General features: G+C 35.6%; 2 protein-coding genes across 8 annotated transcripts; one reads left to right on the top strand and one right to left on the bottom strand.

Annotated features, from left to right (window-relative positions):
• The first annotated feature begins 47,446 nt into the window (after positions 1-47,446).
• On the top strand, positions 47,447-163,321 carry POF1B (POF1B actin binding protein). The gene is made up of 16 exons (XM_027053732.2): positions 47,447-47,522; positions 47,653-47,976; positions 67,221-67,301; positions 82,023-82,124; positions 86,733-86,915; positions 100,593-100,723; positions 130,738-130,765; positions 133,580-133,654; positions 146,474-146,566; positions 147,423-147,536; positions 148,325-148,477; positions 148,807-148,926; positions 150,374-150,502; positions 151,324-151,406; positions 158,890-159,004; positions 161,408-163,321. Exons 2-16 carry the CDS (start codon positions 47,695-47,697, stop codon positions 161,411-161,413), a joined length of 1,695 nt encoding a protein of 564 aa, XP_026909533.2. The 5' UTR covers positions 47,447-47,522; positions 47,653-47,694; the 3' UTR covers positions 161,414-163,321.
• A 4,073-nt stretch (positions 163,322-167,394) lies between these two features.
• On the bottom strand, positions 167,395-193,629 carry ZNF711 (zinc finger protein 711). 7 transcript variants are annotated; one of them, XM_027053749.2, is made up of 12 exons: positions 193,419-193,629; positions 191,550-191,677; positions 190,410-190,672; positions 189,938-190,042; positions 183,167-183,727; positions 177,099-177,254; positions 175,842-175,979; positions 173,672-173,809; positions 172,876-172,953; positions 172,743-172,790; positions 170,580-170,723; positions 167,395-170,089 (listed from the first exon to the last, which is right to left on the bottom strand). In XM_027053749.2, the coding sequence occupies exons 4-12, from the start codon at positions 190,014-190,016 to the stop codon at positions 168,912-168,914; spliced, it is 2,520 nt and encodes an 839-aa protein (XP_026909550.1). In that variant the 5' UTR covers positions 190,017-190,042; positions 190,410-190,672; positions 191,550-191,677; positions 193,419-193,629; the 3' UTR covers positions 167,395-168,911. The 7 variants fall into 7 exon arrangements, with proteins under 7 accessions (XP_026909550.1, XP_026909549.1, XP_026909551.1 ...); XM_027053748.2 differs by having other exon boundaries at positions 190,415-190,672; positions 193,419-193,628; XM_027053750.2 differs by lacking the exon at positions 190,410-190,672.
• Positions 193,630-204,718: the final 11,089 nt, after the last annotated feature.

Raw genomic sequence — 204,718 nt, 5'->3', positions numbered from 1 at the left:
AAAATACCAGAAGACTAGCAGAACGGACTCTCCAGAGCCAAGCATAGATGAGAGGCCCATGGAAGATGGTAGCATGGGGGGAAAGGCAGTGCACACTACACGGACTGGTGGGAGGGTGCCAGGGCGGTGGAGGGGCAGCCAGCCCACCCAGCAAGGCAGAGCCCCTGAGTCTGGCTTGCAAAAGTGGAGGGGCGGGACAGAGTGTGTTCTGACAGCCAGTAGGACTTAACCTCTGGAATATTATAAATCAACGGCTCTGCTCGGAGAGCCGGGGGGCTAAAGGATATTGGGAGAGAGAGTTGTTGAGCCCCAGAGGACAGAGCTCAGCTTAGTGGGGAACAAAGGTGCTGTGAAGTGCCATCTCCCTCGCCCATCCCCCAGCCAAAATCCCAAAGGGAACCAGTTCCCGTCACGGAATTGCATGGGCCGTGCAAACACCCAACGTTGTGCTTCTGTGGATCCATCCCTCCGATGGGTCTGCCTCCTTTCTGGTGCCGCAGAGCCCCTCCTGAAGCAGACCACTGAAGGCAAAGCGAGCTGAGCCTGCCCCTCCTGCCCCTGTGCACCTTGCAGGTCTACCCCGGCTAATATGCCAGATCCAATCAAAACAGCACCACAAGCCTGGCAGTGTGCAAGTAGCCCAGAGAGAGGCCCCACCACTCGACAGTGAGTCCTGCCCTGGGAGAGGGGAGGATAAGGTACACACCAGTCTGACTGCAGCCCCAGGGTGGGTTGGGGGAAGACATCAGGTCTGACTGCAGCCCCGCCCACCAATGCAACTTACTCCAGACAGCACAGGAGAAGAGCCCTGCAGTTCCCCACCACTCCACGGACTATCCAAAATGATGAAATGGAAGAATTCTCCTCAAAAGAAACTCCAGGACATAGCGACAGCTAATGAACTGATCAAAAACGATTTAAGCAATATAGCAGAAAATGAATTTAAAACAATAGTCACAAAATTAATCAATGGCCTTGAAAAAAGTATAGAGGACAGCAGAGAATCTATTACTACAGAGATCAAGGGACTAAGAAACCGTCAGGAGGAGCTAAAAAAATGCTATAAATGGGCTGCAAAATAAAATGGAGGCAACCACAGCTCGGATTGAAGAGGCAGATGAGAGAATAAGTGAATTATAAGATAAAATTAGGAAAAAGAAGAAACTGAGAAAAAGAAATAAAAAAAGTCCAGGAGTATGAGGGGAGACTTAGAGAACTAAGTGACATAATTAAATTAAATAATATATGCATAATTGGTATTCCAGAGGAGGAAGAGAGAGGGAAAGGTGCTGAAGGGGTACTTGAAGAAATAATAACTGAGAAGTTCCCAGATCTGGTGAAGGAAAAAGTCATTAAAATCCAAGAGGCACAAAGAACTCCCTTCAGACGTAACTTGAATCGATCTTCTGCACAAGATATAATAGTGAAACTGGCAAAATACAAAGATGAGGAGAGAATTCTGAAAGCATCTAGGGATAAACAGGCTCTAACCTATAAAGGGAGACTGAGAAGACTCGTGATGTATCTGTCTATTGAAATTTGGCAGGTCAGAAAGGAATGGCAGGAAACCTTCAATGTGATGAACAGAAAAAATATGCAGCTAAGAATCCTTTATCCAGCAAGTCTGTCATTTAGAAAAGAAGGAGAAATAAAGGTCTTCCCAAACAAACAAAACTGAAGGAATTCATCACCACTAAACCAGCCCTACAAGAGATCCTAAAGGGGATCCTGTGAGACAAAGTACCAGAAACCTCGCTACAAGCATGAAAATAGACATCACAATGACTCTAAACCCATATCTTTCTAAAATAACACTGAATGCAAATGGACTAAATGTGCCAACCAAAAGACATAGGGTATCAGAATGGATAAAAAAAACAGGACCCATCTATTTGCTGTCTACAAGAGACTCGTTTTAGACCTGAGGACACCTTCAGATTGAAAGTGAGGGGATGGAGAATTATCTATCATGCTACTGAAAGTCAAAAGAAAGCTGGAGTAGCCATACTTATATCAGACAAACTAGACTTTAAATTAAAGGCTGTAACAAGAGATGAAGAAGGGCATTCTATAATAATTACAGGTCTATCCATCAGGAAGAGCTAACAATTATAAATGTCTATGCACCGAATACAGGAGCCCCCAAATATATATAAAAAATTAATCACATACATAAGCAACCTTATTGATAAGAATGTGGTAATTGCAGGGTACTTTAATACTCCACATACAACATTGGATAGATCATCTAACACAGGATCAGTAAAGAAGGGCCCTGAATGATACATTGGATCAGACGGACTTGACAGATGTATTTAGAAGTCTGCATCCCAAAGCAACAGAATATATGTTCTTCTCCAGTGCATATGCAATATTGTCCAAGATAGATCACATCCTGGGTCACAAAACAGCCCTTCATAAGTATACAAGAATTGAGATAATAACATGCATACTTTCAGACCACAATGTTATGAAGCTTGAAATCAACCACAGGAAAAAGTCTGGAAAACCTCCAAAAGCATGGAGGTTAAAGAACATCCTAAAAAAGAATGAATGAGTCAACCAGGCAATTAGAGAAGAAATTAAAAAATATATGGAAACAGATGAAAATGAAAATACAACAATCTAAATGCTTTGGGATGCAGCAAAGGCAGTCCTGAGAGGAAAATACATTGCAATCCAGGCCTATCTCAAGAAACAAGAAAAATCCCAAATACAAAATCTAAAAGCACATGGAAAGGAAATACAGGAAGAATAGCAAAGACACCCCAAACCAAGAGAAGAAGAGAAATAATAAAGATCAGAGCAGAAATAAACAATATAGAATCTAAAAAAAACTATAGACCAGATCAATGAAACCAAGAGTTGGTTTTTTGAAAAAAATACACAAAACTGATAAACCTCTAGCCAGGCTTCTCAAAAAGAAAAGGGAGATGACCCAAATAGATAAAATCATGAATGAAAATGGAATTATTACAACCAATCCCTCAGAAATACAAGCAATTACCAGGGAATACTATGAAAAATTATATGCCAACAAACTGGACAACCTGGAAGAAATGGACAAATTCCTCAGCACCCACACACTTCTAAAACTCAAACAGGAAGAAAAAGAAAACTTGAAAAGAACCATAAACAGCAAAGAAATTGAATCAGTTATCAATAATCTCCCAACAAATTAACAGTCCAAGACCAGATGGCTTCCCTGGGGAAGTCTACCAGACATTTAAAGCAGAGATAATACCTATACTTCTGAAGTTGTTTCAAAAAATATAAAGGGAAGGATAACTTCCAGACTCATTCTATGAAATCAGCATTATTTTGATTCATAAACCAAACAGAGACCCAGGAAAAAAAACAGAACTACAGGCCAATATCCCTGATAAATATGGATGCAAAAATTCTCAATAAGATACTAGCAAATCGAATTCAACAGCATGTAAATGAATTATTCACCATGACAAAGTGGGATTCATTCCTGGGCTGCAGGACAGGTTCAACATTCACAAATCAATCAATGTAATACATCACATTAATAAAAGGAAAGAAAAGAACCATATGATCCTGTCAATCGATGCAGAAAAACCATTTAACAAAATTCAGCCACGTTTCTTAATAAAAACCCTCGAGAAGCTCAGGATAGAAGGAACATACTTAAACATCATAAAAGCCATTTATGAAAAGCCCACAGCTAATATCATCCTCAATGGGGAAAAACTGAGAGCTTTCTCCCTGAGATCAGGAACATGACAGTGATGTCCACTCTCACCGCTGTTGTTTAACATAGTGTTGGAGGTTCTAGCATCAGCAATTAGACAACAAAAGGAAATCAAAGGCATCAATATTGGCAAAGATGAAGTCAAGCTTTCACTTTTTGCAGATGACATGATATTATACATGGAAAATCCGATAGACTCTACCAAAAGTCTGCTAGAACTGATACATGAATTCAGCAAAGTCGCAGGATACAAAATCAGTGTACAGAATCCAGTTGCATTCTTATACACCAATAATGAAGCAACAGAAAGACAAATAAAGAAACTGATCCCATTCACAATTGCACCAAGATGCATAAAATACCTAGGAATAAACCTAACCAAAGATGTGAAAGATCTGTATGCTCAAAAGTATAGAAAGCTTATGAAGGAAATTGAAGAAGATACAAAGAAATGGAAAAACGTTCCATGCTCATGGATTGGAAGAATAAATATTGTTAAAATGTCAATAATACCCAAAGCGATCTACACATTCAATGCAATCCCAATAAAAATTGCACCAGCATTCTTCTTGAAGCTAGAACAAGCAATCCTACAATTTGTATGGAACCACAAAAGGCCCCGAATAGCCAAAGTAATTTTGAAGAAGAAGACCAAAGCAGGAGGCATCACAATCCCAGACTTTAGCCTCTACTACAAAGCTGTAATCATCAAGACAGCATGGTATTGGCACAAAAACAGACACATAGACCAATGGAATAGAATAGAGACTCCAGAATTTGACCCACAAAAGTATGGCCAACAACTCTGATGAAGCAGGAAAAAATATCCAATGGAAAAAAAGACAGTCTCTTTAACAAATGGTACTGGGAAAACTGGACAGCAACATGCATAAGAATGAAACTAGACCACTTTCTTACACCATTCACACAAACAAACTCAAAATGGATAAAGGACCTGAATGTGAGACAGGAAACCATCACAACCCTAGAGGAGAAAGCAGGGAAAACCTCTCCAACTTCAGCCTCAGCAATTTCTTACTTGACACATCCCCAAAGGCAAGGGAATTCAAAGCAAAAATGAACTATTGGGACCTCATGAAGATAAAAAGCTTCTGCACTGAAAAGGAACAATCAACAAAACTAAAAGGCAACCAACAGAATGGGAAAAGATATTTGCAAATGACATATCGGACAAAGGTCTAGTATCCAAAATCTATAAAGAGCTCACAAACTCCACACCCCAAAAAACAAATAATCCAGTGAAGAAATGGGCAGAAAACATGAATAGACACTTCTCTAAAGAAGACATCCGGATGGCCAACAGGCACATGAAAAGATGCTCAACGTCGCTCCTCATCGGGGAAATACAAATCAAAACCACACTCAGATATCACGTCACGACAGTCAGTGGCTAAAATGAACAAAACAGGAGACAATTGATGCTGGCGAGGATGTGGAGAAACGGGAAACCTCTTGCACTGTGGGTGGGAATGCGAATTGGTGCAGCCACTCTTATTGTTTATTCTAATGCTATCTGCTCTAGTACTATTCTCACCCGACCTCTTAGGAGACCCAGACAATTACAACCCTGCCAACCCTTTAAATACCCCATCACATATTAAGCCTGAATGATTCTTATTTGCCTATGCGATCCTCTGCTCCATCCCTAATATATTAGGAGGTGTACTAGCCCTACTTAATCTTTTCTATCTTAATTCTAGTATTCCTTCTCATACTTCAGACATGAAAGCAGTGAAGTATAATATTTGGACCCCTATGAATGCTTATTGTGATTATTAATAGCAGACTTACTAACACTAACATAAATTGGAGGACAGCCAGCTGAATGTTCATTTATCACTATCAGTCAACTAACATCAATTCTATACTTTTACATTAACGTAATTCTCGTGCCATTGCAACTGTAATTGGAAACAACCTTAGGGCACCTGGGCAGCTCAGTCAGTTCAACGTCTGACTTTTATTCAGGTCATGATCTCATGGTTCGTGAGTTTGAGTCTCACATCAGGCATGCTGCTGTCAGCCTACCAGCACAGAACCTGCTTTAGATCCTCCGTCTGCCTATCTCTAGCCCTCCCCTGCTTGCACTCTCCCAAAACTAAACACAATTTAAAAAAAATAAATAAATAAAACAACTTCATAAAATGAAGAGTTTTTGTAGCATATTCTCCCTAGGGCTCAAGGATGAAACAGCAGTTCTACCATCAGCACCCAAACCTGACACACAAAAAAAATGACAAGTGTTGACAAGGATATTGAAAAATTGGAACATTCATACACTACTGGTGGGAATGTAACATGGTATGGCCACTTTGGGAGATAGTTTGATAGCTTCTCAAAAATGTAAACATATAATTACCTATCCCAGTAATTTCACCTACAGGTCTCTATGCTGCCCCCCAAAAATAAAAATACAAATGTTCACACAAAAATGCACCAAGTGTTTTTACTAACATTATTTATGGCAGCTCCAAGTGGAAACAACCCAATTGTTCAACTCATGAATGGACAAACAAAATGAAATATATTCATTATAAAATCTAACATTCAACCATGAAAATGAATGACATACTGATAAATTCTAGCACAATGATGAGCCTTGAAAACGTTATGCTAAGTGAAAGAAACCAGAAACAAAAGGCATGCAAAATTTTTTTGATATGAAATTTCCAGAATAGGAAAATCCATAAATATAGAAAACAGATTCAGGGTTGCCAAGGTTTGGGGGTAATAGGGAGTGACTAATAATGAGTACAGGTTTCATTTTAGGGGTGATGAAAGTTTTGGAATTGGAAGGCAGTGATGGTTGCACACCTCCTAGAATATACTAAAAACCACCTAATTGTACACTTTAAATGGGTAAATATTTTTATCTCAATAAAAAGAAAATGTATGGAGACACAGTAGATTGGGGGTGGCTTGGGGCTCAGGGTGAGAAGAGGAAGTATCTGTAAATGGATGGGGAATTGGGGAGGTTGGTGGAAGTATTCTAAAATTAGATTTTGGTGATAGTTGCATAACTGTACATTTATTTAAAAACTACTGAATTGTGCACTTCAAATGAATGAATTTTATTATATGTAAATTATACCTCAATAAAACTATTTTTTAAAAAGATATGAATGTCTGGTCTGCTCCTAGGGGTATATTGGGGGTATGTTCTACTTATCAGTAATTTCTAAAAATTCCCCTGGTGATTGTAACATGCAGCTGCAATTGAAAACCATTTTATTAAATCATGGCTTCTGAGTTAAAGAATTGATTGATCTTGAAATGGCAATTCTCATGGCTGATAAAATTCCTGGTACCCTCACTAATACTGCACCCTCATCTTACCCTACTTGCTATTTACACAGAATTAATTCATTCATTCAATAGTAATTTATTAGGCATCTAATGTGTGCCAGGTGCTGATCTGGTCACCAAAAACACAACTGATATTCTAGTGGGATACAGAGACAATGTGAACATCAAATTGCCATATGATGTGATAAGGGTAAGTGAGGTATATACTAGATCCATAAGTCCAGGGAAAGGATGACTAACTCAGCCAGACATGCTACTTACAGTCAAATGATGAAGCAGATATGAAAATTAATAATTAAAATACAGTATCCTAAGAATTGTTATAGCTTAATCATTCACAAAAGGCAATAGGAGCACCAAGTCTATCTGGGAGTCTTAGGGAAAGGTTTACAAAGATTACATTTGAAGTCAATATTTAAAAAGGAGAAATAATTTGCCAAGAGAAAGGGGTGGGGAATGAAGGAGAATGACTAGAATTCTCTGAGGGTTTACTACAAACCAATTATTGTTCTGAATTTTTTATATATGTTCTTAGTGAGCTTCAGAAACTTTTACAATTACACAATTAAATTGTAAGACCAAACTTTGAACCTATGTGGTCTGAATATAGATCCCCAAATCAACCACTACACTATTATAGGCTGGGATTCTGGTAGCTAACAATATAACCTCTGTGGAAAGGCAACTAAAGTGTGAACAATTTTAACAAACACCAAAATGTCCACTTAAGTTTTGACCACATCTTAATTGAGGGTTGATTTGATCCACTGTTATTAATTTATAGTGAGTGAAAAAGTTTTGTATAATTTGGGTAATTCCTATATTCTTCAATTCCTGTGACTCCAAGATATAAACAGGCTGAAAAAAATAGGATGTATATTTGAATTACTAGAAAAGAATCTCTGTTAACTCTTGGCAGTGTTAACTGTCCTTTGAATATCTTACTTGAGAAGCTTGAGAATAGGATACATCCTGTAAATTATGGCTAGAGAAGAAATAGCCATCAACATCTATAGGAGGAAAGATCAATAATAAACTCATTCAAATATTGATATTGGTCCCTGGAATAATCCTTTTTTAGAACCTGGTTACCTCCTTCAGAGGGAGAGAGAGAATCCCAAGCAGACCCTGGGCTTTCAGCAAGGAACCCCATGCAGTGTCGGTCCCATGACCTTGAGATCATGAACTGAGCCGAAATCAAGAGTCGGATGCTTAACCGACCAAGCCACTCAGGTGTACCTTTCATTACTCATTTATCAGTTCTTTTTTCTGTCTGATTTTATTGCCACCCAATTAGTTTGAGACCATAGGCCTTAAAATATGGCTGAATCTACTCTTTTATGAGACAGTGATCTGAGCTTAAGCAAATGCTATTTTTGAAATGTAATGATCAACTCTTAGAACATAATTTAAGAGGGTTATTAAAAAAATTTGCATGTACTATCCATGTAAAAGTTATGACTACATAATCTGGGGGGAAAAAGGGAGTGCTGTTGTTCACTTTCTCCTTGGAAGACTGCATCTATGTTTTTTGTGGATATACTCACTGAGACCCACTGAAAGGATTGCTGTTTTTCTCCCTACTGGATCAACTAGATGAGGTAGGTCCAATTCAATGCCAAATTGAAGATTCCTGTAATAATGCCCACCCTCTTTTAATGATGTTTTAATATGTTCGACTTTTTTTTTGGAGTAGTGAGAAACTAGAATCCTTTAATTATTTTTGGGCTAGGTGAAATTAGAGTTTGTTCTTATTGCATGCACTATTACCGTATAAGTCTATGTTTTCTGTGTAAAGGTCCACTCATTTAGAGGGAAAACAAGCTGCTATTTCACTTCATAAACTAGAAGTTGATTTCTAATCAGACTAAGATAATCCATTAGTGCATTATTCACATTTTTGTGGAACTATAATCACTAACTTGCATCAAATATATAGAAGAATACCTGGCACACAGTTGAAGATCCACAATAAACATTTGTTGGCTTGATCAGTGACTATATATTTAATTGAGAACCTACTTTCATGTAAGCCTTGGAAGACATCTTATGGAGGACTCAGGAAAAAATAATGACTGGTTTCATCTTATAAAGAAATTTAAAAACTCGCTTGGGCAGCAAAAATTGGCACATTTTCAAATAATTAACAACTATACAAAGCAGCATGCAATTCCGTATAAAATTAGATTTCATAAGCTAAATATTCTAAGTAACATTAAGAGCCTTGAGTTATTTTTGAGTAAATGGAATATTAAATTATTCATATTGTCAATTAGTGAAATATATATTTGCATGTTCAAATAAACATTAGATCATGCTACATTGCACAACTGTAACTGAAGCTCAGTCAATATTTTTCTTTTAACAAGTAATAAACCAGCTTTTCTCTTCACTAGTTGGAAGCATGAATCTAAAAATGATTCTAAATAATTTTAAAAGAAATGTAGTTCTATAACTTGCAATTTTATAGCCATTAAATGAAGCTACAAATTACAAAGAACTTCACATAGAAATGCTTTAGTGAATAGATTTTTAAGAGAGTTTGAAAATAGCATAGCAAATGTTTGAAAGGAGTTTGTGTTTTTAAATCTCAGTTTGTTCTCTGAGGTAGCTTAGATATATTCCAAAAAAAGTATTTGCATTATTATCTTGCATGGCAAAACATTTCCTCCATAAACATCAAGAAACTAAATGTAATCAAGGCCATTTTCCAATTGTGAAAATTTCCAAGCTAAGAGAACCTGAATTATTCATGCATTTAACAAACATTTTCTGCACAAACAAGTGCCAAGCAATATTCCAGATATTTGGGATACATCAGTAAACAAACAGGCAAAAAGTTTATGTTCTCTTGGAGTTTATGTTCTAGTATGAAAGGTTCATGAGATTCTAACTACACTCAGACATGGAGCAAAGGGCTCCTGGATGGCTTAGTTTGTTAAGCATCATACTCTTGATTTCATGTCAGGTCATGATCTCAGGGTGGTGGGATTGAGCCCTGCATCACGCTCTGTGCTCAGTGTGGAGCCTGCTTGAGAATCTTTCTGTCCCTTTCTCTCTGGCCCTTATCTTCCCCACCTTCTAAAATTAAAAAAAGAAAGAAATGGAGTGAGAATGAGAAAACTTTACTTATAAAATCAAAAGTCTTTTAAATGGTACAAAGTAATTCAGTAAGATGTTTGGCTGTTATATCTTAAACGAGTACAAGACAATTACACATTCTTAAATTTTTTAGTGTTTATTTATTCTCTGGGAAAGATCGAGATAGAGCATGAGAGGGGAGAGGCAGAGAGAGGGAGACACAGAATCTGAAGCAGGCTCTGAGCTGTCAGCACAGAGCCCAACGCAGGGCTCAAAGTCATGAACCATGAGATCATGACCTGAGCCAAAGCCAGATGCTTAATCAACTGAGCCACTCAGGCACCCCACTTAATATATTTTTTAAATCAGAAAGTGCAATGTTTTATAGTCTGCATCAAATTTCCCCATGTCAAAATATCTCTACAAACGTAGCAAGGTAAAACAAAATCAATATCCTTGATTTCAATATGGTTCCATCAAAATGACCATGTCAACAATGTTATGTACCCATATAACTAGTGTGGGTATAAGAATAGGCTTTGTGTAGATCCAGTATGAATCCAGTTATATGCCTCATATCTGTGATAAAATGCCAATTTCTTGTTTCAATGCCCCTATTAATACAACTTACTCTTTCTACTGCAATTACTCAAAATGCAGTCTTGAATTACCAAGTATTTGTCAATTGATTTGTATGTATTACCTTCTTTCCAAAGCTCTCTGCAGTATGCTGTGACTGATATTGAAGCTGTCTATATTCAGAAAGATGAAATGTATTCTTTTTCTGAGTTACTTTTTCAACTGTGTTTTCATATATAATCCTTTTGGCTAGAAAGGTCACTTAGTGCTTAGCTCACTAAGCACTCTTAGAGTGGAAGCTGAAATGAATCTTCCATTTGCATTTCCCCTTCAGCAAACCATTCTCCATCCTAGATAAATAGATGGTAGATAGATGTTGATAGATGATAGATAGACAATAGATAGATAGATAGATGATAGATAGATAGATAGATAGATAGATAGATATGAGAGACAGACTTGCTAAGTTATTGCTATAAGTAAGCATTTGCCTGTTAGCAATAACTGTTTATTTGTCATTTTTAATAATGAAGCCTGGAGATATATTGGCATTTAAATATTTAACATGTAGAATCATTGTGGGCTATTGTGTTTCAAATTTCCTTAAAATCATGGCTAAATTTTTCCTCACTCCCTTAAAAAAATGTATGTGCAGAATCCCTGGAGCTCATCCTGTCAGAGTATCCTTCCTAGAAGTCCTGTATCTCCACCGCCAAAGTTCTCTGGAAGAAATTACAAGTAAGTTCTCTTAAAAAGAAAGTTAAAACATGTAAATACTGAAAAAGAAAGCCCAATCTTATTTGGAAATAATTTTAGTAGAGAGTTTTATGTATTTATTTTTCAGTAGGAGGTGGGGGTGCAGAGAGGAAGAGGCACTGTCAGAGATAACAATGTTTCTAACCAGAAGTATCTGTCGCTGTATTTATACCAGACTAGAAGGTAACTCTTTGACACATTTATTGAGGAAAAAGGCAGTATTGACCAAATTAATCTGCAAGACTTTTAAAATTGTACTTCCTTCATTTATCTAAATATCATAGTAATTTCTCAAACAATCTGAGGAAGAACAGGAAATATTCCCTAACAAAACCCCTAGTTTTAGTGAGAAATTGAATAAAAGGAGAACGATTTTCTTTGTTTTATGAGGATGCCATTATTTTATTATATGTTATATCAATCAAAGGTGACTTCTGGATTATTTTATTTATTTGTTTCCTGTAGAGTATAGTAATAACAATCTATTTTATTATAATACTTAACACTATGTATTTTATTTTTAAAGCATCCTGAAATATTTCATATTTTTTTTTCATTTAAAATAGCTTTATGATTCATGAACACAAAGAGGACAATCCTTTCACCTATCTATCTTATAAATGGGATGGCTCTCTGGGAACAGCTAAACTTGAAAGAAATTATGGGAGCAAGTATGCTTCAACCACATAGTTGAAGCCACTCTTCGTATGTATCATGCATTTCAATCTCTATATGTGGTTATCATCATCATAATTCAAGTAAAAATAACACAATGAATACTAAGACTTTGCTATAGCAAAATGATATGACAATATCAGTTGAGATAAAGATGGAAAGATTAGCTTATAAGACTTGCTATCACAATTATTTCATTTGTAAAATGAGATTAGGAAATATGAGTCAAAGATATAGTGTATTTAATACTCCATATGCATGCATATACTTTATGTATATAAAATATTATGTAAAATATTATATAAAGTATACATGAATCATTAGAAATATGAGTCAAAAGTATAGTATATGTAATACTTCAAATGTATTAATATACTATATATACCTTAGTGAAGCTTGCAATTTTTAGAAAGGAGATTTGATATCACAGGAAGACTAGTTAAATGCTATGAGATTAACTCAGAGGTCAGAACAGTCTTATGTTATTATAATATTAACTTTCAGAATTTACCTGCTATTTTGTGTTTCAAATAACACATTAAATAGTACATTGTTCAAGCTAATGCTGAACACTAGCTAATTGCTTATCTTTAGTTACAAGACGTATTAATAATTAACATAAAGTGCAAACTGTGCTTCTCTGTACAAGTAGAAACAGCAATCAAAATAATAGTGAAATGGATTATCATCTAAAAGTTATTTTTATGGATTTTCTTGAAATGTAATAAATTATAGAAAAATGGGACTAAAAATTCATCAAAAATGAACACCTGGTTTTGTTGACATATTGAAGTGGTTTTTTGAGGAGACGGTTTTAGTTAAGTTGACCACATGACAAAATAACCTTCCCCAAAAAACTCACTGCGGGGAGTGACATCACCAAGATGGCAACATAGGTCTTTCCTGACTTCACTTCCTCTCACAAGAAGAACAACTAATGACTATTTATGAACAAGACACCGTTGAGAGAATCCTAGAACATGGGGCTGAGGTTGAAACACCCGCCAGCACCACAGAGAACAAGACAGACTTCATTAGAAGGGTAAAAGAAGCAGCTACACGGTGACCACATCGTCCCTCCCCTAGGCCAGCATACCACCACTGGGAGACATCTCTCCTGAGTCTCCAGTTCCTCCAGTGGGAAAAAAGATCCTAAGGGGACAACTAGTCCCCAGCACTGTGGGAGTCCCTAATGTGGTGTCATCCCATGAGGGCTACAGTGGAATCTGCAGGGCTCAACCACTGGCAATCTGTGACAGAGAAGGTGGGGGACTTGCAACAACCAATTTACATATCTTGGAAAACTGAGTTCATCTCTGCAGTGTCCAAGTAGTAATTCCAACCAGCAGTTCTGCTCATCTGAAGAAGTTGACGGTACACTTTGTCTAGAGAAGTTTTAGGATGCAGAATTGCCTGATTTGGGTCCTCAATTGAGTTTTTCAGGCCTTAGTGTCTGGTTTGTCCATTCCCAGGAAAACCCCCAACTGGGAGGAGTGTCTCTGGGTCCCATCTGACCATAGGGGCTGGCAAGAGCACATGGAAGCTGTGAGGTCAAGCAATGCTTCTGCTGAGAGGCACGTGGTGGTGATTGCTCCCAAAGAAAAGCCAGTAGCAGGCATGGAGGATTATTCTGCTATGCCCAGGCAGGAGGGTTAATTTATAGCCAAGCCTGAAAGTAGCTCCCAGTCCCTCTGAACTGGAAAGCCTGTTTGTGAAAAATGTAAGGGGCCTGGAAGGGCCCTTTCTTATTCTGCCCAAACGAGGAAACTGAGACACAGCTCCATCCACTGTGGAGAGTGTCTCCCAACCTCATCTGAACAAAATGACTGGAAGTAAGATCTGGTTACACAGGTAACTCAGTAATGCTCTAGCTGAGAGATAGGCAGGCAGAGCCAACAGACTTCAGAGTAAAGCCAGTGGCTCTCTGTGGCCAGGAAACTTGGAGTATGGGTTGGCTTGAGTTAAGACAACAAAGAGCTTTATCAGCTTGAGAGCTGCTTCTTCTGTTGCACCTAGTAAAGAAAACTAATTCACAGCCTCACTTATTGCTGAATATAGTTTTCAGCCTGCCTGACAAGGGAACCTAACCAGAACACATGGGAAGCTGTGTAGCTCATCCAACAGTCTTGCTCACAGTGGCACTTGAACAAAGCATGGCCTGTGGCTTTCCCCAACTGCAGAGCAAAACTAGTGGCCTCACCTGACAAGGGAATTCAGTCACACTCTTGCATGATTGGGGTCCCCAAACAATGAGCCCAGACCCTGCATCCCAACCTGCTTCCCAGCAGGGAAGCTAATTCATAGTCCCGTTTACTACTGAATATAGTACCCAGTTCCAACCATCTAGTAAGCCTGGTCAGTTCCAGCCATCTAGTAAGCCTGACCAGAGAATCAGGGCAACCCCACAGCCCATACTACAGCTTCACTTGAGCAGTGAACCAAGCCAGCAATTCTATACAACTGTTCTCAGCCAGTGGTACACCTCCTTCATTCCTGACCTCAGAGCTTTAACAGCTGCCTCACCTAAAAATAGACCTTAATAGCCATCTCCACCTACCCAAGGACACTACCAGAAGATACCCAGAAATGCAAGCTACACCTAATGGTGAATATCTGCCTCTACCAAAGTAAACTTATAAAGTCTGGAAGAAAACCTCAATTACTCAAATGTACAGATACCAATATAAGGAATCAAAGATAACGAAAAATCAGGTAAATATGACATCACCAGAGGAAACTAATAAGGCTCCAAGTAACTCACTCTAAAGAAAAAGATATTTATGAACTGTCAAAAAATTCAGAATAATCCTCTTAAAGAAGATTAGCAACTAAAAGAACACACAAAATCTAAACAAAATTAAGTGAACAAGACATGAACGAAACAAGAAGTTCAACAAATAGAAACCATAAAATAACCCCAGAAATCTTAGAGTTGAAAAATACAATAGCTGAAATGAAGAGTTCAACAGAGAGCTCCAAAAGCAGATTCAACCATGCAGAAGAATGAATCAACGACTTGAGGATAGGACGTCAGAAATCATTTAGTCAGAGGAGCAAAAAAAATTATTTTTAATGAAACAGAGTGAAAAAAGCCTATGAGACTTATGCAACATAATGGAAACATACAATATTCACATTATGGGAATTCCAGAAGAAGAGAAATAGAAAAGAACAGAGAGTATATTCAAAGTAATAATCACTGAAACCTTTCTGAACTTGAGGAAAGAAATAGACATCCAGATACATGAGGCCTAAAAGATCCCAAATAGGTTGAACCCAAATAGAACTACATCAAGACACATTATAATCAAATCATCAAAAGTCAAAGAGAAAAAAAAAAAGAATTTTAAAAGCAGAAAGAGAAAAAAGAAAAGTTACATACAAGAAAAACTCCATAAGACTATGGGTAGATTCCTCAACAGAAACATTTCAGGCAGGAGACAATGGGATGACATATTCAAAATATTGAAAGAAAAAAAAAACGTATCAACCAAGAATATTATACCTGGCAAAGCTTTCTTCAGAACTGAAGGACAGATAAAGACTTGCCCAAACAAACAGAAGGTGAAGGAATTTATTGCCACTAGGCCTGCCTAACAAGAAATGCTCAAAGGAGTTCTTTGAGTGGAAATAAAAGATGCTAATTAACATCATGAAAACACAAAAAGTTAGTGTAAAACTCACTCAATGGTAAACATATAGTCAAAGTTAGATTCTGTAATTTGGTAATGGTGGTAAATAATTCACTTACAATTCTAATTTAAAGGTAAAAACAAATGTAGTAAAAATAACTGTAATGACAATAATCTATTATTAGTTACATAAAAAATATGTAAAGTGTAACAGCAGTAACCTAAAATTTGAAGGAGCGGAAATGTAACACTGTAAAGTTTAGGAATTATATTGAAGTTAAGTTGTTATTGGATTAAAAATAGAGTGTTATAATTTAAGATATTTTATGTAAGCCTCATAGCAACTGCAAGGGAAAAATCTGCAGTAATTACACAAAATAATGTGATAAAGATGTCAAATTATACTGATACAAAATATATCAAAATATACACAAAAATACAGCAGAATAAGAAGCCAAAAACCATGAATCTACAAAATACCAGAAAACAATTAACAAAATGACAAAAGTAAGTCCTTACCTATAAACAATACTTTAAACATAACAGGATTAAATTCTCCAATTCAAACACATAGAGTGGCTGCCTACAAGAGGCTCACAGTAGCCTTGAAGACATGCATAGACTTAAAGTGAAAGGATAGAAAAATACATTTCAAGCAAATGGTAACACACACACACACACACACATATATATATATATATATATATATATATATATATACATAAAATATACACACACACACATATATAGGATAGTCATACTTATATAAGACAAAATATGCTTTAAAGTAAAAATGGTAAAAAGAGACAAAGAATGTCATTACATAATGATGGAGTCAACCCATCAAGAAGATATAACAATTGCAAATATTTATGTGCCCAACATTAGAACATCTAAATATATAAAGCAAAAAGAAACATAGCTGAAAGGAGAAATAAACAGAAATACAATAATAGTTCAGGACATAATATCCCACTCTCAAAAATAGCACTGCTAGGAATTTACCCAAGGGATACAGGAGTGCTGATGCATAGAGGCACTTGTACCCCAATGTTTATAGCAGCACTTTCAACAATAGCCAAATTATGGAAAGAGCCTAAATGTCCATCAACTGATGAATGGATAAAGAAGTTGTGGTTTATATATACAATGGAATACTACTTGGCAATGAGAATGAATGAAATATAGACTTTTGCAGCAACGTGGATGGAACTGGAGGGTGTTTTGCTAAGTGAAATAAGCCAGGCAGAGTAAGACAGATACCATATGTTTTCACTCTTATGTGGATCCTGAGAAACTTAATAGAAGACCACGGGGGAGGGGAAGGGGGAAAAGTTACAGAGAGGGAAGGAGCCAAACCATAAGAGACTCTTAAAAGCTGAGAATAAACTGAGGGTTGATGGGGGTGGAAGGGAGGGGAGGGTGGGTGATGGGCATTGAGGAGAGCACCTGTTGGGATGAGCAATGAGTGTTGTATGGAAACCAATTTGACAATAAGTTTCATATTAAAAACTAATAAAAAAATAAATAAATACACTACCCAATCAATAAACAGTGGATTTGAACAAAATTATAGACCAAATGGACCTAACAGATATATACAAAACATTCTATCCAATAACAGCACTGTACACATTGTCTCAATTGCACATGGATCATTTTCTAGGAGACATTATACGTTAGGCCACAAAATAAGTCTTAGCAAATTCAAGACTGAGATCATAACAACTATCTTCCCTGATCACAATCACAGAAAACTAGAAATCAATACCAAGAAGAAAAATGGAAAGTTCACAAATAAATTGAAATTAAACAATACTCTTCTGAACAACCAATGGATCAAAGAAGAAATTAAAGAGGAAATAAGTGGAAAAAATGTATTGAGACAAATGAAAGTGGAAACCAAACATACTAGAATTTACGATTTGCAGCAAAAGCAAGTCTAAGTGGAATGTTTATCAAAATAAATGTCTAAATTTAAAAAAAAAGCAAGAAATATACCAAATAAAAAAAATTAACTGAACACTTTAAGAAACTAGAAAAAGAAGAACGAACTGAGCCCAAAGTTAGCAGAAGGACAAAATAAAGACTAGAGCAGAAATAAATGAAGTTGAGATCAGAGAAACAATAGAAAAGATTACCCAAACTAAGAATTGGTTCTTTGAAAAGGTAAACAAAATTGACAAACTTTTAGTTAGACTAATCAAGGAAAAAAGAGAGAGGACCCAAATCAATAAAATTACAAATGAAAAAGTCATTACAACTGATACCACAGAAATACAAAGGATTATAAGAAGCTACTATGAATAACTACATGCCAACAAAGTAGACAACCTAGAAGAAATGGAACAATTTAGGGGTGCCTGGGTGGCTCAGTCGGCTAAGCAACCGACTTCAGCTCAGGTCATGATCTCACGGTTCATGTGTTTTTGGGGCCCACGTTGGGCTCCATGCTTAGGGCTTGGAGCCTGGAGCATGCCTCAGATTCTGTGTCTCCCTCTCTTTCTCTGCCCCTCCCCTGCTCGTGCCCTATCTCTCTCTCTCTCAAAAATAAACATTTTTTAAAAAATTACAAAACGAAATGGAAAAATTCTTAGAAACATACGACCTACCAAATGAATCAGGAAAAAAAATTAAGAATCTGAATAAACCAACTACTAGTAAGGAGATTGAATCAGTAAGCAAAAATCTCCCAGTGAATGAAAGCCCAGGATCAGAGGCTTCTCTGGTGAAGTTTACCAAACATTTCAGTAAGAATTAACATCAATCCTTCTCAACCTCTTGCAAAAATAAATAGATGAGGGAACACTCTCAAACTCATTTTACAAGGCCAGCCTTATCCTAATTATGCTAATATCCTAATACTTAATATCCAAATCAAAGCCAGAAAAGGACATTACTAGAAATTATAGACCAATATCCTTGATGAATACAGATGCAAGAATTCTCAATAAAATACTAGCAAGGCAAATTAAGCAGCACATTAGAAGGATCATTCACCATGATCGAGTGGGATTTATCCCTAGGGTGCAAGGATGGTTCAGCACATGCCAATCAATCAATGTGATGCATCACATTAATAGAATGAAGGAAAAGGATGATTATCTCAATAGACAGAAAACATTTGACAAAATTCAACATCAGTTCATGATAAAAACACTTAACAAATTAGACATAGAAGGAATATATATCAACATAATAAGGGACATATGGGATAAGCCCACAGCTAACATCATGCTCAATAGTGGGAAATTAAGAGCTTTTCTTCTAAAATCAGGAACTAGACAAGGGGACTTAATGTCACCATTAAAAAAAATCAAATCTAAGTTAGCATATAGTGTAATAATGGTTTCAGGAGTAGAATTTAGTGATTCATTACTTCCATACAACACTCAGTGTTCATCCCAACAAGTGCCCTCCTTAATGCCCATCACCCATTTAGCCCACCCCCCCCCACCTTCCTCCAGCAACCCTCAGTTTGTCCTCTGTATTTAAGAGACTTATGGGAGCGCTTGGGTGGCTCAGTCGGTTGTCTCTGACTTCAGCTAAGGTCATGATCTCATGGTTCATGGGTTTGAGTCCAGATCAGGCTCTGTTCTGACAGCTCAGAGCCTGGATCCTGCTTTAGATTCTGTCTCCCTCTCTCTCTGTCTCTCTCTCTCTCTCTCTCAAAAATAAAATAAACGGGCGCCTGGGTGGCTCAGTCGGTTAAGTGGCCGACTTCGGCTCAGGTCATGATCTCGCGGTCCATGAGTTCGAGCCCCGCGTCGGGCTCTGTGCTGACAGCTCAGAGCCTGGAGCCTGTTTCTGATTCTGTGTCTCCCTCTCTCTGACCCTCCCCCATTTATGCTCTGTCTCTCTCTGTCTCAAAAATAAATAAACGTTAAAAAACAAATCCTTCAGCTTAAAAAAAAATAAAATAAATATTAAAAAAATTTTAAAAAAGAGTCTCATGGTTTGTCTCCCTCTCTGTTTTTATCTTATTTTTCCTTTCTTTCCCCTATGTTCATCTCTTTTGTTTCTTAAATTCCATATATGAGTGAAATCACATGATATTTATCTTTCTCTGCTTGACTTGTCTTACTTAGAATAATACATTCTATTCCCATCCACGTTGTTGCAAATGGCAAGATTTCATTCTTTTTGATTGCCAAGTAGTATTCGTCACATCTTCTTCATCCATTCATCAGTCAATGGACATTTTGGCTCTTTCCATAATTTGGCTATAGTTGCTAGTGCTGCTATAAACAATGGGGTGCATGTGTCCCTTCAAATCTATATTTTTGTATTCTTTGGATAAATACCTAGTAGTAGTGCAATTTCTGGGTCATAGGATAGCTCTGTTTTAATTTTTTGCAGAATCTTTATACTGTTCTCCAGAGTGGCTGCACCAGCTTGTATTCCCACCAACAGTGCAAAAGGGTTCCCCTTTCTCTCTGTCCTCACCAACATCTGCTTTGATTTTCTTTTTCAACATTACTTTGGCTATTCGGGGTCTTTTCTGGTTTCCCATAAATTTCAGATTTTTTTGTTCTATCTCTATGAAGAATGCTGGTGTTATTTTGATAGGGATTGCATTGAATATGTAGATTGCTCTGCATAGTGTCGACATTTTAACAATATTCTTCTGATCCATGAGCATAGAATGTTTTTCCATTTCTTTGTGACTTCTTCAATTTCTTTCATAAGCTTTCTATAGTTTTCTGCATACAGATATTTTACCTCTTTGGTTAGGTTTATTCCTAGGTATTTTTTTGGTTTTCTGTGAAATTGTAAATGGGATTGATTCCTCGATTTTTCTTTCTGCTGCTTCATTATTGGTGTATAGAAATGGAAATGATTTCTGTGCATTGATTTTATATCCTGCAACTTTACTGAATTTCTGTATCAGTTCTAGCAGTTTTTTGGTGGAGTCTATCAGCTTTTCCATGTAGAGAATCATGCCATCTTCCAAGAGTGAAACTTTGACTTCTTCCTTGCTGATTTGGATGCCTTTTATTTCTTTTTGTTGTCTGATTGCTGAGGCTGGGATTTCCAGTACCAAGTTGAACAGACATCCCTGAACTCAGGGAGAAAGCTCTCAGTTTTTCCCCATTGAAGATGATATTGTCTATGGGTCTTTCTTATATGGCCTTTATGGTTTTGCGTATGTTCCTTCTATCCCTACTTTCTTGAGGGTTTTTATCAAGAAAGATACTGTATTTTGTCAAATGCTATTTCTGCGTCTATTGAGAGGATCATATGGTTCTTATCCTTTATTTATTAATGTGATATATCACATTGATTTATTTGTGGATATTGAACCACTCCTGCATCCCAGGAATGAACCCCACTCGATTGTGGTGAATACTTCTTTTAATGTATTGTTGGATTATCACTCTCGCCATTTTTATCCAACATAGTAATGGAAATCTAGCTAGAGCAATCAGAGAAGAAAAAGAAATTAAAACATCAAAATTGGAAAGGACCATTAAAATTGTTTCTATTTACTGATGAAATTATTTTATATATAGATAATCCTAAAGAATCAACCAAAAAGACTTAGAAATTATCAACGGATTCAGAAAAGTTGCAGGATACAAAATTAATATACAAACATCAATAGCATTTCTATACACTAACAGGAAATTTTCTGAAAAAAAAAAAAAAAGAAAATGATCCCGTTTACAATAACATCAAAAACAATAAAATCCTTAGGAATAAATTTAACCAAGGAGGTGAAAGATCTGTACTCTGAACACCATAAGGGATTAATAAAAGAGACTGGAGAAGACATAAATAAATGGAAAGGTATTCTATATTCGTGGATTGGGATAATTAATATTGTTAAAATATCTATCATATCAAAAGCCATCTGTATATTCAATGCATTCCCTACCAAGATTCCAATGGTATTTTTCACGAAAAAAAAAAAAAAAAACCTCCTAAAATTTATATGGAAACACAAAAGACCCCAAATAGCCAAAGAAATCCTGAGAAAGAAGAACAAAGCAGGAGGCATCATACTTCCTGATTTCAAGCTATATTATAAAGCTATAATGATTAAAACAGTAAGGTACTGGCATAAAAACAAATGGACCAGCAGAAAACAATCAAGAGGACACAAATAAAACCAAGCATATACCATCAGCTAATATTTGACAAGGGAACCAAGAATACTTAATGAAGAAAAGGCAGTATCTTCAATAAATGGTTCTGAAAACATTGGATATTTACATATTAAAAAATGAAGCTTGACCCCTATCTTACACCACTCACAAAAACAAACTTAAAATGGATTAAAGACTTAAATGTAAGAACTGAAGGGGTGCCTGGGTGGCTCAGTTGGTTAAGCATCTGATTCTTGATTTCAGGCTCAGGTCATGATCTCATGGTTTGTGAGATCCAGGCCCCATCAGGCTCTGTGCTGACAGCATGGCGTCTGCTTGGGATTCTCTCTCTGCCCCTCCCTTGATTCTTTTAACGTAAGACCTAATCTCTGCCCCTCCCTTGATTCTTTTATATTTATTTTTGGTTTTTTTAATAATATAAATATATAAATAAATATATATATATACAGTCAAATTGGTTTACATACAACACCCAGTGCTCATTCAAGTGCCTTCTTCCATGTACATCAACCATTTTCCCCTCTACCCCACCCCCATCAGCCCTCAGTTTGTGCTCAGTCCTTAAGAGTCTCTAAATCACTGGGCTTGAAACAGGCATAGAAGAGAGCAGAGACTCTATTACTGCAGAGACCAAGGAAGTAAAAAATAGTCATGATGAATTAAAAAAATGCTATAAATGATGTGCAAAATAAAATGGAAGCAGCCACAGTGCAGATTCTTTCAAAATAAGACCTAAAACACAAGCAACAAAATCAAAAGTCAACAATTGGGGCTACATCAATCTACAAAGCTTCTGCACAGTAAAAGAAACCATAACCAAAGTGAAAAGACAACTTATGGAATGGGATAAAATATTTTAAACCATATATCTGGCAAGAGGTTAACATCTAAAATATATAAAGAACAAATACAACTCAATAGAAAAAAAGAAAAAACCAAATAATCCAAAATGAGCAAAGAAGCAGAATAGACATTTTTTCCAAAGAAGATATACAAATGCCCAACATGTACATGAAAAGATGCTCAACATCAGTAGTCATCAAAGAAATGAGAATTAAAACCATAAGGAGATATCATCACATTTCTGTTATAATGGCCATCATTAAAAAGACAAGAAATAACAAATGCTGGTGTGGATGTGGAGAAAATGGAACCCCTGTGCATTGTTGGTGGGATTATAAACTGGTACAGCCAGTACAGAAAACAGTAAGGAGGCTCCTCTAAACAAACAAACAAACAAACAAACAAACAAACAAATAGAGGAGAAAGAAAGAAAGAGAGAAAGAAAGAGAGAAAGAAAGAAAGAAAGAAAGAAAGAAAGAAAGAAAGAAAGAAAGAAAGAAAGAAAGAAGCTATGAGATGATCTAGCAATTTCACTTCTGGGAATATATTCAAAGGAAATGAAAACACTAACTCAAAAAGATATCTGCATTACCATGTTCGCAGCAGCATTATTTGCAGTAGCCAAGACATGGAAACAACATAAGTGTCCATCCATAGATGAATGGATAAAGAAGCTGTGGTATGGGGCGCCTGGATGGCTCAATTGGTTAAGCGCCCACCTTTGGCTCTGGTCATGATCTCACGGTTCATGGGTTCGAGCCTTGCATCAGGCTCTGTGCTGACAGCTCAGAGCCTGGAGCCTGTTTCAGATTTTGTGTCTCCCTCTGTCTCTATCCCTCCCCCACTCACCCTCTGTCTCCCTCTGTCTCAAAAATAAATGAACATTAAAAAAAAAAGAAGTTGTGGTATATGTATCCAAAAGGAATATTCAGCCATTAAAAAAATGAGGAAATCCTATCATTTGCAACAACATGGATGGACCTTTCAGGCATTGTGCTAAGTGAAATAAGTGAGACAGGGAAAAACAAATATTGTATGATCTCATTTATATGTGGAATCTAATAGAGGTTGGGGTGAGGGGAGGAGGAACAGGAGGAAGGTGGTCAAAACGTACAAACTTCCAGTCATAAGATGAATGAGTACTAGGTGTGTTAATGTAAAACATGATTACTATAGTTAATACTACTGTGTGATATATAGGAAAGTTGTTAATAGAGTAAATCCTAAGAATTCTCACCACAAAGATACTTTTTACCTTTTTATTGTATCTATAAGAGATGATGAATGTTAACTAAACCTGTTGTGGTAATAATTTAACGATATATGTGAATCAAACCATCATGCTGTACACCTTAAATTTATACAGGGATGTAAGTCAATTGTTTCTCAATAAAACTGGGAAAAAATCTGATGAGTGGCATCAGAGAGGTAAATTAAGGAAATGCAAAAATGGAATTTTAAAGATGTTAATTGTGCAAAATACAGACAAAATGCTGGATGTGTGATAGAATAAAAACTGATTTTTGTAATTTGCTCAGCACATATTACATAGGTGGTACCATCTATGCGGACCAGTGATTCTGGAAGATAGTACTGGGAAGAACCTGGGAACATTTAAAGGACATGTGAAATCAGTTAGAAAGAGGAGGAAATAAGAGAGTGGTACTGAACTTATTGTGGGTCATTATATGTGGAAATCCAAGAAGAGAAAGTCTAAGTAATAAAAGAGGAAAGACTGATATTGAGACTATAGAGGGAAAACTGGCTGAGTTTGAATGCAAGTAGCTTCAGAATTAGTTTTGATATGTAGATTAGTTTTGTTGCTGCAAATTACCACAGACTTATCAGCTTAAAACAGCATACATTCATTATGTCACAGTTTATGTGGGTCCAGAGTCTGGATATGACTTATCTGAGCACTCTGCTTAGGGTCTTACACAAGGCTGCGATTAAAGCATTAGGTGGGCTTAATTCTCATTTGGAGTTTGGGTTGTCTTGCAAGTTCACATGGTTGTTGGCAGAATCCAGTTCCTTGCAGGTGTAGAATTTAGGTAGTCTCCTCTCACCCCATTTCTTTCCTTGCTGTCTGTCAGCTAGGGAGTTGCTATTAGTTCCTAGATATCATTTACAGTTGCCATGTGGACCTCTGACAGACCATCTCACAACATTGTAGTTTTCATCAAGGCTGGTGGAAGAATCTCTAGGTCCATTGTTCCATGAGGGTGATAGAGGCTGAGACACTGATCCTTGTCTCACGGAGTCAAAGAATGAATCTCCTGGACAACAGAGAGTGAGCAAAACGATAGAGTTTATTGAGGGAAAGCATAAAGCTCTCAAGACTGAGAGGAGTTCCTACTGGGTTGCCATGGAGGAGTTTTGTCCCTGAATGGGACCTTATTAGAAAGTTTCTGAGACTCCACTCATGGCACCTATCCCAGGAAGGTCTGGAATAAATTTATCGGTTTTTTTCCCCCAAAACTCCCCACCACTTCTTCAGCTTCCCACTTGAAGCTACAGCTTTCCTCCTCCTCCCAGGGGGTCCCTTATGTCTCTGGGCCTAATGTTAACCCTTTCCCTACTCACCATTATGCTAGGACAGAGTCTTATACAACAAAACCTATTCAAGGAAGTAACGATCCCATTTATATCCCCTCACATTTTCTCCACATTTTGTTGGCTAGAAGAAAGTCACAGGTTCTGCTCACACTCAAGAGTAGGAGGTAATGCAAGGGACATGACCCATTGGGGGGGATCATTCATTAAGGTGTGAACAGATAAATAGCATGTTAGCCATTCAAAGGGACTAAAGTGGTACTAAATGAAATAGCTCAGCTTTTTACTTTAAGGCAAGATGAACAGGAAAAAAGTATACATATGGTGACCATTCAAGGTTATTAAATTAGAGAAATCTTGGGACAGATAATCTTTTAAAACTTAGTGACGTTAACTGAGTAACATGACATTTTTCATTCATTCAACCAAGTGGTTGTCCATGTTGTGTCAGGCATTGTTGTTGTAGTTAAACAATGATAAAAGTTACTATGCTTGTTCCATGGATCTATAAAATAGTAGGGGAAACAGACATTAAGCAAGTAAACACATATAGAATTACAAATTGCAGACTCAGGGGGAAGATGGCCATGTAGGAGGACACCAGGCTCACCTCGTCCTCTGACTGCTTAGATTCCACCCACATCTGCCTAAATAATCCAGAAAACAACCAGAAGACTAGCAAAACAGACTTTCTGGAGCCAAGCGTAGACAAGAGGCCCACGGAAGATAGTAGGAAGAGCAGAGAGGAGGTGCATGGTACACGGTCTGGCAGGAGGGAGCCGGGGTGGTGGAGGGGAGCCCGCCCTCAAAGTCTGGCTTACAAAAGCTGAGGGGCCAGACTCTGTGAGTTCTGACGACCAACGGGACTTAACATCTGGAATGTTAAAAAACAACAGCTCTGCTCTCAGAGAGTAGGGAGGGTGAGAGGATGCGGGGAGTGAGATTTGTTGAGCCCTGAAGACAGAGCTCAGCTCCAAGGGGGAACAAAGGCTTTGGCATGAGCCATCTCCCTGTCCCATCCTGCAGCCAAAATTCCAAAGGGAACCAGCTCTGGTCACTGAACTCACTTGCACTGGACAAACGCCCAATGCTATGCTTCTGTGGATCCATCCCTCCAATGGGTCTGCCTCCCTCCCATCGCTGCAGGACCCCTCCCCCAGGAGACCTCCAACGGCAAAGCAAGCTAAGCCTGCCCCTCCCGCCCCTGTGCGGATCCACCCTGACAAATACCCCAGATCCCGTTGAAGCAGCACCACAAGACTGGCAATGTGCAACTACCCCAGACAGGGACCACACCACTCCACAGTGAGTCCTGCCCCTGGAAGAGGGGAAGGTAAGGTGCACACCAGTCTTACTGTGGCCCCAGCGGTGGGCTGGGGGCAAACATCCGGTCTGACTGTGGTCCCTCCCACCAACACAAGTTACTCTGAACAGCACAGGGGAAGTGCCCTGCAGTTCGGAGCCACCGCAGGGACTACCCAAAATGATGAAACGGAAGAACACTCCTCAAAAGAAACTCCAGGAAGTAGCAACAGCTAACGAATTCATCAAAAATGATTTAAACACTATAACAGAACAATAATTTAGAATAATGGTCATAAAATTAACCCCTGGGCTTGAAAAAAAAAGCATAGAGGACAGCAGAGAATCTATTGCTACAGAGATCAAGGGACTAAAAAATAGTTATGAGGAGCTAAAAAATACTATAAATGAGGTGAAAAATAAAATGTTAGCGGCCATAGCACAGATTGAAGAGGCAGAGGAAAGAGCAGGTGAATTGGAAGATAAAATTATGGAAAAGGAGGCAGCTGAGAAAAAGAGAGATAAAAAAATCCAGGCGTATGAGGGTAGAATTAGAGAATTAAGTGCTGCAATCAAACAGAACAATATCTGTATCAGAGGAATTCCAGAAGAAGAAGAGAGAGAGAAAGGGGCTGAAGGTGTATTTGAACAAATTATAGCTGAGAACTTCCCTGACCTGGGGAAGGAAAAAGGCATTGAAATCCAAGAGGCACAGAGAACTCCTTTCAGACGTAACCTGAATCGATCTTCTACATGACATATCATAGTGAAACTGGCAAAATACAAGGATAAAGAGAAAATTCTGAAAGCAGCTAGGGATAAACATGCTCTAACTTATAAAGGGAGACTGTAAGAATAGTGGCAGACCTATCTACTGAAACTTGGGAGGCCAGAAAGGAATGGCAGGAAATCTTCAATGTAATGAACAGAAAAACTTTGGTTTGCCTTTCTCTCTCTCTCTCTCTCTCTCTCTCTCTCTGTCTCTCTTTTTCACCTTGTGCATTTGTTTTGTTTGTTAAATTCCACAAGGAGTGAAATCATATGGTATTGCTTATGACTCACTTATTTTGCTTAGCATAACACTCTCTAGCTCCATCCATGTTGTTGCAAATGGCAACGTTTCATTGTTTTTTATGACTGAGTAACATTCTATTGTGTACATATACCACTTTATACATTCATCATTTGATGTACACTTGGGCTGTCTCCATAATTTGGCTATTGTAGATAATGCTGCTATAAATATTGGGGTGAATTATCCCTTTGAATTAGTAGTTTTGTATTCTTTGGGTTAATACCTAGTAGTGCTTTTCATGTGTTTGCTATCCATCTGTATGTCTTCTTTGGAAAAATGTCTATTCAGGCCCTCTGTCCATTTTTTAATTGGTTTATTTGGCTTTTTGTGTATTGAGTTGTATAAGTTCTTTGTATATTTTGGATATCAACACTCCTTATCGAATATATCATTTGTAATTATTTTCACCCATTCAGTGGGTTGCTTTTTTTGTTTTGTTGATGTTTTCTGTGACTTTACAGAAGTTTTTTTTTTTTTTTGGTGTAGTTGAAATGGTTTGATTTTGTTTTTGTTTCTCTTACCAGAGAAGACATATTTAGAAAAATGTTTTTATGGACAATGTCAAATAAGTTACTATCTATGTTTTCTTCTAGGAATTTTATGAAAGTTCAGTCTTGAATCCATTCTGTGGGTATTTGTGTGTGCGTGTATGGTGTAAGGAAGTGGTCCAATCTCATTCTTTTGCATGTAACTGTCCAATTTTCATGACACTGTTTATTGAAGAGAACATCTTCTACCCATTGTATATTCTTGCCTCATTTGTTACAGATTAATTGACCAAAAAGGGTGGGTTTATTTACAAAGTCTCTTTTCTGTTCTTTTGATTTATGCATTTATTTTTGATCCAGTACCATATTATTTTGACAACTACAGCTTTGTAATATATCTCAGAATGTGAGATTGTGATACTCCCAGCTTTTTTCTTCTTTTCCAAGATTGTTTTGGCTATTCGGGTTCTTTTGTGGCTCTATACAGATTTTAGGATTATTGTTTTAGTTCTCTGAAAAGGGCTGTTAGCATTTTGATACAGATTACATTAAATCTATAGATTGTTTTGAGTAGTATGGACATTTTAACTATGTTGATTCTCCCAATGCATAAGCATGGAATATCTTTCCATTTGTTTGTGTCATCTTCAACTTCTTAAGTCAAAGTTTTATAGTTTTCAAAGTACAGGTTTTTCACCTCTTTTTATAAGCTTATTCCCAGGTATTTTATTCTTTTTGGTGCAAATAAATGGGATTGTTTTCTTAATTGCTCATATTTTATTCTTTTTGGTGCAAAATAAATGAGATTGTTTTCTTAATTGCTCTTTCTGTTACTTCATTATTAGTGTATAGAAATGCAATCGATTTCTGCATATTAATTTTGTATCCTGAAACTTTACTGAATTCATTTATTAAATCTAGTAGTCTTTTGGTGGTGTCTTTAGGGTTTTCTATATATAATTTCATGCCATCTGCAAATAGTAAAAGTTTTACTTCTTCCTTACCAATTTGGATGCCTTTTATTCCTTTATTGTGGCTAGGACTTCCAGTACTATGCTGAATAAAACTGTAGAGAGTGAACGTCTTTATCTTGTTGCTGATCTTAAAGGAAAAGTTCTCAGTTGTTCACCATTGAGTATGATGTTAGTTGTGGGTTTTCTTAAGTGTCCTTTATTACGTTGAGGTATGTTCCTTGTATACCTATTTTATTGATAGTTTTTAAATCATAAATGAATGCTGAACTTTTTCAAATGTTTTTTTCTGCATCTATTGAGGAGATCTAATGAATATTATCTTTAATTTTGTTAATGTGTTGTGATTTGCATATATTGAAGTATCTTTGCATCTTTGGAATAAATCCCATTTGATCACAATGAATGATTTTTGTAATGTATTGTTGGATTTGTTTGCTAATATTTTGTTGGGGATTTTTGCATCTATGCTCATCAGGAATATTGGCCTGTAGTTTTCTTTTTGCAGTGTCTTTCTCTGGTTTTGGTATGAGGGTAACGCTAGCCTCATAGGATGAATTTGAAAACTCTCCTCCTCTTACATTTTTTGAAATAGTTTTGAGAGGAGTTGGTATTAACTCTTCTTTAAATGTTTGGTAGAATTCACCTGTGAAGAGAGTGGTCCTGGACTTTTGTTTATTGGGAGTATTTTGATTACTGATTTAATTTAATTGCTAGTAATTGTTCTGTTCCAAGTTTTTACTTCTTCCTGATTCAGTTTTCTATATGTTTCAAGGAATTTTCCCATTTCTTCTAGATTATACAATTTGTTGGCACATAATTTTTTGTAATATTCTCTTATAATACTTTCTATTTCTATGATGTCAGTTGTTATCTCTTTTTCTTTATTTCTGATTTTATTTGTGTTTTCTCTCTTCCTTTTTTCATGAGTCTGGCAAAAGGTTTATGAATTTTTTGATCTTTTCAAAGAAACGGCTCCTTGTCTCATTGATCTGTTCTACTGTTTTTTTAGTCTCTATTTCTGCTCTAATAGTTATTATTTCCTTTCTTCTGCTGTTTTTTTTTTTTTTGTTATTTTTCTTTTTCTAGTGCCTGTAGGTGTTTATTTGAGATTTTCCTTGCTTATTGAGGTGGACTTGTATTGGTATAATCTTTCCTCTTAGAACACTTTTTTTCTGTATCCCACAGATTTTGGACTATTGTGTTTTCATTTTCATTTGTCTCCATGTGTTTTTTTTTTTAATTTCCTCTTTGATTTCTTGGTGGACTCTTTCATTGTTTAATAGCATGTTATTTAGCTTCCATGTACTTGTGTTTGTTTATATGTTTTCTTGTAATTGATTTCAAGTTCCATACTGTTGTGGTCAGAAAAGATGCATGATATAGTTCCAGTCTTTTTGAGTTTATTGAGAGTCATCTTATGGCCTAACATTTGATATGTTTGGGAGAATGTTCCATGTAGACTTGAAATGAATTTTTATTCTGCTATTTTAGATGGAATTTTCTGAATATATCGATTAGATCCATTTGGTCCAATGTGTCATTCAAAGCCACTGTTTGTTTCCTTATGAATTTTCTCTTGGGGTGATCTATCCATTGATATAACTGCAGTGTTAGTGTCCTCTACTAGTAGTGTATTACTGTCAATTGCTTCATTTATGTCTGTTACTATTTGCTTTATATTTAAGTTCTCTCATGTTGGGTGCATTAATATTTACAACTGTTATATCCTTTTGTTGGATTGTTCCTTTTATCATTATGTAGTGTCCTTCTTTGTCTTTTGTTACATTTTTGTTTTAAAGCTTATTTCATCTGATACAAGTATTGCTTCCCCAAGTTTGTTTTTTGATACCATTTGTATGGTAAATGTTTTTCCATCGCTTCACATTCACTCTACATATGTCTTTAGGTCTGAAGATAGTCTCTTATAGGCAGTATATAGATGAGTCTTGCTTTTTTATCCATTCAGTCACTCTGTATTTTTTTTATTGGAGCACTTAGTCCATTTACATTCAAAGTAAATATTGATACGTATGTACTTATTGCCATTTTATTGTTTTACAGTTGTTTTCTAGTGTTTTTCTGTTCCTTTCTTCTCTTGTTCTCTTCCCTTGTGATTTTGACTTTCTTTAGTGATATGATTGCATTTCTTTCTCTTTAATTTTTGTGTAACTATTACACATTTTTTATTTGAGGTTCTCATTAGGCTCATATATAATGTCTTATGCATGCAGTATCTATATTAATTTGATAGTTGCTTAAGTTTGAGCCAATTCCAAAAGCACTACATATTTGTGCTTGCTTCAGCAGCACATATACTAAAAGCACTACATATTTACCCCCTCACACATTTTATGTATCTGATGTCATAATTTACATCTTTTTATGAATTCCCTGACTAATTTTTATAGATATAATTGATTTTATTGCTTTTGTACATTAACCTTTGCACTGATTTTATAAGTTAATAATCTAGTACTTTTATAGTTTGTATTTCCTGTGAATTTTTTCTAACTCCTCATTATGACCTTTTCTTTACATTCAAGGAATTTTCTTTAGTGTTTCTTGTAAGGTTAGTTTGATCATAATGATTTCTTATAATATTTCTCTGGGAAACACTTTATCTCCTTCTATTCTGATTGATAGCTTGCAGGGTAGAGTTTAGTGGCTTCAGCTTTTTTCTCTTTTTCTTTTTTAAATTTTGATTTAAATTCTAGTTAGTGAAAATACAGTGCAATATAAGTTTCATGAGTAGAATTCAGTGATTGATCACTTACAAAGAACACCCACCCATCATAATAAGTGCCCTCCTTGATACCCATCAGCCATCTAGCCTATCCACCACCCACTCCCCTCTATTGACTCTCAGTTTATTTTTTATCATTAAGACAGTATGATATTGGCACAAAAACAGACACATATGTCAATGGAATAGAATATTCCATTTCATAAATGGACCCACAAATACATGGCCAACTAATCTTCAACAAAGCAGGAAAGAATATCCAATGGAAAGAAAAACAGTCTTTTTTAGCAAATAGTGCTGGAAGAAAGAAACTGCTCCACTTTCTTACACCATATACAAAAAGTAATGGTGAGAGTGGATATCCCTGTCTTGTTCCTGACTGTACAAGAAAAGCTTTCAGTATTTCCCTAAAGAGAATCATATTAGCTGTGGGTCTTTTGTATATGGCCTTTATGATGTTGCGGTATATTCCCTGTATCCCTACATTGTTGAGGATTTTTATCAAGAATGGATGCATTCTCTGCATCTATCGAGAGGATCATATGGTTCTTATCCTTTATTAATATGGTGTATTGCATTGATTGATTTGCAAATATTCAACAACCCCTGCAGTCCAGGAATAAATCTCACTTGATCATGTTGAATGATTCTTTTAATGTACTGGTGGACTTGAATTCCTAGCAACTTGTTGAGAATTTTTGCATCCTTATTCATCAGGGATATTGGCCTGTAAATGTCCTAATTTTTAATAGGGTCTTTGTCTGGTTTTGGAATCACTGTAATATTTGCCTTGTACAATTAGTGGGAGTTTTCCTTCTGTCTCTATTTTTTGGATAGGTTTGTGAAGAATAGTTATTAATTCTTCTTCAAGTAGCTGGTAGAAATCCCTTGGGAAGCTATCTAGCTCTGGGCTTTTGTTTGTTGGGATATTTTTGATTACCAATTCAATTTCTTTGCCAGTTATGGGTCTGTTCAAATTTTGTATTTCCTCCTGTTTCAATTTTGGTAGTTTGTATGTTTCTAGGGATTTATCCATTTCTGCCATATTGTCCCATTTGTTGGCAGTTAATTTTTCATAAATCTCTTAAAACTGTATTTGTGTGGTGTTGGTTGTGATCTCTCCTCTTTCATTCATGGTTATTGTTTTGTTTAGTTTTGTATTTGAGTCCTTTTTCTTTTTGATGTGTGGCTAGGGGGTTATCAATTTTATTAATTATTTTGAAGAACAATCTTTTAGTTTTGTTGATCTGTTCTACTTTTTTTTTGCTTCTATATCATTTATTTCTGATTTAATTTTATTATTTCCCTTCTGCTGGCTCCAGGCTTTATTTACTGTTCCTTTTGTAGCTCATTTAGATATAAGATGTGAGACTTTTCTTGTTTCTTCAGGCAGTTCTATAATCATATATACCTCCCTCTTATCACCGACTTTACTGTATCCCAAAGGTTCAGGACTGTTGTGTTTTCATCTTCATTTGCTTACATTTTTATTTTTTTATTTTTTATTTTTAAAAATTTACATCCAAATTAGTTAGCATATAGTGAAACAATGATTTCAGGAGTAGATTCCTTAATGCCTCTTACCCATTTAACCCATCCCCCCTCCCACAGCCCCTTCAGTAACCCTCAGTTTGTTCTCCATATTTATGAATCTCTTCCGTTTTGTCCCCCTCTCTGTTTTTATATTATTTTTCTTTACCTTCCCTTATGTTCATCTGTTTTGTCCCTTAAAGTCCTCATATGACTGAAGTCATGTGATTTTTTGTCTTTCTCTAACTAATTTCACTTACCATAATACCCTCCAGTTCCATCCATGTAGTTGCAAATGGCAAGATTTCATTCTTTTTGATTGCCGAGTAATATACTCCATTGTATAGATATACTATTTCTTTATCCATTCATCCATTGATAGACATTTGGGCCCTTTCCATACTTTGGCTATTGTTGACAGTGCTGCTATAAACATGGGGGTGCATGTGTCCCTTCGAAACAGCACACCTGTATCCCGTGGGTAAATGCCTAGTAGTGCAATTGCTGGGTCGTAGGGCAGTTCTATTTTTAGTTTTTTGAGGAACTTCCATACTGTTTTCCAGAGAGGCTGCACCAGCTTGCATTGCCACCAACAATGCAAAAGAGATCCTCTTCCTCTGCATCCACACCAACATCTGTTGTTGCCTGAGTTGTTACTGTTAGCCATTCTGACAGGTGTCAGGTGGTATCTCATTATGGTTTTGATTTGTATTTCCCTGATGATGCGTGATGTTGAGCATTTTTTCATGTGTCAGTTGGCCATCTGGATGTCTTCCTTGAGAATGTCTATTCATGTCTTTTGCCCATTTCTTCACTGGATTATTTGTTTTTTGGGTGTTGAGTTTGATAAGTTCTTTATAGATTTTGGATACTAACCCTTTATCTGATATGTCATTTGCAAATATGTTCTCCCATTCTATCAGTTGCCTTTTACTTTTGCTGATTGTTTCCTTGGCTGTGCAGAAGCTTTTTATTTTGATGAGGTCCCAGGAGTTCATTTTTGCTTTTGTTTCCCTTTCCTCTGGAGACATGTTCAGTAAGATTTTGCTGCAGCCAAGATCAAAGAAGTTTTTGCCTGCTTTCTCCTTGAGGATTTTGATGGATTCCTGTCTTACATTTAGGTCTTTCACCCATTTTGAGTTTATTTTTGTGTATGGTGTAAGAAAGTGGTCCAAGTTTATTCTTCTGCATGTTGCTGTCCAGTTTTCCCAGCACCACTTGCTGAAGAGACTGTCTATTCCATTGGATATTCTTTTCTGCTTTGTCAAAGATTAGTTGGCCATACATTTGTGGGTCCATTTCTGGGTTCTCTATTCTGTTCCATTGATCTGAGTGTCTGTTCTTGTGCCAGTACCATACTGTCTTGATGATTACAGCTTTGTAGTATAGCTTGAAGTCTGAGATTGTGATGCCTCCTGCTTTGGTTTTCTCTTTCAAGATCGTTTTGGCTATTCAGGGTATTTTCTGGTTCCATACAAATTTTAGGATTATTTGTTCTAGCTCTGTGAAGAATGCTGGTGTTACTTTGATAGGGATTGCATTGAGTATGTAGATTGCTTTGGGTAGTATTGACATTTTAACAATATTTGTTCCTCCTATCCAGGAGCATGGAATCATTTCCCATTTCTTTGTGTCTTCTTCAACTTCTTTCATAAGCTTTCTATAGTTTTCAGTGTATAGATTTTTCACCTATTTGGTTAGATTTATTCCTAGGTATTTTATGGCTTTTTGTGCAACTGTAAATGGGATCGATTCCTTGATTTCTGTTTCTGTCACTGCATTGTTGGTGTATAGGAATATAACTGATTTCTGTGCATTGATTTTATGTCCTGCAACTTTGCTGAATTCATGAATCAGTTCTAGCAGTTTTTGGTGGAGTCTCTTGGGTTTTCCATATAGAATATCATGTCATCTGGCGAAGAGTGAAAGTTTGACCTCCTCCTGGCCAATTTGGATGCCTTTTATTTCCTTATGTTGTCTGATTGTAGACGCTAAGACTTCCAATACTATGTTGAATAACAGTGGTGAGAGTGGACATCCCTGTCTTTTCCCTGACCTTAGAGGGAAAGCTCTCTGAGCTTACATGTATTTTTAAATTTCTTCCTTAATTTCCTAGTTAACCCATTCATTCTTTAGTAACTTGTTCTTTAACATCCATGTATTTGTGGTCTTTCTGAATTTTTTCTTGTGGTTGACTTCAAGTTTCATAGTCTTGTGGTTTAAAAGTATGCATGGTATGATCTCATTCTTTTTGTACTTGTTGAGACTTGATTTGTGACCCAATATGTGATCTATTCTGGATAATGTTCCACGTATACTCAAAAATAATGAGTATTCTGCTGCATTAGGATGAAATGTTCTGAATATATCTGTTAAGACCATCTAGTCGAGTGTGTAACTCAAGGTCTTTGTTTCCTTGATTTTCTGCTTAGATGATCTGTCCATTGTTGTAAGTTGGGTGTTGAAGTCAATGAGTTTATGTTTGCTACAACTGATTTATATATTTGGGTTTCCCTAAGTTAGGGGCATAAACACTTGCAATTGTTAGATCTTCTTGTTCGATAGACTCCTTTATTTTGATACAGTGTCCTTTATTTCTTGTTAGTCTTTAGTTTAAAATTTCATTTGTCTGATATAAGTATGGCTAATCTATCTTTCTTTTGATGTCCATTTGTATGATAAATGGTTCCCCATCCCTCTTGCTAAATCTGCAGATGTCTTTAGGTCTATAATGAGTCTCTTGTAGGCAGCGTATAGATGGGTCTTGTTTTTTATACATTCTGATACTCTTTTGGTTGGAGCATTTAATCCATTTACCTTCAGAGTGATTATTGATAGATAGGAATTTAGTGCCATTGTATTATCTGTAAAGTTGTTGTTTCTGGATATTTTCTTTATTCCTTTCCAGTCTTTGTTGCTTTTGTTCTTTCTTTCCCACTCAAAGAGTCCCTTTTAATATTTCTTGCAGGGCTGGTTTAGTGGTCACAAACTCCTTTAGTTTTTGTCTGTCTGGGAAACTCCTTATCTCTCCTATACTGAATGACAAACTTACTGGATAAAGTATTCTTGGCTGTATACTTTTCCCATTCAACACGTTGAATATATCGTACCCTCATTTCTGGCCTGCCATGTTTCTGTGAGGAAATCTGCTGCTAAACTTATTTGTCTTCCCTTGTAGCTTAAGTATTTTTTTCCCATGCTGCCTTCAGGATTCTTTCCATATCTGTGTAGTTTGCAAATTTTACTATATCATATCTTGGTGTTGACCAGCTTTTGTTCACTTTGATGAGAGTTCTATGTGCCTCCTCGTTTTTATCTGTCTCCTTCATTAGATTATGGAAGTTTTCAGTTATAGTTTGCTCAAATAAACCTTATGCCCCCTTTCCCCTCTCTTCTTCTTCTGGGACTCCTGTGATACAAAAGTTATTACACTTTATGGAGTCACTGAGTTCCCTAAGTCTACATTCATGTTCCAATATTTTTCTTTCCCTCTTCTTTTCAGCTTCATTATTTTCCATAGTTTTATCTTCTATATCACCAATTCCTTCCCCTGTTTCTTCCATTCTTTTTCTCAGTACATCCAGTCAGTTTTATATCTCAGTTACAGTATTTTTATTTTAGTCTGATTAGTTTTTAGCTCTTTTTTCTCTGCAGAAGGGACTTCCTAGTGTCTTCTATGCTTTTCTCAAGCCAAACTACTATCTTTATGGTTGTTGTTTTAAATTCTGGTTCAGGTGTATTACTTACGTCTGTTTTGATTAGATCCCTGATTATGACCTCTTCTTGTTCTTCCTTTTGGGAGGTATTCTTTCATCTTGGCATTTTGTCTAGATCTGTCTTCTCTGTGTTAGGAAAGCCTGAATGTTTTCTGCTCCTGAGAGGAATGGTTATATTAAAAAGAGGTCATATGCTGTCCAGGGCCTGGTGCTTCAGGAAGTTTTTTTGGTATATGCTGTGTGTACTTTGCCATTGTGTTTTGGCTGCTCTTTCCCTCAGATCAGTTCTCTGTAGAGTTTCTCTTTCCCTGCATGGGGAGTGTTTGGACCTTTTCCAGTGTGTTGCAAGTTTTAACTACGTGTGTTTTGGTCTGCTTTTTAGAAAAGGCCAAATCCTATTTCCCTTAGAGCTGAAGCGCAGCACTCTAAAATCAGGGGACTTGGTGGGTATAGGGGGTTTGTGCTGGTCTCCTATGCAAGGGGCCTGTTGTGCTGGTTCTCAGGCCAACTTGTCCCAGTAAATATGCACTTGCAAGGTGCAGTGGGTTGAGGTTTGGTGTAAGCAGATGCAGCCTTCACCGGGTGCTGGGTTGCTCACTGAAGTCTGTCAGGGGAGATGAAGGTGTCAGGGTCAGGGCAAATGGCATCACCTCTCTCTCTCTCATCCCCAGAGAGGGGAGTTCACCCATGCCACTGTTCAGGAAGTGCTCACAAATGAATGAACAATCTTGTGCCCCAAGTTTCCATCAGAACCCTGCCTTCACCCTGTGTATGTCTAAGCCATTTGCCTGCCTGGCAGCACAGTGCTCCTGTGTTTTATCTCAGGCCCATGTCTGGGTTTCAAAACTCCATGTTTTAGGGATCCAGCACAGTGTGGACCTGCACTGATCCTCTGGGAGATGGTCTTGCTGCCCTGTGACCATTGCCAGTTTATCCAAGAAAAGCGGTCACACAACTGTGCAGGGGCTCAGAGTTTATGGTAAAGTGCAGCCAAAAGCTGGCTTCCAGGTTAGCTGCCTTCTGCAGGTGCCTCTGATTTTATGCTATTTAATAGAGCCTCTCACTGGTGACCACCATCTCTTTTGTCCCCTGAAAGGCAGCGCCACTTCTCCCAGCTGAACCCCAAGAACCTCTACAAGAACTGTCTCTCTCAGTATGACCTAGGGGATCCTCAGACCACACTGTATGCTCCTGGGCTTCTGTCCTCCTTCCCCAAAAGAATACCACTAAGCTTCTACCAGAAAAGTCCCTGGCAATGTTGTGGATTTCTAAAACTTCAGACTCTGAGCTCTGCTGTTTGTAAAAACTCATAATATTCAGCCCCTCTCCTTTTCCCAGTCAATGATTATGGGGAGGTGTTTTTCTTGTGTAATCCCCTGCATGCTGCTTTCTATTTCTCTGAATCTCTTTCACTGTGTCGTCCCTCCATGATCAGAGTTCCCTCTTTTCCACAACACCTACAATTCTTTTCTACCCCAAATCAACTCTTCATAAATCCTTTCACAATATGGTTGTTTTTTCTCCCTATAAATGTGCAGTTTGTTCTCTGGGTTCTTAAATCAATTTATTGAATGTCCAGAATGATTTGATATTTATCTAGCTGTGTTTGAGGGACAAGGCAAGCATAGGGTCCCCCTACTACTGAGCCATCTTAACTAACCCATTTCCTGTTCTATTGTGCTTTGTTTTGCTTGTTTTTAGTTTCTATATCATTTATTTCTGCTTTAATCTTTATTATTTATTTCTTTTGGTTGGTTTCGGATTTTGTTTGTTGTTCTTTTTTGAGCTCCTTTAGATGTAAGCTTAGATTGTTTATTTGACATTTTTCTTACTTCTTGATGTAGGCCTGTATTGTTATAAATTTTTCTCCTGAACCACATTTGTTACATCCCAATGATTTTGGACTGTTTTGTTTCCATGTACTTTTTGATTTATTCTTTGATTTCTTGGTTGAACCATTCATCGTTTAGTAACATGTTATGTAACCTCCATGTATTTGTCCTCTTTCCAGATTTTTTCTTCTGATTGATTTATGTTTCATAACATTGTAGTCAGAAGAGTTTCATTTTATTACTTCACTTTTTAAAAATCTGTTGAGACCTGTTTTGTGACCTAATATTCTGGAGGATGTTCCATGTGCACTTGAAAAGAATGTGTATTCTTCTGTTGTAAGATGAAAAGGTTTGAATATGTCAAGTCCAGCTGGTTCAGTGTATCATTCAAAACCACTGTTTCCTTCTTGATTTTCTGTTTGGATGATCTGTCAATCATTGTAAATGGGATGTTAAAGTCCCCTACTATGATTGTATTACTATTCATTAGTTCTTTCTGTTTATGTATTTGGTTGCTTCCATTTGGGGTACATAAATATTTACAATTGTTGTAGCCTTTTTTTGGATTATGTCCTTTATTATTATATAGTACCTTTCTTTGTCTCGGGTTAAAGTGTTTGTTTTAAAGTTTAGTTTGTATGATATAAGTATTGCTACTCCAGATTTATTTTGACATCCATTTGCACGTTAAATATTTCTCCATTTCTTCACTTTCAATCTGCAAGTGTCTTTAAGTCTGAAATGAGTCTCTTGTAAGCAGCATATAGATGGATCTTGTTTCCTTATCTGATCTGGCACCCTGTGTTTCAATTGGAGTGTTTAGTTCATTTATAGTTAACATTATTATTGATAGATATGTATTTATTGCCATTTTGTTACTTGTTTCATGATTGTTTCTAGAGATTTTTTTCAGACACTTTCAACTCTTATCTCTTTCATGGATTGTTGGCTTTCTTTAGCAATATACTTGGATTCCATTCTCTTTATTTTCTGCATATCTATTACAACTTTTTGATTTGTGGTTACTGTTAGGTTTTTATATAGCATCTTCTTCATATAGCAGTCTTTTATTAAGTTGATTATCAGGTTTAAACCCAATCTTTACTCCTCTCACCCGCCCCAAGTTTTAGGTGTATAGTGTCATATTTTTCATCTTTTTATTTTAGAAATCCTTTGACTGATTTTTAAAGAATTATTTATTTTTACTGCATTTGTGTTTTTTTTTTACTTTTAATATTCTCACTTTTAGTCTTCCTTTCCACTCAAAGAATTCTCTTTCATATTTCTTCTATGACTAGTTTAGTGCTCACAAGCTCCTTTAGTTGTTTTCTGTCTGAGAAACACTTTATCTCTCCTGTTCTGTCATGATAGCTTTGCTGGATAGAGTATTCTTGGCTTCACATTTTTCCCTTTCAGCACTTTGAAAATATCATGACATACCCTTCCAGCCTGCAAAATTCTTGCTAAAAAACCCACTGTTAGATTTATGGTGTTTCCCTTGTATATAACTGTCTTCTTTTCTCTTGCTGATTTAATTTTTTTTTCTTTATCACTACTTCTTGCCATTTGAATTACTTTGTGTCTTGGCGTGGACCTCATTGGGTTGAATTTGAGGGGTGAAATTTATGTTTCCTGCATCTGGATATCTATTTCATTCCTCAGATTAGGGAAGTTCTAAGCTATTATTTCTTCAAACAAATCTTCTGCCCCTTTTCTTCTCTCTTCTTCTCCTGAGACCCTTATAATGCAAATGTTATTACGTTTGATGGCATCACTGTTTACCTAAGGCTATTCTCAATTTTCATAATTTTCTTTCCTCTCCATTTCTCAGCTTGGTTACTTTCCATTTGCCTGTCTTTCAGATCATTAATTCATTCCTCTGCTTTATCTAGCCTGCTATCTATTCTATAAAGTGTATTTTTTGAGTTTTTACTTATTTATTTTGAGAGAGAATGAGTGGGGGAAGGGCAGAGAGAGAAGAGGACAGAGGATCTGATGAGGGCCCTGTGCTGACAACAGAGAACCTGATGTGGGGCTTGAACCCATGTACCATGAGATCATGACCCGAGTTGAAGTCAGACGCTTAATTTACTGAGCCACCCAGGCATCCCCATCAAGTGTATTTTTTTTTATTTTTTTAACATTTATTTATTTTTGAGAAACAGAGTGAGACAAAGTGTGAGTGGGGGAAGGGCAGAGAGAGAAGGAGACACGGAATCCGAAGCAGGCCCCAGGCTCTAAGCAAGCGGGCAGCACAGAGCCTGATGCGGGGCTTGAATCCAAGAACTGTGAGATCATGACCTGAGCCAAAGTCGGATGCTCAACCGACTGAGCCACCAGGCACCCCTCAAGTGTATTTTTTATTTCATTGATTATGTTCTTCATCTCTGATTGGTTCTTTTTTATCTCTTGTTCAGGGTCTCACTTATGCCCTCCACTCTTTTCTGCAATCCAGTGAGTATATTTATGATCATTATTTTAAATTCTCTATCAAGCATGTTACTTATATCCATTTTGCTTTGGTCTCTTGTTGTGGTTTTGTCTTGCTCTTTTATTTGGCAGATATTTCTCTGTCTCATTTTGTCTTACTTTCTGTATATGTTTCTGTGTGTTAGGAAAGTGAGGTGCTTCTCTTGTTAACAATAATAGCCTTATAAAGAAAAGATCCTATAGTGTCCTTCAGTGCAGTATCCCCTGTTCCCCAGGGCCTTGAGCTTCAGGGAGTGTCTCCTATGTGTGTTGCATGTGCTCTGCTGCTGTCTTGGCCTCTTTTTCATTCAGTCTGGTTGTCTGCAAATGCTCTCTTTGCCTATTGTAGACAATGTTTGGCCCCCAGCAGGGGTGAAGTGCATTTTAGGAAGGTGTGCAGTGGTCTGCTTGTGAAATGGGACCTGCCCCTGCTGCTGCCTGACTGACTGAGCTCCCATAAAACACACAGTTCAGAAGATGTGGTGTTGACAGATTTGGGGCCAGTTTTCTGGGGGAAAGGCCCACTGTGCCAGGACTGAGGCCAGTGTGACTGGGAAGAGTGGATCCCCTGAAGTGCAGGGAAGGCAGGGCTTGGTGCAAGCAAGTCAGGTAGTGAGTGTTGGTGTTGTTCCTGCAGGTAGCCATTGTTTATCTTGTGGGTGGGGAAGGGAAATGGAACCTGCCAGCGCCTTTGTTCCTGGAGGGGTCACCCCCTGGTCCTGTCTCACTAGGCTATGCTCTGAGATGAACAAATCACTGCCCTTCCCATTTGCCCTTCAAACTCCTGGTTCTAGTCTATATCTGCAGGGGCTGTTTGTTGTGCTATCTTTTTAAGGGAAAGGACTCTGCTTTCTTTTGTCCTCCATGCTTTCCCAGATCAGAAGTCTGCAGATTTTTAAGATCTAGGCTTCAAATCCTGCTGGTGGTAAGAACTTAAGAATCATCCCCTCTTGCTTTCAAAGGCAAATATTATGGGGATTCATCCTCCCCATTTGTGGGGAAAAAAGTCTTGGCATGCCTTGCCAAGCCATAGAGCTAATATACAGTAGAGCTAAAATTTAAATCTATGTCTGTCTGATTGCAAAGCTACACTCATCAACACTACATTATATAGTCCTTTGGTATACTCCAATATTCCCTTTTTATTAAAATAAAAATATTTTGTTTAATATCATATACCTTAGATAGCTCTAACTAATGTACTACACCATAGTTTATTCCCATTCTAACTTCTCTCTATATATAGAAAAGTTTAACTCTTACCAAGGATTGTAGCTCTGCTTTCTTAAGGACTTTTAATCACCTGAACTACTTACTAGTTCTTAGCCAATACACTACAAGTTTCATCTCTCTGGCACTGCCATCTTCCTCTTTTATCCAAGCCTGCCCTAAACACACTGGTATAATTCAGGATTTACAAAATTGTAGTGTGCATCAGAATCATCAGGAAAGCTTGTGAAACAGACTGTTGGGCACCACCCCTCTAGTTTCTGACTCAGTAGATGTGGGGTGGGGCCCAATAATTTGCATTTCTAAAATGCTTCCAGGTGAAGCTGATGCTTCTGGTTCAGGGATCTCACTTAAAGTATCACTGGTACAGTGATGTGGCTTGATCAAATGGTCTTTGGTATGTTTTAATGATATTGATAGAATTATAAATTAGGTATGAATTCCCACTTGCTTTATGAGTTAGTTTAAAGCGTATGGAGGAAGAAAGCATAAGGAAGAAAAAAATCTGAAGAATACAATTCACTGAAGCTATTCCACAGAAAATATATTCCATCACCAGCAAAACTTGAAAAACTGTACACATCACATCACCCATTTAGAAGCTCATAGTGTATATTAGCTTATGAAAAGCTATAATGTTGTCAATAAAGCTATTTCTCAAAGTATAGTTAACCAGCTATTTCTTAAACTCATTTGGATACAAAACACTTCTCTTTCCTAGGTGTAACACTCTATAGACTGGTGTAATTTAAGACACACTTTGAAAAAAAGCTGTTTTAAAGTAATCTTTTTTATAGCAAAGTTCAGATATCCCTGGAGGATTGCAAGAATAATAGAAGCTTCCTCCCTTTTCAACTGCATTAAAATCATACTGAGGAGTTATTTACTCTGTATAGAATTGAGGTCTGTTTTTCTCTAGTGTGGCTCTTGGAACATCGAAATTAGTTCTGAGCAAATTTATGCCACAGTTAACACTTACTTAAGGACTAAGATTCAGAAACCAGGATAGGGGGTAACCAAAGGTCTTTCAGAGATCACTTATCTCTATTTTAAGTATGTGTATCATCAGCCACACGTTGGCTGAATTGTTGTCAGACTAAACTGTTTAGTTTGTAAACTTCACCATTCATATTTTTAAATCAAGACAATGTTTTTTTCATATCTGATATCTTGAAACATTTCCTAGTCTAAAGTTTTCCAACAGCAGTTAAGCAAGCTCAACTTTAAGTTCTGTCAAAAGGCTGGAATGGAGTTCTGCTGGATCAAGTGACCTACATCCATTTAGTAAAACATAGGTGCTTTCATACAATCATCTCACTACCTTGGGCTTCAGCTCCCTCTGACCAATGCTTATGGACCCTTTCCATATGAACACACTTCTACTTGATCACAAAGAAGGCAGAAGTAAAAAGGCTTGAGTAATTTCACTTTAACTCTCTATCTTTTGCCATTACACCATGAGGTTCAACAGTGGGCCAAGGCTTGAGATAGACCTGAGCTTCATTCCTATAAAACAAGAGGTGGAGTACAGGATTATATAAACTCTACTGCTGATGCTGATGAAATTCATTTGGTGTTAAATTTATAATTACTTATATTGTTTCATATTCTAAGATAGTTTTATATATCCATTTTGGTAAATTAATTACTGATGTATTTTACTTCAATGGTTTTAGGTAGCTAAGCTTTTCAAAAATCAGGCCTATAGCTTCCTATGACATTCATATTTGTTTTTCAAACCCTAATATTTTACAAAAATCACACACATCATCTTTGAGTAATATATTTAAAAACTTATCCATGGATGATGCATTATAATTGGCAGACACTTTCTCATTTGATTGTAAAAACAATTTTATGAGGTAGGTAAAATCAAGACTTTTTCAGATGATCTTCAAAACATCTCAGTCAAAATGTAAATCACTTATTTTTTAACTACCAATAATGTATACAGCAAACATTCCTGATTCTTAACCCATCCCTTACTCTCACTATCAATATGGGAAGTTTCATTTTCTACTTTATTCACCTATTTAATTACTTCAATTTTTAAAGAATGAATTATTTTTATAAGCAGGAACAATAACGATTTTTTAATCTGTTAGAACTAAATTAGTTTCTAAAGTGATATCAGTTGTAAAGGAAATCAAATCTATCATATAAATGAGTCTTTTTCAGTACTAAACATAAAATGTCTGTATTACTGAGTAGAACAAAATAACTGCCAGAAATATAATTAAAGATTCCATGAACAAGTCTGTAGCTGAGAATAAGGAATCAACTCTTACTATTCTATCCACCAATATTAGAAGGGTAGCAGAATCATGAAGCTTGCAGAATTCAGTGTCAATCCCTTGGATTTTCAACTAGAAAACAAGACAAATACCATTATTAAACGATCAAATATATTTATATGAATTTATTAATAAAAATAGGTGAATATTAATATCATCTGCATAAAGTTGAAATAAGACAATTGGAGATTCAGATCATTGAAGACACAAATAAATTCTCAGAAAAGGAGCAGAAACTTTGGTTAGAATACTGATAAACCTCTCTGAGGTGAACCAAAGTAGTCAATATCTATTTCGTAGTCAGATGTGGTTTGTCTGCCAGATAATGCCTAATCCAATTTCTTATACACTATCTTTGAGCTTCAAGTTCTTTCTCTCCTTCATGCCCATGGGGAAGAATAATGGATGAGGCTCAGGGAACCAACACATTAATTTTTGCCCAAATGCATAAAGGTGGCTGCCTCAAAAAGAGGGCAGGTATGGTCACCATTTTATGGATGAAGGAATTTTTATTATTTCTTTCCTTCTCTTTATTTACTAGGCCACCTCTTGGCTGAAGATATTAACAGTACTATGTATATGTGTTTGTATTTTAAATCCAGAGTTAAACAATCAGAGCTGACTGGATGACCTCACTTACCCATTCCCTGTTCACACACAAAGCTTATCCAAAATGATACTGCTAATGATATTCGCAAGTTACCAATCTGATATTTTGCCAAGCTGTTTGTCAGATCACATGTTTCTAAGTAAAATTTCATTGATTCTTGGGGCGCTCGGGTAGCTCCAGCGGTAAAGCGTCCAACTTCTGCTCAGGTAGTGATCTCACGTTTTGTGAGTTCAAACCCTGTGTCAAGCTCTGTGCCGACAGCTCAGAGCCTGAAGCCTGCTTCAGATTCTGTCTCTGTCTCTCTCTGCCCTTTCCTGGCGCTCTCTCTCTCTCAAATATAAATAAACATTAAAAATTTAAAAATAAATACATAAATAAATTTTCATTGATTCTTGAGGAATAGCGTTAAAATGAAGAAGGATTAGATTTGAAGTACACAGCACACAGTGTAAATATACAATAAATTATTTTAAAGAGTTTTCAAGGTTGATTTTCAGCATTTTGCACACCTCTCTCCCACAAAAAATCCAAAGATTCCTTTTAAAGTCACTTACAAAGGATCAGTTAAAAACTGTTTTTTGATTTTCCACCTAGAAGATTTGTTAGATGACCAGATGCAGAACACAATTTTAAAATTTATCTAGCAGAATAATACAGTAAATAAGAGTTTAGCCTCTAAAATGAGTTGCCTTATATTAAAATCCCAGACCCACCATTTACTAGTTGTTTAACTTTGGAAAATTTCTGTGCCTCTCTATGTCTGTGCCTCAGTTCCTCACCTATACACCCTCATAAAGTTGTGAGGATGACAGATAATCTATGTAAAATTCCTCACACAGTACCTGGTCATAGTAAGTGACCAGTAAATCATTATTTTTTGTTCACTTAGCAAATAAAAGCCTGGTTAGCCAGCTCAATAATATTCTCTTCTTCTCTAGGATGGTGATGATATGCTAGATTCTATGGTGGATATACACACTAGGAAGACACCTGTTTTCTGAAGACACACTTGGTGAGTATTCTAGAGTTCAGGGATGCTAAAGTATCCTAAAAGGCAAAATTTGGTAGGGAAGTAGGCATGCATTATGATCTCTAATTTAAAATAGTAATAAGTGCTGAGCATGTTTAAATCTCATTACATAAAGTAAGGCACCTCTCAGGACTTGCAGCTCCCTTAACAGCTAGATATTAAAAAAGAAATCAAAGTCAGTGTTTCCTAGGGCACATATAAAATCAGGGTATATTCTTTTGTAAAAATGCAAAACAATAAAAACAAATGCTGAAATGCAAAGTATTTGTGGAATGGTAACAGCTTTCTTGACCAATCTCCCATTTATAGACAATAATTCAATCATTTAGACAAATCCAGTTCAATGTACATTAGAAAGTCATACTAGGCCTGGTTCAAGATGCACAGGCCCATAAATTAGAGTTGCTAGAAGTAGACCCCAAAGCAATCTCCCTTAACTGTAATTACCAGCTGGGGTTTGCAAAGAATGCAAATTTATATGTAAAAATTAGGGTGTCCTTAGGCAAATACCTTATATTTTGGTCTGGGACTCTGGAATGATAACACCCATGCTTGTAATTTTTTTTGCTAAGCTTAAGAACCATGAGTAAGTCACTTTCATGTGATGTTTGTGACTTTTTTTCTCTAGTAAATTTAGGCATGAGCATGTCTTTGTCTGCCTATTTACAGTTAAATGAATTTCCAAGCCTGTGGACTTGGAAGCTCTGGCTTCAGCCCTAAAAATCCCACATTTCTGTTCTTTTCAAACTCTCTTACCTACTCAAATACAGCCTTGAATCTCCGTGGCAAAGCAGGGCCTCTCCTGGTAGGTAAACCTGCCAGGTGAATCCACCCCTGAGGGGTGTGTCAGTACCATTTCCTGGAGCAATCTCACAGGGTGACTCAACTTTTCATTTGCACTCAAATACCTGCTGCCTCCTCTGAAGCTGACAGACCTGCTCCTGCTGCTGCTCAGGTAACTCTAACCTCTCCTGGGCACCATTATAAGCAGAAGGGGTTGATAAATGGCTTCTACATGTGCATGCTTGCCTTCCTTCCTACCCTTATTCATGAGCGCTCTCTCTCTCTCTCTGTTTTTTCTGTAGGGAGAGTGTCTGAGGAGTACTTTGCTGACCACTGAGAACATCATGAGCTCAAGCTGTTGGAATGAGAACAGCAGCAGTAGCTGTGAGACTCAGCAGTCCCCAGAGGTGCCGGAGTGCCAAACCCAGCATTACCACTGCCACCATCAGTCAAGCCAAACCCAGCACCTTCCAGAAAAAAATGTAGTGTATGAGAGAGTGAGAACCTACAGTGGGCCCATGAACAAGGTGGTTCAGGCCTTGGACCCCATCAACTCACAGGAAGTGGTCTCCCCTCTCAAAACTGCCTCCTCCTACCAAAATTTGGTTTGGAGCAACCATTCTCAGGTACCACAATGATAGTTAAGCCAAATTCATAGGGAATGTCTTCAACCTCATTTCTTTTCTTTCAGCTTCTCTGCCTCTGTTCTACAGGATGTTATCTCTTGGTGGATTGCAGCTATATATGCAATGTACAGTCACCTAAATTCCATCTCTTGCTGTTTTTTCACTTCCTAGTGCTTGTGGTTGTTTTAACAGCTTCAGTGAGTTTTATAATCTAACTAGAGCATACGATGACTCATTTTTTGTTGGATTTGATTGGAATATCTGACCCGAAGTATTTATTTGCCTTTACCGCAAAAACAATCCTCAACTTGAATACAATGATTTTTATAGAGTAAGTTCCCACTGATTCACTTGATTTCAGAAACAAATAGATTTTTTTTAATATCAAATATGGTAGTACAGGGGCAATGGCTTATATGGAGTGATGAGCAATTATTTGTGTTCAGCAAACAGTGTGCTGCTCCAGGATAAGTGATAGGCACAAATATCATTTCAAATTGCTGTATGTGTTTCATCTTCTGAAAACAACACACTGGTTCTTGTATAGCCAAAGTGAATAATTTATGAATATTGGCAGACAGAGGATTGAAAGAGTGGATATAGGACTGAGGAAAGCAAGATGTAAGTAATTGTTATATAAAAGTTTAAAAAGGCAGAACTTTAAGGCACCCTTTAAAATAAAATAAATTTACTTTTAAAGGGGCTATTTAGCATTAGTATCTGTGCTAATAATCTTGCCAATGAATGTAAAAGAACATTGCAAGACTATGTAAAATTAACAGCTCTGTTTGTTTTCATTCTTTGAATCCCTTTACATTAAATTTGTATGAATTTAAACTTTCTGGAAACATCTGTCTAAACTAAAATTATGTTTTCAAGATAAAATTTATACAGTAAAAAGTTCAAAAAGCAACCATTGGGATGATATTATCTGATGTTGGATTCTTGTATAAATCTGGAATAATATGGGTTATTTTCCCAAAAACCACAATGTAAAGTAGAATATAAAGCAAAATTTCTAAAGTATATAATAAAACTTTTTAAAGAATTTTGAAAGACCTAGATAACCCAACAACTACAAAGACCACAATTTTACTGACATTTTGTGCGTAGCTTAATTTGGGGGGGAAATTATGAAGAAAAAATCCAGAATTTACTGTAGGTAATTTTCTAGTTGAAAAAAACTTCCACCTGTATTGAAGTCAAAGGAAGAAAATATAAAGATAAAAAAATACTACTTTGTATAACTGATAATAATAATGCAAATGTAAATTCTAATATTTAGTATTAGGATGTTAATGAACAACAAAGTGGGTATCATCTATGTTCCTTAGTAGCCCCAAAACAATGCAAAAACAGGTTACTATTATCATAGAAATGCTAAAATCACCCTGTCATAGTTATTTAAAAACATTAACCCTTTTTCTTGTCAACTTGCTAGTAAAGGAAATATAGATAAAAATTTAAGAGTGGAAATTTAACAAATTGTAAATATTGACTACAGAACAAATTTTAGGATCACTTTATTGTATACTCCTTAGTTCAACTGTCCTTTTTAAAAATCCCAGGACCAAGCTGGTCAAGCTTTTTTACAAGACTTTTCTTCTTTTTACCTGGCAATTGCTAAAGCAATCCTTATAAGACTATTGCCATCCTGAAGCACAGTTTCCCATAGACAAATTTATAAAGCACCCTAGGGAAATCAAGTATTGCCACAAAAGCTTGGATAAGAGATTGGAATGGAGAATGTTGTGAAGTCTGAAGTTTTTTTTAATTGAAAAGAAAAAAAAAAGGTTGTGTGAGGATGAGGTAAGTGAAATTCTATATATTTAGTAAAGGACAAAACTAAGAAGTTTCATTCCCTTAGTGAAACAAGAAGAAAATTTGACCATAAAATTTCAAACCTAGTTAGATATCAAAGGGTGTTCACAAATCCACTAAAAGATAATTTGGCAAGAATTATTTAGGTAGCTGTCACAAACAATGTGATGAAGAAACTCTTCTATTTTATTTTTCTTTCTCCCTATTTCTTAACAGGATGTCATTGTGTAAAGTAGAACCTAGATTTTATATGAAATTACCTTCCTGGTAATGTAATGGGTAAGATGTGGCAGAAGCTTTATTATGTACCATGCCAAGAAAAATCAAACAGCACATATTACTCAAAATCTTTTTTTGTTTGTTTCATGTTTTAATAAAGTCTCTCTTTAATATGCCATACTTTAGAGCCATTTTGAGTTGGTATGTAGCAACTATTCTGAGGCTAGAGTTTGTCATCCTGGCAGCTAGGCCTGTGTATTATAATCAATTGTTGCTTACCATAAATTCAGTTAAACTTTTACTTTAATTGCCTTTAGCATTTTGGTGTTTTGGATGACATTCAGATAATTCATAAGATTTAAAAATATATAATTGGGGTACATGACTGTCTCAATCAGTAGACCAGGTGACTCTTGATCTCAAGGTTGTGAGCTCAAACTCCATGATGAGCATGGAGCTTACTGTAAAATAAATAAAATAAATAGGGGCACTTGGGTGGCAAGCGTCAGACTCTTGATTTGGGCTCAGATCATGATCTCATGGTTCCCGGGATCGAGTCTTCCATTGGGCTCTGCACTGACAGCTCAGAGCCTGCTTGGGATTCTCTCTCTTCCTCTCTGTCCCTACCCTGCTCATTCTCTCTCAAAATAAATAAATACACATTTTAAAAATAAATAAATAAATAAATAATAAAATATACTTGTCAGTAGTAAAATATGTTCCCTTTGAGAAACTGAAATTGTCACTCTTCTTTGTTTCCTGAATCTTAATTTTAGCTTATGTAGTAGACATTTTAGATTTAACCAAATGCTTTTTGCAGCACTTTAGTATTTTCTGTTTCTTTTTAGTATATTGTTTTCCTCTATTGCTTTCTTGTGCACTCAGATGGGGTTTATAAATATAAATATTTTAAATTTCTCCAGATATAATGTTGCCCTGTTTCTCGTCTATAATTAACAGATATATTTCATTATTCTCTCACTTATTGTTTTATCTCATTGATAGAACAGAGAAAATTGAATGTAGAAAGCAGTTGCTGATGAAATTACATAAATTAATGCTAGAATTAAAACGACCAGATTTATATATATGGACATGTAAAATCAAACACAGGGTAATCAAAGGCACAGATGCATTTTAAAACTGAACGCAATCTTGTAAATAAATGGAGTTCTAGAAACTACACAAAACAAAATAAAACATTTTACAACTCAACCTTTTAAAAAGCTTAAATATTAGCTTACCATTATCAACACAAAATGAAAAACTGTCTTAATGAATACCATTGATGTAAAATTACTGAACATATGTTTCCCATCTACTAATTAGCTTTTCATGAAGTTTAAGATATTTTCCATGTATGCAAAGGAGCTCTTTTGCATGAGAGAGAATTGAATCAAAATAAAAAAAAGTGTTTTTACATTTTTTAAATGTTTTATTTATTTTTGAGAGAGAGACACAGAGACAGAGACAGAGACAGAGTATGTGCAGGGGAGAGGCAGAGAGAGAGGGAGGCACGGAATCCCAAGCAGGCTCAAGGCTCTGAGCTGTCAGCACAGATCCCAATACAGGGCTTGAACTCTTGAACCATGAGATCGTGACCTGAGCCAAAGTGAGATGCCTAACCGACTGAGCCACCCAGGTGTCCCCAAAATAAAATATTTTTTAATACCAGTCATTAATTGAACTGAATATTTATTAAATGCCTATTATATAGAAAACATAGTAATTATTTGGATAAATACCATTTGCTTATCCTAGAGAAAATCCATGTTGAGGATAGATGTATAGGAAGTGGTCTGTAAGTGTTCCATATGTCTACATTTCATTTTTAAATATAATTTTGTGCTTTGGCCATCAATATTTTATTGAATAAAATAAGTTTTGGTGAAAGAAGGGACCTCTTAATATGTGTGCTGCATGGATTACCATTCTTCTGAATTTAAAACTTGAAACCAAATTTAACTCTAGAGAGCTTCCCGGGGAGAATCTATGTTTATGTGTGTTGATAACTTCTGCTATCAATAATTAGTCAGCTTGGGCTTATCTTTGTTTAGGTGATATTTTCCCCTTTTCTTTGGTTACAAAGATTGTGGATAGCTCCCTCACTGTGCCAGGATTTTTATACACTATCAGAAAAATTTCCTCGTCTGTGTGGAGGGGTGTGTTGTTTTGATACATTGTTGTTCAAGGGTGTGGTCAATAACGTGAATGATTGTTCAGGGAAGTAGGTTGCCTTAAAATGGAATGAGGTCATAGGATAAAGAGGCCCATGTTTTCAGCTTTGGTCAGCCTTGTTTTGCTTACAATTAAATAAAGCCATAGAAATTGTGAGTGCAACTAATTGCTGGGTAAAAATTCCCATGGCAGTTGTCTCTTATTTAAGGGAGGTTTGATAAATTGCTGGGCCTGTTTTCAGGCCATGACACTCACAAGCTTTCCTTGTGTGTGTATTTGGAAAGGTGGGGGAGGGGGCATGGCAAGGGGAAAGGAGGTGAACTGGTCCTTTAACTGCTATGATCCAAATTTCTTTGTTCGGTAATTCATGGTAAAATAACCAGGAGAGTTGCCATGCTCTTAAATCCCACTTATTTTTATTAATTTTTTTTACTATAGCTGAGACACAATGTTACATTAGTTTCAGGTGTACTGCATAGTGATTCAACTTCTCTATACAGTATGCTATGCTCTCCACAAGTATAGCTGCCATCTGTTCCTCTACAGTATAATTACAATATCATTAACTATAGTTCCTATGCTGTTTATTATTTTTATTATTTATTATTATTATCAAAAAAATGTGAGTGAGGGGAGGGGCAGAGAGAGAGGGAGAGAGAGAAATCCCAAGCAGGCTCCAGGGGGGCTTGAATCCAGGAACTGTTAGATCATGACCTGAGCCTAAATCAAGAGTTGGACACTTGGACACTTAACTATCTGAGCCACCCAAGTGCCCCTGTGCTGTTTATTCCTGTGATTTATTCATTCCATACTGGAAGCCTGTATCTCCCACTCCCCTTCACCTGTTTTGCCCATACCCTCACACCCCTTCCTTTTGGCAACCATCAGTTCTTTCTATTTATAGGTCTGATTCTGCTTTTTGTTTGTTAAACCCCATTTAAAAGCAAAAACTTTTGGGGGCGCCTGGGTGGCTCAATTGGTTAGGTGACCTACTTTGGCTCAGGTCATAATCTCACGGTTCATGGGTTTGAGCCACACATTGGGCTCCCCCTGACAGCTCAGAGCCTGGAGCCTACTTCGGATTCTGTGTCTCCCTCTCTCTCTACCCCTCCCATGCTCACACTCTGTGTCTCTCTGTCTCTCAATAATAAACGTTAAAATTAAAAAAAAAAAAAAAACAGAATGCCTCCTAAATTTGGAGCACACTTTAAAAAAATAAATAAAAGTAAAAACTTTTTGTAAACAAGTATTTTTTAGCTAACTTTTTTTTTTACAATAACAGCTATGGCAATAGCATCTTTTTTTGATTTCCAATGGAGCATATATATACTTCTAGTTTTTAAAGACAAAAAGCATGTACAAAGAGACTGTACACTTTATTTTTTTCTCCTAGGTTCCTTCAGGAAAGGAAGAGAAACTCTCTTATATGAGGAATTCCCTTTGGAGGAAAGGGATGAGGGGAAGAAGTCCTATTACTAGTACATTCTAATACATCCTATTGCTTTCTTTACATGAGAACAGAATTACAGATTTTATTCTAAATCAAGGAAGTATTTGCTTCATCTAAAAAAAATATCATTAGAATTTATATGTTTCTTCCTGTACAAAGTTCAGAACAACATTCAACAATAACCTAAGGCAGGCATTTAACCATGTTACTAACGTTGAAAGGTTTTAACAAAAGCATCTTTTTTACTATTCAAGAAATTTATTCAAATGGCAGTTTGCCTTGGCAAATTCTGCCAGCATAAATGTCAGGTGGTTTTTAAAGACATTGCCTCTTTTGAAACTGTTAGTCCTAAACTGTTCCTAAGTCACTATTATTATGTTCAGGGATTCTCACAGTCATTTTAAGACTCCTTCTTGGAACATTATATTATTTATTAGTTTTTAAAAGTTTTAAAGTTCAAATTAGATAGCATGAGAGTTCCATTCATTTCAACAAGCTTCCAAATATTTAGAAAACAAAGTCCTATACTATGAATGTAATCTCTTACCTAATTGTCATTCCCAGAAGTCTTGCCATCTCTCCTGTATCTACGGCACCAAAGTCTTGAACTGTTTGATAAGATTATCAGTAAGAAAATGAAAGCCAATAGATGTTGGCTGAAGAGTTTCATATTTTTCAGATTGAAAATATGAGTCACAAAAAAACACTGTGTGGAGAAAATGCCCATAAATATGAATCTATTTGGAATGGCTTATAGAGAGGCAAATAATAAATGGGCAGTGATAAGGTAGACTTTAGCAGAACAAAACTATGAAACAGTCTAGTGTAGTGGCTAAGAATGTAGACTTATGTTTTAAATGTCTTAGGTTTAATTCCTGGTTCAGGGACATGCTATCTATGGGGATCAGTTGCTTAATCTGTAAAATGGGACAATAATACTTAACTCATAGGATAGTTGTTAGGGTCAAATTTGATAACATATGATGGAAAACGCACAGCATAGTGCCTAACACACAGTAAGTATTAAGCCCTAGAACCTAGAATAAATTACTTGACCTCTCAGGACCTCAGTGTCCTTATGGGTAAAGTGGGGACAATAATACCTTTCCTCAGGGTTTTAGTGAATATTGAATAAGATATCATGTCACGGTGTCCAGCACACTACCTGGCATAGAGCACTCAATAATTCTTTCCGATTTTATCATTGATTTATAAAAATATAGCCAAAAAACCCCTTAGCGCCACAGACAAAATAAAATAATAGATAATGAATAGGGTATAAAATAAGAGCTTTTTTAACACTGGAAAGATTGGGTAAAGACATATGCTTGAAAGGCTTATTAGGGCTCTACTAGCTAAGAGAGACTAATGAGGAAAAGCATTAAAACAATTTTCTAAAACTCATGGTATATGATCAAAATACTAGAATAGCAGGGATGTATTTATAATGTTTACTGGCATAAGTATCCTTTAGAAAGAGTAATTTGGAAGTTCCCATGTTCTTAGTGTCTTTGATATTTTAGATGGAGTGTTTTTAGTTTGTGGTTTTGTTTTATTCTTCTAAAATGTAGTGACACTGAACATTAAAGCTTGTTTGCTGTCTGATTCTTACCTAATGTTTCTTCTAAAGCTGCACTTGTAATAGGGTAACGTGTGACTATTTTCATTTATATCTAAATTAATTAAAATCAAATAAAATTAAATACTCCATTCCTCAGTCACACTAGCCACATTTTAACTGTTCTACAGCCATATGTAGCTAGTGGCTGCTATATTGGATAACACAAATATAGAACATTTCCACCATTGCAGAGTGTTCTACAGGACACTGCAAATCTGTATATTCAGGCTACTCATTTAAATATAGAAATACCTTTAAGATCATCACATTCAAGAAAATTTATGGTGGTACAAATGTGTGATCAAAGTGTTGTCAATTTACATGATCAGCTATAATGGGTAGATTAAAATGAAATAAAAATGAAGCCATAAATGCTCAAAGTATAAGTTTACAGGAAAAAGAGAATTAAATTCATAAACCTTTTTAAAAAGAAATGAATGAAATATTTTTATGTATATATGCGTGTATGTATCCTTCTAGCTACATGATTTTCCTGGAACCTCACTTTTTGACAGAGTAAATGGTTAAGAAGATGAAAAAGATGAAAAATTACATCCCTCAATCAAAATGCATCTTTCTTTCTTTCTTTCTTTCTTTCTTTCTTTCTTTCTTTCTTTCTTTCTTTCTTTGTCTTTCCTTGTTTTTAAGGTTTATTTTGAGAGAGAAAGTGCATGCTGTAGGGGGAGGGAGGGAGGAAGAGAGGGAAAATCCCAACCAGGCTCCGCCCTGACCTGTCAGCAGGAAGCCCAAGTTGGGGCATGAATTCGCTAACAGTGAGATGACCTGAGCAGAAACCTAGAGATGGATGCTTAACCACTTAACTGACTGAGCCAACCAGGCACCCCCAAATGCATCTTTCCTTGTTTTGGACACATGATCTGGGTTTCATAGCCTCTCTGAAACTACCTATCTCCCTTAACCTACTGAATCAATTTTAAACTTTAGTAAGGTTCAAATGCCATTCCCATTTTTACAGATGTGGCAGCTGAAACAGTGAGATGTTATATGACTTACTGAAGTTCATATAGGTAGTATGTGGTAGAACTAAAATTTAAATCTAACAGTCTAGTTCCAGGTCTATACTTGTAATCACCATATTCCTGGTCTACACATTTGACTCTTATTTATCTCACACAGTAACATCTGATATCTGATTCTTACTTATACTTCATGATCATTTCCTTATATGTGCTTCCATTATGAACCATTTAAAATCTTTTGACACAAGCCGGGGCATAAATAATAATATAATGAACATTTAAATACTTTAAAACTTTGTTATTTACAAAGAAGGCTGACTTTTTTGCTGCTGTTCAGAATTCTTTTTTAAAATATTTTTCTTATAGATTGTATTGACTTTTGTATTAAAATATACAAGGCTCCAGCAATGGATAATAATAAGTTCATTAAATTTTTAGTTATTTAAAAGTTCATAAATGCTTTAGGAGAACATTGATAGAAATAGTAAGAAATAAAGTGAGCTTTATTAAGAAATAAAGTGAGATTTTACCTTAGCATGGAATTTATAATCTCAGCAATAAAATGATATTTCATTTGTAATACAGAATCTTTTCAAAAAATTTGATAATTGAGTTCCAAAATTAAGTTCAAACTCCTCACCATGATGATGTCAAAGGATCTCCTAGATCCTTAGAACAGTCTTATCCTAATTTTCCAGTCTTATCTCTCACTACCTGCTTCCTCCCACCTTGTGTTCTGGACACACTGTACTGCTTTCTGTTTCTTGAGCAGACTGAGCATTTTGCCTCCCTCCTATCCCTGCCTTTGTTCATTTCATTCCCCACTCTGGCAACAGCCACCCTTCCCTCACATCTCCGGAATTCTACCTATCCCTCAAAATACATCTGGAAAGTTATCCTCTTGAAGACATCTCCAATTCTGAATCTTCTTACCCTCTCCTCAGTGTAGTACTCCACTCCCACCTCCATCCCAGATGTGTTCTCCTACCTAGTATCACTTTATATTATTTAACTATAACACACTTATAATACTGAGTAGTATATTATTGATGTGGTCCTTCTTCCCCTCCACCATAGACTCTACACTTGTTGAGGGTTGAGATTTTTTTAGAAATCAAAACTCAAAGACAAATCAAAACAAATATTTTGGGGAGTGGCATGGAACTGGAAATTGTCTCTTACACTCTTTCTCTCTTCTTTTTCCCCCCTCTCCCCTCTCCCTTCTCTCCCAGCTTTTCTGTGTTTTCTCTCCCCCCACATTATGATTGTGGCTTGCAAAAATGCCTGAATGTGGCTGTAAGCAATGGCTTTAATAAAGATATATAGTTATGATTGTTTGTGGGCTTCACCTTTCTATGCCTTCTCTTTGAACTGAAAATGGAAAGTAGGACACAAATTGCTTCTTTAAAAAAGTGAACAACACATAACGTATATATTAGGAAGCTATTTAATAAGCCAATTCATTTTCTATTTTAGTTCTTTGGTCACATTAAGCATTTATATTTGATTTATATTTTTCCCCTATGAACAAATATTTATCATTACTTATGGCAAATTCTGTTAAAGGGTTAGTGGCTCTGATCTGTCATCATATTATTTCCCAGGGATCTTTTTGTGATCCTTTAAGCAAATTATAGTTTGAGGCTGCTAATTAGTCTGCTTATAAAGATATTTTCTTTACCTCCCCTGTTCCTGAAATTCTGTCTAGGTGAAGTGATTTTATTTATTGAATCTTGCTCAGTTATCTGTAATTGTTTTAGCACATCAGTTATATGCCCCAAGATTCCCTCATAAAAACTACTACTACTGCTGAGTATTCACCCATACACCAAAATGTATTTTAAAATTTCCAAGGAAAGATTTTTACCCTCAAAAATAGTATTTACCCATTTCTTTTCTAAAACAAACTTCAGCTGGGATGCATAGTTTCCTGCATAACATTATTTTAAAATAATTCACAAATATAATTATATCTAAGAATATGTTATCTAGAAAAGTTTCTTCAATTCCCTACAAATACCCTATATCATTGCCTGCTTCAATAAAACCTTCAGCAACACTCAGTGTCTATAAATTTCTTAGTCTGACTTTCAGAGCCCTTCATTATCTGGCTTCTAGGGACCTTACTTCCTGAAACTCCCCTTCTAGTGTTCTGTTTCAGCCAAAATGTAAACTGTTGTTCTCTAAATATAGCCCCTAATGTTTGCTCATGTTGCTCTTATACCTGAAATGTCCCATTCCCCATCCTCACCAATCTAGATATGTTGAAATTACAACAATTTTTCAACAGTTTCCTCAAGTGTAACCTTGTGATGAAATCTTAAATTGTGCCATGCTGAAATCTTCTCTTAGCTCTCAAAAACTCTCATAGTAAGTTCCTCATAGCTCTTATGATACTGTATCTCTATTTACACTAATAGTTTTTACCACCTAATAATTATAAGCTTGGTAAGGGTAGAGAGTATATTCTGTCTATGCTTTATATCTCTTTCACCACCATCGAATAACAAGTATTGAAAAATTACTTAGTTATACATGTAACCAATCCAGTAAAAATTATGCCTCATATTAACAGATGGTATTTTTTTGAAATTCTTTTACATGCATTCTTTACGCACTGGAATTCCAAAAACTAAGTAGGAAAATATTACATCCACTGTACAGTGTGCAAGTAAAAATATGCATTGTGTATTATTGTCTATTGTACAAATAAAGAAATTGAGGCTCAAATAGCTCAGAATAATAACGTGTCCAAGTTATAACAGCTAGTTAATGAATGTCCTAGATTTAGAAACCAGCTGTTGATAGTTTCCCTATGTCAACTATCACCCTTAATTAACCTTAGTTAGATACTAAAGTATTTTCAGTTTAAACAGGCTTAAATTTTTGAGATTCAGCAAATCATTTGATAGATTTCCCCATTGTAATGTTCCATTATCAGAGTGGAAAGTATAAAAAATATATCAAAGAAAAAAAAATAGTATCTGTTCTAAATTTCAAGGTCTTGCCCTGAGATAATCCTGGAATTCAGAGTATGTCCTAGATTTTTAAAGTTTTCCTTCTACCTGAAGGAGAATAACACCTCTCCAGCTTCTGCTTTCCCTTCTTTCTGCACTTCACTGAGCTACTGAAAAGCTCTCTCACTGAGGTGAGTAACTGAGAAATTGGGGCCATTTGCATTTCATATGATTTGTTAATTCTGAAAAACATAACTATTTTAACAAACAGAAATAAGATGCAGTTTTGTGAATCCTTCCTAGGGCAACTTGAGTTTCCCAGCTCTGATTTAGGGTATACCAAGGTATGGACAATTATCTCAGGTGATGTAGTGAAATTATCCCAAAAAGCAGATGGATTTAATCCACTCTGATCTTAAAATTGGTGATGTCATATGTGCTTTATAAATGGAGGAAAAAGAGAAGGAAAAGGAGGAAGAGGGCTGGTACAACTTTACAAGTTGAAAATCATTACTTTAGGAAGTGTGGGAAAAACAGCTTGGATTTTATGCTAAGCCTAAGCCCACATGATTATAAACCAAATTATTTTTTTTTACCAGAACTCTACCTAAAGATAGTAGCCAACAAGGCAATAGTTACATATATGGCAAATGTGAGCCACAGGAATAAACAACCCAATACTGTGCTGAATATTTAAACATAAAAAGTAGGGCCTTCTTACAAAAATTGAAGGACTTAGACAATATGAGTAGTAAAGAAAAATTTAATGTTTTATTGAGTTTGAAGGCCTTTTCATACACTCTGTAAATATATCATTCAGTCTGTAAAAAATACTCCGTTGAAGTTTTTAGAATTTTAAGTTATTTAATCAGGGTATTCTTTCACACAGTCACTTTTGGGTGGATCTCTTATTTTCAGGCACTCAAAAGTTACTTTTGATAGTAATTTAAAAAAGGCAAATATCTATCCTGTTATTATAAGAACTAGTCAAATCTAACAGAATTTGTTCAACAACTTGAAAAACAAAATATAATGAGGCAACCTATAGATGCAGCAAAGTATGGTGACTAAAAGCATGAGTTCTGGAGTCATGCTATTTGAGTTGGAATTCTAACACTCTAGTATTAGCTTTATGATTTTCAGCCAATTACTTAACCTATCTTTGTGTAACTTTTATATGTAAAATGGGATGATAATAGTACTTCCCTCATGGGATTGCTTTAAGTGTCAAATGAAATAATCTATGTAATCTATTTGGCGTAGAAAGCTCTTAGTGTTAGTTATCATCATCATCATCATCATCATCAAAGGAAAGCAAGACAGACAAGTTTAAAGGATTTGAAATTGCTTTGTATCTATGGAAAAATAAGCTGGAAATCATCTCCTATCTTCTAATTCACACTCACCCACACCCAAATTCCATTTCTCATATGAGGAAACTGACGCTCAGGGAGACCTGTTTGATATCAGTTTGATATCAGTTGTTTGATGGCACACAGCTGGCTGATAGTGTAACTATAAGTAGAACCCAGGATTCTTGATTCCTAAGTCTAGGACTCTTTCCACTAGATTATTATACTTATCACTACCTCTTCCCCAGGCTTTGATTATTTTATTACAAGGTATGTAAGACAGTTGCACAGGGGGCTGAAGCACAGAAGACGTACTTATTCATTGAATTTAATGTTTTCAACATGAAGGATTTAAGTAAGCTATATACATATAAGTGACACTGAAAATTAAACATTCATGTAGGTTATCAAGTGGGAGAGTTAGTCCTTTTCCTGGGATGCCTTTGAAACTAAGACATCTTCATTCACTTATTCACATTTTTTATCACTTCCTATGGAGTAGGCAATGACTATTTGTGGGGTGACTTGCTGCAATCCTGCTTAGAGATAGATGCCACTGAAAGTAACTTCCATCATTAAGATAATGTTCATTTGAGACATTTACTCACACTATTTTACTTACTTTTGTAGACTTCCAAGGAAAATGTTTTCTTTAGCAGGTATTTCTGGAATTAATAAACCTTCTATTCAGTTGGTTTTTTGAACCTTTGATCAGCCTAATACTGCTATGATTTAAGTTCATGCTGGTCAACACTACATGTCTTAATCTTTTTTACCCTTATTAAGCTATCACCTTAATATTTCACTTTTTGGAAATACTCCACTTGTCCTCTGTTTCCATGAGGGTTTAATGGGAAAAGCTACATTTGCCTAGATTAATTCTAATAATGAAGGCTTAAACTAATTAAGTAAATTATAAGTTATAGAATTAATTTACTGGACTTTCAAATATAAGAAGATTGAGTATGGAATTAATTTACTGGCTTTCAAATATAAGAAGATTGAGTAATTTCTTCATTTTAAGACCAAACTAGTCTTTGTATAAATGCACCAATTTTCTTTTAAATAACTACTGTCTTGGCATCTGAATAAAGTAACCCTGTCTATACCACTATAAATAAGTGTCCTAAAGGTGTGATGTGATGTGATGTGTGTGTGTGTGTGCTTATCCTTGTTCTCATTAATTTTTGCAAGTTTATAAAACTTCTCAGTAGACTCTTGGGGGCCTTGTTGGCTCAGTCAGTTAAGCGTCTGACTTTGGCTCAGGTCATGATCTCACAGTTTGTGAGTTGGAGTTCCATGTCAGGCTCTGTGCTGACAACTCAGAGCCTGAAGTTTGCTTCAGATTCTGTGTCTCCCTCTCTGCCCCTCTCCCACTCATGCTCTGTCTCTCTCAAAAATAAATAAACATTAAAAAAATTTAAATACTTTTCAGTACACTCTTTTATCTTAAAAGTTAGTCTACTTGGCTAATAAGTTTCATTCTATTTAATTTGCTGATGTCATCAGATTTGAATTGGTTAAAGGAAGGGGGAAAGAACTACCATTTACAGAATACCTATCAGGTGGCAGGTAGTGTGGACAATTGTCTTCTCAGCATGATCTAGTATTACTAGTCCCAGCCTAAAAGGCTAAAAATTTGCAGAAAAACATCCTGCAAACATGTATACTTTTGCACACTGCTGGCAGATGTGTAATTGGCATAGCCATTTGGGAAATCACTTGGCAATATCTGTTAAAATGAGTAATGCACATACTCTGTGCCCCGTCAATCCCACTTCTTTGTGTAATTTTATAGAAACACTCACATGCACAAGGATGTTCATTGCAGCATAGTGAAAACTGGAAACAATTTAAACATTGTTCAGTAGGGAAGTAGATAAGTTATTAAACATTATGGAATACTATATATTAATTTAAAATAATGAACTAAGACATATATCTAATATATAATACAATATAATACAATATAATATAAAACAATACAATATAATTTAATATATAATCTATAATTAATCTATAATATATAATTAATCTATAATTATATAATTATATAATTAATCTATAATATATAATTAATCTATAATATAATATAATATATAATATATAATATATAATATATAATATAATCTAATATAATACAATACTATATATATCTAATACATAATACAATATAATATATAATATACAATACAATATAATACAATATTATATAATATATAATACAATACAAAAGATCTTTGATTTGCATTACAGAATAATAAAAGCAATAAAGATTATTATTTGTACATATATATTTATGTAATGGTACATGAAACAATGATTATTTCTGGGTAAAGGATTTGGATAAAGGGAGGAGGATTAAGGAAAGATCTTGAGTTTTATCTATATAAATTTTTATGTTCACATGTATTCATGTGTTATTGCACAACTAAAAATCACCTTTCATTTTCTTATATCTCTAAACATTCTCCCCTTGGATCTGTGAGCCAAACCCACCTGCATTTGGTTGCATTTATAACCATCATCCTGAGGTAAGGATGATATACCTCTTTGGCCTACATTTGTCTGAGAAATTCTCCTCAGCTACAGCAGGAAATGTGAGAACATATTCAAAGGCTGCCTTGATATATTAAGCTTGCAGTATTACTGTTGGTGTAACAGGGAAAGGGGGGATGAAAATGTTCCAAGATGAACCAAAAGAAAAACAAAAGAAAAACCATAGCATACAGAATATTTGGCAATTTGTTTTAAGAACAGCACATTACACCTACTTTGTAACTATGCTTCCATATGAGTCTGTCAGTGTTTCCCTTGTAAGTCCATTATTCTAATTTTTAATAGCTTCCTTGTTCTAAATAAAAAAAATATTTTTATTGTTGTGGGACTATATCCTGTAGTTGTGTCAATTAGCTGTAAATTACAGTAATGTATGAAGAGATTGTGTAAAGCTATCAACTTGTTGCACACTAATAAATCTACACAGTTTGTTGACTTGGGAAAAATGTAAGGAATGTGAGCATAATCAATAAACTGACTTTTATCAGATCATTATTAAAACCCATACTCTCACTTTTATAGACCATTTTTTGAACATCAGAGTTTACTCTTTGAAATTTAACCACAAGTAGATCAGACAGACCATAATTAAAATTCAGACTGAAGTAATCTCAGGGAAGTAGCCTTTTTTTTAAGTTTTTATTAGAATTCCAGTTAGTTAACATACAGTGTAATATTAAATTCAGGTGTACAATATAGTCATTCAACAATTCCATACATCACCCAGTGCTCATCACAACAATTGCACTCCTTAATCCCCATTGCCTATTGAACCTATCCCCCCACCCACCTCCCCTATGGTAACCATCAGTTTGTTCTCTGTAATTAAGAGCCTATTTCTTGGTTTCTCTCTGTCTCTGTCTCTGTCTCTCTCTCATATGTTTTATTTCTTAAATTCCACATATGAGTGAAGTCGTATGGTATTTGTCTTTCTTTGACTTGTCCCCCAAGCAGTATACATAGAACCCAAAATACAGAACAGGTAAAAGAAGTTATGGTTATATATTAGGTTCTTTTCTTTTTTATATAAGCCTTGCTCATATGTTTAAGTAATCTTGAATCCCTCCTAAGGCTTTACACATTCACAAAATGTCCGGAACACAAAACTAGAAAGGGAATTCTCACATATGATAATCAGCTCAGCCCATTAAAGCAATGTGAAACAAACGCTGAAATAAACGCTGCAAACTGAGACTTTTCAGCTTCATTGTCTATTCAATCTGATTGCTTTTAGTGTGACTTTTAGTCAAGGATCTCCTAGTGATTATATATATTTTAAGGGTCTTCAATTTTTAGCACAAATAAAATACTTAGATCTTAGACTGATCAAGGACCTGACTGTGAGTGATATAACTGTTAAGTTTACATTCAGAGAGAATAGCTTATAGGGTCAGAACTAGCCCTTCTCAAAGGTACATGACTTGAAAGACATGCAAGGATCTAGTTCCCTTAGCCTTTACGACTTAATAATTCCACTTTTAAGATTACCCTGGAGACTAGGCATTATATCTCCAAAAAGTACCTGTAATAATAATGAAATAACATATTCATAAATATGTGTTTAATGAACTGGTCTCCATAGAGTAAAAAGTGAATTCTAAGAAAATAAAACATAAAACATCCTAAATTTGTTACTGCATAGGAGGGGAGTATAAAGGGTGTGGATTTTGGAGGTTAGGAGGGAGAAAGATGGTGTTCTAAGAAAGCAGACCTTCCCAGATGAGGTACCAAGGTATGAACTTGCACAGTAAGGGAACAAAGAACAAAAACTGGTCTCTAGAGTTCAGTACAGTAAGGAAAAGGTGATCTTATGTAAAACAAGATTATCAAAAGTTTGTCTACCACTTCCCAATTTGGCTTAGCCTAGAGCTAAGTCAGAGTCATGCATTTATTAAGCAAATATTTACCGAGAGCTATCAAATATTGTACAAAGATACATTAGATCCAATTGCTATTCTCAAAGAGCTCCTAGACTAGCATGGGTCACATATATAGCAAAACATAGGGCAGGGGCATGAAGGCTACAACAGTGATAGAAATAGAGCCTTACAGGATCACCAAGATAGGATTGCCTTAGAAAAATAAGTCCAATTAAATAGTAGAGCTATTCACTACATTCAAATCCAGTCAGCAAATTACATTAGCTATTATTTTTCATAATGAAGGGCTTTAAAATTTGTTTTACTGTTTTAATTCTGATAATAAAAATATGTTTATTGTAGAGAGTTTTGGAACAATAAAAAATGGAAAGAAGAAGAAATAAAAATCACTCATGATCCCTTCTCTTACCCACAGATACTATACTAGCCATGAAATGCTAGATTCATGTTTTCTTCCATTTAAATAAGGAATTGAGATCATACTATATATGCAGTTTTATATCTTCATTTCTCACTTAACATTATATAATGTTATGATTTTTTCATGCAAGTTTGTATTTCTAAAATCATTATTTTAATAGTTACATATTTCACTCCTCTTACTTCACTTTCATCACTATTATTATTTAAATATTTTTGTCCAGGGGCTCCTGGATGGCTCAGTCAGTTAAGGGTCTGACTTCAGCTCAGGTCATGATCTCACTGAGTTCGAGCCCCACAACAGGCTTTGTGCTGACAACTCAGAGCCTGGAGCCAGCTTTGGATTCTGTCTCCCCCTCTCTCTGCCCCTCCCTCGCTCATGCTCTGTCTCTCTCTCAAAAATAAATAAACATTAAGAAAATAAAAAAATAAATAAAAATTTTGTCCAGTTAAAATATGGTATCCTTTTGTTATGTTTATTTGATTCTTTGTTTGAATATTCTTGCTGTCTATTAACCATTTGTTTTTCTTTTATAAATGTTTGTGCCATTTTCTCATTTTTGTAGTAGTATGAATTGTTTTTTTCTTATTGAGGTATAAAAATTCTATATTAATGATATTGATCCTTTTTCCATTAAAAGTCTACAAATTACTTTGTTCTAGTGTTTTGTCTCTTTTTTTGAATTAATTTTTTTAAAGACAGAGAAAAGAGTGAAAACTGGGGAGGGGCAGAGGGAGAGGGAGGGAAACAACATTAAACAGGCTCCTGGCCCAGTGCGGAGCCTGATGTGGGACTCCATGTCACTACCCTGAGTTGATGACGGAAGCTGAAATCAAGAGTTGGATGCTTAACCACTTAACCAAGTGAGCCACCCAGGAGCCCCTTATCTCTTTTTTTTTTATTTACAATTTTTTAATGTTTATTTTTGAGACAGAGAGAGAGCATGAGCAGGGGAGGGGCAGAAAGTGAGACACAGAATCAGAAGCAGGCTCCAGGCTCTGAGCTGTCAGCACAGAGCCCCACACAGGACTCAAACTCACAAATTGTGAGATCATGGCCTAAGCGAAGTTGGATGCTTAACCGACTGAGCTATCCAGGCACCCTGCCTCTTGTCTCTCTTTTAATGTTATTTATGGTCCTCTCCCACCACTGCATTGAAGATTTAGATGCTTAAGGACACACACACACGCACACACATACACACATTTTTCTCTTTGTGTCTTCTTCCATTTTTAAAAATATGGGATAATTAATAAATATTAAGCTATATTTTCTTCTATTCATGTGGGAACATTTACTATGAAACGAATATTTTGAAACTCTCATGGAATATAGTTTGGGGTCCCTTGGTGGCTCAGTCAATTATGGATCTTGGTTTTAGTCCCAATTGCTGGTAGGATCAAGCCCCACGTGTGCTGACAGCGTGGAACCTGCTTGGGTGCTTGGGATTCTTTCTCACTCCTCTATCTATGCCCCTCCCCCACTCTATCTCTCTCAAAATAAATAAATAAACTTAAAATATATATATATATGTATATATATATACATATATATATATATAGTTTGGAATGTGTGATGAATTACCATGAAATGAGTATAATAGAAACACCTAGCACAGTGCTGAGCACATAAACACATGCTTTCATGTATGTTTCTAAGACTGAAATTAACTAAAACCGTAAACTCATATGTCATCATTATGCAAATGACTTTTAAAATTTCACTCTGAAAATTGTTCTTTATTATTAATGGCTTCAAGTTCACTAAACAACTATAATTATATGCAGCTTTTACCTTTTTTCCCAGGAACTCCATTCTCCAACAGTGAAAGTCACTGCATATCCACAGACTACAATTAGGAGATACATAGTACAAAATCCTGAACAGGTAAGCTATATCACAGAAACCTTTGTTCCAGCCCATAATTCCTTAGAAGTTGATAGCTTAAACAAGAAAGGTGAGTCAGTACCAGATCGCTAAAATCAGATTGTTGGTGTTTCTTCCAGTTATAAATTTAATTACTAATAATTATTATTCAAAAAGTCATTTTTAATTCCAGACAACTGTGTGCCCATATATTCTGATTCAGGGATGAAACAGTTTCAAACAGCATGGAAATTCTTGGTTATAAAGTTTTTCTACTTCTGTAGCTCCACCTTTGTGCTACAAAGGGTTTTGTGCCCTTTGAACCAAAGGAAAAAGGGACAAATTTCTTTCACAGACTTCACATAAAAATTATCAGCTGTTACATCGGGGATTGGAGTCTTTATTTAGATATGCCATTGAGACATGGGATAGGAAGAAGAAAATGAAAAGTCAAAAGTTCAAAAGTGTCTCCATGACTTTGTTGCCTATATTATGAACTTTTGTTGCTAGCAATAAGATCTTTTGAAAATTATATTGTTATATTTTCTACTAAGATATATAACTTTATATTTTACACACTAAGATATTATTTTCTATCTCATTTTTTCTTCCAAGATTTTATTTAAATTTTTTATTTTATTTATTTTATTTTTTATTTTATTTTATTTTATTTTATTTTATTTAAATTCATATTAGTTAACATATACTGTAGTATTGGCTTCAGGAGAAGCCAATACTTTGGCTTTGATTAATGTAATCAAATACTTTGATTACTTTGGCTTTGATTAATGTAATGTAGTGATTCGCCACTTACATATAACACCCAGTGCTCATCCCAACAAGTGCCCTCTTGATGCCCATCACCCATTTAGCCCCCCCCAGCCACCTCCCCTCCAGCAACCCTCAGTTTCTTCTCTAAAGTTGAGTCTCTTATGCTTTGCCTCCCTCTCTGTTTTTATCTTATTTTATTTCTTCTATCTCATTTGAGAAGAAAATTAAGAAAACTTTTTTCCCATGGTAAAAAGCCTTCCTCAACACACACAAAACCATAAACAACCCTTCTTTAGCTGCAACAGGAGGTTCTATGGGGTTATAAGGACAAAGTTTCACAAATAGAAAGTGTGCCCCAGATAATAATACAGCAATTATTTGCTTTTCTCTTTATTTTACTTCTCCACTATTACAAGAAAGAATCCTCCCCTATCTCACAAAATAAAATCAATTATTTGCTTCAGCTGTGGAAAGCAAAGGATTAAATTAGGGTAACACACTTAATATGTCTAGGTGTATGGATAGCGGGGGTGCACTATTTTTCTGCTTCTATCTATCTCCCCTCTTCTTTATTTTAAAATAATTTTCTCATGTCTGTTCAACTACAAAAGAAGTTAGTTGCACATGTGTCCATGCGTTAACATATGAGCATGCAAGCTCTGTGATGGGGGGATGATTATTTTGAACATTTGCTTTAGTTGTCACATATATATGTAAATACCAAAAGAGAATGTGATTACAGTATAGCAGTTACTTGTGCCTTCTTATGCACAATCAAATGTTTAAACAATATATCTAAAAAGTATGTTGGGGAAGAGAGACATAAAGAGGGCTTGGAAGATGAGAGTGTGCATTTTTCTACAACATGGTCACTTTACCCCTTCCCCTTCTTCCTTCTTTCTCTTTTTTTTTTCTTTCACACACAAACTGGGAGACATGCATACTTGGATGCATATTGCACTTGATATCCCTGGCTTTCAAAGAATTATTTTTGATAGCACTTTTTTTTCTTAATATGGGAATTTCAGTGTTTACATAGTATATATTCAGAGAGTAATTTTTAAATATAAAATAATTTGGACTCCACTCCACTTTGCCAGTGATTTCTTATGTGACTTTTGATCAATTCTTACTCTTTAGTTAATGGAGAAAGGGAAGAGTTAATCTTTATTGGGTATACACTCCTTGCTAGGAAATTTACATATTTTATCCCATTTAATTCAAAGAAGGCGAGAAAACAGAAGCACAGACAAGTTCACTTATTCATTCAATTAATATTCATCGATTACTTACTATGTCCTAAGAATTGCCCCCAAGAACTAGGGATAGAGTAGTGGACAAAACAAACCCTCAACCTCCTTGAAATTTAAGCTGTTAACTAGCCCTAAACCATTCAGTTACAAAGCAACAGAGGGAGAACAGAAATTGAACAATGCAGATCTGGAAGAGTTACATTTGCAAATTAAGGACAATTGAGGATGTAGGTGAATTAAGCTCCAGAGACTCATCTACATACCACCTCCCCTCTTCATCCCCAGTGACAGTGTGATACAAAGGCAGAGAAATTAGAAGTATGTATACAAATACATAACATATTTGTAACACTTGGCCTGCTCCTGTAAAGGCTTATTATTATGGCTCTGTTCAACTACAAAGAAGCAAATAGTTTCTCAGGGAAAACATCCAACAAAGGGTAATGATTATTTTAAAACTTTTAACTCTTTCTACTATTGAGGAATAAAACAAATTTTAACCCCCATGCTTCGTGCACAAAAATAGTCTAACTGGTTTTGCAGAACAGCTTAAAAATCCTATTTAGAGACACAGCCTTGAGCAGCCATGTGGTGTTAAGATCATTAGGATGGTCCTCGTGACTGCATGCAGGATTCCACAGAGGAAGATGGCAGCATAGGTGGACGCTGGGCTCACCTTGTGCTGCTGACCACTTAGATTCCACCCACATCTGCCTAAATACCCAGAAAATGACCAGAAGACTAGCAGAACAGACTCTCCAGAGCCAAGTGTAGACAAGAGGCCCACGGAAGAGGGCAGGAAGGGCAGAGAGGTGGTGTACACTACACGGACTGGCGGGAGGGAGCCAAGGCGGGGAGGGGAAGCCTGCCCGGCAAGGTGGAGCCCCTGAGTCTGGCTTGCAAAAGCAGAAGGGCCAGACTCCGTAAGTTCTGACAGCAAGCAGGACTTAACATCTGGAATGTTATAAGTCAACAGCTCTGCTCCAAGAGCAGAAGGGCTAGAGGACAACGGGAGGAAGAGTTGCTGAGCCCTGGAGGACAGAGCTCAGTTTGGTGGGGAACAAAGATGCTCACCAGCGTCATCTCCCTCACCCATCCCCCAGCCAAAATCCCAAAGGGAACCAGTTCCTGTCACTGAACTTACTTGTACCGCACAAACACCCAACACTGTGCTTCTGTGGATCCATCCCTCCGACGGGTCTGCCTCCTTCCTGGTGCCACAAGGACCCTGCTGAAGTGGACCACTGAAAGCAAAGTGAGCTGAGCCTGCCCCTCCCACCCCTGTGCACCTTGCTGATCCACCCCAGCTAATACACCAGATCCAATCGAAGCAGCACCACAAGCCTGGCAGTGTGCAAGTAGCCCAGACAGGGCCAAACCACTCAACAGTGAGTCCTGCCCTGGGAGAGGGTAAGATAAGGTACACACCAGTCTGACTGTGGCCCCACCCACCAACGAAAGTTATTCAAAACAGCACAGGGGAAGTGCCCTGCAGTTCCATACCACTCCACTCCAGGAACTATGCAAAATGATGAAACAGAAGAATTCTCTTCAAAAGAAACTCCAGGAAGCAACAACAGCTAATGAACTGATCAAAAAACGATTTAAGCAATGTAACAGAAAATGAATTTAAAATAATAGTCATGAAATTAATCCTGGGCTTGAAAAAAGTATAGAGGACAGCAGAGAATCTATTACTACAGAGATCAAGGGACTAAGAAACAGTCAGGAGGAGCTAAAAAATGCTATAAATGAGCTGCAAAATAAAAGGGAGGCAACCACAGCTAGGATTGAAGAAGAAGAGGAGAGAATAGGTGAATTAGACTAAAATTATGGAAAAAGAGGAAGCTGAGGAAAAGAGATATAAAAAAATCCAGGCATATGAGGGAGAATTAGAGAACTAAGAGACACAATTAAACACAATAATATATACATAATTGGGATTCCAGAGGGGAAGAGAGAGTGAAAGGTGTTGAAGGTGTACTTAAAGAAATCATAGCTGAGAACTTCCCTGGACTGGGGAAGGAAAAAGGCATTGAAATCCAAGAGGCACAGAGAACTCCCTTCAGACGTAACTTGACTCGATCTTCTGCACGATATATTATAGTGAAACTGGCAAAATACAAGGATAAAGAGAAAATTCTGAAAGCAGCTAGAGATAAACGTACTCTAACATATATAGGGAGACCGATAAGACTAGTAACGGCTCTATCTACTGAAACTTGGCCGGCCAGAAAGGAATGGCAGGAAATCTTCAATGTGATGAGCAAAAAAATATGCGGCCGAGAATCCTTTCTCCAGCAAGTCTGTCATTTAGAAAAGAAGGAGAGATAAAGGTCTTCCCAAACAAACAAAAACTGATAGAATTCATCACCACTAAACCAGCCCTAGAAGAGATCCTACAGGGGATCCTGTGAGACAAAGTACCAGAGACATCACTAACAACATGAAACTTACAGACATCACAATGACTCTAAACCCATATCTTTCTATAATAACACTGAATGTAAATGGACTAAATGCTCCAAACAAAAGACATAGGGTATCAGAATGGATAAAAAAAAAAGACCCATCTATTTGCTGTCTACAAGAGACTCATTTTAGACCTGGGGACACCTTCAGATTGAAAGTAAGGAGAGGGAGAACTATCTATTGTGCTACTAGAAGTCAAAAGAAAGCTGGAGTAGCCATACTATATCAGACAAACTGCAATTTAAATTAAAGGCTGCAACAAGAGATGAAGAAGGGCATTATATAATAATTACAGGGCCTAGCCATCAGGAAGAGCGAACAAGTATAAATGTCTATGCTCCGAATACGGGAGCCCCCAAATATATAAAACAATCACAAACATACGCAACCTTATTGATAAGAATGTGGTAATTACAGGGGACTTTAAGACCCCACTTACAACAATGGATAGATTATCTAGACACAGGATCAATAAAGAAAGAAGGGCCCTGAATGATACATTGGATCAGATGGACTTGACAGATATATTTAGAACTCTGCATCCCAAAGCAATAGAATATACTTTCTTCTGGAGTGCACATGGAACGTTCTCCAAGATAGATCACATACTGGGTCACAAAACAGCCCTTCATAAGTATAAAAAATTGAGATCATACCATGCACACTTTCAGACCACAGTGCTATGAAGCTTGAAATCAACCACAGGAAAAAGTCTGGAAAACCTCCAAAAGCATGGAGGTTAATGAACACCCTACTAAAGAATGAATGGGTCAACCAGGCAATTAGAGAAGAAATTAAAACATGCATGGAAACAAATGAAAATGAAAAGACAACAATCCAAACGCTTTGGGATGCATCGAAGGCAGTCCTGAGAAGAAAATACATTGCAATCCAGGCCTATCTCAAGAAACAAGAAAAATCCCAAATACAAAATCTAACAGCACACCTAAAGGAACTAGAAGAAGAACAGCAAAGACACCCCAAACCCAGCAGAAGAAGAGAAATAATAACGATCAGAGCAGAAATAAACAATATAGAACCTAAAAAATTGTAGAGCATATCAATGAAACCAAGAGTTGGTTTTTTGAAAAAATAAACAAAATTGATAAACCGTTAGCCAGGCTTCTCAAAAAGAAAAGGGAGGTGACCCAAATAGATAAAATTATGAATGAAAATGGAATTATTATAACCAATCCCTCAGAAATACAAGCAATTATCAGGGAATACTATGAAAAATTATATGCCAACAAACTGAACAACCTGGTAGAAATGGACAAATTCCTAAACACCCACACACTTCCAAAACTCAAACAGGAAGAAATAGAAAGCTTGAACAGACCCATAACCAGCTAAGAAATTGAATCAGTTATCAAAAATCTCCCAAGAAATAAGTGTCCAGGACACTTCCCAGGGGAATTCTACCAGACATTCAAAGAGAAATAATACCTATCCTTCTCAAGCTATTCCAAAAAATAGAAAAGAAAGCAAATTTCCAGACTCATTGTATGAAGCCAGCATTACTTTGATTCCTAAACCAGACAGAGACCCAGTAAAAAAAAGAGAACTACAGGCCAATATCCCTGATAAATATGGATGCAAAAATTCTCAATAAGATACTAGCAAATCGAATTCAACAGCATATAAAAAGAATTATTCACCATGATCAAGTGGGATTCATTCCTGGGATGCAGGACTGGTTCAACATTCGCAAATCAATCAATGTGATACATCACATTAATCAAAGAAAAGATAAGAACCATATGATCCTGTCAATCGATGCAGAAAAAGCATTTGGCAAAATTCAGCATCCTTTAATAAAAAGACTGGAGAAAGTCAGGAAAGAAGGAATATACTTAAACATCATCAAAGCCATTTATGAAAAGCCCACAGCTAATATCATCCTCAATGGGGAAAAACTGAGAGCTTTCCCCCTGAGATCATGAACAGGACAGGGATGTCCACTCTCACCGCTGTTGTTTAACATAGTGTTGGAGGTTCTAGCATCAGCAATCAGACAACAAAAGGAAATCAAAGGCATCAAAATTGGCAAAGATGAAATTAAGCTTTCACTTTTTGCAGATGACATGATATTATACATGGAAAATCTGATAGACTCCACCAAAAGTCTGCTAGAACTGATACATGCATTTAGCAAAGTCGCAGGATACAAAATGAATGTACAGAAATCAGTTGCATTCTTATACACTAATAATAAAGCAACAGAAATACAGATAAAGAAACAGATCCCTTTCACAATTGCACCAAGAAGCATAAAATACCTAGAAATAAACCTAACCAAAGATGTAAAATGTCTGTATGCTGAAAACTATAGAAAGCTTATGAAGGAAATTGAAGAAGATATAAAGAAATGGAAAAACATTCCGTGCTCATGGATTGCAAGAATTAATATTGTTAAAATGTCAATACCACCCAATGCGATCTACACATTCAATGCAATCCCAATCAAAATTGCACCAGCATTCTTCTTGAATCTAGAACAAGCAATCCTAAAATTTGTATGGAACCACAAAAGATCCCGAATAGCCAAAGTAATATTTGAGAAGAAGAACAAAGCATGAGGCATCACAATCCCAGACTTTAGCCTCTACTACAAAGTTGTAATCATCAAGACAGCACGGTATTGGCACAAAAACGGACACACAGACCAATGGAATAGAATAGAGACTCCAGAATTGGACCCACAAAAGTATGGCCAACTAATCTTTGACAAAGCAGGAAAGAACATCCAATGGAAAAAAGACAGTCTCTTTAACAAATGGTACTGGGAGAAGTGGACAGCAACATGCAGAAGATTGAAACTAGACCACTTTCTCACACCATTCACAAAAACAAACTCAAATTGGATAAAGACCTGAATGTGAGACAGGGAACCACCAAAACCCTAGAGGAAAAACCTCTCTGACCTCAGCGACAGCAATTTCTTACTTGACACATCTCCAAAGGCAAGGGAATTCAAAGCAAAAATGAACTATTGGGACTTCATGAAGATAAAAACTTCTGCACAGAAAAGGAAACAATCAGCAAAACTGAAAGGCAACCAATGGAATGGGGAAAGATATTTGCAAATGACATATCGGACAAAAGGCTAGTATCCAAAATCTATAAAGAGCTCACCAAACTCCACACCTGAAAAACAAATAATCCAGTGAAGAGATGGGCAGAAAACATTAACAGACATGTCTCTAAAGAAGACATCCAGATGGCCAACAGGCACATGAAAAGATGCTCAACGTTGCTCCTCATCAGGGAAATGCAAATCAAAACCACACTGAGATGCCACCTCACAGCAGTCAGAGTGGCTAAAATGAACACATCAGGAAACTATATATGCTGGCGAGGATGTGGAGAAACGGGAACCCTCTTGCACTGTTGATGGGAATTCAAACTGGTGCAGCCACTCTGGAAAACAGTGTGGAGGTTCTTCAAACAATTAAAAATAGACCTACCCTATGACCCAGCAATAGCACTGCTAGGAATTTACCCAAGGGATACAGGAGTACTGATGCTTAGGGGCACTTGTACCCCAATGTTTATAGCAGCACTCTCAACAATAGCCAAATTGTGGAAAGAGCCTAAATGTCCATCAACTGATGAATGGATAAAGAAATTGTGGTTTATATATATATACACAATGGAGTACTACATGGCAATGAGAAAGAACGAAATATGGCCCTTTCTGGTTTATATACATAATGGAATTCTATGTGGCAATGAGAAAGAATGAAATGGGCCTTTTGTATCAACGTGGATGGAACTGGAGAGTGTTATGCCAAGTGCAATAAGTCATACAGAGAAAGACAGATACCATATGTTTTCACTCTTATGTGGATCCTGAGAAACTTAACAGAAGTCTAGTGGGGAGGGGAAGGAAAGAAAAAAGATAAAGGTTAGAGAGGGAGAGAGCCAAAGGATAAGAGACTCTTAAAACCTGAGAACAAACTGAGGGTAGATGGGGGGTGGGAGGGAGGGGAGGGTGGGTGATGAGTATTGAGGAGGGCACCTGTTGGGATGAGCACTGAGTGTTTTATGGAAACCAATTTGACAATAAATTTGATAATAAAAAATAAAAACAAAACAAAACAAAAAAAGAAAATCCTACTTAGATATATTCCCCATTTTATTTATCTAAGTATATATTTTTTTTGCTTGCTCTTTTAATTTCCCCCAGGAGAAGATTCTGGCTTAATTACAATATTTATAACAAGCTGAGCCTCCTCAAATGGCAACTTTATCCTCTTTCACCTCCCAGCTTCTCTAATCTTCACTTCTCCCTATAATTAAACTGATGTCACTCTACTTCTCTCATTATGATTTTCTTCTCCCTCTGTTCAGCCTTTTTATTTTTGGTGGTTCCTTATCTTCTTGATTTTCCATTTATTTTCATTTTACTTAAAAGATTTATGCATTCTGGTATATAAGTTGATCTAGAAATGAAGAATATATGTTTTTTCCATCAGTAGATAGAATCCAATTGATATTAATCAGTTTTATTAATTTTCTCATTGTGGGGAAGGCACTGTATAGCCTTTAAATTGGGGTAAAAAAGGAAACAAGACATGGTTCCCATACCAAAAGAGCTTACAGTTCCTCTCAGCAAGGGAAATAAGATATGTCCACAAATAGCTATATAAACTACATGGTAGAGTGTATGAGAGATACCATGAGAGAATTACAGATGAAGTCTTATTGAAATTCCAGGAGTTGGAGATAACACATTGGTTTGGGGAAATCAGAAAAGGATTTATTTTGTTATTTAAGGTATTTTGACAGTTAACATGGTTACTGCTATCATTTTACTAATGCGGAAATTAAAGCTTAAATAAGTGTGACTTGCTCAGGTCTTCTCATACCAAATATGGAAAAGACGGTAGATCCTGAGATGTGTTTGAATCAGTAGTGTTTGAGGTGCATGGAATAGAAAATGACTACACAGGTAGTTAAAAATGACGTGAAGAAAGGTCACATTTGAGATAGAGACATGGGAATTATTCCTCTGTAAATTGTCATTGTAGCTGTGAGAATGAGTGAGAAAACTAAGGGATAATGGAGAGGGTTGAGGTATAGCACCTTGAGAAATGTCTACTTTAACAGAAATAGAAAGGAGCCACTTTCATGGGCAGAGGAGTTGTCAGAGAGAAATGTGAACACAGAGAAACTGAAACAAATAGGGAAAGGATTTGGTCAACTGTCTCAAATGACCAAATGGCTGTAGAGAGTTTGAAGTTTAAGAAACTAATGGTGATATTTGAGAGAGCAGGTTCCTTATACTTGGGAGGCAAAATCCAGATGGAAAAAGTAGATGGGTGAATGGATCAAGAAGTGGAGGAAATAAGTGAGGATTACTCTTCTAAGAAAGATATTGACCAAAATAAAGAAAGATGGGATGGTAGCTAAAGGAGAAAAGAGAAACTTGGATATCTGAGAGATTTATAGACAGAGGGAAAGAACCAGTAATAAGATTAAATATGCCACAGAGAAAGGGTACAAATGGAACACAATTCTGGAAGAGAAAAGAGGGGATAAGATTCCAGGTATAGATTGAAAAGTGACTTCAGGAAAAAAGGAAGAGTATGTCTTTCTTGGTAATGAAATGGAAGGAACAGAAATTGAAGAGAGATTTGAAGTAGGGAGGAAAATGGAGGAATCTCACTGAATAGATCTTGGTTTTCTCAATTTACTTATTGAGGAGAATGAGGGAACATGAGCATAAGGAGTTAAGGAAAATGAAAAAAATTGTAACCACAGTTATAGAGAATTTAATAAATAGAAGTATGACCATGAAGGTTGGAGGGGCTCTTAAAGTTAGATAACTTGAATTTGCACTGAGCCAAATCAGCAAATATTTTAAAGTTTTCTCCACCAAGGTTTCATGGCCTGGAAACATCAAAGTAGATGCTGGGGATTATGCACTTTGTTAGATGTGAGAACTACTATCAGAGGTTCTAAAAGTATCAATTAAAATGATAAGATCAGCCAGATTTGAAGACACCTATTAATTTTTAGGGTGGATCTAGCACCAATTCAAATGTACAGATAAAAAAAATAAGCTGCCCAAGTAGTAAAACTGTCTAACAGCTCATTTGTGAAAAATCTAAGACTTCTAATTAAATTTATTGTTCTGATTTGTTTGACTCAGAATGATTTATTCAAATATAGTAAAATTTGGCTGTACTCTTTTACACATTTTTGGAAAATAATAGTCCCCTTAATTTGGAATTTTTTTTCAGCAAGTCATATAAAATAATAAGTCCAAACACACATTTTGGAGAGAATCAACACTGTTAGCACCTAAACCATTTTTTTTCTTAAAAATATTAATGGTTTGGCATTTATAGTGAACAAGAGAAATTTTCATGCTTTTGATAAATTTGTTTTCCCCTCTTAGAAGGTGCTTATATCCTTAAGATAAATGTTCATATCATCTCTTCTCATCCAGTTATCTGTTCATTCACTATGGGGTATTCAAGATGGATACAGTCCTTGCCCTCAATAAGCCTACTTTTGTATATACTTTAATTTTTTTTAATATTTTTATTTATTTTGAGAGAGAGAGAGACAGCATGAGCAGGGGAGAGGCATAGAGAGAGGGAGTCACAGAATGAGAAGCAGGCTCTGAGCTGTCAGTACAAGCCTGATGTATGGCTCAAACCCATGAACCGTGAGATCATGACCTGAGCCGAAGTCAGCCGCTTAACCAACTGAGCCACCCAGGTGCCCCATACTTTTGTATATACTTTAGGTTGATATCTTAGAAAATTTCTAACAAGGTTCTTACAAAAATTTTTAAAAGCAGTATGGACTTAAAAATATATTACTGGGGCGCCTGGGTGGCTCAGTTGGTTAAGCGGCCGACTTGGGCTCAAGTCAAGATCTTGCTGTCCGTGAGTCTGAGCCCTCCGCTGGGCTCTGTGCTGACAACTTGGAGCCTGGAGCCTACTTCGGATTCTGTGTCTCCCTTTCTCTATGCCCTTCCTCTGCTTGTACTCTCTCTCACTCTCAAATTATTATATTGCTATATTATTGCAAACCAATGTCTTTTGTACATTAAAATCACAGATTAAAGGTACTTTAAAATACATTCTTTTGCTTGATATAATGTATTCTGCATTACTATTTCTATTATAAAGAAACTGAGCCTCAAAGAAGGTAAATGACTTGCTTACATTTCCATGGCAAGTAGGTGATAGAGGCAGAAATGAATATAGGTTTTATGACTCCAGAATTTTTTTTTCCATGATACCTTCTTCCACTAATTTTAGTGGTCAGATCCAGTGGAACTATAGTAGTCCAAATCCAATCTGCTTTGGAATTCTCACCTGTTGACCTCTCTGAAGCATTTATACCTTCACCCACCTTTCTACTGTTTTTTGAAAATTTTTCTTCTCTTAATTTGATTTCAATTTTCTCTTCTGATCCTCATATCTCTTAAGGCTTATGTAGTTATGTCTTTGATCTTCACTTGACTTTTCAGAAGTTGCATGATTTTAACAGGAACTTCTAAGCATATGCTTCTGAAGTCTAGAACTAGAACTATAGCCACGAAATCTCCACTCACCTGTGTTCTGGAGATCAATATAACCCGAATGCTTACCTACACATTTAGGTAAAAGTCTATTTGCTAATTCGTTGCAATAGTTTAACACATGTTTAAAGGATTACTATGCACTGTATATGTACTGTTATGAGGAATAAAAACATGAATCAGACATAGATTCTTACCAGGAGCACATGAAATTCAATATGTCTCAACTTTTCCTGTTTTTGACACCATGGGTTATATAGTAGATTTCTCAGGTTTAAGATCTTAGAGTCATATTTGGAAAGTACTATCCTTGGAGATTTAGTATAATCTCTTAACTAGTCTCCTCACCTGTACTCTTTCCTTTCTCCAACTAATCTTCCTGAAGTAGATTTACATTCACCTCACATCCCAGTTTAAAAGCATTTAAAGACTTCTCACTGCTTTCAGAACCAAGTTCTATCTACCAATTGTGTCCCCTACATATAATTTATACTTTTACAGCCTTGGTGTCATGACTTATTCTGTTGACTTCAATTGGAATACCATTCTCTTCCATCTCCTTATATGCAAAGCCCACCTTAACCTTCTTTCAAATGCCACTGATCCAAGTATCCTGAGTACTGCCAGATGGAATTCAATATTTCCTCTTCTGAATTCCATCCCATAAGTTCTTTCTCTATACTTTTTATAGGCACTTGTTTCTTTCTACCTTGTATGTTTATGTTCATATATCATCCAGACCAAACATCAGCAAAATTTTCCTATAAAGAACAAAATAGTAAATATTTTAGACTTTGCTGTCCCCATAGGGTTTTGGTCTTCCTTCTTTGCACTTACAGTCCTTGAAAAATATAAATACCATTCATGAGGCGCCTGGATGGCTCAGTCGGTCGAGTGTCCGACTTCAGCTCAGGTCATGATCTCGCTGTCTGTGAGTTCAAGCCCCATGTTGGGCTCTGTGCTGACAGCTCGGAGCCTGGAGCCTGTTTCAGATTCTATGTCTCCCTCTCCCTCTGCCCCTGCCCCACTCATGCTCTGTCTCTCTCTGTGTGTGTCAAAAATAAAAACAAACATTAAAAAAATCTACATATCATTCTTATTGAAGATACTATGAAAATAGGCTGCTGGCTATAGTTTAATGAATACTGATCGATATTCAGTGCTTGTGGTAATAATCTAAGTTTGATTCATGCCTTGTAACACTTAGCAAAGTATATTGTGCATAGTAAACTCATAAACGTGTGTTACATGCTTGCAAATAGGCTTTTTTTTTTACAAAAACAAACAAACACAAAAGAGCTTCTAGGGGAATCTTTTTAAATATATCCATCTTTAGATTTAACAATTCATCAGCTAACTAAATTTAATCACTTGTATATTTGTTTCACTTAAGTATTCCAGGAACATTTAGTTAAAGTACATTTTATTCAAACTTGAATACAAGAAGTATATACCTTTGGATTGAAGGGTGTCTTACATTCTCAACAACCAGTGTTTTTATCCAACTGTGTTTAAGAGTTTTTATGATAGCAGATAACAAAAATGCTACCATATTTTGTTGATTTTGAAATGGTCTTTTTATTTTTTTAAGTTGACTTATTTATTTATTTTGAGACAGAGACTGAGAGAGAGAGAGAGAGAGAGAGGGAGAGAGAGAGAGAATGCCAAGCAAGCTCCTCAGTGTCAGCACAGATCCCAGAACAGGGCTTGAACTCACAAACTGAGACCATGGCCTGAGTGGAAACCAAGAGTTGGATGCTTAACCGACTGAACCACCCAGGCACCCCAATTCTGAAATGGTTTTAAACACATTAACTGGTAGCAGACTTAGTCAATCTCCTTCCACACTGCTCCCCTGTATTACAAAAATAAATGAATGCAATTATTCTTTCTAACAAAACATCCTCAACTCCCCCCATACAAGTAGACTCATATGAAAACTGAAAGAAGGGAAAGAAATATAGTAATATTGCATTTATTTTAAACTCTTGGTCTGATTCTTACTACTCCTTCCTTGGTTTCTTTCAGATTTTGGACCTGTCACCAGCCTTTATTTCATTGGCTGACATCTTTTAAATGCTTGGATAATCCTACATTAACTTAGTTGATTATATGGGGATACGTGGCTCTTAAAGCCTCTACTCTGTTCTTGGTATTCAAAACATATGTTATACAGAGAGATTTAGCTTTGATTATAATCACAAGTAAGAATTGTACACTTCAAAATCACTGAAGCTAAGTTCCGGGAAAAAAAAATCTTTAATATAGTTCTACTACCTACTTTGCAGCTCAGTAGTGAATTGTTTGTTTTGCATTTCTCCAATAATACTTTTGCATAGAAAGAAACTTGCCAGTGAACTCAACTTAAATGAAGTTGACCTCAGGCCTGTCTACTTCAGAGGAAACTCATTATATCTTGTCTCAGAAACAGAAAAAAAATATCTTTCTCACCTCCTTCCAATTTCTCTTAAAACACTGCTAAGCCTAAAATGTAGTAAGAGAATCCAGATTGCTCTGTTTGAGAAAATAGACTATCTTTATCGTTTTTCCTTACATCTCTCAAAACCTTATTGGGATGTCATTCCACTCTCCTAAAGTCTGCCACTAAGTCAGATTTTATTAGATACTAGATATTTGCTTAAGTTAAGGTTTCTCTGAAAAGGTACCTTTCAAAACAAAACACAGTCATTACTGTCTTTATAGGAACCACTTTCTCCATTCCTAAGAGGAGGTCATTTCTTCCCAGGAAACAATGTTATTTATGAAAAAACAATAAGAAAAGTAGAGAAGCTAAATATGGATCAGGTATGTAAAATCTGTTTTAAAGCTTATTAACTGTATACTTTTGAATCATGAGTATTTTAATAGAGTTAAAATGACAATTGTCAAGTGCTAAGCAAGATCACTATGAGTCATAATACCTTATTATGTCTACAGCCCTTCAGATCATCCTTAACACTTTCATATTCATTTTCTCATGTGAAGTATTATTGTCCCTATTTTACTGAAAGGGAAACTCAGGTAAAAATATGTCAAGTCACATAGAAAATTAGTGGTAGAATCTGAATTTAATACAGATACCCCAAACCTTTGTATGTTTCTTTCAAACTGCTCTCACAAAAATTATAATTTAAAACATTATAACTTTGTCTTAATTCACTTAATACAAAATGAATTTTCAATGAACAAATGAAAAATATGTATGAGCATATATGTAAAATACTATAAAATTCTAGAAAACTAAAGTTCAAGTCACATTTTAAAATTTTAATTAAATTTGACTGAGAGACCAAGTATATAACATTTAAAACTAGCAGGGCAATGGTAGTTTCATGGCATATAGAGCTACCATTCCTTCAAGCAGAGCTTTTACTGTAACCAGCAGAGGTTTTACATTGATCTTCTCAGTGGATACAAAGCATGTCCAGCCCAGACAAAGCCTGGGACTTGTTTCTTGGACATGCTTGAACTAGAAGAGTGTATCAATTTCTTAAGGCTGCTGTAACAAAGTACCACAGTCTGATGGCTTAAAACAACAAAAATTCATTGTCTCATAGTTCTGGGACCAGAAGTATGAAATCATGGTTTTGGCAAGGCCATGCTCCCTTCTGTAGCCTTTAGGTAAGGAGCTCTTCTATGCCTATCTCCTAGATTCTTGTGACTTTAGGCATTCCTTGGTTTGTAGATGCATAACTTTAATCTTCCATCTTCACATGACATCCTCCCTGTATGTTGTCATATCATCTTCTGTCTGTGCATGTCTGTCTTTGTGTACAGATTGTCCCTTTTTATGATGATACCAGTCATATTTGATTAGGAGCCATGCAAATGACTTGTGTTAACTTCTTAATTCTATAAAGGTCTTATTTCATAAAAAAAAAATCTGTTTCTAAACAAGGTCACTTTCTGAGGTATAAGGGTTAAGACTTTAACATACGCTTTTTGTGGGAGCAGCACAATTTAACCTACAACAGACAGTGAAATAATATCAAATAAATTTTTATCACAAAATCATTTTTCTCATATACAAATTAAACATTAAAATATACTAAATTCTTTTTAATTCTCTTGGCATGAGAACACATCTTCTTTTTATAAGTATTTATGGGCACTTGTTACAAGATTCATAGGAATTAATACATTATTACTTATTTGATGCTCATTAAAAATAAAATAGTGTAAACTGTCAGAATCATAAACATCCAAACCTTTAAGACTTTGGTCTGCTTGGAATATTGGATTTATTAGAAGGTATGGTATGGTATGTATTGAACGCCTATCTTTCAGAAGAACAGCAGAATATTTCTGGATATTATGATGCCAAATAGAAAAATTTCATCAAATGTGTCAGTTCTTCAAGGGGCACTTTCCTCAAGCTATAAATTTATAACATCTCTTCTTTGTCCAACTGGACTGACAAAACAATAAGTTTGACACATTTTACATAATAAGAAATGTTTGAGATGCATCATTTCAGGTTCCTTCTAATTTCTTGTCTCAAAAAGGATAAAGATTTTCTAAGTCTTGGTTCCTAGAGGAAAAGATTGAATATCCTGTACATTATTATTGCTATAAATCTGGAACAATTAAAGAACTCCTTTGAAAGAACACTACTATTACTTATTATCAATTTGAATATTTACTTTTTTATGCCCATTTTTTTAGTAATGACTTAAATGACTTGGGAGTTTTGGAACTGCCATGGCAGACTTCCCAAGGTAAAAGGAACCATACGTATGGAACAAACTACAACTTTTTGACCTAGTTGAGTTTCCTCAGTGATAGAGATGCTGGATAGAGATGTAAGACAAGCTGGATAAAGCCAGAGTTTGGATGAAATGGTTTAATATCACATGAGACTAGTTCAAATAGCATTAGTTCTTAAGAGATGAGACCTGACCAAAAAAGAGATCTTTGTCATGGAAGGGTGGTAAATTGGTACCAGTTACAAGATAATTATCCAGTTTATATGAATTGTACTCTGTGTATTTTTTCCTCTATCAAAGATGACAAAACATATAATAAATCAGAAATGTTTGAGATTTTGTACATTAAAAATTACTCATTAAAAAATACATTAAAAATACTCATAAAAAGTATGAGTAATGTATGAATATCTTGTTTTAGAACAATAACATTAGTAGTCAGGTATGAGAATTGAAAACTGAAAGTTGTCTAAGACTTCAATGATACTAATGAGTGGTTCAGAGGCCAGACAGGCTCAGGGAAACCACAAGACAACCCAGATGGAGAGACTGTCAGCATTCTATTGAAGAGTCAACTGATGTATTAAGAAAGGAAGATGATTGAAAAATGAGTTTTGCTTTGTTTATTGTTCTGTATTGATGTGTCCTTCAAAGTGTTTCCTAACTTGCTTTTTAAGGAACACATTAATTTTGTTTTCAGGAGGAATTCTATTTCAGTAGTGTATAAGTTTCCCACTGGGTGAAGTTTTTCTCAGACTGTCACAGTGACTTTATTCTAATACAATGTATGAAGATATTTTATAACATAAAAGAATAGATAATACATTCACCCACACAATTTGTACAGAAATGGTTGATAGTACATAGCCTGACTTCTAAACTGTAGAGATCTTAGTGCTAGCATATTTATAAAGTGAGTTGCACTTGAAAAGATCCTAGAGAAAATGATTCTATGAAATGATTCTGTGACCTTTATTACCAATGACTACGAAAGTAATTTCTATTTGTAAAATATGTTTCCCTATGTATTTTTCTTTCTTTAAAAATAATTTTTGTACACATAAAAAAGATAATTTGTGTACATGTTAAAATTTTCAAAAATAAAAGTATAAAAAGGTACAAAAAGAGTGTAAAAAGAGAATAAAAAATGTACACAGTGAAAAAAAAACCTCTCTATACTAACACTCTTGTCTCTAAGTTCCTCTTGCCGGGGGCAGTCACCCTTAAAAGAGTTTTGCTTTATGCATTTAAAAGCAGTTATGTATATTTGTAAAAATACACATATGTTTATTTTAAAATGTTATACAAAAGGTAGTAAAGTGTATTCATTCTTGTGCATCTTGCTTTTTTAATTTAATATCATTTGAAAATTGTTCCACATAAAAAACATAAAATTTGAAGTGGTTTACTATATTAATGCAGGTCAGCTTTCCACTGTCAAAAGGAAATAGAGCATTGAATTTATACTTTCAAAGTAAATGTATGCGCATTAATGTAGCATTATGATTCAAAATAGAGTATGTTTTTCTTTGAAAACTGGTGTTCAGATGACTGTTATTAAAGTAGAATAATAACAAAATAATATAGGAAATGCAAGTATGCCTGAAATCCACAAAACTGAAACAACCAGATATCCTTTCTTACTCTGGGCTCTATACTTTCTCAGAAACAAAACAAAACAAAACAAAACAAAACAAAACAAAACAAAACACAAGCAGATAGCAAAGATATAGTTTAAAAACAACTCTAGACTATTTTGAGGACAGTAAAAATTCAACCTTATATTTTGAAAGAACTCTGAACTAGAAATCATGAGTTCCAATCCCAATTTTTCCATGAATTAGTCGTGGCATTACAAGTAAATCATCTTACTTCTCTGGACCTCAGTGATTTTTTTCTACTTGAAAAATTTGTGGGGTGGATGATGATTAAGTTGAAGGTGACAATGATAAAGAAATAATATAATAATAATAAATATTTATTTATACATTGTACTAGGCATTTTATAAACATCAGTTCATTTGCTCCTCATAGCAGTCCAATGAGACACATATTATCTCAACATTTGCAAATAAGGAAATTGAGGCTCATAAAGATTGCATACACAGTTTCCCAAGATCACAGAGTAAGTGGTAGAATCAGAGTTAGAATACCTGTTTTCTGGATCTGGAGCTTCAGTCACTGTTTTCCAAGCTTTTTTCTTAATTCATGCTTGATTTTCATAAGCATAAGAATTTTGCCTGCCCCACTGTGATTCTAATATGCTTCCTGAAATTGAAAATCACTACATTATATTATTTTCTAATATTATTTACATCTAAATCTTCAGTATGATAATATTATTATGAAATTAGATCCTGAAATGCCTGGTGAATTATCAAAGAATAGTTAATATTAATATTCATTATAGTTTTAGTGTTAAGTATAGCTGGAATATTAATTTAACCAGAACATGCAATTCCTTGGCCAATTTAAGTAAGTATTTGGATGGTCACTGCCACCTGATCAAACAAAATAGAATTCAATACATTTTCTCCCAATGAAATAATTTTAAAAAACAATATATCACATATTAAAACTATATATCCTAGGACTTGAATTATCTTGTGAAAGAACACATTAAATTTTAAAAAACGGATTCAGTGGGTTTTCTTGATTAGTAATTTTTATTCTCAGTGGCTATTTTGGCATGTATATGTTTTTTTAGGAATGCTATCCACAGATTCAATGCCATCATCACATTGTCCAACAGCCCCAGATCATCCACTCTCCACACTGCCAACAATCCCATTCTAGCCAACAAATCCAAATCATCACGGGAACTGATTCAATTTCTACAAACACTGGAAATGAGTTGTACCATGGTGGATTAAGCCATATACACGACCAGGTAAGATCAACTGATTTGCTTATAAAACTGAAATAACTCTCTTAAACTCTTCTCACACCACTTTATAGCCACTCACATTGAATTTTCATCAAAATATTGGGGTATTTGTGTTTTGTTTATGGCATCTTTAAAACAAAATTTTCTATTTCCTCTCAGAAGACAAAATAATTCAGGTCTATTAATGCATGAAGTCTATGAAGGAAGTTATAAACTGAAAAATGAATACCTGATTTCTAGCTGATCCTCAGTTCTAAAATTGGTTCTACAGTTGTGAAATATTAAATATTTTCATGAGGTATAGTATTTAAATGAGTAATGAAGTGGAAATAATTTTATCTACTTTGGTCATATTGGAAAAAATAACCATAAAAATTCAAAATTCGTATTTTTCCAACCTAAAAAAAACCTAAAAGTATCTTTTCTTTGAATATCATGTATGGAAATATTGTGGTCTAGGATTACTCTAAAATATGGTTCAGATGGTCTTGAACTTCTTACATGAAATGGATTAGCAATAATGATTAAAAACATTTTATTATGTGAAATCATTTGAAATTGTCATTTTTATAGGTCAATGTTGATCAAATAGAAACAATTTCATACAGTTCAATCTAATACTTTGCTTTGCTTCGGTTTCCTCATCATAGAGTAGAGATTTATTGATCACTTCTTTTTTTAATTTTTTTTTAATGTTTATTTATTTTTGATGGAGAGAGAGACAGAGTGTGAGTGGGGGAGGGGCAGAGAGAAGGAGACACAGAATCCAAAGAAGGCTCCAGGCTATGAACTGTCAGCACAAAGCCCCATGCAGGGCTTGAACACACGAACTGCAAAATCATGACCTGAGCTGAAGTCGGTTGCTTAACTGACCGAGCCACCCACGCGCCCCTATTGATCACTTCTTATAGGGTTATTGTAAAAAAAATTATATTTTACATGTTAAGCACTTACCATAGTTGAGTGCTAATGGTAAGTACTTAACAAATAGTAATTATTGGTTTTTAGTAGTAATTATTATTCATACACATTAAATCTTCATGCCAAGTACTATGAGAAATACACAACTGGGTAAGACATTGTCACATTTCTTATAGGTGCTTACCGTCTAATAGGGGAAAGTGGCAAACACATAAAACATGATGCAAAGCAATGTGTTGTCTGTCATAAAAGAGGAACAGGCGATGTGCTTTGGGAATAGAAGAGAAAAGAAATTAATTTCTGCTGGCAGATCAAGGAAAGCTTTATTGAGGAGATAGGAACTGACGTGGACTTTGAAAAGTGAGAATTTCAATATATGGTATTGTGATGTGGCATGGAGATGACATCCTGAGAAGAGGGAATTACATGAAAAAAGTCATAGATTTGGGAAAGTACCTTTTGGATTTCAGGAAATGTCAGTGATTCAGTTTGTATTGAAAGGAAAACATGAAATGAGGAGTACTAGAGTATAATGTTAAAATGGTACATTAAGGCCATATCATGAGGTCCTTGGATGTTAAGTTTAAAAATTTGTACTTTATTTGGTAGACAATGGAGAGTAAGTGAAGGCTATTAAGTAGGAAAATATTGATACATATGCCTTATGAGGTTAATCCTAGCAAATTGTATACAAGATAGATTGGCATATTGATTAATTTTCTTCTCACAATGATCAGTTGAGGAAGGTGTTATTGTTGCCCTTATTGCCCTTACTGTTACCCTTATTTGGTAAGGAAACTGAGGTTCAGAGAGGTTAAGTTACTTGCAAAGTTTTGCACAGCTAGTATGTGGTGGAGTCAGAATTCATACAGAGAGGAGAGTTCTTTATCAATAATGGAAATGTGAATAGAGCACTGGATTAAGAGCCTGCCAGTAGAGAGGTATTGGTGACATAACAGAAAGCGGACTAGCTTCAGAGAAGGAAGACCTGGGTTCCAGCCCCAGGCTTTGTACTTTTCAAACTGTGTGTTTTTAATAAATACTAAATCTCTCAGAAACACTCATCCATAAAAGTTCAGGTAGTAATGTCGACCTCACAGGGTTGATGATGTAAAGTCTAAATAAAAGCATATGTTGAAACTATAAAGTCTACAACATGAAAAATGCCACGGAAAAAGATTTGCAGAGATTATTAGAAGCTATTTCAATTGTAAAACTTAAGCTATAATAATAACAGTAGGAATAAAGTGAGGGATAATTATCAGAGATGGGGAAGAATATCACAGGATTAAAAATCTTGTCTAGTGTCAGTGGTGATACTATGATATCCTTTTACTAGCTTAGTATGATTAATAGTACATTTGACTAGACTAGATACTGTCTATTTAGAAAATGGGAAGAGTTAGATTGCTAATATATTAGTTTCTGTTTTATTATGTATACTTTGGTTTGAGATTCTGATGTAATTTTGTTAAAGACCGAAGGTTTTTTGTATAGATTAAATTTTTCTGACTTTTCAATATTTTTTGAGGAAAAAGTTGCAGTGCTGCTGAAAACAAGATAGTGCCCTGGGAAGCATAGAGCTAGTAATTTCACTTGTATGGATTTCATAGGATTGGATCCACCCCTGGTCAGAGTGAAAATGGGATAATCTGGTTGTACAGATCCCATAAACAAAGGAGAGAAGAAAATGAGTTCTCCCATCTAGGCTCCTTGATTTTTAAACATCTCGTCCATATGTGTGGAAGAGTCTCTTTAATGAGTTATAAAGCAGATATAGGTTGGACTTTCTTAAAACTAAAGGTTGGCCCATTTTTAGTTTGTGTTTAGAATTAAATTGTAACTTGGAGGTAGCATAAGAATGTGAAAAGAACAAAGACTTTCAATTCAATTATTTTAGTTTATAAAAGCTGCCTCTGCTGGGCTGCATGATCTTAGGTAACTGACCTAACTAGACTGAGATAATTGACTTAACTAGAACCCAATTTCCCCATTTATTGTATTAGATACAATAAAATATATAATGTACTCAGCTTAGAGTCAAGTACATAGCAGATGCTGAAATAAATGTTTGATTCTGTATCTTCTTTGTTCCCCAATGCCAGGCTCCAAATCTGTCAAAACATCAATAGAAGAAATTGATTCCCACTGTAATATTTTCATTTTAATTTTTTTTACATTTTTAAGATGATTTTGTTCGTTTGTTTCAGGTTTTTATTTAAATTCCAGCTAGTTAATATATAGTGTAATATTATCTTAGGAGTAGAATTTAGCGATTCATCACTTACATATAATGCCCAGTGCTTATGTAATGATGATTTTTTTATGGTGATTACTTTTTTTAAATTTAAATTCAAGTTAGTTAACATTCAGTGTAGTATTGGTGTCAGGAGTAGAACCCAGTGATTCATCTCTTACATATAACATCCAGTGGGCATCCCAACAAGTGCCCTCTTAATGCCCATCACCCATTGAGCCCATCCCCCTGCCCACCTCCCCTCTAGCAACCTTCAGCTTGTCCTCTATATTTGAGTCTCTTATGGTTTGCCTCCCTCACTGTTTTCTATCTTATTTTATTTTTCCTTCCATTCCCTCACTTGGATATTGCTATTGTCAATGAAAATACTCCAAATTGTGATGCCTTTCTCCCATTACTTGAAAATTCAATTTTTGTCAGCATCAGGACAGTACAAATCTTAATGTCAGGTGCTTTTTCTGGCAATTATACAGGAAGCTTGCTACAATGTTTAACATGTCATTCACTAATGATGGAATCTCTAGGCTGGTTAGCTCAATAAAGTCAGCAGTTTTTCCTGCTTTCTCTCTCACTAAAATGTAGCTTAAGTCCCTCTTTGTATGTTTTGTTTTCTTCATCGAATAAGTGAATTGAAAATGAATTTTCTTTTGCACAAACCTCTACCCCCTGCTTATCCCTTCCAAAAATTCAATACATATTTATTCTGGACCCATCTTTTCCAAACTCCACCCTTGTCTGTCTCCTGTTACCTCCTGCACTGGTTCCCTTTTGTACTCTTTGTTTTGTGGTGAACAAGAATTGTTACTTATTTGCTCTTTCAAAAAATAGTTTTTATTTTTTAATCAAAGTAATACATGTATATAGCTTAGAAGTTCAAATAGTACTAAAAGGCATATTATAGCAATTCCCTGTCCCAAACTTGTTCCAGAAGCAACCATTTTCAAATTTTAGCTTTTTCTTTTCATATTTACCTCCATACAGCTAAATAATATGTAAATTCCTGTGCTATTGTGTGATGTAGCAATGTTGTATATTATCTGTTGATAATTCTGATACATAAGGATTTAGTTCTATTCATCCCCTATCCATCTGTTTCCATCCCTTCCATCATCCTAATATAGTTAAATCCCCATTTTCTGGCTAAAACAGTATTCAGTGTTTCTTAATGCTATGAAAATATTATTTACTGCAGAACCAATTTGTGTACTATTTTGCTTCTTTATTAACACAACTATTTTTTTGTTGTTAATAATTCCCTATTTTTTTCATTTGTTTTGTTTTTTATATACCTATTGCTAATTCTTTTCTCAATACAATTTTATACACTCTTGTGTTCTGGGATTTTTGATCAGCCACCTCCTTTCTCTAAAACCCTGCAAACTATATACAGCATACCTCTTGGCTTGAATTGTCACTATCTACTGGCCTCGTTACTCTTCCCATATTTTGACAGCTTCATTGGTACACTTACAATCTTCTGTCCACTTCATGCTAACCCCTGCCCTGGAATCATCTATGAAAACTTCATCACTCATATCAGTGATATTTCCCACATTCTGTCCTCATGTTTCTTTATCACCCTCAATTTCTTCATTTCCAGTACATCTTCAGCCCTCACAGATCTTGGCCACTCTTTGAACCTCATCACTTGAAACTGTTTAATGTCTGTTTTTCTTATCATCACTTTTTTACTTCATCTTCTACACTCTCATTCCTGCTAAACTTCACCCTCATCAAGGTCTCCAGTCCTCAGTTCCAAGCCAGACTGGACTCCATTTTCATCCAACAATGCTTTTGCTAGAAACCCTTAAAATTTATGTTGCATTCTCTGATTACTGTCCTCATTTTACTGATCCCTTACTTTTGGGTAGACTACCATCCATTTTCTCTGCCCCTAGATTTTGACTTTTGTAATCTAGAGAAAGTCCACAAACTAGGCCAATTTAGTCTAGAACAGATTGTCTCTATCTTGCTGGACCCCCTCTGTTGCTAGAAATTCATTTCAATTAATTCTAATTAACTTTCTGCCACAGTCTTCAAAATCTAATCCTTATCTTTCCCACCCTCCTCATGCTCTGTGTTCCACTGCTGTTCTCTCCCTCTCTGCATGTAGTTTTTACCCTCTACTGAGAATGGCTACTGGAACTCACATTTTATTGTGTACCACAATCAGTTAGAGGGTGTGCTTAAATAGAGATTGCTGGAACTGGATAATTTGCATTTCTAAGTTCCCTGATTACCCTAAAACTCCTGGTCTGGGGGACCACACTTTGTTCTTTCATCAGGTGATCGTCTCCAAGAATGTGTCCTTGGCTTCCTTCTCCTTTCTTTACCCTCTCTCGCTTGACTATATGATATAAAATCTTGACTTCTGCAATATTAACATGGAAAACTGCACATGATTATCTTTACATGGACAACTCCCAAAACTTTTCTCCTCTGCTCTAGTTCATCATTTTTAATGGACTAGTTGCATCTCTACTTGGCTGTCCCATAGTCACCTTCAACTGACCACATAATAGTTTTTCATTCTATGTCCCCTATTTATATTAATATCTTCAGTGCCCTAATCACAAAGATTAGAATTTAGCATTATTTTTTACTTTCCCTTTCCTTTGCCACTCCAAACCTAATCAGTTGTCATAGTCTGAAGATTCTTCCTATTTATACCCCCCCTCATAGAGTTGAAGGTTAGGTGTCCTTCTTATAACTCCCTTAGTATTTGATCTGTGACTCTCTTTATAGCCCTTACTAATTGGTCAACATATTCTTTACATTAAATTTATTTAGGTACATGTCTTAGCTCTTCTAAAAGACCATAAAGCCCTTGAGAGAGAAGATAGTACCTTATGTATGTATATTTTCCAGTAGCACTTAGAAGTGTACCTTAGGACAGTGTTTAATAAGTTCTCACTAAATGTGTGCTGAATGAGTGAAAAGGATCATGCCACTGAGATCTTTTAAATCCTGAATGTGGCTTGTGGGTATAGATTTTAGACTTTGGTTTAAGAAAAAAAGTTAGAATATAAGATAAATTGCATTAAAAGAGCTACTGCATATGCATAGTAAGTTCCTTCAATGGTTTACCTTACATAAAAATGTGCTTCTATTCCTTGAATAAATTACATACTAAAGAATGGTGGAATATAGAAATGACAGAGAAGTGGAAAAGAGAAAAATGTGGTGACAAAGGTGTTACCAAGAAGTTATGCATTAAAAAATACATGGTCATTTGAAATCAATTTCTTTGAGGGGCCCCTGTCTGGCTCAGACGGTAGAGCATCCGAACCTTGATCTCAGGGTTGTGAGTTCAAGCCCCATGTTGGGTGTAGAGATCACTTAAATAAGTAAAACTTTAAAAAATTAATTTAATTTCGTTTGTATATATCCCACTTCATTACAAAAAGGAATAAAAGAATTTGGGGGCACCTGGGTGACTCCTTGTGTTGAATGTCCTATTCTTAATTTCAGTTCAGGTCATGATCTCATGGTTTGTGAGATCGACCCCCATGTCGGGCTCCATGGGAGCCTGCCAGGGATTCTTTCCCTCCTTTTCTCTCTTTCTCTCCCCGGCTCGTGCTCAATCTCTCTCTCACAAAATAAATAAACTTAAAAAAAAGGATTTTGAGTAGCTCAAGAGAATAAGAGGTAATAGAGTACAAATAGATGTCAGGGACAGTGTAAATATAATGGAGTAATAACCCCAGAAGGAAAAGAGAGTACACAGAAAAACAGGCCACAGAGTTCCATGTCACTAGTAAAACTAGGCTAAATACTTGGCTCTGAGCTTTCTTGAAACCATAGGGGAAGAAAAGGGGAAACATGATTAGTGAAAAGTGTCCATTATGAGAAAAAGTTTTATGAATTCTTGATAGTCACTTGTATTATAAGAAAATATTATACATTTTTTTCTAGTCAGAAAGAATAATCTAAGCTTTCACAAAATGTTACAAATTCAATCACCTGTATTCATTCTAACATGACAATCCAAACAACCTACCTTTTTCCACTTGGTTGGGAGTGGAAAAATCATCTTATTTTATAACATAGTGTCAAAATTCACACACACACACCCAATGAGGAATGAGGACAATTTTGATTAGTTTTCACTCAAGGTGTTAAAGCACCTCTTCCATATAGTGCTTTTCCATCTATTATATTTAACATTTAGCCCAATTACAACTTTTATTACAACTTTCTCACTACTTACCTTCCAACAAATGTTTAATTAGCATCTGCAATACTCAGGTACTATGCTAGATGGTGGAATTAAATAAAGATATAAAGACTGTGTCTCTACTCTCAGGCAGTTGAGATTTTTATAGAAAATTTACAATTGTCTTCCATTATTTCTATCACTATTTGAATAGCCAATTGTCCATTTGCCTTAGGTTAAATAAAACCACTAATTTATATGATAGTTTGACAATTTACCAAAAAAAATGTGATATCTCCAGTAACTTTATCAAATAGGTAATAAATTATTTACATTTTATAGTTGAAGTTCATAGAGGTAAGCAATATACTTAACCTTCAACTAGGAAGTGGGATCTCCATTTTTGGCTCCAATTTCCATTCTTTCTCATTGTAACATTTTGCTGCCTAGGTTTAGTTACGTAGGAAATTAAATTAGGCCTTTATTTCAAGTACAGAACTGTTGTTATGAGTAAAGTCTTCAGTTTAGAATTGTGATTGTTGTATAATACATTTCAATTCAGTGTCAACATTTATTGAAAATGTTCTATATACCAGGTACTGTATAATGCAACTTTTCTTTATTAAAGTACCTATGAAGATTAAAATAGAAGTGAGGATATTCAAAACCTAAAATTCTGACACTTTGTATCCTGCTATGATTTCTTCTTGTGGTACAAGATAGGAAGAGACCAATTATATTTTTTACCTTATTAGCTAAATGATGTTGTACCTAAAAGGCATTAAATTCCATAAGGGTTAATTTCCCCAGGATTAACTAGGGCTTCAATCAGTCTGACAGCTATTAAATGTTCCAAATCAAAGAAAAATTAATGAAGCAGTAACATTATTTATCTATAAATGTCGCTATATCATTATGAGCTTTGCAAGATAATAATCTATACGTTGAAACTTTTTATTAATAGTGATATTTTCCATTATCGTGTAGCAAAGTTGCTACTCAATGAAGTCTAAGCACAACAGAACTTGCTATTTAATATGTCCATGACCTTTTAGAGGGTTAGGCATTTATGTATAATCACTTTTATATAACATGGCATTTTAAGCACTTTATAATCTGCTAAGCAACCCTTCTAAATAGGCCAAAAATGTATACACTTAGGCCAGTTAGTGGAAATAAACTTAAGCCAACACCCTGTACTACTGGATTGTGATTTCTCCCTTGTTCACAAACTATCCTTAGTCCTAAGCAGCATTCTCACAAATGTGTGCCATTAAGCTTGAAGGACACCAGACAAGAAAATATAGATGGCTCAGCTGAAATCCATAACTATTGCATGTCTACTATCTGCAGCGGCTTTATAATAACTACCAATGAACTTTGTAAATATGGTCAAAAGTATGATCTTTAAATATCAAAATATATCTAATGTATATGCTAGCAAGAAAATTCCACTCCTGGAATCTCATAGACTACACATAGGAAACAAAACCCCAGACTGGAACCAGGACAAAAACTTCTAAGGCAGGAGTAAGTTGAGGCCCATGGTTTTCCTTTAGAAGGTAATTTCTTTCTATAGATTTTCTGAAAAATGACCACAAATTTGCCTCTGGTTTCACTCCTAACCATTGTTGCCTTGTCTTGGGTTTATGGTGGCAATTCTAAACAAAGAATTTTTAACTGCAATCAGAAACGAGGAGTCGGACTGCTTGGCCATTATTATAGTTAAATAATGATCTGATTGAAGGTACTTGATTGATGCATGCTAAACAATCTTTAATGATTTTTGTAAATTTTTGGAGAAATGTCACTGGGAACAACTATTTTTCAGCATAGTTTGCATTCCTTCCCCGTTTATATGTGAAAAATTAAAGCTATTATCCAAGATTGACATTTAAGATACCTCTCATTCATCAGGCAGAAGAGTAGATATGGATACACCTATATCTCAATCAATCCTATCAATTCAATATTTGTCACAGAAAGAAAACCTCTATCCATTAGAACTACCATTATTCTGACCCAAACATTCATGTTTTCTTGGGAGGCTCCTTATTTTGGCTTTTTCAAAGAAACAAGTACATAGATTTGAGCCAAGTCTAAAATATATGTCACAACATACCTAAAAACAGTTCCAATAAAGTTAAGGAGCTCCAACAACCTGTGATTTAGTAATAGAAAATATTTGTAACTGGCACATCACAGTTTATGGTTAGGAAATTTCATCTTATTGTTAAGCACAGTCCTGTAAAAGACTTAACAGTGTATGAGAATCTGACTTCTGTCTGTCCTCTCCCTCCAAATTTTTGAACCCAACTTGCTTTGTTTTTTACTGAGTATTACTCAAATGTTATAAATTGTAGATGATACAAAACTGAGAAGAAATATACACACAAAGGAGTGATGTTTTGCTTCTTGATTTTCCATCTTGACATCTCTTTGACCAGAAGAACCCATTCTTCAATTCTAATGCTCTTACCCTTTCACTAGCTGATTAAAATTTATTACCTAAAATTCAGGCGTATTTTGCATAGTTTTCCACTAATAAAATCAAACTCTTACTGTTTATTTTTTTTAATTTTTTAATGTTTATTTATTTTTGAGAGAGAGGGAGACAGAGTGCACCTGGGAGAGGGGCAGATAGAGAGGGAGACACAGAATTGGAAGCAGGCTCCAGGCTCTGAGCTGTCAGCACACAGCCTGATGCAGGGCTCGAACCATAAGATCATGACCTGAGCCAAAGTCCGGCGCTTAACTGACTGAGCCACCAAGGTGACCCAACCTCTTACTGTTTCAAGTTGTAGCCCAACTAAACTCCAAAATAGCGCAAGTAGAGACAGTGTAATTCAAAAGTAGCTGAAAAGACAAATACAAAAGGTCATCTGGGGAGGCAATTTTTCTAGTGGGTATGAGAAAGCATTACCTTATTTAATATTTATGTAGAGTTCATAACATTGTCTGGCACATAGTAAGGACTAAATAAATACTAGTTATTATTATCATTTCCCAAAATAAAATCACTTTCCTTTTGTAACTTTTAGCACCTCTTTATAACTATGGACACAGATACAATGTTGATGTAAATCATTCCTTATCCTAGACTCTGTGATTTTTTTTCATTTTATTTCATTTTATTTCATTTTATTTATTTCATTTATTCAGTTTATTCATTTATTTTGAGAGAGAAATAGAGAGAGTGAAAGCATGGGGGAGGGGCAGAGAGTGAGAGAGAGAATTCCAAGCATGCTTGGTGCTGTCAGTTTGGAGTCTGATGTGGAGCTTGGTCCCACTAACCTCAAGATCATGACCTGAGCTAAAACCAAGAGCCAGATATTTAACTGACTGGACTCTGTGATTCTTTATTTGGGTGCCTAAATCCACCACATAGAAATCACATGATCAAAAGTTTTAGTAATGGCACTAAATATTCATGTGGGGAAAGAATTATGTACTTAAAAGGTGTGCTAGTGTGAAGTGCAATGACAAAATATTTGTGCAAAAATAAGAAAGAAAGAAATATTTTAAGACAGTTTGGAACCATGAAATTACTCTGTCAAATGAATCACACTAAAAGGAAATAAAATGATTTTCTCAGCATTATGAGGGGATTATAAGAAGCTAAAAGAAAAATATGCAAAATACTAAACATCAAATAGTTGCTTGGAGATTCTAATGGGAGCTCAGCACTTGAATATATTGGCTAAAGAAATGTCATCTTTTACTTGGGAAAGTTATAGGTTTGGAAGGGACACACATAGAATGGTGAGGCAGGAAGAGGTTATCTACCTGACCAGCTACAGCAATGAAACAACTTGAAGGTCAGTAGAATGACACTAACATAACAGCTAGATTTTCCCTTATCCAGTTGTCCTTGAATGTTAAAATCATATTTGAAAACACGTTTTTTTATTTTTTTAAAGCTTATTTATTTTTGACACAGAGAGAAAGCGAGCATGAGCTAGGGAGGGGCAGAGAGAGAGGGAGACACAATCTGAAGCAGGCTTCAGTCTCCGAGCTGTCAGCACAGAGCCTAACGCGGGGCTCGAACCCACAAACTGTGAGATCATGACCTGGGCCAAAGTCGGATGCTTAGCCGACTGAGCTACCCAGGCACCCCTTGGAAAACATGTTTTTAAGCCACTCCGAGTTTGGTAAATATATAGATGGTTGATAAGGGAGTAATGCATGAGAAAAACATGAAATCAAAAGCATTCTTTTGATTATTCTAAATAAAGCCTTGCTTAATTTTGATCTTCATTTCCTGAGAGGGGCCTACCACTAAGGACCCGACTGCCAAGATCTAGAAATATAGGTAAGACTCAAATGCCAGTATCCAACTCTGCAAGGAGTTCAGTTTAGTTGCTACAATTAGACTTACATAAACTTAGGAAGAAAGTGTGAGGGATAACCACGATATCCTTGAGGAAGTGCTATCTATGCTCTTTTTTATTCTAACCATTCTTGGTTAGCTTCTTTAAGAGAGAAACGTGTAAAAAAATCTTTCCAGAATCAACTAGCATTTGGGATCACTTCTAACCAGGTAGATACATGACTTATTTCAATTCAACAAATACTTACTAAGCAACTAACTATACAGTGTTCAACCAGTATTGTGCTAGATAATATGGGATATATCAAAAAGTATGACTCATTCATTATTCTTGTTTATTTCTTTTGGGGAGGGAGAGAATGCTGAGAGAACAAGATTTACATATGTAAAATAATATGAAAATGATTCAAGATAATTGAGCACAAAAAGCTAAATTGAATTAGCTTGTTGGCTGGCATATTTTCAGTTTTAATGGTGATATTAAATCTTGAGATGGAGTTCAAAGTATGGGTAAGATTTGGATACACAGCAAGAAGGAGAGAGAGTTTTCTAAGCAGCAAAAAATGTGACTAAAGACTAGAGACAGGAATAACATAATGTGTGCCCAGGACAGTGAAATCTACTATGGTTAGAACAGAGAAAATGTTGGGAAATAGATAATGTTACTACATTCATGTTAGCATTTGAAGGTTTTATATTGAATATACACAACTTAGTAATTCTATGACATTTACACATATTATGTGATGATATTGACTTTACCAATTTATCTATTCATGCCTTCACATAGGAGACTTTACCCTCTTTCAGAGGCAATCATTACTTCTCCGGGAGCAACTTCAAAGGGTAAATGGACAAGATAACATTGTGGTGTATTCCTTAAGACTTTCAAAAGTGTGAAAAATATATATCTTAATAAGATGTGATGATACTATACTGTATTTTGAATATGGCCTTTTGTACTTATCTGTATATTACAAATGGCTTAGCATAACACAGACATGGCTATGAAAGTCCATCTTGCTTAGTTTGCAATCTTACTTTGCAAATCTTCCATTTGCCTTAGCATGCATGATATTTTTAGGGTCTGTATTCAGAAGACAGGTTGTAAAGGAAGTATCAGTGGTCAAATTTGGAGTCCATTTGTCCTATATATACTCAGGAATAAATGTATTTATAGGACATCTTTGGTCCCACATGCAATATCAAAGGTAGTATGGAATGCAACCTAAGTTATTAACCTCCCCATAGTGCTATTTTGGAGGTGGGTGGCAAGGCAGTCAACATTATTGAAAAGATTGATAACAAATTATATGAGGCCAACAGAATAGGTTTTATTTTGGGCACTATTCATAATAATTTGTGTTTAGGATTTCAAATGTCTTTGAGAGCTATGAATTTTCTACATTTGGCCCTTAGCTACTCTTTCCCATGTCAGTTGACTAGATATTTAGTCCAAATAGTAAGTGGAGGGAATATAAGAAAAAATACATAAAACATTGAATCGAAGTTAATTTAATCTATCTTCAAGGTATGCTAATAAATTAAGCTGCCTTTCATTGAGAAGATGCAAGTCCAAATGAAAGTAATTCTTCTATGTCAATATAATTCAAATAATTCATATGTTCTTTTCCAATAGGGAATAGAAGAGTAAGCCATGCAATGATAATGGGAAATTTACAGATTTTGATTTACTAGTTTTACTGTTTTATGCAAGCATATATATTCAAGAACTTTAATATAAATTATTCAAGTTTTGCGTTCATTAGGTCACTTAGATTAGTGATATAAAATTGAAAATACTATTGCAATGTTGCTTTTCCTTTAAATTCCTCCCATATTGAAAAATGTATACCTCAGATGCAAAGAAAATGTAGTGAGTTGATTCATGTGATGACTTTGTAATGAGTGACTTGTATTAATAGGTTATGTAACTTTTTTTCATTTGACATCAAAACATCTATCAATTTGGAAATACTTAATGTTGTTTATAATTGTGGTTGATGTTTTTGTCAGGTGATAACTGAAGATGATTGCCCTGCAAAATTGGACCCCAAATATTTTGGAGAGTTACTTGCTGATCTAAGCCGTAAAAATACAGATCTATATCACTGCTTATTAGAACATTTGCAGAGAATTGGAGGAAGGTACTGTAAATATATCATTTGCCTCAATGTTGTAGCTATCAAACATTCTATGATACTTTGGTATTTTTAATGTGCTTTATTGTTTAGAGCACTTTTGGGCTCACAGTGAAACTCTAGAACTTTTTTTAAAGATTTTATTTTTAAGTAATCTCTACACCCAAAATGGGGCTCAAACTCACAACCTCAAGATCAAGAGTTGCATGCTCCACTGACTGAACCAGCCAGGTTCCCCAAAACCCTTGTACTCTTAATGGAGAAACAGGGTAACTAATGAGCATATCTGAACACATGTCTTAAGAGTCAATATACTTGGGGTGCCTGGGTGGCGCAGTCGGTTAAGCGTCCGACTTCAGCCAGGTCACGATCTTGCGGTCCGTGAGTTCGAGCCCCGCGTCGGGCTCTGGGCTGATGGCTCAGAGCCTGGAGCCTGTTTCCGATTCTGTGTCTCCCTCTCTCTCTGCCCTTCCCCCGTTCACGCTCTGTCTCTCTCTGTCCCAAAAATAAATAAACGTTGAAAAAAAATTAAAAAAAAAAAGAGTCAATATACTTTATGAAAATCATCAAAAGAGATCACACCAGTCCTTTTAAGATCAGTAAAGAATTCTGTGAACTTTTTTTTATAACATACTTTGATGGCAAATGTGAACTCTTGGACAAGGAGCTAAAAAAATTCATGGCATACTGTGACTTGTTTTAAGATATTACACTGATGATGTAAGATACAAGCCCATTGTAAGATATTACATTGATGATGGAAGATACAATCCCACTGTCAATACATCACTGTTTATCTTCCATTGTTATGCACTCAATGTACAAGGCCATAATTTAATATATGTATATTACATATACTATATCAAACATAACATATACCTATAAATTAATATAAATACAAATATGTATATTATACTATATACTAAATAATAATTGTATGTATTTAAATATATACACATAAGAATTTATCAACTATTCATGTATAGACGAGAGAATATTATGTCATTAAATGAATTCCATAAGCTATACCCCTTCTACTACATAGTGACATCATATATATGGTCAACTATCAAAGTCTAGGAAAGCTTCACAAATTCAGAAAAATATGTAGGATAAAGGAGTGTTGGTATAATTTTTTTTCTAGTTCAAACTTCACTAACTGGATTCTTCTGCCTCTTAGAGATCTTTAATCTCTTATCCATCTTTTTTCCTCTCCACTTATTACATCCCATTCTCTCCATTTTTAGCTCCATCCTCTCTAACTTCTTGCTTTAATATTCGTAACTGCAACCATTCTGTTACTATTATCCTCAATTGCTTTACCTCCTTATCTTATTGTCCCTCCCACTTAGCAAAATCCCATCTCTGGAGTAGTCTATCTCTCTTTATATATTGTTTCTTTTTACCACCATCTCCTCTTTCTAATACCTAACATGCACTACCCCTAGAATTCAGAGGACACTATGGGGGCTATTTTATTTACCCTGATTTCCTTAGTGCTTAGCATGGTGACTAGTTTGTGTGGTGCTCAATAAACATTTGGTGAATATATGAATGCTTTATTTTTTTATTTAAGTTTTTAAATTCCCGTTAGTTAACATATAGTGTAATATTAGTTTCAGGTATGCAATATAGTGATTTAACACTTCCATATATCACCTGGTGCTCATCACAAGTGCCCTCCTTAATCCCCATCACATATTTAACACATCCCCCCAGCACTTCCCTTCTGGTAACTATCAGTTTGTTCTCTATAGTTAACTTATAAATCTCAAAACCCAAAAAACAAGTAATCCAATTAAAAGTGGGCAGAAGACATGAACAGACATTTTCCCAAAGAAACATACAGATCTCCAACAGACAAATGAAAAGATGCTCAACATCACTGATCATCAAGGAAAGGCAAATCAAAACTACAATGAATGCCTTCTTTACTGCTACATCCATGCAGTTAAACACTGTTAGAGGAAGGCACAAGCATTTATTTGAATTGATGTCATTATAAATGCATGATTTCCATCTTCTATTATTTTATACTAATCAACACTTTCTCCCATTACCCAAACAACTATTTCACACAACTATCCATGTGCATAAGGTCACTAGCTTAAAATCTCCCCCCTCTCTCTGAGTAGTCAATTATTTATTGAGTGTCCACTATGTGCCAGAGACACTGTGCTAAGTGCTTTTCCTATATTGTCTTATTTGCACAGTAACACTATAAAGTTTCAAATAGAGACCCAAAGAGTGTAAGTTATCAAGGTCACAACAGCTACTAAGTGCTTGAGATGGATTAAACATTTCTGAGAACTATTTTTACCTATAAATTGTGATTCAGCTTTTCTGCAAAGCATCCCTTAGATATTTAGCTTGGTCTAAGTGTTCCTCTTCTGTGAATTAATTATTCCCTGTGAATATTTCTATCAAAGTATCACATTGTATAATCAAGAGTATATAGAGGGGTGCCTGGGTGGCTCAGTAGGTTGAACATGTGACTCTTAAGTTCAGCTCAGATCATGATCTCACGGTTCGTGTGTTTGAGCCCCAGGTCAGGCTCTGCACTGACAGTAGTGTGGAACCTGCTTAGGATTCTCTCCCTCTCTCTCTCTCTCTCTCTCTCTCTCTCTCTCTGCTTGGGATTCTCTTTGTCTCTCTTTCTCTCTCTCTCTCTCTCTCTTTCTCTCTCTCTCAGTCTTTTTCTTTGCCTCTCCCCCGCTTGTACTCTCTGTCTCTCTCAAAAATAAATAAATAAATAAATAAATAAATAAATAAATAAGAGTATATAGAGACTTAGTCTTAAGTACCCTGATTCTATATTCAGAGTTCATATCCTTGGTTTATGTTTCAGCTTTAGTTACATACGTGATGTGTAATGTCAGGCAACTTGCTTAACTTCTCTGTACCTCAGTTCCTTCATCTATAAAATAGGGATTATAATAACAATACTTCTAGATTTGTTATAAGCAATAAATGATTTAAGATGTACACTTACAAACAACATCAGCATCATGTAAGAACTTGAAAATAAACCTACAGACTCAGAAACTCAGGGTGTACGGGTCAGCAACAAACCCTCCAGAGGATTCTGACACATGCTCAAGTTTGAGAACCATTTACCTAAGGCCACAAAAGTGGAACAATCTGGGACTAGAACCCATAATCTGAGAACCTTTTCTCCTTAAGCAAATAATTTAAACTTTATCATTGCTTTTGATGGCTATAATATTTTTCTTAATTTAAATTCAAGTTAGTTAACATACAGGAGTAGAACCCAGTGATTCATCTCTTACATTGGACATCCATTGCTCATCCTGAAAAGTGTCCTTCTTAATGCCCATCACCCATTTAACCCACCCCCCCCAACTTCAACTCCAGCAACCCTCAGTTTGTTCTCTGTATTTAAGAGTCTTTTATGGCTAAACTTTCAATACTAGGCATATATTTCCAAATTTTTTAAGATATTATAGACAAATTGAATAAACTATCAATTTTTTGGATTCATTGAACTTGAAAAGTTCACATAATTTAGACTGGTTTTACATTGTTCAAATTTTGTCTTGGGAAAATTATGTTTGTATGAAGTAAGATAATATTTGTGTTTGTATTACCCCAAAACAGTCCAGAGCACATGACTTTGACAATGCTGTTTCTCAATAAAGGGATACAGAATGAGAGTTAAATATATTCTAAATTTATTAGTTTCATACTATTTAGAAGCAAAGTAACAGAGCAAATGGAGTTATATTATTTCATAATGATTATTCTAGAAAAGGTGTAATCAGGGCTTCAGAACAGCTCTTTCTTTGAGGAGTTTTGATAAATTTACATGGATGACTTAAATGTGTTATTAAGCAATATAAAGCCTTGAACTTAATTCCTAGATTACCTAAAATACCACACACACAAATGAAATAGAAAGGTAGTGTCTCCACATTAGTAAAAACTCCATTTGGAGAGGGCCTCATAAAATTTTGGTGCTTAAGACTGTCAGAAGTTTGTGAGTTTCTTTTATTACTTCCCCCATTTCCACCTTTCTTTCCTTTTTTTGTTTTTCCTTAATATATTCCATCCTTTCTAAGAGGTGAGATAGCATATAGTAAGAGCCACTATTTTTTAAAATATTTTAAAAAATTGTTTAAAGGATATTTTTTTTTAATTCCAGTCAGTTAACATACAGTGTAATATTAGTTTTAGGTGCACATTATAGTGATCCAACACTACCACACAACAGTGGTGCTCATCACAAGTCGACTCCTTAATCCCTATCACCTATTTAACCCATCCCTCCCTCACTTCCACTCTGGTAACCATCAGTTTGTTCTCTGTAATTAAGAGTCTGTTTTTTCATTTGCCTCTATCTCTCTTTTTCTCCCCTTATGCTCACTTGTTTTGTTTCTTAAATTCCACATATAAGTGAAAGCATATGGTATTTGTCTTTTTCTGACAGACTTATTTCCCTTTGCATAATACTCCCTGGCTCCACCAATGTCATTGCAAATGGCAAGATTTAATTCTTTTTTATGGCTGAGTAATATTCCATTGTGTGTGTGTGAGTGTGTGTGTGTGTATACCACCTCTTCTTTATCTACTCATCAGTGGATGGAAATTTGGGCTGTTTCCATAGTTTGGTGTTTGTAAATAATGCTGCTACAAACATCAGAGTACATATATCCCTTTGAATTAGTAATTTTGTATTCTTTGGGTAAATACCTAGTCATGCAATTGCTGGATCCTAGGGTAGCTCTATTTTTACTTTTTGAGGAACCTCCATACTGTTTTCCAGAGGGACTGCACCAGTTTGCATTCCCACCAATAGTTCAAGAGGGTTCCTTTTTCTCCACATCTTTTCCAACACCTATTGTTTCTTGTGTTGTTGATTTTAGCCATTCTAACAGGAGAAAGATAATATCTCATTTTAGTTTTGATTTCTATTTCCCTGATGATCCCTGATGCTGAGCATCTTTTCATGTGCCTGTTGTCCAACTCTGTCTCCTTGGAAAAATATCTACTCATGTCTTCTGCCCATTTTAATTAGATTTTTCAATTTTAGGGTGTTGAATTTTATAAGTTCTTTATATAGTTCTTTATATACTAAACCTTTATCAGATATATCATTTTCAAATATCTTCTCCAATTCGGTAGGTTGCCTTCTTTTGTTGATTGTTTCCTTCACTGTGCAGACGCTTTTTATTTTGATGAAGTTACAGTAGTTTAATTTTATTTTTGTTTCCCTTGCTTCAGGAAACATCTAGAAAGAAGTTGATAAGGCAGTATCAAAGAGGTTACTGCCTATATTCTCTTCTACGATTTTTATGGTTTCAGGTCTCACACTTATGTCTTTAATCTATTTTGAACTTACTTCTGTATTTGGTTTAAGAAAGTGGTCCACTTTCATTCTTTTGTATGTTGCTATCCAGTTTTCCCAACACCACTTGTTGAATAAACATTCTTTTTCCCATTGGATATTCTTTTTTGATTGTTGAAGATTAATTGAACTTATAGTTGTGAGTTCATTTCTGGGTTTAACTATGCGTTTGTTTTTGTGCCAGTACCATACTGCCTTGATGACTACAGCTTTGTAATATAACTTGAAGTCCAGAAGTGTGATGTCTCCAGGAAGCACAGAGGAACCCCTTTAGATTCAACAAAAACTGACCATCAACAAGGCATATCATAGTCAAATTCACAAAAGACTCAGGCAAGGAGGGAATCATGAAAGCAGCAAGGGAAAAAAAGTCCCTAACATACAAGGGAAGACAGATCAGGTTTGCAGCAGATCTATCCATAGAAACATGGCAGGCCAGAAAGGAGTGGTGGGATATATTCAGTGTGCTGAATCAGAAAAATATGCAGCCAAGAATTCTTTATCCAGCAAGGCTGACATTCAAAATAGGAGAGATTAAAAGTTTCACAGACAAACAAAAATTAAAGGAGTTTGTGACCACTAAACCAGCCCTGCAAGAAATTTTAAGGGGGACTTTCTGAGGGGAGAATAGATGAAAATATACATATAAAAATAAATAAATACCAAAAACAACAAAGATTAGAAAAGACCAGAGAACAGACCAGAAACTCCAACTCTACAAGTATCATAAAGGCAATAAAATCATATCTTTCAGTGGTTACTCTAAACGTCAATGGACTCAATGCTCCAAGCAAAAGACATAGGGTAACAGAATGGATAAGAAAACAAGATCCATCTATATGCTGTTTACAAGAGACCCACTTTAGGCCTAAAGACACTTTCGGATTGAAAATAAGGGGTTGGAGAACCATCATGCTAATGGCCAACAAAAGAAAGCCAGAGTAGCCATAATTATATCAGACAATCTAGACTTTAAAATGAAGACTGTATCCAGAGATGTAGAAGGGCATTATATCATAATCAAGGGGTCTATAGATCAAGAAGACCTAACAATTGTAAACATTTATGCACCAAATGTGAAAACACCCAAATATATAAATCAATTAATCACAAACATAAAGAAATTCATTGATAGTAATACAATAATAGTAGGAGACTTCAACACCCCACTCACAGCAATAGACAGATCATCTAAGCAAAAAATCAACAAGGAAACACCTTTGAATGACACACTGGACCAGATGGACTTCACAGATATATTCAGAACATTACATCCTAAAGCAGCAGAATATACATTCTTCTACAGTGCACATGGAACGTTCTCCAGAATAGACCATATACTGGGACACAAATCAGCCCTAAGGAAGTAAAAAAGATCGCGATCACACCGTGCATATTTTCAGACCACAACTCTATGAAACTTGAAATCAACCACAAGAAAAATTTGGCAAAGGTAACAAATACTTGGAGACTGAAGAACATCCTACTAATGAATGAATGGGCTAACAAAACAGTTAAAGAGGAAATTTAAAAGTATATGGAAATCAAGGAAAATGATAACACCACAACCCAAAACCTCTGGGACACAGCAAATGTGGGCATAAGGAGTATATAACAATCCAGGCCTTCCTAAAGAAGGAAAAAGGATCTCAGCTACACAACCTAACCTTACACCTTAAGGAGCTGGAAAAAGAACAGCAAATAAAACCCCAAAACAACAGAAGACAGGAAATAATAAACATTAGAGCAGAAATTAATGCTATTGAAACCAAAAGAAAAAAAAAACAGTAGAACAGATAAATGAAACCAGAAGTTGGTTTTTTGAAAGAATTAACTAAATTGATCAACCACTAGCCAGTAAGATCAAAACGGAAAAGGAAAGGACCCAAATAAATGAAATCAAGAATGAAAGATGAGAGGTCACGACCAACACAACAGAAATAACAACAATAATAAGAGAATATTATGAGCTATTATATGCCAATAAAATAAGTAATCTGTAAGAAATGGACAAATTACTAGAAACATATACACTACCAAAACTGAAACAGGAAGAAATAGAAAATTTGAACAGACCCATAACCAGTAAGGAAATTGAATTAGTAATCAAAAATCTGCCAAAAAACAAGAGTCCAGGAAGAAGGAGAAAATGGAGGTGTAGGAGAATGCTGGCTCACAGCGTCCTGCTGATCACTTAGATTCCACCCACATCTACCTAAATAACCTAGAAAACCACCAGAAGACTAGCAGAATGGACTCTCCAGAGGCAAGCATAGACAAGAGGCCCACGGAAGGTAGTAGGAAGGGCAGAGGGGCAATGCGCACTACATATACTGGCAAGAGGGAGCCAGGGCGGTGGAGGGGCAGCCGCCTGGCAGGACAGAGCCACTGACTCTGATTTGCAAAAGCAGAGGGGCCTCACTGTGTGAGTTCTGACAACCACCGGGACTTAACATCTGGAATGCTAAAAATCAGCAGCTCTGCTCAGAGAGCAGGAGGGTGAGAAGACACCGGGAGGGAGAGTTGTTGAGCCCCGGAAGACAGACCTCAGCTCAGTGGGGAACAAAGGCATTGGCCAGTGCCATCTCCCTCTCCCATCCCTCAGCCAAAATACCAAAGGGAACCAGTTCCCGTCACCAAACTTGCTTGCACCACACACACACCCAACACTGTGTTTCTGTGGATGCATCCCTCCGACGGGTCTGCCTCACTCCTGGTGGTGCAGGGCTCCTCCCGAGGGGACCACTGAAGACAAAGTGAGCTAAGCCTGCACCTCCCACCCCTGTGTACCTTGCGGATACACCCCGGCTAATACAGCAAATACCATCAAAGTAGCACCACAAGCCTGGCAGTATGCAAGTAGCCCAGACAGGGGCCATACCACTCCACAGTGGGTCCTGACCCTGGGAGAGGGGAAGATAAGGTGCACACCAGTCTGACTGTGGCCCCAGCTGTGGACTGGGGACAGACATCAGGTCTGACTGCGGCCCCTCCCACCAACACAAGTTACTCCAGACAACACAGGGGAAGTGCCCTGCAGTACCTCACCACTCCAGAGACTACCCAAAATGATGAAACTGAAGAACTCTCCTCAAAAGAAACTCCAGGAAGTAGCGACAGCTAATGAATTGATCAAAAACGATTTAAGCAATATAATGGACCATAGAGTTAGAATAATATTCATAAAATTAATCGCTGGGCTTGAGAAAAGTATACAGGACAGCAGAGAATCTATTACCACAGAGAATAAGGGACTAAGAAATAGCCAAGAGGAGCGAAAAAATGCTATAAATGAGGTGCAAAATAAAATGGAGGCAGCCATAGCACAGATTGAAGAGGCAGAGGAGATAATAGGTGAATTAGAAGATAAAATTGTGGACAAGGAGGAAGCTGAGAAAAAGAGAGATTAAAAAAATGCAGGAGTATGAGGGGAGAATTAGAGAACTAAGTGATGCAATCAAGGGTAACAATATATGTATAATAGGGATGCCAGAATGGAAAGAGATAGAGAAAGGGGCTGAAAGTGTACTTGAACAAATTATAGCTGAGAACTTCCCTGATCTGGGGAAACAGGCATTGAAATCCAAGAGGCACAGAGAACTCCCTTCAGATATAACTTGAATCAATCTTCTGCATGACATATAATAGTGAAACTGGCAAAATAAAAGGATAAAGAGAAAATTCTGAAAGCAGCTAGGGATAAACACGCTCTAACATATAAAGGGAGACCTATAAGACTAGTGATGGATCTATCTACTGAAACTTGGCAGGCCAGAAAGGAATAACAGGAAATCTTCAATGTGATGAACAGAACAAATATGCAGCCGAGAATCCCTTATCCAGCAAGTCTGTCATTCAGAATAGAAGGAGAGATAAAGGTCTTCCCAAACAAGCAAAAACTGAAGGAATTCATCACCACTAAACCAGCCGTAAAAGAGATCCTAAGGGTGATTCTGTGAGTAAAATGTTGCAAGGACAACAAAGTGCCAGAGACATCACTACAAGCATGAAAGCTACAGACATCACAGTGACTCTAAACCCATATCTTTTTATAATAACACTGAATGTAAATGGACTAAATGCACCAACCGAAAGACATAGGGTATCAGAATGGATAAAAAAAACAGGACCCATCTATTTGCTGTCTACAAGAGACTCATTTTAGACCTGAAGACACCTTCAGATTGAAAGTGAGGGGATGGAGAACTATCTGTCATGCTACTGGAAGCCAAAAGAAAGCTGGAGTAGCCATATTTATGTCAGACAAACTAGACTTTAAATTAAAGGCTGTAACAAGAGATGAAGAAGGGCATTATATAATCATTACAAGGTCTATCCATCAGGAAGACCTAACAATTATAAATGTCGATGCACCAAATATAGGAGCCCCCAAATATATAAAACAATTAATCACAAACATAAACAACCTTATTGGTAAGAATGTGGTAATTGCAGGGTACTTTAATACTCCACATACAACATTGGATAGATCATCTAGACACAGGATCAATAAAGAAACAAGGGCCCTGAATGATACATTGGATCAGATGGACTTGACAGATATATTTAGAAGTCTGCATCCCAAAGCAACAGAATATACTTTCTTCTTGAGTTCATATGGAACATTCTCCAAGATATATCACATACTGTGTCACAAAACAGCCCTTCACAAGTATACAAGAATTGAGATCATACCAGGCGTACTTTCAGACCATAATGTTATGAAGCTTGAAATCAACCACAGGAAAAAGTCTGGAAAACCTCCAAAAGCATGGAGGTTAAAGAACACCCTACTATGGAAGGAATGGATCAACCAGGAAATTAGAGAAGAAATTAAGAAACATATGGAAACAAATGAAAATGAAAATACAACAATGTAAATGCTTTGGGATGCAGCGAAGGCAGTCCTGAGAGGAAAATAAATTGCAATGCAGGTCTATCTCAAGAAACAAGAAAAATCCCAAATAAAAAATCTAATGGCACACCTAAAGGAAATACAGGCAGAACAGCAAATACACCCCAAACCCAGCAGAAGAAGAGAAATAATAAACGTCAGAGCAGAAACAAACAATATAGAATCTAAAAAAACTGTAGAGCAGATCAATGAAACCAAGAGTTGGTTTTTTGAAAAAATAAACAAAATTAATAAACCTCTAGTCAGGCTTCTCAAAAAGAAAAGGGAGATGACCCAAATAGACAAAATCATGAATGAAAATGGAATTATTACAACCAATCCCTCAGAAATACAAGCAATTATCAGGGAATACTATGAAAAATTATATGCCAACAAACTGGACAACCTGGAAAAAATGGACAAATTCCTAAGCACCCATACACTTTCCAAACTCCAACAGGAAGAAATAGAAAACTTGAACATACCCATAACCAGTGAAGAAGTTTAATAAGTTATCAAAAATCTCCCAACAAATAGGAGTCCAGGACCAGATGGTTTCCCTGGGGAATTCTACCAGACATTTAAAGCAGAGATAATACCTATCTTTCTGAAGCTGTTCCAAACAATAGAAAGGGAAGGAAAACTTCCAGACTCATTCTATGAAGCCAGCATTACTTTGATTCCTAAACTAGACAGAGACCAGCAAAAAAAGAGAACTATAGGTCAATATCCCTGATGAACATGGATGCAAAAATTCTCAATAAGATACTAGCAAATCGAATTCAACAGCATATAAAAAGAATGATACACCATGATCAAGTGGGATTCATTCCTGGGATGCAGGGCTGGTTCAACATTCGCAAATCAATCAATGTGATACATCACATTAATAAAAGAAAAGATAAGAACTACATGATCCTGTCTATCAATGCAGAAAAAGCATTTGACAAAATTCAACATCCCTTCTTAATAAAAACGCTTGAGAACGTCAGGATAGAAGGAACAGATTTAAACATCATAGAAGCCATTTATGAAAAGCCCACAGCTAATTTCATCATCAATGGGGAAAAACTGAGAGATTTCCCCCGAGATCAGGAACATGACAGGGATGTCCACTCTCAACCGCTGTTGTTTAACATAGTGTTGGAAGTTCTAACATCAGCAATCAGACAACAAAAGGAAATCAAAGTATGAAAATTGGCAAATATGATGTCAAGCTTTCTCTTTTTACAGGATATTATACATGCAAAACCAGATACACTCCACCAAAAGTCTACTAGAACTGATAAATGAATTCAGCAAAGTCATAGGATATAAAATCACTGTATACAAATCAGTTGCAGTCTTATACACTAATAATGAAGCAACAGAAAGACAAATAAAGAAACTGATCCCATTCACAATTGCACCAAGAAGCATAAAATACCTACGAATAAACCTAACCAAAGATGTAAAAGACCTGTATGCTGAAAACTATAGAAAGCTTATGAAGGAAATTGTAGAAGACATAAAGAAATGGGAAAACATTCCATGCTCATGGATTGGAAGAATAAGTATTGTTAAAATGTCATTACTATCCAAAGCAATCTACACATTCAATGCAATCCCAGTCAAAATTGCACCAGCATTCTTCACGGAGCTAGAACAAGCAATCCTAAAATTTGTATGGAGCCACAAAAGATCCCAAATAGCCAAAGTAATTTTGAAGACGACCAAAGCAGGAGGCATCACAACCCCAGACTTTACCCTCTACTACAAAGCTGTAATCATCAAGACAGCATGGTATTGGCACAAAAACGGACACATAGACCAATGGAATAGAATAGAAACTCCAGAACTAGACCCACAAATGTATGGCCAACTAGTCTTTGACAAAGCAGAAAAGAATATCCAATGGGAAAAAGAGAGTCTCTTTAACAAATGGTGCTGTGAGAACTGGACAACAACATGCAAAAAGATGAAACTAGACCACTTTCTCACACCATTCACAGAAATAAACTCAAAGTGTATAAAGGACCTGAATGTGAGACATGAAACCATCAAAACCCTAGAGGAGAAAGCAGAAAAAACCCTCTCTGACCTCAGCAGCAGAAATTTCATACTTTACACATCTCTAAAAGCAAGGGAATTAAAAGAAAAAATGAACTACTGGGACCTCATGAAGATAAAAATCTGCTCTGCAAAGGAAACAATCAACAAAACTAAAAGTCAACTGATGGAATGGGAAAGGATATTTGCAAATGACATATGGGACAAAGGGCTAGTATCCAAAATCTATAAAGAGTGCACCAAACTTCACACCCAAAAAACAAATAACCCAGTGAAGAAATGGGCAGAAAACATGAATAGACACTTCTCTAAAGAAGACATCCAGATGCGCAACAGGCACATGAAAAGATGCTCAACGTCGCTCCTCATCGGGGAAATACAAATAAAAACCACACTCAGATATCACCTCACGACAGTCAGTGGCTAAAATGAACAAAACAGGAGACAATTGATGCTGGCGAGGATGTGGAGAAACGGGAACCCTCTTGCACTGTTGGTGGGAATGCGAATTGGTGCAGCCACTCTGGAAAACAGTGTGGAGGTTGCTCAAAAAATTAAAAATAGACCTACCCTATGACCCAGCAATAGCACTGCTAAGAATTTACCCAAAGGATATAGGAGTGCTGACGCATAGGGGCACTTGCACCCCAATGTTTATAGCAGCGCTATCAACAATAGCCAAATTATGGAAAGAGCCTAAATGTCCACCAACTGATGAATGGATAAAGAAGTTGTGGTTTGTATGAACAGTGGAATACTACGTGGCAATGAGGAAGAATGAAATATGGCCTTTTGTAGCAACGTGGATGGAACTGGAGAATGTTATGCTTAGTGCAATAAGTCATACAGAGAAAGACAGATACCATATGTTTTCACTCGTATGTGGATCCTGAGAAATTTAACAGAAGGCCATGGGGGAGGGGAAGGAAAAAATAAAGGTTACAGAGGGAGGGAGCCAAACCATGAGACTCTTAAAACTGAGAACAAACTGAGGGTTGATGGGGGGTGGGAGGGAGGGGAGGGTGGGTCTTGGATATTGAGGAGGGCACCTGTTGGAATGAGCACTGGGTGTTGTATGGAACCTAATTCGATCATAAATTTCATATTTAAAGAAAAAACAAAAATAAAAACAAAAAAACAAGAGCCCAGGGCCAAATGGCTTTCCAGGGGAATTCTGCCCAAAAATTTAAGGAAGAGTTAACACCTATTCTTTTGAAGCTGTTCCAAAAAAATAGAAATGGAAGGAAAACTTCCAAACTCTATGAAGCCAATGTTACCTTAATTCAAAAAGCAGACCTAGACCACACTATAAAGGAGAACTAATGACCAATTTCCCTGATGAACATGGATGCAAAAATCCTCAACAAGGTATTAGCTAACCGGATACAACAATACATTAAAAAAATTATTCACCATGACCAATTGGGATTTATACCTGGGATGCAAGGCTGGTTCAATATCCACAAAATAAATAACGTGATTCATCACATCAATAAAAGAAAGGACAAGAACCATAGATCCTCTCAATAGATGCATGGAAAGCGTTTGACATAATACAGCATCCTTTCTTGATAAAAACCGTCACGAAAGTAGTGATAGAAGGATCATACTTCGAGATCATAAAAGCCATATATAAATGACCTAATGCTAATATCATCCTCAATTGGGAAAAACTGAGAGCTTTCCCCTAAGGTCAGGAAAAACACAGGGATGTCCACTCTCACCACTGTTATTCAACATAGTATTGGAAGTCTTAGCCTCTGCAATCAGACAACACAAAGAAATAAAAGGCATCCAAATCATCCAGGAAGAGGTCAAACTTTCACTCTTCGCAGATGACATGATACTATACATGGAAAACCCCAAAGATTCCACCAAAAAACTGCTAGAAGTGATTCATGAATTCAGCAAACTTGGATATAAAATCAACGCACAGAAATTGGTTGCATTCCTATACACCAACAATGAAGTGACAGAAAGAATAATCAAGGAATTGATCCCATTTATAGTTGCACCGATAACCATAAAACACCTAGGAATAAATCTAACCAAAGAGGTGAAAAATCTATACACTGAAAACTATAGAAAGCTTATGAAAGAAATTGAAGAAAACACAAAAAAAATGGAAAAAAGATTCCATGCTTCTGGATAGGAGGAACAAATATTGTTAAAATGTCGATACTACCCAAAGCAATCTACATATTCGATGCAATCCCTATCAAAGTAACACCAGCATTTTTTACAGAGCTAGAACAAATAATCCTAAAATTTGTATGGAACCGGAAAATACCCCAAATAGCCAAAGAAGTCTTGAAAAAGAAAACCAAAGCAAAGCAGGAGAGGAGACATCACAATCCCAGACTTCAAGCTATACTATCAAAGCTATAATCATCAAGACGGTATGGTACTGGCACAAGAACAGACACTCAGATCAATGGAACAGAATAAAGAACCCAGAAATGGACCCATAAATGTATAGCCAAGTAATCTATGACAAAGCAGGAAAGAATATCCAGTGAAATAAAGACAGTGTCTTCAGCAAGTGGTGCTGGGAAAACTGGACAGTGATATGCAGAAGTATGAACCTGGACCACTCTCTTACACTATACACAAAAATAAACTCAAAATGGGTGAAAGACCTAAATTTAAGACAGGAAGCCATCAAAATCCTCGAGGAGAAAGGAGGCACAAACGTCTTTGATCTTGCCTGCAGCAACTTCTTACTGAACACATCTCTAGAGGCAAGGGAAACAAAAGCAAAAATGAACTCCTGGGACCTCATCAAAATAAAAAGCTTCTGCACAGCAAAAGAAACAATTAGTAAAACTAAAAGGCAACTGACAGAATGGAGAAGATATTTGCAAATGATATATCAGATAAAGGGTTAGTATCCAAAACCTATAAAGAACATATCAAACTCAACATCCAAAAAACAAATAATCCAGTGAAGAAATGGGCAAAAGACATGAATAGACACTTCTCCAAGGAAGACATCAGATGGCCAACCAACACATGAAACAATGCTCAACATCACTCATCATCAGGGAAATACAAGTCAAAACCACAATGAAATACCACATGATACCTGTCAGAGTGGCTAACAGTAACAACTCAGGCAACATCAGATATTGGCGAGGACGCAGAGAAAGAGGATCTCTTTTGCATTGTTGGTGGCAATGCACACTGGTGCAGCCACTCTGGAAAACTATATGGAGGTTCCTCAAAAAACTAAAAATAGAACTACCCTATGACCCAGCAATTGCACTGCTAGGCATTTATCCACGGGATACAGGTGTGCTGTTTCGAAGGGACACATGCACCCCCATGTTTATAGCAGCACTATCAACAATAGCCAAAGTATGGAAAGAGCCCAAATGTCCATCAATGGATGAATGGATAAAGAAGTGGTATATATATATACACAATGGAGTATTACTCTGCAATCAAAAAGAATGAAATCTTGCCATTTGCAAGTATGTGGATGGAACTGGAGGGTATTATGCTAAGTGAAACTAGTCAGTCAGAGAAAGACAAAAATCACATGACTTCACTTATATGAGGACTTTAAGAGGCAAACAGATGAACATAATGGAAGGGAAATGAAAATAATATAAAAACAGGGAGGGGTACAAAGCATAAGAGACCCATAAATATGGAGAACAAATGAACAAATGGAGGGTTACTGGAGGGGTTGTGGGAGGGGGGATGGGCTAAATGGGTTCGGGGCATTAAGGAATCTACTCCTGAAATCATTGTTTCACTATATGCTAACTAATTTGGATGTAATTTTTAAAAATAAAAAATTAAATTAAAAAAAAGAAAATCAAATGAAATTATCTTTTTAAGAGTTGTATAAGATATTGATCACATCCTAAGGCTTTCCTAAATCATTAATCTTACTTCAATGACAAATTAATATACAGTTTTGATATTTCCTTGATGAGCATATTTTTTCATTGTGAAATGTGAGACCAAAATTAAATATAATGACTTAAAAGGATTTCATCAGTGTCCAAGATAGTAGAAAAATAATTTTCAGAGTCCTGCTTACCATATATTTTGATAAGTAGTGCAATATATGTATTCTAAGTCTTTTTGTAACTGTAAAATATTTCAAAATATAAAAAAATACTGAATATAGTATAATGAACAATTACATGCCCACCCATGATTAAAGTGTACTTATATCAAAAAAAAAGAAGAAGAATTGTGATGTCTCCAGCTTTGTTTTTGTTTTTCAAGATTGCTTTGGCTGTTTCAGATCTTTTGTGTTTCCATACAAATTTGAAGATTGTTTTTCTAGGTATGTGAAAAATGCTGGTGGTATTTTTTATAGGAATTGCATTAAATGTGCAGATTGCTTTGGGTGGTAAGGACATTTTAACGATATTTGTTCTTCCCATCCATGAGCATGGAATGCCTTTACATTTTTTGTGTTCTCTTCAATTTCTGTCGTCAGTATTTGATAATTTTCAGAGTACATGTATTTCACTTCTTTGGTTATGTTTATTCCTAGGTATCTTATGGTTTTTGATGTAATTGTAAGTGGGATTGATTCCTTGGTTTCTCTTTCTGCTGCTTCATTACTGGTGTATATAAATGCAACAGATTTCCGTATGTTGCTTTTTTGTGCTGTGAATTTACTGAATTTCTGTATCAGCTCTAGGAGTTTTTGGTGGAGTTTTTGGGTTTTCTATACATAGCATCATGTCATCTGCAAATAGTGAAACTTCTTCCTTGCCAACTTGTATGCCATCTATTTGTTTTTCTTGTCTGATTGCTGTGGATAGGACTTCCAGTATTATGTAAAACAATGGCAGTGTGAGTAGACATCCTTGCCTTTTTTGTGATCTTAGGGAAAAATGCTTTCAGGTTTTTTTCCCATTGAGGATGATGTCAGCTGTGGATTTTTCATATATGCCCTTTACGATGTTGAGGTATGTTCCCTCTAAATTTATTTTGTTGAAGATTTTTATCATGAATCGTTGTTGTAGTTCATCAAATCCTTTCTTTGCATTTATTGCAATGATCATACATTTCTTATCCTTTCTTTTATTAATGTGGTGCATCACTTTGATTCTTTTGTGAATATTTAATGACCCTTGCAGCCTAGAAATAAATCCCACTTGAACATGATGAATGAATTTGTTAATGTATTGTTGGATTTGGTTTGTTAGTGTTTTATTGAGAATTTTTGTGTTCATGTTCATCAGGGATATTTCCCTGTAATTCTCTTTTTTAGTGGAGTTTTTATCTAGTTTTTGGTATCAGGGTAATGCTGGCCTCATAGAATGAATTTGTGAGTTTTCTTTCCTTTTCTATATTTTGTGATAATTTGAAAATAATAGGTATTAGGTCTTCTTTAAATGTTTGGTAGAATTTGCCTGTGAAGTCATCTGACACGGGTCTTTTTAGGGACTTTTTTATTACAGATTCAATTTCTTTGCTGGTTATTGCTCTGTTCAAGTTTTCTATTTCTTCCTGTTCCTGTTTTGGAATTTATATGTTTTTAGAAATTTATCCATTTCTTCTAGGTTGTCCAATTAGTTGGCATATAATTTTTCATAATGTTCTCTTATATTTGCTTGTGTTTCTGTCATGTTGGGTATTAATTCTTCTATCTCACTTCTGATTTCATTTATTAGGGTGCATTATCTTTTCTAGTTGATAACTCTCACTAGAGATTTATCAATTTTATTAAGTTTTTCAAAGAACCATCTCCTGGTTTCATTGATCTGTTCTATTGTTTTTATTTGTTTCTATATCATTGATTTCTGTTGTACTCTTTATTAACCCCTTCCTTTTCCTGTGTTTGGGTTTTGTCTGTTCTTCTTTTTCTTGCTTCTTTAGGTATAAGGTTATGTTGTTTATTTAAGATTTTTCTTCCTTCTTGAGGTAGGCCTATATAGCTATATATTTCCCTCTTTGGACTGCTTTTGCTGGATCCCAAAGGTTTTAGACTGTTGTGTTTTCATTTTCATTTGCTTCCATATATTTTTTATTTCTTCTTTGATTTCCTGTTTAACCAATTCATTGTTTAGTAGCATGTTGTTTAAGCTCGATGTATTTGTGGCCTTTCCAAGTTTTTTCTTGTGAATGACTTCTAGTTTCATAGTGTTGTGGTCACAAACGGTGCATGGTATGATATCAATCTTTGTGTATTTGTTGAGGCCTGTTTTGTAACCTAGTATTTGATCTATTCTGAGAATGTTCCACATGCTCTTGAAAACAATGTGTATTCTCCTGTTTTATGATGAAATGTTCTGAATATATTGGTTAAGTCCACGTGGTCTTGTGTGTCATTCAAGGCCATTGTTTTCTTGTTGATTTTCTGTTTAGATGATCTGTCCATTTATGTAAGCGAGGCATTAAAGTCCCCTACTATTATTATATTATTATCCATTAATTCTTTTATGTTTGTTATTAAATATTTTATGTATTTGGGTGCTCCCATGTTGGATGCATAAATATTTACAATTTTTATATCTTTTTGTTGGATTATTCCCTTTATGATTATATAATGCCCTTCTTTGTCTCTTGTTACAGTCTTTGCTTCTAAGTCCAGTCTGTCTGATACAAGTACTGTTACTGTAGCTTTAGACATCCATTTGTGTGATAAATGTTTCTACATCCCCTCACTTTCAATCTGCAAGTGTTTTTAGGTCTAAAGTGAGTCTCTTCTAAGCACTATATAGGTGACCCTTTTTTTATTATTAATTCTGACATGCTATGTCTTTGGATTGGAGCATTTAGTCCATTTATATTCAAAATAATTATTAATTTAAATGTATTTGTTGCCATTTTACTTTGTCGTTGTCTGGAGATATTTTCTGATCTTTTCTTATATTTGTCACTGTTGGCCTCTCCTTTGTATCAAAGAGTCCCTTTGAATATTTCATGCATGGCTACTTTTGTGGTCATGAATTCCTTTAGTTTTTGTTTTTTGGGAAACGATCTCTCTTTCTATTCTGCATGTTAGCCTTGCTGGATGGAGTATTGTTGACTGAAGATTTTTCCCAATTAGCACTTTGAATATATCATGCCACTCCCTGGCTTGCCAAGTTTCTGTTGAGAAATCTCCAGCTAGCCTTATGAGTCTTCCATTGTAAGTTAAGGACTTCTCTTGCCTTGCCACTTTTATGATTTTTTTTTCACTATATTTTGCAAATTTAATTATAATATGTCTTAGTGTTGGCCTGCTTTTGTTGGTTTTGATGAGACTTATCTGTGCCTCCTGGATCTGGATGTCTGTTTCCTTCCCTCGATTAAGGAAGTTTTCATCTATTTCTTCAAATAAATTTTATGTCCCCCTTTCTCTCTCTTCTTCATCTGGGACTTCTATAATATCAATGTTATTACATTTGATATAGTCATTCAGATCCTTAAATCTATTCTCATATTCCATGAATTCTTCTCTCTTTTGTTAAGCCTCATTATTTTCCATTGTTTTGTCTTCAGGGTCACTAATTCATTCTTCTGCTTCTTCTAGTCTGCTGTTCATTGCATCAAGCTTGTTTCCAATCTCATTTATTGCATTATTCATCTCTGATTGCTTCATTGTTAACTATTTTATCTGTGTTTAAGGGTCTCCCTGATGTCTTCTATTCTTCTCTCAAGCCCAGTGGGTATCCTTATGATTGTTGCTTTAAATTCTCCATCAAACAGATTACTTATATCTGTTTTGCTTACATATTTGGTAGTGGCCTTATCTTGTTCTTTCATTTGGGACAGATTCTTCTGTCAGCATTTTGTGTAAGTCTCTGCCTTCTTTTCTGTGTAGGAAAAGCCAGTTATGCATACTGATACTAAAAGTAATAGCTTTATGAAGAAGAGGTCATGTAGTGCTCAGGGCCTGGCACTTCAGGGAGTGTCTCAGGTGTGTACTGTGTGCACTCTACTGTGGTGTTTTCACTGCTCTATCGTTCAAGCGAGTTATCTGCAGATGTTCCCCTTGCCTACTGTGGGCAGGTTTTTGTCCCTGGCCTGAGTATGGTGAGTTTTAACTAGGTGTGGTCTGGTGTGCTTGTGAAATGAGACCTGACACCAACTCCACCAGAGCCATGGCCCTGCAGAACTCTCTGGTCAGGAGATGTGGTGTCAGCAAGGGTTTGTGCCGGTCTTCTGGAGGAGGGCCCCGCCATGCTGGTATTAAGCTAATTTTGACTTAAAAGGACAGTCTCCCTGGGGTGCAGGGATTGGGCTTGGTATAAGAATGTTTGGCAGCCTGTGTCCCTGCTGAGCTGCTTACTACAAGTGGCACTGTGTTTTTGCTGAGTAGCAGGGTGGGAATTGGTGCCAGCCAGCTCCTTTCTTCTCAGAGAGGTGTCTCTGTGAAAGCTGACTTCAGTTTGCTCTGAGAAGAGTGAATAATCTCCCCACTGTTTGCCTCAAGCATGCTTCAGATCTTTGTTGCCATGCCATCTGCTCCCATGTTGTTTGCCTGCCTTCTCTCTGTGAGCAGGGTAGTGCCTTCAGGACTCTATCCCAGCCAAGCCTGCTACCCTTTAAAATTCTAGGCTTTAAGCCCTGTTGACTGCAAGTTCTGACTAAATTTTGCCCCTCTCGTTTTCCAAGCCAGTGGCTTTGTGGAAACATTCTCCTTCAGAGTTTCCTTCTGTGCTTCTCTCTCTTCCTCTTTTTCTCTATCTCTCTCTGTCTCTTCTCTGTGACCCTGGTTTTCCCCCCAAAGTACCTAGGATCTATTTCTTCCCTAAACCACATATCTGCACTTCCTACCTTCTTTGATGTGGCCTGTTCTCCCCCCTCCTTTTTTTTAACATTTCTTTTTTTTTCTTTTAATATTTATTTTTGAGAGAGAGACATAGAGAACAAGCAGGGGAGGGGAAGAGAGAGAGACACAGAATCTGAAGCAGTCTCAAGGCTCCGAGCCATCAGCACAGAACCTGACATGGGGCTTGAACTCACAAACCATGAGATTGTGACCTGAGCCAAAGTTGGATGCTTAACTGACTGAGCCACCCAGGTTCACCTCTTCTCTATGTTTAATTGTGGAGTTTGTTTTATCACTCTTCAGGTCAATTTCTGGGGTATTTAGCATGATTTTATAGTTATCTAGCTGTGTTTGTGGGAAGAGAGGAACCTAAGGTCCTCCTACTCTGAAGCCGTATTGTTCTTTCTCCTGCTCCTGTTTTTTTTTCTGCCCATTGTAATTCCAACTATCACTCCCCGAGGCTGGATGGAGGTGTAATTCACATTGGTCTCTCCAACTCTCTGCTCTTATCTCTTTGTTTCCACTCTCTTTCTTTCTTTCCCTCTTCTTTAGTCCCCACTTAATCTCCTTTCTCCATGTTACAATTTAGCAATGAGTGGATGCAGAGTCAGAATTAAAGAAGGTTGTCTCATGAAACCATTCTGGTTACTTTAAAAAAATGCAGTATTAAGTCCTGTTGATTGTTAATTGCTCTATTTCTGTTTTGTTTTCTTATCTGTAGAAAGAAATGATTAGGGACATGTGTACTAGGTTGGCTTGGGCAGTGGAATTTTTAACATAAAGGTCCATTAATAACTGTGATTATTTCAGTTAATAGTAATGGAATATGACTAAAGTATTGATTCATATTTTTAACTTGTTGTAACTCCCAGTATATGCATGCAGTTTCTTTAGTAAAACATTTAAAAAGTACAGAATATTTTATTTATTTATTTTACTAGGGCTTCCCCACAATTTCTATTTTGGTCAATATAGGAAATGCCACATACATACATACAGATGATCTCAAATATGTAGTCATGCCTTGGGTAAATTTAACCTTCAGTTTTCTTCCTCCACATTAGTATATATATTTTTATAAATATATGCAAGAGGTTTTGCACAGTAAGAGACCTTCTTATCTCTGCAAGCAATATATTACCATAAGCAGTTACTTAGAACGTAAAGGTAGGAGATAATGTCCTAACATGTCTCTAATATATTTTTCTTTTATATCAAAGATATGTCACTCATATACCTCTGATTTTATACAAGCATCTTTAAAATATACAAGCACCTTTAAAATATTCTGCCTTGTTGTCAGAACATGTGTAGTGTGTTTTTGTTTGAGAAGTATATTCACCATATATTTTGTGCCGAATTCTTCAGTGAAGCACAGATAAAACAAGTAGTCAGAAATAAAGACCTGTCTGTTGCCACTGACACTGAAACTGTATCCTTTTCCACTTTCATCACTCCCCAAAGAAGCAAGTGCCAGACTGGTATAATCACTAAGAATTCTTTTGTGGTATTTGCCTACCTAACATGGCTTCACAAAGGGTCTTCTAACCCTGGTGCTCAAATCCTCATTTTGATGTTGGAAGTTATATCATCCCACTAGAATTTTGGTCATGTTGCTTAAAGCTCTGTCTCTATGTAAATATCCAGGTATGTGTAAGGTTTTGTCACTGCCATATATACTGTAGTGTAGATTGAATGAATTTATATTGCAAGTTTTGATTTTGATGAAAGGGTATGGAATAACTTGAAGACTCTATACAGAGAAGTTGGACTCAGCACTGAAAGTGAATGATACAAGAGAAAATGTGGGTGGAGAGAGAGAACAACTATTATTGTTATTCATTCACTCAGGCAGGATTTATTACAAAGCACCAAGGACTTGTACATCTAGTCATAAACAGATTAGTGCTAGTGCATGGCAGTAACTGATTCTGTATATTCTTTTGGCTTGTTATTTTGATATTGTTCATTTTTTATTTAAATACAATTTATTGTCAAATTGTTTTTCATACAACACCCACTGCTCATCCCAAGTGCCCTCCTCCATGCCCAACATCCATTTTCCACTCTCCCCCACCCCCCCATCAAACCTCAGTTTGTTCTCAGTTTTTAAGAGTCTCTTATGGTTTGCCTCCCTCCTCTCTATAACTTTTTTCCCCTTCCCCTCCCCCATGATCTTCTGCTAAGGTTCCCAGGATCCACATATGAGTTAAAACATATGGTATCTGTCTTCCTCTGCCTGACTTATTTCACTTAGCATAATACATTCCAGCTCCATCCACGTTGCTGCAAATGGCCATAATTCATTCTTTCCCATTGCCAAATAGTATTCCATTGTATATATAAAGCACATCCTCTTTATCCATTCATCAGTTGATGGACATTTAGGCTCTTTCCATAATTTGGCTATTGTTGAAAGTGCTGCTATAAACATTGGGGTACAAGTGTCCCTATGCATCAGCACTCCTGTATCCCTTGGATAAAATCCTAGCAGCCTATTGCTGGGTCATAGGGTAGTTCTATTTTTAATTTTTTGAGGAACCTCCACACTGTTTTCCAGAGCTGCTCCACCAGTTTGCATTCCCACCATCAGTGCAAGAGAGTTCCCATTTCTCCACATTCTTGCCAGCATCTATAGTCTCCTGATTTGCTCATTTTAGCCACTCTGACTGCCGTGAGGTGGTATCTGAGTGTGGTTTTGATTTGTATTTCCCTGATGAGGAGCGACGTTGAGCATCTTTTCATGCGCCTGTTGGCCATCTGGATGTCTTCTTTAGAGAAGTGTCTATTCATGTATTCTGCCCATTTCTTCACTGGATTATTTGCTTTTCAGGTGTGGAGTTTGGTGAGGTCTTTACAGATTTTGGATACTAGCTCTTTATCTGATATGTCATTTGCAAATATCTTTTCCCATTCTGTTGGTTGCCTTTTAGTTTTGTTGATTGTTTCCTTTGCAGTGCCGAAGTTTTTGTCTTGATGAGGTCCCAATAATTCATTTTTGCTTTTAATTCCCTTGCCTTTGGAGATGTGTTGATTGAGAAATTGCTGCAGCTGCACTCAAAGAGATATTTTCCTGCTCTTGGCTCTAGGATTTTGATGGTTTCCTGTCTCACATTCAGGTCTTTCATCCATTTTGAGTTTATTTTTGTGAATGGTATAAGAAAGTAGTCTAGTTTCATTCTTCTGCATGTTGCTGTCCAGTTGTCCCAGCACCATTTGTTAAAGAGACAGTCTTTTTTTTCCATTGGATACTCTTTCCTGCTTTGTCAAAGATTAGTTGGCCATACTTTTGTGGGTCCAAATCTGAGTTCTCTTTTCTATTCCATTGGTTTATGTGTCTGTTTTGTGTCAATACCATGTTGTCTTGATGATTACAGTTGATAGTAGAGGCTAAACTATGGGATTGTGATGCCTCCTGCTTTGGTTTTCTTCTTTGATAGTACTTTGACTACACGAGCACTTTGTGGTTCCATACAAATTTTAGGGTTGTTTGATCTACTTTGAGAACAATGCTGGTGTAATTTTTATTGGGATTGTATTGAATGTGTAGACTGTTTTGGGTAGTATTGACATTTTAACAATATTTATTCCAATCCATGAGCACGGAATGTTTTTCCATTTCTTTGTCTCTTCTTCAATTTCCTTCATAAGCATTCTATAGTTTTCAGCATAAAGATCCTTTAAATCTTTGGTTAGGTTTATTCCTAGGTATTTTATGGTTCTTGGTGTAATTGTGAATGAGATCAGTTTCTTTATTTGTCTTTCTGTTGCTTCTTTATTGGTGTATAAAAATGCAAACAATTTCTGTACATTAATTTTGTACCCTGTGACTTTGGTGAATTTATGTATCAATTATATCAGACTTTTGGTGGAGTCTGTCGGGTTTTCCAGGGAGTGTATCATGTCCTCTACAAAAAGTGAAAGTTTGATTTAATCTTTGCTGATGTTGATGCTTTTTTTACATTTAGTTGTCTGATTGCTGATACTAAGACTTACAGCACTATGTTACACAAAGCGGACATAACAGAGAGTGGACATCCGTGTCATATTTCTGATCCCAGGGGGAAAGTTCTCAGTTTTTCCCCATTGAGGATGATATTACCTATGGGCTTTTCTATGATGTTTAAGTATGTTCCTTCTATTCTGACTTTCTTGAGGGTTTTCATCAAGAAATGATGCTCTATTTTGTCAAATGCTTTTTCTGCATCCATTGACAGGATCATGTGGTTTTTATATTTTCTTTTATTAATATGATGTATCAAATTGATTGATTTCCAAATATTGAACCAGTCCTGCAGCCCAGGAATGAATCCCACTTGATCATGATGAATAATTCTCTTTATATGCTGTTGACCTCACTTTGCTAGTATCTTGTTGAGAATTTTTGCATCCATGTTCATCAGGGATATTGGCCTGTAGTTCTCTTTTTTTTGCTGGGTGTCTGTCTGGTTTGGGAATCAAAGTACTGCTGGCTTCATAGAATGAGTCTGTAAGTTTTCCTTCCCTTTCTTGGAACAGCTTGAGAAGGATAGGAATTAACTCTGCTTTAAATGTCTGGTAGAATTCCCCAGTGAAGCCATCTGGGCCAGGACTCTGATTTGTTGAGAGATTTTTGGTGACTGATTCAATTTCTTCACTAATTATGGACCTGTTCAAATTTTTTATTTCCATATGATCCATTTGAGTTTTGGAAGTGGGTGGGTGCTTAGGAATTTGTCCATTTATTCCAGGTTGTCCAGTTTGTTAGCATATAATTTTTCATAGTATTCCTTGATAATTACTGTATTTCTGAGGAATTGGTTGTCATAATTCCATTTTCATTCATGATTTTATCTATTTGGGTCCTCTCTCTTTTCTTTTTGAGAAACCTGGCTAGACGTTTATTAATTTTATTTTTTCAAAAAGCCAACTCTTAGTTTCACTGATCTGTTCTAGTGTGTTTTTGATTCTATATTGTTTATTTCTGCTATGTTCTTTATTATTTCTCTTCTGCTGGCTTTGGGGTGTCTTTCCTGTTCTGCTTTTCTTTCCTTTAGGTGTGCTGTTATATTTTGTATTTGGGATTTTTCTTGTTTCTTGAGATAGGCTTGGGTTGCAATGTATTTTCCTCTCAGGACTGCCTTCGCTGCATCCAAAAGCATTTAGATTGTTGTCTTTTCGTTTTAATTTGTTTGCATACATTTTCGAATTTCTTTTCTAATTGCCTGGTTGACCCATTTGTTCTTTAGTAGGGTGTTCTTTAACCTCCATGCCTTTGGAGGTTTTCCAGACCTTTTCCTGCGGTTGATTTCAAGTTTCATAGCATTGTGATCTGAAAGTGTTCATGGTATGATCTCAATTCTTTTATATTTATTGAGGGCCATTTGTGACCCAGCACATGATCTATCTTGGAGAATGTTCCATGTACACTCAAGAAGAAAGTATATGCTGCTGCTTTTGGATGTAGTGTTCTAAATATATCTGTCAAGTCCATCTGGTCCAATGTATCATTCAAAGCCATTGTTTCTTTACTGATTCTGTGTCTAGATGATCTGTCTATTGTTGTAAGTGGAGTATTAAAGTCCCCTGAAATTACCACATTCTTATCAATAAGATTGCTTATGTTTGTGATTAATTGTTTTAAATATTTGGGTGCCTTCGAATTTGGTGCATAGACATTTATAATTGTTAGCTCTTCCTGATGGATAGATCCTGTAATTATTACCTAGTGCCCTTCTTCATCTCTTGTTACAGACTTTAATTTAAAGTCTAGTTTGTCTGATATAAGTATGGCTACTCCAGCTTGCCTATGACTTTGAGTAGCATGATAGATAGTTCTCCATCCCCTCATTTTCAATCTGAAGGTGTCCTCAGGTCTAAAATGAGTCTCTTGTAGACAGAAAATAGATGGGTCTTCTTTTTATCCATACTGATACCCTATGTCTTTTGATTGGAGCATTTAGTCCATTTACATTCAGTGTTATTTTTGAAAGATATGGGTTTAGTCATTGTGATGTCTGTAGCTTTCATGCTTGTAGTGATGTCTCTGGTACTTTGTGGTCCTTGCAACATTTCACTCACAGAATCCCCCTTAGGATCTCTTGTAGGGCTGGTTTAGTGGTGATGAATTCCTTCAGTTTTTGTTTGTTTGGGAAAACCTTTATCTCTCCTATTCTGAATGACAGACCTTCTGGATAGAGAATTCTCGGCTGCATGGTTTTCCTGTTGATCACATTGAAGATTTCCTGCCATTCCTTTCTGGCATGCCAAGTTTCAGTAGATAGATCTGCCACTACTCTTATGGGTTTACTTTTGTAAGTTAGAGCGTGTTTATCCCTAGCTGCTTTCAGAATTTTCTCTTTATCCTTGTATTTTTCCAGTTTCACTATGATATGTCATGCAGAAGATCGAATCAAGTTATGTCTGAAGGGAGTTCTCTGTGCCTCTTGTATTTCACTGCCTTTTTCCTTCCCCAGATCAGGGAAGTTCTCACCTATGATTCATTCAAGTGCATTTTCAGACCCTTTCTCTCTCTTTTCTTCTTCTGGAATTCCTATGATACAGATATTGTTCCAGTTGATTGCATCACTTACTTCTCTAATTTTCCCCTCTTGATCCTGGATTTTTTAATCTCTCTTTTTCTCAGCTTCCTCTTTTTCCATAATTTTATCTTCTAATTCACCTATTCTCCCCTCTGCCTCTTCAATCTGTGCTGTGGCCGCCTCCATTTTATTTTGCACCTCATTTATAGCATTTATTAATTCATCGTGACTGATTTTTAGTTCCTTAATCTCTGCAGTAATAGATTCTCTGCTGTCTTCTATGCCTTCTTCAAGCCCAGTGATTAATCTTATGACTATTATTCTAAATTCTTATTCAGTTATATTGCTTATATCTGTTTAGATCAATTCTTTAGCTTTCAGTTCTTCCTGGATTTTCTTTTGCATGGAATTCTTCCATTTCATCATTTTGGCTACTTTTCTGTCCCTTTTGAGTTTTAAAAGCTTCTTATGTGCTCTGTACCTGTGAGCACTCTTATATTAAAGGGGGGTCATACACTGTTCAGGACCTGGCCCTTCAGTAGGTGTTTTTTTGGAGAGTGTTACTTGCTCTGTGTTGTCCCGACTTTGGTCATTTTATTTCTCTACTTGTAGTGATGTTTTGGACCCTCCACAAGATCTGCTTTGAGTTGTTATTTGAAGTATCCCTGGAAAGGAAAACAAACAGAAAAACCAACAGGAAACAAAGACAGGCAAACACACAGACAAATAAAACAAACAAACAGACAGACCAGACACACACACACACATAAAGCAAACAAACTAATCCAAAAGCAAAAAAGCAGAAACACCAGCTACAAGTAAAGAAAAGGGTGGAGGCAGTGCTGATGGAAGAGCATATACAAAGACAGAAATGACAGGGGTGGGGACAAAGAGAAAATAAACATTGACTGGGCAGAGAGGCTAAATGGCCTTATCCAGAGAGAGAGAAAGAAAGAAAATAAAGAAGGAGGTGGGAGAAAAATAAAAGATAAAATTACCCAGACAGAGAAACTATGGCTTGATTATTCCAAAGAGAGGAAAGGAAAGTAGAGAAGGTGGTGTAGAACATGTATGAAGAGAATGGATTAAATATGTCTGCTTAAACAAACCAACAACCAGAGTAACCAGCCTAGAGGAGGGAAGAGATAAGAAGGGAATATATATCTAAATAACAAGAATTGTCCGAGAATTAATCCAGGGTCTGCAGCAGCACTGGTCTGGATGATAGAGCCCTTTGGTTTCACAGCATCTGTCCTGCTCCAGCAGATATGCAGTGACCAGGCACGGAGGGGTGTGGTTTGGTGTAGGCTGGTTCCGCCTCCACTATGGGCCCTGGACAGATCCTTGAGGTCTCGCCTTGGTGGTGCTGGGGTGGGGTGGGGAATGGAGATCCCCCAGCCTCTTCTCCATGGGGCTTGGTGGACTCCATTTGAGTCCTCCTCACTGTGCAGCAGGCGCAGATGGGGCGGGCCTTCTTGCTTCCCTGACTCCCCTGACCAGCACTTGGCTAGGATTCAAAATCCCATTCTGTCTGCTCTGGCACTGAGGAAGTGCCTCTCTGTGCAGCCTGGGATCAAAGTCCCATTCTGTCTGCTCTGGCACTGAGGAAGTGCCTCTCTGTGCAGCCTGATATGTGCTCCCAGCTGGCTTTGTCTGTGCCGCAGCACTTCAGGGAGGACCACCTTTTCCTGCTGCAGACTGTATTGCTGACATCCCCGCTGAACCCCGGGATGGCAGAGGCAGGCAGGCTTTGTCCTTTCCCACAGCACTCCAAGGAGGGGACTGGTTTCTTCTACTGTGGACTGCACCCCTGACCTACCACCGAACCCAGGGCTGGCTCCCCTCCTCCCCAGGTGTGCGAATGGGTCAGCTGGCCCCAGTCCAAGAAAGCCCCGCAGTTAGAGATGGTATCGTTCTCAGTCCCAGACGAGGTTTATCTTTTATCCAGATACAGTCGTATGTTTCCCCAGCAACTGTTTCTCTTCCCTTTGTCTCTCGACAAAAGGGGATCCCTCCCCTCTGTGCTTACGTGGCCCATTTTATCTCCCCCAGTTCTCAATCACCTACCTATAGCCAGTCAAGGATGTTCCAGTGACTCCTTTTTAGACTCAGTCTCTTTTCCTCCCAGACTCTTGGAGGTTCAAAGTCCTTTGGCTTCAGAACTTCTTTGAGAGATGCAGGAAGTTTGGATTGCCCCACTTCTCTGCCATGTTGGCCTCTTCCTCTCCCTAGTCAATATTGGTCATTTTTAGTAGATTAACTAGTTTCAGGAAAATTATCTTTATTTTTCATAAGTGCCATTTTAGTTAGCTTAAAATTTCTTATTTGAATTATAAATTGAATTGCTGTTATTATGATATATTAAAACTAAGATAAAAGAATCAGAAACACTAGCATTTATATATGACCAATACATACATTTTCTTAAGGTTGTCTATCTTTTTATTTTCATTCTTGCAGCAAAGAGGACTTTGAGTCTACAGATGAGGTAAGTGCAAAAATAGTTGAAAATCAAATATAGGTGATAACAAAGCAGATTCTGATATTTGCACCAATAATACTGTTTTAGTTTGGTACCTTTATTAGACTGGAAACACAGATTAGTGAAAGATATAATGATCATTTTGTCTTTAAAATGATAGAACCATTTATATGCTTGTAATTATGGGGCACCTGGGTGGCTCAGTTGGGGAAGCATCCGACTCAGTTCAGGTCATGATCTTACAGTTGGTGGGTTCAAGCCCCAGGTTGGGCTCTGTGCTGACCATGCAGATCCTGGAGCCTGTTTCAGATACTGTGTCTCCCTCTCTCTCTGCCTTTCCCCTGCTCACACTCCATCTCTCTGTGTCTCTCAAAAATAAATTAAAATGTTAATTTTTTTATATTTTTCTAATGGCTATAAAAGTAATAATCATAAAGGTAATAATTATTAATGTGAAAAATATTTCATCAACTGTTGTTTATGACTTTGTCTTTGCTTATCAAAACATTTAAAATTTCATTTACCACATACTCTACATTTTAGAAAATTAAGACCTACATTAACTAAGTAGCAAAGTTAGTTTTAATGTATTTTGAGCCTTATGACCCATGCCAAACAGAAATCAACTTAAGTTTTTTTCAATTTTTAATTCTATTATATATGCACATTTTGTTAAGTATTACTTCAAGTGGAATAAGTAATCAACTAGAGAAAGAACTGATTTTGATGTAATAAAAAAGCACAGTGGCCTCTTTTGTGTTTTTTTCTTTTTTATAAAAATTTTTTTGCTTACATTTATTTATTTTTTAATAGAGAGAGACAGAACACAAGTGGGGGAGGGGAAGAGAGAGAAGGAGACACAGAATCCAAAGCAGGGTCCAGGCTGTGAGCTGTCAGCACAGAGCCTGTCACAGGGCTCGAACTCACAAACCATGAGATCATGACCTGAGCCAAAGTTGGACGCTTAACCGACTGAGCCACCCAGGTGCCCCAATTTTTTTCTTCATTTGCAATGTATTGATATACTGCATTCATTACAGTGATTTTCACTTAAAATTAGTTGAAGCTTCTCACAAAAGGGGATGTCAGTGGGGATATGGTTGAAATAAATAACGGGGCTTAAGAGTATACTTATTTTAATAAGCACTGAGAAATTTATAGAATTGCTAAATCATTATATTGTACACCTGAAACTAATATAACACTGTATGTTAATTATATTTGAATAAATAAAAGAAGACAATGATACTTGGTGCGCTGGGCATAGGATTTGGCAAGATAAGTATCTGCTGTGATGTCTTAACTTCAGTCCTTGGCTATCTGTTTTTGTTTTTTGTTTTTGTTTTTTGTTTTTTTGTTTTTTGTTTTTTGTAAGGACATCATCCTTCTATGGTTTGGGATAAGGGTACTGAAGTCAGAGGTACTGGATGGTATTCTAATTAACTTGTCTTGCAGCAGCCATAGAGAAAAATCACCCGCTGAGGAAGAGGGAAAGATGTCTTCTGAGGAAGTGGATTCTTGGTTAGTCATCCAAAGAGGGTCTTGAGCAGGTGGAAGAGAAGACCCTTCCTCTATTAGAATCTCCCTCTCTTGGATCTAGACCTCACAGAGGGAACCTGTATGGATATGAGCTTCAGAAGAAGGGCAATAAGATTATGTGGAAGACAGAATAATAGCTCCCCAAAGATGTCCACACCCTAATCCCTGAAACTTTTGAATATGTTACCTTAACATGGTAAAATAAACTTTGCAAATGTGACTAAGTTAAGAATCTTAAAGTGAGGAGCTTATCCTGGATTATGTGGGTGGGCCCAATGTTAACACTAACGGTCCTTAAAAGAGGGAGGCAGGAGGTCAGAGTCAGGAGATCTGCCAATGGAAGCAGAGATGGGAGTGATGAGGCCACCAGCAAGGAATTCAGGCAGCCTGTAGAAACAAAAAGGCAATGAAATAGATTCTCCCCTAGAGCCCACCAAAAGAATGCAGTTCTGCTGACACATTAATTTTGCCCCATTGATTCCAACCTCCAAAACTACTAGATAATAAATTTGCATTGCTTCAACTAAAAAAAAAATCAGTTAAAGCTTTTCAATGTTGCTGTGTCAACATTTACTTTTTCAGAAGTCATCATAGCTCAATGTAAATCCTCAATTTTCATTATTTAAAAAATCAGCCTCTAAAATGTCATATTTACCACTCATCAAAGCTTCCAGTTGTTGAAAGATACACTGAGAGTATTTAATGGGACTGGAGAGACCATCTTTTTGTTTTTTAAATTACTCTTAAAAAATGTAGAAATGGAACATCTGATTGGTTGCATAAAGTTTTTCCCTAAAATGCCTAGAATTCAAGGTACTTTCCATACTGTCTGTAGTATAATCATTTTTTTTAATTTTAAATAATTTGTTTAAGTTTATTTATTTTGAAAAAGACAGAAACAACATGAGTGGGGAAGGGGCAGAGATAGTGAGAGAGAGAGAGACAGAGAGAGAGAGAGAATCCCAAGCAGGCTCTGCCCTGTCAGCACAGATCCCAGTGCAGGGCTGGAACGCACCAAACTGTGAAATAATGATCTGAGCTGAAACCAGAAGTTGGACACTTAACCGACTGAGCCACCCAGGTGCCTCTATAATAATTTTTTTAAAAGTAAGAACTATCACGGTAAAAATGAAGTTGGTAGCAACTATCGCCCAAAACTGAAATAATCTTTTGATGTTCCTAAAAATATGCTCTGCTGCACAAAAGTCTGTGAACTGCAGACCCTACAATTACAATACTCATGTGTATCTTTTCAATGTAAAAGCCTCTCTTTTCTTACAGTCAGAAGACATTGAATCATTGATTCCCAGAGGATTGTCAGAGTTTACAAAACAGCAAATTCGCTATATTCTGCAGGTAAGATGGGGTGAAGAGTGGATGTGAAATCAACAGTGACAAACCACTAGCCAAGGATGTTTCCCTTAATTAAGAATAGAAAGTTCTAAATAAAAATCCTGTTTTACAAGAGTTGATTATACTTTGATTAAAAAAGGGTTGCATTATAGTTGATTATACTTTGATTAAAAAAGGGTTGCATACCACTTATATTGAATAATTAGCATTCAGGAAAGCATTATAGAAATAATAATGCCCTTATTCTCTCCTGACTCCTATAGCAAAACCTGATTCTAACTTGTAGTCTTTGTCCCCATCTTTTCCATTTTGTATTCTTCCCCTCCCCACCGTATCCTTGTAGTAAGATGAGAAAAGCCAGTGCCTTGCTTTTTCTGATTTATGGAAGGGTAGAGACTACTGGAGTAGTAAGTTTCCCTACAATGAAATGAGAAACAGAAGAAGATAGATGATAAAGAATATGGCTAGATTCTCATTTGGAGGGATTGGTTGGGAAGATGGCTGGGTAGGAGGATGCTGGACTCACCGTGTCCTGCTGATCACTTAGATTCCACTTACACCTGCCTAAATAACCCAGAAAACCCCCAGAAGACTAGCAGAATGGATTATCTGGAGCCAAGCGCAGACAGGAGGCCCACGGAAGAGGGTAGGAAGGGCAAAGAGGCGGTGTGTGCTACACGGACTGGCGGGAGGGAGCCAGGGGAGGGGCGACCCGCCGGCCAAGCAGAGCCCCTGAGTCTGGCTTGCAAAACCGGACAGGCTGGATGGAGTGTGTTCTGACAGCAAGCAGGACTTAACATCTGGAAGGTTATAAACTAACAGCTCTGCTCACAGAGCAGGAGGATAGGAGGACAATGGGAGGGAGATTTGTTAAGCCCTGGACAACAGAGCTCAGCTTGGCGGGGAACAAAGGTGCTGGCCAGAGCCATCTCCCTCACCCATCCCCCAGCCAAAATCCCAAAGGGAAACAGTTCCTGCCAGGGAACTTGCTTGCACCGCGCAAACACCCAATGATGTGCTTCTGCGGATCCATCCCTCCATTGGCGGGTCTGACTCCCTTCCAGTGCCGCAGGGTGTTTCCTGAAGTGGATCACCAAAGGATAAGCGAGCTGAGCCTACCCCTCCCACACTGTGCACCTTGCCAATCCACTCCAGCTAATATGCCAGATCCCCAGCACCACAAGCCTGGCAGTGTGCAAGTAGCCCAGACGGGCCACGCCACCCCACAGTGAATCCCGCACCTAGGAGAGGGGGGAAAAGAAGGTACACACCAGTCTGACTGTGGCCCCAGCGGTGGGCTGGGGCAGACATCAGGTCTGACTGCGGCCCTGCCCACCAACTCCAGTTATACACCACAGCACAGGGGAAGTGCCCTGCAGGTCCGCACCACTCCAGGGACTATCCAAAATGACCAAATGGAAGAATTCCATTTCTTTATATCTTCTTCAAGATATAAGAAGACTTTTGGTGGAGTCTATCGGATTTTCCATGTATAATATCATGTCATCTGCAAAAAGCGAAAGCTTGACTTCATCTTTGCCAATTTTGATGCCTTGGATTTCCTTTTGTTGTCTGATTGCTGATGCTAGAACTTCCAACACTATGTTAAACAACAGTGGTGAGAGTGGGCATCCCTGTCGTGTTCCTGATCTCAGGGAAAAAGCTCTCAATTTTTCCCCGTTGAGGATGATGTTAGCTGTGGGCTTTTCATAAATGGCTTTGATGATCTTCAAGTATGTTCCTTCTATCCCCACTTTCTCAAGTGTTTTTATTAAGAAAGGGTGCTGGATTTTGTCAAAGGCCTTTTCTGCATCGATTGACAGGATCATATGGTTCTTATCTTTTTTTTTGTTAATGTGATGTATCACGTTGATTGATTTGCGAATGTTGAACCAGCCCTGCATCCCAGGAATGAATCCCACTTGATCATGGTGAATCATTCTTTTTATATGCTGTTGAATTCGATTTGCTAGTATCTTATTGAGAATTTTTGCATCCATATTCATCAGGGATATTGGCCTGTAGTTCTCTTTTTTTTACTGGGTCTCTGGTTTAGGAATCAAAGTAATACTGGCTTCATAGAATGAGTCTGGAAGTTTTCCTTCCCTTTCTATTTCTTGGAATAGCTTGAGAAGGATAGGTATTATCTCTGCTTTAAACGTCTGGTAGAACTCCCCTGGGAAGTCATCTTGTCCTGGAGTCTTATTTGTTGGGAGATTTTTGATAACTGATTCAATTTCTTCGCTGGTTATGGGTCTGTTCAAGCTTTCTATTTCCTCCTGATTGAGTTTTGGAAGAGTGTGGGTGTTTAGGAATTTGTCCATTACTTCCAGGTTGTCCAATTGGTTGGCATATAATTTTTCATAGTATTCCCTGATAATTGCTTGTATCTCTGAGGGATTGGTTGTAATAATTCCATTTTCATTCATGATTTTATCTATTTGGGTCATCTCCCTTTTCTTTTTGAGAAACCTGGCTAGAGGTTTGTCAATTTTGTTTATTTTTTCAAAAAACCAACTCTTGGTTTCGTTGATCTGCTCTACAGTTTTTTTAGATTCTATATTGTTTATTTCTGCTCTGATCTTTATTATTTCTCTTCTTCTGCTGGGTTTAGGTTGCCTTTGCTGTTCTGTTTCTATTTCCTTTAGGTGTGCTGTTAGATTTTGTATTTGGGATTTTTCTTGTTTCTTGAGATAGGCTTGGATTGCAATGTATTTTCCTCTCAGGACTGCCTTCGCTGCATCCCAAAGCGTTTGGATTGTTGTATTTTCATTTTCTTTTGTTTCCATATATTTTTAAATTTCTTCTCTAACTGCCTGGTTGACCCACTCATTCGTTAGTAGGGTGTTCTTTAACCTCCATGCTTTTGGAGGTTTTCCAGACTTTTTCCTGTGGTTGATTTCAAGCTTCATAGCATTGTGGTCTGAAAGTATGCATGGTATAATTTCAATTCTTGTAAACTTATGAAGGGCTGTTTTGTGACCCAGTATATGCTCTATCTTGGAGAATGTTCCATGTGCACTCGAGAAGAAAGTATACTCTCTTGCTTTGGGATGCAGAGTTCTGAATATATCTGTCAAGTCCATCTGATCCAATGTCTCATTCAGGGCCCTTGTTTCTTTATTGACCGTGTGTCTAGATGATCTATCCATTTCCTTAAGTGGAGTGTTAAAGTCCCCTGCAATTACCACATGCTTATCAATAAGGTTGCTTATGTTTGTGAGTACTTGTTTTATATATATGGGTGCTCTGGTATTCGGTGCATAGACATTTATAATTGTTAGCTCTTCCTGATGGATAGACCCTGTAATGATTATATAATGCCCTTCTTCATCTCTTGTTACAGTCTCTAATTTAAAGTCTAGTTTGTCTGATATAAGTATGGCTACTCCAGCTTTCTTTTGACTTCCAGTAACATGATATTTCTCCATTCCCTCACTTTCAATCTGAAGGTGTCCTCAGGTCTAAAATGAGTCTCTTGTAGACAGCAAATAGGTGGGTCTTGTTTTTTTATCCATTCTGATACCCTATGTCTTTTGGTTGGCGCATTTAATCCATTTACATTTAGTGTTATTATAGAAAGATACGGGTTTAGAGTCATTGTGATGTCTGTATGTTTTATGCTTGTAGCGATGTCTCTGGTACTTTGTCTCACAGGATCCCCCTTAGGATCTCTTGTAGGGCTGGTTTAGTGGTGACAAATTCCTTCAGTTTTTGTTTGTTTGGGAAGACCTTTATCTCTCCTTCTATTCTAAATGTCAGACTTGCTGGATAAAGGATTCTCGGCTGCATATTTTTTCTGTTTGGCACACTGAAGATATCATGCCAATCCTTTCTGGCCTGCCAACTTTCAAAAGAGAGATCAGTCACTAGTCTTATAGGTCTCCCTTTATAAGTTAGGGCACGTTTATCCCTTGCTGCTTTCAGAATTTTCTCTTTATCCTTGTATTTTGCCAGTTTCACTATGATATGTCGTGCAGAAGACTGATTCAAGTTACGTCTGAAGGGAGTTCTCTGTGCCTCTTGGATTTCAATACTTTTTTCCTTCCCCAGATCCGGGAAGTTCTCAGCTATTATTTCTTCAAGTACCCCTTCAGCACCTTTCCCTCTCTCTTCCTCCTCTGGGATACCAATTATGCGTATATTATTTCTTTTTAGTGTATCACTTAGTTCTCTAATTTTCCCCTCATACTCCTGGGTTTTTTTTATCTCTCTTTCTCTCAGCTTCCTCTTTTTCCATAACTTTATCTTCTAGTTCACCTATTCTCTCCTCTGCCTCTTCAATCCGAGCTGTCGTCGTTTCCATTTTGTTTTGCATTTCGTTTAAAGCGCTTTTCAACTCCTCGTGACTGTTCCTTTGTCCCTTGATCTCTGTAGCAAGAGATTCTCTGCTGTCCTCTATACTGTTTTCAAGCCCAGCGATTAATTTTATGACTAGTATTCTAAATTCATTTTCTGCTATATTATTTAAATCCTTTTTGATCAGTTCATTAGCTGTTGTTATTTCCTGGAGATTCTTCTGAGGGGAATTCTTCCGCTTGGTCATTTTGGATAGTCCCTGGAGTGGTGCAGACCTGCAGGGCACTTCCCCTGTGCTGTGGTGTATAACTGGAGTTGGTGGGCGGGGCCGCAGTCAGACCTGATGTCTGCCCCCAGTCCACCGCTGGGGCCACAGTCAGACTGGTGTGTGCCTTCTCTTCCCCTCTCCTAGGGGCGGGATTCACTGGGGTGGTGTGGCCCGTCTGGGCTACTTGCACACTGCCAGGCTTGTGGTGCTGGGGATCTGGCGTATTAGCTGGGGTGGGTAGGCAAGGTGCACTGGGGCAGGAGGGGCAGGCTTAGCTCACTTCTCCTTAGGTGATCCATTTCAGGAGGGGCCCTGTGGCAGCGGGAGGGAGTCAGATCCGCTGCCGGAGGTTTGGCTCCGCAGAAGCACTGTGTTGGGTGTTTGCGTGGAGTGAGCAAGTTCCCTGGCAGGAACTGGTTCCCTTTGGGATTTTGGCTGGGGGATGGGCGGGGGAGATGGCCCTGGCGAGCGCCTTTGTTCCCCACCAAACTGAGCTCTGTCGTCCGGGGGCTCAGCAGCTCTCCCTCCCTTTGTCCTCCAGCCTTCCCGCTTTCTGAGCAGAGCTGTTAACTTATGACCTCCTAGATTCTAAGTCGCGCTTGCTGTGGGAACACAGTCCATCAGGCCCCTGTGCTTTTGCCAGCCAGACTCAGGGGCTCTGCTTGGCCAGCAAGCCGCCCCTCCGCCCCGGCTCCCTCCCGCCAGTCCATGGAGTGTGCACCGCCTCTCCGCCCTTCCTACCGTCTTCCATGGGCCTCTCGTCTGCACTTGGCTCCAGAGACTCAGTTCTGCTAATCCTCTGGCAGTTTTCTGTGTTATTTAGGCAGGTGTAGGTGGAATCTAAGTGATCAGCAGGACGCACGGTGAACCCAGCGTCCTCCTACGCCGCCATCTTCTTCCCTCTCCTCCCAGCCACCTTTCTTAATAAAAACCTTCAAGAAAGTCGGGATAGAAGGAACATACTTGAAGATCATCAAAACCATTTATGAAAAACCCACAGCTAACATCATCCTCAATGGGGAAAAACTGAGAGCTTTTTCCCTGAGATCAGGAACACGACATGGATGTCCACTCTCACCACTGTTGTTTAACATAGTGCTGGAAGTTCTAGCATCAGCAATCAGACAACAAAAGGAAATCCAAAGCATCAAAATTGGCAAGGATGAAGTCAAGCTTTCGCTTTTTGCAGATGACATGATATTATACATGGAAAATCCGATAGACTCCACCAAAAGTCTGCTAGAACTGATACATGAATTCAGCAAAGTTGTAGGATACAAAATCAATGTACAGAAATCAGTTGCATTCTTATCCACTAACAATGAAGCAACAGAAAGACAAATAAAGAAACTGATCCCATTCACAATTGCACCAAGAAGCATAAAATACCTAGGAATAAATCTAACCAAAGATGTAAAAGATCTGTATGCTGAAAACTATAGAAAGCTTATGAAGGAAATTGAAGAAGATATAAAGAAATGGAAAGACATTCCCTGCTCATGGTTTGGAAGAATAAATATTGTCAAAATGTCAATACTACCCAAAGCGATCTACACATTCAATGCAATCCCAATCAAAATTGCATCAGCATTCTTCTCGAAACTGGAACAAGCAATCCTAAAATTCATATGGAACCACAAAAGGCTCCGAATAGCCAAAGTAATTTTGAAGAAGAAGACTAAAGCAGGAGGCATCACAATCCCAGAGTTTAGCCTCTACTGCAAAGCTGTCATCATCAAGACAGCATGGTATTGGCACAAAAACAGACACATAGACCAATGGAATAGAATAGAAACCCCAGACCTAGACCCACAAACGTATGGCCAACTCATCTTTGACAAAGCAGGAAAGAACATCCAATGGAAAAAAGACAGTCTCTTTAACAAATGGTGCTGGGAGAACTGGAGAGCAACATGGAGAAGGGTGAAACTAGACCACTTTCTCACACCATTTACAAAAATAAACTCAAAATGGATAAAGGACCTGAATGTGAGACAGGATATGATCAAAACCCTAGAGGAGAAAGCAGGAAAAAACCTCTCTGACCTCAGCCATAGCAATATCTTCCTTGACACATCCCCAAAGGCAAGGGAATTAAAAGGAAAAATGAACTACTGGGACCTTATGAAGATAAAAAGCTTCTGCACAGCAAAGGAAACAACCAACAAAACTAAAAGGCAACCAGTGGAATGGGAAAAAATATTTGCAAATGACATATTGGACAAAGGGCTAGTATCCAAAATCTATAAAGAGCTCCCCAAACTCCACACCCGAAAAACAAATAACCCAGTGCAGAAATGGGCAGAAAACATGAACAGACACTTCTCTAAAGAAGACATCCGGATGGCCAACAGGCACATGAAAAGATGCTCAATGTCGCTCCTCACCAGGGAAATACAAATCAAGACCACACTCAGATATCACCTCACGGCAGTCAGAGTGGCCAAAATGAACAAATCAGGAGACTATAGATGCTGGAGAGGATGTGGAGAAACGGGAACCCTCTTGCACTGTTGGTGTGAATGCAAATTGGTGCAGCCACTCTGGCAAATAGTGTGGAGGTTCCTCAGAAAATTAAAAATAGACCTACCCTATGACCCAGCAGTAGCAGTTCTAGGAATTTACCCAAGGGATACAGGAGTACTGATGCATAGGGGCACTTGTACCCCAATGTTCATAGCAGCACTTTCAACAATAGCCGAATTATGGAAAGAGCCTAAATGTCCATCAACTGATGAATGGATAAAGAAATTGTGGTTTATATACACAGTGGAGTACTACAGGGCAATGAGAAAGAACGAAATATGGCCCTTTGTAGCAACGTGGATGGAACTGGAGAGTGTGATGCTAAGTGAAATAAGCCATACAGAGAAAGACAGATACCATATGGTTTCACTCTTATGTGGATCCTGAGAAACTTAACAGAAACCCATGGGGGAGGGGAAGGAAAAAACAAAAAAGAAAAAAAAGAGGTTAGAATGGGAGAGAGCCAAAGCATAAGAGAGTCATAAAAACCGAGAACAAACTGAGGGCTGATGGGGGGTGGGAGGGAGGGGAGGGTGGGTGATGGGTATTGAGGACGGCACCTTTTGGGATGAGCACTGGGTTTTGTATGGAAGCCAATTTCACATAAATTTAAAATAAATAAATAAACAAAATAAGATTAAATAAATAAATAAATAAATAAATAAATAAATAAATAAAAGAATATGGCTAAAGAGTACATCTGTTTGCAAGAATGGATTCTAGAGATAACCTAGCATTGTCTAAGTGAGGCCAATTTCTAAGTTTGTTCTTAAACCTTTTTTGGTCATCCGAATATTGGACCTGATGTCATTTTTGTGAAACTAAAATAAAATAATTTAAGTGTCATACAGTCTGTATTATAAATAGACAGTAGTATAGACAACACATATGCTCTGCAGAATCTGAATCTTGGAGGCATTCTTGATATTGTCTCTGGTGGTCGGATGTCTATTGAAAGTGAATTCAAGACCTATTTCTTTGAAAAACTCTTTTGGAGGATTTTTGCATCTAAGTTCATGAGAAACCTTGGTCTATAGTTTTCTTGTGTTCCCTTTGGTTTTGCTATCAGGATAATACTAGCTGCATAAAATGAATTGGGATGTGTTTCATCATTGTCTACTTTCTAGAAGAGACTATATAGACTCTGTATTAATTCTTTAAACATTTAGTAGAATCATTCAGTAAAAATATGTGGGCCTGGAGATTTGTTTTCTGGGGAGTTTAAAAAATTCTAAATTCAAATCCTTAATAGTTATAGGTCTATCCAAATGATCTATTTCATATTGGGTGTGTTGTGGTAACTTGTATTTTCCAATGAAGTAGTCTATTTCGTCTAAATTGTCAAATTTATAGTGTATAGTTGTTCATAGTATTCCCTTATTATCTTGATGTCTGCAGGGCCTGTATTACTATCTCCTACTTAATTCTTTATACTAGTAATTTGTGTCTTCTCCTTTTTTTCTTTGTCAGTCTTGCTAGAGGTTTATCAATTTTATCATTTTTTTAATAAAACTAGACTTTAGTTTTATTGATCTTCTTTATTATTTTCCTGTTTATACTTCCACTAATTTTTGCCCCTGTCTATATATTTCCTTCTTTTGCTTGTTTTTGATTTGTTTTTCTCTTCTTTGTCTAGTTTCTTGATATAGAAAGTTAGATTATTGATTTGAGACCTTTTGTGTTCTCTAATGTAAGCATTTAGTGCTATAAACAGCCTCTCAGCATGGCTTTAGCTGTGTCCCACAAATTATGATATATATTTTTATTTTCTGTCAGCTTTATGTACTTTTTAGCTACCTTTAGACTTCTGCATTGACTTGTGGATTATTTTGAAGTATATTATTTACTTTCAGAATGTTGAGAGATTTTCCTGTTCTCTTTCTGGTATTGATTTTTAGTTTGATTCCACTGTGCCCAGAAAATATATTCCATATGAAATTAATTGTTTTGAAATAGTTAAGTTTTGTTTTATGGTTAAGGATATTGTATATCTTGGTGTATATTCCATGGGTACATGAAAGGGTTAGATACTTTGATTGACGGGGTTGTTGACTTCTTATTTATTTTTGCTCATTTTCTGCCAAGTAGTTCTTACCATTTGCTGAGAGAGGCATATAGAAATCTTCAGTTATAACTGTGAGGTTGTCTTTTTTCTTTCAGTTCTATCAGTTTTTGAAGTACTATACATTTTGCAGCTCTGTTGTTTGGTGCATAAACATTTAGGATTTACTATGTATTCTTGGTGAATTGACCCTTTTATCATTATGTAATGGTCCCTCTCTGTTTCTGGTAATTTTCTTTGCTCTGAAGTCATTTTTATCTAATATCAACATAACACTCTTGTTTTCTTTTGATTAATGTTTGCATGGTATATCTTTTTTCCCCAACTTTTTACTTTGATTATATATTTTTAAATTTTTAAATTTTCATTATATTTGAAGTTAATTTCTTGTAGAAAACACGTAGTTGGGTCAAGGTTTTTTCACACTCTGCAAATCTCTGTCTTTTGACTGGTGTATTTAGACCACGTTGCAATTATTTAAACGTTAGGGCTATATTTCCTATTTTTATTTTTTGTTTTCTGTTTGTTCTGCTTTTTTGTTTCCCTGTTTTCTTTGTCTTGCTTTCCTGTGGATTAGCTGAACATGTTTTATAACTTAATTTTTATTTATCTCTGATTCTTTTGATTATATCTTTTAGTATAGCCTTTTTAGTGGTTGCTCTAAGAATTACATTATATATCCATAATTTATCCTAGTTATTGTTGTCAACAATTTGTCAGTTTCAGTGAATTATAGAAAAGTTTGCTTCCTTTATCTCTCTTTACTCTCCACATTTATAACATAATTGTCTTAAATATTTTCTCATCATGCATTGAGATCCACATCATACAGTGTTATAATTTTGCTTCAACCACCAAATATAATTTAGAAAATGCAAAAGAAGGCAAACCTACTCTGTTTACTCACATTATTACTTAAGATGTTATTTCTTCCTTTTTGATGTTCCAAATTCCATCATCATTTTCTTTCTCTTCAGAGAACTTCCTTCAGCCAGTTTTTAGGGTAGGTCTGTTAGTGACAAATTTTTTTCAGTTTTTTTCATCTCCTAATTTTGTGATTCCCTTTTAATTCTTAAAGGATATTTTTCATTAGATACAGAATTTGTAGTTAACAGTTCTTTTCTTTCAGCACTTCAAAGTGGTGTGCTATTTCCCTCTGGCCATTAGGATTTCTGATGAAAAATGTGCTGTCTTTTGAGTTGTTATTACCAATAGTTAAGTTTCTCTTGCTGGTTTAAAGATTTAAAATTTATCTTTACTTCTAAGAAGTTTCTTTGTATTTCTTTGGATTTATTCTATTTGGAATTTGCCCAACTTCTTGAACTTATACTTACCATTTTTGCTAATTTGGAGAAGTTTACAGCCTTTATTTCTTCGAATACTTTTTCAACTCCCCCCTCTTTTTTCTTTCCTTCGAGGATTCTTATGACATGTATATAAGATATGTCTTATACTCCCACAGGTCTCTGAGCCTCTGTTCAATTATTTTCCAATCTATTTTTTCTCTGATGTTGTGATTAAGTACGTTTTTATTTTTCTACCTGATTCTTTGCTCTGTTGTTTCCATTTTGCTTTTTAGTCCATCCATTAAGGTTTTTGTTTATTTTTTTAGTTATTGAGTTTTATAATTCTAAAATTACTGTTTAGTTATTCTTTATACCTTCTATTTCTTTTCTGAGATTTTCTGTTTTGTTGCTGAGACTTTATTTTTGTTTTAAGTCTGTTTGTAAATTTTTATTAAAGTATGTTTATAATGACTGCTTTAAAATCCTTGTCAGACAAGTCTAACATTTCTGTTATCTTGATGTTGGTATCTGTTAATTGTTTTTCTTATCAAGCTAAAATTTTCCTGGTTCTTAGAATGACTAGCGATTTTTTAAATTGAAATCTGGACATTTTGAATATTATGTTATGACTCTGAATCTTATTCATATATTCTGTTTTAGTAGGCTTCCTTTATTTTTTATTATTTTTAATATAATTTATTTTCAAATTGGTTTCCATACAACACTCAGTGCTTATCCCACAAGTGCCCTCCTCAATGCCCATTACCTACTTTCCCCTCTCCCTACCCCCATCAACCCCCAGCTTGTTCTCAGTATTTAAGAGTCTTTTATGGTTTGCCTCCCTCCCTCTCTGTAAGTTTTTTTCCCCTTCACCTCCCCCATGGTCTTCTTTTAAATTTCTCAAGATCCACATAGTAGGCTTCCTTTAAACTGAAACAACAGAGGACATGGGAGAACTGCCTGTTACTATCAGCTGTGGGTGGATGTCCAGGTTCCCCACTCAGCCTCTGTTGACACTTATCAGGGGAGGAACTCCTTGTTCCTCCTAGGCCAGGGTAGAAATTGTGGTTCTCTACTAAGCCCCCACTGATTTCACTGTGGTTTGGATGTAGAGAAGTGCCTCATAACTGTTCCCCAGTTGGCCGCCCCTGACATTGCAAGGTGAGCGGCCTCATTTCTGTTGGGCAGTGATGAAAGTCCTTACTCTTCATTGAGAAATCTCTGACATCACCCTAGCAGGGAGGCAGAGCAGTATTAATACTGGATAAAGTGAAAGCCTAGGCTCCTTTCATACTCTCAACTGAACCACAGTGCTGAGGGTCTCATTTTGTTCCTAGCGGGGATGAAGGTCCCATCTCTCCACCTTGCCTTCTCTAACACCAACCTGGTAAGCGGTGTTGATGGACCTTTTTAGAGCCTAGTAAGAGAGAAAGTCTACGTTCCCTTCTTGACATTTGATAGTTTGGGTGGCAGTAAATTTAAAAATTATTTTCTGTGGTGTTTGACTGGAATAACTGGATATTATCTAAAAGTTCTCTGCCTTGCTAGGCTGCTCTTTTCATGGTCCTTTGGCTAGATAAAGCAGGCTTTTCTAAAGACTTTTGTTGTCTGTTTCCAGTGCTGTTTCTCCAACACCAGTCAGTGATACATGAAGCAAGAAAAAAAAAAAAACCCAGGAACTCACTTCTGTGTTATTTTTTGGGTACAAATCTTCCTAACCAGACTTCCTTCTTTCCACCTTTCCAAGTCTTTTTTTTTTTTTATACATAGTAATGTCCAAGGGTCTTAGTTATACTTAGCAGAAGGAATAAAGAAAATTATTTCTACTCTAGCTTACCAAAAATGGAAGTTGTTTGTTTTTTAAACCATTTTTTTAAAATAAGTGAGTTTAATCTAGTGAAAGGGATTTTCTCCATCTTCTTTAAAAATTGAGATGTTTCTATATTTCAAGGTTAAACTAAATTAATATTATATTCTTCTCACTTCAGGAAAAATCCATGCATTTGGAAGCACCTTAGGGATATGCATTTTATTATTTGAAGTTCGAATGCCTCATGTTTTCTAATCTTTAAATAAAGTATAAAAGCAAATTTAAAAATTTGCTGATAGATTTCTGTCTTGTGAGAAAGATGAAACTTCATGGAAAAAATAATAGACCCTTGTTCTAATCACATAGCTATGATCTCTTCAGTAATGTTGATTGAATTACTTGTGCATGTTATTGACAAAATGCCTTGTATCACTATTCTAATGTTGCTATATAAAAAATAAAACTTTAAATAAGTTTGTTTATGGGAATAGAAAAATAACACTACTATTACTTATATTGCCTATTTGTAAATGCTAGTAAATACAAACCATCAATCGTTTTCTTCCTCCAGATGAGGGATATGTCTGATAAATCACTCCGGCTAGTGCTGTCCACCTTCAGCAACATACGGGAAGAGCTTGGACATCTTCAAAATGACTTGACAGTAACACTTATTTTAATTTTTCTTTCCAAAGACTTACTAGTTCTTACCTTTCTAATGTAGAAATGAAGTCATTTAATCTACCTTGCAAAATTCAATACAATGCAACAATATTATGCTCATCTAGACATATATTCTTGAAACAGTTACTTGGGGTTGAGAGAGGAAATAAAAGATCCCCAATGTCAAAATGAAAAAAGTTGGGTATACACTTATTATTTAGTTTGACACAAAGGTAATTTGATACCTAGAGCCAGGAAGTAGCTTCCAAAATTAGAATAGTCTAACCCATTGAATGGGAATTTCCCTTTTTTTCTGTAATAATAAGGCATACTTTGAATTTCTTAGAATACTTGAAAACTCCTTTCTCCAAGAACTTAACCTTTTTAGTTGGTGGTTTTGGTGCCATTATCTAAATATATTTAGAATACCTTGAGCCTTTTTAGTTGGCATTCTTGGTGGCATTATCTAAATATATTTAGAATATCTTGCATACAATGAAGCCTGGAGTGGGTTATTTCATTTCTGGGTTCTGATGAACACATTTAGATTATAATTTGAAAATTCACCATCTGCTGGGATTAACAAAAAGTCTTTGTAGATTGGGGCAAAACATTACAATAATTTGAAGGTTCTGCTGCATTGAACTTAGAATTGGTTCATCAAATGTCTCTTAGAATGCAAATTTTTAAAGTTTCATCCATTTGTATCCTATATTTTGCTTGATTTTTTAGAATTATGTTTTATTAGACAGCTGCAAATGAACCAAGTGTTTATTTAAGGCTTCAAATATAAACAAATCTTTGTATTATGTGATTGTTGACAAGTTCTGAATTATAACAAATAATTTTGCTTCTAGGCACTGGAAAATGACAAGATAAGACTTGAGAAAGACTTGGCATTCAAAGAAACTCAAATAAAAGAGTATGAAGAACTCTTGGCATCAGTGAGAGCAAATAATCGCCAGCAGCAGGTAAGTTGATATTTTCATTGATGATAAAGTAGATTGATAGATTTTCATATGCACAATTATTGACATATTGTAGTTATGACATATAATACAGACAGAATTAAAATATGATGGAACAATTTATTCATATGAGACTTGAGTGGCTTTGGTTATTTACAATGACTGAAAGACTTCTCATAAGAACAGATAACCTTGTATGATATAAAGTATATACAACCCACAATTATCTGTGCTGTTGGGAGACAAAAATTGTATAAATATTGAAGAGGTAAGTTCACTCATTCATTTAATCTACTAATATGTTGATTAAAAAGGTTCTGTAGTCTCAACACATGTTTGTGCAGTGAATAAATGAATAAACGCTGGAAGTATTATCCAGATGTCTGAGCAGAGAGGATTCCTAAGAAATTGTTATGAGTCCCTAAGGCTCATCCCTTCCTAATCTTCACTCCTATGACAGTATCACATTTTTTCTCAGTTTCCACCTAAATAATCAGGTATATCATCATTTTGGTGCCTATTAGAAGGCAAAATATTGTCAAAGAGTAGCAAGAGTCAGATTGCTAAATTGGAACACTGAAAATTTGTTCAGTCTTAATTCCTTCTCATTCAAGATAAGCATATCACACTAGGGGCAAGAATCTATTTTATGGCTGATCTAATTTACCATGTAAGGGTAAATATATAATGGAAAAATATTTGCTTTATTTCATTGAATTAATCAACTAAGAGAGTACTCTCCTCCAAAAAAGTAGATCCTTTTGTCTTATTCACTTGTGTCTTTTTTATAGCAAGGACTTCAAGACTCAACCTCAAAATGCCAAGCATTGGAAGAAAACAATCTCTCTCTTCGATATACATTATCAGACATGGAATATAAACTAAAAGAACTGGACTACTGTAAGCGTAATTTAGAACAAGAGAATAAAAATATCAGAATACAGGTATTAAAATTTTGTTTTAAATACACATTATTGCCTTAGTTATACCATTGTAATCCTAGAATTTCCAACAGTAAATATATGCATATCTTACATGTGTATATATCCCATTCCTCTTGAGAAAATATATGGACTGCTTTCTGATGATTTCATATGTGGTTATGTCTCATCTCACTGCCATTTGAACTATATAATGCAATTCCTAAACATCACTCTTGTTATTTCAATGCTTTGTTTAATCGTGTGATTTTCATCTTATAATAAGTCTTATAATAGAATATGTATTTCCTTCATAACAATCCAAGTACGGAAAGTTATTTTGCCTTCTGTAGGTTTCTGAGACTTGCATAGGCCCGATGCTGCAGGTGAAAATGGATGAGATTGGCAATCATTACATGGAGATGGTAAAAAACTTACGAATGGAGAAAGATAGAGAGATCTGCAAGTTAAGGGTATGTTGATCCTCCAGTGCATAAATACACAGGTCAGCACAAAGTTTCTAATAAGATTATGATGGTTTCAAGTTTAAAGCTACAAAAAAATCAACTAAATGTAGAGTCAGGAATATGGCATAGAACCTTTTTTAAATACATATTATTGTGTATAGATATTGCTAAATTGTTTTCTAATTTAATCTTCTTAAATTTAATCACCTTAATTTAATCATGTTAACCTTCTCTATAAAAGCAAAATAAAACATTAAGTTCAGTGTTTTGGTTTTTTATTTTTATTCATTTACTTTTAGTGGTTGGGAGGAACCCGTTATGATTTTGCTTACAGCATGCTTGTGCAGTCAAAAGCAACATTTGAGATTATCCAGCAAAACCACAGTTTGATTTTTAAAAATCCTCACTTGACTTTGAAGGATGATACATAGCAAGAACTTTGTCAAGCACAAGGATAAAAACAGTGTTGAATTATGTACCTTTAATTGGCTTCAAAATTAGGATTATATTTGTGAGAATAAGTATATGTTACCTTATCTTGCAATTCTACATCAAATTGATTAATTCTTAATTTAATGATTCCTAAAATAGTTAAATATACTTAAATATTTAATGGAAAAACTGACCATAGGTTTTTCTCTCCAAATACCACCATAGAATTTTTTCCAAAAACCAAAATGAAACAAAATGTAGTTTGTTCAAAAGCGTACCAATTTTTCTAGAAGATTACCTTCACTTGTTTCTTTTTCATCCTAACATAACTAATAACACTTCAACTTAACATCCGTCTACGTACACATAATGTAGTGCAGAAGAAAATGGGTGGGGTTTGGAGTCAGAATACCTGTTTTGGAATTGCAGCTATGTTGCTTACTAGCTGTGGCACTTTATGTCATATAACCTCTCTGGTAATCTCATTTAACTATTTTGTGAATAGGATTTTTTTTTAATTTTCTTAATGTTTATTGATTTTTGAGAGAGAGAGAGGGAGAGAGAGAGAGCATGAGTGGGGGAGGCACAGAGAGAGAGGGAGACACAGAATCCAAAGCAGGCTCCAGGCTCTGAGCAGACAAATCATGCCAGAGGAATACTTTGTGAACTATAAATCACAATACAATATTAGTTATTATTAGTGAGTTTTCTTTAATTAATATCTGAAGGAATCTAAAGTACCTATTTCTTAGCTTTATTTTAATCTTTGTGGCCTAGGACTGCTACTTAAGTAATGCTTGGCCCTATATAGTAAAGACACCTTTAAAAAATGAGAAATTCTTTTTGGCATTTTAATTCACATTTTTTATTCATCAAACTCTACAAATGTTTACAACTATTGGCACTTTGCTCTTCATTTCATAATTTCCTGTATGACTTTATGCCACTTAACCTCTTGGAACTCAATTACCTATTTTGTAAATCATATCTATAATAATTCTTATTTCTTTTTAATCACTAGACTCAATTAAATCAGTACCAAAAAGATGTTTCAAGAAGAGAAGGAACTTGCAGTGACTTCCAATTCAAGCTTCATGAACTGACAAGCTTGCTGGAAGAGAAGGACTCCCTTATAAAACGTCAGTCAGAGGTAAGAAGGGAAGTGATAGAGATGGAGAGGAACTCAGTTAGGTATGATAAATACTTCCCATGAATTAGACAAGGGCACGTTTCCAAGACTCACTTTATTCATTAAGTAGAATGTGACTACGAAGAAGAGCAACATTCATATTTGAAGAGATATAATTCAAATGAAAGCAAGAATTAAAGCAAAAAGAGTGCTATTGTGCATTTAATATTTGTACCTTTATATCTCATTAGCAGTGAAACTTCCAGGAAGACTGTGAGCTCTTTACTAGAATATTAGCTGCTTCAGCAAAGGACTGTGTTATATTCCTCTCTGTATCTGTAGCATGTGGTCCAGGATCTGTTATAAAATAGTTTATATTGAAGAAAGGAACTACCAAAAACGGTGGCTGATGTTATATTGTTGTTATTGAACTAATGGTGTTTGTAATAATGATCAGTGATAGATTTTCAGTTAGAAAATAATACCTGCTTCCATACTGAAGTTTTAGTGCTTTTCTGCTATGACTATACTTTTCAAACTTTTTAGGACAAAAACTTTCACATCTTTGAGAACCATGTCCATTCAATATCATGTAATCCCTCAAATAAAGAGATCCTACACCAGTTAGTGAATTCCTGCACAGGCATATAACGTAACTTATTTGGCACCATAAAGCAATAATATAAGGTATTTAACAGATGGGATTAAAACACTCTTATGTCCAAGCTAAAGGGGGAGGAAAAAAAGTAATTATTCTTACTAACCTTATTAAATGATCAAACATGCTTCTTACCTCATGTTTCTACTTTTTTCAAATAATTATATTTTCTTTTATTTGTAAGGAACTCTCAAAATTGAGACAAGAAATGTATTCATCTCATAACCAACCCTCCAGTGGTGGAAAGACTACTATTATCAAAAAAAAGTAATGTATTTTTAAATGAAATTTGAATGCAACTTTGGTTATTATATAATCCAAGTTATAGCATGTTTAATTTATATATATATATATATATATACAATCCAAGTTATAGCATATATATATGTGTGTGTGTGTATATGTGTATATATATATATACACACACATATATATACATATATATATATATATATACACATATATATATATATATATATATATATATATATATATACATGCACACCCCTAGACAGAGTTTCTTTTCTGCAGGGCAGTGAATCTACTGAAGAACAGATATTTGCACAAGGGCATAGCAATTATAGTAAATAAAATTCTGTAGCACCTTTCCTGTATTTATAATATATCAAATACAACGTAAGTGAAAAAAAAAATTTGTTGTTTAACCAACCATATTAGTCAATATTCTTTTAGTTGCACATGCCAAAAATTCAACTTAACATGGAAATTAGTTAATTCACTTAATTGGAATTGCTTGGTGTCCAGATGGATTTGTATGCTCAAAACATGTCTTCAGAAATATGTCTTTCTTTATCTCTTGGCTCTGCCTTTTCCTATGTAGACATCATTCTTAGGCATCTCCTCTCATAATAGCAATTTGACCACAGCTTACATCCCAGAAATTTAGCAAAATCAAATAGAAAGTGACTCTTTAAGAACAGTTTCAGCAAAAGTCTATTTTGGATATTTCATATAAATGGAATAATATAAAATGTGGTCTTTTGTGACTGGATTCTTTCACCTTGCATAATGTTTTCAAGATTCATCCATGTTTTAGCATGTGTCAATACTTCGTTGCTTGTTGTTACTAAATAATATTGCATTATATGGATATACAACATTTATCCATTCGTAAATTGATGGACATTTGGGTTGTTTTCAATTTTTGACTATTAAGAATAATGCTATTGTGAATATCTGTGTGCAGATTTGTGTGGACACATGTGTTCATTTCTTTTGAGTATATGCCTAGGAGTGGCATTGTTGGGGCACATGGTAACTCTACATTTAACTTTTTGAGTAATGGCTAAACTGTTTTCCAAAGCAGCTATATGATTTTACATTCCCACCAGCAGTGTATTGAGTGTTCCAATTTCTCTCCATCCTCCTCAGAACTTGTTACTGTTTGTCTCTTGGATTATAGCCATGCTAAGGATGGGAGGTGGCATTTTATTGTGGTTTTCATTTGTATTTCTCTAATAATTAATGTTTAGTATTTTTTCATGTGCTTATTGGCCATTTGTATATCTTCTTTGGAGAAATGACTATACAAATTTTTTCTCCATTTTTAAACTGGATCTACTTGCTTTTTTTACTGTTGGATTGCAAGAAATATTTATATATTCTGGATACAATTCCCTTATCAGAGATATGATTTGTAAATATTTTCTTCCATTCTATGGGTTGTCTTTTTACTGTCTTGATAGTATCATTTGAAACACAAGTTTTTAATTTTGAGGAAGTCCAATTCATCCATTTTTTTCTTTTCTTACTTGTACTTTGGGTATTATATAAGAAACCATTGCCTAACCCAAAGTCATTAAGGTTTATACCCAAGCTTTCTTCAAAGAGTTTTATACTTTTACCTATTACATTTAGATCTATGAACTATTTTGAGTTAATTTTTTATATGGTGTTAAGTAGGGTTCCAAGTTCATTCTTGTGCATGGGGCTATACAGTTGTTCCAATATCTTTTGTGGAATATACTATTTTTCCTCCCCCGCCCCAATAAATTAACTTGGCATTTTTGTCAGTAATCAAAAGATCATAAATGTAAGGCTAAATTTATAACCTCTCAGTTTTATTCCATTGATCTACTTGTATTTATATAAGTACTGATCTATTTGTCTGTTTATGCAAGTACCACACTACTTTAATTATTATAGCTTTTTAATTTGAAACCAGGGGTATGAGCTTTTAAACTTCTTTTCAGGACTGATTTGGCTATTTTTGGTCCTTTGCTTTTCCATATGTGTTTTAGGATAAGCTTGTTAAGAGATTAATTAAATATGTAGAAAACTTTGGGTAATATTGCCATGCTAACAGTATTAAGTCTTTTTATCCATGAGCATGGAGTCCTTTTCCATTTAGATCCTCTTTAATTTCTTAAAATAGTATTTGATAATTTCACTGCATAAGTCTTAGCCTTCTTTTTTGTTAAATTTATTTCTAAGCATACTATATTTTTTGTGTTACTGCTAAGTATACTATATTTTTTATGTTACTGTAAATAGAATTGTTTTCTTTTTCTTTTTTTATGTTTTAAGTTTTTTATTTAAATTCTAGTTAGTTGTTAACATATAGTGTAATATTAGTTTCAGGAGTAGAATTTAGTGATGAATCACTTACATATAACACCCAGTGCTTTTATTTGAGTATAGTTGACACACAATGTTACATTAATTTCAGGTGTATAATGTAGTGATTCAACTTCTCTATATGTTATGCTACATTTATCACAAGTGTAGCTACCATTAGTCACCATGCAACACTATTAGAGTATAATTGACTATATTCCCTATGCTGTGCCTTTTATTCCTGTACTTACTTTTTCCATAATTAGAAGGCTGTATCTCCCACTCCCCTTTACCATTTTGTCCATACTGTCACAATACTTCCTTCTGTCAACCATCAGTTTGTTCTCTATTTACAGGCCTGATTCTGCATTATGTTTGTGTATTTTTTTTAGGCTTCGTATGAATGAAATGCTATAGTATTTTTCTTTCTTGGTCTGACTTATTTCACTTTGCATAATGCCCTCTAGTTCTATACATGTTGTTACAAAAGGCAAGATCTGATCCTTTTATGGCTGAATAATATTCCATTTTATATATCTATATCTATAGGTATAGATATAGATAGATATAGATAGATACAGATACAGATATATAGATATAGATATATAGATATATATCTTCCTTATCCATTTCATATATCATTTCAAACTAGTATTTTTGTTTTCTTGGTTAAGTACTCAAGAGTAGAAATATTAGACCATATGGTATTTCTATTTTTAATTTTTTAAGGAAAGTTCATGCTGATTTCCAGAGTGGCTGTACCAATTTTCATTCCCATGAATAGTACACTAAGTTTCCTTTTTCTCCACATCCTCACCAACACTTGCTATAGCTTGACATTTTTTATTTTCGCTATTCTGAAAGTTGTAAGGTGATATCTTATGGTAGCTTTGATTTGCATTTTCTGATGATTAATGATGTTGAGCATCTTTCCATGTGTTTATTGGATATCTATATGTCTATTTTGGAAAAATGTCTACTCAGGTTCTTTGACCTTGTTTTGAACATATTGTTGGGTTTTTTTTTTTTGGTTTTGAGGTATAAACAGTCTTTATATATTTTGGATGTTAATCCCTTATCAGATATATCTTTGCAAATATCTTCTTCCATTCAGTAGATTGCCTTTTTGTTTTGTTGATGGTTCTTTTGCTGTGCAATCTAGAAAATGGCTGCCAAGGCCAATGTCAGAGAAGTTATTACCTGTGATTCTTCTAGGATTTTTATGGCTTCAGGTCTCACATTTAGGTCTTCAATCTATTTTGAGTTTATTTTTGTGTGTGGTATAAGAAAGTGGTCCAGCTTCATTCTTTGCATGTTGCTGCCCAGTTTTCCCAACATCATTTGTGGAAAAGACTATCTTTTCCCCGGTATGTTCTTGCCTGTTCTGTTATAGACTAATAGACCATATAAGTTTGGGTTTCTTTCTGGACTTTCTATTTTGTTCCATTGACATATATGTCTAGTTTTTGTGCCAGTTCCATAATGTTTTAATAAATTCAGATTTGCATTATATCTTGAAATTTGGAATTGTGACACCTGCTACTTTGTTTTTCTTTATTTTTTTCCTATTAGAGATGAATATAATATTCACATATGTTTTTTTTAATTTTATTTTTTGTTTTTTAAAATTTACATCCAAATTAGTTAGCATATAGTGAAACAATGATTTCAGGAGTAGATTCCTTAATGCCCCTTACCCATTTCTCAAGATTGGTTTGGCTATTCAGGGTCTGTTGTGGTTCCATAAATATTTTAGGATTGTTTGTTCTAGTTCTCTGAAAAATGTTGTGTTTTTTTTTTAAGGGATTTCATTGTATCTGTAGATTGCTTGGGTAGTATAAACATTTTAACAATAGTAAAACTTCCAACCCAGAAGAATGGTATATGTTTCCATTTGTTTGTTGTCTTCAATTTCTTTCATCAATGTTTGACGTTGTTTTCAGAGTATAGGTCTTTGACCTCTTGGTTAAGTTTATTTGTAGGAATTTTGTTCTTTTTGGTGCAATGTAGATGGGATTGTTTTTTAATTTTCACTTTCTGCTGCTTCACTATTAGTTTGTAGGAATTTAATAGATTTCTGTACTTTGGTTTTGTATCCTGTGACTTTACTGAATTCATTTATTACTTCCAATTGTTCTTTATAGAGTCTGTAGGATTTTCTATGTTATAGTATTATGTCATCTACAAATAATAAAAGTTTTACTTCTTCCTTACCAATATGGATGCCTTTTATTTCCTTTTCTTATCTGATAATCTGTGGGTAAGACTTTCAGTACTATATTGAAAAAAAATGGTGAGAGTGGATATCTTTATCTTGTTTCTGATCTTAGAGGAAAAGCTCTGTTTTTCACCATTGAGTATGATGTTAGCTGTGGGTTTTTCATATGTGACCTTTATTATGTTAAGGTATTGTTCCTCTGAACCCACTTTGTTGGGAGTTTTTATCATGAACAGAGTTGAATTTTGTCAAAAGCATCAGTTGAGAGATGATCATATGATTTTTATCCTTCCTTTGCTGATGTGGTGCATCACTTTGATTGCTTTGGGAATATTGAACTATCCTTGCATCCCCTGAATAAATCCCACTAGATCATGGTGAATGGTCCTTTTAATGTATTGTTGAGTGTAGTTATCTTTGTCTGGTTTTGGTATCAGGGTAATGCTGGTCTCATAGAACGTATTTGGAAGCTTTTCTTCCTCTTTTATTTTAGGAATAGTTTGAGGAGAATAAGTATGAATTCTTCTTTAACTGGTAGAATTCACCTATGAATCCATTGGTCCTAAACTTGTATTTTTTGATAGTTTTTTTTCAACTAATTCAATTTTGTTACTTGTAACCAGTCTGTTCAGATTTTCTATTTCTTCATCCAGTTTTGGAAGATTGTATGTTTCTACGTATTTATCTTCTTCTTCTAGGTTGTACAATTTTTTGGTTATAATTTTTCATAATATTCTCTTATAATGCTTTCTATTTCTGTGGTGTCAGTTGTTACTTATTTCTTTTCTGATGTTTTTATTTAAGTCCTTTCTCTTTTTTTCTTGATGAGTCTGGCTAAGGATTTATTAATTCTGCTTATCTCTTCAAAGAGCCATCTCTTGGTTTTATGCATTTTTTCTTTTTCTTTCTTTTTTTTTTAGTCTTTATGTCATTTATTTCGTCTCTAATCTTTATTATATCCTTGCCTCTACTTACCTTGGGCTTTTTTTTTGTTTGTTCTTCTTTTTCTAGTTCCTTTAGGTGTTAAGATTAGATTGTTTATTTGAATTTTTCTTATTTCTTGATTTAGGCCTGTCATCATTATATATTTCCCTCTAAGAACTGCTTTCATTGCATCTGAAAGATTTGGGACCATTGTGTTTCCATTTTCATTTGTCTTCATGGTTTTTTTATTTATTCTTTGACTTGTTGGTTGTTTAGTATCATTTTGGTTAGCCTCCATGTGTTTGTGTTTTTCCAGTTTTTTCCCCTTGTGATTGATTTCTAGGTTTATACTAATGTGGTTGGAAAAGATGCATGGTATTTCAATCTGCTTGAATTTATTGAGACTTGTTTAGTGGCCTAACATGTGATCTATTCTGGAGACTATTCCATGTGCACTTGAAAAGAATTTGCATATTTTCCTTTGTGAGGGAATGTTCTGAATATATCTGTTATATCCATCTGATCTAATGTGCCAAAGACACTGTTTTCTTATTGATTTTCTGTCTGAATGGTCTATTCCTTGATGTAAGTGGGGTGTTAAAGTTCTTTGCTATTACTATCAATTTCTGTCTTTATGTCTGCTAACATTTGCTTTTATGTAATTTAAGTTCTCTAATGCTGGTTGCATAGATATTTACAGTTGTCATATTCTTTGGTTGGATCAATCCTTTTATCATCATTCAATTCCCTTCTCTTTCTCTTGTTACAGTCTTTAAGTCTGTTTTTTCTGATATAAGTATTGCCACTCTAGCTTTTTTGTTTTTTATTTTTTGGCTTCCATTTGCAAGGCAAATGTTTTTCCATACCTTCACTTTCAGTCTTTATGTGTCTTTAGGTCAGAGGTGAGTCTCTTGTAGGCAGCATATAGATGTGTATTAATTCTGTAGCCATTTTACCACCTATGGCTTTTGATTGGAGCATTTAAGTCATTTCCATTTACAATAACAATTGATAGGTAACTATTGATAAAATAACTTATTGCCATTTTGTTATTTGTTTTCTTTCTTTTTTTGTAGTTCTTGTCTTTTCTTCTCCTCGTGTTCTTTCTTTGTGATTGGTAAGTTTCTGTAATGGTGTGTTTGGCTTTATTTCTCTTTATTTTGTTGTATATTTATTATAGGTTTTGTGTTTGTGGTTACCATGTGGTAGAATTGTTTTTCTTAATTTCATTTTCAGATCATTTATTGCAAGTACACAAGATTAAAATTGATTTTTGTGTATTGAATTCTATCCTTTAATTTTGCTTTTAAGTATTTCTTTTAAACTGTTAAAACCTATAGTCTGGGACTAATGTCATCCCACTACTAAGGCAATATTTTTTCTGTAGTTTCTTCCAGATGCCCACCATATTAGGAAGGTCTTCCCACTCTTGTTAGTGACACACAAACTATTCCCTTTACTGTGTGAGCTCCAGGGATTTCTAGGCTTCTCTTTCCTAGTTCTTTCCCCAGGTTCAGTAACTTTTTCACATGCCTCCACTAATCAGTACTCATCCATAGACTTGTAGAAAACCCTCTACAGGTCTCTTGACCTCTATCTATATAGTTCACTCCTGTCTGGTGTTCTACCCCACACTGGCTGCTTTGGCACACCTTTACTTGAAATTCAGTCACTTCAACTTTGTGAGACTGCAGGGATCTATTTGGCTTCCTTTTCCCTGTCCCGTGACCAAGAAACTCTCTAGGCAGTGAACTAGGCACTTGTATGGTTCATATCATTTGGTTCCCTTCTGTAGGATCATTGTCTTGTGCTGCCAGTGGTCCATCATTGCCAGAAGCAGAAGTATTTCCCTTTTACCCTTTTAAAATAATAGTAGTAAAGCTTTGTACAGTAAGAGGGGATTTTCTTTTTAGAGTTAAAAGGCATTCAGAGCCATGTTAGTTTAATAAGGGGTTTTGAACTAGGAGTGACTAAAAAGGAAGGAGAGTCATTTTTTTGTGCAGCTGGTAAATTAACTTTTTTTTTGTATAGGTACAGGACACAATATCCAATCCTAGGACTCCTTTATGATGACTATGAATATATACCACCAGGTAGTGACACACAGACTATTGTGATTGAGAAAACAGAAGACAAATGGACTTGTGTAAGTTCACTTGGGTATTTATAGTCATATTAATTGTAGAAATTTATATATATCCTAAATATAACAAATAGCCTTCAAAAATTGTGATAAAATACCAAAGCAAACTAAAATATTCCGGTTTGATTTTCTCTTAAAGACTTTTCCATGTTTTCCTTACTGATATATAATGTGAATTAAGAAACTTTGGGATGATTCATACATGGATAATATAATTCTTATTGAACTAATTCCATTGAAATTTTCAAAAAACCCTTCTTTTTTCTAAAGCAGGTAGACAGTTATGAAGAATGAGAGATGGAGAAGAGACATGTTTTAATAGCGTTTGTCTTGCAGTCTTGAATATGCTACTTATTCCTGTAGATAGAAACTTTTTAATATTTTGAAAGAAGGTGTGTCTGTCTTTGTCAATAGATTGTAAGAACCCCCAGCTTTAAATCCCACAGTTATAGTGGTGCTGATGAAGAATACTTTATAAGTCATGTACTCTACCTACCTTTTATAACATCCTCCAAGATGACCAAGTGACATGGACCTTAGCATCTTTCTAAGTAGTCCAATGCATTGCTAAGTTGGCTGATTACTAAAACCCTGTTCTTATAAAGGACTGAAGCTATTTTCCCAAAACTTTTACTTATTGTTCTGTTAACTTTTAAAGTAGTGAACATCAAACAAGGGATATATTTACCCTAGTGCAGTGGCTATCAGGGACAATTTCCCCCCCTAGGGGGCATTTAGCAATGTTTGGAGACATTTTTGGTTTTCACAACTAGGGATTGGGTACTATTGGCATCTGGTGGGTGAAAGCTAAGGATGCTGCTAAGGATCATACAATGAGCAGAACAGTCTCTCACAACAAAGAATTGTCCAGCCCAAAATGCTAATACTGCTGAGGGCTGAGAAACCTTGTTAACATGACAGAATCATCATGGGGGGTTTCTTCCTAATTGTATACTCTACATTACTGCCAAGAGAGTCTAAAAGTAAACCAATGATAATGATGGGAATGTATGATATCCCTCAAGTATAATGGACAGAAAAAAACACTGAGGATCATAGCTTTAAAACACAGAGAATCTAACTTTAACACTGAAAATGACAGCCTTTGTTTTATTATATTAAAAACTGCTTAAATACCAAAAGCAGATAAAACTAAGCTATAGTTATTAAAATCAGGAAATGGTTATCCGTGAGGGAAGGTACTGATTGGAAGGGAGCATAAGGAGGATTACTAGGGTCTTAATGTGCTGTTACTTGATCTGCATAATGGTTGCATATATGTGTTCAGTTTGGAAAAATTAATTTAGTTGTACACATATATGTGTACTTTTTCTATAGGCTTATTATACTTGAATAAGTTTTAAAATACCTAACTATATATACAATGATAAGCAATAGATAAATGCACAAATGTCAATTATTCTGCAGAACCTTTTAAAGAAATTTTAAAATTGCAGAGTTATAGTTAACAAAATATTGCAGAAATATTGTTAATAAATTACTGCTAATATATAGTTAATAAAATTAAGTCTCTGTTAAATAACTCACCCTAAAAATGATCTTTTAGATGAATAAGCTCAAATATTTGAATAACAAAAATTTCAAAAAGTTTTTAGCCTTGAAGCCCGTCTCTTAAGTACAATCAGCCATCAATCTTGATTATATGGTTGTCTATCATCAGTGAAAGCAACCAATATTTGGTAGCCTCCCCCACCAAATAATAGTTTGAGCTTTGACATATATTGTGTTTCTCAGTCCATTAGTTAGCTGAGAACTATTTATTACTAATTAAATGATAAAGGCTACTTGATGGCCCAAGAACCAGTAGCAAGAGAAAGTCAGCATAGGATCTAAAATTTGTCACTCAGAGATTATTTGATACTGAAATTTAAGATTGAAAAGCAATCACTGCTACTAACCACATGTGCCCAAGAGGTAGCATCAATATGAGGACTTGCCAAATAAAAGATCTACATCTACATCACACTGATATTTGAAGGGGATTAGATAGTGAGAGAAAATTCAAAATATATTTTAGTAACTTCACAGATGATAGATCTATATTTATTAACAGATATGTTTGAACATATTTCACCTGTAAATAAGACACCAAGGAAGAAATCTATTCAATCCTCCCTTCAGTTATTGAAACACATACCTTGAAAAAAGTCAGAGAGACCATTGTTTCACTGAATATACATATAAAATGTTACCACAAAAGTGCAGTACATTTCTTTTGGTTATATATATATATATATATATATATATATATATATATATATATATAAATTTATATATATATATATATATCAATTTAAATCATTGTCCATAACTGTATACATACAATAAGAATATCTTAAATGAATTATGAACCAATTGTAAACTAACTTTTTTTTCATTTTCTAGCCATGAATGGATCTCCAACTCATAGGAGTTTTTTTTTTTTGTATGTGTCTACATTAGTACTTTGTTATTTCCCATAACTAAAGGCCAATCCAAATTTTGAACCATGCTACTACCCAGTGAATCTAATGGAATTAATTAGTTCTGCAAATGACAGTTTCTTCAGCCACTTATGAAGCCTGAATGCTTTCTATCACATTTTTGTATTCAATATAGCAACATGCTGTTTGTTTAAACTCCAATTCCAGATACTGTAGAACATAATCCACTGGTTTTCAATAGGGTGCTTTCTAGACACTGAATTAATTTGTTGGGGTAGAGACTTTACAAGTTATTATTAGAAGATTTTCTCTGTTTTTTAACCAAAAAAAAGAAAAAAAATACTGTGTTAAAAAATGTTTAACTAGTATATGGTATATACAGCATATATTTGCTTTCATCACATTAAACCTTGTGACTAAAAGAGATACTCTATTACATGCTATTTATACCTCTTAGAAACAACTAAATCAAAGGTGATGGTTAATTTCATTTAGCAGAGAAGTAGGATAATATCTTTTTAAAAAAACTAAATCCACTACATTAGTCATTATGCTATTATAGTTCTAAGAACATATCAGTGTCTTGATTTGGCAAATCTGTTCTTTCAAAGCATATTGTCCTCAAATGAGCCTACCCCACTTCTTTAAAAATATGTAATACCATATTGTAGTAGTGGGAAGAAGGCAGGCAGGCATTTTTACAGAAGTATAAAACATGTAACATTGAATTGTATAAAGGCTTAGGGAATACAAAGAGCAAGAACAAATACTTGCTATCTATATCCTATTTGGGAGAAAAAGATTTTATAGTAGAGTATTTAATGCATTTAGAAGTTGGTTGATTAATTGGGTTCTAATGACTTTACAAAGTGAATGAAAGTATTTTCCAAATACATTAGTAGATGAAAATTAAATCTTAATTTCAACCCCTCTGGTTAAAGTTAAGAATTGGCAAAAATTAAAATGTTTACATTTGACAAAGTATAGATTAAGGCAGTAAATATATTTGGGTTACATGTGAATGAGGTTTTGCAATGAAATACCTTTGAATATATCTATATAGAATTGCCATGCCTGACAATTATATGCTAATAATTACTCATTATACTAAGAAACCATTAAGGTAGGAACAGATGAGGAATTACACTAAATCAAACCATAAATGAGATAAATGTTTTTAAAATTCTTATATAATATTTAAATAGGTCTTGATATGAAACTAAGAACCTTATTTTATTATCTTAATACTTTGACTAAAATGTTAAGCTTTATAATGTGGATTAATACAATTCCAATTTTATCACTATTTTGTGATATTAAATGTTAATATTCTTCATGAGCTATACAGTCCTTAAATTTTTTTCCTTGGTGTAGGAACAACAGAGCAGTTTCTCTTCTGCTAACTACACATACATGTAACTACAACAAAATTACGCCTTGTTATCTACCCATTACATAAATGATAAAATGGAAGTTTTTAGTAGCCTGATAGATATGGTAGTCATGCTACCATGACATATGAAAATTAGAACAAGTGTGATTTTCCTAAAATGTTCTTAAATAAAAATCACAATGTCCAAAATTTGGGGCAGTTAAGAAATCAACAGTTCAGTGACTCAGTTGATCCATGCACAATGGATGGGTATTATAATGAGGTGCTCATTATACTTAACAAACTTAAATGTATGTATTCCTTTTCCAATTTGTGGTTAAGATTAATAGAAATAGTAGTGATATTTTTCCTCTCACAAGTTTCACACAGCTTATCTTTGAAAATTGCACAGTTATTGTCAAGTGAGAAATACCTGTTTATCTAATTTCTATTCCAGTATGTTTTGCTTTAGATATCAAATAAAATGGAGACTGTGCAACTACATGCAAGGCAATTTGTTTAAGTGTCTAAATAAAATATGTTGAGGCACCTGGGTGGCTGTTGGTTAAGCGTCTGACTTTGGCTCAGGTCAGGATCTCAGCATTCATGAGTTTGAGCCCTGAGCCCTGCATCAGGCTGACTGTTGTCCACTCAGAGCCTGCTCCAGATTGTCTATCCCCCTGTCTGCCCCTCCCCTGCTTGTTCTCTCTCCCTCTCTCTCTGTCTCTGTCTCTCTCTCAAAAATAAACAAACATTAAAAAATATGTTAAGGGGCACCTGGGTGGCTCAGTTGGTTAAGCATCCAACTTCAGCTCAGGTCATGATCTCACAGTTTGTGAGTTGGTGTTCCATGTCGGACTCTGTGCTGACAGCTCAGATCCTGGAGCCTGCTTCAGATTCTGTGTCTCCCTCTCTACCCCTCCCCTGCTCATGCTCTGTCTCTCTCTCTCTCTCTCTCTCCCTCAAAAATAATTTTAAAAAAAACATAAAAAATATGTTAAGTATCTGTATGGTTTTTGTGGAAGTCCTAGCAGGAAACATATTTTTAGCTTAGCTGTATATTTTCATCACAAAGTTATTATCATGTGAATGTTTATATTAGAACTAATAAGCACAACCTTAATTTAAAAAAAAAAACGCCTAATGTGAACTACTAGAGACAACACTGTAACATAGTTGGACCTCTGGTTGATGCAAGTTTCTGCTTTAAATGAGAATTTCTTTGCTTACAAACTTAGTCTTTCAAGTTCCATAACTCATTGTTTCAAATGTTTTATGTTTCTCCCTAACAAAAAACCATTCTCACTTATTTCCATTATTGTAATCTACAGAGATGACATGTAGACATAATTCTTTTGAAGGTAAATAATAAGCTGTGAAAATACTTTTCTCTACAAGGTACCTCTCCGCCACAAAACACCATTATTAAATTTATTGGATTTCCATAGTACTTTTCAATAAAAATATAAAGTATTTCATGCTCATCCTAGAATATATAAAATAATAAATATAATCTTTTTAAAAGTAAGGAATGTAATAATTACATTCATCTTAATAAAACCTTTAACATTTAGTGACAAAATAACACATACCTCTTTTGAGTCTGCAAAAGAACACTGGAATTGTTATATAACATAATTAAATGATAACCAGGCAGTCTTGGTAATCTTGAATTGGTCTCTTGTAAATGAGATGTCGTTAAGTCCAGAGTCTTTATGTTTGGTATCCATCCCATTACGTTAAAATAATTTTGTTATTAAAGTTTATGTTCCACAGATCTTTTATGTTAAGGGATAGCCTTTACAATATGCTTTGCCTCAGTAATTGGTATGCTAACATAATCAGTGTTGAACACTCCTAGCTTATGTGTGCCCAGATGAAACAGACCAATTTATTAAAATGGGAGAATATATAAGCTTTTTGAGATGGTTCCCTAAAGGGTTCTGATGACCCAGCCATGTTATGATAGGGAGGTGGTGCTGGAATCTAGGATGACAGGGTTTTGGACTCAGGAGGTGACTGGGACATACATTATAGGTTAAAAAGGATAGTTTCAATATTGCCAATTGGTCCAGATTTTAAAACAGAGTAGCGTTCTCTTTGGAATACTCAGATAATGCTCAATAGAAAGGGATAGCAACTGGAACAAGGCATAGGAAAACATTTTTAGTTCAGGGTACCTAGTGCTAGACCATTGACTCTACAAATTATACAATTTCTTCTGTGAGGCCTCCAAATTCCAAATAACAATATCCACTTCTCATTCTAGGATCCAAGGTTCTTAGACCTTTCTTAAACAGTATCAACTTTACAAAGCTAATTCTTTTGGAAGGACAGGGTGAACCTGAACAAAGTTGGTAAGATTCTCTAATCCAATGATATTCTAGGGTTTTAATTTAGTTCTGTGTTTTCTCTAAGTGAAGCCTTATTAGTCTCAAGAACATTATTGAATAGAATTCCAAGTCTAGCCAGTTTTTTTTCCTTGATTCTCACAAGGGGAATAGAAAGATCTGAATAAGAGGATTCTTTTGTTCCTCCACCCTCATGAGACATAATTTTTTTCCCCTGGAAGTAGGCATAATTAAGAATTGTGCTATATTTTCCTTCAAAAACTTTTAAAAAGATGTCAGGGATTTAGTTCAAATTAAACCACTGGGAAAAGGGGATCTTAAGTTATACCAGTGAGGGGTAGGTAGGTAGGTAGGTAGGTGAGGGGAAGGGTGAGGAAGAATATAAATGAGACAAAACTGGCCATGAAGTGATGATTGCTGAAGCTGGTTGATAGCTATCTAGGGCTTCATTATATTCTATCTTTGCAAATGGTTGAAAGTTTTCTGCAATAAAAGCTATCATATCATATATATGTGTGTATATATATATATATACACACATATATATATACACATATCTATACATATATTATACATATACATATATATAATACATATCTCTAAGGGAAGTTCAAAGTACAAACTGGTGGTTGTCCTGTATGAGACACGAGTTGAATTTGAAAGCCCTACCTGAGTAACAATTTCCTCTGCATCATGGTATAGGTCATTTAGAAGTGACAATCATACAAATCCATCTCCACATAATGACTGTGAACTGTTCTGGAAGAATTATTTTGTGGCAATTCCCAAATTATTTCTCCTTCTCTAAAGGTACTTTGACCTGCATTTTTAGATGAAATCTGTTTTACCATATAAGGTGGGCCTTGCTGGTAAAATGTGTATTTTTTTTAATGTGTATTTTTTAAGAAAATCTTGTTTGTAACATGGACTGAATACTTTTTTAATTTTTAACTATATGCTTAAGTAATTTATTTTTTTATATAATTTATTGTCAAATTGGCTTACGTACAGTACCCAGTGTTCATCCCAACGAATGCTTTGAATTCTTATCTGTTGTATCTTGACTGAAGTTTTCTAGACCAAATTCATAAGTGAAAGAAAGAAAATGCATCTATTTTTCTCCAGCTACACTGTAACTATGAACTGGAATAACCTCTTCACATGGCTTTCTGCTTCTTTCAGCTTCTCTACAATGCCTTCCTCACATAACCTCCAAAGTGATCTTCAAAATGTAAATCATATTAATCCTGTAAAATCCTCTAATGGTTTCCCATATCAATATCTCATCTCTTATCAGTCAGTCTCCCTCACTGTGGTCCAGCCAAAGCTTGTTCTATCAGGTTATTTGTATTTGCATGCTTCTTTGCCTTGTATGCTCTTCCATAAGATCTTAATGACTCGTTCCTTCTTGTCACTCATGTCTCAGCTGAAAATCCATGTCTTCAGTACAGATTGCCTCTATCCACTCATGCACAGCTATCTATTGAAGCAAATTTGCCAAAGCATACCAGAATTACACTGGAGGATTTTGTCTACCACATTATTAATCCTATGGTGGTAACACATGGGAGCTTACTAGAAATGCAGAATTGTATGTCCCATCCCACACCCACTGAATCAGAACATGTATTTTAACAAGATCCCTAGGTGAACCCCATTAAAATTAAAGCTTAAAAAGCACTGGTCTAACATGTAATGACTAAATGATTTCTTCTTTTTCTGTTAGTGATCACTAAAGAATAATTAACCCAATTGACAGTTTTAAGCAATAGGGCTATATATCTAGGTACATGAATTCTATTAAATGTTGACTGCTTTAAATATAGCAGGTTAAGTGTCATTTGCAAAAATCTTTCCCAAATACTTGAATTAATGCTTTTCCTTTTGAATGTATATTGGTCTATTTGGAACATAATTAAATTCTTTTCTCAGGATTGTGTTACTTAAGCAGGTTAGGAATTTTCAGTTTTCTCTAATCTCAAGTCGTAAGATGAACACCTTCATAGCATTTCATCATGGTTTTAGCAGAAATATAAATTTTTAAGGAGTAATCATGCCATAGTCATCATAATTATTTAAGTTCCTAGCTCGTGTTGTTTTGAATGCACAAAATCTATTAGACATTACATTATGGACCAAATTACCTATAACAATTTTAAGTAAAAAGTCTTTTAATAAAGAGTGAACATTAAAACATACTTTAAATAAATTCATAAAACCCTGAAGTGCAATAAATGCTTTTTATTGTATGCTCATTTCAATGAGTAACATTTAGAAATAATAATCCCACATAACAATGACAATCTTATTTTACAGCGTGTACATCATTTACAGCCACATAACACACTATTTTAGATTTTCCAAATTTAATATTCTGAAGTTAAGAAAGATAAAAAATTTATTCTCAAGGAACAGATCCTTATCTGGTGCAAAAACAGAAAGGTGAACATTATTTAAAACACAAAGTCACAATATAGCATAAAGTAAAATTACATTTTAGTTATGTTGAACAGCTGAGTGGAAACATGAAGCAACTATAACTTAAAAGTACACATCATATGCATTACATTTATGAACAGGAGTTTCATTAAATTTCCCTAAACCAGCTTTTTATATTAAGCGCCATTTTGATTTGCAGCATGCTAACACAAAGCATTGTTAAAGGGATGCATATTTTAAATCTATACACTGTAAACTGAATATCCACCTCCAAACTCTACTGGCAGCATAGTGTTTTGTTAAATACTGCATATATACTGCATCATATTGAAAATTCATGTTAATAATATGGTATATAGATTTTAAAAAATCAAAATTTCCAATAATGGCATAAAATTGCACCTTTAAACATTAGAGCAAGTACAAATAGAACAATCATACTTGCTAAGACTGCCCTAAAAAGAAACTTCTAAACATAGTATTTAAGAAAACTGTTCTCCCAGTTTAAACTTTAGATCATTAAGAAATATAGTGCTAACTTTATTTGCAACACTACTGTTGCATCTGTTTTAGAAAGCCACATTTGACTCAAACATACTTTTGTCATATATGCCATACTGAAAAATCAACCTGAACATCAGAAAAAAGAGAACTGTAATCCTAAACTTCACTTTACACTTCAGGAAAGAATGCTATATTTTAAACATCCTATCCTGTGATAAAATCTTAGCAGCTCTGAAATTCTTTTTAATAGTACTGAATTAATATAAGCTGTTTTCCAGTGGAATTTCTTTTAATGGATACATAAAACTTTTGCCATTTCTGGAATTCAATTTTCAGGTACCATAAAAAAGGCCCAATGACTAAGTGACTGATGCATGAGTAAATTTTATTTCTCCACTTCATTTCTAAAATCACATAAAAGTGAGGCTTGCTTGCCATAGCAAAGCATTGTTAAACTCAATTATGTATGATCTTTTCACAAGTATTGATCTCTAGTATGATCAGCCAATAAAGTCATTGTCTTTGCTCTTCCCTTCTGTAGTTTATGCATATAACACTATTAAATAGACACTTAAGAGTTTTTCTGCAACCATTCTATGGTGCTTCTTAAATTCTTTAAGTAATTTTCAAAGGGGTATAAGATCCCCTGTCATTTCAAATATTTCAAGATCTCTAATACAAAGAATGTAAAGTTATGATTTACTATCAAGCTTTGGAACTAGATGAAACAGTTCATGAAATTTTCATCCCATGTAGTGTATCATATTTTCTAAATAGCTTCTTTCTTTATATTGATCTTATTACATAAGAGCCTCCTTGTGGTGCCTCATAATATGCTGATTTTTTTCTGATGGTCTTCGGAATCCCTTCTTGCAGAATTCACACCTGTGTGGATAGTCTTTTGTATGTATTGATATCACATGTCGTTTAAAGCCTGATGCATCTGTAGTGCTGTATTCACAATACTCACATTGGTAAATCTTCCTTCCAGTGTGGGTCTTCATATGTTTTTTGAGTTCATTTTGTTGCCTGAACCCTCTCTTGCACCTTTTACACTTCAATGACTGATCCTTAGTATGAACTGAAAGGATATGACCACTAAGAATAAATGGATCTGATGTTTTAAAGTCACAGTGCCTACACTGATGAATCTTCCTACCCTTATGGATATCACTATGCTTTTTGAGCTCAGAAGGACGATGGAAACCTTTTTCACAGACCTCACATTTGTGAGGAAAATCCTTAGTATGGACAGATATGATGTGCCGCTTAAGGTCACTTGAGTTGGTGCTCTTATGGTCACAATGAGGACACTGGTGTGTCTTATGTCCTTGAAACAAATCCAGATGGCGTTGAAGCTCCCTCTCATCACCAAATGCTTGAGGACAATGCTCACATTTATATGGCAAATTGTTACCATGTTTAGACTTAATGTGAGTTTTCAGATTTGACTGATCTGCACACCTGAAGACACAATACTGACACTGATATGGCTTCTCACCAGTATGGGTTCTCATGTGTTTCTTGAGTTCAGAAGGATGTCGAAAGCCCTTACCACACTCAACACAAACATGAGGAAAATTTTTGCTATGAACAGCCAGTAAATGTCTGTTTAACAGTCCTTGTTCTGCAGTTTCATAGTCACAGTATTTGCACTTGTGCATCTTCGGCTCCTTGTCTCTTAATATAAGTTTATTTGAACTCAGTGGACTAGCCTCTCTGTATCTTCGTGTGTATTCTGTAAATTCATGGGTTTTGTCAACTTTGTTTATAAGCTTATGGCTTTCCAAGTGGTTATGGAAACTCACTTTCTTGTTAGTTGTGAAGTCACAATCTGTACACTGGTATTTTTTTCTCATCAAATGATCAGGATGATTCTTCATGTGTCTTTTCAAGAATCCCCTGGATTTAAACTTTTTTGTGCAAATATGGCAAGGGTATACTGTCAGGGGCTGTCCATCAGGGCCTATTATAACAGCTAGATAAAAAAAAAAAAGGAAGTTATGACAGTTGGCCAGATTGTTTTAAAGGGTTTTACAACAAAGTTGCCAAAATTAACTGACATTCACAATGTGAGAACTATACTAGTAGAATAAAATCCTGTAGAATACAATGCACATTAAAAGTGATTTGTGATAAAATACCTCATTAAAAAGTAATGAGCATCACCATAGTATAGACCATTCACCTGTTAAAATGTTATATACATTTTGTAAACCAGAAATAGGCAACCTCTGTGAAACCAACCTGAAAATTCTCTTTGAAAACAACATTTGGGTAAAGAGCATACAAGCATAGTTTTACTAAATGTCAAGCACTTAAAAAAAACCCAACTATTTAAATCAAACGCAAACAGGTATATGGGAATAGGACTACTCTGTAACAATGGACTTCTTTTCCTTTGTTTACCAAAAAATGTTTCCAAGTTTCAAATCATTATAATATTCATAAAGTATTAGTATTTTTACCTGTTTGCCACTGCCTGGTTTCTCCCCTTCTCCTCTTCTTGGCTTTTTGTTTAAGTACTTTATTTGTATTAATGCTATCACAAATTTGAAGGTACTGTGCTGCTGTACTACTTCTGCTTTCTAATGTTGAGTCCAAAGTATTTCCTGAAAAAAAAATGATACACTATTAAATTACATAATATTTATACTTTTTGGTTTTGGATAGATGAATTACTAGAGATGACATGGCATTAAGTTACCATTGCGGTACTAAATTCACAAAGTATACCCATATTCTTTCTTTTATACCCTTACACACACACACACACACACACACAACTAAAAACACTTTAAATATCATGTGAAATTAACTTTAAACTATCTCAATTTATTCATCCTAATGGAATAAACTAATAAGGTGAATGTAACATGAGACCATGAATTTTATGACCCAAACAAAATATTGGCATCAGATCAATTTCTCACCAATGAAGGCCGATGATGTCAGGCTCTGCGCTGACAACGCAGAACCTATTTGGAATTTTCTCACCCTGCCCGCCCCCCGACCCTCTCCCTCTCTGAAAATGAACGAATAAACAAAAAAAAACTTAAAAAAAGAAAATAGTTTTGCCCCAAAGAAGACATTAACAAGCAATTGGTATCAAGGAGAATTTTTACTTTAAAATAATTTCTATTTTAACCTTGGCTGCAGCAACTTTTTACTAGACATGTCTCTGGAGGCAAGGGAAACAAAACAGAAGCAAAAGTCAACTATTGGGACCTCATCAAGATAAGAAGCTTCTGCACAGCAAAGGAAATGATCAACAAAACAAAAAGGCAACTGACGGAATGGAAGAAAATATTTGCAAATGACATATCGGAAAAAGGGTTAGTATCCAAAATCTATAAAGAACCTATCAAACTCGACACCCAAAAAACAATCCAGTGAAGAAATGGGCAAAAGACATGAACACACTTTTCCAAAGAAGACATCCAGATGGCTAACAGACACATGAAAAGATGCTCAACATCATTTATCATTAGGGAAACACAAATCAAAACCACAATGAGGTATCACCTCACACTTGTCAGAATGGCTAAAACTAACAACACAGGAAACAACAGATGTTGGCCAGGAAGCGGAGATACGGGAACACTTTAGTGAGAATGCAAACTGGTGCAACCATTCTGAAAAACAGTATGGAGTTTCCTCAAAAAAGTAAAAATAGAACTAACCCATGACCCAGCAATTGCACTACTAGGTATGTATCCAAAGGATACAAAAATGCTGATTTGAAGGGGCTCATGTACCCCAATGTTTATAGCAGCACTACCAACAATAGCCAAATTATGAAAAGAGCCCAAATATCCACTGAGTGATGAATGGATAAAGAAGATGTGGTATATATATACAATGGAATATTACCCAGCAGCAATCAAAGAGGATGAAATCTTGCCATTTGCAACAACATGGATGGAATTCGAATGTATTATGCTAAGTAAAATCAGAGAAAGATAAATATCATGTGATTTCACTCATGTGTGTATTTAAGAAACAAAACAGGTGGACAAAGGGGAAAGGAAAAAAATAAGATAAAAAGAGAGAGGGAGGTAAAAAGAGACTTTAATACAGAGAACAAACTGAGGGTTGCTAGAGGGCTGTTGGGTGGGAAGATGGGCTAAATGGTTAATGGGCATTAAGGAGGGCATTTGTTGGGATGAACACTGGGAGTTTTATGTAAGTGATGAATCATTAAATTCTACTCCTGAAATCGTTATTACATTATATGGTAACTAACTTGGGTTTAAATAAAATTAAAAAAAATTTTAAATAAATAAAAAAACACCATTACATTTAAAAAAACATAAAATAAAAATAATTTCTATTTTATAATTTTCTCCATAGCAGCCTTTTATGATTCATATTGTAAGTTGCCCAACATCTGTATCATGAGATAAAGCTAAAATGAACTGCACTTGCAGAATAACATGCATTATGTTTGTACCTAAATTAATCAATTCCCCAAAGAGGAAAACTCTTATGTAACTAACTAGATAAGATATGACCAAGCAAGTAAGAGTCTAACCTATGTGTCCATACACACAAACCAGTAACTGGTTATTTTCCAAACACTATATAAAACTGGCTATTTAACTTACATGTCGCATATAGTGCTCTCTTACCTGATGCTTGACAATCTTCATACCTCCGGGAAACTCTTCTTTCATCTCCTAAAAAAAAAAAGGCTAATTAAAAACTGATATGCTGAGTATAATGATTACTAGTGGATCACATCTTAATCTACAAAACTCTTACTTTGACCATTGTTCCTTGGATTAAACTTTTTTGTTGTTGAGTTCTTCCACTCCCATAGATTAGATATAATTTCACGCACTGAAAATAAGGGCTACTGTTAGCATCCTTGGAACTGTTAAAATCTAGAACAATCTTATTTTTAAAATAAAAATTGAGTATATATTTCTGCAGAATACACTCAAAATTGAAGATGTTCAATAAATGACTGTTGAATGAATGAACCTTTGGAAAAACTGAGATAAGATAATGCATTTGAACACCAAAACTTTTCAAAATAAAGAGTATGCCTGGACCATCTTGTAAATTAAGTAGGAATGAGGTTACATAGAAAGAAAAAAAAAAAACCCTGATAAATTTACCTTCTGTTAGATCAATTTACCTTCCATTAGATACTTTCTAGAAGAGCACACCTGGTTTCCTGTTTCTTTTCAAACCCCCCAAATCTTATTTGTGGTGTTAATACATGAAATAAGTTTTTGAAAAAGGGGAAGGATCAATTTTCAAAGGATATTCCTATTTTAGAAAAATAAAACTTTTTATGACACTCACTTATACAGGTAGGATTTTGAATAAAGCCTACTGAAAAACAATAATGCATTAAGCAAGGCTCATTTTAAATAACACAAGATATATGGTAGGAAAATCACGTATGTAACTAGAGATTAATCAGTCCACAGCAAAACATTGTATATTAGTCAACTCATGAGGGCCATTAGCACAGCATATTTAATGACCTAAAGGCTGATCAAATAGATATGTTATGTACTTAGCAGGTGAAAAAATGCCAGTGTCCTACCATATGCCGCAGCCCAGACAACAGGGACAATTGTTTTATTAACATCAGAGTCCTCAAGCTGAGTCTCAGGGAGAGAAGTTCCTTCCTCTTCCCCTACAATGACTTCCATGTAAACTTCATCTGCTATTTCAGCGCAACCTAAATTTTAGAAATAATTGCTTGTTTATAACCCCAAATATTTAATAAATGGGTAAAAAATTCCAAACAATTAAAATTTTTCCAACTGTCAAGATTTTAATTTTAAAATTACATTAGGCACTTTGGAGACGAGTGCCTCTAGGAGACAATCATTTATTAAAACTCTTATTCTCCTCTTAGAACCTATCCTATGAAAATGACTTTTAGATTATGTAAAACATTTGCGCTTGGAATATATTGACTAATTTTATAGTCCACTGGGCATTACAAACTTGTAAAAAATGCTGCAGTCCATAATTGTGCTTGACTGATCTTTAGAACTCAGAAAGCATTTCCCATAGAATCAATACTAGAAAGTGATCCTTGCTACCCCATATACTATAACTTAAATGCAGTTCTGTACACGCATTGAAAAGTAGTCAAAAATACTAGTAATTGAAAAAAATTTAAATAAAAATAATCAAAGTCATATATATGTATATATAAAACATAATGTATATATAAAGTGGTCTTCATGTATATGTGGACATCCTTTAACAGGCAGGATTTTCAGACTCTACTGAGAAAAGAAGCATTAAGTGAGACTCACTTTTTAAAAATATAGTATCGGAGTAAAAAAATATAAACCTAGAGAGTCATTTAGTATATTTTATGTGACATAATCATTTCAATTTAAGCTGTTAGGTAAAAAATTGGCTTTGAATTTATGCTTTTCCTTTGATTCACATATTGGGAGCTTCTATTCACTATGGAAGCAATGTGGAAAAAATGTGAGAAAAAAGTGTCCCTTTTCTCCCAAGTTTCCCTTCTTTCAATTAATGAGAAAGAGACACTGGTCTAAGCTTTCCACTTAGACAAGGAATTCTGGCATCAGTTAACTTAAGCTTCAGTCTCCCAACTTTTATTGTGCCCCTTTGCTGACCAATGAGTAAAAATAATAATAAAGAATTTAAAGACCAAATAGAAATTACTTCATTTAACACTTTTCCTCTCCAATCAAATCCTCTAGACTTACTTGTTTTTAGATTATCAACTGTGGTGTATTATTCATGTTTGGGATTGGAATTCAGCTTCCCATGGCTTCTAAGGAAGGAAATCTGAGGCGTGGAGGTCAGAGCACAGTCTAGGAAAAGCTGAGTATTATCTAGGTAATGCACTCAAGTGGAGGCTTTTGCCCTTCCAGGGCAAAACAAAATAGTTTTGTCTCAGCATGGAAAGAAGACAGAAAAAGCCATAGTGAAGGGCTGCATTCCTACACTGAGGTGAGAGTGTAACATGCCCTCATAAGGAAATGGGCAGCATGGCAGGAAAGGAAATCTGAGGAGTTATTTTCACCGTATGGTACTCAGCCCCAAGAAACCTTAAGCAGCAACTACTTGGAGACCATCAAAGGCATAATAAGTAAAGATCCTGGGAGCTTAACTTACTTGGGAGAATACTTACTCATCTAATCCTTCAGTGACAGAAGGAGAACAACCAGTTAGCCTTTCCACTGCTAAATCCAGAGAGGCCAATGGTGTTCACTGCCATGTGGAAAGAACACTGGCAGTAGAGTTATATAGCTAAGAGTTGAAATTGTACATTCCTCCCTTAATATTATAATGATCTTGGGCAATTACTTAAGTTCCCTGAGCACTTTTTTCCTCCCATAAAACAAAGATAATACCACCTACCTCGGAGACGAGTTGTGAGTATTAAATATTTATGCAACATATCCAGTAACACAGACAAAATAGATGCCCAATAATTACCTATGTATTTGTGGGCTCTAATGAAGTCAGGAACCCTATGTTGTGTATCTCTGTATCCCTAGTATCTGAGACATAGTATTTCATGTTTGCTGATTTGAATAATACATGTATGCATGAATGGTCAAAAGGACTGTTTTCTTTTAAATTAATTACAGCAAAGGTCTGACTTATTTTATTGAACTTTGCTCCTATATAGTGCTTGTATCTCTGAGATTGCTTATTTTTTTTTAAAGAATGCATGATGGCTACTGATAAGTCACTACAGTGCCCCTTTTTCTTACTAATATCATCTTCTTCTTGAGAAGAATCTTTAACTGCCATGTAAACCATCTTCTCCCGCTGCATTCGACTCTGGTCAAGCACTCCAGCTACAGAATGTCCATTGGTGTACTCACTCTCTGTGACAATTTCTGTTCCACCTTAAAAATTAAATCACATATCAATATAAAGAAATATCATGAAATAATTCCCTAAGTCAATAAGGAAGATATATAAGAAATATTTTCCTATGGAAAAATATTCCCCAAAATATTCCAATATAATGTCTAAGTGTCAAGAGAATTTTCTTATAAAATACACTCTGAATTTTCAGTAACCACTGAGAAATAACAACAAATGTTAACATTTACATCACACTTATATGCAAAGCACTATAGAAGTCTTTAATATGTATTTTACCCATTTAGTCTTCACAATAGCCCTATGAGGTAGTTACTATCATCATGGCCATTTCATGGATGAGGAAACTAAGGCAGAAAAAGGTTAAGTAACTCACCAATAACCATTCAGCTAAATGGCAGAACTAGGATTAAAATCCAAGCAGCCTGCCTCTAAGCCTGCCCTTAAATGCTCGTAACTTCCTGCTCTAAATCAAAGCCTCTCCACTCATTTGTTTTGATAATCCCAACCATAACATTCTACTTATGTTGAAAGAATCCAAGAATGATATATTCTGCATTCCTGCTTATTCACATACAATTTTTTTAATATTCCATCCCAAAAGAAGTCTATAAAAATCTGCACTGGGGTGCTGGGGTGGCTCAGTCGTTAAGCATCCGACTTTGCCTCAGATCATGATTTCACAGCTCATGGGTTCGAGCTCCGGGCTCTGTGTTGACAGCTCAGACCCTGGAGCCTGTTTTGGATTCTGTGTCTCCCTCTCTCTCTGCCCCTTCCCCTCTTGTGCTCCATCTATCTCTCTCAAAAATAAATAAACATTAAAAAAATCTGCAGTTTATGGGGTGCCTGGGTGGCTCAGTCAGTTAGGTGTCTGACTTTGGCTCAGGTCATGATCTCGCAGTTAGTGAGTTCAAGCCCCGCATTGGGTTCTATGCTGACAGCTCAGAGCCTGGAGCCTGCTTCAGATTCTGTGTCACCCTCTCTCTGCCCCTCCCTTGCTTGCACTCTGTGCCTCTCTCTCAAAAATTAAAAAAAATAAATAAAAATTTAAAAATCTTCACTTTAAAAGATAGTCACCAGAAAAGAATAAGTTTTCATTCATAACTATTATAGCAATAAATTAAAATTAGTCTTTGTACCTATTTCAACATCATCTTCAGCCTCAGCTTTAAATATATACACTTTTATTACTTCTGAACCAAATCCATCTTCTTTAACATCTTCCTGTGAACCATCACTGCCAATTTTTAATGGTGTGTTCCCCATATGCTCTAATTTTTCCCCAACATCATCCACTGTAAAATATAAAGAAGAAACTATTTTAGACAAAAAGTATAACTGACATTTAGTGGATGTCATAAGAGCAACATGAAATGTGTTGATCACCTATCCACTGTATTCACTTTATGACCTATTATGCAACTACTGAAAGTGCTTTGTTTCATGAAAAAACAATATACAACATCAGATATACTACACAATTGTAACTACAGAAAAAATTTATTCAGAGATTTTAATTTATATATATGAAATACTTAATAACCACAGAGCCTTAATTAAGATGGTTTTGGAAACGATTAAATAATCTTCCATTACATTCAACATTTTAAGTTAAATCCTAACACCAAAATTAATAACAGAAAAAATCAGAACATAAAAATACATAGTACTCATAAAATAAGCTCACATAAACAATTCCCAAACTAAATAGCAGTATTTTTAAAACCAATCAGCATATGAAATTTAGAATTGAGAAAAGAGTAAACATCACCTGAATGATTTTATATAAAGGCCTTTTCAGAAATTATAAAAACAATATCTTAATACTCTTAATTTCTGTTGAGTCAATGGAAGACAACTTCAAACCAGAAATTTTGTATACTTCTATATTTACAAACATATGCTAGACTTAAAAATCATATAGAAAGGTAAAGCAACAATATTTGAGAGTATTACTTACATTTTAAGTATACATAAAATTTTTATTCTCTACAGTGTTTAAGAATAACATTTATTTTCACATGAATACTATGCACAAACTATGCGATAAGTACATATCAATAAACTTTGTTCTTTAATCATAAATATTAATATATTCCTTCAAATATTATATGACTACCATTTTTTATTTCAATGCTATACCTATAAAAACTGAAATATAATCTAATTGAAAATCTGTCTCTACCTATTATGTATATTATAGCATCATATATGAAACATAAAATCCTAAAGCCTCTGACTATATCTAAACAATTCCAGAGCTACTGAAAAAAGAATAAACTGACATAGAAATTATTAATTCAGTATTCTTAAGAAACGAATTTCAAGAAGATCTAAATAGGTAGAAGTCTAGATTTCCCTTATCTCCATTTTAAATTTGATACATGCAAATTCAAAAATATTTTTTTGGCCTTTCAAAATGGTGGAAAACACATTTCAGAAATTCTTTTTACAACGCAAAGCTACTTCAACTCTGTGATTAAATATAAATTATTCCATACTATTTAAGAGTTCAAAGAGTTTGTCTATGAAAGAAAGGACCTAAATAATCAAAATAAATTGACTAAATATATTCATTCCAACATAGCCCCTAATTCTATTACTGCATTTCCTGGAAATTTTTTTTTTACAATGGGACAGATTAAAATGAAAGAAAAACAAGATGAAGTATCTTATATTATCGATTTAATAATAGCTTCTCTTTTAAAACATGTTGAATAAAGCAATGACATCACAGAAAAAAATTAAAAGAGGCAACTTAAGATTTCAGAAAATGTTTTCTCATTCTTGAAAATAAAGACATAAGATATACAAAACCTCAAAAAGTGTCCAAAATATGAATTTCTTAAGTTGGAATAACTTATATTAAATAAATGAAATACTGAAAATACTCTCATTTGATAAATACTGCTTTATTATCATTGAATGGTTTAAAGTGATCATAGCTACTTCTGGAACAAATTGAATTAAAACTATAATTCACAAAATTAAAGCTCATGAAATGAAATACACATTTTTTGGTCACTTCTCAATAATTTTGTACCATAGTTTTTGCTTTAAATATTGAAATAACTGTTGCTATCCTGATTCCATTTATACCTTAAGGTCATCCATGGTTTAACGTATCCATTATTTTCTACTTAGATTCCTCAGAATGAGCAACTTTGAAATGTATTGAGTAACCAAACTTGTTTTGTATTTTAAGATTATAGAAGGTTATAATGTTATTAAAATGTTACTATGCAGTTTTAAGAGATAAACCATCAACTTCACCAAGATTTATTCTGTATTCTTTGTTACAGAAAGTACAAAGGTAACAAAGATTTAATGGTCAATCAAGCGATTTTAGAAATGGATCCTCAAAGACTCTTAATGCAAATACTAAAAATACCCCAAATTAAGGCTTGCAATATCCAAGTCCCACAGTGTTGTTTCTTAACCCACAGGACATTCCAGACGGTAATAGCAAGTAATATTATCCACATCACAGAATTCTACTGGTGCTAAATGTAACATAAAACAGTAAGATGCATTGTTGATAAGTCTGCTAATGTTTGATATTCCTTTATAGAACTCAATAGCACAATGTGATTAAAAATTCAATATAACATTCCTTTTAAAAGCTAAGTAGGCTTTTTACTGCACCCCTTTTATGTTACATCTACCAAAATTATATTATGGATATGTTATTATCAGTATAGAGTATACTGATGTACTACAGAGATTATTAGATCAGGCAATATGTAAAGAATCTGTATTTCACAGCACTAAAACAAACACAAGTTACTAACATTTATATTACAAAGGTGTGCCAGTCCCAAGTGTATACCCAAGAGATCTGAAAGCATGTCTGCACAAAATCTTGTACATGAATCTTCATAGCAGCATTATTGATAATAACCAAAAAATAGAAACACCATATGTTTATCAACTGATGGATAACTAAAATGTTTATCCTTATAATTAAATATTAGTAATGAAAAGGAATGAAGTACTGACACATGCTACAATATGAATGATCCTTGAAAGATTATGCTAAATGAAAGAAGCCAGACACAAAAGGCCACAAATTACATGACTCCCTTTATATGAAATGTTGAGAATAGGTAAATCTATACAGACAGAAATTGGATTAGTGGTTGCCAGAGGAGGGGGAGTGGTATGTAGCAGAGGGGTGACTGCTAAAGGGCATGGGGTTTCTTTTTGGAGTGAAGAAAAAATTGTAAAATTGATTGTGGTGATGTTTATACAATGCTGTGGAATATACTAAAAATCACTGCACACCTTAAATGGTGAACTTTATGGCATGTGAATCATATCTCAATAAAGTTGTTATGTTAAAAAAAACACAAAGGTGTTAACTTTTCTTTTTTACCCTTGAAATTGGTGAGGTTTGATGACATCTCCCATAATGACTATACCAAGACATTTTGCTTTTTACAAGATTATGTTCCCAAAAGAAATATACAATAAAACCTTGGTTTGGGAGCATAATTCATTCCAGAAGCATGCTTGCAATCCAAAGTAATCACATATCAAAGCGAATTTCAAGAACCACTGTCTCAGTTGTGATCATGTGACATTCAGCATCATGTACTACTCATATTGCAAGACATTGCTTGTTTATCAAGTTAAAATTTGTTAGAAATGTTTGCTCCCCTGGCAGAACACTTGCAAAACAAGTTACTTGCAATCCAAGATTTTACTATAAACTGATTTTATAGGTAAAAAACAATTTGAAAGCATTATATTGGTTCATTATTTAATGGAACTTCCTTCTTCCAGTGAAGCCTTTATAAAGATATTATGGATGTTAGTTATTTTTAAAGAGCACACCTAGGATAATTTTAGACAGATATAGTTACTCTACATTACTTTACAAGTTACTTAGCACAAGTGGGAGAGCCTACCCATCTGTTAAGATAAACAATTTGTGATGTTTGGCTTAAAAGGGGAAAAAGCTCAGATGCACCTCAGGTATGAGACAAAACAAATTCCCTACCTCTAAAACTTAGCTATGGTAAGAGTTCCTTATAGGAATATTAAGGGACTCAGAAATAAGACAAATGTCTGTTTTAAGTCCTCAACTTTATCTCTTAAACATTTTGAAAATCTCTATCTTGGAAAGAAAAACAGAGAAGAGGACTTTTTAAATTAACACTGAGGCCTTTAAGGTAATTTATTCTCTTCACGCCTATAAGATTCAAAGGCCAAGAGAAACCAAGAGGTAAAGAAAATGAAGTGAAGATTAAGAGATGAAGGGAAAAAATTAAATCAAAAGAGAATAAAATAAAACAAATGAAAATGGTAAGGAAGAGCAACTAGTTCCAATTTGAGTAAAATAATCATTATAAAAATGGTCAAAGAACTGGGTGGTAGGAAAATGGGTGATATAAAAAAATATTTAATTTTTGTATATTCCATGTTCCACAATAAAAAAAACTGCTTACGTTTGTTGTTGTTGTCCTTACTAATGATTAAGGAGTTAATTAATTCTCAGACTAAATTTCCCCTAAAATGATCCCACAGCAATCCCAGTATTTGAGCAATATAATGTTCTTTATAATCTTCAGTTTACTCCTATTAGAGTAGAAAGACAGAAGCCCTTTGCATTTGACATATAGGGCAATATAAAAATAAATACTGTGAATTAAAATATTCTAGAAACTCTTTCAAAAAAAACTTTTGCAGAATCAAATCACAGAAGACATGTTAAGGTATGACAATTCACAAAACATATAATGAATTTTAAACTATTTTAATATCAGAGTTTGACTTGACAAGTACTCTCTTTTAAAATGTTTATTTATTTGGAGAGAGAGAGAGAGCAGGGGAGGGGCAGAGAGAGAGAGAGAGAGAGAGAGAGAGAGAGAGAGAATCCTAAGCAGGCTCTGTGCTGTCAGTGCAGAGCCCAACATGGGGCATGATCCTATGAACTGTGAGATCATGACCTGAGCCGAAATCAAGAGTTGGGCACTCAACTGACTGAGCCACCCAGGCACACTGACAAGTACTCTTTTAAAGGCACAATATTATTTTGGTACTAGAAAGGCTACCAACTTTTGTCACACCATTTTATATAATCATAACCATAGTTGGTTTTTTTAAACATCAGGTTAAGATATAAATATGGAATTGCTTTAGTAATGGACATCAATTTAAAAAGAGGTAATAACAGTTTGCACAGTCTTTTAGTGACTTAAATCATTCCCTTAAAAACAATGTAAATATTCACCTCCAAAAGTGGTTGTAGAGGGAAAAAGTTAACATGCTATACTTCAGAATCATATTTACAAATTAAATCTAATTTGTTTTTAGTTTTAAATTCACTGATACATATAACATATCACCACTTCATGCACACATACACATTACTCTACTTGTTGATGCACTTCCCAATCAGTCCTTTTTTATTTTAAAAAGAAAAGAAAAATCCACCATGAAAAAGTGAACTTTATCTAATTTTTATTACTTCCAACATGATCCCTCCAAATTGTATAAAGAACAGACCTACTTCTTCCTCAAGTTCCATCAATAACTCATCATGAGATTTTTATCATTGTTGCTGTTCAGGCAAACCCACCACTTAAAATGAGAACAAGATATTTCTATCTTCCTCCTTCAGATAGAATGTCTTAAAGACATCATAAAGCAATCTGAAATAAACACATCAAGGCATTTTTCGCACAGAATATACACATGCATATTTAGACAAAAAATAAACACAGGGAGAACTGCAGAATACAATCTGAGTTTAAGATTTCCTTTTCAAGTACTTGATAAAAAATTAATTACACATTCCTTGATATATTATACTTAAATTCCTAAGCAAAACTTAACTGACGACTCCAGTACCTACCACATTAAAAAGCAAGCAGTGGTTGCATAAAATAAACTTCCTATTTTGAAATATACATATTTACCATTAAAAATTTTATCAGTTAATGTTCTTGTTGAACCTTCCTTTTGGTGCTAATGTATTAATAAATTACATTAATTTACCTAATTGTGGTATGAACTTTCATTGAGTAAATTAAAAATATGAGCAAGTTCAAAAAGCATCTCAACAATACAGCTTTGTAAAAAAATATTTTGCAAAATGATTATCCTCGTGTCTTTTATTGACTAGATCCCCCATCCCAGAAAACCTTTCCAGGTTATATATAAATAAATCTCCCAAGTAATTATGTACTTTTGTTTCACTTACAAGATATCATTAAGTAGTCTTCAGAAGTGCTCTTGACATCATCATCATCATCATCATCATCATCATCATCATCTTCGGTTTTAATAGTAACTGAAGAACCAGGAACACCACCAGCTGCTTGAATCACAGTTTCTGTATCTGAATTAGTTACCAGAACCTCCTCTGATACCATTGTGGGAGAGTCAACTCCTGAAACACAATCTTGGACCACATGTTCTAAGTGTCCATCAGGACCAGTAACAAGGTCAGCCACAAAAACCTGCTCAGGTACTCTAACGGTTTCTGTAATTAGCTCAGAAGTCAAGATATGATCACTATCATCTTCCTCTAAATCTTCTTCAATAGCAACATCAGCTTCAAGTACAGCTTCAGGAACAATTACCCCTTCTGTTACTACATCAGTCTCAGTGATGATATCAGGCCCATGGACAACTTCAGCTGCAAGGCCATGATCAAGAGTTATCCCATCATCTGTGACAACATCAGAAACTAATACAGCCTCAGGAACCGAAACAACAATATGGTCTCCATCGATATGCGCAGTACCAGCCATTCCAGCCACTATAATACAAACAATTATCCAAAAAAAGTAAAGTTATTTTATTAATTAAAAGTACTATAATATATTTAATATATCAGATGACATAAAACATTTCAAAATATGAAGTAGTCCATGCAAACTATCATCTTAAAAATCACTGACAATTTAAATGCAATAAAAACCATCACCAGGCGCATCTGGCTGGCTCAGTTGGTAAAGCATGTGACTCTTCATCTTGGGGGTTGTGAGTTCAAGCCCCACATTGGGTGTAGAGCTTACATAAAAGTAAAAAAAATAAAAACAAAAATAAAAACAAAAACACAAAACATCACCAACCAGGAATTGGGGTGGAGGTAGGTGAAAACAATGTTAGTAAAATCTAAATTAAGAGCTTAAAAACAATGCACTTTATTTTCAAGTAAAACGTAAAAGCCACAATGAGATATCACTACATTAGAACAGCTAACATAAATGAACAATAACACCATAGGTTGGTGAGGATACAAAGAAACGATCTCTCATACATTGATGGCAGAAATGTAAAATGGTAGCAACCACTCTGGAAAATATATGGCAGTTTCTTAAAAAACTGAACATGTATTTACCATAAAACCCAACATTTACACTCTAGGGCATTTTTCCTAGAGATATTAAAACATATGTTTACACAAAAAACTGTAGATAAAAATTCATAACAGGTCATTGTGGCTATTACACATAATTGCAAAAAAATAGAAAACAACCTAATTGTACTTCCAGCAGATAAATGGTTGGTAAAACCAACTCTGGCACATCTCTATCATGGAATACTACTCAGCAATAAAAAAAGGTGACAGACTATTGATACATTCAACACCTGAATGAATCTCCGGAAAATTAAAGCAAATTACTAAAGATTATGATACTACATACTGTATAAATGGAATCATTAATGTAACATTCTCAAAATTACAAATTATAGAGATAGACAACAGATTCAAAGTTGCCAAAGGTGAGGGTGTGTGTAAATATATTGGCATAGCATATATATGGTAATGGAATAGTTCTAGATCTTTATTGTGGTGGTGTTTACAAAAATTTATATATAGGGTAAAACTACACAGAACTATATACACTTACACAAATATATGTAAAAATAATGGTGATAACTTCAGAAGGTCTTTAGTCTAGTTAACAGTAATGCACCAATGTTACCTTCCTACTTTTGATACTGTAGTACAGTTATATAAGATGTCACCATTCCAAGAGGAGGAGTACAAGCTACATGGGACTCTATGTACTATTTTTTCTACTTCTTGTAAGTATAGTATTTCAACAAAATTAAAATCAAAATAAGAAGGACACACAAACATAAATGCGTACTAATGTTAAATTAAGTTTGTAAAATATGGCAAGCTTAATACCTTATAAAATATGCATTAGAAGCATAAAACTCCCTAAAATTCTTTATCTTATAAGAATTACTATATTCAAAAGTGGAAAGCATCTTTTAACACCTGATTTGGGGGGGAAAAACCCAACTCACTGTAGACAAAGATTTGGTTTGATAAAATTCATACATAGGGACTCTAAATTTCACTAAGTTCTAAACCAGTAAGTCTAAAGGAACAAAGCTTTGAACAATGTTTTTCTTGAGCACCAACTCCTACCTTCTTTACAAATATTATAAAAGTATAAAATCACTTCATGAAGAACTCTTAAGTTTTGCCTCACTGAAGTGTACAGGAAACAAATTAATAGAGTCTATAGTCCAGGTTATAACAAAATTATCTACATTAAATAATCTAATACAAAGCCTTCTCCACATAATGATCACTTTCTATAAAGTCATACCTGAAAGAGTGCTATACAGTGTTCACTATTATTAACCAATTCATTATGGAAGTTAGTTAACAAGTTAATATGGAAACCAGCACACTATCAAAAGATAAAGTGAGAAAGGAAAACTACCTTTCAGGATTATCTTCCTTTCTACCCCTCTGTACTGTCCTCAATATTCTCAAACTCTTACCTAAACCACCATATTACCCCAAAAGGAGAGAGCTTCAATCTTGAAAATCTGGTAAGCAAAGGGAGTATGTATAAAACAAGTACTTTCTATTCACTGGTTACTCCACCAGCCATTTTGGAGATGGGGAGTTGGTGGAGGTTCAAATCGAACATTCAACCAGACTAGAAATGTGGTTTTTAACAAGGAAAAATTAAATGTTAAGCCTATAAAATTCACAGTATTGGAGTTCTATGTATATAAACAATAAAATGAATATTTTATAAAATCCTTCCACAAGTCAGACTTAAAATATGGAAAATTCTGGAGGTTAGTTTGGTTCCTGAGAGTACACACTAGGGAATGATGGAAAGACAGAATAACACCAAATGCTAGCCTGGGTTCAGATTAACCTGACTGGGAAGATTCTAGCCTCTACTCTAGTAGGAACTTACAGGTCAAAATAAACCAGATGTAAGCATTAAAATAAATCCAAATATGCTTGTTCACACTGAACTAAATAATAATATCAAGGATCCTAGACCAAGAATTGACAAGTTTCCCACAGGGTGCTGACATATTACTCAGACCAAGATCCAAGATGTCCCTTATTAAATTTTGCTTTTTCCTCTCATCAGCTCATCTGCTTAGTTAAATCTCATGAGCTTAGTTAAGCTCATCTGCTTAGTTTTCCTCTCATCTGCTTAGTTAGATCTCATTAAACTTCTAAACAAAGTCACTTATTTAACTACGCACTAGCTGTATTTATTGCTTCCGACTATGCATCAAGCAACCTACTAATATTTTTATAAATATTATCTTATTTAAGCCTCAGAACTGTATGATGTATTATTATCTCCTTTTTAAATATGAAAGAACTATGGTTTAGAGAAGTTAAATAAACTTGCCCAAGGTTCAAGCTGAGGACTGAGCTTATTGTTTAACTCTAGACTGGCTGTTTTCTACCTGTCTACAGGAGGAGAATAGAGTTTATTTACTCTACATACTGTTTTTAAGAGATTTATAGGGTTAACCAAGTGAGTCACTATTAAAGGAACAGTTTGAGAGAGAGAGTAAAAAGATCTATCACAAAGTCACTCAATTAAATTTTAAAGCATTTAGTAAGCAGCATTAAATGGTATTAAAAATGTATCTCACTAGGTAACAAATTATAAATGGTAAGAAATCATCATTTAAAAAGTGTGAAATCAATGAGGTAACCAAATAACAATAAGAAATAAGTCATCATTTCAAGAATTTCCCATTTCACTAAAGTTATTTCATTTAAATGTGAATACCTGAAACTTCACCAGAGGTATAGCATAAAATTTGGTATTTGTTGGGTCTTTCTTGGGCCACATGTAAGGCTGTTTTGCTATTTAAATCACTGAGCAACCAACATACTTTTTGCATCAATAAAATCTTAACTATTAAATTCAATGGAACAGATTCCAAAGAGAACCATTGTACCGAGACACAAGCAAAGTTATACAAACCGTTTTGTAAATTTAAAAATCTCAAATATCCTTCAAAAGAAACTGGCCTACTAAGCTTCTGAATTAATGTTTCAGGTTCTTAATATAATAGCCAGCCCATCCTGACCAAGAACATTATAGAATTTAGAGATCCTCTGACACAGTATATTTACTTGACTAGCTCTACTTGTGTATGCCAACTCTGTTTCACAAAGATCATTAATTTTAGGGATTCCAAATATCTAAGTTTCTATGTTGACAGAAATTTAAATTTTTTTTTACATTTATTCATTTTTGAGAGACAGAGAGAGAGCACAAGCGGGGGAGGGGCAGAGAGAGAGGGAGACACAGAATCCGTAGCAGGTTCCAGGCTCCGAGCTGTCAGCACAGAGCCTGATGTGGGGCTCGAACCCACAAACTGCAAGATCATGACCTGAGCCGATGTCAGACGCTTAACCGACTGAGCCACCTAGGCGTCCCAATTTGAAGAGAAACTGATACAGGCTGCAACATGGATTAAACTTGAAAACCAGGCTAAGTGAAAGAAGCCAGACACAAAAGGCCACATATGGTATGATTCAATTTATGTGAAATGTCTGGAATAGGTAAATCCATAGAAATATTAGTGGTTGCCTAGGTCTGGAGCAGGGTAGGGGGTGACCACTAATGAGTATTAGGTTTTATTTCTTCAATGACAAAATGTTCTAAAATTAGGTAGTGGTGATGTTTGTACAACTCTGTGAGTATAATAAAACCACTGAATTGTATTCTTTAAAATGGGTAGGCTGTATGATATATGGATTATTAACTCAATAAGAAAAAAAAAGGATGTACATAATGTATTTCAACATGTATGTTCTACTTCCCTACCAACTAAAAGGAAGTAAAGTATTAGATGTAATAAGGGGTTGATTAAACCTTAAAACACTGAAGAAGAACAAGGAAAAAGAAGGTAAGAGGAGCATCAAGGAAATATTCACCAGCAGTAAATGGACATTTTTTCCCCAATCTTTGAAAGGAATCAGGCTTTACTTGCTAATACGCAACTTCTTCTGGAGTGAGGGGGGTCTGGAAGTTCACTAAATGCTACAGGGTGGGTTAAATTTTGTATCATATGGAGACAATACTGTATTTTTTCCATTTCTAAGGTATCTTATTTTTAAAATTTTTAAAGGTTTATTTATTTTTGAGAGAGAGAAACAGAGTGAGAGTGGGGGAGGAGCAGAGAGAGCGGGGGACAGAATCTGAAGCGGGTTCCAGGCTCCAGGTTCCAAGCTGTCAGCACAGAGCCTCATGCGGGGCTTGAACTCACGGACCGTGAGATCATGACTTGAGCTGAAGTCAGAGGCTTAACTGACTGAGCCGCCCAGGTGCCTCATAAGATATCTTATTTTTAAAAGGCAAAGAATTAAACGTGACATTTCAACCAAAACTTATTAACATACTGAAGTTAAAGTGTTCCAGTATTTTAAAAAAACTACCTCTAAGCAAAGAATTCACAACATTCGTTGTGAAAGCTTTACTCTTGAATTCTTTGTCCTTCTTGTAGAATTTATTCCTGTACTTTTTACACCCAAATCACTTCTAAGTCATTCATAATCAACACAATTGACTTCTGATTCACTTAGCAGAATAAATCAATGATTGCTTTCTACTTCATCAATTGACTATATTGTCATCTTGATCTCAACCATATTCAATCTTGATCTGTGCACCACATCTTTATTCATTAGACAGAAGTGTCATGGAATCAGAACTGGAGAAGACCTTAAATGTTATCTAGTCCAATCCCCGCACAAATCTGAATTAAGTAATTTGTCCAAGTTTACACAGATAGTTAATAGGACAGCCAAGACTAGAATCCAGTTCTTCTGATTCTTAACATTGTGGGCTTTACAACAGGGGAGAAAATAACATATTCAACCACATTAATGTGAAAACAGTAGTAACATTTTCTTAATTGAGAAAAGTATCACTAGTTGTAATCCTCCATCCCTAATATCCTCTTTGACAATTCCACAATACCTTGTGTTTTTTGTTTATCCCAATTTACTATTTGTTTTTTCTACTCTCACTCCACTTTTCCTCAATTCTTACCACTCTATCCTTGCCTCTAATAGTTCAGATACCTCAATCTCTTCTATAATTCAGACTGACCCTACCCAAATTCAGTTTCTTTGTTGACTGTTATACAGTCTTAACATCTTCATGAAAATAACTACTGTTAAGAGGCTACTGAAAAACCTGGCCACAAAAGCAGAGAATCTTTTCTTTTTTAAAAAAAGAAAAATGTAATACTATTAGAAACAACTTTCTGAAGATACTGCATCAGAATATAATTAACCACCTAATGCGTGACTTTCCTATATCACAATATAAGCATCTAACTTCTTTGAAATGATTAAAGTAGTTCCTTTACCAGTTTTATTAACAAAAGCAATTTAAAATGTATTTTAGAAAACCAATTTAAAATTCCCTATATTCAAGAACTAATGTGGTTAATTATGTAAGCTGAATTTTTTCATTTTCAATGCCATATTATTACTATATTCCAAGTTTCCTTACCTCAACCTTCCCACAAAATTTTAAGAATGACTTTAAGCAGACTACTGACACATAGCTTTACTTTAAGAAAATGAACCCTACAAATGGATTTTCCTAGCAAAAGAACAACTTTTCATAAATTCTCCCCTTCCTCAACATAGTTTTGACATTGAATATGCTCTGATTTTAAAAAGAAAAAAAATATAACAAAGAAAATGCTTTACCAAAATCCTGCATAATCATGGTATGGGCCATTCTACAGTCTGATGTGTGCAATCCAAGACTTCCACCACCTGAATCCATACTTAGCAAAGTTCATTCACAAATCTCTGTAAAAGAAATGGTTTTAAAATAGTTTAAATATGTTTAGGCCAAAGTCAGTTGTTCTGAGAAAAAAAAAATGCAATGGAAAGTATGCCTCAGAACCAGGTATGCAAATCTCATTATAAAAGAAAAGAAAACAAACCATAAACCTCAATTAGATGCTTTATGTGAAAAACATAAGTAAAAGAAGGGCTAAATGAAAGAAAATAAATCAAATGGATAATAAGACACAGTAAAGGTGAGGAGCCACAGGGGAAGTGATAGAAGCAAGCAAAAGAACAAAACTGTAGCACTGACATTCCAGTTAAAATGTAGGTTATAAGAGAAGAAAAAGAACAAGATGACAACAAACAATAGTTGGGATATTTATACATTACTAGAGGACTCAGGTGTCTAGTATTAGTGAATTTCATCCAGTGGCTCTCATCCATTTCTTCCAGACCCAGATCAGCCCTGCAGCGGAGCTCTGCAGATAAACTTGTGTTCCACCTCTGGCTCCCGGGGTTCTACTTATAATGTAAAATGTTCTATCCCAGTTTCCCTGGAGTTCTTTGAGCCAGTAAGGACTTCTGGCCTCACTCTACTACATTCTCTTGTCACATAGTTTTGAGGACTCATGGAAACATGACTGCTTCCTAAATATGGTAGAGATAAGATCAATCACATATAAACATTTAGCAAACTGTTCCTTTCAGAATATCATTTACTTGTAATTCTACAACTGATTTTTTTCCTTAGTGATTAATAAAGTCATGTTAGCTTCATGTTAGTTTTGAAAGCAAGGATTCAATCTATTTCACTTCAAGTGATGTATCCTATATTTAGGATCCACAGACAGCATGGAACCTAAAGTCGGATGCTATCACTAAACATTATTTCTTACAATTACATAGGTGTATTTCCCATTCAAACATAAGATTCTAAGTATATCAACCAAAGTAATCTGTCAATTTTATAAAACATTTGTCTCATTTTTATTTAGGAGTGTTTAATATTAGGCTATACTGCACAAAAGATGAGATTATCATTAAAGTTTTAGAAAGCTGCCATGTAAAGCAACTTAATCCTTAAATAAGGAGATTACCAAGATTTTTTCCTTGCCTTAAAGTTCTGTAGGAGGCAGAAGAGTATAACATTTGAATGGTGCAGATAAAAATCCTACAGTAGTAGGTGTCATTTCTGTGTATCAATTGATTGGACAAAATCACTTTATGTATGAACAAAATTACAAATTTTTAGAAACTCTTCTGTATTTTTCAAATATCACATTGTTTTCTGTCTCCAAAATGAAGTCATCAGAGGCAAGAGAGTTCATGATAAACTATCCATATGTTCACAGAGATATATCAAAATGCCATAAGGACTTATTTTAACATTTAAAACAGTGTACTATATCAACTTTAGAGTATTGTTTTCTTTATCACATAACTAATAGAACTACAAATGCCTTAAAATGTTTTAAACACTTAATTTTAATTATTAAATAAGATAAAACATTAAATTGTTAATCACCTTAATATGACTGTCTTGAAGAAATTGTAGATTTTCTTACATATTGTCAAATAAAATCTGCAGCAATTTGTTTTTGTTATTTTTCCTTCTGAACTATGTTATTTTCTTTGGAAAAGCGTTCTCTTTACCTATTGTAAAAATACATTCAAAATTAGACATTTTAAAACATTTTCAACCAAATCTCTTACACAACTTAAGAATTTTCTTTACACTTTAACGTGCAGAGTGAGGTAAAGAACGGCTCAAATGCTCAAATCTGTTCATCTAAAAAGCATCCGGAGGGATTCCAACAGAAATAACTACCTACTACGATATTAGCAACATTATTACAATTGAAATTCGACCACTTCATTAAACCAAAATCTTGTTTCTCTAAAGCACATTTAAAAAATCTCTAGCTATACCTTATTTTGTAAAGTGAAAGACAACCAACCAAGGGCAAGCTTTAGCCTTGCCCAATCGATAGAGAAAAATCTGCACTAGTGCTCAAAGAAGTGTAAAAATTTTAACACATAGTGTAACTACTGTGGTAAGTATTATACTGTATGAATACCCAATAAATAAACTGGAGCACCTTTTCCCATATAGGACGTTGAAATAAGATCAATAATAAATGAGGTATGAGTACAGCAGTGTGTTAAGTATTCAATAGCCAATAGATAGCTGGGCTTCTCAACATTCTCAAGAGTGTATCTTACATCCTGATTGAATGGAGCTAACCACTAAGTACGCTTCAAGTAAACATCTTTCTATCAATGTACGGGGAGCAGAAATCACAAAACAAACAACAACAAAAAACATTTTACTCTCATCTGTCTCCTCCAAACAGCTCACTCAGGACCTAGCTTCTTGATGATGTAAACAGGGTGAGAGGTAGAAGAGAAATCTTAAGGCAGCAGAGCAAGAGAATGCGAAAGTAGTATTTGCAGATAGGAAACAAAGGAGCCCTGGCAAGTAGCAGTATTGCAGCTTTGGACGCAACCAGCTTCCCGCATAAGTCTCCCTTCCCGTGACCATGCCAAGTTCCAATCATTTCGAGCAGAACGCACAGACGTGCCCTCTTATATATTACCCATCTGACTGGATCTTAAGTCAAACAAGAGAACCTTCTCCGTGGAAAGGCAGGAGGCGAAGAGACAAGAATACCCTTTCCCCTCCTCCCTCCTCTCACTTGGTGCAGCGGTCGCTACCGCCGCTACCCACGCCGTGCTGCCCAGCCCCTCATCCTCCTCCCGCTCTCTCTGCCCCGCTACATGGGAGACGGCTGGGAACCAAAATGGTGGTGTTTTAACGGAGGCGACAACTGCCGCACACACCCGCCCCCCCCCCCCCCAGGCTCTGGCTGTTCCCTATTCCCTAAAATGCCCGATTCTGTGCCACCTCCTCGCAAACGCCACCATAACTCGCGCATTCCAAGGTTACCATAAGCAGAGGAAGGGGGGGGGGGGGCAGAGAGGTGGAAGAGAGACGAGAGTGAAAGGAATATGGGGGGGTGGGGGTCGCCGGGAGAAAATGCCAGGGGGACGCCGCATTCTTCAATTCACCGTTTTGTTTTCCGCCATTTTCCCGTTACCCTAAACCACCGACGGCCTCAACGACGGCTCTAGACCTTAGGGGCTCTGGCCTAGGAGAAGGAGAGGTTGCCTGAGGGGGAAAACACTCACTTCCCTCAATTCCTCCAGTCACCAGCTGTGGCTGAGGAGAAAAACTGTCAGACCGAGAGGGAGGCAAAGCTTAGGGACTAGACGCCCCTTCCATTGTTCCCTTCGCCCTACACTACAGGCTGGGTGTGAGCCTCTCCTCTCACAGGAGCGACACTGAGCGCAGCGGACCCAAATCCCTCTACTTTCTCTTCAGGAGTCTCCTTACCTGCTGCCACTGCTCCTCCACCGCCGCCGTTGGATTGTGACCGCGCTCCGGATTTCTGCGGGGGTCGCCAGCTGTGGATCTGTAAGGTCCTCACATTCGGGTTTCCGAGGTTCCGTAGCCCGAGCCAATCACAAGCTACTCTGCGTCTGGGAGGCGCGCCGCCTAGTCCTTCTTTTTATCGCCGCCGACATGCTGAGGTTGCATTACGTCACGCTGCCCTTGCTGCAGGGTAGGGGGCCAAAGGGAGAGCGCGCGCGCGCGCGCGCGCGCGCGCGATCTGGAGATCAAGAATCCCGCGCTGAGTTTGTGCTTGGAGAGGCCAGGGACTTGCAGGGGGTGGGGGTGAGGGTGCAGCACGGGCGAGTCCAAGTAAAGAAGCTTGGATCTTGGGGCGCCCCTGAGGAGTTTCCGTGGGAAGATTTTCAGTTTTCCAGGTTTCCCAAGGGAAAGGAAGGGGGGGGGGGAATAAATCAATGACTGAATGGCCATTCACTGAACCTCTAATACAAGCTGAAGACATTTAAAAAAATCGGCCCTGCTCTCGAGGATTTGACCAATTAGGCGGTCCAGAGTGGTAAGAGGTATGCCACCCCCCCCAAATTACCTCTGTGTGTTTTGCAGTTTCCCTCCCTCCCTTCATTCTTTTTTATATTTCATAATGGTAGGCAATTAGATCAAGAAAGTAAAGAAGGAAGAAAGGCATAGAAAGGAAAGGTGGATAAGGGACCTAAATGAAATGAACGCTAAATATCTCTTCAGCGTGTCACTTTCAGCTTGTGTCTGCACAAAATGGGAGAACAGTGAGAAATTCAGTGGTGATGGGTGGGGAAAAGAGATGAGATGTGACTAAAAGGTTGTATTTGCAAAGCGCTTTAATTCTGAAAATTTAGCTTTAGTACTGTAAGCATTTGGATTGAATAGCAGTGTTTAAACAGGGAAAGGATAGGATCCTAAAACAATAAGCGAAGGTGACTAAGTACCTTTGCATGAATAATTGGAATATTTTATAAATAAAACATGTTATTGTTCTCAATTAGCTAATTTCATCAGTTCCCTATAACCTAATATACCACTAAAGGATTTGACAAAATTAGAGGAGGCACTATGTGAAAGCCCTAGCACAGTACCTGGCTCATAGTAGACTAGGAGTCAGCGACCAGGACCAGATAGTAAACATTTTAGGCTTTGATAGCTGTAGGGTCTCTGTCACAAATATTCAAGTCTGCAGTTGTAGTCCTAAAGCAGCCATAGACTGCTTGTATACATAGTATGTACACAAATGAGCATGGCTCTATGCCAATAGAACTTTTATTTGTGGACACGGACTTTTGAATTTGTATCGTTTTAAGGTGTCATGAAAATTTATTTTTCTTTGAATTATTTGAAATGTGAACACCATTCTTAGTTACAATCCATTAAAAATATAGGCAATGCTCCAGATTTGGCCTGTGTCCAGTAGTTTTCCAACCCCTGTAGGTGTTATACTTTTAGGTTCCCTCCTAAATGAGGAAGGTATTTTTATGAGTGTAGTCCCATATGTGACGTGTTCTACATTGGCTACTCTGGCAAATACTACTTGAAATGTCTTCTCCCAGCGACAATTCCAATAGGACACTGATGGAAGAAAACTAAGAAAGATGTGAAGTTTTTTTTAACATAAATCACCTTTGTGAAAAATTGTGGTATATAATTTTTAAAACCTGAAGATCATCCTTGTTCCTCCCTCTTTGTTGAATCATCTGATCCATCAAAATGTTCGGAGAATTCTATTTCCTTAATATTTGTGGAATTCATCCCTTTTGTTTCATTCCTAATATCAATCATTACCTTATTCAGGTTCATATCCCTTCTTACCTGGATTACTGCCATACCTTTCTAACTAGTTTCTCTGTAGTCATTTGCTCATCAAATCCTGAAATCAGAAATCACCAAATGTGAAAAATATCTCAAATCAAGCCTCCCCCTTCGATTTTCACTTTAGTTGAGGTTCTCAGCCAATGGGACTATGCAATACCTTCCTGACTCATTTTTCTGCCACAATTATCTCTTTACTCCACTTGATAGCTTTTACAGAGTCTACACCACCACAGGGTCACTTGCATAACAAAACAAAGGAAATTGATTATCTCACTCTCCTCCTTGAACATTGCTGTCAAATCCCTCTAGAAGTCAAAGATGGCACCCTGTCAAGGACAGAAATGGACTTGTGGAATCCCAGCTGGGCAACAATGTAGAAGACCATCCAACATATGTTCTTTATATATTTGGTCAGTATTTATTTAGAGGAGTAAATTGAATGCTATGTTAAGGATGGCTGTGCTATTATTTTAAATAGTAAGTGTTTTTATATCCACGCTTCAGCATTTTTGCAGTTTCATATTAGCACCAAGACCAATAATATTAATTAGGTGCTATAAACTCTTTTTAATTTGTAGCCTTCTTTGTTTTGTAGCTTCTTCACTTCACTCCTGCTACTTCACCCATTAATCTTGGCCAACCAGTAGTGTTTTGCTGTGGAATATTTAGATGCCACATATTGCTGTCTCTTCTTCCTCATATGCCTCTGGAATCACAGTTTGTTGTCAGCTATATTCCAATATCAACCTCTTTGAAAAGTTAACCTTCTGTCTTTAACTGTAACTTGATCTAAATAATCTAAAATAAATGTGATTCGTGGGTTCGAAATAATCTAAATATCTAAAATAAATAATCTAAAATAAATGAACTAAATAATGTAAATAATCTAAAATAAATGAACCAAGGAATAATCTAAATAAATAATCTAAATAAAGGAAATAATCTAAAATAAATGAACATGAGCAATATTCTGGGTCATCTAAAAGACCACCTTATAATTGAACCCTGTCATACATTATCAACACTTACATTTGTGTTTACATTTACAAGCACATTGACACTTGATAATACCACTTTAATTATTTGATTTGAAATGAGTCAGACGTTGTAAATTATATGGTCCTATATAGGTATGCTATGCATAATACAGTTTCTTGGTAGTTGGAATTAAGTGGTGAGAAGTGAGTCATCCCATAGCATACCAGACCAGCTTCACCTTAATACACTATCATTGTGGAGTCGTATTCATGTTGTGAACTGTAATTTAGTTATGGCAAAACAATATAATGCCTAACTTTAATGCCGTTAATTCATTAGGTTTTTGCTTATTGTTTTGATTTTATAATTATAAACACCCAAGGTGTTTACTTACACATAGCTCCACTGATGTTTATGTTTAAGTAACATAATAAAACTAATTTAAATCAACATTGAGAGGACAAATTTTCTTCTGTAATAAAAAAAATACAAAATGATGCACAAAAGTTCTCTAAATACTATTCTACATAAAAAGTAGCAGGACTTCTTCAGGGAGGGGGGAGAATAGTTAATCCCAGGTTTGAGATAGGAAATAAATAAGATAAATTGTGTTAAATTGTGTCAGTGAGCAAAAACCATCAAAGATGAATGGGAGCATGTAAAAAGTACACAAAAGCATCAAATAATAATAGTAAGTAGAAGTAATTGAAACACACGGAATATATAAAAAATCATGAGATTATTAAGAATATAGAAAGAGAAATAGAGAGATCCCCCCATTCCCAGAGAAAAACCTCACTCGATACCATTTGAAGTAAATATCAACTTCTTACTCTGAAAATTAGCAATTAAAAGAAAAAGAACTTAGTATTTTATCCTGCTTTTCTTTTTTTTTAAGTTTTTTTAAAAAATTTTTTTACATTTATTCATTTTTGGGATAGAGACAGAGAGAGAGAGCGCGCGAGCATGAGTGGGCGAGGGAGACACAGAATCTGAAGCAGGCTCCAGGCTCTGAGCTGTCAGCACAGAGCCCAACGTGGGACTCGAACCCCCGAACCGTGAGATCATGACCTAAGCCGAAGCCGGACGCTTAACCAACTGAGCCACCCAGGCACCCCTTATTCTGCTTGTCTTGTACAAACTATTTCAGGGAAACCAAATAGCCCTAACTTGATGAGAGAAAGTTCTTCTTTTCATAAGATATAAAATTAATAACTGTAAAAGAAATGTTGAAATAAATGTAGAAAATCACCATTTTACAACCTCTATTGAAGTAATAGGTCCAGACAGTGATCACAGGTGGGTGAAACATAAGATGAAACACTGATGGAAAAATAGTAAAGGAGTTTGAGCTATCATCACCTGAACCCTCTAATCAGCTTCTCTGTATCCTCAGCAGCATTTGGTATTATAACTATTTTTTACTTCAGCTGGTCTAATAGGTGTGTTGTAATATCACATTGTGGTGTTAATTTGCATTTATCTGATAGCAAATGGTGTTAAACATCTTTTTGTGCACTCATTTGCTATAACCTCTTCGATGAAGTGTCTGTCCAGGTTGTTTGCCCATCTTTTAATTTGGTTGTTTCCTTAGTGTTGAGTTTCAGAGCTTTAAAAATATGTACTGTGGAGCAAGTCCTTTATCAGATATGTTACTTGTAGGTATTTTCTACCCATCGTCACCTGGTCTTTCCTTTTTCTTTATAGTATATATACTATACTATATACTGTACCCTAGATATGGCAGAGCAAAGTTTTTAATTTTGAGAGTCTAATTTATTGATTTTTTTCTTATATAGATTGTGTTTTGATATGGATTTTAAGAATTCTTTGCCTACTTTCAGCTCACAGACACCTATTTTTTTCTAAAGGTTTTATTGTTTTAGGCTTTACATTTACTTCTATGATCTATTTTGAGTTAGTCTTTATATAAAGTGTGAGATTTAGATTGTAGTTCATTTGTATGCATATCAATGACTAGAGGTTCCAACAACACTTGTTAAAAAGACTGTCCTTTCTTTCTCTGACTGACTTCACTCATATGAGGACTTTAAGAGACAAAACAGATGAAATTCGAGAAGGGAAACAAAAATAATATAAAAACAGTGAGGGAGACAAAACAGAACAGACTCATAAATATGGAGAACAAACTGAGGGTTACCGGAGAGGTTGTAGGAGGGGGGATGGGATAAATGGGTAAGGGGCACTAAGGAATCTACTCCTGAAATCATTGTTGTACTATATGCTAACTAATTTGGATGTAAATTTTAAAAAATAAAAAATAAAATTAAAAAAATAATCAACTAAAAAAAAGACTGTCCTTTCTTCAATGAGATTTTGCACCTTTGTAAAAAATCAAATGGCCATATTTATGTAGGTCTATATCTGTCCTATTTATTAGGTTCCATAGAGCTATGTGTATCTATCCTTTCACCTATACCACACTGACTTGATTACTTTAGCTTTTTAGCACTAAAATTGGGTTATTCAATTCTTTAATTTTTTTTTCAAAATTGGACTATTCTTGTTACTCTTAGTATCACCTTGCCTATAACTATAAAAAAATCTGTTGAAGTTTTGATTGATATTGTGTGAATCCATAGATCTTTGAGGAAAATTGACATCTTTACTATTTCAATTTTTCTAATATATATAGCACAGTATGTCCATTTATTTAGGTCTTCTTGGGTAATTTCATCAGCATTTTGTAGTCCTTAGCATTCAGATTCTGTACGTGTTTTGTTATATATACACCTAAGTATTTCACTTTTTGGAATTATTGTAAATATTTTCTTTAATTTTGGTTTCCAGTTGTTTTCTTTAGTATTAATCAGGGTGATTATAATGTATCTGGGCTTGTACTTTTTTGGATTTACTGTTCAGAGTCCATTCAACTAATTTTTTGCATATTTATGTCAGATAATTTGCCAAATTTGAGACATTTTCAGCCATTATTTCTTTGAATACTCTTTCAGCACCATCGTATTTTTCCAGTCCTTCTGAGACTTTGATTATATAAAGTTGAGACTTTTTTTGTCACCCAGTTCCCTGAGGCTTTGCTCATTTTTTCAATCATTTTTCTTTTTGCTGTTCAAGTTGGATAATTTCTACTGGTCTAACTTAAAGTTCGCCAACTTCTTTTGTCATCTCTATTCTGTTGTTGATTCCAGAAAGTGAGGTCTTGTGGGTTTTAGACTTTTTGGTTATTTTATTTTTAGGTTATAAAATTTCCATTTGATTCTTCTTTATATATTCTATTTCTTTGCTGATACTTTATTTTAATATTTGATTCAAGAGGGTTCATGATTGCTTATTTTTTTCATGTTAATTCCAGTATAGTTAACATAGTGTTCTATTAGTTTCAGGTGTACAACATAGTGATTCAACAATCTCACACATCACCCAGTGCTCATCACAACAAATGCACTCCCTAATCCCCATCATCTATTTCACGCATTCCCCCACCTACTTCCCCTTTGATAACCATCAGTTTGTTCTCTATAGTTAAGAGTCTGTTTCTTGGTTTGTCTCTCTCTCCTTCTCTCTCTTTTTCCCTTGCTCATCTGTTTGGTTTCTTAAATTCCACATATGAGTGAGATGGTCAACAGACACATGAGAAGATACTCAACATTACTCATCGTCAGGGAAATGAAAATCAAAACTACAGTGAGATACCACCTCACACCTGTCAGAATGGCTAAAATCAAAAATACAAGAAACAGCAAGTGTTGGTGAGGATGTAGAGAAAAAGAAACCCTCTTTCACTGTTGGTGGGAATGCAAACTGGTGTAGCCACTGTAGAAAACAGTATGGAAGTTTCTCAAAAAGTTAAAGCTAGAACTATCCTACTATCCAGTGATTGCATTACTGGGTATTTACAAAAACAAACAAAAAAACAAAAAACCAGAAACACTAATTCAAAGGGATACATAAACCCTTATGTTTGTTTGCAGCAGCGTTATTTACAATAGCCAGATTATGGAAGCATTTTCACTTGTTTCCATGTATTTTTTACTTCTTTAATATACTGGTTGATCCATTCAATATTTAGTAACATGTTTAACCTCCATGTATTTATGGAATTTCCAAATTTTTCCTTGTGCTTGACTTCAAGTTTCATAGCATTGTGGTCAGAAAAGATGCATGGTATGATCTCAATCTTTTTGTACTAGTTAAAGACTGATTTATAACATGGTATGTGATCTATTCTGGAGAATTTCCCATGTGCACTTGAAAAGAATGTGTATTCTGCTGTTTTAGAGTAGAATGTTCTGAATATATCTGTTATGTCCATCTGGTCCAGTGATTGTAAGCCATTGTTTCCTTGTTGATTTTCTGCTTAGATGATCTGTCCATTGCGGTAAGTGGGGTGTTAAAATCCCACTATTTGTATTATTATCATTGAGTTCCTTTATGTTTATTATTAATTGATTTCTATATTTGGGTAATTTCATATTGGGTGCATAAATATTTACAATTGTTAGATCTTCTTGTTAGAGTGTACCCTTTATTATAATATAGTGTCCTTTTTCATCTCTTATTACAGTCTTTTATTTAAAATCTAGTTTGTCTGATATAAGTATTGCTACTCTGGCATTCTTTTGACATTCGTTTGCATGATAAATGTTTCTCCATCCCCTCACTCTCAATCTGCAGATGTCTTTAAATCTAAAATGAGTCTCTTGTTGGCAGCATACAGATGGGTCTTGGTTTTTATTCATTCTGACACTGTATGTCTTTTTATTAGAGCATTCAGTCCGTTTGCATCCTTAATGCAAATTATTGATTTGCATTATTGATAGATATGCATTTTGTGCCATTTTATTACTTGTTTATTACTTGTTTCTGGAAATTTCCCATGTTCCTTTCTTGTCTTTGTCACTTTTGGTCTCTCATTTTTACACAAAGAGTCATTATTTGAGTTAGCCAAAAACTGGAAACAAACCAAATGTCATCAAGTCATTCATACATTCATAATCTCTGAGTGCCTATCACATACCAGCCATTTGCCTAGTGTGTCTCTGCCTCTTGGAGCTTACATTCTCGTTGAGATATATAGATAATAAATAAACTAACAAGCAAATTTTGGGAAGTGCTATGAAGGAAATGGTGTGAGTGCTTACATAATGTCTCTCTGAGGAAGTAACAAATTGAAACCTAAAGTTTGAGAAATTTTTCGTCAGAAAATGAGTTGACGAAAAAGTAGCACACAGAGAGCAAACATAGGCAAAGGCCCTGAAGCTGGAAAAATATTGATGCATTTAAGAAATTGAAAGAAGGGGCGCCTGGGTGGCTCAGTGGGCTGAGCGTCCGACTTCAGCTCAGGTCATGATCTCATGGTCCGTGGGTTCAAGCCCCGCGTCGGGCTCTGTGCTGACGGCTCAGAGCCTGGAGCCTGCTTCGGATTCTGTGTCTCCCTCTCTCTCTGCCCCTCCCCTGCTCGTGTTCTGTCTCTCTCTGTCTCAAAAATAAATAAACATTAAAAAAATTTTAAAAATTGAAAGAAAGCCTATGTAGCTGGATCATGGTAGGTGAGGGGGAGAACAGTACAAGATGAAATTGAAGGCACACAGAGCCCAGATCATTCAGGGTCTTGTAATGAGTTTGGATTTTATTTTATTCACAATGAGAAGTCATTGAAAGATCCGATTGATGCTAACTTCTAAATATTTTTTGTATTCTTCATCCCCCAGGGCCTATACTATATTTCAATCTGTCATCATCTCTTACCTTGATCACTGGAATAGTTTCCTAACATGTCTCTTAACTTCTTCTGCCCCTTTCTTCAATCTATCCTTTCATGTCCATAAAAGAGCTCTTTTAAAAATGAAAATCTAACCATTCTGATATTTTCTTATATCCTTTGCTTGTTCCTTTTTATTCTAAAGTTCAATTCCTTAACTATGCTTATAAAATTTAGTATGCAATAGCACATCATGACTTTCATAGGCCCTGGGCATTTTTGCTTTCCTCCCTAAGAATATAAGAAAAATTACATTTTGCGACTGCATTAGTGTAAAGACTAATATTATATATTCATTTTTATTCTATTCCTTTTTTCTTCTGATTTTAAAATAAAGTAAAGCATTTTCATGATCTTTAAAGGTATCGTGGGGTCATAGGCATGGTGACTATTGTACTTAATGAATATGTCAACCCTGCTAGTGTGATTTAATTCCAGCCTAACTCTTTATATACATTCACTGATTAATTTTAAAGTATCTATTGAGTGCCTTCTGTATGCCAGACACTGTTCTAGGAACTGAGTATTAGTACATCAGTAAACAAAAAAGAAAAATAAACATGACTTCATATCATGTTCATTCTATTAAGAAGGAAGGGAGACAAAGGTTAAGCAAATGAATAAGTCAAATGAGTAGTATGATAGACAGTGATGAAGTAGGTTAGAAGGATAAGAATTTGGGGAATGGCTTGCAATTTGAAATATGATGTTCAGGGAAAACTTTACTGAGAATATTTTATTTAAGCTAGCACCTGAAAGAGATGAAGGAGTGAGATAGGTGGATGTCTGGAAGAAAAACATTCCAAGTAAGGGAACAGCAAATATAAAGGTCTTGAGACAGGAATTTGGCTAGTGTATCTCTGAGTAGCAAGGAAGCCAGTGTGGTTGGAATCAGAGAGATAAAGGTTGTTCAGATCATGGGTTTTTTATCATTATAATAACTTTGACTTTTTGCCTGAAGGAAATGGAAACCTAATGGAAGACTTTTACTATGGAAATGACATAATTTGACATATATTTTTTTAAAGGATGATCCTGTCTGCTGTGTTGAAGGTAGACTATAGCAGTGCAAAATATGAAGCAAGCAAACCATTTAGGAAGTAATGACGATAATTCAGATGAGAAATAATTATGGCTTTGACCATGTTGGTAGCAATGGGTGGTGAGAAATGGTCAGATTGTAGATATATTTTTTAGGTAGACCTAATACATTTCACTGATAGATTAAATGTGAGGCAGAGACAAAGAGGGAAGTCAATAATGAAGAGAAAAAAAAATGACTCCAAAGTTTTCAGCTTAAACAAATAGAAGGATGGAGTTTCTATCAACTGCAATGGGGAAATCTATAGAAAGGAAGCATGTTTTTAGTGAGTTAGTTTTGGGCCTTTCAAGTTCATGGTGTCTGTTAAATATGCAAGCAGATTGTGGATTTTAGGGGAAAAGTTCAGGATAGAAATATAATATTTAGAGATGATCAAGACAGAGCATAGATACAAAAGAAAAGGACTAAACTCTAGGGAAGCAAATTGTTTAGAGACCAGAAAAATTAGAATAAACTAGCAAAGGAGACTGTGAAGGAGAGAATGGCAAACAAGTAGGAAAATCAGTAGAGTACATCATTTTGGAAGCCAAATGAAAAAAGCTTTCTGAGAAGGGAGTGATTAACTGCATCAGACGCTCCTGATAGTTCAAGTAATAGGAGGACTGAGAATTGATCAGTAGATTTAACAACATCACGGTCATTGGTGACCTTAATAAAAACATTTCCAATTGAGTGGTAGTAGTAAAAGCCTAGTTAGAATGGATTCTAGAAGGAATGGGATGGGAGGAACTGTAAATCATGAATGTAGAAAATTCTTTTCTGTTTTACTGTAAAAGGGGCAGAAAATGGGGCAATAGTTGGAGGGGGGTACAAGGTGTCTAATGAGGACTTTTTAATGTTAGAAATGAGAGTAATGTTAATATAATGATTGGGGTTGATCCACTAGAAAGGGGATAATTAATCATGCAAGTGGGAAAAATGAGAATTTTTGGAATGATATCTTTGAATAAGTGAGAAGGGATGGGTCGTAATGCACAAAAGGATATGCAGGCATAATGGCAAGGGGAAGAGAGAATATGTGTGCACTGTTGCAGGTCGGTCAGTAGGAATATTTTTTCCAATTGGTTGTGGAAAATCTCCCTTTTAAAATGTGCTTTATTAATCCTAAAATTTGTATGGAACCACAAAAGACCCCGAATAGCCAAAGTAATATTGAAGAAGAAGACCAAAGCAGGAGGCATCACAATCCCAGACTTTAGCCTCTACTACAAAGTTGTAATCATCAAGACAGCATGGTATTGGCACAAAAACAGACACATAGACCAATGGAATAGAATAGAGATCCAGAATTGGACCCACAAAAGTATGGCCAACTAATCTTTGACAACGCAGGAAAGAATATCCAATGGAAAAAAGACAGTCTCTTTTACAAATGTTGCTGGGAGAACTGGACAACAACATGCAGAAGAATGAAACTAGAACACTTTCTTACACCATTCACAAAAATAAACTCAAATTGGATAAAGGACCTGAATGTGACACAGGAAACCATCAAAACCCTAGAGGAGAAAGCAGGAAAAAACCTCTCTGACCTCAGCCGCAGCAATTTCTTAACTTGACACATCTCCAAAGGCAAGAGAATTAAAAGCAAAAATGAACTACTGGGACCTCATAAAGATA

This window comes from Acinonyx jubatus, chromosome X (assembly GCF_027475565.1).
Source record: "Acinonyx jubatus isolate Ajub_Pintada_27869175 chromosome X, VMU_Ajub_asm_v1.0, whole genome shotgun sequence".
In the NCBI taxonomy this organism is placed as follows: Eukaryota; Metazoa; Chordata; class Mammalia; order Carnivora; family Felidae; genus Acinonyx; species Acinonyx jubatus.
The sequence above is the reverse complement of the archived record's forward strand: the minus strand, read 5'-3'. Positions and strand labels throughout refer to the sequence as shown.

Coding starts and splice junctions, on each gene's coding strand:
- POF1B (XM_027053732.2), top strand. CDS start 47,695: ATGAGCTCAAGCTGTTGGAATGAGAACAGCAGCAGTAGCTGTGAGACT. Junction 82,125..86,732: donor AGAAGCTAAATATGGATCAG/GTATGTAAAATC, acceptor ATGTTTTTTTAG/GAATGCTATCCACAGATTCA. Junction 86,916..100,592: donor TAAGCCATATACACGACCAG/GTAAGATCAACT, acceptor TGTTTTTGTCAG/GTGATAACTGAAGATGATTG.
- ZNF711 (XM_027053749.2), bottom strand. CDS start 190,016: ATGGATTCAGGTGGTGGAAGTCTTGGATTGCACACATCAGACTGTAGA. Junction 177,255..183,166: donor AGACTACTTAATGATATCTT/GTAAGTGAAACA, acceptor TATATTTTACAG/TGGATGATGTTGGGGAAAAA. Junction 170,724..172,742: donor TGAAGATTGTCAAGCATCAG/GTAAGAGAGCAC, acceptor TTTTTTTTTCAG/GAAATACTTTGGACTCAACA.